Source organism: Saccostrea cucullata, unplaced genomic scaffold (genome assembly GCF_032062105.1).
Source record: "Saccostrea cucullata isolate Sc308-1 unplaced genomic scaffold, CSIRO_AGI_Scuc_v1 ctg129, whole genome shotgun sequence".
Taxonomy (NCBI): Eukaryota; Metazoa; Mollusca; class Bivalvia; order Ostreida; family Ostreidae; genus Saccostrea; species Saccostrea cuccullata.
Window position 1 is genome coordinate 39520 of NW_026927380.1, and position 265033 is coordinate 304552.

Sequence of the window (265033 nt, forward strand, 5' to 3'; positions counted from 1 at the left end):
TCCGTTACACTTTGGGAAACCCATCTCTTATCTGCAATTCCTTCTATACCATTGAATAAAATTTAATGAGACATTTACAGAACGTTTGTTACATTGTGCACTGTGGCAACACACTTTGAAAAAAATTTTCAAAGTGCGTTAAAATTGGCACAAAATCAACGCACTTTGAAAATTTTTTTCAAAGTGCGTTAAATTTGGGACACAACGCACTTTGAAAAAAAATTATTCAACGTGCGTTAAGAGTGTACATCAACATTTTTATCATGGGGACATTTAACGCAGTTTGAAAAATATGCATAAAACAAAAAATTCTATACTTTTTTTTCCAGTAATTGAGAGAATCAATTCATAATAATTTTATCTTTCGAAAAACTTTTAATTCACATGTACTCATTTAACTTCATTGAGAACAAAGAGAAGACGAGTAGAAGGAAACGCAGCCCGACTCTTTTTTTTATTAATGTTATACATGTATTGTACATAGCCGTTGGTAGCAAATTGCAAGAGGACTGCACCCCATCCCAAAGGTAAGCCCCAATTTTCAATCCCTATATTATGCATATCTTTGAAAAACATTTTTGTGCCTAAGACCCCCCCCTCCCGGTACTGATGCCTATGCTACACTCAAATATATGTACATGTACGTATTTGCAAAACTGGTATAAGTTGATTAACGTTGAAAACTTTCAATAAATTTTAGTTTACATAAAATGCATGCAAACTGGAAAAAATTAAGTTCATTAAAACATTTAAGAGAAAAAGAATTTTCAAAGTGTGGAAAAATCAAAATCACTACTTTCACATCTTAAAGTGACTTCACCACCGAAAAGTTATCAAACAGGTTCAATTGGTTATCATACCTAAGAATTGCTAAAATATTGACCAAGCCATACACATTTTTTTCAAAGTGCGTTAATATGGTCGATACAAACGCACTTTGAAAACAAATTTCATCTTTTCAAAGTGTTTTAATTTGGTCCCAAATTTAACGCACTTTGAAAAAATTTTTCAAAGTGCGTAATTTTTCAAAGTGCGTTGTAACAGTGAACCTCCTATTTTACTTTTTGATCGGACACAATTTCGGGTTTCCCATAGCAAAATATAATCACTGCCATTCTTCCTACATTATTGAGGGGTACCCATTTCATATCTACAACTCCACTATACCACTGAATATAATTAAATGATACTTTCACAGATTATCTATAACATAGTGCCATTCTGCATCTCCTATTTTACTTTTTGACCTTATACTTATATCGGGTCTTCCACAGCAAGACACTGACTTTGCCATTTTAACCATATGAAAGGCCAGGGGTATCATATTGTGAGCCCAGTGCTCGCCATAACTCTGGTAATATTTGTCCCATATACTTTGAGATAAGACGATTTAACTGTACATGTATCTATTTTAGTACCCCTGACAACACTGTTTATAAAATACTATAAATAAGATAAACATAAATATATCTTCTTGTGCAGTCTTAACGTGAATTATGTCAAAATTGTCAGACATCAAAAAAGTATTATTTTTTATTTTGCAACAACATGAACATATTTGTCAAATTCTGCACATACGTGTAACCCAAAAACTTTCTTAAAGTTGCTTTTACAGAGATTTGAAGTTAAGGTTCATTGATACTTGGATCAGAGAGATAACTCTTCAGATTGGGTCTTCGGCGATTCTTGTAATGAAACATTGTTAAGTGTTTCATTTTCATCTTCTTAGCAGAAATTAATTTAAATTATTTTTTCAACTCAGTGTACTGACCATGCTTACTTTGAAAGTTAATTTATTTGCGAAAAATCATGCAGATTTCGTTTTTATGAGTTCTTAAATGTTACTTGTAGACTGAGAGAAATCAAAATAAAGTGCTCTTGAGTTTTTTATGATAAATCGTATGCTGCATTATTTATTGAACGAAAATGATCTATATACATTACTTTGTGAAAACAGTTCTTCATTGCAAAAAGTGCTGGAAATAAAACACATTAAGGATATCGTTTTTCGATTTTATTGTAATTTAAATTAACAAAATATACATGTTGTTTAGTTAAATTCTTGGTACAGCAAACATACTTGAATTTAAAAAAATGTTACAGTCCAGATGGACTTGAATCTTTACTAGTATACAAATTGTCTAAGAGTCAACACGACTTAAGATTTTATTTTATTTTGACTGTACATGACATTCTAGAAATTTATATATGACAACTTTCCAGAATAATTTTACCCGCAAAGTCGTGTCATTTTGAGAACGAAGTCAGAAAGTGGCTTGGTTTTTTTTTATGAATAGGAATAAAATGTCATTTAGGAATAAAAATGATGTAATGAAAATGAGTATTTCTCTCTTTTTTTTTTATATAAGAACAAAAGTTTAACAGCTATCTTCTAGCTCGAATATTATACATATGTATTGACCTATTTTTATGTATAATGAAAACTAAGAAAGTTTTTTTTTTCAAATAAGAACAAAATTTTATCAATTACCTTCTAACTTGAATATTATACATATTACACCGAGTTCATGATATGTTTGAAAATGTTCACCTTTCTCTTTGAATGTGTTGTTTTTGTATAACTTTCTTTGTAAGGAAATAACCTCAAAACCTTACATTTTATTGTTTACGGTTTAAAAATTATCTTTTGTTTTTGATATCGTAGGTTCTTTTTTTTTATTCCTTGTTTTTTTTCATACGGTAACGCTTTGTGGGTTTTTTTTTATTTGTTCGTGCTTTTTTCTATGCTTCCGTCTTGAAACCTGAACCTGTGAACGGTTAAATATAAGGCTTTTTACCATGAGTATTTTATGTGACTTTCTTCAGATACTTATTTAATTCGACTTTACGGCTTAACTTTAGAGTTTGGAGTTTGACCACCTTTTGCAAAGTTTTTACCAAACTTTGCCTTGGTCATGTCATTAGAACGGTTTGTGCTTTAGCTTTGATATTTCACATATATGTAATTCCGTTTGACCAGACCTCTTTTGATAACAACTTTGAAATTTTAATCTACTCTGAAAAAATCAACTTTGGTCAATCCTTTTTAACGCTAAATAAATACTAGGCCTCACTATATCACAAGTGTTTTTCTTGTGACAAGGACAAGACCTTTTGTTGGGTACATTAAGTTTTTTTTTACTCAATTACATGTACACGTATCTTTAATTTTATTCAATTACCTAAATCTTGGAGGATGGCCTACTTTTGAAAATAATACTTCACCTCTCTCTCTCTCTCTCTCTCTTTTTTTTTTTTTTTTTGGTTCTAACCCTTTTTGCCTCATGACATTGACCTTACAGTTTGACGTACATTTGAGAAAATTAAAGACAAACACAACATAGTTTGGATTTTATTATTTTTTCCCTCGAGTTGATGAGTTCCAATACTTAGAGGAACTGTGCTCTATTTTTAATGTATGTATGTATAAATAAAAACACCTAAAATATATGTTTAGTAATTTATGTATACGAGTATTTTTCTTTGAATTACTGAGTATACAAGAATTTTCATTAATTGATATCTTTTCAAAACTATTGGCAGTGCACGCCTATGAACTTTTGATGGCACTATAATCTGATATTAAGAATATTTTGAAAAAAAATATCAGTTGGTAAGATACGTTATGTATGTCCTTAACCCTTGTTTTGGTCTCATGTAAACAAATCTTTTTTAGGGGAATCCTACTTAAGTAAAAAAAAAAAAACAAACAGGTTAATTTAGTCCTTTTTAGATATCTAAAACGGCTCGCGTCTGAATGACAAAAGAACTAGCAATTAAATATTGTACATTTGTTAAATACCATATGTGTTGCAACAAAATTCGGACGTTATATTCATTACGTGATAAGTTGTGACCGACACCACTAATACTTTATTAACGAATATGAGTACAAAATAAGTAAACTTAATCATTATAGAGATCTAAAATCAATCAGATTCCATGAATATATCCAAAATAACTTAACTTGCTCATTGGCAGTCAATAAAACAAATTAAACAACGCATGGACTAAAATTTTAGGAGTGGTACCGAAACTGATGTGAACAACCCCAATGGAGATACTAGTAGTTTGTCGTAGGTAAATGTGCTTTTGACCTGTCTTCTAAATGCTGCATGATTAGTCATGATCACGAAGTATTGGTTTTCATATCACGTTGTTCTGATACAAACCAATTTAATGTAATGAATTTTTACACTATTCTTTGCTGATTCAATAACTTAAAAAGAATTCATAAATTGAATTTCGCTCCTATTATGAAAGCGAATGGGTGTGTCTTAGTCAAGGATTTGAACCATAATAGATTGGTCTAAGAATCGTAATCAAGTATATAGTAAGAAAAATTTTATGGTAATTATTAATGTGGAATCGCTTTAATTCGGGGTGGGGGTCAATTTTCGTGCATGTTGGCAAGCAAAATTTTGTTGGTTGGTGGATACGTAATTCGTGGATAGCCCGTATGTTTTAGGAATCAATGAATAAAAATATATTGACAAAATAATTGTTTCTGTGGATATTAATTTTTGGAGAAGAAGTGGATAAGAGTGACCCACGAAATCTACGAAGATATTGGTTCCCCTTGAACATTGATGATTCCACAAATATCTCCTGTAAAATATGGGATTTGAATTATCAATTTTTATAATGTTTGTTTCAAAAATCATTTTACCCTGATACTTATTATTTTCGATTCACCAAGTATTGCATACATCTTTATTCTTACCTACAATGCGATCCTAAAAAATGCCTATATTAGTATAAAACTAAATATTTATTTCCACGGTGGTCACTGAATGACTAAGTATGCGGTAGTTAAATAATAAAATAGATTAGTCAAACACATGGTTGACAATGTTAAAAATTCTTTTAGCCTGTTTCGCTGGCCTTCCCAAAATGATTCGTTTGTGCAGATTTATGGTAAGGCCAGGGAAACAGATTACCTTTCTTTTAGTTTATTTTACAACATGAAAAAATTGATTTTTTTTAATACTATAGAAGAAAAAAATATGTTTGAAAAGCTCAAAAAATTGCAACATTATGTAAATTGAAACTGTTTCCGAATAAGTAAATACGTAATATTCTTCGAAATAATTAAATCTATTTTATAGACCCATTCAAATGTATTTTCATGAATACCGTCAGGTTTCTCACTGCGTGCTAAAGGTTACTTTAAATAACTTTAATTATGGATAACTGTGCCAAAGTGTGTTGAGTGACACTAGAAAACACAACTTATTGTTAAAAGTTTTTTTTTAAAATTAGAATGGTCATTTTTATGTAACTAATAAAAGAAAAAGTAATAGCCAAGAAAAAAAACATATAAAACAGTTACAAACATAACAACTAAAAGCACAATAGCATAACTCAATAGAGTGAGTTTTGGCTTCCTAAACATTCCAAAAAAACATGTTAAACATGCACAATCCTAAAAATAGAATATGAAAAGGTAATATACGCAGACTAAAATGAACCTGAAATTACAAGATAATTAAAACTTACTGTGTAAGAAGCTTGCTGCATTTCATCAAGTCCGGGATAAATTTAACAAACCATTGATGAAAAAAGTGTTGATAAAAATGTTTTTATATGTTGCAAAAAAATATTATGCAAGTATTATAAACAAAATAAATTGTTTTAAAAAAAAGGAATGAAGCATTTATCTGACTTTAATTAAACATTTGTTATTAAATCATGATCACAAATACACAAAAATAGTATTATAAAAAATGAATTGTTGAAAAAAAGTAACGAACCATTTATCTGACCTTAATTAAATTTAAATTATGAATTAAATTGTCAATTGAATTTGAAATAGCTTTCAATCTTTGTTCAAGAGGTCAAAGACGAAACATTTTATTTTTGTTGGTTCATGAGAGAGCAAAACTTCTACAGGGGCCGTCAAAGAATTGCGAACAATAGTATTGTTCTCCCGCCTACCTCAAAGTCAATTTTCAAAAGTTAACATATTCGATGAATTTTTTATATTTTTTTATAGATAATTATATGGATTTTCATAAAACATTACTTATTTGGGAAAGCAAAGAGAGATAACTCTAAAATTTTGGTAAAACTTGTGTTTTTCACTATAGAAATCAACGGAAAACGGAAAATATTTTTAAAACATCCGATTTCAATGGAAAATATTGTCTATCCCCCTTTTTTCAAGATCTGGAATTATGGATAATGTACTGTTTAGCGCTGGTATTAAGATAATTCATCAATTACCATTGAATTGTTCTTTGTATTAATTTAATTAACAAAGATTTTATGGCCACATTGCCATTTATATTGAAATAAATGGTTCCAAAATGTAGGCGGATAGGTAGGTTGAATCATTGTCGTGAGAAACCGGGAGTAAAAGCAACAAGAAGGATCTTTATGCAAGAGGTGTTGGAGGTTGTTTATTCGTTTGTTTAACGAACATTTTCAGATTTTTGTTCTTTCAAACGACGGTAATAGCTGCAGAACTGTAGCGGGGTTTTTTTTTTCTTCATTTTAGTCTCTCAGGTCAAAGACTAAAACATAAAACCATAACGCCAGTTCTTCAGCTACATGTAGTTTAATTAGTAATGCAACATGCAGATTAATTAGGACAATAAATATAGGAGCCCTTAGTTTTATTTTTTTTTTTTACAGTCTACAAGTACTATAAAAATCTCATAATCACCGAAAAATGCATGTATTTTTCCCGACATTTCATTTAATGGTCCTCGTATTGAAACTCCACCACTTGTCGGTGGAGGGCTGGAAATTTAGACCTGTATACTCGGTAGTGGCGGTGTAACGACGAAAAGTGATTATACATACAGGGGGTCATTTTTGTACGTAGAAAAATGACCCTGGGTCAATTTTCTACGGCAAGTAGAGTCATTTTTCGACTGTAGAAAAACATTCCAGACCAGTAATTTACATTTTCCACACACGTTGAAAAATGACCCCCATAGAAATTTGACTCTACTTTTTTATACAATAAAACCTTGTATATGTGTCTCATGATATTTTTTCATACTTTCAAATGCAAGTAAGGGGAATTTTTTTATGTACTTTAATCCTTTCCAACATACATTCAATTGCATATCTTTAAAGTAGCATCACAATCAATTTATCTGGTATGGATATATTTTTGGCTTGCAGAATCCCAATGAATATTTATTCATTGAGGAGCATAAATTTATGATTATTTTTTGGGTGTTTTTTTTATCATTTAAAGGTTTTATTCCGAAAATGACATGATATGTTTCTGATAACTATAAACTTTGAAAATTTTTACAAATCCAAAAACGTAGCACAGAAGCAAGAAAAGCAACGTTATTTAACTATATAAATCCAATTACCTTAGCTCTTACCTTAAAACATATACATCTGTATGCATTATTTTGCTTTAAAATATACACTTTTTAACTACCTTCCATATAGTAATATACTTTTTCCTTTATATACAGGAAATACCATACACATAGAGAACGTTCTTATAATGATATTAAAAATTTCCTCCAAAACTGGCACAAAAAATACATCTGAGTGAATAATAGTTCGACCTTCAGTGATATCTAAAAATTAAAAAAAGAACTTAAAAATCCCTTGTGAACACTTTTTTTTAGCCCACAGACACCTGACCAATAGTTGCTGTTACAACCCCTTTCTTCTGAAATTTTATAGACACTACCTTTGCAAATTATTAAGGAAGTCTTAGTCATGCCATTACTTCCACAGTCCTAGCACATACCGTCCAAACGTTAATGCAAAAGTAAAAGTGTGGATTGTAGATGTTTTCCCAGAATGTATTAAATGTATCAGATCCATGTTAAAGCCGCGTATTAAAAGATTGAGGGGCAATATGAAAATCACCTATGCTGTGTTAAATAATCCAGAAGTGAAAAAAGATTAGATAGATTACATGATCAGTACGTACTGGTCCCTGCCGCCAAACCAGGTAACAACATTGTCTTCGTTTGTGAGGCTCATTAAATTGTATTTTAGAAGAATTTGTACTTAATTTACAAGTAGTAATTCTACTTATACTCATACTTCCCTTCCTAAGGAAGAAATTCTTCAAAATTATATGTCAGTTTTAAATATTTTTAATATTCTACAGAGCCAAAATGAATTTGAATTATCCTATATATATATATATTGGATTCCAAACAAAGACACATTGCGGGTTCCAGAATGTTCAACCAAACCTCTTTCGTTACTCCTCAGTAAAATACTGACAGTAGTGAAGGAAAAACTTCAAGAGTACTGCGCAACAATATATTCAAAAAGTGGTGTGAACCAGGAATTTTGATATCATTGACAGCTGCTTTTTTTTTTTTTTTAATAAAAATGGAACTCTTAAATTTTCTTACCTGGTCATTGGTCATTTCCAAATTATTTAGTTAAACTCCATTCTTGTTACACACACAAGTACTCCGCAGTTGACATGAAAGAGATGCTTGAGTTACTGATTGACAATATCTATGTGGTTTTTGAAGACAAGGTAGTCCAACAATCTATTGGAATTCCCATGGGTAGCAATTGTGCTCTGTTATTAGCAGATCTCTTTTTATATTCATATGAAGCTGAATTTGTGCAATTCTAATGCGTGAAAAGAAGAAAACACTTGCTGTGGCCTTCAACGCAACATTTAGATATATCGACGAGGTATTGTCAATTAGCAATGGTAATTTCATTCCTACGTCGATACGATATATCCTGGTGAGCTTGAGATGAAAGATACCACAGAGTCTGACACATCTGTTTCATTTTTGGATATTTTACTTGAAAAAGACATTAATGGTAATCTAACAACCAAGCTATATGATAAATGTGATAACTTTAACTTTTCTATCGTCAAATTCCCTTGCTTATGCAGCGATATACCTACATCACCTGCATATGGAATGTATACCGGTATATCTCAGTTGATTCGATATGCCATAGCATCCTCTACGTATGAACAATTTCTAAAACGAGGTAAATTATTGACAAACAAGTTGATGAAACAAAAATACCAGCAGTCTCGTATAAAGTAATCATTTCGTAAGTTCTATGGTCGATACAATGACCTTCTCAGCAAATACAATTTATCATTGGGTCAAATGCTGACTGACGTTTTTCATAATAATTGTTAGTTCATTATTTATACACTGAATTGCCGGCGTATTTTTCCGTTATTTCCTGATCATGACAAAGAGTACACGGCGGGTGTGACCGGTCAGCAGGGGATGATCACTCCTCCATCGCACCTGATCCCACCTCTGATGTTTCGGAGGTCCGTGTTTGCTCTGCTCCTATTTTGTATTGTTTTATGGACTTTGATATTGAAAACTGTTCGTATCTCCATAACCTTCTTGTGTAAAAGTTTGTCAAACTCCAAGGTCAATGTCAAAAGGTCAAAATTGATTGTACATAAAAAAGGTCTTGTCACAAAAATACACCTGTGAAATATGAAAGCCATAGTCCTACCCAGTCTAAAGTTATGGGCAAGGTTCAAGTTTTTGCAGACAAATATACAAAGAGACAGACGTACAGGTAAAAAACTATATACCCTCGAAACTTCGTTTACGGGGGCATAAGTATAACATGTAAAGTAACAACTTTTTCATCATTCAAAATTTGTTATTTTTTTCTATTGGTAGAAAACATGATAGAACGGACAAAACGATAATGTATGCGCCCATTTTGGAAAGACGAGCACGTCTTTTTTTTAAGTTAATCATGTTTTTACCACAACTCCCATTTTGTTAAGGTTTAGTTGACACTAGCAAACGACAAAAACATTTTATAGGCTTTGAGCTAATAACTTTTTGTTTCCCTTGTATTATACATGTAGGTCAGAGGCAATTTAATTTCGTACTTATTTTTACAAATTAAATCATCCCTATTTTTTCCAAGAGAATTTTGAAACTTCATTCAAAGAAAATCAAATATTCGAATTTTCTAAGCTGGAACCCTTTTTCGTGCCAGTTTTAAAAGAAGGGATAAAAAACGTTAAGCTTTTGAAAAATTATGTATCCAAGATAAAATCAAAGAGATTTATAATTGATTGATAACGGAAACTTTTTTCTGACACCAGCTAGAAATGACCTATACTACCCATAGTCCTCTGCGTCTTCGCACACAGAGATTTGAGATTTGGTTTGGTACAAACGAACTCTGGCGGAAATTTAGAAAGAACCTTTTTAAGATTAAAATGGCAGCTGTGGAAACTTACTGTATGAAATGTAATAAACGTTTCTATGAAATCTCGAATCTTTGCTCTTATAGCCTTTTGTTAGAACATTTTGATAACGTTTTCCTTTAGTGGGGATAAAACAGTATGTATCATTAAAGTAAGGTATTTTATAGCTTTGATTTCGTTATTTTAGCTTAAAAGCTTTCAGAAATTAACACTTTGCAAAAGGCAGCTTGATATTACCCGTATGCATTCGCCAAACAAGAATATTCCTTCTAAAACGAATTGTTTTTGCATCAAAAAATGACAAGGGGTCATTATTCTACGGGGTCAATTTTCTACATTGCACACGGAGAAAAATGACCCCAATGCCATGATTTCTACAGAAAAGTGGGTCATTTTTCTACGTAGAATATTGACCAGAGAGTCAAATTTCTACGTAGAAAAATGACCCCCGGTCAATATTCTACGGGGGTCACTTTTCGTCGTTACAGCGGCCTTTGAACGAAGTGAGGGACCTTTTTATTTCCAGAATCAATGCACAATGTACTGTTTCATGGGGCCTTGATTTATCAGGTCTCATTCGAATGAACGCGGTCTCTACGTCCCGCAGTGGTTTTTAAATCCGCGACATATAAAGGATCATGCAACTCTAGAACAAGGGTTGGCGGTAGAAAGATAAATTGAAAAAATATAGTTTCAAAAGAACAGTTTTTTTAAAGATCCTATGATCAAAAGTATGCTTAAAATTGGAAAAAAGAAGCAATGTCTCTAAGATTTTGAATGATCTTGACAATTGATGTCATTTTCAAAAATCAAATGGTGAAACTTTCGATGGTCCAATTTCTCAAAAAGTGCTTTTTTAAAAATACTATACCAATAACAGTGAAAAAAAAAAAAACAGGTACAATATCGTGTAGAGATATTCTTTAGTGGATGTAAAATTCAGCGTTTTGCTCGATCAAAGGTATGCCAATACTTTTGACGGAACTTTTTTCGCAATTGGCGGACACATAGTTCTGTAACATTGCAACTAACTTTTTTTTATCTGGAGTAACGGTTTTTCACGTAACATTACATCTGATTCTAGATATACTTAAGCTACTCAGAGGGACCCAATGATATTTCCTATTTCCAAGACCAAAGACTTGGATAAAGGGGAGGGGATAACATATTTAGATAAAATGTTAGTTTATTAAGCCTTTTTAACGCCTTGGTTTTTTTCTATTATTAATTTGGCACCTGATCCCACCTCTAATATTTCGAAGGTCCGTGTTTGCTCTGCTCCTATTTTGTATTGTTTTATGGACTTTTGATCTTAAATTCTGTTCGTTATCTCCATATGTTTCATTTCAAACGAAATAAGAAAAAATTTAGAAGTTTAATACATATCAAAATCTATTTGCGAGAAAAATGGAAATGATTTTTAGTTTTCATAGTTTTGGAAAAGGGGTGTTATTTATCTGACTTACGTTTATAGTCAAATTACATTGAAAATAAGAATATTTGTCGTAACAAGTTAAATAAAAACATACTGTGACACATCTTGGAGCAAAACCGAAAGAATTCAAGAATAAATCAATGTTCTTTTTATTTTAGATTAGCATCATTATTTGGTAATAAATTTAATGTCGCCAAATCATTATCTCCATTTTTATTCATTTTTGTGAATGAACACGTCTTTTTTCCTTCTGTCTTATTTCCAAGTTCCTTTAAGGAAAAATTTTACATACTTATTGGGTTTGTGAAAGAATGAATGGAACAGAAATAGAATTTAACTATTTCCTCAGTCTTATCTTAAATGGCTGTGAACAAGTACACATAACTTCGTGATTTATCATTTTGAAATTGAAAACATACACGAGCATCTGTTTTTGTTGACCTCCCTATCAGGAATTGGACTGCCAAGGACCCAAGGATTCAAACGCTGACCTCAATGAACAATAGATGCTGACGTAACATATAGTAAACTGAAAGGGCCGGTGTAAAGACGAATTAATGATTCCCATAGAATATTGACTGCGGGTCATTATTCGACGTCTCTCGGTCATTATTCTACGGCAAAAAAAGACCCCCGGTCATTATTCGACGTCGAAAAATGAATTTTTTGCCCGTAGAAAAAGTGTCTTCACCCTAAAAATTTGCATAACCCACGTGAAGAAAAATGAACCCCGTAGAATAATGACTCCCTTGTGGATTAAAGTTAAAAAAATTTTAGGGGCAAAAAAGGACCTATTGGCCAAAATACTCACCTGAGCTAAATAGTAAATAAATTGGTGATATCTTGATCTCATTAAATTATACAATTATCGCTATAATGTTAAAGTCAATGCGATGATTCAGAATCTAAAGCAGTAAAAGATTTATCGAGACCAAAAGGGTTAGGTGAACATTGTTTTTTCGATTAAGGAGAATCATCGTACTGACAGACAATTAAGCAAAATTATATTACTAGTTTTATACCCCCGCTAGAAAAGCGGGAGGTGATATGCGATCAGTATGTTCGTCTGTCTGTTACGCTTAGACTTACCCCTCTCTTTTCCGCAACTCCTCTTATTCCGCTGAATGAAATTTAATGAGACTTTCACATGCAGAATCTTTTTTACATAGTGCCATTGTGCATCTTCTACTTTACTTTTTGACCTGACACATATTAATGAATAAAATGTCATTCAGCGAGCTCAGTGCTCAAAGTACCTCTAGTTTAAATCTTGCTTTATTCCACCCTTTTACTTTTTCTGTGTATTTTTTGTAGAGTGTTTAATATGAAAATCAGAACATTTGATTTCATTTTTATAACGTTTTCTTCATACTGAGCACAATATTAAAATTAATAGAGGACCATTCCATTTTATTATATATGTTTATACTTAGCACATGTACACATAAAGTATCTAAACAACCCATAGACAGTCAAAACTAGAGGTACTGCGAACTATGAGCTCACTAGATAATAACCAGCACCCAACCCCACCTTTCATATGATTATAATGGCAAAATTTATGTTTTTCTCTTTTTTCATGCCTCGATTAAATAATATATATTTTATTGATAACAAACATAAAAGTCATGATTAAAACATATGGAGATAACGAACAGTATTCAAGATCAGAAGTCCATAAAAAAAATACAGAATAGGAACAGAGCAAAAACGGACCTCCAAAACATCAGAGATGGGATCAGGTGCTATGGAGGATCGAGTGAGCATCCCTTGCCGACTGGTCACACCCACCGTGTGCTCCTTGTCATGATCGGGAAATAACGGAACAATCCGTCGTCAATTCAGCGTATAAATAACGAACTAACAATTAGTATGAAAAACGTCAGTCAGCATTTGACTCAATGTTAAATTGTCTTTGCTGACAAAGTCATTGTATCGACCATAGAACGTACAAAATGATGACTTTAAAGAGACTCCAGATATTCTTGTTTCTTCATCAATTTACCCCGTGCTATAAACTGTTAATACGTAGAGCATGCTCTTTCGTATACACGTGTATCAAATCAACTGAGATACATAAACACCGTAAGCAGGTGATGAAGGTATTATATTGCTGCGTGAGTAAGGGAAAATTAACTATAGAAAAGTTAAAGTCATCACGTTTATCATAGAGCTTGCTTGTGAGATAACCATTAACTTCTTTTTCAAGTAAAATGTTCAAATATGAAAAGAATGTTCCAGACTCTGTGGTATCTTTTATCTCGAGCTCACCAGGATATATCGTATCGACATAAGAATGAAAATTACCATTGTTAATTGACAATACGTCGTCTATACATCTAGATGTCGAGTTGAAGGCCACAACAAGTGTTTTCTTCTTATCACGCATAAGATTTTGCACAAATTCTGCTTCATATGAATACAAAAAAAGGTCTGTTAATAACGGGGCACGATTGGTACCCATGGGTATTCCAGTAGATTTTTGGAAGACCTGGTCAACAAAAACAACATAGATATTGTCAATCAGATACTTAATCATATTTTTGATGTCGACTTCAGAGTACTTGTATGTATAATCAGAATGTTTTTCAACAAAATAATTTCTGCAAATTACCAATGATAATGTAAGTAAAATTACGAAAAAAAAGTTTTAAAAATTCGCTTTATACTTTGTCTCAATGGTCATTATTAGGTTTTAATTTTTTTTTATTTCTCCTCAAAATATATTCATTGATTTTTGATTTTATAAAAAGTTGCTTGCATGAACTGCTCCCCATGATGAACGTGCATAAGACATGGAATCAAAACGTATTGAGTTTCCGGATATGAATAACAGTGCCTAAAATAATTAATAACTTGTACACGTTTTAAGAAAAATGGCTTTAGTTGATATTGTTTTGAAAACATTAATTAGTTGCAAATGAAACAACGATTTTTTAACATCCTATTTTGATAGATCTTATATTATATATTTACGGATTCATTTACTTCATTTGATCATAATAAAAATTAAATAAAGATTTGTATCATGCATAGAACATGACAATCGTATTTTTAAAGAAAAAATTCCTGTGAATTTGTTCTGAAAATTCTTCAAAATGTTAAAATGAAATATTTTAGGGCCGATTTGATGCTTTGCATCAATTCAAATTTTTAAATTTTGGATAACTGTAAAATGGGTCATTTTTCAACGGGGGTCATTTTTTGTATAGGATTAACATATAAAATAATGACCCTCGGGGCTTTTTTTCTACAAAAAATGATTTTTTTTCTACGGGTGGGGGTCATTTTCAGTCGTTGAAAATTTGAAATTTTAGAAACGGTATTTTAAAAAGCTGATATCGGTACCCCGTAAAAGTATCTAAAACCAACATACTAGTATTTAAAAAAAATCAGATTTGTTTTCATTTGGACTTTGATAACAATGTTTTGGACATTATATGAAATTAGAAGCGTCTTATTGTGTTTTACAATGATAGGAAACGTTTATTAAATTCATATGCATTGTAAAATCATTGAAGTAATAGAAGAACTAAGGTACCGAATAAGTATTTTAAAAAATTATGCCATTTTCTTCAAATGCCTGGAAACCTATAGTTTGCTATCCTAAAATATATTTGTTAATCAATTTTCAACTAGAAAATGCATAGGAGGTATTTTTATTCGCATTTCCTGAAATTTTATTTAATATATAATATGAAAAACTGTAATGATTAACTTTGAAGAATTACTTTGGGTAAAAACATTATTACTTTGAGAATTCAGAGATATTTTTGTGAGCCTTTGAAATTATTTAATTGCTAATTTTAGGAACCTAAGGATCGGACTAACTTAAGAATGGTTAAAAAAAATCAAGGTGTAAAACCAAACGCAGGTTTACTGTTCAAATTAAATTATTAGAGGTCTTCTGGGAGAGTGTGAATCGTGTTTTATGTAAACATTCGTGAATCGTGATTTAAAGCAAAAAATTATTAGTATGCAGAAATGAAATCCGAGTCTTTTCATGACTGGCTCTAAATAATAACTTTCAATTCAATTGTTTGATTTAAAGATATGAAAATTCGATTTAATCCCCTTTTATATATTTATATCATTTTATCCCCGTATTGTTAATTAACAATGGTAATTTCCATTCTTATGTCGACACGATATATCCTGGTGACCTTGAGATAAAAGATACCACATAGTCTGACACATCTGTTTCATATTTGGATATTTTACTTGAAAAATACGTTAATGGTAATCTAACAACTAAGCTCTATGATTAACGTGATGACTTTAACTTTTCTAACATCAGCTTCTCTTACTTATGCACCAATATATCTTCATCAACTGCATACGGAGTTTATATATTCCAGTTGATTCGATATGCAAGAGCATGCTCTAGGTATGAGCAATTTCTATAACAAGGTAAATTTTGGGCAAACAAGTTGATGAAACAAGAATATCAGCAGTTTCGTTAAATTCATCATTTCGTAAGTTCTACGGTCGATACAACGACCTTGTCAGCAAATACAGTTTATCATCGAGTCAAATGCTGACTGACGTTTTCCAAACTAATTGTTAGTCCATTATTTATACACTGAATTGACCACGGATTCTTCTGTTATTTCCCGATCATGACAATGAGCAAACGGCGGGTCTGCATGGTTGGCAAGAGATGCTTACTCCTACATGGCACCTGATCTCACCTCTGATGTTTTGGAAGTCCGTATTTGCTCTGCTCCTCCTTTTTTTTTTTTTTTTTTATTGTTTTATGGACTTTTGATATTGAATACTGTTCGTTTTCTCCATATGTTTCATATAAAAGATTCGGGGTATGTAGCTTTTAATTTGTTCGTTCGTTAGTCTGTTTGTTAGCAAAAACTTTTAACCTTGTCCATTACTTTTGAATGACTGGCGCCAAGATTTTTATATTTCACAAGAATACTTCTTGTGACAGACATTTCCTTAAGTACAACATTATCATATTTGACCTCTTGATCTTGTAGTTTGACCTACTTCTGCAAAAAAAAATTATCTACCTAACTTTAACCTTGGGCAAAACTTGTGGAAGATTTGGGCACGAGCTTTAATATTTCACGCATATTCCATGTGTCTGTATCTTTCTTTGGGATCAACATTTGTGACCTTTTGATCTTAACCTATCTTTGAAAAAAACTTGAGCCTTGCCAGAACTTTTGAACAGTGTGTGCAAGGAATTTCATTATTATATTTGTATTTTTTCTGACAGAACATTTCTTTTAGTATCAATAACTGTTTTTAACCTTATGAACTTCGCCGTGGATGTTGAGCTACATTTGAAAAAGAAACTGTAACCTGTTTATAACTTTTAATCGTTTGCTTCCTGGGCCTTTATATTTCGTTAAATCAATTCTTATCAGAAACTTTTCTTTTCCCTTTGAATAACAATCAAAAGCACCCCCGTTATCCAAATTTACAAGAGAATCCAAAATAAATCTATAGAATGAAGTCTGGTCAATAAGATAAGACATCAAAATCTTCCAGAACAAACGCATGGTATAAGAACAATGTCTATTATGTATAAAAGACTCATAATTTTGAAATACAATGTAACATAATTTAATAGTGAAGACTGTTTGAACATGTAACATTTGTACACATAAAAATAACAAACTATACAAAAAATTAAATTTTAAAGAATGCAAATTTCATACAAACACTGGCAGTATCATTCAGCCAAATTCTTATTTTAATATAAAAATCTACATTTAAATATACCTTGTTATTCTAGCTAAATGCATGCCTATAGATATAGGAAGAAATACACTTAACATTATAAGCCTGTGAGGTTTCTTTATGACCAGTAATGCCCATTAGAATCTACAACCTATGTACAGTCAATTATTGAAAGCAAAACAAAATATATATCTCTCTTCAAGATGCTGAAATGAAATCATCAATCATAGAAGATGTTTCACAACATAAATGAATATGTTTTCCGAATCTGGAAAATAAAACTTGTCGATCATGAATATTTCAGGGATTTTTGGAGTTTAAAATGCTTTTTTAAGTAACTTTAATGCATAAACCCTTACATGGCATTTTAAATAGAGAGTTAGGTATTTAGAGTGTATTCAGAATTAGCCACTAATCTAGTGAATTATGTCAAGTCTATTCAATTCCCAAAATTCAAAACCTATTGCATACTTAATTACTTTTACTACAGAATTTCTCAAAGGGGTTTACATAAAAAAAAAATTGAACATGCAAAGATCATGATTATGAATGTGCTTTATCGATAAGATAATGCTTCATAATATCTTTAAAATATGTAACTGAAGAACTTATACATTTTTTAATAATATGGTTCACAGTTATATTGAATTTTTTATTTCAATTCTTATTTTGATTCAAAATATTTTATAAAATGAGGGTGATTTCTTACCATTTTAAAAAAAGTGAGAGTAATCAAAAGCTGTCAGTGACAAAATAGTACATTGTTATTCAGCACAAAAAGCTGATTCTGCAAATTCCCAAAATTACAAACAATCAATATAAAATTAATAATTAAATATTATACAAAATGCTATGATCCATTGGACACCATGCTATCTGATTTTTCCAAACTTCCCGCTTCTTTTCCATTAGAGGAGAGGTTAAGTGGGTAGGAGGAGCTTTGCTTAGTCAGTGAATTTTTCACACTTTTTAGGTGTGCTGCCAATAAAGAGGCTGTCCTAGCGTTGATGCTGGTTACATTCTCTGTTGTAACAGCAGATTTGATTGGACCATTACTTACAGGTATCGACCTGGCAGTATTCACCACTGGGTCAGCAGTGGACATCATCAATTGAACCTCTACTACAGAATCTACAGTCTCTTTCTGTGGGTCTGACGGATGCACTACAATAGAGGAGGTTGTCTGTTGATCCCCGCCCTGGATGTTTTCACTTTTAGAAAGCATCTTGTTCTGTTTGTTACGCTTTGGTTTGTCCTTTTTAATGGGAATGTTCATTGTTAATTGAGGAGGTATCTGCTTTATTCCATCCTCCACAACTTCTCTCCCATCAACTTCCATTGGAACTGACTTTATAGATGACATGTCTTTCTTCATTTCTATCACCATTCTCTGCTCTCTTTCAATATATTCAGGCAGTGTCTGATTAGCTCCTCCCCCCTCTAACTTAGGTTTAGCATCATTCTGAGTCTCTTCAGTAGTATTTGATAAACTAGTTTCATTTTCACTATCATTGTTTTCTTTTTTAACACCTCTCTGAATTCCACTCACAATCAGATGAGCTTTACTTGGTATCCTAGGGATCGGCATCTGAAAAAACAAAAACATGTCTCATAGTAGTAAAGTTCCTCCTCACACCCACATCCACTGAAAAAGAGAGATATTTTGACATAATTAAATTTGAAGAAATACTGTACATATGGTATACAAAGTGTGTACCATTTTTGACAATTTTTTTTTTTCAGCTTTGATTTAATGCACTTATGGATATATGTATTCATGTATATATGAAAGCCATTTAGCAATTTACATATATACAGTGTACTTGATTTTAGCAGAAACTGCTCTCTACCAAAGGCATTAAACAGAATTCACCATCAAAAGTAATGTGTATTTACAGAGCTAATCTTTTTAAGATCTATTAAAGAATATTTCTTTATGGATATTAAATCGCATAAGTTTGAATACACACACCACAGTTCTCCTTAGTACACTTGTTCTCACCTTTTTATTTGGCATCATCAACTTCTCTTTCTCTTTGTGTTCTATTATGGCCTTGGGGTCCAGTCCCACCATTAGAATAGAGCTAGCCTCCGAGAAGCCTTTGGCCTGGGCAGCCATTAAAGCAGTGATACCTGCATAGTTTGTCAGTTCTAGATTGGCATTGCACTGTCGGAACAACAGCACTAATTTTAGCTGATTCCCTTCTACAGCATGGAACAATGGAGTCCTTCCGCTTTTACCATCCTAAAGAAAGGATAAATTTTACATTAATTTTCTAATACAGACAAATGTTGTTTTTGATATATCCGTGGATTCCAGGTAGGTACTCCCCATCTTAATTGTTAAAAGAATATACACCTACTATACTATAAACATATATTTTATATATATAGTATAGTAGCTGTATATTTTTTAACAACTATTAAGATAGGGAGTGCCTATGGTGGATTCAAGATAAGTTCAAATATTTAAAGAATAAGTGGTTGCATGGGACCTCCACATCTCTTGTACAAATCCATGGTATTCAAGACAGCAGTGTTTGAGATATACCAAAATTCAACTGTGTATGACAAAAGCCCCCCCTAGGCTTTTCATGTCTGCATCTGGGAAAATTTGTCTAAAAATTTTTGGGTTGGGGGTGTACACTATCCCCTCCCCCCACTTCAAAAAATTCCTGGATCTGCGCCTGAAAAGGACTGCCCTGTAGCATTTATCAGCACACCCTACAGGATGACTTTGCCATGTTATATATGTTATATATGCTAGGTATATAATAGGGATGGGTATCACCAAAAATTTCATATCGTGATATATCACAATTTCTTCCCACAGTTTCACGATAATTTTTTAAAAGCATATTTTACAATGATTTTATATGAAAAGTCATTATTTTTCTAAAAATATGCTAGAAAAACAAAACTCTACTTTCTTGAAATTTTTATGTATATAAAATCAATTATGTTTCATGGTAAGATGCCGTTCTTTACACTTTTTACATTTTTTATACTTTCTGAATTGTAATTTGAAAGATAGAACAAATAAATGAATAATTTCTGGACTTTATAATATGTACCTAAAGACCTGTACATGTATTTAGGTCTCCGTATCACGATACGTATCACCCAACAAAAAATCGTGATATACCGGTATACCGATAAAATCGCACATCTCTAGTATATAAGCTAAAATTTTAGCTAGAATTTTAATTTTGGCATTATTAGCTAAGGTGTTGAGATTGATAAAGTTGAATATAGCTAACGATTCATAAGAATTCCTACTGTATTTTTTTTTAATTCGCCCCTTTTTAAATTCGCCCAACTGAGGTTAGGGCGAAAAGGGTGAAAATAAAACAGGGGCGAAAATTTCCCTGTATACAGTAAGCTAGCTAGTTGCAACTGAAAATTTGCAAATGTCATCTGAATATGAAATACAACCACAATGCTCATCTCATGTTTACAAATTATCTTACAGCAAATACAATTTCATTATGATGATGCTTTTTTCAGAATATTTTTTTGCAAGTGCATGAATAAGGTGGCCTTGGGATGATCTTTGAAAATATGTTTGTTTGCCCTCTCCTGACACAGGATGAAAATTATATGTTTGTGGGGGGGGGGTATATTTCATTTCAAAACACTTCTGAATTTTATGATAAAATCGGTAATAAAAAGGATGGAAAAACTTAGAAACGAATTTCAAAAAATATATTTGTTTTCTGGATGTTGGAAAAAATTTTTAGTTGGGGCATTTCTAGTCAGTCAGTTGGGAAAGGACAAACAAACCATTATTTAAAGATGGCCTGATGACAATTCTTGCATCTTTGGGGAATGACATATACGAGGGTTGATCCAAAAGTAATGTCACAGTGTCCATATCTTTTATATTTGGCGTCACATTATCAATTACAATATACCAAAAGAAGCACAAATATACATCTAATTAACATTGAAATTTTAATTTAATTAATAATGTTTATTTGAATTTATTTTATAAATGTTTAAAACAGAGCATAGGGGGGGTGTCGCCGCGTCACAACGGAACGACACGTTTTAAAGTGTATATTTTCTTAGAATGAAAAAGACAAACACATCAAAAAGATTCTAAAAAAGCATCAAATCTCCCAATTTTTTTTAAAAAAACACAATTCTGGTCATTTTTTAGTCTTTAAATGAAAATTGAATTACGACATTGGTATTTGTGATCATAAACATCGTTGTTTAACTCTGTTGAATTGAACAAAAGAATTGTTGAAATGGGAAAAAACGGATCCATGAGTTGTAATACATTTTTGCTTCAAAATTTGGGAATCATCATAAGCGACAGTTATGTTAATTGATCAGTCTTGCAGAATAAAGAATGTAAATAAAAGAGACATCTTAATTAATAGATGGTTTTAGCAATTTTGGGCGGGTGAATGCTCACTGAATGATCAGCACAGGACAGGAAGACCAAAAGATAGGAGATCGGATGCTTTAAACGTTCAGTGGTGTCTGACATTGTCAAAAAAGACAGTCGTATAGAGTGACATGTGAATTTTTAAGTTTGTCTTCTGCTACTGTTCAAAAACATTTGACAGAGGGCTTCATTATGAAAAGAATGAGTGTATAATGGTACCAAGAATTCTTTAAAAAAGGTAGAATTGGTGAAAGTGTTTGCGAATCACAAATATCTTTTAATGAAACGAAGGGGAAACGCTTAAAAGTATGACAGTGCGTATCCGTCATATGACGTTGTATTTAGGTGCGGCGACTACCATAAAGGCACATTGTTTAAAATCTGATATTTTGGAAAGTATACATCACATTCCTATGAATTTTTCAGGTCCGATTTGAAATAAATAAAGTTTTCATCACGTGTAATTTTGTTGCTTTACGTCAATATATAGCAATTTTATCAAAGTTGTGATATTACTTTTGGATCAACCCTCGTATGACAAATTAATTTAATTTTATACGGATGACCCAAGAAAAAACACACTGTGAAGTGTCTATTCTGTGGCCTATCTTCCACTCCTTTCCAAGTAAAGTTTCTTCCTTCTTCACCTACCTGAATGTTGATATCAGCACCACACCTTATCAGGACCTTCACCATTTCTATCTGATTCCTTATGACAGCCAGATGAAGCGGTGCTAAACCTGTGAAGGTAAACGTGAGAAGTGTAGTACCTATTCCACATAACATTGACTGAAATATGATGGGCATAAGAGGTATTAGCTATCCTACACATGTTCTGGGTGATAAAAACAACACCATAGCCAACACCAAAGCCAAGATAATTTCAGTTACATAAATTTGTTTTGATATTCCGCTCATCAAGTTACATGTATACGTAAGATTTTTAACATCAAATTTATAATACCTGTACTCTTAACAGATAATTTAATTTAATTTTTCATGGTCTTTGTACGACATCAAGTTTTTCTACATGTGTTATTAAAAAACATTTTTAAAGAACTGCAATAAAAATGGCCAAATATTCAGTGACATTTGTAAATTTACATTCAAATTATCAAATTTATTAGTAATCTTGTGATAACTCTACTGGAAAATCTGAAGTCTCAGATGAGACTGTAGCTCTATCAGTGTTTTCCCTATACTGTAAACCTTTTATATTTGATTGTGTATTCTTTTCAACAGCTTTGGAAAGCAGCAACCAATAACTCAATCAAGTACAAAACTAATATGAATATAAAAAAATGCAATAAAACAGACCTACACCAACTTATTCAAAAATCAATTTTAACCAAATTTCGTACAAACTTAATATAATGAATTTCAAGGTAAAGGTTTACAGAGATCCACTGAATGTAAACGCTTTAGGTGTTGAGGTTTTAGCAAAATGTGTATCTTATAATAATTTTTTTTTTTCAAATTTTGATTTCAAAATAGTGTATTTATCAACTGAAGAGTTTTAATTGGCTGTTAGCGGGTTCTTAGGAGAAACACTGCCTGTTGGTTTGTACTAGTAACAAAGGAAGAGAGAGGTAGTATTTGGACTTGAAACTCAAATTCAATAAATAGAATAATAAGACCCTTATTCTATTCCTTATGTATGAAAAGTTTAAAAGTGTTTTGATTAAAATATTTGAAAGAATGACCTTTTGAAAGAATATTTGAAAAATTAATAGAAACAATGGTGAAACAGTTAATTTAATTTAAATGGATCTAATTGTACCCTACTTGTGTAAAAAGTTTTATGGAATTATTATAAGTCTCAGTGAGATCTTCTTGTGTCTTATATATAGTTATATTGAAATTGGACCAAAGCTGTAGGATGACTGGTATTTAGAAAAAAATTTTTTTTAGACAATACAGGAAAATGGATACTGGACGCCTAACTAATATTACATAAGATCTTCTGGTCTCTGACCAATAGATTAAAAAAGTATGCCTGTTCTAGACCAACAAAAAGGCAAGTGACTTATTGGGCATTTATCCTAAAATATTTCCATTTCTATTTGTTTTTCTCTGTGATAACTCTTTGAAAGCTGATAAAGTTGATTTCTTGATCATTCTACCAGAATTTCCCCAAACGATACATCAGGAGCTAAGGAGGCGTGACATGCAGGCATGTAAATCTTGTGTGTCTGTCTTTGTTTCTGATGCTAAGGAGGCCTAATATGCAGCTGTCCTTGTGTTTATATCTTCTTAAATGTCAACAAAATTTCAAAAACCTTACAGATTTAAATTCTTTCAACGTTAAATTAAAGAATTTTCCAAATAAAAATAAAGTGTACTATTTAAAGTTGAAAGCAGAAAATGCTAAAGAGAAAGGTTTTGTACTAAGATAACATTACAAAAATGTAGAACTGCTTGTTTATTTGTATAGGGAAATACAGGTTCCATAGTGTGCTCCTAATTTACTAATTGTTTTCAAAGTCAAGGTCCTCAACACTGTAATTTGTCAAAAGACACTCCACAAGCCTTAATTAAAATACATTTTATAACGAGCTTTAATGGAATAAAAGCATGGTACCTATCCTTAGCTAGATAACATTTATCTATAATTATAAACATGTTGTGAAACTTTAAAAAATGTTTTAACACTGTATTATTTTAGTTTATGAAAATGGAAACTTGTTCTCTTCATTATGTGCAAAAATTTTTATCATTATCGTGAATTAGAATATTAAAGTTTTGTATATATAAGTGCCCTTTAAAAAAATACGCTTACTTTTTATAACAATGGTAAAAAATTTCTTGCCACCTTCCGATAAAAAAATGGGTGGGCAGGTGGTATATATATAAATATATAGAATTGTAATACTGTATAATGTTTCTGTTACTATTTTAATAGACCTTTTCTTCATGCCTGCAGAAAAACCAAATCCATGGAACTTGAGGAACTGAGTGAAATTGAATTTGTTTTGCATGCGGTAGCTACATGTATTGTTTATCACTTGACTTGTTAAGAAAAACAATATGATGTCAATAAATCAAATTCAATGTTAAACTTACTGTATACTTTAGTCTTCAAAAGCCAGATTTTTCTCATTTTTCAAATTTCTAATCTTACAGTGTAAAAAACTATGGACCCCAGTGGTAATCTCCAATAGCTCTAGATTTTGGGTTGAACTACGGGGCATTAACGTACATGAGATATTAATCGTGCAGATGATTTCATAATGATCCTAGAAATTCCTTCATGCATTGGTCTTTTAATACCACAGAGGAGAACAATATCCTTTATCAGAGAATTGGAATTTAAGGGTATCTAAAATGACACCCACTTCTTTGACAGCTAATAATTTGTGCAATATATAATGTAATAAATTCTTGATGGACAATTAAATACTAAGTAAAATCTTTTGCATGAAAACAGGGGGTAGGTTGTATATGTAGGCTGTCCCTATGGCACACATTAAATTCCCTCTTTGAAAAACCTGGATTGGACAAACCTTTTTGTATGTGAGTTAAAGATACAGAAAAAAAAAACTATTCAGCATCCATACCTTCAAAGTTCCTGGCATTGATATCTGTCTTGTGTTGACTTTTGATGAGCATCATGGCCAGACTGTTGATGGTGTTGTGTTTGATGGCTAGGTGTATGGAGCTGTCCCCCTGTTTGTTGACCAGCGAAGGATTAGCTCCTGCCATTAGGAGGACCGACACAGCCTGGTCAAACTGTAACTCAATGGCAATGTGAAGGGGGGTCTGGAAAAAAGGAAACTCTGAGAGTTCACATATTTCTCAAGAGAGATTATGAGATCATCAGGACGAGAAATCTTACATAAATTAAGGTTTATTGGTGACCTGATAAGAATGATAACCCTTAGTAGGCTGTACTGTATAGACCTACTTTTTTCCAGGGGATCATAAATCCACGGGATCACAATATCAATTTAATCTGCAGGTAAAAAAATTATGTGGATATTTGACATGTCAAATTTTTTTTAGTTAACCCCACATTGAAATATATGAGAGAAAAATCATTAAGGCTTTTCTTAAATGCAACTATATTCTGTGCATATTTTGCATTTTCGAAGATCAACTTTGTGAGTACTGCTCAGAACAACATACATACGGAGTATGCTCTTGTCGACTAGGATCTCACTAGAAATGACGATTTAAAAGAAAAACAGATAAAGAATATTTTTTCTGAATATTACACTGACTCACTGGAAAAATGCAGTTCATACACACGTTCATCTACTACAATTATCAACACTGAAGCCTGTTCCTGTTGTTGTTGGGTGGCGGATCAATGCACACAGTCCGTTCAAACAGAAACCTTTGTTCAAGGTTAGGGGAAACGGGGATTCTTTCAAGAGTAAAAAAGTGACATTTTTTTTAAATAGCTAAATTTGTGCTGTCACGCATATAAATGTGATTTTTTTTTCAGAAGTAACTGATTTTGGTGATTTGATTCGTTTTGCTACTTTATTAGTAGCCAATTTTTGCGTTCAAATCCATTTAAATCAGGTAAAGGTATCTTAAAACTGCAGTAAAACATGGGTCTTACGCCAATCTCCCATGCAGAGTTGTTGTTTGTTCCTCTCTCAGAATGTATGAGCAGATGGTAGAGAGTGGGTCTTAGCATCTATGTAATCAGATCCACTTGAGAACAATAGTTGTGTGACGTGCTGTTATCTCAAATTGTGGGAGGGGAGATCAAATTTTATGTAAGCATATTAATAGGCAACAAAATATAAAATTCAGAGAATGAAGTGATTATTCTGTATATTCTTAAAACATCTTTGCAAGTTTGACGTTGTTTGCACCTACATGTATTATGAATAGATAATACATAGAAAATATACAAGTATACCTACGATTTAATTCTATATAAGTACCTTTTTATAACCTCATCAATTTAATGTATTTTCATTTCTAAATGCACATTAAATATGCTGTGACAAATTTCCACATATTTTTTGTGACCGCATTCATAGCGTAAATTAATCCCCCACAAAAAAAAAGAATGTCAACAGTATATTATTCCTATATAAAATTGTCAAATCCTTTGGTCTGGTATTTTAATTAAAATTGTCTTTTGGAAAATTTAAGTGTGGAAGCAAAATTTTAGAATTTACCCTTCTCCTGGCTTTCAGCTCAGGTGAGCAAACTATAATATATTAAATATAATAAAAGGTCAAATATGAGAGCAGTCTGCTGAAGATGTGATAAGGGAGATAACCATTATACTGATTACTTCACTTCAAAGTTTTTCATAGATGGTCTTTCAGTCTTAACATTCTCCTTAATTTAGAGTAATATGGAAATTTCCTGGTAAATTAACACTTAAAATTATTGATTATTTGTTTATCACTATAGTCTAATGCAGCAACATTTACTTAATGAATCATTAAATCATGACAATGAAGCACTAGCTGCTTCAACCATTGGTCCAAATATTTTTATTTCATAGAAAAAGTCGGATGAATCAGAATTCCATGTGCCTTACAGCTGTCATGTTTAATTAAAATAAATGAATCAATAGTTATATAGTTAAAAACATAAAAATGTGTATATACTGTATGCAAAAACAAGAATAATATATATGCAAGCTTTATACTGCAATTCATGTATCCAAAGTCTAAAATAAAAATATAATGCTTTTATCTCTATCCATAAATTACTTGCACTCTAAGTAATTTATTAAAAATTATACTTATAAACTTATTACCTGCTGTGATTTGTTATACTTGTCCACACTCTTGCCGGATATGGTCATTAAGTGGACAAATTTTTGGACCATTACAGTGTTTTCCTGAGCCACAGCAATATGCAAAGGCCTACAAGAACAAAATATTTGCAATAAAACATAATAGGATTTTTTTTTATACTGATGAACATACACAATGCATTTCCTGTAGAAATTTTTTAATTAAAAATCAGTTTGCAATTTTTTTTTAATAACAATACATTGTACCTCTTTAACCCAAAAGGACAATTTTTTGAAGGGCGCGATTTCTGTAATTCTATACTTGTGTATCATTTATATTTTTAGACATTCCTGAAAAGGAACTTAAATGACATTTATGTTGTACTTAAGTAAATGTTTTTTGCACAAGAGGAGTCATTTACATGAATACAAAGGTATGCACGAGTTATGCCAGCTGGTTTAAATGTCCAAAATCAGGAGATAAAACGTTCAAAAATAATTTGTGTTGCAAATCTGGTTTTCCCAAACGATTTTTTAAAAAAATTGCTTTCAGAATGAACTGCCGTACTACAAATCAATTCTACACGGATGGTTAGGCAAGATGTATACATTCTAGTGTATATTTAAATCCGGGTTATAAATAGAATCCCTCTACCTGTATGGATCACGTGTTAGTGGGGTTTTGGTCTTTATCATGTGGTAGCCCCATAAATTCACATGCTCTCTAAAACTTTGTGTACTAGTCCATAGATAAAAATTATCAGTTGATTAAGCATTAAGTGACCTGGCTACTTTAGTATGTACAAAATTAGCCAAGTTGAAAATGCTATATATGCCTTTCTTTAAGCACCATTCATTTCCAAGGTCATGTAAATGTTAACTGATATACCTAGTTATCTACTATGAGCACAATTAATGCAATTTGTTTTCATCTCCAGCCATTTTGGGCTCAATTTTATTTTACAAGTCCTATTTTAAATTATTAATTATTCAGACCTTGTATTAACACTATTACAATTTTACACATGCTCAATTACAAAGTATAGGATTGGTATTATACACACAAACTGACTCTTTAATAGTATCAAACATTATTCTATTACACAAGTTACTTTATCAGACACAGTCATGAGTGATTACCGTATTTTAAAAAAGTTAATTTATGGAATTGACACAGTTTTGGCTAAGTTAATTTTTTTTTCATCACAAAATTGTGAGAGAATAAAAATCTCAATAAACAGTTAAACACACCTTTTCTGACTTTTTGAAAAAAGTATCTACCATCAACAAAGAGTCCTGATTTTACACAAATCTGACACTACATAAGTGTTTTGTGAGGTACATGTGATAACAGCTAGGCCAAGAATTGATTAAATAAAAATATTTACACTTTTGACGATCAATTTTTTTGCAGTGCCTATAAAAAAGGGAAGGCAATATGCATGTGTGTGCTATTAAAATAGAACCAAATTAGTTAGAGTTGTTTATGTAAACAATGAAGAATAAATTGTGGCATTTTACCATTATGTATTAAATGTTTAAGTTATATACTGTTATAAACTAGCTAATATGATCAGGGGGTAGGGGGTTGGGTTATTGACAATATTGACAATAACCAGTTGTGAATTTGCAGGCTACATCTGACATTGTTTAAAGTCTTTTCAATTTTGAATATTTTAAATCTTTTTAACAAATACAGATATATAATATGACTAAGAGTTTTAAAAATCCCATTTGGCATTCACCCCACTTCAGCAAAAACTGTGCTTTTGGGCTTCAATATTTACCCACTCATGGGTTAACCTTTAGAATTATTCCTTACAAACATAAGAAGCTCTCTGTCCAAATCCAAGCACATATGATTTTTCATTTATTACATATATTGTTAAGATAATCAAAAGGTAATGCAGCTAATGTTGTACATATGCTTGTCTTCTTCTTGATTTATGATTTAAGTTGAGGCAAAGTAGGTAAATTCCCATCCTTCAATCTAATATACTGACCCTTACATTTGCTATTTTTGGACTCTTGCCATATAAATTAAGCTTACAAGATATACCTATTTCAGTCGCACAGTTGTTATTGATCTGCACGATCATTGGAGTGGTAATAAGCTAAGGGAAAGTTCAACGCATACTGGATGATAAGTTGTAAATTAATAAATTAAAAAAAAAAATTGCAGATATCAAAATGATCAATGATCATTACTTTAACTTATGCATTTTCATACATTTTAAATTTATATATTAAAAAAATATATATATGATTTTTATTTTTAGGCCTTATGTGTTCAGCATTAAGGAAGATATTCCAGGCACTTGGCATTTATATAAAATATGCTGAAAATAAATATTCACTTTTTTTGCAATATATATGATAATAAAAACAATGCTATTCACAACTGCATGAAGTACCTATATATACATTGTATACAAAAGAGATTGAAATGATTACCCTGCTGTTGTTTAGATTTGTCTTCTTTATCTGTGGTCAGATCCACCACTGACTGGGAGGGGGAAGTACTGTCTTTCTGGGGTACCTCCCCATCTTTGTACGTCTGTAGCCGCCTCTTCTTCAGGGGTAACGATGCCTCCGGCGTGTCATATTTATTTGGGTTCAAAATGTGATCCACAGTCGTTTGAGGCAATTCTATACTTTCATTGCTTATAATAGAATTAGGACTACCTGCTTCACGCGCAAGGCTTGAATCAGTTGTTGACACAGTTAAAGGGAGTTTTAGAACTGCATTATTTGATGTTTGCGACTGTTCGTGGCCTTGGGCCTTTTTTAGCTCCAACATTTGCTGAAGGGAAAACTTGATATTGGAATGTGATGGCATAGAATTCTCTTGTTTTTCTTTCTGCATCTTAACGAGATTGCTTAATTGTTGTGCTATTAATGATGCATGTGATATTGATGTACTAGTACTTGTATTTAACGTGACAACTGTACTTTGAGGTACTGATTTAGTTTTGGAGATCTCAGCAACTGATGCCACTGCATTTCTCTGAGTTACAGCAGTATTACTTTCGAGTGAAGTATTTGTATGGGTTTGTTTTGAAGGAGAACGCTTACCCCCGCGACCACGATTTCTGGATTTCCCCCTCTTGGAAACAGACGTGGATGCGTGCACTAGTTCGTCGTTGTTTACAGATGGATCCGGTTTAACACTTTGGCCCGCCATAGCCTTGGAAATTGTTTCTGAAGATGGCAGTATGAACGGCGTTGACGACAGACATGACATGGCCTCCGCAGCAGCAATGCGGTCGGCGCTCTCCTTGTCGTCGACATTTTTCCGCGTCATCTCAGACCCTACACTCGCTCTTACTTTTGGTTTTGTTTTAGCCCTCTTACTCATGTTATCGACGTTGTTATTAGCATTATTGGTGTCCACAATCGTCATTCTCCCCCATGAAAACGATGGGGATCAGAAACACACGGTATACTTTCAAACAGTTTTCTAAAATTCCAAGTATTTTCTCGTGTCGTAGTTCTTTCCATTACACCTCCATGAAAAATTGCATATTGGGAAAGTCCCTAGTCACGAGGTACGAAACAACCAATAGTTTTGCGTGCTTTCTAACATACGGGGAATTCCCATGTATCGTTACAAAATTCTATTTTCTAAAAATAGCATTGACAAGTTTCATTCTACGTCTTCATTTAGCATTTTTTGCAAAATTGATACACAAATTATGAACTTCAATTGGATCAAAGTTCACAAAGTCACACAAACGTTTGTGCATTGCAATTGCAAAGTAATCTTGCAAGATAAAATAGATGTTTATGAGCTTATTTACCGTTTACTACCGTTTTCTATTTTTAGAAATTTAGGACAGGACTGTATTTAGCGCTTAAATGGTGCCATATGAGATGACCGCTTTTTATGTGATTAATGCAAGATGATTTAGTTGTGCAAAGAGCTTTATTTTATTTTATTTCGAAGGCTTCGGAATTTTCGCATGAAAACAGCGTACATAATTATATCTCTATGTACATGTATGTCATCATTATGATTAATGTACATTGTACATATATGGTAATATAATTTCTACTTCTGTATGACAACTTTCTCTATCATGACTCTGTTATCTATCTTTTGGATCTATTGCTTTCTATTGTTTATTTGCTTTCTTCTCTTATAATATTTCTTGTGCTCTTTTTTGTGTGTAGGTCTCATCATGGCCGTACGAACCGCGGGGAGGGGTGAAGGTGGGGGACTGAATATATACTGCCCCCAATGATATTGCTTTCTACGGGACTGTAATTATTATACAACAAGAAGCTCATCATAGCTTTATATAGGTAGTTCATCTGCTTAATACTCAGAAGCAGAGAAGAAGATCTTCAAAGATTTAATGTATTTTCACTATAATCAATAGAGTCCCGCCATAATACCAGAACCCCTGACCCTGGGCCTGCCTTGGGCCATAAAATTCACAATTTGGGAAGAGGCATTCTTCCTCATAACTATAAAGTAAGTTAGTTTGTTTAATACCCACATGCGCGGATCTAGAGGGGGGTCAGGACCCCCCCTGGAATGTACCAGGTTAAAAAATGTATATACTAAAACAAGAAAAAAGTTACCATGGACCCCCCCTGGAAAACGCTGACACCCACTGGTAAACTCGAATATGTGTGAAATGGGTATGAAAAGTGAAAGATTTGAGGCAGTAGAAGTCACCAGTAATACACCCCCCACCCCCCGAAATAGGTTTTTGACGTTTGGGGATTTTAGGTTTTTTTTTTTTTTTTTTTTTTTTTTTTGCTTGTCAACAAATTTCTGGGATTGGATTTTTTTTTTTGACTGGGGTGGACCCCCCCTGGAAAAAATTTCTGGATACGCGCCTGACCCATGAGCAGAGAAGCAGATTTTCAAAGAATTTCTTAATTTTCTCTATATGATCAATAGATCCTCGCACTTACACGAGAACTCCTGACCCTGTGGCCATAAAATTCTCAATTTTGGAAGAGGCATTCTTCCTCATCACAAGTATGCACTTAGTCAGTTTGTTTAATACCCGGGAGCACAGAATAAGATTTTCAAAGAATTTCTGCATTTTCTCTATATATACTCGTATATAGATCAATAGAGCCCCGCCCTAACACCAGAACCCTTAACCCTGGGGCCATTAAATTCTCAATTTTGGAAGAGGCATTCTTCCTCATCATAACTATGTGCTTAGTTAGTTTATTTAATTGCAGGAACGGAACAGAGAAGAAGATTTTCAAATATTTAATGTATTTTCACTATATAATCAATAAAACCCCGCCCTAAGACCAGAACCCCTGACCCTAGGACCATAAAATTCACAAATTTGGAAGAGGCATTTTTCCTCACAATAACTATGTACTTAGTGTTTTTAAGTCCCAGGAGCAGAGAAGAAGATTTTTGAAGAAATAAATCAAATAATGCATTTTCACTATATAATTTATAGAGCCCCACCCTAGAACTAGAACCCCTGACCCTGGTGCCATGCATTTCCCAATTTTGGTAGAAGACTCAATGTTCATTACATTCATGCTAACAGTTTGACTGCTTGATGTCAAGGAGTAAAGAAGAAGATTTTTAAAGATTGCATTAATTTAGTGGGTTTGGCCCCACCCCTCAGGCCCCCGGGGGGAGGAACCATGAAATTCATAATTTTTGTTCCCCTTCACCAATAAATGCTTGATGTCAAATTTGGTGGAAATTGGTTGAGTGGTTGCAGAGAAGAAGCTGAAAATGATCAAATGTTAACACACGACGCACACCACACGACGACGGACGAAAACAGATCTGCCCCCAAGACCATAAACTGATAACAGACTTAAGTCAAAATTTTGATTTTTAATATCTTTAGTTTCATTAAAACTTGGCATTTGTGAAAATTAACATTTCAATTCAATCATATAATGAAAGTTTTATTTCTTTATAAAAATCATTTTAAAAGTTATCGGAAAAATAGGACAAAAACCATCTGTCTTCTTACGAATATACCCCAACAATCTTTAAGAAGAACGGAATCGGAAAGTTTTGCGCCACATACTGGAGAAAGAAGATGACCTAAAGACTTGGTACCCATATCCAACCAAGACATCCATCATCTTGTGAATGGCAGGTGCAGTATAGAAGAGAGAAACAAGCTCTACTCCCCGTTCCTTATTCATTCGAATCTGATTCAAAAAGGGATATGAAGTCCAAAGTCCCTTTCAGCCACTAGAGACACCAACAAGTTATTCAAAATCTCCCACAGGACTTATTCATGGTGAATTGTAGAGACACCAACAAGTTATTCAAAATCTCCCACAGGACTTATTCATGGTGAAATGCAGTCAAAAATGTGTCAAATATTAGTAAGTCTGACACATTTTCGAAACAAGCTACATCTCCTGAGGTAGGAAATGAAAACCATAAAAGAGAGATAAATAAAAGCCCTGAAGTTCGGTATACCCTTTCTACAAATTGCATTTACGGAAGAAGATATTTATTCCCAACTCATCAGATACCGCCATGGATCGAGTCCTTAAATTAGCCCATCTTCTGTATGCAATGAACAATGACGCCGCGATGACAAAGAATTCACGGTCACCATTTTCCAACGAAAAGCATGTCTATTTGGACAAAGTGAAGAATGAAGCATGTGATCAAATGAATCACTTTGCACAGATTGGTTCGTATCAAAAAAATGATACAAACACTGCAAGATTTGTGACTTCGATTCATTATGGATGGTGAAGTTCTCTACGCTCATCGAGGCGCATGATTAGTCAGTCCATACTTTGAGTCCACATTAATTTTATTGAAAACCGTAAAATTAAAATAGATCGAAAGAAATGACCGATATTCGGCTTAGGGGATTGTCAATACATCCCCTAAAGGCCTTCTTGAATATTGCTTACACTGGACAGTTGAAGGTAACATCGTCAACTATTCTGGATTTAGTGAAAATCTCTATTCAGTCCCAGATTCCATATATAAGAGAAAGATGCCTCGGAGAGTTAGGGACACAGTTTTCACTGTATTCATCCGTCTTCTTACGAATATACCCCAACAATCTTTAAGAAGAACGGAATTGGAAAGTTTTGCGCCACATACTGGAGAAAGAAGATGACCTAAAGACTTGGTACCCATATCCAACCAAGACATCCATCATCTTGTGAATGGCAGGTGCAGTATAGAAGAGAGAAACAAGCTCTACTCCCCGTTCCTTAATAATTCATTCGAATCTGATTCAAAAAGGGATATGAAGTCCAAAGTCCCTTTCAGCCACTAGAGACACCAACAAGTTATTCAAAATCTCCCACAGGACTTGTTCATGGTGAATTGTACGCCCTAATGCAGTCAAAAATGTGGCAAATATTAGTAAGTCTGACACATTTTCGAAACAAGCTACATCTCCTGAGGTAGGAAATGAAAACCATAAAAAAGAGATAAATAAAAGCCCTGAAGTTCGATATGCCCTTTCTACAAATTGCATTTACGGAGGAAGATATTTCTCAACTCATCAGATACCGCCATGGATCGAGTCCTTAAATTTTCCCATCTTCTGGAGAAGATTTAGCCTCCACAGAAAACAACTTTAATATGACACCTCAATATTACACTTATCAAATCCATGACCCAAACACAAGTAAGTATATATAATTCATGCTTTTATATGTTTTTTTTTTAATTTAATTTTATTTTTATTTATTTATTTTTTATTTATTTATTAATATTTTTTTTGATTTGCTCGTGGTTTTAAATTAAAAAAAAACATAACTTTATGTTGATGGTTCTTTCTCATCAAATATTCTGCATGTAGATCTAGTATTTGCTGCCCTTTTTTAAGGTAAGACTGGTGTTTTCCTGAGGGGTGGCATAACCCTTGGTCAACAAATTCCTTGTACGAGTCGGCAATCGACAAACCTACTAGACGTCTACCCGCAATTCATCTTTAGTCGGGCACGCATTCAGGACATTATCCACCCAATCTTCACTGTATGACACAGAGGATAAAGAATTCACTGTCTCCGTTTTCCAACGAAAAGTATGGTTTATTTGGACAAAGTAAAGAATGAATCATGTGAACAATTGAAGTACTTTGCCGAGATCGGTACGTATTGAAAAATCTATGAACACTGCAAGAATTGTGACGTTCGATTCTTTGTGGATGGTGAAGTTCTCTACGCTCACATTATGTTCAGTCAGTCCATAGTTTGAATCCATATTTATTAAAAACCGTAAAAAAAATTTAAAAAATGGCCAAGATTCGGCTCTCACTGGACAATTGACAATTGCCATCTTCAAATCTCGAATCAGTTCCAGATTCCATATATAGAGAAAGATGCCTCAGAGAGTTAGGGACCCAGTCTTCGCTGTATGCAATGAACAATGACGCCGCGATGACAAAGAATTCACGGTCACCATTTTCCAACGAAAAGCATGTCTATTTGGACAAAGTGAAGAATGAAACATGTGATCAAATGAATCACTTTGCATAGATTGGTTCGTATTAAAAATGATACAAACACTGCAAGACTTGTGACTTCGATTCATTGTGGATGGTGAAGTTCTCTACGCTCATCGAGGCGCATGATTAGTCAGTCCATACTTTGAGTCCATATTTATTGAAAACCGTCAAAATAGATCGAAAGAAATGACCGATATTCGGCTTAGGGGATTGTCAATACATTCCCTAAAGGCCTTCTTGAATATTCCTTACACTGGACAGTTGAAGATAACATCGTCAACTATTCTGGATTTAGTGAAAATCTCTATTCAGTCCCAGATTCCATATATAAGAGAAAGATGCCTCGGAGAGTTAGGGACACAGTTTTAACTGTATTCATCCGTCTTCTTACGAATATACCCCAACAATCTTTAAGAAGAACGGAATCGGAAAGTTTTGCGCCACATACTGGGGAAAGAAGATGACCAAAAGACTTGGTACCCATATCCAACCAAGACATCCATCATCTTGTGAATGGCAGGTGCAGTATAGAAGAGAGAAACAAGCTCTACTCCCCGTTCCTTATTCATTCGAATCTGATTCAAAAAGGGATATGAAGTCCAAAGTCCCTTTCAGCCACTAGAGACACCAATAAGTTATTCAAAATCTCCCACAGGACTTATTCATGGTGAATTGTACGCCCTAATGCAGTCAAAAATGTGTCAAATATTAGTAAGTCTGACACATTTTCGAAACAAGCTACATCTCCTGAGGTAGGAAATGAAAACCATAAAAGAGAGATAAATAAAAGCCCTGAAGTTCGGTATGCCCTTTCTACAAATTGCATTTACGGAAGAAGATGTTTATTCCCAACTCATCAGATACCGCCGTGGATCGAGTCCTTAAATTTTCCCATCTTCTGTATGCAATGAACAATGACGCCGCGATGACAAAGAATTCACGGTCACCATTTTCCAACGAAAAGCATGTCTATTTGGACAAAGTGAAGAATGAAGCATGTGATCAAATGAATCACTTTGCCTAGATTGGTTCGTATTAAAAAAAGAAACAAAGACTGCAAGATTTGTGACTTCGATTCGTTGTGGATGGTGAAGTTCTCTACGCTCATCGAGGCGCATGATTAGTCAGTCCATACTTTGAGTCCATATTTATTGAAAACCGTCAAAATAGATCGAAAGAAATGACCGATATTCGGCTTAGGGGATTGTCAATACATTCCCTAAGGGCCTTCTTGAATATTGCTTACACTGGACAGTTGAAGATAACATCGTCAACTATTCTGGATTTAGTGAAAATCTCTATTCAGTTCCAGATTCCATATATAAGAGAAAGATGCCTCATAGAGTTAGGGACACAGTTTTCACTGTATTCAATAAACAATGACGCCGATGACAAAGAATTCACTGTATCCATTTTTCAACGAAAAGCATGTCTATTTAGACAATGTGAAGAATGAATTAAGCCATTAAATAAAGCACTTTGCCGAGATTGGTTCGAATTTTAAACTAGAGATACTGTGAGCGATGAGCTCACTAAATGATACCCCCCGCCTCCCATATGGTGAAAAAGTCCATGTTTTTCTGTGGCCGGGAAACCCAAAATATGTGTCGGATCAAAAAGTAAAATAGGAGGTGCACAATGGCAATATGTAATAAAGATTGTGTGAAAGTTTCATCAAATTTCATTCAGTGGTTTGAGAGGAGTTGCGGATAAGAGATGGGTACCCCAAAGCGTAACAGACGGACGGACTGACAGACAGACAGACGGACGGACGGAATTAACGATTACTATATACCCTCCCGCTTTTAAAGCGTGGGGTATAAAATATGATACAAACACTGCAAGATTTGTAACGTTCGATTCTTTGTGGATGGTGAAGTTCTCTACGCTCATCGAGAAGCATTATGTTCAATCAGTCCATACTTTGAATCCATATTTACTTAAAACCATCAAAATAGATAAAACTAGAGGTACTGTGAGCGATGAGCTCACTAAATGATACCCCCCGCCTCCCATATGGTTATAACTGGTGAAAAAGTCCATTTTTTCCTGTGGCCGGGAAACCCAAAATATGTGCCGGATCAAAATGTAAAATAGGAGGTGCACAATGGCAATATGTAATAAAGATTGTGTGAAAGTTTCATCAAATTTCATTCAGTGGTATGAGAGGAGTTGCGGATAAGAGATGAGTACCCCAAAGCGTAACAGACGGACGGACGGACAGACAGACCGACGGACGGACGGACAGACGTACAGACGGACGGAATTAACGATTACTATATACCCTCCCGCTTTTCAAGCGGGGGGTATAATGAAATGACCGAGATTCGGCTTAGGGGATTGTCAGGCGCATTATGCTTTGACTTAAAACCATCAAAAAAGATTTTTTAAAAAAAAGGCCTTCTTGAATTTTGCTTACACGGACAGTTTAAGATAACATCGTCACTTATTCTGGATTTAGTGAAAATCTCCATGCAGTTCCAGATTCCATATATAAGAGAAAGATGCCTCAGAGAGTTAGGGACACAGTCTTCACTGTATGCAATGAACAATGACGCCGACGACAAGAATTCACTGTCTCCATTTTTCAACGAAAAGCATGTCTAATTAGACAAAGTGATTAATAAACCGTGCGATCAAATGAAGCACCTTACCGAGTTTTTTCGAATTAAAAAAATGATACAAACACTGCAAGATTTGTGAAGTTCTCTACGCTCATCGAGGCGCATTATGTTCAATCGGTCCATACTTTGAATTCATATTTACTGAAAACCATCAAAATAGATAAAAAGAAATGGCCGAGATTCGGCTTAGGGGATTGTCAATAGATCCCCTAAAAGGCCTTCTTGAATTTTGCTTACACTGGACAGTTGAAGGTAACATCGTCACTTATTCCGGATTAAGTGAATCTCTCCATGCAGTTCAAGATTCCATATATAAGAGAAACATGCCTCGATCAGAGAGTTAGGGACACAGTCTTCCTCGGTATGCAATGAACAATGACGCCGTCGACAAGGAATTTACTGTCTCCTTATTCCAACGAAAAGCATGTCTAATTGGACAAAGTGAAGAATGAACCATGCGATCAAATGAAGCACTTTGCCGAGATTGGTTCGTATTTAAAAAAAATTATATGAACGGTGCAAGATTTCTGATGATTATTGGACGGTGAAGTTCTCTACGCTTATCGAGGCGCATTATGTTTAGTCAGTCCATACTTTGAGTCCATATTACTAAAAACGATCAAAATAGATTTTAAAAAAGCCGAGATTCGACTATGGGGATTGTCAATACTTTCCTTAATGGCCTTCTTGAATTTTGCTTACACCGGACAGTTTAAGATAACATCGTCACTTATTCTGGATTTAGTGAAAATCTCCATGCAGTTTCAGATTCCATATATAAGAGAAAGATGCCTCAGAGAGTTAGGGACACAGTCTTCACTGTATGCAATGATAATTGACGCCGACGACAAGGAATTCATTGTCTCTAATTTCCAACGAAAAGCGTGTCTAATTGGACAAAGTGATTAATAAACCGTGCGTTCAAATGAAGCACTTTGCCGAGATTGGTTCGTGTTAAAAATTTAATTGAAAAAATGATACAAACACTGCAAGATTTGTGATGATTTGTAGATGGTGAAGTTCTCTTCGCTCATCGAGGCGCATGAATAGTCAGTCCATACCTTGAGTCCATATTTATTGAAAACCGTCAAAATAGATCAAAAGAAATGACCGAGATTCGGCTAAGGGGATTGTCAAAAGATCCCCTAAAAGGCCTTCTTGAAATTTGCTTACACTGGACAATGGAAGATAACATCGTCAACTATTCTGTATTCCATTCAAATATGCATGTATACATGTAAGAGGAAGATGCTTCAGAGGGTTAGGAACCCTCCCACACGATGATCTTGTTATGTTGCTGGTGGCGATGAGGAAGGATACAGTGTATGACTTCATTACACCTATACTTCTGCTGTAATTCAGAGAAATTCCTGATTATCTCTCTGTGAAAGGCTTTTCTGGAGCTGGATGTGTAAACCTCACGTGCTATTCTATCGCACGATTAGTTGGTTACTGCAAATGAAATGAACATTTTCTGTGAAGGTTAAGACTGAATTAATGTATGCCCGAATGAGCGAGTGCAATATCTTAAATCCATTATGAAATGTATTTGGTTTCCTTTAATTTCAAAACAACATCTGGTTGAGTGCATAGACAGATTCAGTCTTCTGGCAGTCAATGAGAAATGTCTTAACCTGTCTTTACAAAGACAACTGGTATAAATCCATGACACAGTTTATTATCAGTTTATCCCACACTTAATTTTCAATCGATCTTATCACGCTTGAATATTTCCTTGACTAACTGTAGCTTTTTCCCTTTAAGATTGAACTTACATTGTGTTTAGTCCCCTCCTAATCCCCACCCCGCCCCTGATACCCCCGGTCGTTATTTGAACAAATCTAAATCTACACTACCTGAGGATAGGATGCTTCCATAAAAATATGACCAATTATGGCTTTTACTGTTCTTGAGAAGAAGATTTTTAAAGATATTCCTTTGTATTCCTATGTTCAACTTTGATTATCCCTTGTGGTTTCCCCCTACCCCCTGGGTCACGATTTGAACAAAGTTGAATCTACACATCTGAGATGCTTCCTCATAAAGTTTTATCTTTCCTGGCACAGTAGTTCTTGAAGATTTTTAAAACATGCCATCAAATTTTCACTACATATATTTCTGAACGAGGGTGTAGCCCCATTTACCAAAGGATAATTATTATGCTTTGTTGCAGGTTTGGTAAGAATTGGCGAAGTTCTGAGAAGAAGACAAAAATGTTAAAGCTTATATTTATATACAGACAGATGGATAGACAAACAAACCGACTACAGACAAAATGTCATCAGAAAAGTTCACTTGACTTTGATTCAGCTCAGATGAGCTAATATTCGTATAGTCTGAAACAAAGTCAGAGACTGGTGACAAAAGACTTCAATATTTACCTTGGAGCTTTGATTACAGTGAACACTGATTAATGGCTGGCGTTAAAGATATGAGATTCTTTAGCAGGCTATGTTTGCGGGAGGGTTAATGGGGTTTTCCACCAGTCCTCAATACTAAAGCTTCTTTCAGAAGACCAGGCAGCTTTAAAATAAACAAAACTTAAAATATGCACCACATACAATAGCATATTCTTAGAAAAATCCTACAAGCATACACTTTTATAATAGTCATGCAAAAGAAGGGGACAAAATACCAGGTAGTTGCAACATCAATACAAAAAAGGAAGTATTCTTCACAAGGACTAGCAGAGTTCGGTGAACATTAGCCCCTGATGAGAATCGGGAATGTGATGACTGACTCAGGACCTCTGCTGTTATAAGGATGATCCAGCATCCCAAACAAACCTGGAAGTGTACATCCTTAGACTTATTATTCATTTAAGTTTAGTCAATATAGGGTTTATACTTCCACTTTACTTGGAAGTGGGACCTGATCTAAAATCTTTAACCTGGTCGTTCAATCAGAAAATGTAGATCAGATCAAAGCTTTACGGAACAACATTCTTAGATGTATCAGGCAGGCACATAGAACGCCGGGGAGGGGTGAGGGTTGACCCCCTACTTTGTTCTGAGTATAGTTTTTTTTTCTCAGTAAATCTAAGTTTAACCTGAATCTAAAAGATTTTTCCTATATACTGATATACTCCTATATAAAATTAGATAATTTATTGTGGCCCCATCCTATCCCCGGGGGTCATGATTTAAAACAACCTGAATCTAACCTAACTGAGAATCCTTCAATATAAATATGACCAATCATGGCTTTGTTGTTCTTGAGAAGAAGATTTTCCCTATATATTCTTATGTAAAACTTTCATCGTCCATTGTTGCCCAACCCTATCGCCGGGGGTCATGATTTGAAAACACTTGAATCTACACTACCTGAGGATACTTCCACATTATTTTCATTTTTCCCGATCCAGTGGTTCTTGAGTAGAAGATTTTTAAAACATGCCATCAAATTTTCACTATTTCTTAATCAACTCACCTTGAATGAGGCCGTGGCCCTTCATTTGAACAAACTCGAATCCCCTTTACCCAAGGAAACTTTATGGCAAGTTTGTTGAAAATGGCCCAGTGGTTCTTGAGAAAAAGTTGAAAATGTGAAAAGTTTACAGACGGACTAAAGACAAAGTGTGATCAGAATAGCTCATTTAAGCTTTCAGCTCAGATGAGCTAAAAAGGTAACCACAGTCTCACATTATAGGAATTTTCAAGTTTGGACAGTTGACTTTGTTTGCCAGATTTTGTGGAAGGTTTAGCTTTTGTAAATTGCTCTATCCGGAAACCATAGTATCGATATGTATTGCTAATTCGATCGTATCGAAAAAAAAAACTTCTACACTGTATCGTATCGTATACATATCGTACAAGCAGATTTTCTTACAATTCTATGAAAAAGGTGGGAAATTCAATTAACAAAGGTTATATTTTCTCTAAATGGAAATTGATTGGTTGTATATTGTTTAAAGTCCCTCTTGAAAATTTTTTACTCATATGGAGATGCCACCACTTGCTGGTGGAGGGCTACAAATTTATACATTTACTCGGTACTCGGGGCCTTGAATACGGAGGGATCTTTTTCGTGCCAGCACCAACTGCGACACGGGACCTCGAACTGTACGGTCTCATATGAAGGGCCGGTCTCCACATCCAACAGTAGGATTCGAACGCGCGACGTAAGGATCAACTCCTTACTTAGCGACTCTAGAGCAGACGGTCAAACCACTGCGCCACACGCGTGACACTTCAAGGAGATAGTACATCTTAAGTTAATGTTACAAAATACATAGACAATTTTTTTCTAACATGTTGTTTTCACTGTCACGAAAGTTCGCAATTTGAAATGTAATTTTCAATGAGATAAGAACTTCGAAATGGATTATGAAACGATTGATTGATTGTATGTTGTTTAACGTCCCTCTCGTGTATTTTTCGCTCATATGGAGACGCCAACACTTGCTGGTGGAGGGCTACAAATTTTGACCTATATTCGGTACTCGGGGCCATTGAATAGGGAGGGGTATTTTTCGTGCCAGCACCTACTGCGACACGAGACTTAGGTTTATACAGTCTCATCCGATGGACCATTCTCCACTCCCACAGTGGGGTTCGAACCCGCGACTTAAGGATCAATTTCTTACTCAGCGACTCTAGAGCAGACGGTCAAACCACTGCGCCACGCAGGCTACTATGTTTTTTTGTGTTTTTTTTATATATAAAATTCAGGCACTAAATGATTTATAAGACTTTTTTGATAGCTTATTAAAGAATCTAATATATCGGATATCGCATTATAATACAAGTAAAACTCCTTAGTAAAACTGTTTGTAACTGTTCATCATAAGTAATGCAATGAAATTCTGAAAAATAAATTCTCCTTACGTAGGATGCGAGGGCTTCCTGAAACAAGAGGCCCATGGTCCTTATAGGTCACCTGAGCATTAGGCAACAACTTTCCAGTGATTGAATTTGATTCATGTTTTAAGCCAGATGTTATGGCATTCACAATTTTGAAAGAGGCACCATTGATCATCATAACTATACACTTAGCAGTTGCTTAGTTTTGTTACTTAATACTCATAGACAGGGTAGTGGAACAAACAAGAAATCTGTGAGCAAATGCTCACTAGTAATACCCCCGCTCTAATGTGAATAAACACTATCATGTTAATATACACAAGTTCAATTACGGGCAAATGCACAGAAAATACGAAGTTGACATCAAATTCACATCAAAATAAATCCCATCATATAACATGTCTCAACAAAGAGAGTACTAAAATTTCAAGCATCTGTGATGAGTAGTTGCTGAGAAAACTGCGACGGAAATTTGTTGTGTATAAAACGGACAGACGCACAGACAAACAGGAGGTTTACATTGGGTTTGAACAAAAATGTATCCCAACGTATTGCATGCATCAGAAAAGATTGTTTTAAAATCTCAATCATCTCCAATGAGTAGTTGCTGAAAAAACTGCGACGGAAATTTGTTGTGTATGAAACGGACAGACGCACAGACAAACAGTAGGTTTACATTGGGTTTGAACAAAAATGTATCCAAACGTATGGCATGCCTCAGAAAAGATTGGCTTAAAATTTCAAGCTGCTGCAATTAGTAGTTGCTGAGAAAACTGCCACAAAAATTTGTTATGTATGAAATGCACAGACGCACAGACAAACAGGAAGTTGACATTGGATTTGAACAAAAATGTATCCCAACGTATAGCATGCCTGAGAAGATTCTGTTTAAATTTCAAGCTTCTGCGATGAGTAGTTGCTGAGAAATCTGCGACGAAAATTTGACCTTGACCTTTGAGTTTGACCTACCTTAAAAAAACAAACACTGACCATACCTTCAAAAGGGTTGGGGCTAGTGCAGAGAATATTAGTGCTTTCATACTTTACATAATTATCCAATCCTTGTGATATTTAAAGACCTTTCATTTGATAGCAAGACCTTTGACCTTGGAGTTTGACCTACTTTTTACTATTTTAACCTTGGTCATAGCTTTTCAAGGGTTAGAGCTAGGGCTTCTATGCTTCACATATGTATTTTATATTGCAAGAATTTTCATTGGTCACCAATTACTTTGATCTTTTGACCTTGACCATTGCAATTTCCGTACAGGTCTATGAAAAAACTTGGCGTACTTTCATATTTCAGAATCGTATTTTGACCTTTTGACATTAACCTAGGACATTTCCGTACTTTCGAAAAAAAACTTTGGCAATAACTTTTGAACTGTAAGAGCTAGGGCTTTCATACTTCACATATGTAAACCTTGTGAGGAGACCTTTCATTTGATAGCAAGACCTTTGACCTTGGAGTTTGACCTACTTTTTACTATTTTAACCTTGGTCATAGCTTTTCAAGGGTTAGAGCTAGTGCTTCTATACTTCACATATGTATTTTATATTGCAAGAATTTTCATTGGTCACCAATTACTTTGATCTTTTGACCTTGACCATTGCAATTTCCGTACAGGTCTATGAAAAAACTTGGCGTACTTTCATATTTCAGAATCGTATTTTGACCTTTTGACATTAACCTTGGACATTTCCGTACTTTCGAAAAAAAACTTTGGCAATAACTTTTGAACTGTAAGAGCTAGGGCTTTCATACTTCACATATTTAATCCTTGTGAAAAGACGCTTCATTTAATATAAACAATCTTGACCTTGGATTTTGACATAATTTTACAGCCATAACATTTGAACAGTAAGGGCTAGAGCTTTCATACTTCACATATGTAATCCTCGAGAAAGGCCTTCTTTAGAAACCAACAATCTTGACCCTTTGACCTTGACTCAGGGGATCGTCCTACCTTTAAAAATGTTCAGCTTAGTCATAACCTTTGAACGGTGTTGCTACGGTTTTATATTTCACATTAATTTTTAGTATTTGTGAAAAGGCCTTACTTTAGGTACCATTATATTTTATCTGCATTTAAGAATGCTTAACTTTCGCTGTGTTGCCATACGGGGCATCAGTGTTTCACAAACACATCTTGTTTTTTTTTCTTTTATTTGACAAATGTATATGGCATAAAATCAATACCTCGGTTCCCCTTAAAAACGAATTTTTTATTCAGAATGTTTTTAATTTATTTAAAAATTTAATGCTACTGCTATTTTGTTCTATTTTAGCTATAATACTTTTATGCAAAATTAAAGGTATTTGGATACAGATTGAGATTCGATGTTAATGTTTTCTCAAATTTTCGGTATAATATCATGATTTATATGCGACAACAAATCATCTGGGATTCGCGCAGACCATCGGACTTTTGTGTCATTATCAGATTTTAGAGTCTTACCTGTTTCCATATAGCATTTCACACGGAAATAAAATTTTTAAGAAAAATACTTTATGAATCTGGAAATTATTGAAGTAGGAATTTCGGTCCGCTTTTGAAAAATATAGAGTAGAAATATCATAAAGCAAAACCAACTCACTAATATTGCCAGTTCAAAGATTTAAAACACATCCGGTGAAATGTTACATTAACAAAACATAGAGACAAAAAAAGATTATATTATCGATTCTAAGTAGTGCATATAAGACAACCAAAAATAGGGAAAAGGTGTGTCGACTCCAGATTTAAAAAGAACAAACTAATTCAGAGAATTCGTGTCCCCCGCTTAGGGAAAAAGTCGGATCCCCCTGACTGAATTTGTAGAATTATTAAATGTATACATGTATACTGAAGCAAATAAAATACATGTATGTCAATATGCATATAAAGATTTGATTGCTTATTCTTTATCTCATACGTGTTTGTGATACAGGCCGTTGGATAAACTTATGCTTTATGTCGGCAAGCCTCGCGAATATATACACCATTTCAACTCGTTGGATAAAGCCAATATCAAATCACACAATATAGATATCCTCTATTTATTATGTCATTGTGTATAGAAGATTCTTTTTGTATGGAATATTTATCACAATGGAATGATGATTTTATGATTTTTTACAAGCTAGACCTCATAAATTTTTCATTTCACATTCTTAATACTATCATTTAGTAAAAAAAAAAAAAAAAAAGTATTTCGAAAAAAAAGAGAATGGATCGTCCGGCATTCGATCCTGGGACCTCTCTCATTACATGTGAGGCGAGAGGCATACCACTAGACCACCGGCACGGACGAACGGACAGACAAACCCAAATTAATATCCCTCCACTTTTCAAGCGGGGGACAAAAAAATGAAAAGGGGGTCCAGCCCCAAGGTAAACTGGCTTGTCTTTCTGATCATCGGGTTCCGGCTTGGGGGCCATAAAACTCAGACGAATTTACTTTGGATCTCAGTCTCACTTTTCCACTATATATTCCTTTGGTAAAAGTGAGACCAAGACCAAAAGTGAGCTCGTTTAAGTTTTATGGCCCCGGGGCCCGTACGTGAATGAGACACGAAATGTCAGTCGACTCTAGCCCCCAAGTGCATGCATGTGCAATAAATCGTTAACATTTTTATCGAATCTCCGATGTTTAGAAAATTGAGTTTAGCAGTTATTGTATTCATTTTTGAAAAATACATAGGATTAGATCACAAATTCAAATATTTGTAGATTACTGCGTGCATACAAATGTATTACTGAACCCCCCCCCCCCGGATCCGCGTCTGACTGGGAAATGAACTTGGCTTGTCAAGACATCAAATCCCGTGAAGCCATTGTGTGATGTGATGACATATACCAACTAAACTCTTTTTAACGGTTCTATATATATCGATGCAGCTTTGCATTTGAGAATGAAATATTATACGCACAAACGGAACAGTCTATCGCATCGATGAACGTCTGGCCTTGAAAGTTCACATAGCTCCAAGATTTGAAATATTTACATGGACGTTAGACCTATGTAATCTATGCCTAGTACAGAAAAACTCTGTTTATGATAAAAAAAAGTTTGTTTCTGAGGAAAAAACTTACTATTTTAGGAGTTCTCCGCAGGTGAAGTTAAAAGAAGAGGTGTCGTCTGTTTCTGTTTCCCCATGTACCTTCATAGGAAATTCGGATTAAAAAGGCAAGCGCGTTTTCAGTATTCTAATGGACATTAGTGATCTAGTAACTATTGCAAAAATATCCATAATGTCTCAATTATTCCATATTGTTAATCATCATCAAGTTAAAAGTTTTTAAAGCAAAGCAGTTTCACTAGATCACTGTCATACAGAAGTCCCCTCGCTATAATGTGATTCAGTCACGTTATGACCTCTGACCCCTTTTCAATTTTCTGGCTCATTATTTGTGGTGTGTGGAGCAGGGGGGAGGGGGGGGGGGCAATCTTTTGCCTGCATTTTTCATTATAAACATTAAATAAAACTGAAAATCTGTAGGCCTATGGTCCAAAATTTTATTTAAACATCCAACATTAATTTTGCTTTGTTTGTTCATGCCTTTTATTGTCAACATTTTTTTTGCATCTCTGCATGATAAAACAGGTGCGGATCCAGGAATTGAAGTTAGAGGCGGCGCCAAAAGTAGGCAAGGGGTCTGGGGCCGCCCATTCTCGGCAATGTAAATATAGCATGTTTAATTTTCAATTTATCAATTCATTGCATCATACAGTTATTTACCCATATGGGTCAAGTACATATGTACATGTATTTACATACATGTACAAAGATATACAGGCGCAGTTTTAATAAGTAATTTACTCTCTAAATGTTAATTACCTCGATTATTTTAATTTCTCAATTCTAATGATTGTTTTATAAAAGTGCAAACAACCGGTAGCATTAGTCTTTTACACATACATGCATATTTGATGTATTCCTTTTAGACAGGATTATTGTTGAAATGATTTATGTCAACTGCTAATTGTATAATTGTTTTGCTATTCATTGGCTTATCTTTTCCTTATTATTGTAACAATTTCATACTTGTCTGTTATGGGCTCTAAATTAGAAATAAAAAAATGTTCTGTTCTGTTCTGTATATTCCTTGCTTGCATATATTCATATTACATTCTAAAAAATGAAATTCGACATCAATAACATTATACACGAAGTACATAATTTTTTTAAAAAAAACATCGGGAAGTTTTTAGTCCTCGGTGGTAGTTTATTTATTCCCCATCCCCAACCCACTTAAAAATATAATCAGCCCATTTTTGTTTTTTTTGGCCGACTATGTTTACAGGAGTTAATAACCTTGCATCCTGGCTGTTAGAGGGCCCTATCCCTGATTCATTTAATTTACTCTTTTCTCCCCAAATTTAAATAAAATTTCTCAAATTTCATGCAGATTTTATATAAAATTTAGCTTGATTTTGAGACTTTAATCAGTATAGTCAATAAATTGATAAAATACGTATTTTAAAAGCCTTTAAAGATTTTATCTTTAATCAACATTTTAACTTGACATAAGACATCAGTATTTCCAAGATCAATCTTATTCTATTTCTTTTTAGCAAAATCAGCTTATTTTAATGCTTAAAATCCAACGCACCTAAGCTTATCTATTATGACATATTGTGAATGAAATGTCGTCTGAATTGAAAATATTATGACCACAATTATCAATTTCAGGAAACCTCATTTTTTCTCTCTCTCATATATATTTAAAGCAATATGGGCTGTATCATTGAAATTTTTATTTTGCTGGTAAAATGTGCTATTATGATTAATTTTTATGTAATTAAAACACTTATGACCAATGAGCCCAAAATAAAGTTTAAATATGTTTCAGAAGAATATTTTTGTACAACCGAATATACAGTATTATATAAGAAATCATTATTGTACAGGACGACAATAATTCAATTTTGCTTCAATCAAAGCTTATACAAAATTTTTCATCGAAAATATAAGCAACAGAAGTTTATAAATGATTTATTTTTCTGTCATTTAATTAGTAAATCACAAATTTGCAATAAAATTTTCCGATGTCAAGCATGCAGCTCATATTGCTTTAAAGAAACCCACCTTATATAATAACTTATAACATTTTAGATCATGTCATGTTGCAACAAAAAAATAAAGTTGTTTGTGTTTTTTTAAACAGATTTAAAAAATTACGTTGATGTTTTTCGTTTTGTTTTCTATTCCGCGATTTACGAAGACCTATTATTATACGTCATAATACAGTGTCGTTGCAGTTACGTCACAATGAAATCTACAGTTTTTGTTGTGATTCCAAGCAAACAGTGTTAAAAATTTTAGCTCTGTATAAGCTTTTGCACAATGATGGAGGCACAGGAAAGGCGAAAGAATAAGACAAACACCATCCACCTTCTTCCAAATATTCAACTGCAGTCATTAAAAAAGACGGAATCGGAAAGTTTTGTGCCATACACTGATAAAGGAAGATGGCCAAGGAATTTGGTACAAGGGTCCCAAACTCAACCACAGCATTCATCATCTTGCGATTGGCAGGCACAGCCTAGAAGAGAAAAACAGCCCAGTGGTAGATACCAAGTTCCACCTCCCGTTCCTTTTTCATACCAGTCTAATTCCAGTTATAGGAATGAAGTCCAAAGTTCCTTCCAGCCAGTGGAGAGACCTACTACTTATTCAGAATCTCCTACAGGACTTTTCAACCCACCACCAATTGCCCTCTCCGAGTGGAACCAACTTTACGGATTTCCAGGGAATACTTATCCCCCTGGTGATGGCTTTGTACGCCCCAGTGCAGTAAAAAAAGTAGTGGAAAATATTCGTAAATCAGACACGTGCACATTTTCCAAAACTAAAGCTACATCTTCTGAAGTAAAGAATGATGGCCTTAAAAGAGAGGTAAATAAAAGCCCGGAAATTCGGTTAACTCTTTCCACCAACTGCATATATGAACCAGACTCGACCTTGATGTGGCGGAGGATTTTTCCCAACTGTTCTGACACGGCTATGGACCGTGTGCTTAGTCCATCGTGTATAAAATCTGAAGAAGATGTAGCCTCCCAATCTCCTAGTAATCACACGATAGTTGGAGATCAGAGTACCACGACATGCGATTCATTTGCAGAGGAGAGATTTGTTGTGCTGAATGACAATAGCGACATACCACGTTCTTCCGGTTCTTTACGTGCTCCTCCACACATCAGGAGCGAACTGGCATCTTCTTCCAGGTCTGTCTATAATACTGCTCCTCTTGTCAGTAGGAGCTCATCTTCAGAAGAAGACAACGTTGATATAGCTCCTCAAATATACAATTATCAAATCCCTCGCCCAAATACAAGTACTAGTAAGTGCCGGAATTTTTATTACTTTGTATTATGTATAATAATATATTAAATGCATTTATTTATTTCATTTTTTTAATTCGATTTTGGGATTAATATTTCGCTTAAGGATTTGAAATGAAAAATTAACTATATTTTGATCCTTTTTATTTATAAGATATTTGTCTATGCACTAAGATATAGTATTTGCTGTCTTTTTAAGGTAAGACTGGTGGTTTTCCTGAAAGAATGTATGCCAGTGGCTCCTATTCAACAAGTTCCTTCGAGTCGGCAGTCGGTGAGCCCATGAGCGCGTCTACCCGCAATTCTTCTCGAGCCAGTGATGGGCGTAGTTCGGGTACATCATCCACAAGTCAGTCATCTCCAGTCAGAGAAGGGCGTACCTCGGGTAAATCATCTACCCTTAAATTATCTCCTGTGTGTGATGGACATAATACGGGTACATTATCTACCCAGTCCTCCCTGTACGCTATGGACAGTGACTCCGAGATGAGAAAAACATCGCTGCCTATATATCCCAACGTAACACAGAGCTTTCAAGAAAAAGTACAGAATGAGCCATGCCAAAAAATGCAGACGCACTTTGCAGAGATTGGTTCGTACTACAAAAAATGTTACGACCACGCCAGGATCTATGATGTCCGATTCTTAGTAGACAATGAAATTATCTATGCTCATAGAGGTGCACTGTGTGCAGTGAGTCCATATTTTGAAACTATTTTTATCGAAAACAGTCAAATAAGATCTAAAGCAATTACTGAGATTCGGATAAGAGGGTTGACAACACGTTCCTTGAAGACATTCCTAGATTATGCCTACACTGGACAATTGAAAGTAGTATCAACAACAATTCTAGATCTAGTGAAAATATCAACTCAGTTCAAGATTCCTTATATAAAAGAAAAGTGCATCAAAGAGTTAGAAACCCTCAAATTTGAAGACCTTCTTATGTTGCTGGTGGCAGTAAGGGAGGATTCAGTACATGAATTAATGATACCCATACTCCGGTGTATTTCGAGGAAATTTCTGGATATATCTATTTGCAAATCTTTTCTGGAACTAGACGTTGGAACCTTATGCGTTATTCTTTCTTACGATGAATTGGTAACGTCAAGTGAAATGGACGTCTTCTCTGCCGGCCTAGAATGGATCAATGCACGTCCAAATGAACGTCTTCAGCATCTTGAAACAATAATGAAATGCATACGCTTCCCACTGATGTCCCAACAAGATCTGGTTGACTGCATGGACAGATGCAGCCTTCTGGCTGCCAATGATAATTGTCTCAGCATGATTTACAAGGCAAACTGGTATATATTAAAGGCATTATCTATTAATTGGTGCATGTATTTTTAGTTTATACCATACTTTATTTATTCGATCATATTGCCACTAATTTTTTTCAAAGGATTAGAACTGTGATGGCACTTAACAGGCAAGACCCCTTAAACCTAAATATGCCAGACTCAAGATGCCTTACTGCAAACGAACATTCAAACAACAGTACCAACCATATCAATGTAAGTGCTTTTGTTTCATCTATTACTTTAAGGTCGTCAAATTAAACGATGTTAAGATGATGACGATACGTTTATTTTTGCTTAAAACGATTATATATATTGCTCTAATGATTTTCCTTGATTGTAGAATAACGCCACTCCGGTTAATGTGTTGGACATCTCATTTGGAAGTATCGAAAGTTTCGAAAATTACTCCATGTACTCGGAGAGTTTTGCCGGAAGTAGAGAATCGTTCGAACCTTCTCCATCACAGGAAATAGGTGAGCAAATCTTAATCCGCAGTAGGCCTTTGTAATTTTAGACTGGATTCCTTGGCTCTTATAATGAATTAAATAATTTTTTCATACTAATATTGGGGATCTTTTTTGGCTTTGTATAGATGGGAATTTTGCTAAGGAGCGTAAAGTGTATCAAACACTCAAACCAGAGCTGAATGATAACTCTTCAATGATTGTGCTGGGCCAGAAGTTATACGTGATAGGTAAGTATATACTGAATAATAATATACATGTACCGCTTTACATAATCGAGTCATCTTGGAGTTTTCTTAAAAGTACCGGTACATTGAATTTCAGGAGGATTGCGCTATAATAACGACAACCCACTTCCCCGAAGAGATGTTTGGGTTTACTCTCCGGAGCGTGGCTGGCAGAAACTGACGTCACTGAGAACTGCCCGGATGCACCACGCACTCTGCGTTTTTGATGGTTGCATTTACGCCATCGGTGGCCTTGGGAGAAACAAAAGGTACTAGATTCTACCTCTTATTCTATTTGATTGTTTCAGAATTAGTCGTTAACTAAAAAAGGAATCGTATTTTCTTGGTCTACCACTTATGCTGTTACAAATTACATAGGCATCGGAAGCAAATTGAAAGGGGGGCTAAACCAACTAAAAAAGGTAACCCCCAATTTTTAATGCCTGTTTTATGTATATATTTGCAAATAAATTGGAGGGCTAAGCCTTTCCCCCCCCCTCCCCCTCCGGTTCCGACGCCTATGAATTATACGAATTTAACCAAATGCTGTAAAATTCATACCATATATGTTTTAAATCTTTTAAGTCTGATTTTGTCTGTGGAATATTTCTAGAATTCTGAAGTCAGTGGAGTGTTACAATCCATCCACAAACAGCTGGCATTTCGTCAAGTCTCTGTCGACACCGCGTGCTGGAGCTTGTGCCGCAGAGCTGAATGGAGAGATATTTGTTGCTGGGGGTTTTGGGTACTCCTTGAATGGAAATTCTACTATCCTTGATAGTGTTGAATGTTACCAGCCAAGCACTGACAGGTACATATGTGGACATGGTTAACGTGACTTCATGTTTGTATAACTTTAAGCAATTTTTTACAAGGATCTTTACATTTTTAGCCGTCTCTCATACAGTATTTTTTTTGTTGCAGATGGATTGCAAAGGGTAGCCTTAGATATGGTCGCTGTCATGCCACAATGACTTGCATTGAAAATAGTCTGTACCTTAGTGGAGGATTGGCTTTTGATAAAAATTCGTCAGTTGCACTAAGTGTACAGGATGTAGACTTGTATGATGCAAACACAGATTCCTGGATGTTGCGTACCTACTTGGATAAAGCGCGCCATAGTGCAGCTTCTTTTGCCTTAGGTTGGATATTGAAAACTCCACTGTGTCGGAGTTATTTGAATCGTTTTTACTATCATATACATGGACCTTTCAATAGTTTATTGTGTGTCTTAGCAATACCAGAAGAAAATACTATGATGGTTCTTTTGGTCATGCTTTAACTTGTGCTGTTTTGTTTTAGGTAAGAAGATGTATTTGATTGGCGGGTTATCTTCCAATCAACGGGAAGATCTGCACGATGATATAGAGTGTTGGGATGTACAGAGGAACGCATGGCTCTCTACTTTTAAGCTGCCAACTGAAGTTCAGTGGATGAAGGGCCTCGCTTAATTCTAGCCGGAATTCGAATCCATTTAAAATAAATCCGAATTTCATAATTTAAAGACTATAAGGATTGAAGACTTGTTAATGTCATTATATATAAAATGTTTACATTTCAAATTTTTTGTTTCTCAAATGTCTAGTCTTTTTTATTGGAGTCAGTGTATGTATTAATGCTGATCTATCATATTTTAAAAGAATAACGCATGTTGAAAGTCATTTGTTTTTATTTATTTATCTAATTTATTATTTTTGAGATTTTAAAATACTATTAATTATTCGTGATTATTATAAATGTTTAAAAAAAATCGTTACGCCATGGCCATTGCTTAACATTGCAATTGTGACTGTTTCCATACATTGACAAAATCACTGTTGACCGAGGAACGCAAGATTCAAGTTCATACATCGGTGCCTGAAGTATGGGTAGTATACATTTTATAGGATAACATTCTTGCAGTTTATGATGATGTCTCTGATACGACTGTATCACAAATGGTTTAATATACTTAAAAAAAAAGAAACATGATAGAGCTAGCCTAAATGTTTGTAAAACAAGGATATCCCCATACGGCACCTTATAACGAAGGTGAACGTTTCTCAAATGTCAGGCCAAACTCAAAGGTCAAGACATGAAAAAAAAAAATTACCAAAAGGTCTTCTCATATAAGGAAAACATTTGTGATATAGGAAAGCCCTAGCACCAACGTTCAAGCTAGGATTGTAGCCAGTTCAGGTTAAAGCTTTTCAAGAGTAGGCCAAACTCCAAGGTGTATGAGAGACACATCTTTTTTCTTTCTTTTTTTTTTTTAGCTTGAAAGCAAAAACATTCTGGATTACCGTAATAGAAGTATTGTTTTTTTTTTTGACAGACGACGGTTTTTTTAAGGACAGGTGATACGGCAGATTTTTTTCCTTCCAGAATTCATGAAAACAACAAGTAAAACATGTTACTTCAGTAAATAGAATAGTTTTACAAAATTACCTACCTGTAATAAAAAGCGATATAAAGTAAAGATTAATACAAGGGATACAGGGAAAATGTGGTTTTAACTGCACCTACAGTATATAATTATATCGATAAATATAACAAATTTTAATGCAGATATGTTTTATGTATACAAGTTTAAATTAGTCTTTTAAATAATCATAATTTATATGTTATTACCATGCCAAGAAAACCTTAGCATTCTCTCCATATAGCGAACTCAATAAAAGCCGAATTAACGTTAAAGCCATATATGGCGTAACTGATCAAAAAATATATTTTTGAAAAATACAAAATTAAGTGAAGAAATATAGTTAATACATTTAAATTAAAGCTTTTCATACAATTCTGAACACGGAGAACACCTCGTTTCATCTAATTATACAATTTCATCTTCTCTGTAATGTGTTATCTAAATCTTTTGTATTTTCTTCCGAGTCCGAGAAAATTCCGAGAATCCAAATTAAATTGTGATATCTTTATAACGCAATTGACTTAGATTTTGTAATTTACGGAAAAGTTCTATCTTTATATAAAGTAATGATACAATTAATAAGTTCTTATAATTTTAGTCTAATAATTTTCATTGTAAATACGCCATATATGGCTTTAATCTGTGATTCTTCCCCGGGGAGATGTGCGCCAAGCAATTATGTCAGCAGGTTTGAGGGAGGGATCTTAAAATTTACTGGGTTTAAATTATAGGTAGAATACTAATTATTTAGAAGATTTGCCCCCCCCCCGTCATTTCTTTTTTCTTTGGGGAGGGGGGGGGCGGGAGTCAAAAATAGGGAAGGAAATTAATTATAGTAAAGTAATTCTTTAAAAAAAAAAAAGCTGTATTTCATTGTTTTACGTAATTCAATTTCAAAATATTTTTTCTTAGTACAAATTGGCATCTGGTAGTTGTGGAAGTACCGCGTCGAAATAAGATGGAGACGAGTACTGAATGGGTAGACGTTACCCGATTGGCTATGTAAACATTTTCATTTAAAAGTGAATATTTTCTGTTGATTTTTTTTCTTATTTTCTTCAATTCAACTTTTTTAAATATAAATTTTGGTACCAGTGCCTCTGACATTTTACGTATTTTGTAAATAAATAAAGATTTTTGACAGGAACTATTTAGGGCATAAGGGACTACTTCCTGGGGTAGACGTTTATTTTTTCTCTAACTAAGAAAGCTTAAAACCTAGGATCCACCCCCAGAAGTCTGCTGCCGTAAATTGTCTTGCCGGTGTTTTGGGAATATGGGTGATTTGCATCAATTACACTTTTATTAACTCCATTGCTGCGGAAAACAGGACGAGATTTCTTGGCATGAACGGCGAATTTGAATTTGTAGGCGACACAAAAATAAGTTCTTCGTTCACGTTTTTGTAGAGTGCTGTTATATTGACCATACTTAATATTAAATAAACATATTTTATTTGATTAATACAATAAAAATTGGGCAACAAGCAAAGCCTATGTATATCTTATTTACCAAGCCTTATATAGTTATATGTATTTTATTTGTTAGTTTCTTTCTTTCTTTCATTTATTTATTTATTTATTTTTATTTATTTATCTATTCATTTATTTATTTTTATTTACAAGTAGGGTATAGAATACATCTTGATTCATATCGTCTAACTGCTTACGAGAAATAAGTAAGTAGCTAAGGATTTATTTCAAATTTCGGGCCAAAATGGCATACAAAAGCATAAATCACAAAATAAATGTAATTTGAAAAAAAAATTGATAACATCATTTTCATCACTCATAAGCCATATAAACTTGTTTCTATTAGATAAACTTGATAAATTCTTACAGATCGTATTTATAGTTTCTGAAAATGTACAGAATCTCATGAGCCTGAGTTTTTACATCGGGATCGGGATTCAAGAATATATCTGTAGTGTTTTCAACTTTTTGTAAACGAAGGAATAATATCTTTAAATTGTGTAACAAATAAGCTGCTTTTGTATAAATGATTGCGAATTGATTCAAAAACAGGTAAATCACTTTCCAGTTTTCAATTATTAAGAATCCTTGGATGCCTTCTTGTGGGCTGTTTAAAAGGTTTAGAAGCTAGGTTTAAAAGCGCGCCTGTTTCATGTGTGGCGCTAATTTTGAATATTAATAAAATCAGCTGATATTTAATTATTTTCAGCATATAAAATGTAGCCGCTGAATATGTTTTTCATGACTACATGGTCTGAATCTGAGCACAAAATTGAAGAAAAATAAGCTGGAACTTTTAGATAAAGAAGGTAAGTATCAGTCTCAGGGTACATATGTACGTGATTCTGTTATATTTTATATAACAGAATCACGTATATTATATAATATAATCATAATAATTACACAAAACTCTGAATTACATGAAGTAACCCCCCCCCCCCCCCCCACCTTCCCAGAATCACACTCATTTACACTTTCAGAGGAAATGCACGGGCAAACTGTTTATTACCATTGTCTTTTACTATATTTTATCTACAAAACCATAATATGGCTTTGCTGAAAATAGGCCTAGTGTTCAAAACTTCTCAATATTAGAGGGAAAATCAAATTACCCCATGATGAAATGATATGTGCTAATCCTGTTCAAGTATAAATGTATTGATAAATTGTATATAATTCCACATGATTTAAAAATAATTTCTTGCTTTGTATATGTTTGTAGATTAAATCTGTTGAAATCAATGACAGGAGTAACAGCCTTTGTGGAAGGATGGGACTTTGTTCAAACCTTAGGAGAAGGGGCCTATGGGGAGTAAGTATGAACACATGCAGAGTGAATTTGAACATGGGCATGTGGAGAGTAAGTTTGAACATGGGCATATGCAGAGTGAGTTTGAACATGGTCATGTGGAGAATATGTTTGAACACAGGCACATGGAGAGTAAATTTGAACATGGGCATGTGGAGAGTTAGATTAAAGTATGAACAGGGGTCATATTTGGAGTATATATGATAATTTTGATTTAATACATGCAGTGACATTTATTATGCTTAAGTTAAGTAGCTAAAATGAATTCTTCAAATTAATACAGAGTGAAGCTAGCTGTGAATTCAGATACACAAGAAGCAGTTGCTGTCAAAATCATTAATTTGGAGAAAAATCCTGCTGCAGCAGAAGCAGTCCGCAAAGAAGTAAGCATAAAATATTAAAATTGACATGAAGTTCTCTATGCAACTGAATAAAGATCATTTTTTCTCAAAACCAGCCTATGGCTTGATTTGAGAATCAAATATTTTTTGTACAATTCATTAAATTGAACATTTATATCTCTAGTACAATGGATATGTTGATGAAAGTTCAAAGTCCCCACTGTTCTTTATGTAATTTAATCTCAACGTCTCTAAAAATTTGATAAAGTTTTCTCTAGGTCCCATCAAGTTCTAAGATAATGAGGTCTGAATGTACATTGTGTTCTTTAATGAGAAAAAAGAAATCTCATTTCATGTATTAAAAAAATGTGAATCAATCTTCAAAATAAAAAGAGTCTGAATATCTTGTTAGAAAAATCAAGATATATGTATACAGTGTTTAAAAGTTTTATGAAAGTTTTTTTTTTCTCCAAAGTTATTTCAGTGTATATGAGAAGTATTTACCCGGTATTTTTCAGGTATGTGTACACAAACTACTAAGCCATGAAACCATCATAAAATTTTATGGGTTCCGAAAAGATGGAAAAATACAGTACCTATTTCTAGAATACGCCAGTGGAGGTGAACTGTTTGATAGAATAGGTAAGTCTTTTGTGAAATTGGCAAGCTGTCAAATAGTACACAAGGTTAATGTAAAACACTTTGTAATGTGAGTTTTTCCCCCTACCCGAACCATTCTCAAAATATCATAAATGTTACAGCATTTAAAATGATTCATTAGTTAAGAGCATAATTTTTAACCATCTTTCTGCTACATAATAAATTGTTTATACATGTATACTCTTTAAACTGCAAAATACTGGTATATAGGCCATGAAAAGTGATTTTAATATTCAATCATTCTAAAAATATGTAAATTTAAGTTAATCCCAGGAAATGACTCCAGGGGTAGGGTGGAGCAACAGTAAATTATCAAAGGGGAAGAAACTTTAAAATCTTTTTTTTTTTAAGAAAACTGCATTAGTTGTGATAAGATTTTATACAGTATTAAAATACAACAATCCTCAGGTTATGGAATGAAATATGAAAGCACATGCACTAAAAATAAGTACGTAAGTAATTTATTTACAGTGACATGTATTTATATTTACAAACTGTATAAAATAACAATTAACACCCAGCCCGTCAGGCCTGCTCTTCACTAGCCAAGGGTTTCCGATCCGAAATCTAGTCTAACCCTTGGCTAGCGAAGATGGTCGGGCCTATATGCCACTTTAAACACAAAATTGAAAAAATAAAGAGTACAACATTAAGAGATAAACAATTAAAAAAAAGTACCATACAAATAAACATAGTGATGAAACAAATGCATTTTGTAAGTATACTCTATTCTTTGATTGGTAGAGTCTGATATCAAAATATTGTTACATGTAATAGATAAATATAACAATAAAACACAATTTATTATTTATAAGTCTTCTTATTTTCTGAAAATATCTGATTGTCTCTGCATGAAGGAAAAATGCAAATACTTTGCATTTTGCAACCTGTTAACTAAAATAAATAAGTTTATACAGAAATGGTTTAAAAATTAAGAAAAAAAGGAATGTATTAACAGATCATAAAAATTACATATCATGATAATTTTTTCTTTGAATTTTTAGAACCAGATGTTGGTATGCCCCAACAGGATGCCAATAGATACTTTAAACAGCTCATCAATGGTGTAGTAAGTGACTGTACTAATTTAATACATGTATAAATGGTAAGTTAAAATCTAGTTAATTGAATATTTGCTCCATTTTCAGATGTCAATAGAATTATTTTTGTTTCCTTTTTAGGAATATTTACACGTCAAAGGTGTTACTCACAGAGATCTCAAACCAGAAAATCTCCTTCTGGATGACTTTGGTAAGGATTGGTTTGATTTCCTTGACCTTTTATACTGTATCTAGAAATTTCATCGGATGAATCCAAATGGTTCTTGGCATGGAAGTATTAAACCAGTTTAATAACTGATCGAGATATTGACTATTTGAAGATTGGACATGTCTTTAAATTCTCTGTATGCTTTGGGTTCTGCAATGATTCATAATTAAATCTTTTGTAATATTTCTGTCAGACTGTGTGCCTTCCCCAAATTTTACACATTTCTTGATATGCATAATAGAATACCTATCATTTAAGCAAGAAACTTTACATTTATAGATAATTTAAAGATCTCAGACTTTGGATTAGCCACGGTATTCAGATACCAAGGAAATACTCGTCAGCTGGAAAAGTGTTGTGGCACAGTCCCCTACGTGGCCCCAGAGGTGTTGTCAAGGAAACCATATGATGCTGAGCCAGCTGACATTTGGTCATGTGCTGTAATCCTAGTGGCTCTGCTGGCAGGAGGTGAGGAAAGTTTGTTAAAATATATTGCAAGCTGATATCAGAATTCAGGGTTGTACCTAGGACTCTAGGTACAGGGAATTTCTCATTCTATTGTGACATAATCTCCTGGTTATTCCCCCTCAAATCTCTGTTACAGGAGGGGCAGACCCCCTTTTACCAGTTTAAATCTCCCCTGCTATTTCAATTCTTAGGAAAACCCTGTGAATTTTACAGTACATGTATAGCCTTTTTTCAATGTCTTGTATTAGTTAAAATAAGTTTGAAACAAAATATATTTAGAGTAATATTTGGAAGATCTAATATCATAAAATAAAATTTTAAAATTGAATTTTTTTAAGAATTACCTTGGGATGAGCCAACATATGGCTGTCAGGAATACTGTGATTGGAAAGACTGTAAAATTACTAAGACTCCATGGAACAAGATTGACAATCTGGCATTGTGTAAGTAGGAGATTTGGTTTCTTTGCCCCTTAGTTTTAAGATATACTTTACATATACATTAATTGATTCAAAATGTAGCACAATCACTGGGATTTGGCAAGTTGCTATAATTTTTGCATTTCAAGAATATTCAAACCTATAACATATCTTTCTTCAAGAATACCAACCATTTTGATGCCATAACATATAGTAAAAGAGAAAAGTTAGTAAAATATGCTTATAATGAAGAGCCAGGGATGGATGGTTTTGCTTCATTTTTAATGTTATCTGTAAAGATGACAATTTATTTTTATTCCACATGAGAAGCACTTCCCTGTAAGCATCAGTTTATTATAAGAGTGCTTGCTATAACTGTGTTTTACTATAGTATGATATATGCATCTCCAGTTCTTACATTATCGGTGCATTTAAAATGGCCAATATGTATATATGTATTTTAGCATTACTCAGGAGACTTCTAGTGGAGAACAGTTCCAAGAGATACACTATAAGACAGATTAGAGATCATCAATGGTTCAACAAGAATTTTAACAGAACAGCTCTAGGTATTTATAAAGAAATTAATTATACATGTACATGTAATTCAACAAAATTGTCTTTTAACATGCATGGCCATTATACATGTAAGTGTCTACAAATGTGGATATCAAGGTTGAAAAACACATTTTGAGACTCTTCCTTTTGGCATTTATCTTGATCAGTTTATTGCAAAACTATAGAAATATTTTAAATTTTTTGTTCTTATAGTCCATTGAAAGTGTAGACATTCAAGTCTATTTTTCCTCAAAAAAAAAAAATGCACATTAAAAAAAAAAGAAGGTTTTTCTCATGTTTTGTTAGTAATATTATAGACATTCTGAATTTACTCATTTTTACCTAAAAATCAATAATAGATTTTTTTTTCTCTCCTTTCATTTTAAAATCTATGATTCTCATAATACTTTATTCTCTTGAAACATTAAAAATGTAAAGTGTCCAATGTAGATTTCAGAAAAAAGGGGTAGAATACCAAACACTGTTGTCAGCAGAACTATAATTCATTGTACCTTTATTTGCTCGAGAATGGCCACAAACCTTAGTAAAATTGGCTCATCTTAAATAAAGAAAAGAAAAGATACTGTGGACATCAGGCTATAATACCTGCAAGTCCTTGTTATACTACTTATTGTAAAACCTGAGATGGATTGTTTTGTTGCAGGTCAGCTGAACAGGCTCCCGTCCTCACCCACTAGTTCCCCTTCAGGGACTGGACCGTTTAAACGTGTTTGCTCAGGGAATGAACTCTCACCTCCTTCTCACTCAAAAGACAGGTATAAATATCCAATTGTCTATAGAATTATTCAACTGAATTTGGATATGCAAAGAAAAAACAAACATGCCATGTGATTTTAATTTTTAAGTTTCATGTCGATATTTTTTAGATTTATGCACATATCATCCTCACAGCCTGAGTCCCGACAAAGGTTGGGATCTGAAGGTGACACTAATTCCCCACTGGATCCCGTAGACAGGCAGTTTTGTTTCTCACAACCTGTTCACCCAGATCACATGTTACTCAGCAGCCAAATTCAGGGAACACCAGGGTCTTCACAGGTAATGGAAACAATACTGACTGTACTAACTCAGAGATAATCAATTCCACTCCAAATGAGGCAATGGGAATAAAAACACCTCGTGTGAATAATTGTCACTGCAATTGGCTACAGTCTATTAAAGTTGAACTTTTTTCACCATTCATTCATGGACCAGGTATAAATTGTAATTATTCATGACCTTTTGCAGAATCCATGGCAGAAACTGGTTCGTAGGATGACCCGGTTTTTTGTAAAGCCAGATAGAGATGGAACCAAGAAGGAGTTGGAAAAAGTGTTTGAACTCCTGGGATACAACTGGAAGTTTAACTCCCCAGGAATGGTATGCTGCAAAATACGGAACTCTGAAGTTCCTAGTTGTAATAATTTTGATTTTGAGCAAAAATCATTGAAACCTGACTACCATCTTAATGGGAATGATATACATGTACATGTACAAGTTAAGCAGAACAGGACCTTGGAGAAATGTAGATTTTGTGAGAGAAAATAAACCCAGTTTATATATATATTTTTAAAAGAAACTTAAGCGACATAAATAAAAAAAATTCCTTATTCTTTTTTGTTTTATGGAATGTTCCTGCATTCTTGTTTCAGGTCACCATAACAACATTAGACAGAAGGCATATCCCTTTGGTGTTCAAAGCCTGCTTTCTTGAAATGGATGAAAACCTACTACTTGATTTCAGATTATCCAAGGTAGATCTGTTTTAAGATTAATGTTGTATATATACATGTACTTCAGTGTGTATTAATAGTCAATTGTTGAACTTCATACAATTTATCTTGTCTTTGTATTACATATGTATTCATAGGGCTTTCTTTGATAAATCACCATACATTAAATGTCTTTCAAATAAAATATTGTACCAGTTTTAATTATTGATTAAAGATTGACTAACACATGCAATTATTGATTTTATTTTTCAGGGGGATGGTCTGGAATTTAAAAGACACTTTATAAAGATTAAGAATCAGATGAAAGCCAGTGTAAGCAAGGTACCGCCTACATGGCCTTTGGTACCCTCCCAAGTCGCATGATCTGTGCCATATATCATTCATCATTAGTACTTACAAATAAAGCATATTATCATTTTTGAATTTTCTTTATTCTTGAAAAGAAGACCAATAGTGCTGATTTAGTGATTTATGACTAGATAAAATGCATGGCATAGTAATTCTTGAAAATAGTGCCCCCCCCCCCCCCCCCCCCCAAAAAAAAAAAACACATCCTGAAATGCATCAGTCTCTGATAAAATAATTTATATATGTTATTCTGAGTGGTGCCTTGTAAATTTATGCAAAGTCTTCAGATGGCTTGATATTAGGGGAATAAAGTACCAGGTAATGGTTTTTACCACCATGCTCATCTGATTGCATACATCAGACTGTCAGAGGTATGCTTACTGCCTGGATTAAAATTGAGAAAATACCAGCTATTGAACTTTTTTTGGCAGAATATTGCTCAGTGAACCCCATTTGTCTGGATATTTCGGATGAGTTTTCAAGATATGAACTTATACCCACTAAAACAAAGTTAAAGGGGTATATAGAAATTAGTAATACATTGTCTGTCAGTCCACCTGTCTGTCCCTACAAATTTGAACTTTATGAAGAAATAATTGTATTGATCTGGGCCGTATATATCGGCCTTGATAGCTCACTTGGTAGAGCAACTGAAAGGAGATGTAGGGTCCCGGGTTTGATTCCCGCTCCAGCCATACGATCTCCTTTCCTGTTACAGATTTAGTGCCGTTGACCACCCCTGGAATTGCAGGAGAAAGTCCTACCAGGGGCTAATAAGAACTTGGGTTGTTTTGTCTTTGAGGGGGGAGACCATTTAACGAGGGAGGAATGTAATGATATGGGCCTGGATATCTCAGGTGGTAGAGCAACTGACTGTAGATGCAGAGGTTCCGGGTTTTATTCCCAGTCCAGCCATACATTTTCCCCTTTCCCTTTACGTAACAAAAGCTCGCACAGAAATTGTTTATGACCCAACAATGTTTCAAGATCTTGATTTCAAAAGATTATTCCAGCAAGTATAAAGACACTGACTGAAAAATGTACAGTAAAATGCTTATAGCAAACATAATGAATTGATATTTTTAATAGCAAAGTGATTTTATCTGGTAACTGAGGCCTTCCAAAGTGCAAGCACAGGCATTTTTAAGATTTAATCAACACTTTGTGTGCTGTGCAAAACTTTCTTGTAAAATTATCATCTATAGGAATAAAAGTGCAAACTCTAAATAAGAAAACAAACAATATTTATTAAAACAATTCATGCTACACACTTCATCTTTAGCAGGACTTCTTACTTTGCCATGATTTTGCTTTCATGTGAAATAACTGAATATACAGAATAACCTTATTTGGACAAAAATTTCTAAGGAACTAAAGTCGAAGATTGACCATGATCTCGTAGCCGCTCAATCAATGTTTGTTTATTGTTGACTGCATGGACATTAATTATGAAGTACACAACACATTCATCTCTCTGATGTCATAATGAAATTTTTCTCTAATGTCAAATTCTCATTTCTGGTCCACATTAAAACTCTTGGGACTGTGACGATTTCTTTCCAGCTGATCCAGTTTTCTTTGGCAGAAGAACAGCCTGGATATTGGGCAGGACACCTCCCTGGGCTATGGTGACTCCTGAAAGTAGCTTGTTCAACTCTTCATCATTACGGATGGCCAGTTGAAGGTGGCGGGGAATAATTCTGGTCTTTTTGTTGTCCCTGGCTGCATTTCCCGCCAATTCGAGTACTTCTGCTGCCAGGTATTCCAACACTGCTGCCAAATACACGGGGGCCCCTGCACCAACTCTCTCTGCGTAGTTTCCTATTCATTAAAAATATACTTTTTTCAATATTTCCATCATTTAATGATCTATTTATTGATTAATACACCAAAAACATCGCTTAACAATATATTCTGTTAAACGTTACAGGTGTTCTAGTACAATTGATCATCAAATATGCATTGTCAGCATTTCACAACTGTACAAATTTGCCTTATTCGTAACAATTGATACTACAGTCATTTTTTTTTCTCTTTTTCTGTACGTCTGATGAGAATGACGTCCATGTTGTCAAGACAATAATTAAATCGTAGAAAAATGAAATACAGAATCATGTTCCCATACCTTTCCTCAGAAGTCGGTGAATTCTGCCAACTGGGAACTGGAGACCTGCCCTGGATGAGCGGCTCTTTGCCTTAGATTTTGTTTTTCCTCCTTTTCCACGGCCAGACATGATTTTATCGTCCTTTTGCTTTGACACCCACAGTTAAAATGGCGCCAAATACAACCGAGTCCGTGCTGCAAATCGAAAGTGAAAGTTAGTTACGTATCATCTCGCGAGAGGTATCATGGTGGCAAGAAGGCAACTTGCATCAGATTGAATTCGGTTAAACTGTAAAAACAACAATCATGGCGTTTTCTGACACACAGGTTCATATTCTGATAAATGCTTTTATGTCGGCAATGGGGTTCATTGTGTGTTATAGCATAATTCCGAAGTTTAAAACGATGTTTATCAATGCACACCTCTTTGGCATTGACATGAGCAAAAGGGAAAAGAAGCAAATGTAAGTGTAATCTTACTTTTCATTCACAGCTCTTATTAATTTTGAAGGTATATAATTTTTCCATCTCTTTGATACGTTTTCCAAAAGTTGTCAACATGGCCACACGTTATGAATCTAACGATTCAAGACCACTCTAATGAGCCAGAGTGCTGTGCAATGTTTTGTCTGCTGCTCTCTTGTATATAGAAAACATTTTTGGTACAGTTGTGTGCCAAAAGTGAAGATAATTTTATTTTTTCTTTATATATTTCATTGAAAACAATATTTTGTAAAATCGCTGGTATGACAACATTTCTTGACAGATTTTATCAAAAATTTCTTGATAATCCAAGAAATTGTTGTAGTTGAAAAAAACAATAGTTTTTATCTGATAAGCATTGATAATTTAAAAATATTGTAATTTAAGTGTAACATGAATTTTTAAGTGATATACTCACAATGAATTATATAGTCAACATTGATCTTGAATTTTAGAACTGATGTTTAGTAATGAACTATGTTTTACTACATATATTAGACGTGTAATGATCTTTTAAAGAAAGATAACTACACATTTTCTGGTTTAAGTACTGAAATAAATAATTAAATTGGACAAAAATTGACCATTTACCTATGATTTTAAAAAATGTTGTTTTCAATGAAATATATAGAGACAAAAATAAAATTATCTTCACTTTTGGCACGCCACTGTATATGTATGTACAACAGCTACAAGGTTAGGGTCATGTAACACAGGCACTTGTTTTGATAAGAGGTACCCTCTACTTATTTTTACCACAAGGTACCTAATCATTTTCAGACACCCCCACTTCAAGCTCATATTGCGTTAATATTTCAATCATTGGCCGTCTTTAAAAGGACATTGTTTTTTTCAAGAGACTTTTTTTTTGTCGATTAAATCGTTTCAGACATCTCTGGTTGAGTCCCTTTATTGTATACTACTCATTTGTTCAAATACATTTTAAAACTTTCATTGGGATACATATTTCCCGTTGGGGTTCAGTGGCAGATTTAAGGGGGGGGGGGCGCACACGGTGCCCCCCCCCTAAAATTATCAAAGTTAGCGTAAATCACAGTTTCGTCTAGAGAATGTAAATATGTCTACTTGGTTGACCTCTATTTACCCTACAAAATCTCTAGAATCCAGGAGCTTCCAGGGGCTTTGCCTCCTGGGCCAACACCAGGGCTTTCTTTGCCCCACAGGGGACCTCAAGGTGGTCCCCCAGACCACCTGCCTATTTTCAGTGCCCCCTCTAACTTCAATTCCTGGATCCGCGTCTGGGGTAACAATTGCATGGTAAAACCAGAGACCTCGGAATGGAATTTTCGGAAGCCTCTGGTTTTATCCTACCCCTATCTGGAAGTTGTGTCCCAATAGAAGTCTTGAAATGTATCGAGATAATTTTTGAGGAATAAATGAGTGGTTTACAATAAAGAGTTTTGACCAGAGATGTCTGAAACGATTTAATAGACAAGATAAAAGTCTCCTGAAGTGAAAACAATGTTATTTTAGAGTAGGTTAATGAATGATATATTAACAAAATACGAGATTGAAGTGGGGATGCCTGAAAATGAGTTAGGTACTTTGTGGTAAAAATAAGTAGGGGGCGCCCTGTATACAAAACATGTGACTGTGTCATGTAATATCCTCAAAATTGTCTTCAATCCTGACAGTAGCCTTTTTAAAAGTTAATTATGCATTTTTTTCACTTCATGATAATTATTTAGGTAGTATTGATGCTATTTTGTAGTCCAGAATCTCAAGGAATGATATGTGGAGCCATTTTCCTTGTCATCATGTTCTTATTCATCCCAGTACCATTTTACAAACATATTTTGACAGACAATTCGGGAAATTCATTCCCACATCATGAGGTAAGTGGAATAGACTGCAAACACTTCACTTTAACATTCAAGGAATTATCATTTTTAGGTCACCTTAGTAAACTCAGGTGACCTATTGCTATCCGTTTTCGTCCGTCGTCGACTCGTCGTGCATCGTTCGTCGTGTGTTAACATTTGAACATTTTCAGCTTCTTCTTTGCAACCACTGAACCAATTTCAACCAAATTTGGCACAAAGCATCTATGGGTGAGAGGGAACAAAAATTGTGAATTTCATGATCCCTTCCCCCCTGGGGCCTGAGGGGTGGGGCCAAAACCACTAAAATTAATGCAATTTTTAAAAATCTTCTTCTTTACTCCTGGACAACAAGCAGTCAAACTGTTTTTATGATTGTAATCAGTAATGAGTCCTCTACCAAAATTGTGAAATTCATGGCCCTGGGGTCAGGGGTTCTAGTGCTAGGGTGGGGCTAAATAAGTAGGTAGTGAAAATGCATTATTTCTTTGAAAATCTTCTTCTCTGCTCCTGGGTATTAAATAAACCAACTAAGTACATAGTTATGATGAGCAAGAGTGCCTCTACCAAAATTGTGAATTTTATGGCCCCAGGGTTGGTGTTAGGGCGGGGCTCTATTGATTTATATATAGTGAAAATACATGAATTCTTTGAAAATCTTCTTCTCTGCTCCTGGGTATTAAATAAACAAACTAAGTACATAGTTATGATAAGCAAGAGTGCCTCTACCAAAATTTTGAATTTTATGGCCCCAGGGTCAGGGGTTCTTGTTTTAGGGTGGGGCTCTAATGATTATATAGTGAAATGCATGAATTGTTTGAACATCTTATCCTTTGCCCCTGGTTAATATGCTAATGATCTAATTACATATTTAAGGCCAGGATTTATTTTATTTTTAGTTTTACAAACCCTCCGCTCAAGGTTTTGAATTTTCAGAAAAAAATAAAACATTTTTTTTTCTTTCCGATGTCAAATTTGAATCGGGATCGAGATTTCAAATTTACGAACTGGCACTTCCAGTTTTACGATGAAACGGTGGGTAAATAAAGCTAGATCTGAGAAGATAGCTTGGTTTAGTGTAAAATTCATCGATAAGAGTGCCATTCAAAACATTTCACCCGTTCAAAGGACAAATAAAATGCTGACGACTTTGTTGCACAATGACATGCTGGTGAGATAATTATGTATTCGTTTCAAAAGTAACTGTAAATTATTTTCCTCCCCCAGGTCTTTAACTGCCCGTGGTAGCTATTGCATATTGCCAGGGACATTGTTTAGGTCTCTGTTATAGCTTACAGTCTAAGCATCATTCTTCAGCATGTTCAGAAAAGGGTTGCTTATGCATCAGATGTAATGAATAAAACTATGGGAGAAGTGCAGTCAATTTGAGGAAGAAATAAACAATAAACTGAAGAAAGAAAAAAAAAAATCAACTATTAAAAGGCAAGAATATATACAAATATATACCATGTAGTATCATTTGTATTAGCCAGAAAAATTATTTTACACTCAGTTGAAAAAATGTTGACCCTACTCCCCAATACTCCCTGTCTGTTTTATGATAGGAATTATAATTTTAGGCATCAAGTAAATTTTAGAACAATGTCTACACATTCACATAACACATATTAAAAAAAATGAAGATATATTGAAAGACTTTTAAAGAATTGATTTTTAAAAATATATTTTGATCAACATCACAAATTTATATAACTGGCCCAAACTGGCAGATGATGAAATAAGCAATTAAATGTTCTACTTTCCTATTTGTAAGCATTATGTGTCCAGTGGTAAGGAGCCTATTAGGATAGCATAAAAAAAGAATACAAGTGTTAATAATTGATTTATCAAAAAAAAAATTTTATTTCCTTCTCCTTCGGGACTTTTTTATTCTCATGTTCATAACTAAACCTAAACATAAAAAATGCTGGCCTTATAATGAAGAAAGGGGCCTCTTTCAAAATAGATAATTTCAGGGCTGCTGGGTCAGGGGTACCAGGGGGGTACTTTGACTAAAAATAAATTAATGCTTTGAAATCTGCCCTTTGATAAGCAATGGTGCCTCTTTCAAAATTTGTGAATTTCATGGCTTTTGGATTAAAACACGAACCAAATACAATCGCTGGAAAGTTGTTACATGATACTCAGGTGACCTATAAGGCCCGTGGGCCTCTTGTTAAAAAAAGTCCCTGATGTCATGAATGAAAAAAATAGTCATTTTCTTTCTCAAGAAGTTATTCTTCAGACCATTTCCCCTCCATTCTTTAATCACACACAGAGTTCTTGAAATCTTTTTTTTCACTGTCAATCATGTGGAATGACTGCCATGTGAAGTTTGTCAATCCAAACAGATTTCTATCAGTCCAAAGAAAATTCAATAAAAAGATGAAAACTTTATTTAAATTTTATTATCACTATATTGTGCACCTTTTGTCAATAAACACTGCACATTTCATTCTGATTTGATCGTCGATTTTCTTTGAATTATCTCGGAGGTCGTTTTCTTCATATGTTTTTAATCTAGTTTGATTTTCTCACTTGGCTTACCGTAGCACCGTCAACAAACCTGTTTTAACAGTTTACCAATCATAGTTTGACACTTGTGATCATCGAAGAAGCCATTACAAGATGCAGAAAAGCGTTTGAAAGATTACGATCGGGCGGATATTGGGAATTCTTACGAAATTTAGTTGGATTTTCACAAGTTCCTTTGTCAACACTTACCAGTCATTTGGACTGACACAGAACACAAAGTAATTGGTCCTTGGTTGTTTTTATTGGTCTTTGTTATGCTCTGAAATTCTGATAATCACCTGACAGGGACTATTCGAATTTTGAAGATTAACAAAGATCTGATTTTAATAAGATTGTTTTTCACATGTACCAATACTATTTTATTTTTTAGTTGTTATTAATGACACTAAAAGTAATACTCTATTTCAGTATATCGAGTACATTGCTGCTCTGCTGTCCATATGCTGTATGATATTTTTGGGATTTGCTGATGATGTTTTAGAGCTAAAATGGCGACACAAACTGTTTTTGCCAACCATGGCTTCTCTTCCATTGCTGATGGTTTACTTCGTGAACTTCGATTCAACAGTGATTATCATACCTAAACCTTTACGCTTTTATTTTGGTCATGATATTGATTTAGGTAAGAAAATTAATAGATAAAAAAGTTATTCCTAATGAAAATCTTCATTGCAAGAGTAAAAAATGTTGATCATATGCTTTCAAATACATATACTTGTATCTGTTTCATGATTTAATATTAAATGATTATCAACCTATGATATTTTTGCTAATTTATTGATATGAGATGTTGAATTTTTCAGGAATTTTATATTATGTGTACATGGGAATGTTGGCTGTCTTTTGCACTAATGCAATAAACATCTTGTCTGGAGTAAATGGTTTGGAAACTGGACAATCTCTTATCATAGCTGTTTCAGTACTTATTTTCAACTTCTTAGAGCTGAATGGTAAAATTATCCTGCAAGTTTATTACTTAAAGTGTAAATAATCATTGTATATGTATACACAAAATCTATGTGATACTATACAAAACTGTATTAAATATTACTTGAAGGGTTTGTAAATATTTATTTCAGGATGTTGTAGAGAGGCACATATTTTCAGCATATATTTTATTCTACCATACACAGCTGTTTGTCTAGCCATTTTCATACATAACTGGTAAATATACCCTCAGTTTCATGTTTCTTATTTTTATCATCTTGCTCTTTGCTGTTTTTACCTTGTAACTTTAAGCTATTTGTGTTTTTTATAATTTTTTTCAGGTACCCAGCAGATGTATTTGTGGGAGACACTTTCTGCTATTTCTCAGGAATGACTTTTGCAGTAGTGGCAATTTTAGGACATTTTAGCAAGACAATGTTATTGTTCTTTATACCTCAGGTCTTCAATTTTATATACTCAGTACCACAGCTTTTTAGAATGGTTCCATGTCCAAGACACAGACTACCTAAGTAAGCAATATTTTTATATTTCATAACGTTTTAATGTAGTTTGTGTAAAATACTTAAGTAACAGATATTCATGTATCCTAGAAAAGAAAATTTCAGCAAGCCTTCTTCAAGCATAAAAATCATGTGTTTGAATGGTTTCAAGAGACAATATGTCTATATGACTGAAACATTACCCCTATTGATTTTGATGCAAAAAGGTAGAAGTCATTAACTTGTATACATGCATGTACCCATTATAGTTAATTGTTTTCCAGATGATATTTCAAATTAACTTAATTATGTACTTTACATGACTTTCTTAAATGTATTTTAACAATATCTCATTTTATTGTATATTTAGTTATTTTAAAAATTGTATATATGCTTTTGATTATCATGTGTTTGTGAACTCGGATGATTTTTTTTTGTAGATATGATCCAGTAAGTGACACAGTAGGCATGAGTAAAACCACCTTTAAATATGACAAACTAAATATCCTGGGGAAATTGTCTGTGACTTTATTTAGGATGTTGTTTCTCCTGGAAGTGAAGGACGGTGTAGGGGAGGATAAACAGTATATAGAGTGTAATAACATGACTCTAATTAACCTGGTGCTGAAGTTCTGTGGACCCTTACATGAAAAGACACTAGTTACCATTCTGTTAACAATGCAGGTAAGTAATATAAGTACAGATTTTAAATTGATGAACCATCTGATCAGTTATATAAAAGTTTGAATTAATGCAATGATTGTTCAAAAGAAGAGTAAATTGTAATTAAATTTCACATAAGTTCAATATACCTTGCAGGGCAAAATTTGATAGATATAGGATCAGCTTTTTAATCTTTTTTTTTTTTTTCAAAAGAATAATATGGGTAGCCATTTATGCCTGCAAGAGTTATCTGACTTATCCTTCTTATTGGGGAATCATTACACCTTATACATGGCAAGGAAAATGTTTGAATTAGGAATTTTTGATATTTGAATTCCCCCCCCCCCCCCCATCTACTTGCAAGAATGATGAAATTGTAAAAGAATTAATGGATATATACACATGTACATGTTTTGGCATATCCTTGATACTTCTTTAAAAGGGGGGGGAAGTTTTATGTAAGATGAAGGCTCTGAAAAAAATTAAGTTATTAAAGGGAAAGATTACTAAGAGTTGTTTTTCTTGCAGAATTTATAAGATTGCAAAGTCGATTTTGGGCCTTTTTGTAAACACAAAGTCTGATTAAATATTTCCTATGGTATAAGTAACTACATGTATTTTTAAAATGTTTTTTATAGTACAAACTATTTCGAATATAAAATGGCAGCATTTCAAGGCTATTCTTTATTTTTCAGGTCTTCTGCAGTGTTCTTGCTTTTGGAATAAGGTATCAACTCTCCAAAGTATTTTATGACTAGTGAATTCCAAAAAGTGATCATTTGAAAGCCATTGTACATTGCTGACTGCAAAATATTAAAAATATCTTTGCCAAAGGCTGCCAATACTTGTAGGTACTAATCAAAAATAAATTTATTCTGTTTGAGCCATAGGCTTTCATTTAATAGCTGCATTTAAATCATGAGTCTCAAACTTTAGGATCGTGATTTAAGGTTATACAATTGTTGTTATGTTTTGATGTAACTAAACTAATATTGATAAATTACTTATTATGTATGATAAATTAATTTTTATACGAGAGAACTTCATTTATTCCGAACAGCATGAGACATACTGTCTGCTCACAAAATTATATTTTTTTTATGTTTGCATTCTTCAAAATTACATACAAAAAAAATATTAAAATTTGTGCAAAATTTGTCTCAAAAAGATGAAAACACTATTTTGTGAAATCAGGTGCAACAAAATTTAGATTTGCACAGAGATTGACAAGTACTTCATGTACATATGGTAGATTTTGAAAAATCAGTACCAGAGTACCAGTGAATTATTTTTCTATTGTAAAGTCAAGTTAAAAGTATATGATTAGGAAAACATTATGAAAAGTTAAGTATAAGTACTGATATTGTTAAAACTGCCTATCATTTACTCTATACATTGTTGCATATTAAACATTTTCCTAATTGTGTTCTTAAAGTAGAAACATTTGAATCGGAATATTAATAGAAATATGACACCATAAATGTACTAGTAGCCTAGTGCTATAAATAAAGTGTGTTTTTGGTGGAATATAATAATAATACATTCCATATCTGATATTGTGACATTGTGCATATTTTTTTTATTTAAAGTTTGTTTAATGATAGGCGAAGGGGTAAAATCAGAAAATAAAATCTGTTGAGATTGGAAAAACCCAGAAGAACCTCATATCAAGTTAATATGCAATGATTCTGGATTGATAAATCCAGCCTGCATGCATTGAATATTAACTTTATTTATTCTGGGTTTCAATACATGTATATTAAATCTTAATCCAATTCACTGATCATTGAGTAGTTGCCATTATAATTTCTTTTTTTCTCCTTTAGTTGTACCTTTTCTTTGAATTTAATATATTCATTTCATATTAAAAATCCTACCATATACTTACATGTACATCTTACAATGCTTACATTAAATATTTAAACAAGATAAATTGTACACTCACATCCCTTTTTTCCATACTGAGTATTCTTTGAAATGTAAAGGTACATGAGATTGACCCTCTGTTACACTAAATTTCTCTCTCCTCCCTCTCTACATCAAGAAATTTTTAAAAATGTAAATACTTGTATGGATTTATGTAGTAATTTTTTACACACATGCAGATTAATAGCAATTAACTCCTAGGAAATATGTTCATAAACAAATGTTCATAAACAACAAAATAGTAATTAACAGTTATTGCTCTTGCTTCATTAAAATAAGATAGAAAATATTTAATCTTAGCATAAATGCTAGAATATATTATATATACACATTGATATAATGATTAACTTGATATATGTGGCCACTTTACAGCTAATTACTGTTTCCAATTATCTGTAAATAGCATATATGACCTTGTGTTATTATGTACTTTGTACATGTATTGGTACACTGGCCAGAACTAAACACTATTTGTAGATACATGTTGGAATACTGGAGTCTGATAATCATTACAACATTGAGTTGTTGTGTATAATAAATATTGAGATAAATATGTACAATAAATAACTAATTAAAAGTATTTCACATGTAAATTTTAAAATCTATAAGATACGGAATTAAAAAGATTTTATATACTTTGAGAAAAATATGTTTAGTAATATATATGTATTAAGATGATTTAATTTTTGTGGCTACTTTAATTGATTTTTTTTTTGTTAGCTTGATTCTATTAGATAGCTATTTCATGATTTATATTATATGGTTTTCTAGTCAGACAGATGCTAATAAAATGTGTAATAAACTTGGCATTATAAGGATAAAATTTTGTAGATTGACAGTCGATCCTTTTAACTCACTTGAGCCTTTCTGATCAAAATTTAACTGCTGTCTTTCATTGGCACTCACTTCTTGATTGAGAGACCTGGGTTCAATTCATGTTTGCCATACCTTAATCGTTGAACCTTAGACCTCTTTAAACTTGAGAAAGGAATTATTTTATTAAGGGAATAGTACCTGTGAAAGATTTCATGTTTTCCCACCCAAATCCAGTGGAAATACATGGTATTATACTAATGTATATGTACTGGGTATATTATATATTCTCAGGATTGGATAGCACTTTTATATCCACAAGGGTTTACCTTTGTTGAACTCTTCAGTGCTGAGGAAATTCACAAAATCAAAACCTTGAATTGAATAAAAATTTTCAGTTATTTTACCATACTAACAGTGGTAGGATAAGTATAAACAGAATGTAATTTATTTTCTTGAAATGTAGCACCAATGAGCAATCAAAGTTGTTTATTGGAATACATAAAGGAAAAAAATTTAACAATCTTCTTCTGAAAAATATATAGCAAAGCCATGACTGCTAATAATTACTGGGTATATTGAAGCATCCATAGTCAGTGTAAATTCAAGTTTGTTCCAATCATTATCCCTAGAAGTAGGTTTGGACCACAAGTTTTACTTGAAAATAATCTTCTGATGTAATAATGTATTAATAATTGATATTATTTCCTTATTCATAAAACAATTGTCTTTGTTTTACATGTATATATTATTGTAAAATATATGGCTATTGAGATATTACGAAAAAGAATCCCTTGACATATTGTAAATAAAATATGTTCAAAACAAGAAAGAAGGGCCATGGTTTCTTAGGTAAGCAATATGGCCCCTGGACCACTTGTTTGCGACCCGAGTCAAAGACAGCTTATCTTATGGATATTGGTCCATTGTTGTCATCATGATCATTGTTGTTGCTGCCATTGTCTTTATCAAACTTGGCACCGAGTATTCTTGAGTAAGGTCAAGCACTTTTCCAAAGAAGAAAGGGCAAAAATAGAGAAGGGTCATTTAAAGAACGTCTCAATATTCCACAGACCAGAAAAAATGAAACTGTGATGAACTCTTCGTTAAAGGAGGTTTTATGAAGTTGTTCTTTTAGCTTCTACGATTATTCCAGCATGGTTGGATTTTCTGCATGCCTATAATATATTTGATGGTTTTGCTGATATTGTCTTTCCAAGATAGCATAACGAAATGGTATTCCTTTGTTAGAGAATGTATACACTTGTAAATATCTAACTATCTCCAACGCTTGTGTTTCGCCCGAGATTTTAATAATTGCCTGACCAATCAAGGCGTTAGAAGCAATTTGAATTTAGTATGCATATTTTTGCAAAAAGCGGGAACTGCTCTTAATTTTTGATGCGCCAATTTAAGTAAAAGTACAGCATGTACATGTATATCTTTGCAAAAAAGGGGAAGGGGTTCCCCTTTGAGCTCCATCGGTTCCCATGTCTTTGCCAATTACAGAAACTTAAGATCTCTTCGATTCATTATTTCTTTTTTTCAAGAAAAATTGTTATTGATAAAATTTTGACCAAAAAAAAACTGTGTAAAGAAACGGTACGCTGTTGCATACTTCTTGGGTGTACGATATATGGGTAGATGAAATTGAAGTTTATAAAGTTCATATCTGGAAATATTTCATGAAATCGGTATCTTTTGACGACAACTTCTGTATTTACCCCCACCGCTTTTTCCCTGTGTTCTAAAAAAAATACCTACAAAGATCCATGCATGGATAGGACACGAACAATGTTGTTCGATAGTTTGAAAGAGAGCCAGTGATTTGCAGGAACCACCACTGTACAGTGATGAGCATGAAAGCCGTATACGCTGTACACATTAACAAGATTGTTCACGGTAAAAATAGTAACCAAAACGTTTACACGGTAGAAAACAAAAATAGGGTAGTGCTGCTATCATGCAAGAAAACCAATTCATTAGCCAATCATTTTGTTGCATGTTATCAGATAGATCAGCATTTGCTTATGAACGGTACGGATTCTGAAGTTCGAATTGCTTAAAAAGCTCTTAAAAGTTCTTTAAAACAGGACAACTACCCTTGACTTGTAGACAAGTAGCAATGTATACTTAGTGCCTGATAGACATGCGCCAATTATTTTCTCTCCTACAACACATAATTATTTGTTTAGACACATTGCTTTTAACAGTATCCATCATTCTATCAGTCTATCTACATTCGTGCTTGAGCTAACTTTAATTGTAACCTTTGGATAGAAATATGAATCATGAACCTAATATTGTATATGCCTTTCTAATGAAATATATAGTGTATTAAATATAGTTACGGAATGGGTATGTGGGAGAAAGCTATTTCTCAAGGCATCCCACGTTATCTGAGAATATGTGAAATTGTCATTTAGAAGTCTCCCCTCCTTTTGCTGTTATGGTTTTTCTGCTGTCGAACATGTAAATAGCATTTAAACAATTACTCAAAAGTTGAGCGAGAGAAAATTCCTATTTCTCTCTTCCAATTTGAATTTAAATCAATGGTATATTGACTGTGTTGATTTATTGTAATATCTGATTCCTGTTCTGTCAATAGTCTTGTTTAAATTAATCAAGCATGCTTTTAGGGGTTGAAAGACTTTTCCATGCAAATATTGGGAACACCAATGGTATAATTTTTTGAAATTATGAACATTGTTTTACCAGAGCCTCTTTAGAAATGTATCCATTTTACGCTACATATTGACAGTGTGGCTTCAGAGAAATAAATTTGCAAAAAAATTATAAAGTGGTATAATTTCCTTCTTATTCTAAGTGATCCGGAAGATCTAGGTCTCTTCGTTTAAGTTTCAGATGTAACGGAGAAATGTTTCAGCAAACTGAAAAGGACTTTCTCAACAAGCTAAAACTTCTGTAGGAATATCTGTAATGGCTTTTGGCTTTTCCCCTCTCTGCTGAGTATAGGCAATGCATTGCATCTATAAAGTTGACAAACATTTTATGTGGTGTTCATACGCAATTTATGTAATATATTTTCCAACATTACACGAAAAGTATATGAAACTACTAGTACTGTCTTCAGAATGCATTAAGGATTCTGTCATGTTGTAAATTTTGAATTTACCGGGTGGCAGTTTACAACATGACAATTCCATACATATATATATGTCTCTTCTTCTCATAATTGTATGATTAACAACGTTGAATCTTCCAAAAAAGAAAGTTTTTCTCCGTAACTCAAAGTAGCTTTGAACATATCGCTTAAGGTTACAAATATTCACAGCCTCAGCAACATTGATTTTATGATCTGAAGTGGTCAAAGGTCAAATGCAGGGTCAGTTACCTCGATGTACGGAGTGTTTTTATACTTTAAAACTACGTACAGTTAATATCAAATTCCTAGCTCTTACAATGTTCATGATAAATGCCTTAACAGAAAAGCAAACAATTATCCCTAAGTTTTCATTTTTTTAAGCAGATTTTATTAGATTTTAACAAATGCATATGTACTTGTACATTTTTATGAAATTTTTTTGAAATGAAATATTTATCCGTCCGTCATAGAAATTTTTCAAACAAATAATAATAATAATATTGAAAAATATTCTGCAAAATATGCAAGTTGATACTTTTTTTTCCGACCACAGTTATTATCAGATATTCCATCAACAAATAATAACCGGCCCCATGAAAACCCTGCAGCGTTCACTTCTTTTCTTAGAGTACGGCTGTCAAGGCCGCTGGAGCAGAGCGCTGTTAAACATCTTCAGCTAATTACCTGCAGCATGAGTGTTTCTGGTTGTTGATGTACATCTTCCTCATACTCACCACTATATGTCATTCTCGCAGGAAAAACAGACAGGGAAATGTGGGCTGTGAAAAAAAGTCGAATTTGTCGTTATTATTTAGACGCATGTTTCCAGTTTCTTGTTCCCATAAGCGACGTTTGAGAACTGTAATCACCGTGTCTGTCTGTCAATCTGTTCAACTTTCTTTTCTGTCTGAGAATTTATAGTGCAAGTCACTATTTTAGAAACATGTACAATTTTTATGTCCCCTGAGTAATTCATGTGACCTATTTCTGACTGTTTTCGTCCGCCGTCGTGCGTCGTCCTTCGTACGTTAACTTTTGAACATTTTTAACTTCTTTTCTGAAAACCGCTCAATCAATTTCAACCAATTTTTATATAACATCTATGGGTGACGGAGATATAAATTGTAAATTTCATTGTCTCTTGCTCATGGAGCCCGAGGGACGGGACTAAAACCAATAAAATTAATGCAATCTTTGAAAATCTTCTTCACAAAGCAGTCAAATTGTTGGCATGATTTTAATAAGCATTGAGCAAATCTATCTTAACTGTGAAATTCAAGGCCCCAGGGTCAGGGGATCTCGTGCTAGGATGGGGCTAATCTTCTCCGTTCCTGGGTTTTAAATAAACGAACAAAGTGCATCATGGCCCGTTGGATTAGTTGTTCTGGTGTTAGGGCGGGGCTCAATTGATTATATAGTGAAAGTACATTAAATCTTTGAAAGTTTTCTTCTCTGCTCCTGGGTATTTAATAATTAAACTAAGTAAGATGATGAGCATGACTGCCTTAATTTCATTGCCCCAGGTTCAGGAATTCTGGTATTAGGACAGGGCTGTATTGATCATAGAGAGAAAATGCATTATTTCTTTCAAAAATCTTCTCTCCTCCTTTTAAAACAAAGGAAATGCATGATTATGATGAGCAAGAATGCCTCTTTTAAAGTTTTGAAATTCATAGCCCCAAGTTCTGGGTTCTGGTGAAGGGGGAGGGGGCTACACCTTTTTCTAGGGGAGATAATTAGGAATTAGTGAAATAATAATGGCATATTTTAAAAATCTTCTTTTCAAGAACCACTGGGCCAGGAAAGATGAATTGCTTTTGCTCCTAGCCAGTGTGCTCAAGTGAGCTCATGATTTTCTTTTTTCTACTCCATGGACTAGTTAGAAAGTAAAGAAACAGGTGTATACATTTGATGAGCATGTTGACTTTACAAAAATATTTTAAAAGCTTGTGATCCCTGGGGTTCTTGTATTTCTCCGATGAGGGTGGGGAGGGGCTGAATCTTTTCTGCTCCTGGGTATTTTGGAGGTAAACTGAGTAAAAGTTTTAATAAGCAAGGGTATTATTACCAGGATTTTTAACATCTGAATCATTAAGTCAAGTGTTGTAGTCCTGCATGGCAGGGGCTCTAGTTCAATTCTACTGAGTGAAGTTATTACCCTTTGCTATTGATCACTGTAAATATTGTATTTGAAAGGATAGAGTTAGATAACAGTGTTTTTCACACGTTCCTCAAAAATATATAATTTTTCCCAAGAACTTGTCATTAAAGTGTAGATACTTAAAGAATCTTCCTGACAGTTTAAATTGTCCAAATCATGACCCCTGGGGGTACACTGGGGCCACAACAGGAAATAGGAGAATATATAGAAACTAGAAAAGAAACTCGTTGCGAGCAACGAGAGGTCTTCCGCCCGATTCTGAAAAAACCCCCGCAAAATTGAGCTGAAAAAAGTGATAAAACTTGTTATGAAAACAAAGGGCATTGAACCCGGGTCGTTAGCATGAAAATCCAAACCGCTTACTATTACTCTATAAGAACCAAAGCTCTAAATGTACTTGTATATACTTCTGCAACAGTACATGTGTTTTCGAATAATGAAAGGCAGGTCACTATTCATAATTTTGTGTCAAACACCACGAGTAAATCTTCGCGCTTTTTCTTTGGAATGTTCCATTAAATAGGTGCGATACCTTCGATGGAAATGAAACAAGAACGTTCTTATAGCTTAAATTTGAAGGTTAAGAAAGTATATTTAGCATATTTACACATTCCATATCGTATATAGATAAATAATACTAAATCAGTGAATCTGGTAAACTTTTTACCTTTTTTTTAATTTCCTGTTCATCCCCACTAAGAACATATTGATAAAAGCATGCCTACTACAGTCAGGGAATCAGATAACATTTACGTTCAATAATTTAAATCAGATCTTTGAGACAAGAATGTTAATATGAACTCCATTCAACGATATTTTGAAAAATGATTTTCTTATATTTTTTTTCTTTTCTATTATTTGAATATGACACAAGTCTGCAAGCAAAACAGTGGTTACGTTTAATACTTACTATGTACATCCATATTGTTTCTTAAAAACTATTACTTATACCTATGATTTAAAATCTAATTTTCCGAAACAAAAGATACTAGGTATCGTATTTCATTTGCACATTTAGTCTTTTCTTTTTCTACTTTGAGAACCAGCCCAAACCAATTATAGAAGACGTTTCAGACGACCAAGGATTAAATCATAGTTTGACACAGAATTATAACGTAACAACGACGTGAGAATCCAAGTATTCCTTTAAATTTCATTTATCCTATTTTACTTTCATTCAAGCAAACACTCGGCTGACTTCGTAAACCCTGAATTGCGAAATGTCGGATATGACAGAGACAACCGCCATTTTGGACCCGCTTCAGATTTTTAAATGTTAATATCTAGAGTTTGGGTTTATCAATATTCAATCAAATGATACAGTGAGCATTAAAAGAAAGGTTTCTATTAGCGTTCCAAAAATAAATGAAAAATATTGAAAAACAAAAAAGTTAGAAAATACGGACTTTTTAATTTTGCTTCCGATAGCAACCGGAAGTAGTAACGACGCACAAAAAGGTAATTCCGCAAATCTAGAAGTGATCATCTATCATCTCTAATAAGTCTCCAGTTAATATCTTAAGCCATTTTTGAAAAAAAGGGGGAACAAAAATCCGTTTTAAAATCAGAAAACTGTCAATATCTTGGAACCGAAGGTGAGTATTCCAAATTTTCCTTGTCATGCCACAACTTCATATAATGACGCATAATTCCTGAAAGTTTCATTGAAAACCACTGAATAGTTTTCGAGAAATCGCCTGCACAAAATTTTGGGGAAAAAAATAATAATAATAATAATAAGAAGAAACAGTAGAATCACTAGAAGGTCTTCCGTGAAGACGGAAGACCTTAAAAAATCTTTTATTATTTTCTCGAGAACCACGTACTGTCCAGGAAAGCTAAAACGTATGTAGAAGCATCCTTAGGTAGTGTAGATACTAAATTGTTTTAAAAAAATGATGTGCTGTGACCCATGAGTCTCTTGTCTTCATTTAAGCTAACCTGAGGCGAAAGCTTGAGTAAGCTTTAAAACTCAGACTCAAGAAGCAATGTGCATTTCTTTTAGTTTACGTTACAAGTCTTCCTCAAGCGAGACATTCATATCATTTGAATATAATTCTAGTTTTTTTTTTCAACTTAAAATTTACTTTTAGAGCTGGAATGATAAAATCTTTCTCTATGATGGTATTCCTCTGCTTCAATGTAAAATGTCAAGGAAATATATCCTGTACCAGACTTTAGACAGCTTGCTATAGCATCACACTACAACTACACGTACGTAATTATTATACAGAAAATTGGCACTGTATGTAGTACTATCTTGAACTTTCACCAGAGGTCACTTGAAAAAGTTCAAGGTTATAAGTCGCAAAGTTTTAGACTCTTAGAATACTTTTTTTACAGGTAAGAATTTGAGAAGTTCCCTACATCCCAAACAAACAAGTCAACAATGTTTGTTTTTAGGTCACCTGAGTCACTCAGTTGACGTATTGCTAGCCGTTTTCGTGCGTCGTGTGTTAACATTTGAACATTTTCAGCTTCTTCTCTGAAACCGCTGAACCAACTTCAACCAATTTTGGCATAAAGCATCTTTGGCTGAAGGGGACCAAAACCACTAAATTTATTGCAATCTTTAAAAATCTTCTTTACTCCTGGACATGAAGCAGTCAAACTGTTGGTATAATTGTAATCAGCATTTAGTCCTCTACCAAAATTGTGAAATTCATGGCCCCAGGGTCAGGGGTTCTATTGCTAGTGCGGGGCTTAAAAGATTATATAGTGAAAATGCATTATGCGATGTGCATAATGTACATTAAGGAGCAATGATTCGAGCAACAATTTTCCAGCATGCTAAGTCTTCACCTAAATTAAGACAGTCTGAATTTTTTCTCAGATTTTTTGCTGAATCGGTAGTTTAGAGATATTTTTTTTTGATTACATTACATAATACATAGGTTCTTTGCCACAAAAAAGTAAACAGTTCTGCATGTTCTGATATGCATTTTCTGTCTATGCATATACATATTGGTAAACCTTTTACAAATGACCCTTTCCAAAATACTATATTGTTCAAATTACTTCCGTACTATAATATAGCCGGTATTATTTATCGCTTGTCCTCGTCCGACATTATTTCATCGTGTGTGTCAAATTCAAAGATTTAAAACGTTTCTCTTTTTTTTTTATTGAACTGATTAATTTTTATTTTTTTTTGTTCGAAGCATAACTTTGTACTATTCGGAACATTTTCTTTATGTTCCCAGCCTCTGATCAGGAATAGCAAATCGTAAGAACGCGATTTTCAATTATTTTATATACTCTATGCATACATGTATGTGTATGTTATATTATAAGCAATGCTTATACTATTACTAAAATTGTGAATTTGTGTCCAAAATTTTCTAAATGACAATTCTGAAAATGAAAAATCTGAATTTTAAAATTCAAAACTAATGCATTATTGACATCGAATTACTGATTTTAAAATTTGATTTTTATAATTTTGAATCACCAATTTAATAATTCGTACTTTAAAAAAAAAACTTTAAAAATGTGTTTAGATGTATGACATTTTTCCAAAATTTCTAAAATTCATACTCCCAGGCCGAATGTTGAGATTCTAGACCACCATTTTAATAAACGCTCTTTTTTAATGATAAGGAAAACAATATTACCCATTTTTAAATAAAAAAAAGAGCGAAAGTGAATACTAGTATTTGGACAAATCTGTGGAGCACTTGCTGTCCGATTCTTGTTTGTATGTATTGAGAACGATAGACATATGAAATTCCCAGAATATCTCGTAAATTGTTAATGTACATTAACAAGAGGGGCGCGATGATCTTGAATTGAATCAATTAAAAATCAGATATTTCAAAGTTCCGTACTTGGATATTAACATATGTGTATATTGTTTTGCTGGTATGTATCGTAAATTCCAACAAAATTCTTCCAATCCAAAATATGCATGATGGTTATGAGATCATGATAAACGCATATGACTTGTATTATGACGTCGGCGTATGCGACTATCATGCATGTACCTACGAATTACACAAACAGAAATTACAAATATATAGATTTTCAACGATGGTTTGATTAAATAATTTTCATGTTAAGCCGGATGCGCGAGGAGTTTTAACCGGTTTGATCCTGATTGAACATGCAAAGACGGCTACTGAGTAAACAACGCGCTAACAAGATGAAGCAAAAGAACACTTGCAAGTCTATCTTACACAATAAAATAGGTCCCAGCAGATTGCGGCCACGTGTGTAGGGGGAAGATGATCTTGATCCTAAACAAACATCTAGATAAATGATAAAATCGTAAATATAGACTCACTGTGCGGAGCTGACGATTTGAGATTTTCGCTAAGCTTTCTTCAGAAATACCGAAGAGGATTTGTTGATTGATTGGGTGTTGTTTTACGGAAGAGGGAGAGTTTAATGCAAAGCATTAAGTTTGATGATTAAATAATTTAATTTGATACAATTAAAAATAAATAAGTATATGATGTTGAATTTTGTTCTCCCTGTTTTGAAACTTTTTAAAGACCACTAAAAATACACCATGGCCTGAATCTAGCGGAACTTTTGGTAAAAAAAAAAATTCGGTTCTTTAAATTATTGACATTGGTCACTAAGAATATTCATTAGAATGTTCTTAGAGTTCATTAGCAGGTTGGGTGACATATTATTTTTTTAAAAAGTGTATATGATTCAATTTTTTTTGTCCCTAAAATTAATTTATGCTGAGCACTAGAAGAAAAGTAAACAGACCCATTACGAAATCATAAACACATTTTTTTTTTGTAAGAGAAAGAATTACCATATTGTTGTCTCTTGAGTTAGAGACAAATTCTACCAGTTTAAGAACTTCTCCAGTTTTACTGCGCTAGTTGTTTATTTTAAGTGTATTGCTTTTTGCCGTTTTTGATTGAGTTTCCAGATTCAAATAGATAGTGTTCCCTCTGATGGAGGTCATGGGCCCCATTTCCAATCACTGCAAGAACTGCACTCTTCGTCGGTTTAAGAAAACAGATTTTTATTTATCTTTGTATGTCATCGTCTGTTCATTTACTGTAAATATCAAAAAAGTAAAGGATTGACAAAGTTTGGGCGTTGATCAAGTGTTCTTGTGCACTGAAACACAAGTATATATGTACTATATCGTACAGATGAAGAAATGTAATTAAAATATTCCATTAATCACTTGTAAAACCTCAGACGGATTGGATTTCATCGGTAATCTCTTTCTTGAAAAGATAATAACTGTAGGATAAATTTGTCTAGAAATTTTATGATCATACATTAAACATATTTAAGAGGTTTGATCAGACATTCTTGCACAGTCATTTTACAATAAATCGGTAAGCTATCCCGGTATTGTCAGGGCATATTGAACGACCACGTAGTGCGAGCAAGAATGTTGCCAGTTCTGTCTTTACCATGATTACTTACATCAAATTTGCTTGCCATGAGAGCATCTAAGAACTCCAGGAAGTTCGAAGAACCAACAACCAATCAGATTCAACGTTACATTCTTGCAAAACGCAATGGCTTCCATTAGTTTGGAATCGGAGGTAAACGTTGCTAAGGAGTACCGCCTATTTTACATCACATGTTCACAAGCTTTGCTCATATATGGATAAAGCATGTCGCAATCTGAAACTCGATCGTTTCGTGTACTAAAACGTTTGCTTAGAAGTGGCTCCCCCCTTTCTCCTCTCTATTTAGGTATTCTGCCCGTACGAAACTTGCTGCTCAGCAATTGTTAACGGTGCTGTAAGTCGGGAAGGCAGTAGGAGGGAGCTGTTGTACATCCTCTGTCACTTTACCTCCATTTTATCATCTGCTGTGAAGGGAGATAGGCCTTGGTGCACGGGGAAGACGTTCTGTTTTGTGAATTTAGTTAATAGTTAGAGTAAACAAAGACATTCAAAAATGGCTGAACGAATGAAACCCATGGGTATGGATCGTGCACTTTCGAGCAAGGTTTGTATTTTCGTGTTTTTTGTGTTTAATTATTTCAGGATCTGAATGTGAAGATATGTAAATATGCTTTTCTAACAAAATGTAATGCAAAAGGAATGGATATAATTATATTTGAGGATTTTTGTGTTTGATTTTTATATTTCTTGAAAATGAGTTGTGTGACATTTTCGATGTACGTTTATCGTATTTAGGACATTAAGTCTTCAATCTTTTGCTAATTAATATTTTGAAGAAACAAGATGAAATATTGAAAATATTGTGCAACGTCTTGGAAAAAAAAAGCAATATTAATGTGAACCCCTGTGTAATTGACATCTATCAGCACCGGGCTCAGCAGATTCAGAACCAATGAAACTTGATCCGACTTGCTCTCTTATGGCTCGCTGAAAGAGAAAAGAGTTTTGTTGGAATGTTTCTAAAAATAAACAGGAAAGGAATTCTTTCGCGCTGCGTGAATACGTTTATGATTCAAAAAGTTTAGTATTCCAGGAATTTGACTATATGAACTTTTTGTTTAAATTTCACTTTCAGTATACCAAAGAATACTTAGTGATTTATGATGATTAAAACTTGGGTTCTTTCAGTCTTGTAATTAATTTCACACCCTCTGATATGCTGACTCAGCAACATTCGATAAAGCAAATCTAACTGATGAGTTGGTAAGAAGTTTTGCAGACTTTGATGTGGAAACCCGGAAATAAACAACAATCCCACTAACTTTCGGAATGTGAGTGGCGTCCTCCCACTGTTTGACAGCCACGCGCCAACGTCACGTGGGTGTCAGCGAGTCCACGTGCCAACTGTCACGTGGGTCAGAACACGATCCGAGATGAAATTGCCTTCAAATTATTCCCCCCAGTCTAGCCATTTTTTTTTTATTAAACCCACATTTTAGTCAGGCAGTTTTTATCAGAGAGGCTATGAAACGATGCATGTTTATTTTAGTTTTTGTGGTCAAAGGAAAATCAAGATAAGCTTGCATTACAACATGCAGTGTGTGGATGAAATAAAGGATGATGCTTATGTCAGCTTACAGTGTGCTTTTTAAAGTCATGAATGTTATTTGTTGTCATTTTAACCGCATTAATTTCGAGAATATGTAGCTTGTGAACTTTATATAAATATATATAATTTTAATTCTCAGGTGTATTTTCACACTACAGGCCGAATTAAAAGCCGAACTAAAATGGAAATTGACAATTAAGAAGGCGGTAGGTAATGGGATTGACCCCTGACACATGTAGATACAATCCTATTTGATCCAACACAACATAGTCTAAAGTCAGGACACTTCTTTAGTTTTACCTCTTCCTATTTATACCATATCACCTGCACTTGGAGGTCAAAGCGGAATTTAAATTATTTTTACAATTTTGGGGAGAAAATTATCTGAAGTTTATTAATTAGAGCATAAAATGGAGATGTAATATAAATAATTATCTTGCTTCATATTCACATGATTGTCGTGGTAATTGACTTAATTCTGCTTTTTTGTGCACATTTTTTTTCCAAAAGCTGAAGCAAATATCATTTCAGCTACTTTTAAAATTATTTTTGCATGAAATTTTATGGTACTTTTTTTTCCAGAGAAAAGCATGTGTCAATATTGTTTATTTTCCTTTTGTCACTTGTGCGTGTTTTCACATTTAGGAAACAGGCGGCGCTTCCTCAAGCACCGATAGCACAGGCCGACTCAAACACACATCAATGCGGCGAACTTTATCGAGAACAGGCTCACTTCATCAAGACAAACGGGTATACAGGGCATGCGCAGAATACAGATATCCACAATATAGAATAATATATCAATTTCCAAAATTATTTATCAGGCATGCTGTACAAAACTTGGTCAGGGAGCATAGAAATATTGTCCAATATGCGTATATACGGTAGCGATTTCATAGCGGCATGCTCACTTATAGCGATTATGTTATTGTATAGCGCTTGCCAAATTCTTAGTAACTTCCATAGACAAAATTTTCAAGATGGTAACACAGAAAGTCAAATGTAACTGTTAATATTTGATAAACGGATACTTGGGCAAAATGTGTTAAACTTGCATAAAAAAGTAACGCAACCCCCCCCCCCCCCCAAAAAAAAGCTAATTTAAACTATTGACTTCAGATGTTCAGATTTAAAACAGAAAAAAAAACACCGGCATATTCAGCTACACAGAATTTATGTGTTAGAGCACGTATCTGATGAAAGGCGATTTACTTTGAAACACCCATCTGTTTAGAAAATAAGATAACAAGCTACAAAAAAATCTCCCATTTCTGTGTCGCAGTTAACAAGAAGCTAACGTTTTGGATTCATTGAAAGGAAGAATTGGTTTTCATTAGTCTAAATTAACATAATTATCTTCTAACGTAGGAATATTGGAGAGTCAAAAGAGAATCAAATTGGAACAGACGATTACTCATCGTTTCAGCAGGAGATTACCATTCAAACACGTCTCTGCTGGAAAAACGTTAGATAAATCATATGCCTCATTGGCATAACACAACTTGCAATAGAATAGCTTACTACCCAAAATTGAAATTTTAAAATTTTTATATTCTTGCACTTCAATATAAAGCATAAATCAAAGTTCTAAACTTTTTTCTGTTTATTTAAATAATTTATTGCGGCAGTCTTCACAGATACGGTTCTCTTATTGAATGACGTCAAAAACGATAAGCTGCGAATCGATGAGTCACCGTTTAGGAACTTAAAAACTCTGAGGCAGGGAACGGTAGCACCTGGTTTTTCTTATCTATCAATTCAAAATATAGATAGTTAATATCTTTTCTTAGAAATACACAACTTTTGTTTCGGAAAAGTTGTAGAGAAATCGAAACCATACTTTTAATTAAATGAGGGGGTGAAATATTAGGCAACAACTATCATACGATGTGAAATTGTAATCCAAAAGTTAAAAAAATTACAGGAGCATATCAAGTCTCTTGAAATCGCGATAAAAGAATTATAGGAGAGAATAACATACAACAATTTTCCTCTGCAATCACACTCTTGGCATATCACTGCTTATTCAGCGCAAGCTCGATTTGAAAAGTCGCCAACATTTCCCAGTGGATCGGCCTTGGAAGCTATAGCATATACACGAACGTATGTGTCGGATCAGACATGCGCATGCCTAATTTAGAGCGATGTATGTAAACAGTTGGAGGTAAATTGATGCCTCTTCACCTGTCTGTGCTACAAATTTCTAGTATATATATGCATTATGTTTTGATCACACTAGACAGAGTAAGCTGTTCTTGGCCGGTATACGGGCCTGTATTCTTTACCCTTCTTGCACCGTTTATCCTAATAATAGTGCATACATATATTAGTAAATCCAGATATCATACTAATAAGCAAAACCACGTCTTTGTTATATAAATTTGAAAAAAAAATCTGAATTATTTGTACTCACTATTCTCTTAATGTAAATGAGTTTAATTTTATTGAATATTTATAAATATTTTATATTTGTCAAGTTTTTGAAAAAAATATATGAACAGAAAAATAGATATGTTGGTTAGAAATTTAGAAAACGTACCAAGACAGTTAGAATTAATGTACACAACAATGCACATATTCACTATCTGATGCACGTACAGTACAACTCAGTTATAACGAAATCTCTGGAAATTCTAATTAAACTTCCGTATAACAGCAACCCATTTTAACTTTAATAAGGAATATAATAAAAATATAGGCTCTCCCATGATTTACGTTTAAGTATAGTTTTTATAGTTGGCTAAAATCATATCGAACCGAAAATTAATGGGGTGAATAAAAAAAATACATTCAACCACAAATTATTAAAGATACTTTTATATCACAGTTTATACATACAATCAATGTTTTGCATCTTTTATAATTTATGAATCCACCTTCAATTACTTCATCATTTTTATGCAAATACATTTATGACGTCACAACAGTGGTACATGAAAATATTATAATGAGTAAATTCCATAGGGGAAAGGGTTAACGAGATACAGGCTCATTTAAGATTCGTAAATGTTCCCTTATAATTCAGATTTCTTTATAATTACATGTAGGTTCTTTATATCCGAGTTTTACTTTACAAGTAAATATATTGCTTACATTCTGACTCAGAAGTATAAACTCTGTCTTGTGCTTTACTGTTAGAGCAAGTCTGTTTAAAATTGCTTCCTATGAGAATAAAACGGCCCTTTCAGCCATATCACTAATATAATGCCCCCTATAATAAACACTCCAGGTGAAGTCTAATACTGTAAGATCATTCATTGGCAGAGAACATCTGTTAAAACACCACTTATGTATTATTTTGTTATAAACATTATATGTACCTGGAATTTTCTTTTATTTGCTGCTGTCAAGCTCATTTGTTTCGCAATGTACGCAGATATAAATGCTATTATTGTTCATAAAACTAGATTATTCATGAATGTATTCTTGTCCTCATGTACTTATGAGAATGTTTTTCATGGCACTTTGTGTTTTACCAAAAAAAAAAAAGAAGACTGATGGCTTATTCCACATTGGTTTCTTTTTTTTACTTTGAGACAGATAAAATGTATAGTAATATTACATTGATATATGTAGAATTAGACCGTAATTATAATACTTTAGACATCTGCGATTTCAGATGGGCGCCAAGTACGACCCTCAGGCCGAGGCTGAAGTTCGACAGTGGTTCAAACAGCTTCTAAATGAAGACATTGGCGAGGGAGCTATGACGGTAGAGAAGAACCTAAAAGACGGAGTCCTTCTTATCAAGTATGTACCATAAATCGATATTAAAAAGTACTATTTATTTGATTAATTTTGTTCATAATTTAATTTTATTTGTAACGCGTCATTTGATTGGATAAAAAAATCATATGTTGCATACGTCACAGCGTCAAAAAACGTATCAATCAACTTGAGGTTGCTTTTAAAATATATTCAATTTGAAGTCATTTTTGCAGAACAAATTATCTTTTCAAAATTTAAGGGTGGAAATTTTTTAATTATAAAGAATAAATGAAAAAGCTACCTAAGTTTTTTACTTATACAACCTTGATTGGAACAGCTTACAGCGTAAACCGACCCAATCCAGGTTAGACAGTATAATTTGGATAGCTATTAAATTCATTCTTGAATATATAAGCATATAATTTTAAAACCAACAAGTGTGCCTATGAAATGATAATACGGTCTTTTTCTGTTGTACATTTCTTTGTGTGCTACTCTTTTTGCCGATTTTTGTCGTTTCCAGCCAAGTGAATATGAAATCAAATTTGGTTTATTTCTACAGACTTTTACAGAAATTGTACGAGGGAACACCAAACAAACCAGCAGCCTGTGATAAAATGAAACTTAAATACAACACCAGTCAAGCTCCCTTCAAGCAGGTAAACCCCAACCCAAACTAACAGATTTTTTGTTTCAGACTGTAGTCAAGCACCCGGAGTTGGCGGCCATTTTATTAGGGTTTTAATGGTAGAGATAAGGTATAGTGTCTTTGAGAGAAAAGGTTCAATATTGCAATACGCATTTACAGATTATTGCAAAAGTTATACGAAGGAACACCAAACCTTCCCATGGGATGTAATAAAATAAAGCTCAAATACAACACTTCGCCTCTTCCCTTCAAGCAGGTAACGTACATGGCCAGCTCGAGCAGTGAATGTCAGTGTTGTAGCTCTCTCTCTCTAGAAAAGCCTCTGTCTTTTCCATTAACTAGTTTGCTTTAGATATCCGTTTCTTCTTTCTAATAACCTGAGTTTTGTATAGAGAAATTCTAAGACAATGCCGGCGCTGTGTTGTGATTTTTTTTTTATTTTATCTTTAAAGCTTGCTTCCTCTCTCAATTTCTTTTTAATAAAAAAAAGATGCATGTTTACCTCGTATAGAAAAAAGCTGTAAGTAAAGAAAGTATAAATTGCCCTTTTTTCTCTAGTCTGCATAACTTGACTACTTTGCCTGTATTCTGTATTCATTGCTGATATAGTCAATTCTAATGCTGTTAGAGTGATTACACAGCATATCTTTCTTTATTTACTATTTTCTTTCTGCTATTTTTGGACGAAATTATAAGAAAATACCTCTTCTTTCACTGTTCTTTCATTCCATATTGTCTGTATTGTCACGCATGATCGAAACCAAGAAAAAAAGAACCAAATTTGTGATTTTCCTTCTGTAGATGCTCTTGCAAAGTTTAAAGCTCTTTGTATTATATACTGTTGTAAAACCTATACAAATGTAGTGTTTTTGGCATTTTTGCATTTGTTAATTTAATAGTTTTTAAAAATATATATATAAAAGATAAAAATATAAATTATGTAATTTATCACTTCGATCAGATCATTTATCAGTAAAAGCTCTGAAAGTCAAATGCACAACTGACACAACAATCAATGGGTGATTGAATTCTCTCTGTGACTTTATAACGTTATCTTTCTATGCTCACCAAATACTTTGGGTAAGCTTTCTGATCAAAGGTTGTCCTTTGTATAAGTAAGAGTACGTGTAATCATTATGACTGTATGCATTTAAGTATGTATGTATGTTCGTTTGTATGTACGAGCATGCATGCATGCTAGTATACGGATCATCATAATAAATTTAGCGAAATAGTTCATATGAAAATGGGAGAAATGATAAAATATTTCTGTTTTATTTTGAATGTAAGATGGCGATCTAACACAATATTTTGAGTAAACAACATTTAACAAACACTACGAATGGTATTTATTTAAGAATTTTATGGTAAAAATTGGGACACGACGTATTTTGGTCATTGGTTTGGGTTGTGTTTTATTGATCATATAAATTCTTTGCAAGTCATCTCTCTCTCTGTACAACTTGCAGATGAGAAGAACAAAGAGAACAGTTAACGAACAAGCATGCCTCTTCCAAAATTGTGAACTTGGAGACCTCTGAGCCAGTTGCACTGGTGTCAAGACCGTAGGGGGGTGGGTTGATTGTTGATCATATAGTGACAAAACATAAATTCTTTGAAAATCTCTGCTCCTGCACATTAAGGGGACAAAACAGAGTACATTGATAAAGTGAATAAGGGTTTTTGAAACCAGAGGTCTTGACCAGTAGGATCAGAAACAGTCTCTTTAAAATTTCTGACAGAGAATAATTCCACTCATGGTCCATGGGCCTCCTGATTGGAAATAATTCCTAAAAAAATTCTAAACTTTGATGAACAGCGGCAGCCCCTATCCATTATTTGCTAAGCTGTATTTTATTCCTTTTCAGATGGAAAACATCGAATTGTTTTTGAAAGGCGCCAATGCCTATGGTGTCCCCGACAACAGCCTGTTCCAGACAGTGGACTTGTACGAAGGCAGAAACATGGCCATGGTAATCGCTACCATCCTGCAGGTCGGGACAGAGGTAAGGGCGATAACTTTTTTCTTTCTCTGATATCAATGTATTTCACCTTGAATATCTTGGTTGCATTCACATACCATTGCTTGATATACTAACGCTTTTATAAGATTGACTATACTCTTCAACAGAAATTTCTTGAAATTTTTTAAGGCTATTTAGGTTATTATGGTGATCTTTTGATATCTGTTTTCGTCAGTTTGTTTCTGATTTCTTCTTAAAAATCTTAACGACTCTACTTTATAGGACTCTGGAAAGGCAGAGATTCCAGTACAATCGTGCTTTTTTCAATAATAAAAAATTAAGAAGAAAAAGACAAAATTTGCTTGGATCATGTATGAACATTTATTGAAAAAAAAATTAAAAAAGACAATACATGTATTAAGGGAAAACCTTACATAGAAAACATTTGCATTTTGATATTTGGATGGTCATAAAGGCTACTCCGTCTCTTGTTTGGTCTGTAACATCTTTATTTAACATACACAGCACCATTTTAACTTTCCTAACCAGATAATCTTATCACAAACATATTTCCTTTGCACAAAACCTTTAAAAATATATGAATATGATATATAATTTAACAGAAACAACACTTCTTACGATAATTATTCAAGCTGTTGAAGGGATATGATACAATATATGTTTGTGTTGTGCTGTTTTTGTCTGCAATGTGATTGTTTTTGCACATCTTTAATCCAATGAAAAGATATATATCAAATAAAAATATTTGCATGGTTTCTAGATAATTGAATGGTGCTTGTAATGCAGATGTTACATTTGGCAAACGCAAAACTGCTACAGTAAATATCGAGTAAATTGCATAATAAAATGTTTGCTTGGAATAATCGTTGAATTGATGTACAGCTCTCTGCGCTTACAAAGAGATAGTGTGATTAAGACGGTTCCTTTTTCAACGATCACCATGTTTTCTGGGCAGGAGAAGTGGCATGCGCTCGTCTTGAAAGCTTTGCATGTTTTTAGCGGTAAGTAACAAGCGTCTTTTTAACATTGACTCTTTTTTCTTGTTTTGCTTAGCCATTGGCTGTTTGATTGTAATGAATGTTGTGTAAATTTTCTTCTGTCGCTTTGATGTTGTAGATCTTTTTTCTTCAATGTAAAGTCTTTAGGCTGTGTGCTTGCATTATGCTTACGAATTGATTAGAACATATCTGAGTGTAATTCATAACGATTTCATCGGGAGTTTGGTTTTTGATAATTTACTTAGTTCCCTCATTTATGTATGAATCTTCTTCGCCCATAGAGCTTCTTCTCTCATATAGTAACTTAGCTAGATCGAATTGGTGTCATCAGATATTTAATGTAACAAATCGAGGACCTATATAATCGTAACAGCAACAACAACTAATCAGATTTCATTAACTTTTAAAAATTGTATAAAGATGAGAAATAAACATATACAACGATTAGGCTTTGTCGTTTCTATTGAGGATTGTTATAATTTCGGTAAAAATGACAACAGGGCCAGTTACGCTGTTTTGGGATAGCTGAATCATACATCCCGATGAAATCAAGTGCCTGCTTGAAGTACTCGTGTCTCTAACCAAATTTTTGAATGATCAAGTCAAAATAACCCAAACATTAAAATTTGGAATCGGTCTTTATATCTTTTAGGCTCAACGTAACGGTTTTAACGGACCGACCTGCGGTTCCAAACCCACCGAGCGTCACCAAGTTCAATTCTCATACGAGCAGCTCAAGCAATCTCATGGGGTTATTGGTCTTCAGAGTGGCACAAATAAATTCGCTACCCAAAAAGGCATGCGTATTGGCTCTGTTCGTCACATCGCTGATATCAGGGCAGACGACTTGACTCAAGATGGACAGAACCATATTGGTTTACAAGCTGGATCTAACCAATTTGCCAGTCAAAAGGGAATGACAGGGTTTGGAGCTGTTAGGCATATTTCAGATATCAGAGCAGACCAGTACGACAAGGATTCGGCCGGTATCATCAGTCTCCAATCAGGAACGAACAAATTCGACTCCCAGAAAGGAATGCGTGGTGGTTTCGGAGCCGTTCGTCACATCTCAGATATTAGAGCAGATCAATATTCCGACGATAGCAAAGCTCACATCAGTTTACAATCCGGCACAAACCAATTCGCCTCCCAGAAGGGTATGACCGGTTTCGGGGCAGTCCGCCACATTGCTGATATTAGGGCTGACGACTTGGACCGAGAGGCCGCTGCTGAGGTCAGCTTACAATACGGTACCAACAGGTTCGACAGCCAAAGGGGAATGACGTCATTTGGAGCACAACGTCACGTTTCCGATATCAAGGTTACCGACTTGGCCGAGGAGATGAGACGTAAACTGGGCTACACGCCATCTCAACAGGAAATTCAGGATATGCAGGACTATTCACAGTAAAATAATCAAATCTGGGAAGGAGGATCAACATCGAAATAGACTTTTAAAAAACATTTACATCTGCCATGGTTTTCATGACTTTCGAAACAAAGTGCAACGAAATATATGGACTACTTGTTGACTATTTATATTCTAGAATATATAAACACTGGACCCTTAAAGACGTCTTTAAAAATGCAACGGATATCCAAGAGCCACGCGGAACTTTAAATGCGCTAAACCCTTGCTAATGTAAATGTTGTCAGACTGCTTTCTACGTGATGAGAGAACAAAAATAAACATATCTCGGCCGAGATGTTTTGTTATTTATATGTCATTTTTCAGTTCTGTGCTTTTCTCTGCTCTTGCTAAAAATGCAAAACATTAGGTCTGGATAAACATGCTATACTTGTTTAGGCAAATCCATAAGATACCTCGGAATGTTCCATATGGGCCCTTTTACCGGAGACCGGAAACCGGAAATCATTATATAGAAGTGAGACTGTAATGAAATGTGTATTTGTTTGAGTAAATATTATTTTATACACTTTTATACAAAGACTCGACGTAGAAATATGACACGTGTCATCTTTTATTATAACAATGTACGTACAATGTAAATTTTCATGATGTAAGGACGCTGTGTTGTGAATAAAATTTATTATTTTTTATCTGTTGTCCGTTACTTTAATAAGGAAATAGGCGGAGAAATGAACAGAATTGTGACAAAATTGAAAAACTAATATTGCGTGAACATTACACATTCTATCGAAAGAACGATGAAATTAATTCCAATGTAAACGAATACGAAGACAATAATGATATGAAGAAACAGAGTAAAAACAAAATGTTCCCCAACTTCGTTTGGGGAACATAATTACGTTGGTTCTTGTGGCATTGAAAAACAATAGAGTTGTGCCACTATCATAATAACTCATTTTGTATAAAGTGTGGCATTCAGTAAACGATTCTCCTGTAAATCTTATGGCAGCAACAAAAAGAACTGAAAAACGGATAGTCTTGTTTGTCATAATTTTGATGCGAAGATTAAGCAAAGATAGATAAAAGTTTATTTCAAGCTTGAAAATTAAATCGCTAAAGCCCTTTAATAGCTGACATAAATTGAACTATACTGCATATTAGTATACTATAAAATTACAATAAAAAAACGTACAAGCGTCTGACGTATTTCATCATTACGAATCATCAAATCCAATTGTTCATAGCCCAACTTGACGCAAGCTACTGCTGTCCTCTAAATACACAAAGTCATAAAAATTGAAAATTTTAAAATCCAATGAATATATTTCAACCAGTTAATTTCGACAGAAGATAAACAGTACCACTACTGGGCATTTCATTGAGGAGTTTGAACAGCTTATTAAACCTTTCGTAAGTTGATTTTTCTTCTCTCTCTAAAATTGTGCGTAAATCTTTTTTGAAACAAATTAAAAATCAAACTTCCGAAGAGATTCTCTGAGTATGGAATGCAATTTCCAGGTTTTTCTATTGTTTGAATGTTCGTTGTTTGTGTAATTTGGCGCTACTTACAAGACTATGGGCTTTTAAAGTTTTTATCCTAATCGGAATGCCATTACTTTCTTTTATTTCTTCCTTAAAAAACAATTTAACTTAGTACAAAATGCTTTGTAAATGAAGCCCTTTAAAGGGAGCTCAACCAAGAATATCTGATTTTCTTCATTTATTTTAGGCCCAACGCAATGGCTTTGAAGGCCCAACCGTGGGTAACAAACCCGTTGAGAAAAACGCTAGAGATTTCTCTTATGAGCAACTCAAATCAAGTCATGGTACCATTGGTCTGCAGGCTGGTACAAATAAACTGGACTCCCAGAAAGGAATGACAGCCATGGGAGCTGTCCGTCACATCTCCGATATTCGAGCCGACAAATTTGACAAGCAGTCGGAGGGATGCATTACCCTACAAGCCGGAACAAATCAGTGGGCCAGCCAAAAGGGTATGACGAGTATTGGCGCCATTCGACACATTTCTGACATAAAAGTATCTAAGGCAAGCCAGGAAGGACAAGCGGATATTAGCCTGCAGAGCGGTACCAACAAGTTTGACAGTCAGAAAGGAACGCGAGGATTTGGCGCAGTTAGACATATTAGCGACATTAGAGCTGATGACCTTCTGCGAGAGGGTACTGACAAAATCTCGCCTGTCATCTCCTTCACTGGCGGAGACAGTCAAAAGGGCATGCGCGGTTTTGGCGCCCAACGTCATGTTTCTGACATAGCGGTTGTCGATTTGGCCGATGAGTTTTGCAAGAAAACAGGATACAAACCACCAAAAGCTGTCGTGAAGTCCGATTCTAAGGGGGATGTAACAGCGGATGAATAAACTAAACTAGATTTCGAACTTTAGAACTTTTTTTCAAATTTGAAATTAAAAAAAACATATGACAAATAATTTATAAATTAAATTATTAATTTGACGAGAGAACATTTGGCAAGCACCTGTGCATTTGCAACTGAATGCAGACTCATTTATATCACTTCCTTCGCACATGCACTCATCTTACGAAAAAAGGACAGGGACGTTTGCATGAAATTAGACTTCTTTGCATTTAATTAGAACAATAGAAACTTTTCCGTAATTCCCTAAACAATTTTACCCCTTCTGTTATTTTTATTTTGCTTATAATAACTGGAATAAATTTACAAAAACCGTATTATGTTTTTCAATAAAATGTACATGATTTCTTTGTCTTTATTACTTGGACAATTTCAGGTTTCATTTTTAAGGATAATTTCAAAATGAAATCCATATTGGATAGGGTATTCTAATATTTTATCTGTAGTCAGTCCAATACTACATCATTTAAAAAAAAACGTTCTCAAGAGGAAATGTAAATTATATTGATTATTTAGCATTGGTGACCTTAAATAATGCGCAATGAAAATGAACAAAGGTACATATAAAGCAGTTTTCTTCTAATCTAAAAATAGATTAATTACAATTATGAGCTGTTCACTTTGAAAAGAAGCATACTTATTGAATGAAGGTGATTCTTTATCAATGCTTTGACCGTTTCAGGCTCAACGAAATTCCTTTAATGGCCCAACTATAGGATCTAAACCAACCGAAAAACATGTCGTTCATTTTACGGAGGAACAGAAGCGGGCAGGTCATGGCATTATTGGATTACAGGCGGGCACAAACAAATGCGCGAGTCAGAAGGGCATGAAGATTGGAGCAGCCCGCCATATTGCTGACATCAAAGCAGATAATCTCGATCGAGCGGGCCAAGGCATCATTGGAGCACAAGCAGGCACGAATCAGTATGCTTCACAAAAAGGAATGAAAATTGGTGGAGTTCGTCATATTGCTGACATCCGCGCTGATGACATGACACAGGAAGGACAAGGTATTGTTGGAGCACAGGCAGGAACCAATAAATTTGCAAATCAGTCCGGCATGACGTTTGGGGCCGTTCGTCACATTGCTGATATCCGTGCTGATGAAGCATCTCTAGAAGGACAGGGCGTCATAGGACTACAATCCGGAAGCAACAGGGGCGCAAGTCAGTCTGGTATGTCGTTCGGTGGCAGACGACACGTCTCTGATATTAGAGTAGACGACATGTCACAGGACTCGCAAGGAATAGCGGGCGGACAATCGGGTACGAATCAATTTGCGAGTCAGAAAGGAATGTCTTTTGGGGCGGTTAGACACATTGCTGACATCCGCGCTGATGACGCAACTCAGGAGGGCCAAGGCGTCATTGGACTGCAGTCTGGAAGCAACAGAGGAGCTAGTCAAACGGGCATGTCATTCGGTGCTGTCAGACATATTTCTGACATCCGCGCAGACGAGTACTCACAAGAAGGAGCGGGAACAATAGGGTTACAATATGGAAGTAACAAAGGAGCGAGTCAGTCAGGCATGAACTTCGGGAAAGGACGAGGGGTAGCTGATATTCCAATCACAGATCTGGCAGAGTCCATGGGATACACACAGTATTGAGAAAAGGGATCGATTCTGGAGGGTTTAGAGGTGTTTTGTGTGAAAAGTATACATGTCTACAGACTCAGCAGAAAGTAAAATTTGTACAGTAACCTATGGATTAACTATATATTCTGCTATAGCTAAAGATCTATGTTGTTTCTGCTAAATCATCTTTATGTGTACGTGTATAAATCTTTGTAATGTCAGTGTTTTTTTTTCCGAAGGGACAGAAATTAGAGCCACAACAAGTTCAAGATACCTTCGAGTGTGATATTGTTAGCACAGCAAAATCCGATCATTCCTACAAAATCAAAACGGTATCTGTTAATAAAAGTCTAAATTTTCTGTCTTTAGAAGTCTTGTGAGTCACTATGCCAAATCACTATGCTTAAATCACTTTGCTGTTTACGCCAAACCATTTATAATCTCGTATTGTCTTTTTGTACTATGTGTAAAATGTATCCATTAAATCATCGTTTATTAATCGCTTTCTTTAGTTTTATTTATATTAAAACCCAGAGTACTTTATATAAATCATTGATAAATTCATAGATTGATTAAAGGGGAAGAAACTTTAAGCCTCATACTTATGACTTAATAAACACACTTCCTCTGATCATTATGAGTTTCATTGTTTTTAAAAAGAAACATTTTCAACCCTATATAACTGAGAATATTATCAGGTAGTTCATGAATATTTATAAGGATCTTAGGTTAACACCGTTCCAAGCTGATGTTGATTAGTGGAATTTTTATGGATTGGGACGCTTCAGTTTGAGGTCTATACGTCATCGTTTTTCTCCTAGTAACACCTGGTATAATAAAAGCGTTTTGCTCATGCCCAGACATGTTTTTTTTCTCCGAGGATTTGGAACTAAACAACACTTTAATTACATGATTAACATAGTTTCTCCTCTATCATTATATCTGGTGACGAATTTTACATTTTTAAGATCCATTTATATCAGAATCATACTATCGCACCTTATCTTGGGTCTTGGGTCTTGGGGCAATCGGGAAAACATCAGATATGCTATGTAGACACATTAACATTGAAATAAATGTAGGGATACATCTTATCTGCAGAGTTCACTTTGGATCTTAGCCTTATTGAATTTTAAAAATATAATTTTAATATACTGCGGAAGAGACAAACAACTGTCTAACCAATACATGTCCTGCATTCTGTATGGTAATTTAAATAAATTTGAGGTCTTAACTGTTTCCAGAAAGCCCGAGAATTTTCAATTGATTCATCATACTTTGATTTTTAAAAAATACAGTTAATATACTATATAAATCAAATAATAAAACCAGTTAAAATTAATGCATTGAAACAATATTGAAAGATGAGGTCAAATTAATAAAGTTCATGATTAAGAATTAATCTTCTTTTTCCGAAGGTCAGAAACCTTTCCTTTCATGCTGGTTTTAAGGAGTGGATTCATTCAACCTTTTTCACGATATATTGCTAGCACATTTTAATGTTTCATCTGTTAATGAAGATTTCAAATTTGCTTAATGAATAAAAGCAAAGCCAATATAGTTTAAAATCTTGGACTGTCGTTATTTAAAAGCAAAGAGTACATACACTTCTAAAAGGAATTGACGGCTTACATAGAGTTGCCTGTATACTTGACATCTGAAATTTGAAACCCCAATTGAATCTGGACAATGTATAGAGGAAAAAATAAGTATGATATGATTTATTTACCGTTTTCTTTAAATTTGCTAAAATTGTTTCCTTTTGGCATTTATTTCCTATTAATACGGAAGGACAATCTCTTTTATGATGCATGGGTTTTATAGGACAGCAGAAACTTACATAATGGTAAACCTTGTCTAATGACCTTGTACCGATTGTTAATGAGGTAACTAAAGATGATTACCTTTAAACACATGTATATAACATTGAAAAGATCCCAAACGACAAACAAGAGAATTGTTTTATTTAGGTAGAAAAAGCTAAAACTTTATAAGAATTAGACCATTATTCTTTACAGTCACACATACCTACCTAATTGTTTAGTCGAAAGTTAGGTTAAAAAAAATTAACAGGAATAAAATACTAAGTAGTTAATGTGAGATATTTACGGTTGCCCATAGAATAAAGGCAAGAGTTACGTGATCCCGGACGCAAAAGAATAAAACAGAATAAAATTAAGGAAATTAATTTTTTTCGTCTTGAAAAGTAAATGGTATTCATTGGAAGTTGTTCTCAAATTGGTAGATGTCGTCCAAATGCTCAAATTAATAATCAGTAGTTTGGTGTGGATTGAAGTTGCTATTGCCTATGGTAACTATGATTATTAACTTTTTTCTAATTGCAATTCATGTAGATCAGAAGTTTTATAATTTTTATGACGTCATCAAAGGATTTCATTTGTAAGTTACATCGATGCTATACTTACTCGAGTGTGCAATATGCGCAAGTGCTCTTTTTATAAATGTTCTATGCGCATTGGAAATATAAGTTGCAGAAATGCCTATTTAGCGGCTGTCCCCTACTTTTGCTAAAATATGACAAAAAACAGGTCTCGTGGGAAAACCCGGTCACCAGCTTCTCACCTTTAGTTTTCATAATTGTGGATAATATGCAGATGAAAGTTATTTTGCAGAGAAATAAAAATAAAATGTCTTGATGAGAATCGCGCATTAATTGAGGTTTCTTGACACTATTCCAATTTTCTTTTACTTATTCGTCAAAACGAATTTCTAATTTGTTTTGACAAATAATTATATCTAATTCGTCCGAACGAATTTTTGATTTGTTCGAACAAAAATCTAATTTGTCCGAACGAATTTCTAATTTGTCTGTACAAATAACTAATTTGTTCAAACATATTCCAATTTAAAATTGTCCGAACAAATAACTTGTGTGTGGAACAAATTATAATTCGTTCAGAATTTCTAATTTTTCAGAACAAATAAAGATATTTTTTTTACCTGGCCCTTCAGCGTCTCCGCACTGATGAATAAAAAGTTGAAAATAACGAGCAGTTCAATCACTCGCACAAAAAATATAGGCCCCTACACGATACCATTCTGTAAAGAGGACAGAAAAATTGGACCATGGAAATTCCAGAGCTGTGCTCAGATGCTTATAAGGAGTAAGCATTCCCTGTTGAGCGGTCACATCCGCCGTGAGCCCTACATGTATGTTTTGATCAGTTAGACGAAACTTTACCTACTCAAATTCAGTATAAAAACAAAGACCTATAAATAAATATGAAACGGTCAGCCAAAATATGACCTAATGATAGATCATAATTGCTAACAAGGTCATAAAAACGAACATAGGATTTACGAAATGTAGACTTGAACGACGTTGTTGAAATCCCTGTAACATCAACTTCTATGTCAGTAACCTGTCTAGGTTTAAAACTTGATCCTTCTCTGAGTATGCTTTTTTAGTATTGATTAAGTATGTGATAGCAGGCCATTGCTACATGAATGAGGAAAGTTGATGATAGAAAGTTGAAGTCGTCTCGTTTGTCTAAAACTTTAGTTCCTAGTTAGTCCTTTTCGTCAATAGTCAGTAAAGCATGAAACAGATGTGTCATCCAAATAAGAAAGGTATTTTTTTCTTCAGCTTTATAGAAATTAGCAAATAAAGTGGCAAACATTTAGTGCTTAACGGATGTCCAACATTTTGTAAGACCTTTTGTCCGAAGAGTACATAAATATTGTCACCGAGGAAGTCCAGCATTTTTCAATACATATTTAACACCAACTTCAGGGTGCTTTTGTGTAGAATCAAAGTGTGTTTTAACAATTGAAAGTAATTTTTGTTGATGAACAATCATTTACATTTTTATTGAAAACATAGAAAACTCATGCATTTTAAAGTTATTGAATTTTTTGAAAAAGAAAAAAAAATAATATGATATTAAAAGTTCAGCACTATAATTAACATAAAATTGTAGCACTGTACGTCTAATGCTTCTTCTTTACACCAATTGATATTTTTGTAAGTAAGGAGTAAGTACTTAATAGAACATTTTAGAACCCGGCAGTGTATCTGTTGTACGGGTTTTGAAGTTCTAGAGAATGTTACGAAGCAAAAACTGTGTGTACGATTTCAAAAAGTCTAGAAAATTGTCACAGAGTATTAAAATTGCATTTATGGCTAATTAAAACAATTTCAGAAATCTGCATATTTTTTACACGTGGATTGAATCGAAAAATATGATTTCATGAAATTATAATTCCGTTAAAAGCGTGTATACCTAATAAATTACGACTGTCCTATCGAGGTAATTAAAATATTTTCATCTTTTTCAGTCATACATTTGCAACTTGTAGCTGACAAGCCAAATGATTTCTGAAAAACAATTCGGTATTCGTTTTAATTTTTAAATAAGAGATTTGTCACTTACATAGGAGTTTACATGTCTTCATTTTTTTTAATTAATAAGGGGTCACAAATTTATGTTGACCTCTAGTTATATTTAATTTATCATTTTAGATCCAGTAATTGAGCAGATCTCCCCAAACCTAGCTATTGTTGGCGAAAAGTACTCTTTGCTCTGCAAAGCGGAGCCTTTGGGAAACTTAAGTCAAATAAACTGGAGTTTTTCGAACGGTTCAACAATTATTGAAAACGAAATTTTCCATTTAGAAGGTAACATTGGTGAAATACTCATATTTAAGGATGTCCGAAAAACTTTCAATGGTGTACAGTTCGTATGTTTTGCGACATCTTTTGAGAATACAACGATCAAAAGCAAACCCTTTACATTAATCGTCAAAAGTAAGTCTGAATATTTGATACATCATAATTTTTATTCATATATTTTCCTAATGAATATGCATGTAGTTGTTAGATTGACTTCCGCCTAATAATTTATAGCATTCATGTATAATTTGACATATTGATCAGTAAGCCATCATACAAATTCTGTCAGCTTACTGGTATGTTCGGATCCCTATTTGCTTCCCTTTACATTTCATTCATAGTAAAATAAAATCTGAAAAAGTACTTTTCCGGTCTAATATGACTATATAAATATTTTGAGAAAAAAATACCCACTGTTTTGTTTTTAATAAATTTATTTCCGTCCCAACTTATATGTAGTCGCAAAAGTAGACATGTCCTTTAAAATTGCATTAAAAATTCTAGGTCTTCATTTTTTTCGTAAACATGAGAAACACAGTTCCATACATGTGCGTTCATTTGGTTAGAGAAAGACCTATTACTTCACGTCCATTTATCTCCGAACTTTCTTAAGAAAAAAACGACCACATACTTCTAATCAAGATCTATAGACATAAAACGCTGCATTTCATTTCCGGAAATATGCATAGCATTTCCGACATTTTTTTATTTCATTTCCGACATTTTTTGTTTTCATTTCCGACATAATTTTTTTTTCATTTCCGGAATTTACCTGTGCAGCAATTCAATGTTTTCTAAGTCAAAGAAAATGGAATTTTAAAAGTATTTACCAAAATACATGTATTAATAAAAGATAATAAAAAAAATCTATACATATATACATACATGTAGCACTAAGTCAAAAAGTGTCCAATGAGCATAAAACTTTTTCACCGCATTTTATGTGCACTAAATTAAATGTCAGTGACAGCACCATACTAATGTCCAATTAACTGATAGATTTACAAAATTGGATTTCAATGATTTATTTATGATTTATTCCTTTCAATTTTTCATAAGTAAAGTTATCAAATCTGTTACTATAAGTATACTACATATGTATTGGAAAAATGTCGGAAATGAAAACTAAACAATGTCGGAAATGAAAAGTTGATAATTACCCAAAATTCCGGAAATGAAATGCAGCCGACATAAAAACCGAATCTAAGAACCGATTTAAATAATTAAACAAATTTTAATAAAACTATTTGTGGTTTATCTGAAATATTCAGCCATTTAAGGTATTAGTTAGTCTTGGTTATTTTAGAGTCCATATCTAGAATACAAGTCAGACAGAACTCCTCAGATCCTGCCATTGCTGGTCAGAACTATTCTTTGCTGTGCAATGTTGAGCCTCCCAGAGAAAATGGTCTTATACATTGGAGTCTTTCAAATGATTCAGCCATTGCTGAAAATGATGCTTTCAAGTTAGATGGTATCATTGGTCAAACGCTTACTATCGAAGATGTCAGTCAGTCATATTTAGGGTTGCAATTCATATGTGCTACCATAGACGTTGATAATTCAACTAAGAAAAGCCCGCCCTTTTCGTTAATTGTTGTCGGTAAGTGAAAGTTTAATTTAACCAATGAACGTCAATTAATGTCTTTCTTTCACCAATGTAAATGGAAGCTTAAATTTCCATTCTTTAAGTTTACTTGCAACAAGACTACATCATACAAAATGTTAAGTAGAACAAAAGAACGTGTAAGATAAAGAAAGATGGGATTAAATATATTAATTGTTGAACTAAATCTGCTTGTTTGTATTATAAATTTTGCTTTTCTAATAATATTTGTTATATTCTTTATTTTAGCCTCGCCAGTGATTGAATTTTTCGAAGACAAAATCTACTCGCAATCGGGGCAACCATTCTCTAAAGATTGTATAGCTTCCGGCTATCCCTACCCCGTGACAAAGTGGTACCAAGACAAGAATGAAGTACAACAAGCGAAGACCTCAGTGTTTCGTTCTGTTTTGGCCATCCCTACTGTTCCCCCGAATAAACGTGTAAATTACACGTGCAGAGCAACGGTTTCACTTGGAAGCTTTGTTTTGTCTTCCAACAGAACATTTACTCTCGTATCGTACGGTATATAAAATATTGAATTATTGAAAGGTAAATTTCGTTTTTTGTATTGAAGCATTAAATTTTAATTCATATAATTCGTTATATTATAGATAATAAAGGTGTGCAAAACCGAGAGGAAAATTTCACCAACAGCGTAGAATATAAATATTCTGTATTTATAGCGACTATTTTGGGAGTTGTTTTAATGATTCTGGTACTGACAGGTGTTCTGTGTGGATACTTGAAAATAAGTAAGGATACTTTAGATTATTCCAGTCATCCAAATCTTTATTAGAGTTTTTTTTTATTTGCATATCTGTAATGGGTTTGAATTTACATGTAGGTGATTTTTTTTACCAGGACTGGATCGGTCGAAAGAATCTGATATAAGCAAAAGCAGAAAGAAAGACGAGAATATACCAGGGTATAAATATTCGAAATGAAAGTTATAGATATGGTCCTGCTTAACGTTGACACAAAGGGGACATTTTGTTCCAATTTTTAAAATTAAGAAATGCAGTATTTCTTGTAATTTACGAAATGCATATGATTTTAAAGCATATGATATCGCAAGAATTACAGCATATTTTAATTTTATAGTAATTATGAAAGTACAATCTTCTTTTAAAATACGTTCCATTAATGTTAAAATATCTTTAAAAAAAAAAAAAGCAATTAAAATTATCTTATTATTTTGTGACTATTTATAGGTCATATGTGCAATTGGAGAATTTTTACGAAGTCATGAACGAAGAGGAATCAACAAACCGTAATAAAGAACAAAAGCCTCAGAAAAAATGTAATTTACTGATCATAGAAAATATGCATGCAAACGTATAAGTGTATAGTTTGTTATATTGTCCTTTTGATACGAACTGTCCAATGGATGAAAAAGTTAATGTGAAAACAAACACATCTTGATTAGAGTTTTTTTGAAAGGTTCTCTTTTTGAATAGTATGTGTAGTTTATATGCAGCTCTTTAACCTTAGATTAAAAGACATCGACATAAATCGACCAAATTAAATTGAAATGCCTGTTCTGTATGCTTTTTTATCTCCAACATTAATGATATATATTTTTACAACATAAAAAAGTAGTATTGCTTGAACGAATTTTATTTATTCTAATTTAGCAGACAAAAAGAAGAATGCTTCAAAAAGTAAGTCTGTTCAAACGATGTTTTCAATTTCATCTCTTATTTCCATAACGTTTACTGTCGTTAGAAGGAAGACACGTTTTTCCTTCAACGCAACAGCTCAATATCAATATAACGGAAAGTTTGATGTCTTAATAATTTTAATGGAATTTATTAGATGTGTCGTAGATATTTATGTATGAAAATAATGGAATAAAGTTTTTCTTACAGGAACTTAATGGAAAAAATATGTATATGAAAATCTTTTTTTTAGAAGAGGAAAAGTTGAACGAATCAAGGAGTGGGCCCTCCCTAAAAGACCCTGGAAAGGAAATTTCCATGTATGTAGTGCTATCCCTCATGGTCAACAATGCAAACTTACCACATAAGCATACAGCTTTATTTAATAGTTATATGTTTTCTGTACATAAGTTAATCTTCGTTTCAAAAGACGAATTATATATACATGTAGATGTAGCATTTAAATTCAAATTGATTTCCAGGAGGAATTTGCTGTCGAGGGAGGTATCGAAATCAGTCAATTAATTCATATACTTTTACATATGAAGAAAACTTTTACCGTTGATTTAAACTGCACATTTAGATATAAAGCAAAGATGCCTTTAAGTATCAATTACAATTAGTCACTTTTATTCATCTCGGTGAACTCGAAATAAAAAAACAAAGTCTGTCACATGTGCCCTGTACAGATATCTGTATTGCTTAATAAAAAGATTTTTTTCTGTATCTCCGTTTGTTTTTTTAAAGTATTATGGCTATATGATGTCTTCCGAATATGCTTGTATAATGCATGCGTTTCACATGAATTTATAGTTCTTGAAAGAAATTGTTTTTAGTATACCTGGATTCTTTATATTCATCTTGTATCATAAGATATATGTTAGATTTACAAGTTACAAATCATACAAGATGTAATTAATAAAATTTTTGAGACTATGTTTTATTGATTATCTTCATAATGAGTAAGACTGGTCTAAATTTTTAAGCTTTCTTTCTTTTTTATCAAATCAGATTCACTGAACTTCATTTTTACTTTGCATTGATCATGATTTGTTTGTTACTTTGTTTGTTTGATTTTGTATTTATTCAATTTTTGGACATCTGACATGTTGAAATAAATAACTTTGATTTTTTTAAAATTATGTATTTCAGAAAAGGTCAGAAAAATTTGCCAGGTGATACGTCTTATTATGAAACCCCTATTGAAGGAACAAATTCCACAACTCCCGAATTTGTTCAAAATTGTAAGAAATATATTTTCACAAAACTTCTTTTATAGGTAAGTCTTTTTTCACATTTTTTTTAAATTTGGACACTTTGTCAGATTTATTTTAGTGTTTATTTATTTTCTCACTTTGTACGATAGTCATATTAAGCTTTGAACTATTTAAGTGTATAATATGAAACAGTGTGACCAGCTCACACTTGTATTATTGTGCATTGATTCTCTAAGATGAATTTTATTGGTCTTAATGTTTCATACTTTATTATAAGGTACGGTAGATAATCATAACAGTCATTGCTGTTAACTTTTTAAGCTAAATTGTAACCACAATTTTTTTTATTTCTCAATTTCAGCAAATAAAGATAAGAAAGAAGCCAAAGTTGACTCTTCATCAAACACAAACGAAAAGACAAGCTCAGTTTCTCTGAAGTATGTTTTAAACTTCAAGTTCATCGCAACAAAAAATAACTAAACGTTTTACATAGTTTTTATGATTGTACCAGGTTTATGTTAAAAGCTATGTACCCTCGATTCTATACTTAATAGCAAGTTATTTTTAAAAGTGTTTGAACAAAGCAAAGACCTTTTACAGTTAGATTTAATAAAATATTTTTATTAATGAAATACTCTTTTAAAAAGTAACAAGCAATCAGCGATCTTCGTTTTACTTTCATAAATGTAAATGTAAATAATAATAATGATTGTACAGTTACAATAGGCAAAAGAAGTAGATGTTTCAGCAATCTCGTTTAACGTCAACATTTTCTAAATTCTATGGGGGTTTTATGATAAAATTTGATAAAATTACAGCAATTATTGCATTCTTTTAAAAAAAAAATAGACATCTGAAAACGATTTTAATGTATTTTCAGCAGCCAGCCCGAATTGATGGGTGATTCGTCTTACTATGAAGATGTTGCAATAGGTACAAATGAAAAGACTTCAAAACCAGTTAAAAATGGTAAATGTTGCCTCATGTGTATCTTAGTTTTAGCTCCTCTGGATCCTCTCGGTCCCTTCTTTTTCTTTCATCTGTAATAAAAAACCGCAAATTCTACATTGTTGATTTAATAGAAATATAAAGTATCAAAAGCAGACTTCATCAAGATACACGATTCCTTATTTTTATGCGCCCGGATCGATAGATCCCGGGCGTATATTGTTTTTGTCCTGTCTGTTTGTCTGTTTGTCTTTCTGTCTGTTGTCAACTTTAACCTTCGCCATAACTTTTGAACAATAAGAGATAGAGACTTCATATTTGGTATGCATACTCCACTAATAGAGTCCTTTCAAATGACATCAAGGTCAATGACCTTGTGACCTTGACTGTGACCTATATGCTAAAAATAGCTTTTTCCACTCTTTGTCATAACTTTTGAACCATAGGAGAGAGGGACTTCATATTTGGTATGCATACTCCACCGATAAAGTCCTTTCAAACGACGGCAAGGTCAATGATCTTGTGACCTTGACTGTGACCTACATGCTAAAAATAGCTTTTTACACTTTTTGCCATAACCAAAAGTTTTAAATATTTTATTGCAGGACACTTTTGAACCATAGGAGATAGGGACTTCATATTTAGTATGCATACTCCACCGATTAAGTTCTTTCAAATGACACAATGGTCAATGACCTTGTGACCTTGACTGTGACCTATATGCTAAAAATAGCTTTTTCCACTCTTTGTCATAACTTTTGAACCATAGGAGAGAGGGACTTCATATTTGGTATGCATACTCCACCGATAAAGTCCTTTCAAACGACGGCAAGGTCAATGATCTTGTGACCTTGACTGTGACGTATATGCTAAAAATAGTTCTTTACACTTTTTGCCATAACTTTTGAACCATAGGAGATATGGACTTCATATTTAATATGCCTACTCCACTGATTAAGTTCTTTCAAATGGCACCATGGTCAATGACCTTGTGACCTTGACTGTGATCAATATGCCAAAAATAGATTTTTTGAACTTTGTTGCCGCCGGGCGCATAGTGTTTCACAAACACATCTTGTTTATTTTAAGAAGAAGAGCTCGTTTAGTATTGCAATGGTCCCTGAACAAGAATGATATGTAAAATATAGAATTGTAAAATGGAAAACTGTTTGCATTTCAATTTTATGCAATGATTGTGATCATCGCATCTCCTGCTTTGGGATGTAGGTCACATGATATTGCTATTAATTAAATATTAAGACAAACTTTTTTTATTTTGCTGAAATTTTAAACACGTCCGTTGCACCCTATTTTTTTCAGCAGATGAAAAGAAGGTAGATAAAGTGTCCTTGCCGACCAACACAGGAAAGAAACATTCCAAGTATGCAATTGACATCTTAACCCAATCCTGATACCACTAATTGATAAACTGCAGCAGAAGCTGATTGTATAAGTTTGCGCGGGAAAATCATACTTTATTTTTATTACTGTACATATATTTAAATTGTGTTTGTTATTTTTAGTTATGTAAATTGTCACTAGTTGGCCAGTGCACCGTTGATGTTCATTTTTGTAATTTTTTCAACATATCAAAGCACAAAAATGTTAACATAATTTAATATTTCCAATATTGAGTAATCTTTTAATATTAAGTATGAATTTGTAAACTATGTCCATGTATGTTAAACAGTGAAATATTACTTTAACTATAATTAAGAGTTCAGCGCTGTTTATCTTATGTTTACTTTTATTGGCTGATCTGCACTTGGAAATTGAAGGTATCATATTTTTACATTGTATTTCAGAGAACATTCCAATGTGCCAAGTGTTCCATTTCGTGATTATCCCCAACCAGTTACAAATGGTAAATAAACAAATATCAGCAAATTTTTAAATGCCTACTTTCTAATTTGTTATAATCGATAAAAGGGTTGCTCCTTCTATAAGGTTGTTATCTACGCTCATCTGCATGATTCTCCTGCAACCTATCATCATAATTTTGCTGCCTTAAACATGTACTTGGTGGGGGAAATTTTCTCTTAAAGCTCTTGAATGTTTTTGGAGAAGGTGTTCATAGGTTTTGTATGTCTTAGAGTTGTTTTTAATTGTATTATTAAAATGATGTTTATTTTGAATTTATTTCGAACAATTAAATCCAAATCATTTTTCCAACAATAGAGATGTTTCCTCCTAGTGAAATACTCTATTCAAAATAGAAGTTTTCACTGAAAGCTTTTCATGTAGATTTTGAATAATTTCAAGTAAAACTACTTTAATATGCATTTCTTTTCTTCACTAATTAAAAAGAAACTGAATTATTTCAGTTGATGAAAGAATGCCAAAAACAATGATTGAAACGTCTATGGAAAATGCTGGAAAGAAAAGGCTAGAGAAAGATGGCAAAAGTCAACAGTATGAAATTTTTCATTATAATTTTTTTTCCAAAAATTACTTAAACACAACGATAAAGTAAAAGCTTTATTCGTGTGCATGAAAGTAATAAAGATGAGTTTTTGATTATTTTTTTCAAGTGATTGATAGGCGTCTCCATATGAGTGAAAATTCTCGAGAGGGACGTTAAATAACATACAATCAATCATTCAATCAATAAAGTGATTGATAACTGATCTAATCCTGTTTATTGTATAAGCCATGATGGTAGATGCATTTTATTTATTGGTTGGATTATACACCAGTTTCATGTGTTAAAATTTTCTTTTTCCCATCTTTATTTCATCAAATATGGTTTTGTTTTCAATGTATTTCAGAGATAAGCCAAGGGTACAGTCAGTTGAACATATCGACTATGATGACGTTCCCAATGAAACGACAACGGTCACTGTAACAAATGGTAAAACGTTAACACTTTAAAAGTATACCGTGTGCATTCACATGTGCACATTTTATTCGAGTATCATGCCCAAGCTTTTAAACTTTCATGAATTTTATGTTCTACAAAACTAAAGATGTAAGCTGCTTTCACCGAAAAAATAAATACATTTTGATCAAATTTGAAAAACGTACTTGTTGATTTCTTGAAAAAAAAGTATTGTTTGAGTATTATTTGAACTATGACTTTTTGGTGCAGTTTTATAATGATAATTATAATAATAATTTTAAACGTCTATAAAATGAATTCAATTAAACATTATTAAATGAAACTTTCCATTTTGCAGACGACTTGCTGTGTGTGCTAATGCTTAACAAATGAGCACTTTTTTCTGTAAACTTGACATTAAAATATGAATATATACTCATTTGTGAATGCTAGCTAAAACTCATGTAATAATAATATCTATCTTAAAACACCCTTTAAGTTGCTTACAAGATGTGAATGGTTTTTATATTTTTAGATACAGTAAATTTTTTTTTTCAAATTCCAGCTGAAAAATTCAATTAAAAAAAAAACAAAGAAGAAGTTAATTTTTCTGGAAAATTTCTTTGAAACCAAAGAAATGATAATAACTATAACATTTTGTAAAAGATTGTATCAACCAGGTTAAATAAATTGCAATGTGTATTTCAGTAGGGAAAAGAATGGGCAGATCAGGGAATCAGTCTACTATGAATTATGCTGCACAGAAAAAGCCAGAGACAACCGTCAAGAATCTGAGGTATGTAACTTTATTTCCGTTAATCGTTTTTTTTTAACAGAAGTTCTATCCAAATCTCTTTTACAGTTAGTTTTTAAAATTGTATTTGTAATAAAACTAGCTAAAACTATAAGGTGATATGAATAACTTAACATATCCTTTCCTTTTCATGTATGTCGTTTAACTGAAGCAATTTCATTCTTGTTTAAAAATCAGAGGGGAAGTGTGAATTTGACTAAAAATCTTATGTAGCTTGCTATTGCTAATTGATAAAAAGTACTCAATATATGTTAATGTTAAGCAAGCATTTTACTTTTTCTCATGCAGAAGTTTTGAATGAATTTTAACTTGGTATTTTCTTTCAACGCTTTATATAATTTATTTTACAACGTATTTTTTTCAAAATACAAAAATTTTGTCTGCACAAAAGATCTACATAATTTATAGGTTTAACAGAGAACAACTTGGAGTACAGATAGCTCAATTTAACCTCTATGATGATGTTCCAACCGAAAATACAAATGACAAGGAAATGCTTATTGTAACATATATAGTAAAATTCTTTAAAGGTCACCTGAAGACAAACTCAGGTGATTATATTTATTATCCGTTTTCGTCCAAGTTTGTCGTGTGTCGTGTGTCGTGCGTCGTGCGTCGAGTGTTAACAATTGAACATTTTCAGCTTCTTCTCTGAAACCGCTGAACTAATTTCAACCAAATTTGGTATACAGCTTCTATTTATATGGAACAAAAATTGTGAATTTAAAAAATCTTCTTCTGGGGCCTGAGGGGTGGGGCCAAAACCACTAAAATTATTGCAATCTTTAAAAATCTTCTTCTTTACTTCTGGACATCAAGCAGGCAAACTGTTGGCATGAAGTTTTACATGGAAATATATAGGAAAATTCTACCAAAATTGTGAAATTCATGGCATTATATTTATATGGAAGGTTCTAGTGCTAGGGCAGGCTATATAGATTATATAGTGAAAATGCATTAATTCTTTGAAAATCTTCTCCGCTCATGGGTATTAAATAAACTAACCAAGCGCATAGTTATGATAAGCAAGAGTGCCTCTACCAAAATTGTGAATTTTATGACCCCAGGGTCAGGGGTTCTGGTGTTAGGGCGGGGCTGTATCGATCATATAGTGAAAATGCATTTATTCTTTGAAAATCTTCTTCTCTACTTCTGGGTATTAAATAAACTAACATTTTAAGTACATAGTTATGTTGATCAAAAGTGCCTTTTTCAGCTAAAAATTGTGAATTTTGTGGCCCCAGGGTCAGGGGTTCTGGTGTTAGGGTGGGGCCCTATTTTATATAGTTTGAAAATGCATTAATTCTTTGAAAATCTTTTTCTCTGCTCCTGGGTATTAAATAAACTATCAAAAAAAAAAGCACATAGTCTATGATGAGCAAGAGTGCCTCTTCCAAAATTGTGAATTTTATGACCCCAGGGTCAGGGGTTCTGGTGCACCTAGGGCGGGGCTCTATTGGTTATATAGTGAAAATGCATTTCAAATTCTTTAAAATCTTTCAATTGCTCCTGGGTTTTATGCCAATGATCAAAAGTATATATATTGGTAACAAGATGAAGAAAGTTGCATCTAGCAAAATGTTTTTTGTTGATTTCCCTGTGACATCCACTTCGGGGGTTAAGGGGGGTAATCAATCCAATCAAACAGAATGGGAGATATAAATTAATGCTTTGAAATCTGCTCTTTGTTATTAATCAACCATTTTATGATAAAATTTGCACAATTTTGTCACACAATGTGGCCCCAGGTTCATTTCATTGGGATGAGGTGCACAACTGGTATATAAAGTGGAAGTGCATTTTCTATGAAATTATTGTTAATTGATAAAATTCCTATATGGATATTACAAGGGTTTTATTACAAATAGAGTTTTAAGCATGCTTATTTTCTTTAATTATGATAAATTTCACAATGGTATTTTTTTCAGAATTTTAAATTGTGAATTTCATAATTTATGGTTTAAGAACATGAACCAAATTTAATTGTTTGAAAGTTGTTGCACAATACAAATGACAAGGAAATGACCTATAAGGTAACAAACGGTGAGAATTATTTTGATGAGCTCATCTTATATGAATATCTATAATTCTACACAAATATTTTGTTGATTTCTCTCAACATAACATTAAATTTGATTAAAATTCTTGTTTCTTTTCAAAATCTATAATTTTATCAGGGACCTATAAATATAGGTCCTTGATATTTATGTTAACAATTTGCAATTTATTAGTAATTTTCTGTATCTAGGCTTTTGAACAATTTTTCACTTTTTCAACCAATTTCAACAATGCATGTCCTAAAAAGACTATAAAAATAAATTAATATTTAACAAAAGGAAGGGAATCATTTCCTCCAAGAGGGAAATTAAGAATTTGAATGAATTTAACCTTCCTTTCTAATTCAGCCTATCGTTGTTTCGTCTTTTAACCGATATATTTCATTCCATGTGTGAGACCATTGATTTACACTTGTTTTCAATACAGATGTCTGGTTATTCTTTCTTTTCCTACGCCCATGATCCCTTTTCTAAAATTTCCAGAATTCTGTTGACGATCTTATTCTTTAACGGTTTTATGAGATTGATGACTGCATGTCCATATCATGAAACAACTATTAATCTCTTATGTTAGACTTTTTTCAATCCTCCTTGTATTGCTTTCATTGCTGATAAAATCATTATAAGTGGGCACTTAGTCGTCCAATTTCGTAGGAACTCAAGTAATACCGAATAAAACAAAAAAAAATTCCAAGATCCTCTCCACTTGCTTAAAATGTCTAGGATTATATCTAAATGTTTCTTTTTATTTTTATACCGAAAGTAAATTATAATAAATATCAACTGTAAAATACTGTAAAATACCTACGGTTGCTTTGTGCAAAGCAATTATTCCTGAGATCTGAAGATTTCAAATACATTTTTTAATCTTGTTCGTTGAAATACCTATATCATAACTTCATGCAATAAGCTATGCTGACCAGATTAAATGATGAAATGATAAAGGTACCTTTTATTCTTTAATTTTAGTTGATGAAAGAATGATGAGACCTAAGAGCGAGTCGTCTCTGGTCAATGTTTTAAAGAAAATGCCAGAGAAATTCAACAAAATTCCATGGTATGAACTTATTCCCTCAAATATTTCTTTACCTCGTTAAATGAATCTGATTTTTTTTTACAATTTATCAGTATGTACAGTACAGTCTGATTTGAAAAATCCAGTGTATTTCAGCGAACGCCCGAGAGTACAGTCGGCTGAGCTTTACATTTATGATGACGTTCCTAGCGAAAAGAGAGTTTCCGTAATAAATGGTAAGAAAATTGATAAAGCTCATGTTATTTGAATAACTATATTATTGCACATATATGCTGTCACTTTCTTTCAGCACAATTTTTATCAAGAGCACATGTGCATCCTATATGATTATACTCTTAATTACTGTATAAATACTTACTGCAAAGAACCACTGTTGTTTTGTTGAATAGAAAGATAACTGTCAAACTATTACCATTTAAACATACAAAAAAATAGTTTTCGTTGTTGTTGCTACTGTTAAGAGCAGTCAAATTACTTTTGACACGTGTAAATATATACCTTACACCTTGAAAACCTGTTTACATCTGAAATTACAATGAGTTGTTAATTTCACAAATTATGAAATTCATCACTCCTTGGCTAAGTGTCAGGCCCTAGGATGAGGCTCAGAATGTTGTATGTTTAGACTACATGACATCTGTGAATATCTTCATTTGTACTCATAAACGTTAAGCTGGCTATTTGCTATTTTAAAATTGTTAAATTCCTGGTCCCTGGATCCGAGGTACAGGCATAAAGGTAGGATAAGGGGTAACATATTGGATGTCCCAGTTCATTAGATGGTGAAACTAAATTTGTCAAAAGATAAAGGTACGTTTCATCTTTGAAAATTTTTATTATTCTAATGAACATCTAGTAGATGAGAAATTATTTACACAGTTATCCCTAAAAAAACTCCATAAAATTCAAGTCCTCTGGTGTCATCAATGGGATACGTTTTTTAGAAATTAAATTTATTCAGATAATCGTATTTTCTTTACTCCCGGGCTTCTAGGAGAAAAGCTTTCCTAAATACATATATTTATATTTAGGGTCTTAACCAAACAATTTAAAAATTAAAGATTTATAGTTCCAATAGGCTAAAACAGCAACAGCTTGAGAAGCTCTTTATACACAGATAACCGTTAAGGTCCTTGGTCCTATTGTTGTACTAACCGATAATATATTTATTTTGTACTTTTTACTTTACAGATAATCAAAGAAATTCGAACAATACTGCTGAAAGATCAGTACAAAAGAGATGCAAGGAATCCACAAAGAAAGAAAGAGACCGCGCTACTGCATACGAAAGTTACAAGGAGACTGCAGATCTTTATGTGGAACACCTTTGAATTTTTTTTATATCATTTTAAGTGTTCAATCTTCAATATTAATAGACAAAAACAAAACATAAGTCTGCACTGTAGTTTCATCTATCTATTTTTTTGTCTTTCAATAGTGGGTACTAGTATTTCGTTCTCAGTCTACAAACTTTAAATATTTCATTTATAACATCTGCTACAATACCTTTTCTCTCTTTTGAATTAAGTAAGAGAAATTTATTTTTTAAATCAAAGAGTAAATATTTACTTTTACAATTAGATAAGTACAACTGTATTCTTGTTAGCATGATGTGCTTTCAGCTAACGAGATGAGACTTCATCAGAATCTCATCACAGATCTAAAGTTTGAATTTGTTTTTTAACATAACATGCATAAGATATTATTACGTCTATTATTTTGAAATGAACACATTTCATGAGAAGAAAGTGGCGCAAATGTATGAACAGTAACTGTTACAGATAATTACAGTAGGTACTAGTATTATAGAGAATGATTTCCTGTATAGTAAGCCTTTCCTACGAATTTTATACTGTAGAGAAGAATTTTCCACACTACACTACACAACCTAGAGCCACTAGAGCAAAATTCCTCTAGAGTCATTTAGAAAGGAAAAGCTTTTTAGGCGGCCGGAAGATTCGATTGGATCGAGATTTCAGCATAGCACCGAAAGAAAAGATTACTACTTTTAACGCTATATTTAAGGAAAAACTGTAAAAAAAAAAAAAACTGTAAAAAAAATTAATTCATGATGTGATCAAGCAAATGGCTGATGTGATAATTTGCATGCAAGTCAATTGCTCGATTATCGTCGGGAAACAAAAAAAATCAATATTTTACATGCTCTTGTTTTCGAAAATTAACGTGGTACAAGTCAAGCCTACTGTCTCTCTCGGTCCCGCAATACACATTAGTTTTCTTTACCCATGCTTATCGTAGAAGCAGTAGTTTTATGTAGTATACTGGTTATTTTTAGTTTTATCTTGGACAATTTTTTTTTAAATGTACATATTTCTTCATGGATAATACTGATACTTTTCAATATTTAACATATGTTCTTTTTATCTAATTTTTCCTTGCCTAATTTTATTATAAGATTGTCAACATCCCAAAATATACCAGATATGGTTCTTTTTTAAGTTCTTTAAAGAAAATTTTAACTGGATTCTTCTTGTTGATTTTAAAATATGTATAAAATTTTAATGAATGCATTTAAATGTAGTATTTTTTAACTTTTCACAAACATGTCTAAGTTTTTACCTTTGCTTGAAACGTTTTCTTTTATTATTATTTAAATAAAATTATATTACACACGTAAATAAATTGATGTATCAGTAAAATACCAGCACTTAATCAAAACACTAAAAATGTAATATGTATTTTTCTGTAATTGCAAGAAATATTCAATTAAACATTAATAAAACTCAAGATATATATAAAAAGCATTAGAGTTGCAGTGATTTGAACTAAAGTATACTGTAAAATCACATACTTTCGTGAAAAAAGATTGGGGAAACTCTGATCTCCTAAGACTGATAAGGTAGTGTCAATCAGAAAATCAAGCATTTTTTACCATATTACAAGGACGAATATGTATATTGCCATTCTTATCAAAGTAGTAGACTTTCTTCAACAAAACATGCACAACACTCTGACAAATCAAAATATACATTGCAGATTGTATGTTTCCTTTATTATAAGTGCAGTTTATTTCATAGGTATCTGTTTGCTCTGCACCTGATTTGTATCGTTGCAATGCTTTTTCGAGCTTGATTAATTTGTGTCATCTCCTTATTTGAATCCAAGCACGCAGTGGCCGGGTAGCTTAAGGGTCATTGATACTCTGATAAGAGAGATAACTCTTAATGACATAAATGTCTATTATTCCTATATATATTTGCCAAGTTGAAGTGTCTTTTTTATCCAATTTTGCCCCGCAAGCTATGCTATAATTGTCAGTATTTTGCTTATAAAATACATTTCTTTTGGAAAATCATTAAGGTTTAAGATACATTTTATATGAGTGAGCAGAGGGTTTATGAACCTTAAAAACGTTTGGGGTAATAGTGTCCACGACCTAACTACATAGATTACATTTGTAATCTTAAAATACATGTAGTCTATTTATTGTTTCTGGAATGTTAAAACAATACTCAGTAGAATTATACTGTGTACAAATTTGCATTTTATTCCTTATTTTGTGCCCAAGTTTCCGTATTATGAGGAAATTAAAACTTTTTTACTGTTTCCATTAAATATTTGATTCCCTTTTGAAGTATTGCTTTATCAATCATTTAACGGTTGAAAATTTAACGGATTTTAACTTAGTATAAGTATTTTATTTCCGGGAAGTAGTTTTATTTTTCGTTCTGTTTATAAAAAGAATTTTTGATAATAACCTTTTTTTTCAAGCATTGTATTTCAGTAATTCTTCTAGATATATGAAAGAGAAATGTAATCACTGGAAACAATGCTTTTGTAAAAAAAAAAAAACCCATAAGGATCTTTTTCTTTATTTTTATTTTCCCAAAAGTAATGAAGTCTCTGAAAAAAGGTAAACGTTCAATAAATGCCAAGAAATAATTAAGGATAACCTCAAAAGCTTGTTCTTATAGTCAAACTTTTAGATATATACGGTAATATAATTTTTTTAAATATACATTTATATATATAAAAAGAAACGTTTATAATTTCAAAAATTTGTCCATTGCTTTAATTCATTCGCGACTAGATAAACTGCAGGGCTTATAAATGAGTAGTCGTTTAGCAATAACTGTAAATCTCTGCGCTTCACAAGTAACGAACGATTTTTAAAGAAGTCATCTCTAGAATTTATTTGGGTCTTAGTAGGAAAACGAAAGTTCTCTCAGAATAGCCCCAGTGGGCGTCAATCCCGGATATTTTACAATGGTTAAAGGGGAAATTATTCTCTGTTGCATAACTTTATGTACAACATATTTGGAAACAGTACCCGGTTAAAAGGCGTGGCATGTTGATGTTTTCTCAGTATCTTAGCATACTGGTGGCGGTTGCTTCCCTCATGTATGCTGCTGGAGAGAGGAATAAAATATCAGGTAAAGTAATAAAAGGAAAACCAAAAATATTTTTCAAATTTTAAAAGAAGAAAAAAATATTTCAAGAAAAAATGTAGTTGCAAAATAGTAAAACTATTTTACACTTTCTACATTATATCATTTGAAAAAAAATGTTTTAATGCTAAATACAATGTATTTTACAGAAATCCATTAATGAATTTGTAAAATATTATAGGCACTCCGTTTATAGCCTATTGATAGAAAATATTTTTATTTCAGATGTCTTGAACACACCAGTGGAGTCATATTTTAATGGTATTGGCTATAAGTGTACCATGCTGGGTTTAACAAGTTTTGCAGTTGTACTAATGGTTATAACATTGGCGTGTTTTATTAGTCAAAATTCTAAGAAAGGTAAGATTATACATCAAAAAGTTATAACATTTTTAAAAAGATCAAGCCAAGATTTCATCGCATTAATAATATTTTTTTTATATTGGACCAAAACATTGTGCTCTTGGTTGTTGGAAGAAAATACAAGTTATAAGTTAACTGAACCTATATCTTTTTTTTTTCAATGTTTATAATAGCAATTTATTATCACTATTAATCTTAAGGTTAATGAAAAAATAATGCATGTGTTTTGTTTCTTCTGAGAAATTAACAAATCTTAAGGAATCGTTAACTTTTATTAAATACAATTCAAAAATAATTTTGCAGGGTGTTTTAAAACAAACATAATTTCTTTGATTAATGATGGAAAAATAAATCGCTCACTTTTAATAATGAAGACCGTTAGTACATTTGTATAATACGAGGGTTGTCCAAAAAGTTCGTGGACAATGTTAAAACATGTACATGTACTCGTACATGTTAATATTTATGGAAACATGTAAACGAGTTCAATGCAATGTAGTATGCATTTTCAAGGAAAAAATCATATTCTGGACCTAAAAGAAAAAGACCAAGGAACATTAAAACTAGATTCTATCCCTGATAGAAGGGAGAAAAAGGTCACCAATGTAAAAGAGATGAAAGATAATGAAAAAGATACAGAGGAACCAAAGTAAGGCATGATGTTAATGCAATGTAAATAGTATATAGTAGTGACATTGTCTGTAGAAATTAAATTTACATTCTTAATACAGTATAAATGTGCATCCACTGAATAACTTTTATTTTATTTATCATGAAAACCAATTGCTGTTTGACATCAGCAAAAACTGTATTGACCTCTTAGTTCAATCTAAATGATAGGTTTTTAGAGCTGTGGATCTTGAAACAATGCAATTCAAAGATCGTATGAACCATCAATATTCGTGAAATTGGTGTACCCCTAATAAAGCGTAAATGTTTCTCGAGTAAATAAGATGTCACGAAAATTAGTTCGTCTGAAATGCTAGGAATAACAATGAATTTATAGTTTTCTGCCAATTATAAAATTAATCTTGATCTTGGATTATTCTTTTTTACTGTACATAATATCTCAAAATACATGATATTGTTGTAAATTTTAAGAATTAAAGAAAACGATCATCTTTGCTTGGAAAAATTAATTAACCTTGTATGAAATAAGTTCTCCGCATCAAACACATTGAAAGCTACAGAGCAGATCACGAAAATATGCATGATTGTAAATGCATTTTCTTTATTTCTATGCTGTTATCTCTCTTTAAAAAAACAACTATTTGTAACTGATTTTTTTTACTTCAGACAAACTCTGCATCAGAATTTACAAGAACAACCAGAGGTTAGTCCGTGTTTGTATGATGAAATTTCAGAGAAAGGTGCGAAAAAGAAAGAAATGAAAGCATCAAATAAAGGTTTTTTAAAAAATCTAGTATTTACTTACATTTTCAGTTCTTTAAGCTATTTTCAAGAAAAAATATTATATTTTCCTTCATAAAGATATTTACAGTACAACTTCCATATTTTCTAGCTAAAAAGCCCAGTAAGATTCCAAAAGAACCATCGATTTCGGCTCTTTCTACCGAAGACGAATATGTTTCCATAAAAATGAAAGAGTCAGCAAAACTTTTAAAATCGCCAGAGTAAGTATTAATATTGCTATTTGAATTACTTGAAAATTTGTATTCTTGTGGGCCAAAAAAATTATACTTTTCTTATAATAGTTGAAAAACTTTTGATTACTTGCAATATTAGAATTGGAATAGGTTTAATATCAAAACGAAATATACATTTTAAGACACATTTTCTAAGGGCATACTCAAACTTGGTAAAAGAGTTTGTTGGGCCAGGTATTTATGAAGAAATTTCTATCATTGAAAACAGTGGAGGGAAAGCTGACTTCGTATTTCAGGGTAAGCCAGGCATTTCTTTATTTTCTGGGATATTTTTCAAACTTTTGGATTTCAGAGCATTAAATGAAATAAAAATATATTTTTAGATACATATACAAATACATCTCTCGTTCGGCCAGTATCCAAGATGTCTTGATCCATTGCACAGATCAACTGAAAAAAATCATTTTGTATTTGAATTCCAAAACAAAAAGTATCGAAACATGGTTTAACAACATAATTGCACTACCCTAATTACACTTTCTTTTACTCTCAACTTTTTGGTTCAGAATCCCATGGATTTGAAAAAATTAAGATCTTATCAATGCTTGAGTCAAAATTACTCATTTTCTTTTATTTCAGCCAAATTTCATATTAATCCTTCACAGCAAAAATACGCTCATAACCCGCAAATGTATGAAGGATTTGGCAATTCATAAAGCACTGTTTTTCTTTATTGAAATTTTGTGTATTTTATTAAATAATTTTGTTGAATTTACAAGCGATATAGAGTATATCTTTCACAATAGTAAGGTTTCCTATTCCTACTAAAATCTTGATTGGATTTTCCTCAAGGAGGAAAGATTCTCCCGGGAGGAAAATCCTTATCTAGAGTTTACTTTCCTTCTCTAATGAAAACCTAGTGGAATTTTCTTGGCCAGAATTCTGATAAGTAAAAATTAGACAAGTGGAAATTATTGGTCAAAATTGAAACAATGTCTAACTTTTTAAACTAGTTTGGGACGTTGGCTGTATTATAATAAAATATTTAAGAAAATACAAGCAGCGGAGAGGAGACTAGTTATAAAGGTAAGGGGCTTTAACCTACAAAGTAACACCTCTTCCAATCGAAAATCTGACACTGGAGAGTGTTTAGTAGAGGAAATTCTACTTTATAGGGCAAGTTTGACGTAGATACAACTATTAAGTCAGGATGCAAATCTTACTCGGGTTACTTTTCTCCCAATGTAAAAAAGTGATTCTTTGGGGACCTTTATACAATAACCTTATTTCCATTTTATGAGATGTATATATAGAAAAAATAATTGTTTATGTACAGTAACTAACCAAGCGCTTTGACATCTGATTCATGATATAATAAAACAAGGAAACAGTGTTTTTTCATTTTAATGTATTCAATCTCTCTCTCTCTCTCTCTCTCTCTCTTCACAATAAAATACTCCAATATAAACATAAAAAAGTCCAACAAGAAAAAAATGAGTACATTATAATAAATCCCCGCATACCGAGTAAAGATTTGCACCAAATTTATCATGATGGTCGACTTGATGATCTTATGATCTACAAAGATAAAACATACATGTCATATGTAATACTATGCAAGGATGCTCATATTCTGACCATTAAATATTAAACAATTCTTTACAGTTTAGTATATAACATGTTGGAAAATAACACATCAGTAATTGGGCTATAACTTCAAAGCCCTACCTGACAGTATCGACCAGAATAGTTAGGTTGGCATTTACATTCATTTGGTTTTATGCATTGGCCTCCATAACGACATCTTGGCCAACACAATGCTGCAAAAAAGGAAAATAAAAGTACAAATTTCATCGTTAGATTAATTATTGTCTTTGCAAAATAACAAAACTGAAACATCATGTTTACCATGTTGACAATATGAGCCCCAGTACCCGGCTTGACATCGGCACTGATTTGTTCCCACACATGTTCCTCCGTTCATACAACCAATTTCACATTTTGCTGTCAAAAAAAACAACAATTTTTTAAAATCATAAATCGATATATTTTAGTTAAGCAATAGTCATTTATCAATATTGCACCAATAAATAATGTACGTACGTATTTGACAATGAATACCCGTCCAACCTCTTGAGCACAAACACGAATTAAACACACAACGTCCACCATTTTGACAATATGTCCAACATGTAGCTAAAAAGTGCAATTTACAAACATAAGCAGTAGACCTTTCCTTAAAATAAGTTCAGTGATTTAAGGAGTTTATTTAATGTAGATCATAAGAATAAATATGGTGATTTGTTTTTTGTTAATATTGTTAGTATCTTTAATAAATAAACATTAAGATAATAAAACAATTCACTATGGAGTTAGAGAATAAACATAAAAGACAAAAACTTAACATGAGTCCCATTTTTGTTATTTACACTGATTTTAAACCAAAGAAAAATAAAATACTAACATCTTTTAAAATTCAGCTGACACAAGTATCTGCATCTGCGAAAGCACATAGCTGTAATAAGAAAGTCAGCAAAATATGACTACGCCTACTTCTACTTGCAAAAGAGGCAAAACAGAAGGCTATACAGTACTGTTAGTTATGAAAATGTACTGTGTGAAAGATACACCAACACCAGAAAGAAATTGAATAATCAAGTCAAAATTTGAAAACAACAGATTCTTGACTGAATAGGACCAACTTTAAAAAAAAAAGCTTGCCTGTCCTCTCCCGACTCAGGATAAAAACATTGGGTCGGTAGGTTGACCAAAATTTTTCCCAGGAAATTTGCTGAATTTTAAAATACAATTTTTGAAAATGCATTACAAATCTTTTTCTGGATTTTAAATAAGTTCCGAGTCTGGTAATTTTAGCCAGTCCGTCGGGTGAAGGCATTCAAGCAATTGTTTTTAAAGATATCCTGGAGAAAAATCTTATTTATTAATCTGGTGATTGAGTATCAAAGTGCATGCAATTCAAGACTTTTAGTTGTGTGCTATATGGTGCTTCATTCACAAGATACTCACTTCTTTCACATGTTGGGCCGTAATACCCAAAAGGGCAGTAGCAGGTGCCCGGGCGAGCACACATGCCGTTGTTTTGACATGGGGGATTACAGATGGGCGTCTGACAATAGTAGCCTGTGTAGTCTTTTTGACAAAGGCAACGATTTCCATTGTAACACTGACCCCCATTCAAGCATCTTACCGAACAAGTCTCTAAAATAAGAATATAATTAATTTAAGATTTCACAATTTTTACATGTGGTATTGATGACGTTTAAGGTTATGTTTTAATAGCGCAAAGGCAGTACTAAAATTTCGAAGTAAGACTTCTCGTAGCACTAGATATATAATCATAAAATTATTTTGTATACCTTTTTCACATGATACACCACCATAACCCGGCTTACATGAGCATTTGTTGCCATTTATACATGATCCACCATTCTGGCAATTCATTCTGCAAGGTGCTAAAAAGAAAATATATCGCATTAAAAATTTCTTGAAAATATAAATCTAGCCTAGTATAAATTCAGAATTCTATGTTAAAAATTCATGAAATAAAACCTGAGCATTTGATGCCGTCTCCTTGGTAACCCCGTGGACACGATGAGCATCGATATCCCGGAAACTGCGCAATGTTCTCGCACCTGCCTTCTCTAGGACATACACCATATTTACATGCATCTAAATCTGAACAGATAATTTTGAACTAAGTATACCTGCATAAAGTTTTATTTTATACCACAAGATTATTATGCAAGTAAGTTGAATTTTATAAATGTTATTCAAACAACCTGTTCTATTGCACCGTACACCGTCCCCTCTGTAAAATCGAGGGCAATATCCACATCTAAATCCCTTCTCCCCATAAAGATCATTAGTGCAAGTAACATTTTCAAAGCAGGGTGAAGAACTACACGACGGTCTACCTGGATTAAATATAAAATAGACTATGTAACATTTTTCTCAGCTCTAAGGACTCGTATCAAGACTTCCAAAACCATCAATCACAGAAAAACAGACCCTTTACAACATTTGAAAGTTTTCTGAAATTCTTGGTAGAAAAAACAAACTTTCATTTAATCTCTCTTAAGCCCTAGAATTTATCGCAATTCGTTGGAAAACATAATTGATTGATATTTAGCACCGACCTTTAAATCACAGGTCGTCGATATCAAACAGCAGTCAATCTTGGAGAATTTAGGCTAATCCTCCTTAAAAACTGCTGTTTGGGAAGGCATTACTTACAGATAGCGCCGTTTCCAGCATGGCCGGGGGGACAGCGACCGCATCTGTAGGAGGTATTCAGGTTCGTGCACTGGACGCCAGGGAAGCACGGTCGGGTGGCACAGAAGTCTGGCGACCTCTCACATAGGGAGCCTTTACGTGTTCAAAAGTGCAAAATTCATTAGTCTTTAGCATAAGTCACAGAAATCCTGTTAGAATTTTAATCTGATCTTTTTGCTGATCTTTTTGGAATTGTGCTTTTTGGGTTAAAGGCAGCAGTGCTTTAAAGATATCTTCAAAATCAACCTAATTTGGTTTTATGTCTGTAGAAAGCGACCCACCTGAGAATGGATGTTGACAGTTACATTCAGCAACTCTTGCTTGGTTTGGTTTTGCAATATCTTTTGCAATACAGGTTCCGTTATTTCGACAGTTGCACATGTTCACTGCCACCTAACAATAAACACAACGTGTAATTCCTAAAATGATTTTTATAAATTTTATTAAATGCTTTGTTATTAATGAAAATCCTTTCCTTGGAAACTTTTTTCAATAATAAATAATAGTTGTAAAAGGATTTTTCTCAATTTCTTATCATCGTGACAATCATCATAAAATCATCAAAGAATTCTCCACACACCTTCACAATTATAGAGGACTGCAAATCACATTCGTCTGTTATGGAAATGTTGAAGTATTCGAAGTACCCATCTCTTCCAAGGGAGGAAACTTTCGTCTTATAGAAGAATCTCCCTTCCTGCTGCACGGTGGCTTTGGTGCTGTTTATTTTGTACGTTAATTCAGACCCTTCTGGGTCATAGGCCATAATCTTACTATTAATGGTGTCTCCCTCCACGACCGAGAACTCGTAAGGGTCTCTTTGTAGAATTGGGGGAAGGTTATCTACTCACCAAAAGAATAAATTTAAAACACCTAAGTTTTGTCTAACATCGGAAATGAACGACAAAACAGTCTAGACATAGAAAGATCTGGGTAAAAGTATGGTAGTGCAGTATAAATGTTTTACAGTTTAAATTGCTTCCAAACGCATTTTTTCTCTCTTAGCGTTGCTGGGTTTCTCAGAATGCATTTGTTACTGGGATTATCAATTTTAGTGCGCATAACTTGTTAGCGCCGATCAAAGGTTCTTTTGCACTCACAATTAATAAAGGTTTATATTTTTTCTAATTGATATATGTTACGTACTTATGTTTACTATTTAATGATTTGAAAATTTTAGGATTCTTTTTGAATATTTTATCATTTTTTGTCCGTTAAAATTTAGATATTTAATTGATAGAAATTCTGAACTCTTTTGTTTTATTCTCCAAACATAGTTGCTTATTTATAGAAAACGAAACTGTCTTTAAATGAACAAATACAAATAATTCGTTTCTCAAAACATAAAATAGAAAGAATTTTATTGTTCATATTTTCTTTAAATTAATCTGAATAATTCGAGTAGTATTGTTAAAATTTTAATTGAGAGAACTGTGAAAAAACTAGTATTCATAAATATGCATACATGCATATTCAATTATGAATGAATTTTGTGATATTTCAACAAGGGTTGCCACCTTACAAAATAAGTCGAACACGAATAGGACAAACATTTAATTATTTTAGTTTTACCTTCACTCTTTGTCCATTGATTTCTAGATGAAGACACTAAGCAAACTTCGCATTTATTTGAAGGGTTTTTATCTTTGTGCATATAACACTTCCCATCCATCACACAAAAGTTACGCTGAAACAGAAAACAAACCATTACATGAATTTAAAACTGAGATTAACCATGTTTCTCTTGAAGATCTTTTAGTAAAGCCAGTACATTTATATATTACCCTTATTCGGCAACCCCGCCAATACGAACAGCTCTGGCACTGTTTATTCACTTTGGAAAACAATTTATCTGAGAGAACCTCATTACCAGCGTCCAAAACCTGAACAAAAACAGAAGGTATCGTAATGAAGTGTACAGATTTAGAAACGATGTCAGATAAAAGACCATTTACTGATATCCCAGAAGTTACAACAATGAAAATGTAGACAAATAGATACCTCCACTTTAAACACGGGATCGCCATCAGTTGGGACTGTTACGGAAGTATTAAGTAGACATTCAGCAAGCGTCGGGGTGACGTACCGTATGTTGACAAACATAGGTTGCTGCCTTTGTATCCATTTTTTATTGTTGAACTTAAAAATAAAGAATTTTATACAGAACAAGATAATACCAGACACTACATGACAGAAATAAACAAATCAAGATTAGCTAAGCTTCCTTTTACAGGAAAGGTCTCATTAAAGACGTCACTGTAATCTTTCATCACTGTGATTTGCAAACATTTGATTGACGACCCCCATGCAATTTTTACCTTAACGTTTGTTACACGACATGAAACTGGATACTGGTTACGTCCGATTCTGAGGTAAACGAAATTGCAACCAGACGATCTTGTGTCACAAGACACAAACATGGGGATCTTGCGGCGAGCGGTTGTTGGTGGTGAAGCTGGTGCTGGTGTGGTTTGCTTTGAGACTGTTGTTGATTTCAATGTTGTTGGTCTAGCAGTCGAAGTTGTTTTTAAAGTGGTTGTTGTTGTTGGGCTAACAGTTGTAGTTGTTATTTTCGTTGTGGTTGGTGTTGGTGTTTGCTTTGTTGTTGTTGTCGTCGTTGTTCTTGAAGTTGATGTTGTGGCGGTAGTTGTGATTCTAGTTGTGGTGGTGCTGGTAGTTGTTTGCTCCTTTGTTGTTTGTTCTTCAGCTTTGGTTGGATTAGCGTTTTGCGCTTCGGATGGACTTGTTGAGGTTAAAATTTCATCTGAGGTAGGTTTCACGGTCCGCACCTCTGTTGATTGGCTGGAACCGTCATTTGTTGGGACAACTAAATGTGGTCATGATATTTTCATCTAACACGTTTTTTTAATATTATGAAGTAATCTCATTTATTTTACATGTTCTGTTTTGATAATCAGTTCCAGAAAATTTACAATAATGGAAAATCAGTTGTTTGAAAAAAATAAAGTTTTTAACAAATTGCAGACATTTTTGTAGTATTTTACTTTAAACGTAAACTACCGGTATTAACAGTTTTTATGACACAGAATATAAAAGGAGTGAATAAACTAGAATTTACCTGCCTTGTTCAGACACTCTACACCTGAGTATCCTTTGAAGCACTCACATCCGCCTCTAGTACAAATTCCGTGTTCGAAACACTTTTCTGGACATCGAAACAAATCCTTAATCTTTGTCACTTGATCGATGCCAGAAGTAACATTCCGATCAGACAATGAAGTGTTTGATGTATAAGCAAAATTGCAAACATTTTCCATCAAACGCAACACAATGGGTATCCAGACGGATTTTTCTTGTACTATTGCAATTTTCTCACAAATTACGACGATATCCGTCAAAATACTACCTCTTAGAGGAACGCATTTACGGAAAAGGTCAGAATCACGAATGACCTCTTTGCACTGCTGTCTGGCTTCACTTGGTTTCGATACACGATTATCTCTAATATCACTTTTGGCTGATATGTTGTAGGTTTTTGTGATTATCGGATTCTTTTTTGTCACATAAAATTCCGATGTGATGTCTTTTTGATAAATAAAAGAATAGAATTCACTTTTGTTTTTGATTTCAGTGCATGAATTTGATGATTTCGTGGGTGAGCATTCACACTTTGGAAATGAAGCTTGTATTCTTTCATATGGATATGAAGGGGACGTTTGGAACAGACTCTGGTGGGGCTGCACTCTGAAGAATAAAAGAATGTTTTCACCTTAATTTTTTATCTTTCTTCGTGATGCATCTATACAACTACTTTAATACAAGAGAATTCTAACTATGTTCAAAGGACCAAAACTCATCATACCTCCAAACCCTTACACCATAACCATCGGTTACCGTGGATACAGCGTTCTTATTTTTCTTGCGGACAATGGTTCCACATAAACCTTCAACTTTATTGCTATGGAAACCAGAAACATGGACGGATGCCGATATATCTAATGAGTTAATATCAATACGAATATGCACGAGGTCATGAATATAAATCTGAAAACAAAGAGAGGAAATGATATAAGGATTGTCCCCAAACTTTAAAAAAAAATGTTGTATACTTGATTTACTAGGGTATATAATTTTATTGAATTGATGATTTTAAAAGTTCTTCTATAAAATTGACCTGTACGTTATTTTATAAGTGTGGAGAGGTGAAAAAAGGGAATTGTCATACTTCCAAGCAAAATTTTTTAACTACCGGTAAAAATTTTGGGCTTTTTTTTAAATTAAAATTTCCCATAATATTGGACTATATTCTTTATTGGAATAAAGTACACAGATATTATATACCAATGAAAATGCTCAATACAAATACCGTTAATAAATTTCCATTACGAGCTTCAAAAATTTTTATTCTTGAGTTATGTTGCAGTCCTTGGTACTGTAAGGTAAAGCGTTTGTTCCACAGACTTTCGGAACATCTATTTATAGTAACAGTTACGCCCTCATACCGTAGGGCAAGACCACAAAGACTGAAAATATCATGATGCGGGTTCTTCATCGTCTGGATATGAACCTGGAATGGAGTGAAGTAAGAGAAGTACTTAAAGACATATCAGCAGATCCACAACTTTGGAGACATACAAAAATTACAACTATTTGACAGTTTGGGAAGAAGGTTTTTACAAGTAGGTTTCGTTTTGAACTTCTTTAACAAAATTATAATATATATGACAGGGAAATGGCACTGTTTGAAGACTGAGTGTTAAATTAAACACCCTAACTTCAAAAAGGGCAGGATTGGAATTACAGTGGCTTAAGAGGAGTAGCTATAAAGGAAATCTGCATTAAGAAAAATATATATACAAACTCTCAAAGAGGGTGATTTACGCAATCTTAATGTTATTCAAGAGGATTGGTAAGTTGTAAATTAATTTTTTCAGACATTTTGTGACGTCAAGTTCTGATCCATGCAAAAAATCAGGACTCTTTAGGGAAAAAGACTCCAGATTTCTGTGCTCCATCACGACCTGTTTGCCTCTATAAACACTTCAGACGTGTGCAAACCTTGTCCAGACATTAAAAGCTATCGACCGACATTGAAGTGCTGCAATTTATACTGAATAAGAGGTTGGTGGACGTTTATAACAGTTCGATATCCAACTAGCCTCTTGGATCCTCCTATAAATCTACCTTTAAGGTCGTCTCTTCACTGCTCAGGAGGATAAAAGATCCCCTCTCCTGTAACCTTTGAACTCTGCAAAAGAAAAAAAATGTACCAATCATCTCACGTCACGATTAATAAAAGTTATTAAGCTGCACTTCTGGAAACTATGTACTTAACAACAAATCAACTCTCTGATAACGCTACTTTGGCCTTTGCTATTTGAGTTTTGTTTAAATTTTAAAGAACAATGACCTTTTCGGAAATTTTTATGTTTGCACATTTTTACCTGCCGGCAAATGAGAGAACGTGTACACCACTCAAGATGTAACAGCTAGCAGGTGGAAAGTCAACAACCTTCATCTGGAAAAGAGCGAGTTGTCGTGACTTCAAACGCATAGAAGATTATCATTTTAATGAATCTCAAACAAATTCAAAAACTCTTTTGTTTGCTTCTGTTTTTTCTCTAACTAAATTTTTAACTGCAAATTTCAATAAATATTGCTTTGTTGCACATTGGTCAGCTTTAAATTATGATTCATGGACAGATATTATTAAATGACCCAGTGACACATAAAAGTGAGTGATATTGGTCATCAAGATTTCTATTAAAGGCTAGAAAGTCAGAATAATCAGTACGATTGCTATATTGATTAGTCCTTGAAAATTCTGGAGAGAGTTAATGGAAAGTATCGTCCTACACCGGCCAGTGTCAATTAGGATACGGTGACTAATTAACAAACACTCGTCAATGCAGACCAGTAGTGTTCCTCAACTACACGACCTGCTTTGAGATACTAGTATTGGAAATGGTTTATATTATCTTGGATGGAAAACTGTAAATTAACTCTAGAATCCACCATTCATATTCAATGAACCTTATTACCCACAAGAAAATATACATTCCTTGCTATAAATATTACAATTTTTTATTGAAATTGGTTTAGAATAAACAAAAAATTCCATTTATCTTTGACCTTGGCATAGTTTTTGAGGACTTTTGCAATAATATTCTAATTTTAAAAAATCAAAACTTGTTTTTCCTACGGTCAGTCTTAACCAAATTAGCACTCATTAAACATATGGTCTCAACCAAAGTGTTTTATTTACCATTCCTCTATCACTTATCAAATATTTTTTATTCATCTTAGATCTAAAAAATTTCACAGTAATGTAACTGGCAGACCACTTTATAAAGTTAATACCTTAAACTTAATTTGATTCTGTTTCCATGACGAAAGTTTTGTTGTCGTAATCTGGCCATTGACGAAGAGCTTCTGTTTTGGAAAATGTTTCAGATTTGGGGCCATTGCCACCTGAAAGGTCTGTTCCTGGCAGATATTCTTCCGACACTTCCAACCCATTCCAAAGTGGATGACACATTTCTCAAATGTGATTTCAGGAGAAATGTCGCCTTTCATCAATTAAAAAACATTTCATTAATCACATCAACACACGAAAAAGAAAAAGCAAATACTGCCGTGTCAATGATATGGGATGGTCGTAGAAGATTAGGTGTAACTTAATTAAACATTACAACAGATTCTTTAAGAAATGTTAAAGGGATAATGTGGTAATAAAACAGAAATCAAATATTACCTTTCAATCAAGTTAACATGTTTTTTTTTTTATGTCTTCAACTTTTTTTTCGTGGACACCTGTGTTTAAAGAATGAATTTCTATCATTACCTGGTGTTTGCAGGGAGAGCCTAATAGTGATGCCACATGTGTGGGTGTTATTGTCACATACTATAGGTACTGTTGATATTAGGGATACGTTTGCTACCGGCCTGTCTTCTCGAAGAACTATTTTCTTTCGTAAAAGCTACAAAATAAATAAGATATCGAATTAAAATCTTTTATATAACCATGTTCATAAACTTTTAATGTCGTATTCCAAATTTAAAACGAACCCCCTCTAACACCGACACGCCCCTTTCCTATTACCTTAATATGAATACAGAAAATTCATGATTTCGGAGCTAAATTTGTATTTATCTATAAAATTTGCACTCCATGAGTTCGCACTTAATGAAAACCAATTCCTGTACGTAAGGCGTCTTTAGGTACGTATAGGATATTTCAATAATGTTTTGTACAATTTGTGAACATGAGAATTTTTTACGCATAAAATCATCCAAGAAAAAGCGTTCTCTCAAAATGATAACTTTGTCTTGCATGTATACATGTTCTCGGCCCTTGAATTTGCTCTCCACTCTGATGTGAAGTATATAAATGGGGTTAATAACCGCCTTTTTCAGTCAACATATGTATTTAGCCTCAAATTTCGGGTGTATAAACGGTGTGGATTATGTAGGCTTTCCATGTAAAAGCAAAGGATAGACAATCTTTTTGTGTTGAAACATTTAATCACTGATTTGTTTATTCGACGAAGGGATTTTTTCTAATTGCAGCAATAGAACACAACCTTTGAAAACTTAAACATCACATGAAGAAAAGATTAGGTCATGTTACAACCACTGAAAAACAAAATACCCGTCTTTAAGAACCACATCCAATCTTGGAAAATACACGGTGTACGGTTATTTGTTAGTGAACCTGATATGCAATATTTTCACTTGCTTCAAAGAATCGAACGAATCATTTTATTAGTTTGACCTGTTCTTGACTAAACCATAGTCGTTAAAAGTTTTCTCAAGTACTTGCTGCTTTTAAATCTTTCTCTAGAATAAATCAACTTTCTAACTAATCGACATTGCCATAAATACACGGGAACAGCGAAGATTCTTGTTAAAGGCCGTACAAAAGTGTAGGTCAATCAAGCTCACCCAACAGAAAGGAGAGCTACTCAACGACACAATAAAGGTGTGTCTGATGTTTTGGTGTGAAGTCTTTTTATATTTGAGAATTTAATTCAAAAGGGGCTTTTTACAACAGAGTAATATAACTAAACAATTTTGACAATGTGTACTTTAATGTATGGATCAAATATTGGGCAACACTTGTTAATTTAGTGACAAAGCAGTTTGCTAATGAACAGCATATACGATGCGTGACTTAAAATTCTTCCACTTCATTTACCTTGATACCGATGAAATAGGGTCTACTTTTTCGGCTTTTCTTGTCTCTCATTTGATAAATCTCCTCAACGCTACATATCACCTGAAATTCCACGAAAAAAAGGAACAAGTTACAAGGTTGTGGAACATGTTTATGTTATAGATATAAATGGGTGTAAAATTCGGTAAAGCTCTTACCGTATCGCCCGAAAAAGCATGTTCCCCGATAACTATGGAGTCTTTCGTTTTTCTGGTAAAAGTAGATTTAATCAGAGAAAGCCCGCGCTCTTTTCTGTACCAAGCTATGTAGAAGGTTGGTGACGTCATTGCAATCAGTTTATTGAGAACGCGAAAGGTACACGTTATCATGGCGTTCTTTCTGGACACGCTCACTTGAAGGGACGGCTTGCTGGTTCTGACGTTGTAGTCTGGAAGTTTATGAACTCATTGATAAAAATTAAATATAACTTTCATGACCTTGTATTTTCTTTTGCTTTTTGAAAATAAACAAAGGCTTCTTATGATGAAAATTACCAACATTATGCTTACCTATACATTTCTTTAAATGGCGTATGTACACTTGTCCAGTTGAGCAAGTCTTTTTTGGAACTGGAAAAACAATTCAAAGGCCACAAAATTGAGAGGGAAAGGTTCAATAAAGTAGAAACATTTTTATATCGTATTTATTGCTTCTGTTTAATTAGGATTGTTGATGTAAAATGTTGTATATTAAGTATCAAACGAATTACCTTCGAAACAGTTTTTAATTTTGTGGATTTGAAAAAATGTCCTTTATTATTCTGTATAAAGTTGTGAAAAGTCAAAGCTTTCATGATGCAAGTTTTATCTGTCCGTTTACTGAGTTTATAGAGAGAATGTGTTTTCTATAGCTACCTTCGGCACAGTAAGCTAGATCACAACCCCCTGTACTTGTTAACTTGTAAACAAAGAAATTGATGCAGTTCTTGACTTCTACTGGAAATTTGATTGGACAACATTCCGGACGTTCTCCTCTTGGGGCCCACGTGACACAGGCACTTCCGCTTTTGGTGGCTCCTGGGATTGGCATGCCTTCTTTTGGTATGGAGAGCCATATTGGAGCGGCTGTTCCACATCGTTTTACCTGAGTAAAAGGATGTCAATTTGTATTAAGATTCTGTAGATTTATTCGCTTCTCAATAAAGTGGATCACCGTAGTGTGTCTATACAATTATCGGATGTACTTAAATGAGAGTTTTAAAAAGATAGTTTTGAAAGTTTCAAAATACCGGGTAGATCAGATTCCTAATGAAGTTATTCAAAGCCCTCTAAGAAACAGGACCCCTGAACTAGTAGATAGAATTTCCCGTTTACTGATTGAACAGTTATTTGAAATTAAAAGGAGTGCATTCAGTATCGTATGATTGAAGGAATTTATATCTGAACTATTTCACAAATATTTGAACAATCGAAGTGCATTAAAACATCAATGTCTTTCTTATCGTCATTAAATCTATATAGAGTTTCAAATTTACATTTACTTGTTAATTGATGTCAGTGATCAACCCTTTACTATATAAAGTGTTGATGATAAAAAAAGGCTTTTTATCTTAATTGCTTCCACCCTTTCTCGTAATATACAGTTATTGGATTCTTCAAATACATCATGTCCGAGCTTTTCTTGTATGTTTGCATACAGGCAACTATGCTAATGTTATAAATATTTCTAACTCCATTACAGTATAAATGTCAAATAGGATCTGAGATAAATGTCACCTTAACACATTTGGTTGGCATGTCAGCGTCCGTCCCATTGATTTTGAATCGGTACCACCCCGGGGAGAGGCTATTGTCGCAGAGCCGCCGGTCGCTCGCCTTCGATCGGTACTTCGTACTTCTTCGGAAGTCATCGATAATGCTGTGGTGTTCCGGTAGGCAGGGATCTTCAATATAAAAAAAATCTCATTTCAGTTGATAGTATTAATGTACACACTATCTTTCAATTCTAAAGATTTGAAGATAGAACTTAGTGCGTCTTCATTTTTTTCGATATTGGCGATAATTTAAAAAGTATTAAACAGGAGTTATACGTAAGCTTTTTCTTTAATATTTTATTAATTTATCAGAGAGAATTTGGAACTCGGAATTGAAAGTTCTTTGTAATAAACGAAGCGAATTAATTGTTATCTATCATATTTCTGAAATATTTCAGCTCCCGAGTTCAGGCTAAAATAGATTCCTTCTATTCTACGTTAGATAATGGGGTATACGCTTTGATATTGTGATTGTGAACAGGTTGTCGTAAATTACTTGTCCGACAACAAAACAACCCAATTTCGGATCATGAGAAAGGTGAAAAATGTCAAAAGAAATTCAGGATGATTATTTTATTCGCGCCAATACATGACACCATAGTGATACTTTTATCTAATCGATCAACGCGGTGCCTTTAACGACGTACACTGTATTTGATCGCGCGCGGACGTCTTTGTAAACTACGATTTACGACCAATCACGACCGAGTAAGAAAGAGAATTATGAGTATGAAATTGGAAGAAAGGGTACATATATATAATTTATCCAATTATATCACTCTAATGTATGACAAAAATTACACGTTATTAAAGATTTAGTTCAATGTGCGGGTTCATCTTTTAAATTCGTATTAGGGGATTTTGAGACATTCCAAAGCAACGTGTGATCTTCAATTTGTCACACGAAATCAATAGCTACCCCCTTTTTCTCGATTATAAACGATACATGCTCACACTGGGTCAAACACAGAGGTACAACTATTTGTCAAACTAAGTGGGCAGGTGGTTGCCTTACAAATACTTCAATACAAGCACTCTTAAACTTAATCACTTGCCCGCCTTCTTCAACGTTTTTTAGGAAGTTAATTGAACTAATTTTTACATCTTGGCCAATTTGATCAAGCCAGAACCGAGTATTATACGCCGGTCTCAATCGTAGTCCTATTGTGTCTTAATGTAACTCCCCTAATGGCGCATTTCTCTATGACGTTCGTAACAATGTTGGCAATGAATTCATATTAAATATAAGTGATAAATTGCATTAATATCTGAATTCCCCTTTGTGACTGTTGGCATGCTCCTATGTCCCCTCAATCATTGACAAGAGCAGCTCATGGACAATCGATTATTGAGAAACAATATATGCTCAGTTCTTCTTAAACGAATTTTACGACTTAAAGGTATTTAGTCTGTTGACACACTTGTAGATCCCTACATTTCTTTGATTTATACATGCATGTACAGTGTAAATCAAAATATCTTATTCTGCTGAGACACTTAAATTAAAATGCTTGGCAGTATGAATTGAACTAGGAATTTCAAACAAATATTTTTTTCTGCATAGTTTAAATTCAGTATTTGAGTGTTAACAAAAGTTAGAACTTTTTGACTTTTTTTTATACAAAAAAAATCACTACGTTTATTATGTACATGCACGGAACTTTGATAAAATAATGGTGTCTAGGTGCTTCAGAAAATTATGATTATTAAAGTCCTCCGATGCTTTTCTCGGCAGGGGATTCCTCGAAGAATGAAGACAAGATAACCACAGCTTAGTAAAGTTTTCAATATTTTTTGCTTTTGATGAGCCTCTTTTTCAGAACTACTTGCAAAGAGCATTTAACCTCAAATTTAAGAAAAATAAAATTTTATTTAATTTTTCACCAAAAGTTTTAATTTTCACCAAAAATTAACTTTCTTCAATGAATTTTCACTACATGACACATTTTACGAAATATCTTCATGCATATCAACATTTGTAAGACAGCGTTTACCATAAACTCTCATCAGTTAATGAAAAAAGCCTTTCGGTGGTATCCAGCTTAACATAACTCTACATCGAAATAATAAAAAAAAATATGTGAAAAGACAGACATTGTTAATGCTTTAGTTTCTTACAGATGCGAGGTAAAACACTACGGGCAGTGTAATGTAATCTCTTGAGCCTTAGGTAAATGTCCACGCATAAATTTATAGGGATATATATCAATTTGGGTATTAAATGGAAAATTGATAACAAAGTATATTCGATAAGAATTTTACAACTTTCCCGCAATGGATAAAGGTGGGATTTAAAAGAGCCGAGACTGCCACTTATTGCATAGGAATTTTTTCGATATGTATAATCTTAATTCCTAGGTAAAAAAGAAAAATGTATGTGGATTTCTCGGACTACTATCGCATGTCTTTGAGAGTGAAAATGGTAAATAGCCATAAAAAGTCTGAATGCCGTATGAATGGGAAGAAATGTTTACTTCAGAGCGAGTTAATCTTTTTTGATGCTGTGACGAAAAATATGCAATGCATGGCAGCTTTTATTTCAGTCTGAAACTCAACTTCGTGTCCATAAAATTCTGTGGATTTATACAATAAAGGAATTCTCAGGCAATTTTCAGATTTTCATAACCCAAAATGTGTCGAAATGAGTATCTATGTGCCCATTTAACATGTATCAGAATGCATTCCAGAGCGTATAGCTACAAAACACGTACTCATATTTTTTCGCGTAAAACACTTACTCAAGTTTCAAAGAAATACTTGATCTTTCTTTATTATTCAATTTAACCTCTAATATCGTGCAGGTTTTTTAATTCGTGATTATTTGGACATTTTTTCCTATTAAAAAATCAGGCAAAGTAACATAAATTTAATAGTGGACACCGATTTCGAAGTTTCGTGATAAATCCAAATTTTGGTGTTACATTCACCTCGTTACAAAGAGGTCCACTTAGCCCATTATTATTCCTGTTTATTTGACACTCATTTAAGGGACAAACGCGTGTTTTTCGCCACCGTGAAATTTGGGAAGTAAAAACGACGTTTTCACTTGCTTGATTTTTGTTCCCAATTGTTGTTTGGGACAGTTTGATGTTAAGTAAACACTGGCAATTGAGACCTGTCACTTGGGTTTTATTAAGCAAACATTTCTAGTATCGATAACACATGAAAGGCATTCTTTAACTTTTAGAACAGATACCATGTACATATAAAGGACTCTCTCTCTCTCCCTCTCTCTCTCTTTCTCTCTCTCTCTGTTAGTACACTACTTAAAAGATAAATTCATTTTTTTTTAAGATTGGTAATTATAAAGTTTACCAAACAACAATCTAATTAGAATTAAATGTTAGTTCCGCTCGCATATGCGAGCGGATCTAACATTAAATTTTGACCAAACAAAGGCATCAACAAGATGTAAAACCATTTAAAGCATACTGTATAGTAAAAATTAAGAGTTACTCTTACATTATTAATTAAATGCATTTTCATACATGCATTTTCGTGTATTTACACACAGACAAATGTACATAATTTATAAACGATATATTAACTAGTGAGCTTTGGAGTGTTCAGTATGTGCAGTATTCTTTGCGTCCTTTTAACTTTCAGATTTATGTGTTTATTATACAACAACGCCTATTTCTATAAACAACGGTGATATCATTTAAAGATGGAATGCACGATTACATATATTCTTTATGTGAACAAATCTTCTGTGTGCAAATAATATGGTTCTGGGCAATACATTTGCAAATAAAGAGGATTACTCTGCTGTGAATATCAAGGTTTAGATAAATTTATTTACGAGCCAATGTAACATTTTAAACATCGCTACATGGGACTATCTTTTTAATACAGTTGCTTGTTAAGTAACCATTGAAGCTTAGAATGGCGTCGTAACAATCTTTTTATTGTTTGTAGAGATAAATTGTACCGCTAAAGTTCACCGGTAAAAATGAACTTTCAAAAACAAATCTAATTTTTAGGTCGATAAATAAAATGATATTTACGCACAAAGTGCATATTTTAAATTTATTCTTGATTTATCTTTATCATACTTCAATTTAATATATGCAGAATTCTACAAAAAATATTGTACCATTATATTAAATGTGTATGTACTCATTGTTTTATGTATAGTTTTATCTGTATGTGAAAATTATATCACAATCTTGAATAACCATATTCTATTGTTGCCCTTGATTTATGCACAAAATGTGACATGCACTTTCATTTTTTTTTTATTAATTGATTTACTTCCGTTGGGTTTTTTTGGGTGGGAGGGGTTGATTTTTGTTTGTATGATTGTTTGTTTGTTTGCTTGCTTATATTCGTTCGTACTTTAATTTTAGCTTGTTTTTTTTTTAAAGACTTATATCTTAAGCTGTTTGATACATTTGGGGTAAAACTGATTATTAATTAATTGAGATGAGGAATGTTGGCTCTCCTTGTAAAAACACGTAACCGCTCGTCTTTCAAAAAATGAGCTCAATCTTGATACAGAAGGATAGCTCCCGTGCAGATGGTTCTGAGAAGGGTGTGCATGACAGTTCCTTTTTTCCCATTCTTTGATCAGCAATTAATGTTGGCTTCAATATGTCTTTGAGCACATAAGAAGCAAACCTATCATAGTATACTTTTGCACCTATTCATACCTTCATATGCAATTTTATCATTGAGTCATTCTTCTAGCATTTTATTTCTTTCAACATTCCACATTCAATTAAAAAGAAGAGAAGTATAAAAATATATCAGACCATTGTTCGAAGAATATAGCCCCTTTTCAAATCTGCACAACTATTGATTGAAAAATTTCAAAGGTTATGCATTTGCTTATTTAACTTTTTAAAATAGTCATATGGCATGTTTGTCTATTCAAAATAAATTCCAATATGTTTCCATAAAATCGATAAATTTGATAAGGTATACAATTCAAAGCGATTTAATTCCTATTTGAAATTAAAAACATAAAAAATTATATACATGTGTAATTTTTTTTCCATTAAAAATTAAAACCTCACCTTTTTCACTTTGAATGGAACCAGCTGCTGTAAGAATGAGCGTGGCTACACATATTCCCAGTAAAGTCATAGTCCAGACAATGATTTGCATCTTTTGGGACACTGCTCGGAGCCAAACGTTTCCTTCTTATTTCGCATTTCAATGGCATTTAAAAGTCCGAAAAATGCTCCTAAATCTCACTAGCATCCTTCGTGGAGTGCAGACATTTCTCTATAATCAATGGGTAATTTAATCAGGACTGTCGCATTAGAATGAAAAACGAATCCTTTAAGGTTGCGCCGTTAACACCCGAGACTTCTCGAGGTTAATAGAAAACTGCCGAAAATAACAGTTCGCTGTATTCCAGGTTTATTTAATGCCTCCTCGCTATACTCGCGTCATTTATGCGATATTTATCAACTCCCATCAGTCAATCCTTTTAATAATCCTTTAATTATGATTTTCTTAATTATTTGATGGAGATCGTATCATCATGAAGTGATCGACGTAATGAAAAAATCCGTCCGCGCTACCCCCAATGTATTCGCTGCGTATACTATACTTATACGAATGTTTGCTTTTCTCGGTTTATTTAGTGAGCGCCGATGATCTATCGAAGACAAATTTACAAGCTAGCTTGTAAACATGTAGCCCAAAATATACATAAATATTTGGGCTAAAGGTACGTCTCGGGGAACATAAAACTGTACATGTTGACATTTTTTCAGCTCGAAACATTTGAATTCAAATTTACATTTTTTTCTTGTGTAAAGTAAATGTTAGTTGATCTGTTCATTTTTAACCTTATTTTTTTCTTCAAGTTTATACCTCGTATTAGATACAAAGATTTCTTTAGCAAACATGGAAAATATAACCTGTTAAAATTTCTTTAAATGTCAGCTGAAATCGAATTTTGATGTACACAAATACTTACATCTTAGTGTTTAGAAATCGAGGAAGGCTATCACCATTAATATATGTTAAAACAATTTCTGGAAAGGTACATACAGGAACTTCAGGGATTTTACCGTTGATTTAATTGTTCCATTCGAGCTGGCAGTAGCTACTCTTCATATTTTTTTTTTTATTTGTAGGGCATCTTCGCAATTTTATCAACTTAATTCTTAAAAAGAGATGGAGAAGTCTTAACAAAATATAGAGTAATATAATTATAAAATATAAATAAAATAATATAGAGTTTCAAGTGATCGTTATTATAAAACTACCTGTTACTTTATTTTTCCCATAACATGGAAATCGTTATTTCTAGACGGACCATGCATCGTACAAAACCCAGAATTAAAAACAAAAGGCAGTTTTGCAATCTCAACAAATTTTGTTTTGTTTTGTATTTTTATTTTTACGTACCGGTGCACTCATTTCTCATAAAAAGACTAGGTCAGTAAGATAAAAATTTCATGAAAATTAAAATTTCATAGGCAGCACACACCGCTGATTTTTTCCCTTAATTTCATTAAACTTTACCTACATTCCTCTAGTGTTCTCTGTACGGCTGTCTTTCCTTAATGAGATGCTAATATAAGATGTTTCATATCAAATATTTACGACTTTGATAGTTCGATATTTTTACCACAACGTGAGGAACACTAATTAACTTTATTTCAGAAAAACATTTTCTCAACATTAGCTCTCTAATGTATCTCAAAGTATATCGCTATGTTGTGTTAACTTTCGTATACATATATTTTTGTCTGTGTATAACGGCTACAAAACACGCTTGAAAAGCAAAAAAATGTCTTCCGAAAAAATTGATCTAAGGAGCTCTAGTCCAATTTACAAGTTTTGTATCACAACAAAACATATGGGAGGGTGAAAGATGTATAGATAATTAGATTGAAGTAGAGGTTAGTTTTCGAGAAAAAGGTCTGAAATTGAAAGAGGTGTTGCGTATCTCTTAATTTAGTTGTCGTAAACGACTTTGTCTGCATATTTGATATCTGTTTGCAGCATTGATGCATATACTTACTCGGGTGGGGTGTAAAGAGAATTATTTTTGAAGTAGATGTGGGATTTTGATGCAAAAAGGTATGGGATCGAAAGAAGTGCAATAAAGTTTCTTAAAATCTGCTTGCAATCATTTATTCTTGCGCTTTTGTATTTTACATTTTGGAGGTAGAATATTCAAACAAATCTTGACAAATCACAGCATTTTAAACAACACTTTCTAATTAAGTATTCAATTAAAAAAATTTCGTTATAAATTAGCTTTAAAGATTAGAAATTAGCTGTAATTTTTTTTCTTAGAATGTTTGAGTGAAGAGGGGGGGGGGTTACAAAAATTTGCGTTTCAGCAGCAGTATTTATTCTGTAATCAATTGAGTAACTTTAAATATATAAAAATGGCAGATATGAATATCAATATGTATTAAAAAAGATGTACACTATTCTCACAATGTATCAGAACTTGCAATCCTCGAACTTCGGTCACCTATCAAAGAGAGACAACTTTGATTTCACACAAGCATTAGAGGAGATTGCTAAAATTTTATCAGTCACTAGTATTGAAGAAACCGTGTAAAGATTCTACCTCCTATCAAACTACAGGCATAATGGTTCACACAAGCAAATTTGGCAGACCATGACTGGTATAGTTTGAATTGTATATGTATAGGTTGTCCGGAAAGTTCGTGGACAACATTGATAATAACTGAAAAACATTGATATAAAATATAATTATGAAACTATTATTTTCATTAAATTCATGTTTCATTTTATTAACATGCAAAGTTTTCATGAAAAAAAAATGCACAAATAGTTATATTTTTATTTAAAAATGAACACACTGTATACCATAAAACTTTTGAAATGATCACTTTAAACGAGACTGTTGATATTCATGTTTTATCAACTTGTTTGTCGATAACTTAACTCTTTAAAAAATGTTCATATGTAAAGCATGCTCTTGCGATGCTCTTACATGTAACTTTTCCCATATGCATGATGCATGGGTATACCGTTTAACTCAATGAACATTTCCTTCAATATTTGTCCCTTTATCACAAGAAATATACATGTGAAGTATGAAAGTCCTAGCATCAACTGTTCAGAAGTTAATGGTATGGTCATGGTAATGGAATGGGTTTTTTTAACAATTTTTGCATATAATATCCTGATAAAAAAATCCACCCAACCTTTAATAACGGGGGCATTAAAAACAGATTTTTTCCTTGAAAGGGAAATTCGAAGAAAAGAGACATATCTGCTTTGTAGAGAACACCATTTTATACCAGGAATGGGGAAGGGAGCCAAAATTTGCCATTGTATATATTTTTTACTGTTTAAATACTAAAATAAACAAATGTGCATGTCATCACTTTAAAAAAAAACTGTTCCTTCAAAGTGCGTTAAATATTATATCAACGCACTTTGAAAAAAATGTACGGCGTGTTTTATCAATATATTTTACCATGGAGACTTGTTTACAAAATGTTTTAGGAATGGAAAGATGTTTATTTGTTATTTATCTTTCAAAAAACTAACCCTAACCCTAACCTCAAAAAAGAATTGATTTACTCCCTCGAAAAGAGGAGAAATTCTGATCCGTCTCCAAATCTTTATCTTTTACATAGGTGTCAGTAACAAACAGGGGAGCCATTTTACAAAAGGGTTTGAATTTTCAAATTTTGCAGGTAATATGAAGTGATAACTTCTGGCCCTTCGGTAATATAAAATGCTATACTCAAAACATTCATATAATTTTTTACCTAAATGGTGTGACGTTGAAAACTTTCAATATTAAATGAGTTAATTAAAAAGTGAAAATAAAATTTTTTACAGGAAAACGTATGAGAGAGAAAAATTTTTCATAGTTTTGAACAATCAAATTGCCCCCTTTTTATTATGATAAATGTTAAGATGCTTAAAGCTGTCCACTGTTAGTGCCCCCTTTACACCTTTACACCTTTACATCTACTTATCAAAGACTAGAATTAAAAAAAGAAACGAATTAATGATCTTAAACAATCGTCACTCTTTTTTCAAGACCCTTTTCTCTTTTATTTTATAAAAACCTCAAATATTTAAAACGTCAATATCTCATGTCCTGAAGTGACTATCATAAAAAAAGTTATCCAACCAGGATCTGTTATTTATCATACCGATTATTTGTGAGAATATTGATCAATCTTTACATTTTTTTTCAAAGTGCGTTAATATGTGTGCTATTACGCACTTTGAAATAAATAATTGGAGTTTTTCAAAGTGCGTTAGCTTGGTCCAAAATTTAACGCACTTTGAAATTTTTTTTTTCAAATTGCGTAATTTTTCAAAGTGCGTTGTAACAGTGCCCTCTCAATAACCCCCCCCCCCCCAAAAAAAAAAACTATACTACAGAAATATTAATACAAGCTAAATGATCTTGAAGAATTATCATTTTAGCATAAAAAGTTATATGGAAATTAGACCATAAACTGAAATGAGTAGCACTTTGAAAAATTGTTGACGGACAGCTACCAACTTGTTTGTCGATAACTTTACTATACCCTTTTCTCTTGTCTCTGACCTGTGAACTAACAAGAGGCCCATGGGCCTTATAGGTCACCCGCGTATCATGTAACCACTTGTAATACCAAAGTGCAGATGTCAAAGCATTAATTTTTTTCACAAAGATGAAAGCCAGTACCTCTTTAAAAAATTAACCATTTTGGAAAATGCTTTCTTCATCATAAATATGTATTAAGATCATTGGCATAATACACAGGAGCAAAGGAAAAGATTTTCAAAGAATCATTCATGCATTTTCACTATATAAACATTAGAGCCCCCCCCCCCCATTACACAATAAGCCCTGACCCAGGGGCCCTGAAATTCACAAATTTCAAAGATCATAACTATGTACATAGTTCATTGGTTTAATAACCAGGTGCAGAAAAGAAGATTTTTAAAGAATTTATGCACTTTCACTATAGTCAATATATATATAATCAATAGAGCCCCACCCTAACACCAGAACCCCTAACCCAGGGGCTATGAAATTCACAATTTTGAAAGAGGCAGTCTTATTCAACATAACTATGTATTGGTTAGTTTATTTAATAATCAGGAGCAGAGAAGAAAATTTTCAAAGAAATAATTTATTTTCACTATATAATGGTTATAGCACCGCCTTAGCACTAGAACCCCTGACCCTGGGGCCCTGAAATTCAGTTTTAGAAGAGGCAGCCTTATTCAACATAACTATACAAATGGTTAGTTTATTTAATTTTTAAAGAATTTATGCATTTTCACTATATAATCTATATAGCCCTGCCCTGCCAATTTTGACCCTGGGACCACAAGATTCACAATTTTGAAAGAGGTAGCCTTATTCATCATACAAGTAACTATGTACATGGTTAGTTTATTTTTAAATGCCCATGAACAGAGAAGAAGAATTTCAAAGAATTTAGGCATTTTCACTATATAATCTATGTAGCCCCACCCAAGAACTAGACCCCTGACCTTGGGGCCATGAAATTCAGAATTTTGAAAGAGGCAGCCATTTTCAACTTAGCTATGCTAACTAGTTGAGTTTACTCAGGTGACCTAAAAATCAGTTGCTTTAGTCCCCCGTTTTCACTGAAAGTGGGACATTAATTCGCATTTTTCTGTCACACTAAAGATTCTGTGCAATATCTCCAGAACCCTTTGAGCTTTTGCAATGAAATTTTACATAACAGATCCCTGTGACCTAAGCAAGATTCCTGTTGATTTTGAGATCAAAAAGTCAAAGTTGAAGGTCATATATTCATAGATTCTGTCTGTTTTAACACTTTTGTTTCCCTTGGATATCTCGAGAAGACTTTGACTTTTTGCAATGAAATTCTACATACAACTCCCTGTGGCCTAAGGAAGAGCCCTATTAATTTTCAGGTCAAAAGGTCAAGGTCATAACTTCATAGATTCAGTTTGTGTGTAAATATTTCATTTCCGAGCGACTAGTCAAGAAGCTTTTGCAATGAAATTTTTATATCATAACTCCATATGGCCCCGCCTGAAAAAAATAAAACAGTAAATACAAGCTAAATGGTTCCGCACATACTCTCTCATGAAGAAATATCAGAATTAGTTTGTTTCAATATGATTTGTCTTATTTCATTTTTAAACTGTAAATCACAGGCAGTTGTTATGTACATGTATATACGGGGTACCCCTTGCATATTTTTACCATGTAAAAATAAGTAGGGGGTGCCCTATATATGAAACAATTGCTTGTGCTGTAAATACTTCATACAGTATGTCATTATACTGCAAAAAGAAAACTCCAGTCAGTAACCACATTACGTATTAATTAGCATCTAGATTTCAATGAAAACCACATATTTTACGACATATGCAACTATCTATAATTTCTTGTCAGTGAAAGTATTGTTATTATTCTTAGCAATAGTAAATGTATTATGATTCTTACAAGTTACCACCAAGTCTATGTAATGAGTAAATTAACATTCCTTCATCCATGCCACTACACAATAAATGGGTTCATTGGCAAAAATGCTCACCTATAAATTGGATGTCTCTCTATACAAAAACTCCTCTTGTGAATCACAGCCAAAAAGCAAATTTGTAAGGACAATTCATTAAATAACATTGACCAAGTGATCATCAGTTCTTATATATCACTAATGAAAAGAAACCGATCTTGATATTTTTTAGATCATTACAATTGTAAAAGTTATTATTTCTTAACATTATACACAACACTTGCTCAAAAGTAATTTTTGACTTCAATGTTCTCATCAAACAAAACTAGAACTCCCAGTGGCCTAAGGAAGACCCCCTATTAATTTTCACTTCAAAAGGTAAGTTTTTCATAACTAAAGATCATGTATCACACATGAATTAAAAATTTTTTTCCAGTGACCTTGAAATTTTGCAATGAAATTTTATATCAAGGTCATGACATATGGCCCCTTGGGTCAGCCCCTTTGTGTGAAATGAGAACATACGCACATGTTTATCAATAAAAAAAGATGGGGGACACAGACTTTTTCTTCCAGTGACCTTGAACTTCCCCAATGATTTCAAGGTCTTGACACATTTCTGTTTGTCAATCTTTGTGTGAACATACTACCAAATTTATTTTTTTTAAAGTAAATATGGACATCATTATGAAAATTTTCTGCACAAGTGAAAACTTCCCCAAATGACCTTGGGTCATGGTTGACACACATTAAGTATTAATTAGCATGTAGATTTCAATGAAAACCACATATATAAAGACTTATGTAACCATCTATAATATCTTGTTAGTATTGATATTATTCTTAGCACAAGTAAATGTATTATGATTCTTACCAGTGTTACAACAAAGTCTATGTAATGAGTAAATTGACATTCCTTAATACCACTACACAATAAATGGGTTCATTGGCAAAATTGCTCAACTATAAATTGGATGTCTCTCAAACAAAAACTCCCACAGCCAAATAGCAAATTTGGACCGGACACGAATTCATTAACTTTAACATTCCAGTGACCATCACTTCCCCATATACCTTGGGTCAAAAAGACACACTAAGGTCATTGCAATCTTTGTGTTTTTTAAAGATCATTATAATTGTAAAAGTTGTTATTTCTTAACATTATTCACAATACTTGCTAAAAAGTAATTTTTACTTCCATTTTCTCATCAAACAAAATAAAGCACCTTGCCACTGAACTGAGCCATTTACAGTACTATTGGCTGAAATATTAGTCTTATTTGACCAAAACAAGTAAATATTCAAGAGTTAAAATGTATCCATTAATAGTTCCATGGCAGTCCTTGGGAGTTTTTGCTTGATTTTGAATTCAATACAATGTGAATTCTGGCTTTTCAACCTTTTATGCAACAGTAGAAAAACTTTTTTAAAATACCACATCAACAAATATATGCTTGAAAATATACCAGTAAATTTATTTCAAAAATTTTCAGAATTTAAAGCTTTGGTTAAAATAAAATAAATTTTAACAAAATGAGTATTGGAAATATTTGTTCGAAACAGTTTTAAAATATTTGGAGAACTTTTGTCATAAATCATAATTCACTAAAAAAATATTAAATTCAAGTCCCAAAAAGTGGAATTGGAGTTAACATCGTACGAAAGCCTAGAGATATGTCCGCGAAACCATTCATCACTAGAGACCTATCCAAATCTGCAGTCACATGATCACAACAGCATGAGATGTCCAAGTGTCCATCTAAAGTCCAGTCACCAACCGTTTCCCTGGTATCACAGAATCGGTCCGGTCTCCCAAAGTCCAAAGTCTTCCCAGCCTCACAATGCTTACACCGTGTATCAGTTCGCCTTTGTTCATAGTCCTTTTGAGTCCATAGAGAATTGATCAGCCAGTTGCCTTGTGGTGTGGATACATTCTTACAGTTAATATTTTGTCCACTAAACAAACATGGACCTTTGGCACACACCATTTGATTTGAACTGGTTTGTGGAAGATCAGGTATCGTAAACAAAACAATGTCCTTGACCAAACTGAACAAATTCATTCCCTCGCCTTCTACGTTGGATGTGTCCTTTGTCTGTTCATTGTCCAAGCCGTTTCCAACCCCAGTAGAGTTACCATCTGAATTAGCAGACTTTTTAGCACCAGTTGTTTTTTCAGAGAGTACAGGATGTGACAAAGACAATATTGAGGGTAGAGTCAAGAGAGTCCATAATGACGAAAAAGCTCCGTCCAGCACCTTTGGTTTGTTTTCTTCAATTGTAACAGTTTCCATCTTTTCCTGAGTGATTTCCTGACTGGGACTAGACACAGGCACATTGTTCAAGGTCGGAAGCATGGAGTGCTCCTTAACGGGGAGGCCAATGGGGGTCAGAGTAGCCAGGGTAGACAGAGTTGTGGTGACCAGGAGGGTAGAACCCACCACGGTTAAAAGTCCAGCCACATAAGCTACCATTGACACTGCCAACATCTGGAAAAAAAGATTATGATTAATTTGGGGGACAAAATACTTAAAAGAACAATTTAAATGCCTTTGAAGTCAGTTATACACAAGACTCAGGTGTTAGAATTTTCCTCATCTATATTGACATAATTTTCCAGTTATTCTGGCATTGTCCCTTCAATCCTCATCAGGGGAGGAATCTAAGGCAACCTTCTACTTTTAAAATGCCCTGTCTATTTCAATTTTTTATGGAAAACTTTGAGTCAGGGTGATTTAAATAATCCTGATTTTTAAGTCATTGCACACCAGAGCGTGTGTTTTGCAAAATTACAGAAATGCATAGAAAATATTTCCTTTGTCATAACTATCTCTACTGGGGTTTATGCTTACCTTGGGCACCAGAGCAGATAATCCTGTAAAGGTCTGTAGGAGTTGTGGGTCTTGGCTGATTGCCCATAAATCTGTGTAGGAGAACCACCCTCTTTCAAGTCCCTGGTTAAGTGCAATCCTATAATAAAATGTACAGATTAATTATAAATCAATAAAGTTTTTCATCAGCAGATGATTTGTCTTTTCAGTTATTGTTAGTTACTTTCAAAAATGTGTTGAACTTTGACAAGAATATCTCCAAAAACATAGGTATAAATCAATATTACAAAGCTCTTTTCTGTAAATGTTTTCAACTATCAGTAACTTACAGTAACTAGATTTACCATAACATATCAATGATTAAGAGACATTGGCACCCCAAAAATTTCTCTATCATTGTTTTGAAATATATATCTAGAAACAAAACTACAGAAACCAAATATATATCATCACAAGAACCTTGTCATTCTTTCAGAAGAGCTAGAATATAAATTATAATTATCTCATTTTTCACATTACATGTATATCAATCAAAAACACGGACCCCTAACTAGTGGTGACTAATAATTCAAAGAAGTAGCTCAAAATATAATTTGCATTTTTATAAGTAAAAATAGATCAGAAAGCCTCAAATACAAACCGTCTTTCCACTTGTTGTAGCACCTGATAGAATTCTGTTTCATTTACATACAACTGCCAGTCCTACAACCAAAGGAAAAGAATATTTTATACACAAACATTTCCCTTATTTGTTCAACTAATTCAACTAAAAGAAAATATCTTCAGTAGGTAAGTTTTGCTTACAATTGCCGATAGGAATTTCCGTTCCATTTCATTGATGTCCTCGGTTTCCAGGTCTGCTGAGGCTGCCCATTCATCATTAAATACTTCATCCTCAACACCTTCATCATACAGAAACTTGGAAGCCATCATCTACAAAATTTTGATTACAGTCAGTGTTTACTGTATTGAAAATAAGCCATATCCTCTACAAAATTTCCATTGAATATTGCATTGCAGGTTTGAACAATTGGTAAGATTCTGTTGTTGTCTCCCTTCCCTTGACAGCTAGAGTGCATTACAAGCATTTAAACAAGGACCATCCTACATTATTTACCAGTGATTGGGAAGGGCTTGCGCCACGCGCCATAGTCGCAATGAAGTGAAAAATGGCGCATTAAATCAATTAATCATGGCGCCAAGGTGCGCATTCCATTTTTAGCGATTTATATGAAAATTTTGTGTACGACTTTCTTTCTTGTTTTACTTTCGTTTTGAATGCAAAATTTAAAACAATAAATCTCATTGGTTGATATGTCAAAAAGTACAAACGGTTCACACACATGAGGTACAAAATATTTTTTTAAATTGATTTGAGCTTATTATGTTAGATTCGTTCCTGTATTGTAATGTGATAAACGGGCAAACATAGTGCATTTAATAGGAACAATCTAGAGAAGATGTAAACATGGCAGGTAATTTGAATTGCGACAAAAACGTTGAAAATTAATTGGATTTTCGTATTTTTATGGATTATTTTTTGGGATAAAAGGCATAAGCAATCTCAAGAAGGTTTGTTTTGATTATTTTGGTAGTTATTCCCAGTGCAAATCATTTTATATTCTTCAAAATGGTTGACATGCAAGAATGTACATTACAAGTACAATATACTGTGGTGAGGGCCTGTACCGAGACACAGTTAGATTATTCTAACTAGAGGTACAATACTTCATTCATTTGTATGGTAGGGCTGTTCCCTTTCCAAAACTGTCGTAATTTTATCACAAAATACAGGTCTGGTATATTCTAAGCAAGCTCCTTTGAATTTGCTGCATTTCATGCGTTAAAAATCGGATTTGGTTAATTAAAAACGTGTTTTCTCTCGTACCTCATATCTGTTTGTCAGTTTGTTATTTCTTAAAATGGCCCTTCAGATTATATTTATGGCCCATTTATTTTCGAAATGGCCCATCAAAAATATTAAGTATTGACCATTTTGGCCTTCCCAATCACTGATTTACTATTTTTTTTGTGTGTATTCATAAAAACTTACATTTACATTTGAATTCAGGAATCTCAAAATTTGATATCTCAAATGCCATGGTTTTATCAAAGCGAGAATAAAATAAGCCCTATTTCTTACACCCAGATAAATGATGAAGTTTTTATCTGTCATTAAAAACTAAATGAGGTTTGAATCATATTTGTAAACAAACATACCATAGAAATCAGGAAGAGGTCAGAGGAAGACACTTGCTGCATGTAGTCAGGCTTCTTCTTCTTCAGTCTGTTCACGTATATCATCCCCATCATCATCGAACATGGTGACATGCAAGAATGTCTGAAATCAAAATTCTGGCCATTAAACACTTCTTAGTGGTACATGTATAAAAACAGTTGCCCTGACATAAACAGGAATGAATGATGGACAGGTCAAAATTGTTAGTGTGTGCATTATGTCACTCTTACTTAATTGAAAATTTCAAAATGCCTATTAAAATATTTCATCCAAACTTGACAAGAATAGATTTATAGAACTGCCACTGAAGTTTCTTATTAATTGTGCATCTCGGATAATTAAGTACAAAAACTTCACTTTACAAATAATTGTAACTGTTTTAAAAGAAATTGATTACCGGTACATGGAAATTTGGTGAATTAAGTAAACCTAGCTCTCACACCCCTGATAAAATACTAACTCTCAGTGAACCATGCTACATGTACATATCTCTAAGAAAAAAAAGAATTTACAAACAACAAACCTGGCACTAGAAGCTGCAAAATAGTGATCAATCTTCCCAAGTTTCTTTGGCACTGAGGCATTCAGGAAATCCACAGTCAGGTCTGTGATGAAAACAGAAAAGTAGTTATAGCAACAAAGTTTGTCACTCCAAGTCAAAATTGCTGTAGTGTATATTACTATTACTACTGAAATGAGAATACCCTCCCACCTGTCCACAGAAAGTCCATAATTCTTGCTCCCAAACAAAGAAGGAAAGAAATATGCTTACACAAAAATGGACATTAAAAATTCACACACTGTGCCCAATGAAGGGTTAAATTGACAAAGGTAGAGAAAGTTAAATTTAACAGAATCTGGTTGATGATAAATCATCAGAGTATCTTAAATACAAATCAAGTAAGGCAAGATGTGCAAAACATTGTTCATGCACTCTTTTGATGATGCTTGGGCAGACCTGAGTTATACATAACCATGATAAATCTAGTATTAACTGATCTCGCCCTGATGGTTGCACCTAAAGCTGCATTACTTATCAAAGTAAATCATGTCTACTTCATTATCATGATTATTACTGAAAATCATTTAAAAAAATTGAGGCCAAGACTGTTTACATATAGGACTTACACACAAAAAGTTTATGATTGTCTCAAACTCAATCTAGTTACAAATCAATCCTGTATCTCCCTGGTTTTGTTATGTCACTCACAACACTGTATGGCGACATAACAAAATACAGGAGCATAAAGGATCTAATTTCATTAGATTATCTAAAACTACGAAATTGAATTATATACTTTTCAATGACTCTATCGTAAAATCAAAATCAAACATTATTCTGACTCTCTACCTCTAACTTTATCAATGTGTCAATAGATAAATAGATGTAAACTAAATATACTTGTAAGGGGAAGAGATGGGCGGTCTGTGGTTGGTCGTTTTCCATAATAAAGAGTTTTCCTTAGTCTCTCAGATAATTCCTCGTGGTCCTGTGAATATAAATATACCAATTACATGAAGTTAAATCATATATATTAACAGTATTTAAAAAATTGAAATATTGGTTATGAGCCAAAAACTGTTTATTATCATGGTATTTCGTAGCCAAGGGCAAATTCCACATAAAACATTAAGCTTTGTCATGCTATACGATTAATTTTCCTTACCTGAAGTTCGGTGTTTTCGAAATCATTGTATCCATCGTGTCCCCGTAGGAAGGGGAAATGGAAAGCAGACATATTCCCCTCTTTGTGACCAGTTCAGGCAGTTACACCAGTTTTAGGTAACACTTTGGATGGTGCGAAATAGATCCGCGCGAGAGCAAGGTGTGGCGAGATCTCGAACGAGACTTCAGTGTTAAAAATGGCGACGGTGATTCATAAATGAGGAAAATGACAGATGAAATTCATTGCATGAATTTAGCATAATATGATGGCGGATAAAACAGTTGACATATCTCGTCTTCCAGAAGATGTCAGACAAAAACTTGAAGAGCTTGATATAGAGCTTGCAGAAGGTAACTCCATTATCTGATTGATTTCTATTGTTCGCAATGCTTTTTCATAGTTTATTGATGTTCATTTTGTGCTACTGTTTATACAAATTTACAGCCCAGCCAATCTTCTTTTTCACTAGAGAGCATAAAATCAAATGAGAAAATTTGGGAATTGAAATGGCAGTGAATTTTTATGTTAAAATTTATAGATTTTTTTGTATTTTTATAGATTTGTTTACATTATGGTCACTTTTTAACATGTGAAAAGTCGCAAAAAATGTATGTCGGGTTTTAATGTCATACTTTAACAGTAATGCAGGCAACTTATTTGTTATGAGATCAAGAATAAATCATTTGTCTTAATCATTCTTTTTAAGAAATACAAACAAAAATGTTATTCGATCCTTACACCTGAATCTCAATGTGTCACAAAAAATCAATTTATTGACCACAGACATCATTGTTGCATAAATTGCATGTACTGATGGGTTTTTATTTATAGAGCAAGTTCCTGGCATGAAGTTGTCTAAAAGTTAAAGCTACTCACTTTTCAATTCTCTAATGATATTCTTAAAAGGAGGCTTTGTTTTGAGAATGAAATATCTGGTACGAAACATGACTTCTTTATAAACAGGTGTCCTCTTATGTGTTTTCACTACAAATGGGTTTAACTGTATAAATTATACATCATTGGTGAAAGCATTAAGTGTAGTTAGTTATACAATCATCAAGAGATTTAAAGAATAGATTGGAGAGAAAAAAACTGCATAGATTAACAATTACATGTACATTAGGCCAAAATAAAAAATATTAAAAGTTTTTATTACATTTTCATTTTTGGGGTGACACTAAAATTTTAAAGTCAACCAACAATATTTACAATACATCACAAGTGTACAGGATACCTTTACTTTATAAATCTTCATTACCAAACTTGCTCTGTAAACTGCAAACATATCATTTTCTTGTTATTACATGAAATATGTTTGCATCCATTGAGGTTTCAATATAAAATTTTTTCTCAAAATAAAATACCTACCTACCCTAATAAAAATTTTCTTTTGGCCTTATAAAAGGGACACATGACATGTCATATCAATGCTCTCATTGCTCTGATATTAAATTATTTTTAAAACATAATAAAAATTTGGGATAAATGAGAATATAACATATATAAGGAAAATGGATTAAAAGCATAGAATTTTTAGTTAATCAATTACTAAAATAATATTATTTCAAAGTAATCTCAATACATGCAAAAATGCTTTAAAAACATCGATGTAACCTCAGATTTTGCCAGGAAATCAGATCAAGGCATGATTGATTTAGTTTGGAAGCAGAAAGTGTAGGTTAAAACATTATTGTGAGAAACATGGTTCTACTTTGTTGATTGCTCAAAAAACTTTGAAAATTAGTGGAGAATCCTCCTGCTGGCAAGTCATTGAAGAAAAAGAGAAACATTCATACAATAATTAGCATTATTAGTTTGTATAATTTGGAAAAGGGTATTTAAATACAACACAGATTTCCAAAATAATCTTTAGTTATAATTGATCTCTGTAGTTTGGTGCATCAATGCATTTTTATTTTTTGGATGTTCTACTGTGTGATTGCACACTTTGACAGGAGTTGTAAAAATCAGGGTTTAAGTGGATACAATCTGCATTATCCAGCAATTATAGTTGTTTTTGTGTCATTATGTTTTTTAAAATTTTGTCATTTTAAGATAATTATTCATAGTTTTAATGTGAGGGTTAGAAATAAACACACAATTGCTTTTAAAGGCCTATCTAAAGAAAGATTCCAAATTCTCATGAATTGGATCTTTGATATTGGTATGTTCTGATCATTATTGACTATACAGGCACATTGTTTTATCCTTATAATGTGATCAGAACTAGTGTGATTCAGATGTACAGGGATGTAGGCATGCAGTATTCATCACCCACTGTCCATCTGTACACATCTGCTTGGAATGATGTTACTCAGTTTATGCAAATAAAGAATCATACTTTAAAACACATCACAAATTTCAGATGAATGTTAAAGACCAAGGATCATATGTATGGGCTATTTATGCATGGAAGCAATATTAGGTCATAAATTATTCATAATTAAAGGTTGAAAATCAATGTGGGAAAATTTTTATACTGTGTTGTTGTAGCTGTATAATAAGTAGGTCACCCAAAGTAAATAGAGTTGTGGCTGTAACCACAATATTTACAGAACTGTAGGACTACTGGTAGAATGTCATGACTCATATCAAGTCAGGAGGAAAGTGGTCAGCATGTTATTTGCTCGAAATTTAAAAGGGTCCACGGCCACTTCGCACATACATAAAAATCCTCCTACCACGAGATGAAAGATAATTTTTTTTTGTGTGTGTTGTCGGGGGCTAGGGTCAGGCAGGCACAAACTTTTTACCAGTTATAAAAATTCAGGAAATTAAATGGGAGAGCTAGAACTACTTGAGATCAATGAAGGCACGTAGTTACACAACACCGGCAAGAAATGAGAAACATATGACTAGGGCTGGGTATTACACGATATACGATATTTTAAACTGTATTGCGATATGTATTGCAATATTTTCAATTGATAAAAATAGCATTTTCTTACTATATTTACTTTAAAATGCAGAATGAGTAACCAAACATGTTGATTTCAAAGATGTCTGAAATGTTACCACAAAACAACTTCTGACTTACTGTTTGGCTTAATAAAAACTTTCATCCAATCCATTAATATTGCCAATATATCGATATTACAAAATCGTATTGCGATACGATATTTTTTGTCATTGTATTGCAATATATTGAAATATCGATATTATTGCCCAGCCCTACATATGACAAAGATGTCTAGCAGGGGCAAAAAATTCCAGTCACAAAGAATGGGCTGCTAATTCTGTAAAAGAGAGCTTGCTAATTTGTTTGAAGGAGAGACTGTCAATACACCATTCAATGCATTCATCTTTCATCCTATTGTGTAAATCTGAGTACTCTGAATTTTAATTAAGTAGAATAAAACCATATTACATTATACATGCATATGTATATTCTGTTTCTTGATCTATAAGGATACAGGTCTCTGATCTAATAAAGGATTTGAATGAAATACCATAAAGTTCAATGACATTATGTTAACTTATAACTTTTAATTAAAAATTGTTACACAGACATATGTATGTATGTTTGGTGACAGTCATTTCTGCATGATTTTATCTCATGAAAGGGAGATATTTAAAAGGTTTAGGGATGTAAAGTGTAACAATTAGAAATACTGCATAAATTACATTCTGTGGATTAATTTAAGTAATTTTTCATAACAATATGCATACACATATCAGACAAATGTGTATATATAGACAAAGTTGGTCAATTGAAATCTCACTGAATATTTAACAATTGACCAACTTTGTCTATTTTTTCAATTGAATATTTAAATATGTACATTCTGTATTCATAACATAGCATCATAACATGAAATGTATCATTTAAAGTATGGTTTATATACCTTAGGGTTATAAACACTTAACTTTGTTTTTGAACTGCTTTTTTAGTATCTCATTCCTCATCTCCCCCCCTCCCCACCTTTACATGAATCAGAATATTGATCTATAACTCACAGCTTTCTCTGATTAGGTCTAGACAGGGATTACTGCAAGACAATATTTTGAGGGTTGTAAAAGTAATGATAAATATTATGACCACCAGTGAAGAACTGACATATATTTCTACACCAACAAAAAATTCAACTCTGTATCTTTATTCTTCAAACCTATCATCATTCATTTGCATTGTTAAGCACAATTAACCTGGGAAAAAATGAATTATTGTAAAAGAGTTGCATGGGGAATGTACTAAATGTTTCCTTAGAAACACATTTAAAGATTGACACGGTTTGAATTTGAGCTGTTAGGATGATACTTTGGAATGTTTCCTGGCCCTAGTCTTTCTTCCCATGTATCGAGGATAACATCATAATTCCGTTTGATAAACTATAAAATATGTTAATGGTCTGTGTGTCATAGAAAAGCCATCTGGTTTGTTTTAAAATATTTTCAAGAGAAATCCAGACTCTCTGCTTAAAGTTTCAGTTTATTTTATTCTGGAAGGCTGAGGGTGAAACATGAAAGGTATAATTATGAAAAGGAAAAAAATATCTGTAAAGGCTCTGCATTTATTTGTAAGTGGTATTGCAAAAAGTGTAGGTGTTTTTTCTAGGATTGCACTTTTTTGCAGATCATTAATTTTTAATGGTGACTTTGTAAAGTATATATATATCTGTACACCTGGCAGCTATATTCAGATAAAGGTGTGAAAATTTGCCTTTTTCTCGATACAGAACATTGTGAGAGATTTGTGGGATTGATCATCAGTGATGTGACATACATGTAGAAAGGTAGAAGACACTATAGAGACTGCATGACTTAACAGAGGGATTGGGTCAGGCAATCACTGACACACTATAATTCACTAACGAAGAAATTCATTAGCTTTGTTAACTAAGACAAAGATTTGTTTTGTATCTTTCAGGTGACATCACTCAGAAAGGCTATGAGAAGAAGAGGAGTCGTCTATTGGCAAACTATGTCGCTCACTCACCTGCAGGTAAACATCGCTAATTACGTACCTATTAATTAGGAATGAATGTCTTTTACAGGCTTATAGTAAATGTCATGTTATTATATATTTCTGTTATTTTTAGGTAACATAATAGATTTTTTTTTCTCCAAATCGCCCATGTCTGAACTTCAGGGGGATATTAGGAAAAGAAATTAGTAGGGAAAAGTACAGAGAAGTTCATAAAGATAATTTTAGACAATATCCTTTAGTTTTCACCAATTCCTCCCATATCCCTACTTCACGCCTCCTCTAGGTCTTTCCCCTCTTGATTCACCTCAAATCTCCTCCTCTACCTAGGGATACATTCTACCCCTTTTGCCCTTTTCCTACACATCCTAGCCCTTACCCCTATTTTAATTTCTTCCCAATGCCTACTCATTCGTTCTACTTTGTTTTCTTACACATGCCTATATCACCTCAATTGTCATGTGTCTCTTCCCCTTTATCCCTATATTTAATCCAGCTGTTTTACTCTAATATCCCACCCATCATCTCATCTCATATTCCTATATCCCTCCCAAGGCTCCCATGTCATAATCATTCCACCTAGCTCCTTCTCCCCTCCACCTAACCTAACTAGCCACTCCTACCATCCTTTCTTCCCTGATCATATGTGACATCTTCAATCTTATTTTCTCTCCATCATTATTCCACACATCCTACCAATCTATGAATCTACCCCTTACTTGATAATCTCCCTAACCCCTCCCTCATCTCTCCACTTATTTTTGTTTTTCTTGCTGATTTCTGCTGAGTGCATCATTAGATCTGTATTGAGATTTGAGAAATTCTGTCTGGTCAGAAGATAAGTATAAATGGGAGTTGACTGTTTGTTTTTGTGTATTGTAATGTAAACATTCCTAAACCTCACCAAGCAAAAGTTTGATAAGCTGCAGCCTGGATCTCGTCAGAACCCCCCTAATGGACTTACAGGCATGAGTCCCCATCTTACATGGTCAGGCTAATGAGTCAGAATTAATAATTAAGCACTGATTAAAGATTACGGCATGATTTTTCCATTATTTCAATACACAATATCTTGGTAAGATTTGCTGCATGGTTTACAGTGGTGTAACAAGGAGGTGGACAGAACCACATATGTGTTTAAGCCATGTAATTGAAACAAGGCCTGGAGATTATTTTGTGGCCCTCCACTATTTACTTTGTTTAAAGATGCAAGATATGATCATGATGATAAGAGCTTCCTGCATCTTTGTTTTTTTTTTCCTCTCTTGTTGTAATGAAAAGAAAGGAAACTGCTAATTTCAGACATGGTGTTTTCTAAAAGTGTCTCTGAAAAGATAAGGTTCTTTTATACACGTTATCTTGGAGGTTAAACAATTAGGATTTGAAATTAAATGGGATTCTATTGCGGGGAAGTGTTTGCGGTATTACGTAAATCAAGTTTTAATTTTTTTGTAATAAAAACTAACTTCTGAGGAATTGTTTGATTTTATCCGAGCAATGAACTCCCTCTGATGGTATACTGTTGGTGGCGGGGAGATTTATTTAGCATGTGTCGGTGTTTGCTGATGGCTATATGTAACATTTTCTCTCCGTGCTGTATATATTTTTTTAGCAAAGAAAATCCCAAGGTACTGCCATATTAATGAAGTTGTTAGACTATATATTAGTGATTCTGTGATTTTTGGTGGGAGTTATGCATTTACATGAATTACATTAACATAATTTGAAAATTTACTCTGAAGGATGTGAGTACTTCTTTATAAGTGATTTCAGTAATTGATATGGATGATACAGATCTCTGATGATGGCTGAACCTCCATTAATTTTGTGTCTTAGTTTGTTTACGTCAACATGTATTTTGGGGGGCTGAAGCTTCTACCGCAAGGTCAGTGACACGTCTAATCAATATTTCGTTTATATCAGGATGCTCTGTAATTTGGTCATTCACTTTATTATGAGGATTTAAGAAGCAAATCAGCCTCTTTGAAAGCATCCAGTAAGAAATATACAAGAAGTGGTGGTAGTCCACTTGATAATTTTTTTCTCCCATTAAATGTTTTAATGGTTTAGAACCTGTTACCCCTGCAATCTAACACACACTTCGCTTTCCCCTGTGGGATGCATGAACTTGCAGTACTGTTTTATCCTATGTAGTACAAAGGCTGTTGATGCATGGCACAAATTCTGCTTCCTTTTTGTATCCGTGCTTTGACTTCTAATCTTTTCCAGGAAAAACCAGATTTACTCTTGTAAATGTTTTTTTAAGGGTAGGAAGCTGGTATATACACATGTATGATACAGATTATGTGTTGCATGACTTTCTTTTTTCATGGTTTTAGTATCAGGATCAATATAAGATTATTTTACTTATATCAACACTTTTAGATTTAAATGCTTTATTACTGTAGATGGAACCTTTTGTGTTAGATATAGTCCACTCTACAAGCTTTCTACTACATATTTCATGCATATAAAGGTTCACACACCCCATATATTGTCCAGAAGGAACAGAATTTATTGGATTATGATCACCTGCCCATAATATGCACCTGTACGATCTCTCTGTAGTCTGTAGTTCACCTGTTGATATTATGACAGATTATGGGGTAGTCTGTAGTCACTCTGCCATGAACCAGGGACTTGTCAGGTGAATCAGATGACATACTAGGATGTACTGTCCAAACTGACCAAGTTTTGTGACTGCAGTGTATTAAGACATTTTTTTCTGGCCCTAGCTCTGTTAAAATTAGTAAAACCATTGTTTATTCTTTAGATCTTTGTGAAGACAGTTATGAATACATGCATATGGTCTGCAAGTTGTTGCATATCTTATGATGGTACTTGATTATATTTTTTCTTGCGGGTAAGGGAGGGGGGAGGTATATATATGCATATGATCTACCAATTGTTGCATATTGTATTTAGATACAAATATATACTGCTTTTATTTAGGAGTGAAAAGTTTCAATTTTTCCTTCTTGGCATCTATGGAATGTAGTATATGCTAGCTATTAATAAATAGTTTTGGCCTGTTGTCCCATTAGTAAAAAACACAACTCCAGACCTGTGATGATTACTTAACAGAGTGTCTGGGAGATAGATAAAGTTGTGTGTGCAGATATTTTGCCAGACTGAGAGATACCATGCACTATAACTGGGCTTACTGAATCATCTTATTGCATAATATTTTCATTCAGATTTTTGTTTAGAAAAAAATACCTCATAATGCAACTTCAAATTTATATTGTGCACAACTGAAAATTGATCCACCAGGGACCGTGGACAGATCTTTGGATTATTTGTATGGTAATAAACCAAATATGAAGAAGGAGAGCCACATAACGTGCATAAAGAAAAACATCACCTCAGCCAGTGAATGGTTGCAGTGTGTTTTCACACTTTATTATCGATTATCATCATAAATAAACATCAACCTCTTAAACTCTCTATAAAAACTTCAGCGGATTTGATTAAAGGTTATCCACATGGTATCTATTACGCCTCTCTCCGAGACGAGACCTGTGAAAGGCTCTATTTAGTGCAGCAGACTTTCTTGAGATTTTTGATGAAGGAACCTGGATTAGCGATTGTTGATTTTATCATGTTGCTCTCATTATGTAATTATTTTCAGAGCCAAGTGCACCTAGCCCCCAGACTGCCGCGCAGAGAAAGGCTCACCGTAGGCTCACAAGGGAAGACAACCGCTACCATTCAGGTACGCCAGTTTACCTTGAGTTTGAAAATTTTTCATGAAATTATTCATCATGATCATAATTAAAAATGAAAAGTCTCAGTGCCTTAAAAATACTGATAATTATTGTGAAATTTTTATTTATCATTTATTTTATGTAATTAGCAATTAGACTAATCAATGTATGTCTTTAAAGCCAATAGGAAAATAATGAGAGCAAATTTTTTTTATTATTCAAATTTACATGAATTTCGTGTCCCAAAGCCTCTGAGAGAGACTTCATTATTGTTTTACATAAATTTTACATGCCAAAAATGTATGACTGTTGACCTATTACTGGCAAATTTTTTGACCTAGTTTAGACAACACTTGTTATTCTGGTATAATTAGATACAAAAATTGCTCACTACTACATTTCCTTTGAAGTAAATGTGGAAAGAACCATTCTGAAGCCTGAACAACTGGCCTAATACTTGGGAATCACATTTATTAATATAAGAAAGTCATGCCATAAATCTCTCGTTAAGGACCTAAAATTCATGAAAAAAATTACATAACTGAATTATCAATGCGAATTTTTACCTTGTTTGATATTTTTTATTTCCCCCAAACACCATGTGTGTTTACGTTTTGTATTTTTTGGCACTTGCTCTGAAGTCTGTGGTTTTGAGACCACAGACGGAAGCCTCACCTTGCATTCCATTTTAAATTGATAATCATAACATCAAAATTAGCATAGGCAACACATTTTAACCTACAAACATAACACACATGTAAGAGTTACACGGTATAGGGAAACCATGTTTTTGAATGTTACAGAAATCAGAACGGAGGCAGTGATGCAGGCACTGGCTCTACACAACAAGAAACCTGTGGTTCCACTGCCATCCAAACGGACATCTGTCCAGTATCCGGGTCAACAGCAGAGAGCCAGAGAAAGACACGGTATTGTACTCTTTATATCCTTGTTGAGAGAAAAAGGATTGGCTAATGAATCCTGTTTAATTTTTTTTTAAAGAATTTATTGAGAAAAAAGATGGGTTTTCTTGGCTTAATGATTCTTGTTTAAACTTTCTTTTGAAGAATTTGTTGAGAGAAAAAGGGATAGGTTATCTTAGCTTAATGAATCTTCTTTAATCTTTCAAGAATATTGTGTAGGAGTTGATCAAAAATCTTTTATAAAAAATAATTGATCTTGGTGAGACTTGTAGTAGGAATACTCAGTGATGAAAATTTTTGCCTTACAGATTCATCATCAGATGACGACGACAGTATTTTTGGTGATGACCAACACAGAGATTTTCAGCGAGGGGGTCGATATCGTGACAGTGGGGCTAGCTCCTCCTCGTACTCTGATGCCAGTGCCTCTCCCCATCACGGGGGTCGGGGAGGGGACAGTCGACCCCACAGTGCAGCCTATGCCATCCCTGGGAATACCTCCAGACATGCATTGGCTGACGTGTTACAGAATGCCAGGCATTGTAAGTTTTACTCATTTGTCAACAAATAGCTTTTATTGTGGTTTAATGTGTGATAAATTTTCATTCTTACCTACAACTTATTAGTGTTCACTCAACAGAAAAAACTCTGAGTTCCAAAATTTTAAAAGTAAAGTATGTGTTCTGAAGAATCACATTTTAGTGGGATCAAATTTTTGTGGTTTGATAAAAACTGGTTTGTGAGAATTTGATTTTTGGTTGAAAAATTGCAAGCAGCAGAAGTAAACATGATATTGCTGTTTGAAATTTTTACATTTCATGGAAGATGTGAATTTGTGGGTCTCCTTGTACCATGAAAACAACCAAAGTTACCCCCCCCCCCAAAAAAAAATTTTTGACTTCACAGTGTTTAAGTATTATATAAAGTGTTTTACATTAAAAATACTCTGCTCTGTGTTTTTCCTAGCTCAGCCAATCTCCCAGCCACCTGATGTAACCAACAATGCTAAGAGCACCAGACAAGCTGATAGGGTTGGCCATTACGCTCCATCACACATATCATCTGTCAGACTGAACAATTCAGGAAACCTCTCAGGCCTTCAGGATGATGGTAACTACACAACCATAGAAAAAATTCAAATTGTTTCAAAAGAGAGGACTCTTAAAGTGAATATTAAATGTGATGAATAAGGCAGAATTTTGATTCATTTTTTTTTGGAAATTTCAGAAATTCGACATCAGGGGAAGGTCTCAGCTAAGATACAGCAGTTATTGAATACATTAAAGGTAACAACCCACAAAAGTATTAATACATGTAGGAATAATGTGTGTGATTTTGTTAATGTAAATCACTTTTTATTCGCGAGAACTTTATTTTCACGTAATTACGCGAGACAGTGTGCTCACAAAAATTTAATTATGCGTTTAATAGTATTCTTTAGCAATAACCACAATTCGTGAAAATTTTACTGCTACATTAAAGGTAACGTCCATCCACTAAAATAAGGTGTTGGGCATAATGTGTGTGATTTTGTAATTGACTTAAATAAGAATTAATGCTGCTTTCTACCCTTGAAAAATATTTCATTTATAATGCTATAATGGTATTTCTCAATGTTTTTTTAGAGACCCAAAAGAAAACCATTACCAGAGTTCTTTGTTGAAGAAGATGATGCTCTTGAAAGTAAGGAGAATGGATTTCATTCATACCATTATCTTAATTGATTCTTTGCTACATTTATTTACTGCTTTCATTTTGTTTGAATTTAATCACCACACACATTTTTAAATGCATTTTCACTTGCAATAATGGGGCTTGAATAAAATGGAAATAAAAAAAGATGGGGAAAAAAATTTCTCTGTATATAGTAGTTAAAACTAATAAAAAAGCTGAAAGCTAATGCAGGAACTGTTTTATTTGTAGCACCAGCACCTGATCCCAATGCACCAAAACCAGAAGGCAGTGTCATGTCCCCATTTCCTGGAGAACAACTTGTGGTAAGAGTTTTTGAGCAGTTGAATATTTTTTTGTTCTATGGAATGAATATGAGGAAATTTGAACTTGATTATTGAGATGTGCAGTTAAACGTAATAATATATAGAGTGTACTTTATTATGGTACAGTTTTTCAGAGCTCATTGATATAGCTAAAAATCTATGTTCAATTCTATTAGTCCTATGAAGTCCATATTAAATTGAATTTTTTTTTCAATTAATGCTTTTAAAGCTCTCCTTCATGTAAAGACAAATCTATGCATACATATATACTTGTAGTAAAATAATAAAACATAGTATTTCATAATTAATTTCTATATATTTGTCAATATAATCTATGTTCTACCTGTATTTTTATGTATACAATAAAACGTCAGTTTTATTTTGATGTTTGTTTCATCATCCCTTTATAGATACCAACAGGTTTGCCTCGTAATTTAGAGTCAGCATTACAAAGATATGGATCATCTAGTTACAAAGCTAATGCTGTGACTGTCCTAGACCAGAACGGAAAACCATCCCTCACACTTACATATGGTAGGTCATTTAGAGTCAGCATTACTGTATGGTATGTGGCATAAATAGCAAGCATGGTTAAGGTCAAGATCTAGTAAATGAAAGGTGCCTACAGATTTATCAACTTGAGAAATAAATTCCTTTGTTGATGCTTTACAACTTTAGCTTGGTCACATAACCTTGCATAATTTGTAGGTAAACTGCAAAACTGTATTTTAAACTGTCATTTTCAATGAAAAATTAAGAAAACCAGTTATGAATATGGGAGTTTTTTTCGTATTCGGCAAAGGAAATGTATCCAGATTGCCTACAGTCTCTCAGAAAACGGTAATTACAATGTAGTACGTTTATGGCCTCTTCTGTAAATCAGTATCAAATTTAATATAGGTATCCGGTTTACTTTTCAGATGATTTCAAATTGAATGACATGAAAAATTTTCACATAATTTCTAAAATAAATAAGTTGAAATTGATTATTCATAATGGATCTAGCACCAAAAAATTAGTCTCAAGTTATTTAAAGTTCAACTGTGAAACAAAAAAAAACTTTGATAAGGATTCAATATAGTGAAGTTTAAAACTTAAGAAAAAGTAGATGAGTCTTAAAAATTACTTCAACTTATCCATGGAATTTGAGATATCGGTGTTGAGGTACTCAAATTCAACTGTAGTAATAGTATGTAACTTACTGAAACCTACATTTATGCTTACCACTGACACAATCATTGTTAACTGCTTATGATTTGTAACTTAGACAGCATCTGTCCCATAAAAATGAGTTTAAAAAATCATTAACTAAACTATCATTCTGAAATTGTTTAGATACACATTTACAGGCACCTTTACTTATCAACAATAAATCTTTTCCACAATAAAAAGCCAAATATGACAAAGGCTTTATTGATTTTAGTTATGTATTATTTGCTGGTACAATGATGTGTTTTAATTAATTTTTTTGCAGGAAAACTGCTGGCCAGAACCCAGAAAATAGCTTACAACATGTTACAGAAAACAGGTCATAAAGGGGAAGGTGGAATTAAACCCAATGACAGGGTAGGTGTTACATTGGTATTAGACATTAGATGCTACTAAATGGTTTGCTTGAGTCACCCATTTATATTTATTTAACCTTCTTGATGTGAATTCCATATTTAGGCAAATAAAATGTGATGTTAAGACCTTGTCTGTCCCCTTTTGATAAAAAGATGCTATTGTTGTGCAGTAATATACGCAACCGCAAATGTGAACATGGTGATGTTGCATGAACTCTTAGATCTTGTGTATTTTGTCTGTTCTGGAATGACTGATTTGATTTATTCAAAATATATGCTTAATTTATATAGCCTGGTAATTTTATTTTTTCCATTTCAAAATTCACTGACCAATTAAGTCTATGATTGGTATTAATGGTATGTGTTTTACAAGTTACTTAGTATACAGTGTTTCATTACTTTTTTCAGGTGGCTCTCGTTTATCCAAACAATGACCCTATATCTTTTATCAGTGGATTTTATGGCTGTTTACAAGCAGGTGTAGTGCCTGTACCTGTAGAAGTCCCATCGTCCAGAAGGGTAAGTCTTTCTATCAGAAGGTCTATCTGTGAAACTTTGTATTTCCAGCCAAAATGTTAATTCTTAAAAGGAAAATTATTTTTACATTTATTCAAGAAATTACCAAAGCTATTCTTAGAGAAATCTGAAAGATTATTAAAGAGACACATTTGCATGTACTTATCTTGGTTTACTTAAAAATAAGTGAAACTTTTCCCCTTTAAAGGATGCAGGAGGGCAGGGTATAGGGTTTTTATTGGGCAGTCTCAATGTAAAATGGGCCCTCACCTCAGAGGCGTGTCACAAAAGTCTGGCCAAGACGGCCAGTGGAGAAGTCGTACAGTTTAAAGGTGAGTTGTTTTCATTACAAAAGATATGTCCAGTCACTAATTGTTAAAATTTTTATTGAGGAGTAGAAAGCTCTAACTTAAAAAAAAAAATTATCAAGTATAGTTTGAATGATAAAAAATGCATTTACTCTGTGTATTTGTTTCGATGGATGAGTTTTGGATTTAAGGTTGGCCCAAGCTGAGCTGGTTGGTCACTGATAGTTTAAACAAGTCTTCAAAAGACTGGCAACCCCCTCCTAAACAGTCAGAGGATATTCCTGCCTATGTAGAGGTAGGATTCAGAGTAATTTACCAATGAGGGATACAAAGTACATTAAAATTCATTTGGAATCATTTTGTGCATGTGATTAAACCATAAATTTGTCGGATTGTCTTGTGGTTAACCGATTAGCAATTTTGTAAATGATTGCCATCCATAGTGCAAATGAATCTTTTTTTCAGATTATCAATTTCTTATATGTAAAGGCAATATATTGAATATTTCAGTACACACAAAGTAAGGAGGGAAGTACAGTGGGTGTGACAGTGACTAGAAATGCCATGTTGTGTCACGCTAGGACCCTCACACTAGCCTCTAATTACACAGAGGGTGAGTCAGGAAATCCTGTGATTTTCCTTGTGTTATGGCACTTTAAGGGCCAAAAATAAATGTATGACTTGTAGCCATCTGAAATGGAAAAAAATGAAAGGACACTATACCTGTAATTATGAAGTTATGAAAGGAAAAAATTTCAAAAAAGGTATTCTCTTTCCAGGTGAAGTTATGGTCTGTGTTTTAGATTTTAAAAGAGATGTGGGTCTCTGGCATGGTATATTATGTGTAAGTATAAGAAAATATAATTAAGCTTAGAGGGACAAAAAACTTGTCATCATCTTAAGTTGTCTTTAATTTGGTACCTTTATGTTCATTGAAAAGTTTATTTATTTACATGTATTTATTTTTGCTGATTTCAGAGTGTGTTTAATGGCATGCATGTGATATTTATTCCTTATTCCTTGATGAAAGTTGATCCAGCCTCATGGATGAAAATGATCACCAAATACAAAGGTATCATACTAAAACATGTATGATTAATATGATTGCAGTTCGTTTCAGTTCCTGAACTGTTTCGTAAAGGAGTACTACTATTTTTACAAGACTAGCAGCAAAAAAAGTTTTTAAAAAAAAAACTTATGCATATATTACATGCACATGTATAAAAAAAGAATATTAATCTTTTAATTGCAAAAAATCAAGCTCATTTTCAAAACTGTTTTATTTTGACAGCTTCAATAGCTATAGTGAAGTCCCGGGATATGCACTGGGGACTTCTAGCTCAGAAGGATCACAAGGACATTAGTTTTGCCACACTGAGGCTTTTGTTAGTAGCGGATGGAGCTAATCCATGTAAGTCTGACAAAGGCAATGTTGTGATGTAATGGAGATATATGTCAACCTTTAAAGATAGTTTCAGCACAGTGTACATGTATTATAGAGATTATTATTGATGGATTCAGTTAAATAATTCTTGCGTATATTAGTATTTCTATGGATTATATAAAGCAATCACCACAATTCGTGAAAATTTTGTCGCGCTTATAAAAAGGCAATGACTACAGTAAGGTGTGAAAAAATAGTAAGTTATAAATCACCTGATTTTTAAAAAATTTTTTTTTGATGGGAAAGGAACTCTGTGATAGGGGAGATAATTTTAAGTTGATACTTCACTGATTTCCTCTTTAGCAATGATTAGTCCCAAACTTTGCAATTCCATCTTATTTTTGCGAATATTTTGCAAAGCCTGTCGCAAATGGACGGTTTCAAGAGTTTATTGCACCATTAAAATAAAGGCGAGTAATTTGATTTCGTGTGTTTTGAAATTTGATAATTAATTCCATGCTTATATTTAGGAATCTACAGTATTGAATCTGCTTTAATTTTATTTACATTGTATATAAAAAGACAATATCTTAGATAAAAAGACATTTTAAGATGGTCATTTATGCTATAAGAAAACATGGTTGTTCAAATTTTGACAAAACATTCTGTTTATTTTTAAAGGGTCTTTAACTTCCTGTGATGCATTCCTGAACTTATTCCAAAGTAAAGGATTGAAACCAGAGGCCATTTGTCCTTGTGCCAGCTCCTCAGAGGCATTAACTGTCTCAATTAGAAGGTAAAAGACTTAAAGTCTCTAAAAAGTTTACCCTTACTTTAGAGGCAAAAAAAGCATTTTTCTCAGTTAATGTGTATAAATGAGCCTTACAGAGTTTGAATTTTTTTCAGGCCGGGGCGGTCAAGTGCTAGTGCGACTGGTCGAGGCATCTTATCCATGCAGGGTCTGAGTCACGGTGTGGTGAGAGTGGACACAGAAAATAGTCTGACCTCCCTCACCCTACAGGACTGTGGACAAGTCATGCCTGGAGGTAGGAAATCAGTTATTCTGTTAATCAGAAACAAAGCATAAAACTGCAGATTGTAAAATGATTTGAGAAGCAATATCTTATTAACTTAAAAATGCCCCCTAGGTCTTTTTCAATTGAGGTGATTAAAATTTTCAACAATTTGAAGAAAGTTAAAATGTCTATTATCAAATTTCTAGTGGAAAATGAATAATTTAGCATATACTTAAGGTAATTCTACTATACGAGGTGAAACATGTATATTTGCTTATATCTTATATATTTGTAAGGAATTTAAAAGAATTTCTCCTCATTACTCAAATTAGAAATGGTAAACTGTGTTTGAAAACTAGCAGGGACTATAAATATGGCATATGAAAATATCTTCTTTTCTGCCTCTCAAAATTATAATAGAACAATGAATTCAGTTATAATTTTTACACAATCGAAGACTTGGAGAAATTTTCAAATATAAGTTAAATTAATAATGAGGGACTAAACTTTCAAAATATATCAAATTATTCTGATTTTTCAAACAAACTAGAACTGCTTTTGTTTCAAAGTGCAGATTTCAAAAAATATACTCTCTCAAAACTTTTTGTTTTTTTCTACACTTTTATTATATTGAAAATAAGAAAAAGTTAAATATAGGAAGCATATGAAAATAACTAAAATATCCTAAAAAATTAAGAAAACCTGAGAAAATTCGGATTAGGCAATATCCAGTTAATATCAAGCTATAGACCCGATATAGTATTATGTTTTTATGCAAAAAGAGCAATCTTTAAAGTTTTGAAATAGAAGTAGGTATCACATGATTAGCAACAATATTTTTTTATTCTTAATGTTAAGGAAAAAGAAATGTGACCTTCTAATATGTCAAATTCAATTTCACTGATACTATCACTTACTGATAGATTCTTGAAAATTTCATTAATTTTTGAATATTAGAAATGTGAGAGGAATCCTACCTTAAAGTAAAGTAAGACATTATTTTAGTGGTACTTTGTATTTATTTTTCAAAAGATTTTTTGAAGTTAAAATATGACTTTAAATATTATAAAAAGAATACCAAAATAACCGCCCCCTTATCGCAATTTTCTAAGTGCCTGGGGCGGTTAATAGGGATTATACGGTATCTTAGATCATACAGTTGAATATCTTTAATTTGAACAGGGATATCTCTAATACAATAGATTTGTCAAATTCAGTTGGAAGTCCCAGCTACTCATTCTTTTGTTTGTTTTGGGGGCTCCCTTCAGTTCTAGATAATAAACTTTGACCATATTTACTGTATATTTCTAAAATTATTTCTCAGGAAGCCTTTGGCACATGTCAGGAAATATAAAATTTTCTTTGTTTTTTAGTCACAATCAAGAGCTGTTATTTAAATCTGTGATTGCTTTCTGTTTCTTGGTTTTGTTTCCCAAAGTCATCACTCAAATAGAGTATGTGTGTTGTTTACCCCTTTCAATTGTGAGTTGCATAAAATGAGATAAGGATGGGTATCCCCAAAAATTTAGTATCGCAATGCAACATGATTTTTTCCCAGTAAAATGAAATACTGTAATTTTCAAAAATATTTATGGATTATGATGTTGATTTGTTTTAGGTTCAACCACAACACCCAGATGGAACAGTGATTACTGACAAGAAATATGTCAGGACAGGTCTCCTAGGGTTCCTGGGTCCAGTAAGCCTTTACAAAAACCATGATAAGTGATTGTTCAATTTCACATTGTGGCATTCTTTTGATATATAAAAACTGTAAAATCTAATACTGTCTAATTTTTATGGAACTGCCATGGGTATCAATTGTGCCCATTATTAGCAGAACTCTTAATTTTATTCATGTGTAGAAGAATTTATTCAAAAACTTAGTGTGTGCAATCATGTATTTTATTTTATCAACCTATTCATCAAAATCATGCATGACTGGCATTCTTATTCTCAGAGGAAGCTAAATCTTAAAACCTTTAGTCACATTTTAAGTCAAGCCTGTTCTGTTTTTGTGTGTTTGACAGGGCGGGCTGGTGTTTGTATGTGGAAGTAAGGAAGGCCTGATGACTGTGTCTGGACGTCGCCACAATACAGATGACATCATCGCTACAGTCTTAGCCGTGGAACCCATGAAATTTATTTATAGAGGAAGGTAAAATATTTGAAGAATATAATTTGTCGGTTTACACTCGGACATGAATATATGTTTAACCTTGTTTTGTTTTTGTACTATTTCACTAAACAAGTATTTTTGATAAGTATTCTTTAATAATTAAAGATGTTTTTTTGTGAAGAAAAAGGAAAGCTTTTTCTTCTAATAAATATAAATATTTTCACATATTCTGAACAGAATGCTATTCTTTATTTCAGAATTGCAGTCTTTTCAATTTCTGTTTTGAAAGATGAAAGGATTATAATAATTGCTGAACAGCGGCCAGACTGCACAGAGGAAGAGGTAAAATTCAAATTGTATTAAAATCAGATCATAAAGGAACTTATTATGAAATTTAACACCATTTCTGCAGTGGAAAGAGTGTTTTGGGGGCAGGGATAATTTATTTTAATATTTCATTCTTGTGCTTTAGAGTTTCCAGTGGATGAGCCGTGTGTTACAAGCTGTTGACAGTATCCATCAAGTGGGTGTCTACTGCCTCGCTCTAGTCCCTCCCAATTACCTACCCAAGGTCAGTACCGAGATGTGATGTTCTAGTTTTATTTTTTGCTAATGCAGTTTAACACATGCTTGTATTTAGACTTTGGCAATGAAATGTTATTCTGACTGAAAAATGCCATATGTTTTGACTCAAACTTAGATTATTTTTAAAACGAAATTTTAAGCAGTAATATGCACACTTGTATTTAGACTTCTGAAATCAAATGTTATTCCAACTTAAAATGTTGCATGTTGGAATTTCAACAGTCATTTAACAAAAGGTAATTGTGGCTCATTGGTGTTGTTTTCAGGGCCTCTGGGTAGAGTAACACATTTACCCCATCAGTTTGATTAATTGTACCTACTTTGTGTTTCTAGACACCTCTAGGTGGTATACATTTACCAGAAACCAAGAAGAAGTTCCTGGAAGGCTCTCTTCACCCTGCCAATGTCCTGATGTGTCCCCACACCTGTGTCACGAACCTCCCCAAGCCACGGGAACACAGACCAGGTCAGTCTTAATTAAGTCAAGGTCGACTGTCTGAGTCATTTGTTAAGTAAGAGGGATTTTTTCCTTTCCAATGTTAGTTTGTATTAGGTTTAGAGATGGACCTTCCTAACAGTCTTTAATATTAGTTTAATTTTCTTTTATAAAACTATTGATTTAATCTAACAAAATACATTGATGTGAATAAATTTACTTACAGATAATATTCTAAAACATTTTTCCTTTTGAAAACTTTTTAACATTCATTCTTTTGGTTTCAAAATCTCCCTACATGTGGGGTTTTACGATTTAACTTGGTTGTTGACCTATGGGGTTTAAAGATCTAACTTGGTTGTTGGTGTTTTAGACTATTTACATCCTACAGCTGCTCAGTGTAAGTATCACGCCACAGACGATCTCCGGCATTTATGTAACAGCTATGGCTTCAAAAGACTCGGACATCAAACTTATACATTTATTTGTATAGAGATTGGACACATTATCTTCCAGCATGACTTACTACCTTTCTGTGAAATGCTTTTTTAAAAAATCAGCTATAAAATACATTTCCTCATTTTTTTTATTAAAGAGCTCAATTACTTTCAGTGTATTTAATTTTACGTACTGTTGTTTCTTTTTTATCATCAAATTTTCTGACAGTCTATGTTTGAAACTTATTCTCTTTTTATATATTTTTTCAGTTGAAACTTAACATCTTTATTTTTCTATCTTTCTTTATTTTGAATTTATACTGAGTGACAATGTTTTTGGATTATCTTTTTCAAGGAGTAGAGAATTTAGTGAAAACAGGGATTAGATGGCAAATGAAGGTTAAGACAGATTATTATGTCAAGTTCTCTGCTTTTCTTTCCATTATTTTAAAGCATGCAGTGGAGATACATATATGTATGGGAAGCACACAGATCAAGTTATATCAAAATGTTCACCCAAATCCTACCTGGGCAAAACGTGATAATGATTCCTGAAAAATTATACAGTGCAGGCATGCAATAATAGTCCTATTTTGATCTTTCAAAGCTTTTGAGGTATCTTTGTTAATTCATGCTTAAAACCTTAAGAGGCTTTTAATCCAAAAATAACCAAGCAGTGAAGGTTTCTAATGCCAATGTAGGTTTTATGAGGGTTTCAGCTACTGATTCACAACAGACTGGAAAACAGGTGCACATATCTGACCATCAATCACTTTCAAAGGACTTGATTTTTATAGACAAGATTTGATATTTACTCACAAGAGTAGTTACTTACATGACTCATTTGTACAATAAGAAATACATGTTCCACCATTCAACTTTCTGTTTTCTGTCCTGATAAAGGTTTAAAAATGATACCTTCTTTCTGCATTATACAGTAAGTTGTTGGTACTGAGGGAAAATGCATATTCAAGACATTTTTACTGAGTGAAACACTAGGATAATCTATACAGAATCAATATACTTAGATTGATTTGTATTGAAAGAAGATGTATATAAAACATGTATTAAGCAATTGAAATGTCAAGCTCACCAAATTTCAACCAAAGGAGATACTTTTGGTGAGGAAACTGGGTACAGTATCATAAAATCTAAAGAGTTTTGTGTTACAAGACATGGTGGGTTTCCCTTCATTCTGCTACTAATACAGTGAAACATGCATATAGGCACATTAATATCTAATTCATGCTGTATAGTTTTATACGGTATTTTAATTTTTACGGACATAATGAATAACTCTTGTAACAAATCAGAATTTCCTATCCCCTGGTACTTTGCTGTAAGTATGTTTCACTGTACTCTACAGGAATGAAATATTTTGTCCATAACTTACTGATTCAGAAAATGATGATAGGGTTGTCCCTAAGAATTCAAATAGCAGGGGACAATAAAAATGTAGACAGGGATCTTGGATTTCTCCCCTAAGAGGGAGGTGAAAGGGAATACTAGAGCAACCAGCGTTTACGTCATTATAGACAGGGAAATTCCCCAGCCCACAGGTCTAAGGAACGACTCTGTGGATAATATTTTTGCCTTTCATAAATGGGAAAATTTACATTTCAGATGTCACACCTTCTGCGGTCCACGTCGGGAACATTGTACAAGGAGCCCGCATGGCCCAGGCCCAGGGCCGAGAACTGGGCAGTACTGACGAGGAGTCAGACACTGCCCGTAAAGTAGGTCCTCAAGTATGTCTCACTTCTATTTATAAGCATGATGTAGTAGAATTCTGTGTGATAGTTAACAGTAGCTGCTACTCCTAACAGGTATAGTTATTTTATTTTCGGATAATTTACTCTTTAGTATTATTATTTAGTTTTGTATGCATGTATAGTTTACTTAATTCCTCTTTTTATTATATTAATTTTAATAAGCTTTATAATCTTTTTATGATACCATAGTTTATTACTATTTCTTATGCTTTTTCCCTTTCATTTTAATTTTTTGATCATTTGAAATACATGTATAAATTATTCAGATATGTTTATTTACGAGTCAAAGTAGTGTATATATGTATACATCTTTGATGTAACATTAACTAACAAAACATAGACAATTTTCACTCAATGCTAACATTCCTAAGAAAGTAGTAGATAACAAATTATATGTACACATGTATTTAGTTTGTATTTAGCCCTAGCTAGTATATGTAGTTTTAAATAGCTGTAAAAAAAAAAATAAAAATCTGTTTCTGTATAGTGTGATTTACTTGAAATTTAAAAAATATGCCACTTCTTTAACAAGCTATTTCTTTTGTGTTTTCAGCACATGTTTTTAACAGAAATCCTTCGCTGGAGGTCTCAGACAACACCAGATCATATTGTGTTCACATTGCTCAACTCCAAGGTGAGTCTAATGACCCCATAAATACTCCAAGGAGATTGTGTGCAATATGGGAATGAAAATTAAAAAAAATATGACTGAATGGCTGAATATTTTAATGCTGGTGTTTTTTGTAATATTTTAATGCTCAGTGTGTTGTTTGTATTTTACGCATCTAAAATTACCTTTTACCCCCAAAAACGTCACCTATATCACGCAGAAAAAAATATGAAAACAAGTTTTAAAATCCAATTCAATATTGATGTTTTCATAGAAAAAGATATTTTATATGCTTAAATAGAACATATTTTGTAGAGATGGCGTTTTGCGTGAAGGGAGATGATACCCTTTTAATACATTTAATCTCAATTTTGCAATAGATTGAAGGAAACAGTGTATTATATGAAAAATATTCTGATGCTCTCTCATTCAGGATTTGATTTTATATTTTTGATACAAATATAAATAGAAGTTCAAATGAGTCAAAAACTAATATGCATTCATAGTTTGCAAAGGTTACTTACTGTATTTATCTTAATATTATTACGATGATGAGCATGGCTAGTGAGAAAAATCAAGAGCATATAGAGGTTATTCAATATAATACAAAAGCAATTAAATCTGCTTGATTGAATTTTAGATACAAGGAAAATGGCCGTATCAGGTTTGTATCATTGTTGACTGGGAGTGCTGGCCTTGTATTACAAAACATATGCTATCCATAATCCTTGAAACTATGTCAGGTCTTTTATCAGTTTTTGTATTGCTACATCTATGATTATTATATATACTAGCATCCATATAGTAGATATAACATGCATTACATGGATATTGAGGCTGCTGTACCGTACCATTATATTGATATGCAAAAATATATTGATACTTTGTAAAGGTTGCATGGCTGTTTCTGGCTGTCTTAAAATGCCCTTAAGTCTTGGTTGACAATTTGCAGCATGTAATAAAGTGGTAAACTATTGAAGATAAAGGTTCATAGTTAAAAGGGCAAGGGTTTGCTGTATCAGTTTGCAGTCCACTGTATTGGTCAGCTCTTTCAGTTTGTTTTTGTTTTGAACATATTCTGTTGACAATATGTCAAAGGGATTGGACACAAGTTCCTCTAGATTGTATGGTTTTTCCATGTCTATATAAAGTTTGTGAAATTCTGGTATCTCTTGGTGCCTTCTTTCACAGAAAGAAATTGTTGATAGATAGTTTGACTTGCTGAAAGTTTATATGTAAGAATTCTGAAATAAATCAGACAAGTATTTTTAAATTTTTAGATTTAGATAATAATGCATTGGTAGTTATAGTCATAAAAATAAACTTATCTTTGTGATCATTTGATTAAGTATGATTGATAAAAGTGGTGGTCTGTGTGAATTTTGAATTACTTCTGGGTTGGATTTCTTGATTTTACTAAAAAGTAACAATTTTTTTCAACTGAATACATCTGGTGTTAAAGAGTCTACATCCATGCATAATTTTAAATTGTAAGGTACATATAATGCTTTCCTATATCATGCACTTCAAAAGCATGTGCTCAAAAAAAGTGAATGAGATTTGAATGAATGGCATGTTCTTTTGCTGCACTAAATGTATCACTGTATTCAGTATTCCTATATAAGGAACCTAAATCAACTGTTGAGTGTTTGAACAAACAGTTAGATTTATGTCTGTTTTGCTTTGTAACATGTGTCTGGAGATTTGCCAGGAGATCCTGAACCAGTGACATTTTTCAGGTTCAGCCCCAGGTACAGATGTCCTGTTCACAGCTCCACAAGCGTGCAGAAAGGATTGGCTGTATGCTGATGGAGAAAGGCAAACTGAACACGGGGGACCATGTGGCTCTGATTTATCATCCAGGTAAATAAGGACATGGGCTATGATTTTTTTCTCTGTATTGTTTGGGATCACATACCATCTCTGTGAATTATATTTTGGCTTATATTTTCAGATTAATTCAGATTTATACATTCCATATTTCACTTTATTTCTGTTTACTTACAGGTGTAGATTTGATAGCAGCTTTTTACGGGTGTTTGTATGTGGGTTGTGTCCCTGTCACCATTCGTCCCCCTCACCCACAGAACATAGCCACCACTCTCCCCACAGTCAAAATGATTGTAGAAGTCAGCAAATCCTCTGCCATTCTTACCAACAGTATTGTACATAAATTACTCAAATCCAAGGTAGGTTCAGGATCTTCAGAGAAAGAAAATTTTATAGGTGTCCTTCATTGGCATCAGATATCCATTGCTTTTAAAGTTCAGCTACTATATCTAAGGTGTTACAACTGATCAAACATGAATTTTATTAGTTATCCAGGTCCAATCAAGGGTGTACGGGGGGGATTCCATACACCCTGAGGCCGCAGGCCGAAGGGTGTATGGAATAAAACCCGGGGTAAATCCCCGTACACCCTTGATTGGACCTGGATAACGAATTTATTTCCTTTGTACCCATCAAAATGCTTTGTAAACATCAGAATGTGTCTCAAACTATCGATTAGATAACTACGTACTACAATGCATCGTGACGTCATGTTATTTGGTTTTTATCATAGAGAATGCATGCATTGTGACGTCACGTTTTATTTACACCCGGCTCAAGTCGGGTGCACGGATATTTACACCCGACTTTGTAACCAATCAAAGCTCGTGTTACAAGCTAGATAGGAAATAAGATAATTTATTTCAGGAGGCAACACAGATATTAGAGTCCAAGTCCTGGCCCACTATCTTGGACACAGATGACCTTCCCAAAAAGAAGTTAGCAGCCATTTATCGAGCCCCCACCCCAGAGATGATCTGTTACCTAGACTTCAGTGTATCAACCACTGGAATGTTAGCAGGGGTCAAGGTCAGTGAAACAGGAAGTTGTGAAAAGCAATTCATTTTTAGTGAAATGCAAAAAATAAATCTTAAAAAAATAATTTTAAATGAAAATTTTAATAATGTTTGTGTGGTGTATTTGAGGTGGCAAAAATAAATTGTTTATGTGTTATATAAGGTTTTCAGTTAAGTACATGTACAAGTGTTGCAAGCAACACAACTTAAAATACTATCATCATACCCATATGTCTGTAACACACAGTAATAAGTAGTTTGTTATATATAAATGCTGAATCATTTCAGATGTCTCATGCCTCGGCCACTGCTCTCTGTCGGTCCATTAAGTTACAGTGTGAGTTATACCCTTCAAGGGAAGTAACTCTGTGTCTGGACCCATATTGTGGACTAGGCTTTGTCCTTTGGTGTCTCTCAAGGTAAAACGTTACTCTTATATTTGTATTTTAAGATTTTGGTTTTTTTCCCCATATAGGTGAATCTTAGGGAGACTACTGATTTTAAAAACCAGTCAAGAGATCTTTAAGTAAACTGTATTGACCTCTTGATGATTTCACTTTCAGTATATACTCTGGTCATCATTCCATACTGATCGCTCCATCAGAGGTGGAAACCAATCCAGCTGTTTGGCTTACTGCTGTCAGCAATTATAAAGGTAAGTTGTCATGTCTACTAATCAGAATCTTCTTAGAGATACACTCTGTTAAACAAGAGGTTATCTAAACAAGATGTTATCTTGTGGAAAAAAAAAACTTCAGTGAAAATTAGATTTTTTTTCTGTATTATAGTGCGGGACACTTTCTGTTCATATGGAGTGATGGAATTGTGTACAAGAGGGTTAGGCACATCAACTACTACATTAAAGGTAAATTAATGCAAAAGAAGTACAATGAGTTACAAAATAGCAGTAGTGCATTCAGTCCAACTATTGTTAAAAAAGCTACAAATTCATGTTCCATATTTTTTTGGTTTCCAGCAAAGGGGGATTAATCTGTCCTGTGTGCGGACATGCTGTGTGATAGCAGAGGAGCGACCCAGGATCCTACTAACGACGTCTTTCACAAAGTTATTTGCTAACCTCGGACTTACCCCTCGGTCCGTCAGCACAAGTTTTGGCTGCAGAGTCAACCTAGGAATGGCATTACAGGTATTGTATAAATAAAGAGATAAAAACTTGTCCATATATTCTTGTATTGCTGTGAAACAGACCGTATAAAGTAAGTTAAAATGTTGAATATGTTGTTGAACCTACCTGTACATGTAGTTGTCTCAAACTCAATATGCTGAAAAAAATTGTTTAGATATCCCCGGATTCAGGATATTCAGGTTAAAATACATAAAGAAAAAGTGGTTTGAACTACCATCTTACTTGAGCACATGTATAGTATTCAAGATATTGATACTCCAGAAAGATGTCCCCCAGTTCAGCTGTGTAACTTTGTCAAAAATAACGTTTGAAGTTACATAGGATCTTTAAGGTAGATACAATTTATTTGTAGGGAGCCTCCTGCCCTGACCCCACCACTGTGTATGTTGACAAGCGAGCAATGAGGAACGACCGAGTTACTCTAGTGGAGAAGGGAAGTCCTCACAGTCTTTGCATAATGGAATCTGGCAAGGTAAAAAAAATCACTACACTCTAATTACTGTATACAGAGTAATTTTTGCCCCATGTTATTTTTACAAACAATTTTGCCCTGTTTTATTACCCAATTTTAAATTCACCCATAAGCAGGGCAAAACAAAATTAAAAAAATGGGGGGGGGGGTTAAAAAATTCCCTGTAAACAGTATATAATCTACCAAAGGTTTTGAGAACGAATCATTAAAATTATTTCTTAACATATCAAAGTTTGCCTTGAAGGTAGTGTGATGAAATGTTTTATATGTTTATTACAGTTGTTGCCAGGTGTCAAAGTTGTGATAGCTAATCCAGAAACAAAGGGACAGTGTGCTGATTCCCACCTAGGGGAGGTAAGCTTACACATTTACCTGATCAAGTCTTTATCCCCATGTAAGTTAAGGCTTTGTACTGGACTCATCAATCATCATGATTGTATATCTCTGGTCTTGACAGATTTGGGTAAACAGTCCCCACAATGCATCAGGGTATTTCATGATATACGGTGATGACTCGCTGCACGCAGAGCATTTCGACTCTCATTTAGCGACAGGTGACACCACAACGCAGTATGCCAGAACGGGATTCCTCGGCTTTGTGCGGCGAACAGAGCTCACACAAAGTGATGGAGGTAAAAAAAAATAATTATTAAAAAATGGGTTTGTCCATATCTGTGCAATTTTCAAAAACTGCTATTTTAATTTTTTTTCAAGAATTTTTACTTTATAGCCTGAAGAACTTTTTTGACCAATCATTTGTTGTTTTCAGAGAGGCATGATGCAATATTTGTTGTGGGTGCACTTGATGAAACCATCATGTTGAGAGGAATGAGGTACCATCCGATTGACATAGAAATGAGTGTCATTAGGAGTCATCGCAAAATCTGTGAATGGTAAGTGTTGCTACATTGTCATATTGGTTTCCGGTTATGGAGCAATAGGAAAATTTATTTTCACATTGAGATGGAATAAGGAGAGCATCTGACATATAAAAAATGTTTTGTAAATTGCAGTGCTGTTTTTACCTGGACAAATTTATTGGTTGTGGTGGTGGAGTTGGAAGGAAATGAAAATGAGGCTTTGGACTTGGTTCCCCTGGTAACCAATGTAACACTAGAGGAACACTACCTGATCGTAGGGGTGGTAGTAGTGGTGGATCCAGGAGTTATTCCAATCAACTCGCGGGGAGAGAAACAGAGAATGCACCTGAGGGATGGTTTCCTTGCCGATCAGCTAGACCCAATATATGTGGCTTACAATATGTAAATTACTGTATTATGCAAGAACTTGGTGCAGCTCTCTTATTGTTAAGCATAGAGGATTGCATACTTAAATGAGTGGTGTAATGGAAATATGCCAATACAGAAAAAAAAATCAGTGTGTGTGTGTATTGTATGCATATAAACCATGTTCTACCCCCCTTCCTAAAGAAATTCCATTTTTTCCTAGTAGTCAATCAATTGTTTGTAGTTCAAACCCGTGAAAGTGTGTGTTATTTTTTATGTACAAGTTGTATAATTTATGTTATTATAAGTGCTGCTTTCTTTACCTGCTAAGTTTAGTGTTTTACCATTTAGAAATATTTATCCATGAAATGGAATACATTCTAAGGAATGTAAATAAATGAAATGAATAGATGTGAACAAAAGAAAAAAAAAGCATCATCTGGTCAAGCACATAATTGTGATAGATTGTTAACTGTAGGTCATAGATCTGAAGGCTTGTGCTCATTGTATTGTTAGAGAGCATAATATAAATGTAGTAACATAAACTCTACTATAGGTGGCATTATTTGGTTCAGTATCAAAATCTTTATAAAGATATTTATACCTTGTGACTTTATACAAGTATTTTAATCAAACTATTTTGATTTCATTATGTGATTACCAATGCATTCAAAATTAGGCCAGTTAAGCTTGTTCCATTTTGCTCTTTAGTAGTCTCTGCTTATTTAATATAAAAGAAATACATTGGTACATGTATTACTAATGTGTGTTTACATCATTTAGGTATTGGTCATACTTTTAAATTTGTATTAGTTTATTTTCCAAATCAATTTTCTCATTGTTTTTTTTTTCTTTCTTTCATAACTTCTGATGCTTAAATTTTACAGATTAGAGAATACCAGTATGTTCCCTTCAAAAAAAAAATATTTTGTCAAAATCTATTAAAACTTATAAAATATAGTAATAGAGTTCAAGCTGTAGAAAAATGATGCAGAAAATAAGTGTTAGTGAATGATTGAGATTATTTGTCTATTAAATCAACATGACAGAGGTGCAATATATGATTTAAGAAATTTTTGGAGCCCAGAGCAGAGTTTTATATACTCCAACAGGAATTCTTGTATCAAGAGGGTATATTTAGGGTGAAAGATATTACCATGAATTGCAAAATCCTAGTATAAATCTCAGCAATGGGCACGTAAATGTAGATGTACATATAGCTGTATTGAAAGGCTAGTGTTGAGTGATTTATAAGTACATGTGCACTGTGTTTATAGTGTTGACATTAAGTACATGTGTACTTTACTGTGGATCTGTGTCTTAGATGTGTTTGTCTAGCTTGAATGTGATAGAGAAGGAAGACGTTCCTGTATGTTTTATATACTTTACATAGGTTACTAAGGAAAGTCATACATTATTACAAAATATATTTATTTATTTGAATTGTGCAGTGTATCAAGTAATGGATTATATATGTGATGTATCTAAGAAGTGCTGTTTTTTTTTTATTATATCATATACTTAAAAAGAGAGTGGTAGAAATAATTACAAGAATATTCTTTTTTTTTTAATTTCAAATTTCTTTTCAGGCTTTCAATATTTATATAAGATCATTTTTTTTTTAATATCGTAGGAAAATATTTAGTGATGTTTCTATTCCAGAATTAAAATCTGTAGATGGAATCAAATTTGCAGGTGTTTAATCAGAAACAGCATGTACTTCAGTTAACTGTAAAGCAACCATTATTTGTCCTACTTTTATTAATGATTTGAAATCAATCCATGTCTTGTTAATTTTTTGTGGTAAAGGAAATGCTCTATGTTCACTTACGTAATTACATAACTACAGAAAATTTTCATGGGAAGAAATATTTGCAAGTTAATTAAAGAAAAAAAGTAAGCTGGTTTACAGTACTTAAAACTAATTTCTCTTTTTAAAAAAATCCCATTTTCATGAAACACAGAAATAGCAAACAAAAGAATAAGCAAAATACACATGTATTATCATATTCTGCTGCTATTTCATTTGTCTGGACTTGCTGATGAAATGTTGCTATATGCAGATATTAGTTTTACTCGTTTTTGCTATAATTGGGTTCCATTGTAACTACATCATAGCTTCATATTATAAATCATTAAGGTGTCAGAGGAAATAATTACTTTCTAATGCTACTTAATTTTTCATAATTACAATGTACTAATATAGCCAATGTAAAATTAAGTTGTGAGTCTTCATTTATTTTTTTCTTTTTAATCTGAAGCTCACAGAAACTATAAAGTTATTAAGCTTATGCTTCAGAATGTGAACTGCAGTGTATTTCAGCCTGAAATTTCTGTAATGAATATGCTTATGTTTACTTTTCATCAAACAATGGAAACAAAACATGCTTATGTTAACGAAGTTGCACTCTCTCCTGTTTATAAATTGAACTACCCTAGATCAGACACTTGAGATGTCTGCTTATTTGTACAACTCTTGATAAAACATTTGTTTTCTCTTTTTATATGGCTCTGTATGAAGTAAAATGTCTTTAACAAGTAAATTTTACAAACTCTGTTGTTGTTGTTTACTTTCTATAAACTCTTCTAAACTTTTGCTATTCTTTACATTTTGATACATGTAGTGTCATACATAAAAGAACCTGCTAACCAAGAAATTCTATAATGGGAAGAGGTGCAGTTCTGTCCATCCATGGGTAATTCATAAAAGAAATTTAATCATATTTAGCATTTACCCTGTTAAGAGTAGTGTTTAGCTGTGAATGCATCATTCCTGTTAGGGCCTTAGCTCTATGGGTGCCATATAGTGATCAGGCTATCCATCCGTCTGTCTAGCTGTCCATCTGGATTATATCTTCTCTCCCCTTGGTCCAATGTGGTTCATACTTCACTCGCAGAGTGCCACTGGTCAATGGATGTGCATTGACCTTAAACGAAGTTTCTAGGTCAAGGTCAAAACCCCTTTCTGCTGCCTCACATCGCATTAATTGCTGAAAGCAGGGCCTTTTACATGGCCACCATGATGCACCATCTCTACTATGATATTTAGTTAGCCAGAATTTGAGTCCATTTTAAAGGTGGTGCTGGTTATAGATGTGAAGCTCCTCTGGGTTACTGAAAATGTGAAGGTGTCCATTCATAATTTAGTTTTAGTAATATCAGTAATTTTTATTCTTATCCCACATGATGCTTCAACTGACAAAGATCTTGGATCATGAAAGACATTACTTGGACAAAATTTATGTATAGCTTTACAATTCCCAAATTAAAATGACTTACTTGTAGACAACAATCCTCCCCCTCCTCTTTCAAAAGGTGCATCAACTGACTAGGTTTAATGGACCATTGTCATAGTATGCTAAATAATCAGGATGTAACCATCACCTACTTTCAGGTTGCAAAACAAGTCCCCCTCCCATGCTGTATCATTGGTTAACAAAATGACTCAGACACACATTCATTTGTTTCATACAATATGCTTGTTTACTTCTATACAATATACAAGTATGGAATTCAGTGTAGGTCGATATGTGGTTATAAGGACTCATGGCAATTGATATTGACCGAATACACAGAAAGTGATCACGACAAAGCCTGCAAGGTCACTATCATTTACTGTGTCTGAGGTCAATATCAATTGCCATGAGTCCTTATAACCACATATTGACCGTTCACTGAAGTCCATAATAGTTATATATTATATAATCACTCAAAAAGAATGCACTGACCCTAACTAAATAGACTTGGCCATCATTACGTCACAATGGTTAAAACATGCTTCTTTTATTATGACGTCACGTTCTATGTAACTTCAGTGCAACGGAACGCTGTGTCGTGCGATATCATTATCCGCCGACGCACTTTCACGTCGATATCACAAAAGGAGGAATATCACATGATGTCCTTTCAGCCAATGAAAATTACGAAAATAATCTTCTTATATAATATCATTGAATAGTGGTAAACTACCATACTGTATGAAATAAAGGCCTGTGCCCAGACATGAAAAACTTAACAATAAGATAGGAAAGCCCATAGCATAATTCGACCTATAAAAGGATGGGTGTACAAGAAAATTATCTTCTATTTTGACTTTTCTCTGCCTCCAGTAACTTCAATTTAGTCCAGATCACAACTATCAGGTTTTTACACAAGTTAAAGGAAATGCTCCATATTGCAGTTATGCCATTTCTGGTGTACAGGATTGAATCAAAAGCAGCCATGGGTCATTATTGAAGTACTTTGGTCAATGAAATTTCTTGAAATTGGCTACAATTCTATTTCAAAACACCAATTGAAAATTGAGCTATGTTACTTTTTAAAGAGAAAGTTTATTCAGATTTAACTGAAATAAAAAAAAAAATTAGGAATATTACATAATGAATGATGACATTTAATCATAAGTATGCAGAGTATGTAGACATTACAAAATGTTAATAAAACAACAGATTAAAGTAATTCCTTTCAAATTTCTTCCTTACTTCAAGGGAATACATGTACACTGTTTAAAGTTACATTGTACTTGTCATTTAAAATGCCAACATCTAAGCAGTGTCTACATATTTATAATTTTACAAGCTGTATATATTCTACTACATTTTTGTATATCTCCCATCAAAGAATGGTTTTTTGTTCAGATAGACACTTGGATGTTTGTGGAGCAACATGTCGGCATGCACCAATAACAGAAGTATATCACAGGTAATCTGTCTTTCACGCCTCTAAGAATGACACATAGTCTGTTAGAACTGATAACTGCTGCTCACTTAAAAGTTCAGGATCCTTGGCAGGCACTGCAAGAAGTAAATCATAATTTTAAAAATAATAATAGTTTTCTGACATTTGTTGAAAAAAAATAATTAAACTGAAATTACAACAGTGAATATTGGTAAGTGATCATATAAATGTCACAATAATCATTAGAAAAATGAATTTATTAAAGAATGCTCTTACCTAGCTTTTTAGGTTTAATATACTTAGTTGCAGAGTCATATGTCCACCCTTCTTGGGTTGCCGCTGTATATGACAAAAAGAATTACTCAGATTAAACCAAAACAAAGTTTCATTTACAAGCTACCTGTATAAGCATATCAAGCATAGCAGTTAAGCTCTTAAGAATCTTAAGTCTCATGTTTTCTTCTCTTGTGTTAATCACTTTATTGTTAATGTGAAAAATTCCCCATCAGCACCAATGTCAGTAACAAGATAAAACATACTGGGAAAATTCAGAAGGGCAAACCTTGTATAGCCTCATTTGAAGGCATTCCCATAAAAACAGCCCACTCTTCAGCATTGATGGAACTGTAGGCTTTAGATACTAGTCTCATGGCTCTTTCTCTTGTGGCAGCTTTCAAGAAGAGAGAGAAATGACAGATTTGAATGCCAAGACTTTGTTAAAATGATCAAGGATAATTTTCCAGATACAATTTATAGTTGAATATCTTGTTCAAAAAATGAGTGTGTATTATTTTACCTTTCACTGCCTCCATTATTTGTAGCACACTTTCTGACCATTCTTTCTTTAATGCTTCATAGATTCCTGGGTAGTCCCTCAACCACAACTTCTGTCCCACTGCCCAAATATGACCTGTTTCAGGACTCGACTACAAGACAAGGTTTAATAATTAAAAGATGTTTAGTCTTGTATGTCAAGTATGAGCAGCCTAAGATTGGGACTTCTTCTTGGCAAAAATTTTAAGGAAACTGACTTACGCTCTTGACTGACTGTGGTATTCTTTTCCATAAAAATTTTGCATTGCACCTGGAATTGAAGACATTAAAATGACATAAAATGAAAATAATGTAATAATCATAAAAGCCATAGTAGACCTTCTTACAATATGACAAAATCTATACAAGGTCCTTTCACAATAACTGTGGTAGTACTCTTTTGCAGGGCAAAATGATATATTTTGGTGAAATATGACATAATTTAAGCAATTGCTTAATAGGGGCCCAGAGATAGAGGCCTATAAATTAATTATCTATCAATATTAATTAAAATTATCTTAAATTACATTATCTATCAACAAAATCTTCACCAAAAGTTATTAAATCGCCCTGCAAAAGAGTACTACTGCAGTTATTGTGAGGGGCTAATACTATATATCAAGAAAAATCATTAGAAATATTATGTCTGTCTGTTTTAAATCATAATCTTACATGTCATTGTGAAGAAGGTACAGGGCTAACAGCTGATTATACACCTGAGGTGATGTCCCTCCTCCTGCAGACTGAAATGCAATGCACAAAATCATGAACATTTATCTTGGACCAGAAACCAAAGGTATAAAACAAGATGTTGTTTATGCGGACTTCAGATTATTCCATTATTTAATCACTGTTGTACAAAAATTTTTTACGAACATCAAGTGTTAATTCTATTCGAATAAAAAGAGTAAATATATGTTCACACACACCCATTAAAAATAAACAAATGAAGAGAAAATTCGAGTTAACTGAATTTCGCTTCATTACTGGACAATACTGAAGTTATATCGTTTTATGTATTCAATAAAAATGCTGCAATTAAATTATCACTGATGTCTGTCTTGGCACATTACCTCGAGTTCTTGTTGTTCTAATTCGATTTGTAGCTTTTGATAATCAACATTTTCTTTGGCCATTTTTACAATGGACCCCAATGCGAACGAAACTTTATTTTCCGAAAAAATGAAGACTTATGGGTGCGTCATGAATCCGGTCTATTTGAGAAATTTTATTGGGACGTACATGTAGCCTCCTTTTTGAAAGTGAGTGAGTGGGGGCAACCTAGAGAAAAAAAAACTTACCCGAAAATCTTTACAAGCTAAACATGGGGGGGGGGGGGGGGCTGTGTCAATGAACATTTTCTTAATCAAAAAGTTATGTCTGGAAAAAGAGTGGACTACGTATACCCTCCCCTGGCCCGATACTACGTGCCTGATATAGATTGAAGAAAAATAATTCAGCGAGTTATTATCATATACGGTGGTAAGTTATTTTTTTAAGATGCGAGGGAAAATTGTCTCGTTTAACAAGATTTATCTAGTGAACACGACATATTACTTCGTGAAAACGAAATAACATACCGTGAAAACGACATAATATCTCATGAAAAAGAGATATTATCTCGTGAAAACGACTTATGATATCGTGTCAACAACATAATTTGTCGTGAAAAGTAACGCGATATTACGGAATTGTTACGTTTTACAACTCGAAAGTTGCGCGTTTATTCGCGAAAGTTTTAGCGATATAACGCGAAAATATATTTTCTATCCTTCGAAAATAAGTGCAATGGGATTTCGTAAATAATTTCTTACAATATTAAAAAAAACTTTGAATTTGTTACCTAGTATGTTTTTTTTTGGGGGGGGGGCACAACTGACTTTATACATTAAAAAAAAATGTTTGACAAGTAATAAAAGAGGGAAGAGAGAAAAGATCATTTTTGTTCAAATTTGTTATAATTGGTCAACACCAATTCAGTCAGTGTATAATTGTGCGAGATCGTATTATACTATAGTCCATCTGGACAGTTTAAAACATCATAGTGACGAAATATTACGGGTACCGGAAAGCCAAATGCACCTTCCCATTTAACATGGTAAAGTACAGTATATGTTTAATCCAGTTTCTTTAAAAACATTTTATATTCACTTTCAAAGTAATAGTTTTTTATATAAGTTTAGCAATGCAGCGGTTACATATATAAATGTATATAAATATTAAATTTTATCAGTGAGTGTCCTATGAACGTCATAAAACATATAGGTCTCTCTCCAAAAAAAAGTTCTAGAAATTGATCCTTGTATTTTTCTTCTAAAATACAACCATCGAATTTCATACATACAAACTACCAACTTTTACGTCAAGTTCTAGATGATTAATATTATTTAAAATATTGTTGTTGGCATTTACGATATACAAGAGCCCATGCGTGCAAATTTTAACTATAACAGACGTTCCAAATATATACTTTTATACATGTACCTCTACTGATTTTTCCCTACATAACATTAGATCGATAGATCGATATGATTATTATACCTCTACTGATTTTTTCTTATATAAAAATCAGGCAGTAAAATGTGAATAATTCCCTAGAAATCTCTGTGAATGGACTAATCTCCATGCGTTAGTCAAATGAGCTAATCCCTAATTTCCCGGTTATCCGTAATCCTCTAGATTTAACTTTTGAATCGGTCTAATAATTATGTTAATGGACTAATCCCCGTGTGTCTAGTCAGGAAGCTAATTCCCCGTCATTCGAAATCCTCTTTTTTTTTTACTTTTGTATCGGTATTATCAGATAAAACAGTTAAAAAGTATATCATTGAGAGAGTTAGCAAGATTCCAGTTCCCCTCGACCAGGACTATTTCCCGAGGCGCAATCCCCGTGCGTTCGTCAACTGACGTCAAGTGAGCTTGTCCCTGCTTCGAAAGCTACAGCGTAATCACGGTTATCCGTAATCCTCAAAATTTTACTTATATATTGGACTAATCCCCGTGTGTTAGTTCAGTAAGCTAATCCCTGCTTTGAAACCACACTATCTGAATCCTCTAAAGTTTACGATTGTATCGGTGAAATAAACAGTTTAAAAGTATATCATTGCGGGAGTTAGCTTTGCTTCGGGTAATAGTCCTGGCCTTGGGAAACTGGAATCTTGCTTACTCCCTCAAAGATATACTTTGAATAACTGTACAATATCAATCTCCTACGCAGAGTTGTCATTCGTTCCTCTCTCAGACAATGAATGTATGAGCCGATGGTAGAGAATGGTATAATATATAGTCAAAATAGTAAGCAAAATTCCAATTTCCCGAGGACGGCACTATTTCCCCATTCATAATTATTGAACCTCTACTTTTCCTTTTTAAATTTAGATCGATAGATATATTAATAGTTTCCTGTGAATTCTGTGAACGGACTTATATAATCCCCTTTTTGTCATGCGCCATTAATACATGTAGTACTTGTTATATAGTCTTCAAAGTCTGATTCGTATGTAGATATACATGTATAGATTTTACTTTTGTGTAATAAGCAGACAAAAAGGATTTAGCAAGATTCTAGTTCCCAAAGTCAATGGAACTTTTGCCTCGGGTTTTTCCTTGGGGAAATCTGAAATAGTCCTGGCCTCGGGATACTTGTATCTTGCTATCCCCCCCCCCCTCCTTCCCCTTGCAACGATATACATGTACTGCATGTTGCAACGATATACATGTACTGCATGTATCATGCGGTATGTATATAATTAAGTTAAATTTGTCAAGTCTCCAGAAAAACTACGCATGTATGTCGTGTTAATTTTATTCCCGATATCGTTAATATTTTGTTTTTAGTCTACAGTAACAGTTTAAAGGATCGATTTTTTTTAATTTGTACATGTATCTTACGGAAGCTGGTAAGGGCAGCAGTAGTACCTTTTCTTTATTTGCCCTAGCCAATTTTACAACGACTATAGGAATTTGGAGCGTATTAAAGATCTGATTTAGTATCTACATGTCTTAAATGAAACAATAATTTTAAATTGCAAATACTGTAAATTGCGATTGTTCATCTGGTACATGTATCTTTATATGCATACTACTTTAACACTTGTAATCTTACAGGAAATAAATTTCTTTTTTAATATGTAAATTACATGTATTAACTCAATCTGTTCAAAATCAGATCTTTAATACGCTCCGAAATTCCGATAGTCGTTGTAAAGCGACTATTAGAATTTTGGACCCTAACAAAGAGATTGAGAATAAACACGTCATATTCAACATTTTCAACGATATGCTCTCTGCTTACATTTTAGGTGATGGGAATATTTAAAGAAGCTATAGCAAGAAATCTGAGGCACCCAAAAAGTGGACCGGCAGGCTGGTTCGTCAGCATAAGCTTCCCAAGTTCTTGTTCAGATCAATTTCATACATCTAATATTCAAATACATGTACATGTACTTATTATGACGATTCACTACGCAATTTATTCATTTTTAGAAATACGTTTTTGAAGAAAAAAATAAAAACTTGGAGAAAAACGCTGTCAACGTGTGCAACATTTCTAAAGATGATATTGTTCTAGAAGTGGGATTTGGTCCGGGGTTTGGACTCGAAGAGGCACATACTAAAATAAAAGGTTATTAATTTAATTATAAATGATAAGATTATTGTTATAAATGTAAACTCATCAAAAAGAGAAACTGGGAGAGATTAACACTTGCAGGATACATTTAAAATTTAAAACTTTCATTTCTTTATTCCTTCTTTATTCCTATAATGTCATATTATAAATTTTGAATTTACCGGGTGGCAGTAAATACGAAATTTACAACATGACAACTTGTAAATTTTGTATTTACTGTCATCTGGTAAATTCGAAATTTACAGCATGACACTATCCTACAAGTTCAGTAAGAACTAGTTATATTTACCTAAATACCCCCGTATTATACCTTTTAAAATATATATTGTGTTTTATCTTTACAGATGGAAAGGGTAAGGTCTATGGAGTCGAGATCTCCCAAGCAATGTTAAAAAAGGCGGGACGTTTACTCCAGACTGAGATAAACTCAGGAAAAGTTGAACTAATACTGGCAAATGTCGCAAAACTGCCTTTCGAATCCGACATGTTTGATCACGTGTTTCACTGCAACTGTTACTATTTTTGGGATGATCAGGTTGCGTGTGCTGGAGAATTGCATAGAGTAATGAAACAAAATGCAAACATGGTAGCTGTACTGAACGAACAGGGTCTAAAAGTAGCGGAAGAAGCGGGAGTCTTAAAATACGGAAACACAGACCCACATAGATACATGGACTCTTTAAAGAAAGCTGGATTTCAGGATATAGATTTCAAGAAACTGAAAAGTGCAAAGGGTCATCCATTTAGTGCAATTTTTGCTCGAAAATGATTTTAATAATGGCAGCTGTGATTCCATGTCATAAAATTGTATCTCCATTAATATTCACTATTCAGGGGGTCCCAAGTTGAATTTATACGAGTTTTTTTTTAATATTTATGATTGATTAACATAACAAGATTAAATGGTTCTAATTGTGATATTAGATTTTTAATACAAAGTTTATTATAAAAAATTATTTCACTGTTTATTTAGTACATGTATATGAGATCTACAGACTACATATGCGTTCATATAAAATTAATTAATTAAGAATTATCATTTTTAAGCATGGGGAAACATCCTCGTTTTCCATCAGTTAGTCAACCATGCTGAGCTAATCAGATTTTGTCACGTTGGCGAGGTGGGCAAATGAAACTTGGTCATGAAGATTTGAATTTTCTTGCACGTGATTTCTGTAACATCGTTACACTGGCGAATAAACCTAAAAATAAATTTAGAAGGCGTCAAATCATACGATGTTATTGATAATGCAAAAAATACTTTCAATGAATAATAGACAGATATAATTTTCTGCATATTTTTTATCAATATATTTGTTTTATCTGATTTTTTTTATTACCTATCACGATCAGACCGATAACTCCAACCAAGAGAGGGATGGCCACTGCAAATACTTTTGGCGGGAAAAAATTCTGTAGGAAGCTGTCCTTTTCTACAAACGGCTGGAAAGAAATGAGAATGTCATATACTTCCATACACAGAGAGAACTCGAAGAGATAGTCTCCAATGCGATTTTTATATTATCATTTTCGACTAAACAACACTTTATCTGTATTGATAAAATATAGAATGCACAAAACAAGTACCAGTGCGTACCATACTTTTTTAATCTTAAAACGTAAAAAAAAAATCACATCTGAAATACCGGTAGCTTACCAGAATGATAACCCATACTGTGTAGTAAATTCCAAACGTCACGGAGCCAGATATCAGGGACAAACCAAGCAATCTGTCCATTGCATCTCTGAACTGAAAGAAAGACATGAGACCCATGGGGCACAATGCTCGCAACAGCTTTGAACAGCATAATATACGTGTGTTCGAACGTAAAATTTTGATTCTGTAATTTTTTTTGGTTCCACCCTAAATACATGGGACATGATTTTAATGAATCTATGATTCTATCTTACAAGAGGATGCTTCCACCTTAATATTTGTTGTTCTTCAATCTTGAGTGAACGGTTTTTAAAAAGACCCCCCTGTGTAATTCCTACTGTGGTTCTGCCCTCCGTTCCCTGCCCCCTGGGACCATGATCTGAACATGCCTAATCGGCTAATGTTAGGCCTGGGTTCTTGAAAAGAAGGTAAAAATGTGAAAAGTTTACAGACTGACATATTGTAGTTGCAGAACTGTAGCTCTCTGAAAAAAATATATTCAGAGACCTGCAGAGCTTTTAGCTCAGATGAGATTATGCTTTTAGATGTTAAAAATCTATCAGGCGCATTTGTTCCTTAAATTTTTTTTTTATGACAAGAACAGTCCTCCATACCTTGACAATACCGATTTGGGTTTTCTCTTTTATAATCCGGAATATTCAAACGCGTGCAACGTCTTCGGGATAAATCCGATTATGCACATGTAATGATTGTATTGGTTATTTTAATATCCACCTTGATGAGAAAATGTATATCTAGGCTGTGCATCACTAAAACTTCCAACAAATCAGTGCAGGTTTGTGGTACAGAGCTTGATGTGGTAGATTCATTGCTGAAAGGTATGGTGCAAAAATTTTTTTGACTTGTTTAAAATCTTTTTAACTTCTTACACAGAAGAGCGTTTGTAAACAGAGTACATTGCCCTTTTATCTCATAAAATAGATAACTGTCAAAATTAATTATTTCACAGACCGGTGTCCTTTTACAATGATTGTATTTTATATTTTAACCTTCTGACAGCTGAACAACTGTCTAATATTGCAGTAATTTCCGTGGAAGATGGTCAGAAATTCATAAAGATAATTGGATCTGGAAAGAGAGGTATGCTTTGTTAAAAAAAGACAATCTGAGCATCAGGTATCTAGTGTAAAGGGGGAACTTCTCCCCTATTATGTCCTTGAATATTCTGTTTTCAAACTAATATGTTGACTGTGCAATGGTTAGGGCTCACACAGATAGCTTTTCATTTATAAACTGTATTTAGACACATCTCTTCAACCCAAATGATGACTTTTTGTTATACCCCTTCTAATCAGTCCCTATATGATTTCTTACTTTGAAAAGTCCAACAGTCCGACTGTCTTCCCTGACTGTTGGTCCAAGAACTGTTAAAATTGACTGTTAAAAAAGACTGTTGCCCGCTGACGTCAGATGGCGCTAAACTGAGTTATCTTTAAATTCGGTAAAGGAGTATAACAAAACAGTTGTTGAAAGGAGTCTCTGGAAACAGTCGACCTGCTGGACCAGAGTGCAAACTGTTTTCCCTGGCCTTGGGCAACAGCTTGCACTCGGTCCAACAGATCGACTGTTTCCCTCTACCCCAGTCAACAAATGTGCAATATGTGACATTTGGTATCTCTAGACTCTGACATTGTATGTAAGTGCATTACCAAAGATAAGCCAGTACGAAAGTGTCTAGCTGTGCTAGCTATTAATTAGATATAATTATTTATTGCAAATTAAACTTTTATAAATATGAAATGAATCAGATCTCATTGCTTGATTTCAAAATTTCTTGATATCTTATCTTTCTTTTTAGGTGAAAACAATCTTACAGGAAGTTTTTCACAACAAAGACAATGTTTCCACACAGTTCCTGCATGCTTTTCTGACAAGTCAAACAACACAGATGAAAATGGTCATTCTAGGGATAATTTTGGAATAAACAATAAATACCTAAACTCCAAAAAGTCAAACACCATGTGTGCAGATGGTGCCAACTTTGATGCAGATGCATTTAAGAAAGCTAACCCCAAAGTGAAAGTAGGATGGGCAATGTCTGCCATGAAGAGTGGGGATGAGGCCAAGAGACAGCAAATGAAGGCCTGCTCAGATCACCTTCAGGAAATGTGGCAAGAAAGGAAAGACAAGTCCCCAGTGTTAAAACAGTTTAGAGACTATTTGATGAAAAGTGATAATCCCTATGCATTTGTTGTGTTCCTGTTGAATGACTCGCATGATCTTCACGTTCATAAAACTGCGACTTTTTCCTATGCAATTTGTAAGGAATTTGATGGTTGGTTGTCATCTCCTCATTGCAATATCAGGAATAAGGCACAGGTTTTGACACCAGAGATAAAACTAGAGGCTGTGAGTGTTGCAACAAGGTTAGTGTCTTTAGTAAACTGAGAAAGCTTGGCAGTATTGAACTGTTCAGTAATTTTAAGAAATTTTTGCAGCATTGAACTGTTAAATGATTTTAAGAAATTTCTGCAGTATTGAACTGAGCAATGATTTGAAAAAAAAAAAGTTTGCAATATTGAACTGTGCAATAATTTTTAAGAGAAAGTTTGCAGTATTGAACTGCACAGTAATTTTACTCAGATGGAGAATGTATCAGGATCAGGTATGTGTGCTATTTGAGACTTGTTAAAGTAATTTTTTTTCTATTTTAAAGAGCTAATAATTTTTTTTTTTCAGGTACCATACAGTGATGTTTCAACTGGTATTTAAAACATTTGAGCTGAAGCACCAAGGGAACGGTTATATGTTGCCAGAAATAAAGAGATTCTTAGAAGGGAAGAAATATAATGAGGTTCTTAAAGCCAGAACTACTATTTTAATAATTTTACTTATTTTCTAGTTTCTGACATCACAGGAACTAATACTGTACATGTACATTTTTGTTTTATTTTTAGTGTGCTCTGCTGGCAGGGCATTTAGGTCTTCAGGACCACTTCAGAATTGAGGAGGTAAGTTTTGATCTCTCAAAAAATTACCATTCAATTTGATAAACACACAAGCACAAATATAATTTTACAGTAATAATATTGGGAAATATTGCATAAAAAAGCTTTTTCACTCCTTCATTGTAACCTTGTTTCAGATAGCAGTACCCCTGATTCTACAGAATAAGTTAAACCTTCTAGAGACCTACCTCAGAGGAAACCAAGGACAGCAGACACTGGTTGTTCAGTTCCTAGATCATATGTGTGATAAAAGCTACAATATTAACAACCTTGTCAGGTACTAAAGAAATGAAGCTAATTTCAACTTTTGTTATATGATATAACTTAACTTGGGGCAGTTTACGCTTTATAATCCGTGACGCGGTTTATAAAAAAGCGTAAACTGTCCCAAGTTATGTTATATCGTATAACAAAAGTTGAAATAAGCTTCATTCCTTATAATTTAATTTTAATGTAGACAATGAGACAATTTTTCCATTTTTTCCTTCAGAAAAAGGCTTCAAATATAGCATATTTTAAAATTAACGTCAAGCGAGTAATACGTTTTTGACGTAACTCATTGTGACGTAGGCAAGTTATGTTATACAAGATGGATAAAACCGTTTAACCAATCAAATGACATGTTACAAGTGAAATTAAATTATTTATACATGGATGTTTTATATTCTCACAATCTCAGACAAGTGTCAAGTTCTTGCAATGTTATGCATGTATTATGATAAAATCTCAGACATGTCTAATGTTCTCCTAATCTCACACATGTCTCATATTCTCATAATATCAGACATGTCTAAAATTCTCAAAAATCTGGAACCTGTCTCATGTTACAGGCTCAGACATGTCTTGTATTCTCATAATCTCAGACTTGTCTCATTGAAAAATATACATTTATATTGAATTGTTGAATATATTATATTTACGATTTTCATTTCCAGTTCTATGCAAGTCCCTGATGTGAAGATGAGTCATCTGCAGAAAAAGTCTATCAGCAAGCTAGCTACCAGACTAGCCAAGCTATATGAGATCCCTAATGGTAATATGATTTTATTGACAGAAAACAAAAACAACAATTTAATATCTTATTTTTGTCCTGTTTGTGCTATTTCCACCCATTGTTATTTTCACACTCTTGGACTTTTACACACATGTATTTAAAACTTGTATGTCAGCGGACACTCACAAGACACTGACCCATCTACCGGTTTTGATGAAATGTTTATTTTTTTTACCTGATTTTAATAAATCTTTAGACTGTTTTGCTTTCACATCATGAATGACTTGGTATAAATTGAAATCCATCATTCTACACTTCTACAAAGTACATGCATATATGAATGTATAAAGAGCTAGGTTTACTGCAATTTTTCTAGATCTTATACCCAATATAGTCACAGCCAGAGGTCTTGGAGCATTAAAATTTCTTCTTTATAAGAGGTATATTGAGGTAAGAAGTTCCTGATTTTACACAGACAGAATAATGTACTGAATTTATTGTAGCAGAGATTTATGCTTTTGATACATTTGTAAGTTAGTGTAAAATTATTAGCACCTCCAGGATATGGAACCTTGTACATGTATAGTCCTAATTCATTATTGCAACTATCAATTGCCTAAATTTGATCAAATTTTGAATACATTGAAGAACATGTATAGTGAAACTAAGTGCATGTACTACCTGTACTTGTACATATGTCAGTTTTAGGTGTGATAGCTCAGATTCATTATGATCAATTTTACCAGTTAAGCCTATATATCATTTGAAAACTCTTTTTAAGAAAAGTTAGAAAAAAAATTTTGCCTGCCAAATGCTGAAAGAGAAGTTTTTTTCTAAGGTTTCTTATTCTTTATTTTATTAGAATGGCATGGCCACTGGGAGTTGGGAAGACATGGTGCAGAATGCGGTGGGTGACAATGAAACTTTACAGCTGGAGCTAGTGGAACAGCTGCTTTGTTATAATGAGGTCAAGGCCTCAGCTAAGTGGGCCAATTTCTACAACCTTCCCGATGACAAATTATCCATTCCGGTGAGAGAGGAGAGGAAACGCTTGGCTGAGTAAGATGACTTCTAGGTTTTTTGAAAAATTTCTCTTCCAAGGACAATTAGGTACCTTTACAATATCAAATCCCTCGAGAATAAAAAAGGTACTCAATTTTTCATTTAAACCAAATATTATTCTTTTCATCTTTTATTTGCAATTTGTCAGTTTGAAATCAATCTATGACAATTAATATTCGCAACTAAGGAAATATTCTCTATGACCACAAAACAAAATTAATGGTTCACAATGATTAATGTTCACGTATTAAAGTAAGTCGCAAAACTTGTGGATATTTCTCAATGTGAATAAAATTGGTTTGCAGTCAATCAGTTTTATCATGAATTAATCATGATATTCAAAAAAAACACACGGTAAACTTGTCATTTCAATAATTCAGGGGTCTTGGCTCAGAGCCTGCTGCAGGGCCTTCGGAGGAGAGCTGGGAGGATGAACTAATGCCGGTGGATGATATGGAGGCTTATTACTATAAACTCAAGCTGGACCCCTCCAATATACAGTTTGTGGACACCAAGGAAAAATACCAAGAGTTTATCTCTGTTGTGTCCAAGGTACTCAGAGGTTAAAATTTTTTTGTTATGAGATTGGATTGCAGTTTTTTTTCATATGTAAAGTAAATTTTGTATAAGCAATACTTTATTTACAGCCAGACAATGTGATTGGAGTTGACTCTGAATGGAAACCATCATTTGGAAATTCTGTTCAAAGGTTTGCCACCCAAATACATGTACATGAGTTATGCTGTATTTTCGTCAAAATTTAAATGACAGCAAAGTTTTTATGGCTTAATGGATAGGTTCTTCACAATTAATTTCAGAAATTTTTTTTTGTTTTCAAAATATACATGTACAATGTAATGCATTATAATCTCTCTGCAGAATAGCCCTTATGCAGTTTGCCACAATGAATCAGATTTTTCTGCTGGATATGATAGCTCTCAATTCAGTGTTGTCGAGCAGTGACTGGCTTTTATTGGCAACAGCAGTGTTTTGCAACGAGGACGTTTTAAAACTTGGTCAGTGTTTGATGGTTTATTTTAAATCATCAAGTCTAAAATGTGTGAAAAAAGCATATGCACAAAACAGTCAACCAGTTATATTTACATTCAGTGTAATTTTCTTTATGAAATCCATTAGAAATTCAGGGTGTTCAAATCTCTATAACACACATGAAACCTTGTCACCACACGTTAAAATACACAGTAGGAACTATATGCATTTTCAATACTCTAGAATATCAAAATGTACATTATTTCGACTGAATTTAGTTCAAAACTATAATCCTGTTACATTTACGTAAAAATACAACAAACGTGTGTTTATAATTAATTTGTCACTTTTTTTCCTCGCAATGTTCGTTTGCGTTATTTAACTTTGCAACGTCAAAAACGGCTGTTACGTCTATAAAGCACACCAGTTTTGCAGGGCGCTAAATTCACGTTAAAGATTACCGAAATAAACAGTAACGTTATGGAGAGGAAAAATTAAAGAATGTAAATACGGTAAACTTCGTTATCTCGACATCGACGGGACAGTCGGAAAATGTCGAGATATCCGAGGTGTCGAGATATCAGAGTTGAGACTCGACGTCCTTAATTTTACTGCATAGTAAAACGAAAGACCTAAACTGAATAGACGTGTACCTACAGGTACCTATATGTCTTCAATTAGACTGTAGCTCGGTTGTTTCAGCTATCATTCTACATTTATTAGAAAATCTAAGAAGTTATTCACAAATGTTATTTATGAAATGCTTTCTTTTTTTATCGAAATCTTCTCATTTCACTAAATTCGTTTTCCATCCAGCATTCGATCCGCGTGCCATAAATAGCAGCCATTAGCTCTGTCAGAACAGGATACGAAATGCGCTTTATAAACTCCGAACCGGAACGGTGCAAAGTCGACTTCCGAGATACGGAAAAAAATTAATGCGTATATTTTTTAAATTATTTCATTTCACATCTTTTTTATTTCATAATCATTCATCATTTATTTTCAATATTAATTTTCAAACCAAAATTTAAATGGAATTGGGCATTTAACAAAACTTACCTATGCATCCATATTACGGCTGATGCAGTAGTCGTGCATGTCGTAAGTTTGATTGATTCGTGTTGAATGCATTTTTACCACAATTTTTAAGTTAAATTGAATCCAATGTGTATATGATTTATTGTTATTCAGTTACCTTTTTTTTAAATAAAATGTTTAAGTTTTGTTAGATTTCGACAAAAATAAACGGTTGTACATTTACGCCGAATTGAGAAGATTTACCAATGATAATTACCCAAGCTGAATATTAAACAATTAACGTATTAGAGACTCCCAGTCTACAAATACATTTTTACAGAGCAGTACGTAGTCAAAACATGGGTGGGAAAGGTGTGAATTTCTTACGACGTCGAGATAAACGAGGTCGTCCGTGCGTGACGAGCGACCAGCTGACAAACAATTAGGTTAAGTAGAGCAGAAAATTGCACCGATGTCGACATATACCAGGTAAATTTTCCTCTTGGGGCTGTGAAATACGTCGAGATAAGCGGGGTAGTCGACATTACCGAGGTCGACATATCAGAGTTTTTGCACATCATTTATATAGTAAATAATGTCGGGACCGCGGACCGACGTCGACATATCCCAGGTTGTCGATATATCCGATGTCGAGATACCGAAGTTTACCTGTATAAGCAATGAATTCATATTTTGGGATGTCTTTGGTCCTATAACACACCTGGCCGTGCCGACAAATTATCATACTACTAACGCGCGATATTTAATTTGTTGGCACGGCCAGGTGTGTTATAGGACGGAAGACATCCCAAAATATGAATTCAATGCTTAAATACAGTGTACTTAAGAAAAAAAACCCTTTTCTTTGAGTGATCTACAAGAACGAATTTTAGAGGAGACTGCAAATAAAGTGCTGTGTGGTAGATTTCTTAAATGTTTATTTATTTATTCCATTATTTAAATGATAAAGAGTAATACATCTTTATAGATTATGAAGAATTTACTGTTGCTAATGAATATTTAACCTTGATCAAAGGTATGAAGAACTAAAATTAAAAAACCATCTGAGTATCTGATTTGAAATGTAAGGAAGTAACCAGTCACTATGAGTCATCCAATTTGACTAATACTGATGAAGTAAATTTTCTTTATTTCCAGGTTATGGATTTGATGCTGACTTGAAAATGATGGTAAAATCGTATCCTTTCTTGAAAGAACCACTAACCAAGATGAAAAGAACAGTGGATTTGGAAAAGTTAGCTGTAAAGGTTTGTTGGTCTTCTCTATAAGGAATCACATTTTCCAGGAAAAAAAAAAGATTAAAAAAATACAACTCCCTGCTCAGTGGCCATAAGTGCCAGGACCTTCCTCTTACAGTTGATGGAATCGTGATTTGAGTGTAATATACTAAATGGAACTTAAAAAAAAACATCGTTTTGCAAGTTGTAAAAAAAATAATTTTTTCTAAATAAAAGACTATAACTAATAAAATAACTACAGATTAATTTCATATTACGGACATAATGGGGTACCTGTTTCTTAAACATTTCTTAACACTCTTTTTTATAGTGTGAAAAATAGAACCCAAGTGATGAAATGTTGCACAAATGTATCTGTTTACTTTTATACATGTTTTGTGGCGTCGGTAGTCTAGTGGTTAAGGTGCCGGACTCTAACCGAAAGGTTGCGAGTTTGAATCCTGGCCGTGGCAAGTCGACATTGTGTCCTTGGGAAAGGCACTTTACACAAATTTCCTCACTCCACCCAAGTGTAAAATGGGTACCTGGCAATAGACAGTGAAAGATGTCAGAATATTAGTGTTCTAGCGCCTTAACAGCAGCTTGCACTGAGAAAGATTCTGGATTGTTATGGTCTGCTGGGGTAATAATGTATTGTAAAGTGCTTTGAGTAGCATTTATGCTAGAAAGGCGCTATATAAAAACAAACATTATTATACCCCCCGCTTGAAAAGTGGGAGGGTATATAGTAATCGGTATTTCCTCCGTCTGTACGTCCATCCGTCTGTTACGCTTTGGGGTACCCATCTCTTATCCGCAACTCCTCTTATACCACTGAGTGAAATTTAATGAAACTTTCACAGAATCTTTATTACATATTGCCATTGTGCACCTCCTATTTTACTTTTTGATCCGACACATATTTTGGGTTTCCCGGCCACTACAAAACATGGACTTTTCCATTATAATCATATGGGAGGCAGGGGGTATTATTTAGTGAGCTCATTGCTCACAGTACCTCTAGTTATTTATTATTATTATTACATGTATATTGAGCTAGGTTCAGTTTTTTGTATATTTTGCGGTTTGTAGGTGATAGACAAGGCCATCAACTTAATGCCAGATGACAAGGGGGATTCTGATGAGGAGGGGCTGGAGGATAAAGACAGCGGCATCAACGTCAAATTCCAGAAAACGGAGGAGAGAGGTGGGTGGACTGATGACCCTTGAGATCTCATTTACTTTTATCAATATAGAGTAATATACATATAGTACCAAACAAAAATGCTTGCATTATGTAGATCACCATGTATGAAATTAAGAATTCATTCTCTGTTGATGTTATGATATTTTTTTTCAGGTTTGAGTGAGTTAGTTCGTCAGTGTCTAGGCAAACCACTAAATAAAGGGGAGCAAATGTCAAACTGGGAGAAACGCCCCCTTCGCCCCACACAAGTCCAATATGCAGGTAAAGAAAACATCTTATTGAATTGCATTTTTGTTGACGTAGATATAAATCGATGATTTTGGACATACTGAATACTAGGATCTTCACTGCCTAGATAATCAAGGATTTTGGATATGCTGAATACATGTACTAAGAATATTAACTTCACTGTTATTTTGTAAATCTGTTCATTTTTGGCCACAGCACTAGATGCTTTTGTTCTGCTGGAGGTCTATGACTGTATGGTTCAAACTGCCAAAAGAGAGAACATGAACATCGACTTAGAACCAGCAGTCACTGTCAAGTGGAGCAAGGAAAGCAGACTAGACAGACTGAGAGCCAAAGCCAAGGGTCAACAGCCTCCAAAGTCAGCAAAGCCACAGGTACATATATAGAATAGATGACAATTTAATTTTCATTTAAAAATAAAACAAATTTTAACATTAAAATGGAAAAGTTTGAGTGACTCATTCAAATCATTCAAAGTAAATTTTGCATTAGTTGTTTACCTAGTGTTATGGGTATGGCATTTTAGAGTTGCATGGTGTAAGTCTAGTTTTAATGATTTGTTGCTCATTTCTATTTTGCTTCTGTATATTCTGTTTTCATAACAGGTACCACAGAATGCCTCTTATTTGGGGATGGAGATGGAACCTGGTCAGCTGAGGGTGGTGGTGGACTCCATGTTACAGGGTCTAGGGCAACAACTCAGGGGGTGTGGGGTGGACGTCTTCATACTGAACTATGACGAGGGTCATGAGAAGGCTATTGAGGTAATTAGTTCACACTGTAACACCGAAACTATATATTTACAAGACAGTTTGCAGCAATTACAGATTTTTCATAGGGATATAGAGATTGATCATCCAAAGCTCTCAATATTATAAAGATCACTCTCCATATTTTTACTTAGAGAGTGGTCATCCCAAATACTTTTATAAAACACTTACCGTGTTGAACTTTAGAAATATTGAACAAAAAAAATTGCTAGGAATGTTCTGTTATGTAATAAACACAATTTTTACTGTGAAAAAATATGTGATCTCTCTCTTACTGAATAATTTTAATAATTTTGCCAAAAATTTTAACTAAATATTCGATATCATTAAAATCTCTACATTCTTACAAATTCTTTAGGAGATTGTATATTTTTTCCAAACCATAGTTTTGTAAAAAGACAGTGTAGATAAAGCCACTTTTTCAAGAAAAAAAATAAATTTATATCAGATTTATTAATGAACCTACTTATTTCCAGGTTGCTATGAAAGAAAACAGAATTATATTGTCATCAGGGACACCTTATCAAACAGTAAGCTTATCATCATTTTTCCCGAATACACAATAAAACATGGTTATAGTGAAAAGGCCTATAATGAATTCATGCTCACAGTGAAGCAACCTTTAACCCCTGTGGTTTTATTTCATAATGTGAACTTCACAGACACAACCAAATATTTTGAATTGAAAATACTGGTTTCTGGTACTTTGCAATTAGTATGTTTTACTGTGCCTGTACATAAAGTCCTTCTATACTCATGAGCATTGCAACACTTTCTCGTGGTCATTCTACATGCATTATAGCAATCTCTCCACAAAGTTGTCATACCTTTTATTCACATAAATCTCTGTCAACATTAGGAAGAAATCCATGTTAAAAAATATTTTTGACAGCACATTATTAAACATGTATGATTCCAATTTTACTTTGCAGATTTGCTCTCAATTAGGACCAGAGAGATGTTTCCATGTTGTAAATACTCTGCCAGCAAAGGAGCAAATTGTGGACGTTCTGAGGCACTTTAAAGTCAGAGTCAGAAAAGAGGACATATTCAGTCGATGTCAAGTGAGTGCCAAGATTTTTTTAACTTGAATAATTCCCAATAATGGCTTATTTCATATACAGGATGACAGCCTGTAAATATAAATTAGGGGTGGGACGATACACAGATCTTGCAATACGATACGTATCTCGATATATTAGCATGATACGATACGTATCTCGATATTATGATATTAAACTATTATAAAAAAGTATTTTATTTCATTTTCTGTCTTGACATTAATTTAACTGTTACATGATAAATTATAAAACTATGCAAAAGAATTAGTATTTTATTTCATTTTTGTTTTGTCGTGACATTAAATCAACAAATTATTCTTAGACTATATAAAATCATGTGTGCTTTGAAATTAATACTTAAAGTTCATCAATTTCATTGATTAAAACTTTATAAAAACAATAATACGTGTACAAATTATTGTTACCAAATTTCTATAAACAAGTTGTTTACAAACAGTTGAGTTGTTCATCAAAGAACACTGACTAAAATTTCCTACAAAAAACAGCATATTTACATTTTAATCAATTCCTGCAAGTCTGTAGCCTAGTTAAGATTACAAAAAAGCACGAGATGGACTAACAATTAGTAATATCAAATGTTCTGGAAATGATGCTTTCTGTGTATAGCACGCATTACATACTAAACTTTTCTTGTTCAATCTTCCGAGGCTGCTTAAAAGGGAAAATGTTTTACCCCTAATCAACAACTTATTAGTTCAACATTATGTTTTCAATATCATCATCGTCTCTTCGCTTCGTACAAGCCGCCATTTTCCAAGGACAAGTACTTTCATTTTCAATCTTTGGATAGGTCCTTCGTGTATCGTTTCGTACCGATATTTGAATGCTTGTATCGTAAACCGTATCTTAGAGGAAAATATCGATATGTATCGGTGTATCGGTATATCGTCCCACCCCTAATATAAATCAAGTACATTTTGTAATTATATCAAGTATTAGACTATTCTTTTTATGTTTTGACCAGTAGGTTTGTAACAGTGACTACTTCCTGAAGATCCCATGCAGAGATGTGAGGAAACTGTCAGAAATATTAACAAACTCTAGGGAGAGAAGACCAAGGGACAGAACTCCATCTCAGGATAGATGGCAGCAATACATGTTGACCACACATGGCATTGACAGTACAAGTGTTTCATTTGCAAAGACAGGCATAGATATTATGATTGATACTGTTCCTCAGAAAATATTTGGTATAGTGGATTTCTTTTACATTTGTGTCAACTGTGGGAAGATATTCTGGGAAGGTCCGCACATGAGTACAGCTTGTGAACAGTTTGCTCATGTTATGAACCTCCAGACTTGAGCATACTATATGGACAATGTTCATGATTAAATCTCAGTTGCAATGATATATTTTTTAAACTATCATTTGTCCATTATATGGACCCTTCAGCTATGAAGTTTTGAACTTCCAGCTGTGAGCAAACTGCATGGATAACGTTCTGAACTAAATTTTCAATAGCCATGATATATTTTTGCTACATGAATTTTTTTTTCAGAAATCAATTGGTTCATTGAAAATAACTGCTTGTCAATCATGTTTAGATACTATTACATACAAGTACATGTACTTTTTCAAATGTTTAGTACAACAAATTAGAATAAAGACATGATGTTGCTTTTAATTGTTTTATTTTTACCGGTAATGTTTCTAAAGCATCACAGAGTACATGTATTTCTATATTGGAATGTTTATCAAACATAGAAAGCGGTGTTGAATTTCTTTCTTCTCTTGTCATCTGGGACATTCTTCCTGCCATATGGACACTAGAAACAAAAGATAAGCCATTAATTGGGACATAAAGCTCACCTGAGTCAACTCCACAGGTACTTGTAGACATGACCCCCTCAAATTATACTTATTACACTTATTCATTATGTGTACAATAGAAAAATTATCTTCAAAACCCAAAAATAATCGCTACCCAAAGATATACCCCACTAAACATTATAATGTATTGTGGGATATATGTACAAGTACCTGTGAGTCAACTCATGTTACCCAAACCCAGTTCCTAACTTGTGGCTATGTTTGAACAAAATAAATTGGCGTCAGTTGGGATGACTATTATACTTGTGACCCTGCTTAACAAGAATATTATTTTTAAAGTCTTCAAAATCATTTTAAGTTTATTATGACCCTAACCAAGCACTGTCGGGTCTTGATTTGAACAAACTTGAGTCCTAGCTACAAACAGTTTCTTGCACATGGATGACTATATTTTCATTCTACATATCAATGCAGAACCTCCCCCCTTTACTTTTTGATTTTGAGGTACATACATGTCGGCATTCATTTCCACAACATTCTCCACGCTGTAAGTGAGACAGTCTGGTCATAACTTGATATCCAGTCTGAGGATCTACATAAAAGAGCTTTCCAGCCTAAAAATGAAGTAAATTTGATTAAAACATCCAAAAATGCTTTTTTTCTAATTCCAATGAAGATTATTTCTACTAGAAGATGTTTGTATTGTTATAAAGTGGCAATTTTTGTGGTCTAGGGGAGAAATTCTGTTGCCTTGCAATTTAAAATGTGTTTTGATTTCAAGTTTGAAAAAAAATATCCATTCCAACATATCCCCCTGACATCAGGTTAAAAAAAATTGTTGGAGATTCAATTGTTGATAATATTTATCAACATTTAACATCCCCAACCCATAATCCTGCCCCACCCCGACAAATGCGTTTGCTTTAATGTTTACGATTCATACTTTTCCCAATATTTTACTAAAACTTACCTGGTGAGCTGCCACATGTCTTTGATGAATTTTCAATTCCAAGGGAGATAACTTTGAGTAATCTACCATTGCTTCCCAAGGCTCAATGTCATTCTTACTCTGTGTATGAATGGACTGTGCAGTGCATTCTAGGTCTAGTGAAGTTGAACTCTTTTTACTACATGTACCAATGTTTTTCATATCTTGATGAAGACTTTTCTGTACAGAGTAAGAAATGTTTGATGGTGGATATGTGCTAAACCTTAAAAGAATGTGGAGATTTTTGTGGAATGATGCAGATTGGTAACATCTTTTTATAATTCTCATAGTTTCTAGCTGGTTCTTTGTAGGTTTCCCTGGGAAAAAAATCAATTTCAATATGTAAGACATGTCTGTGTTAAAAAACTACTTTGAAATCACTAATTTTTTGTGGGGGTATAATTTTCGTTAGTTTCGAGGCAAGGAGAGACCCACGAAATGTAAAATTTAATATACATTACTACTAAAACATTCTCCATCCACGAAATCAAGTCTCCACAAACCAAGATTTTTTCCCTCAAACCTCGAAAATTTGACCCCACAAAAATATGTGATTTTGCAGTAAGTTATTTCACATAAGCATCCACATTACATTTTTTTTCTGTAAAAGTCAATCGAAATTATTGTCCAAAAATAGACATCAAAATGCCCAAATAACATGAAACTTTCATAATTATGTGAAGCATATGAAAAATATGCAGAACATTTTCATTTAAGAGTTATTCGTACATATATAAAACAAATCTCATACACCATTTGCTTATCCCTCAAGATATCATTTTCATCAAAATCCATTTGATTTGAAGTGTTTTCAACATTTCTAATGGATACAATTAAAATATCTGCTCGTCTCTTTTTAAATATATGTAGGAACTATTAAAGAAAGTCATATGAAAGGGAAATGATTGTTTAATGGAAAGAATGATACCTAATTAGTAATTAATATACCTTTTTTGCTGTGGTCTGTCAGCTCGAGAATGGAAAACGAAAGTAGTTATTCGGAACTCCTCTCTTACTTCATTCCTGTGTTTATTTGTTCAGATTATACGAGAATCATGTCTTTTTCACTCATTATTAGTACTATTTAAAGCTATATTTGAATATATATTTCAGACAATTCTTAAAAATTCATATTTTCTCCTCTGACAATATTTGATTTTAGGTACGACCTATCTAAAGAGAGTATCCCGAGACTACCCGAAATCGATGGCTGGTCACTTCCTGTCAAAACGGATGAAAATTGTTGTTTACAAAAATATCCTTTTCCAGCATCGATTTATCAAAAAACCTAAAATGTAGCGATGGGCAGCGATAAAGAAAGTCATCGGCTAAAGATCTGGTGAAATGGGTTCACGATTAAGGTATTCATTTATTGAAAACTAGATGTTTTTGAAATGTACTTTACTGAAGGCGTGTCATGGTTCACTGGCGTCAAAGGTCTATCTTAGCATAAAATAAATCATATTGATTTTTCTCTCATCTTTTTCCTTAAACTTAATTTGAACCTCCTGGAATTTTGAATTGTGTTATTGGCGACTAATTATTATCCTTAAAGTAGATTTTATATTACAATAGAAATCTGTTGAAATTGATGCAAAATTCAACATGAAAAGTTTATTGGCATTGTTATTTTTCATTTTGTCTTTGGTACAGAAAGTTAACAAATGAGAGATGCTGACGTAGATATGTATTTCAATTAATTTTGAATTGAGCTTTTAAAAAACGATAAATATATCTCCATATATCTTTGATATCCCTTTTTAGTTATTTGAAGTCCAGATAAATTATTTTATAGGAATATAATTATGTAATTGAGGAGATGAGTCAGCAAAATAAAAGATCAATAAGCATTTGGAAAGTGTCACACTTTGATATACATTGTTTGAGTTTGGTATTTTTAGAGAGCTTTGAGTTTTGTATCTCTAGAGAGCAAGAAATTTTGTCCTCACAGTAGCCTTAGGTTCATGTGGTGTGCATGGGTTTTTTTTTGCAGTTCAGTTTAAATGTAGAATTGTAAATTTAACCATTGTCAAAAATAATGACAAATATAATTTCTTTTGAAAGCAGACTTTGTAAGAATAAATTTACAGAATCCAATATTACATTTGCTTTGAAGTTTTTCACTCATTCAGAAATATTTTAAGATTATTATTTGCCAATGCCTACAAGTAGCACTTCTTTCCACAAAATTGATTTTTTCACCTTACTTGTTCTGTTAGTTTTGACATTGCAGAAAAAAGAAGCATTCTGCTATCAGTTAATTTGATACAAAATGCTTCAGTTCTACACCTATGCAAAAGTGAAACCTCTCAAAGTATGATAAAAAGATATGGATAAATTGAAAATTGTATATGACAGCTGGAAAATTAGTATGAGATGCATTTGATAAATGAATACATACAGAGTTCTCCTCACTTTTTGGGAATGGGGCCTGAGCCATAAAGATTGAGAAAAATGCAACCTCTACATGCTCTAGGAGAATTTTTGGATAACCAAGTGAATATACTTTAAAGTATGATATATCAGGTTTCTGGTCTATATTAACAAAATTCTTGTTTTGCAAAACAGAAGAATGTGAATGGCAATTTTAACTATAACGTATCTAACTACATTAAAACTTGATTATAATGAAGTCACTGGGACCTATAAAATTACTTCGCTATATCCGAAATTCATTATATCCGTGTAAGGAGTTTGTTAAATTTATATAGCTGGGGATCCAAGATAACTTTGCTCTATCCATGAATTCGCAATATCCATGTTCATACTAAATGAGTTTTGCTGTATATATTTTCTTAAATTTTTGGGAGAAATGACCAATGGGAAAATTAACACATTCATTTGAGGTAAAAGGTACCTTTGTTGTATTGGGAATGGGGTCCTTGAATGATGCCAGTTATAGAAATTTGAGAGTCCTGGCATGACTGGTGAATGTAGTCTTAATATTAATTTAATTGTTTACAAAATTTTATATTAATTTAGTTTTAAAGTTTTAACTTCATCTTATAATCATTTTGGTAGGTAAGCAATGAAATCATAAGTACCAGTAATCTTGAAAACTGAATATTTTAATGATATGGTATAACTGTCACTCCACTGATAATTTATAAACTGATTGGATAAAAAACAATATCTGTGAATTACATGAACTAATAGATAGTTCAAGATAAAAGTTTGCAAAGGATGACTACATTCTTTAACAGTTGAAAGAATCACTAAGGCATTTCACTTAACCTTTAGGGAAGCTAGAATTAACTAATACATGTATAAGATATTAATATAAACAATGATAATTCTAAAAATTCTGAGACCAAGTTTTAATGAAGCAAGATTTCATATACTGAACATGCTGAAAAATATTCATGTTTCAGATATTTTTGTGTAAAATTTTTGTGAATGGAAAAATAATGTAATTTAGATGTAATGTTGGTAATCGGAATGGGTTTCATCAATTTCCAATTTCCTTGTACCAGTGTTGCATTGACTGTCAAGCGAAGCTTTAATCATACAAACAGTCAGACTCTGATAAACACTCAAGAAATTTAGAATTAGAATTCCTATTAATAATGTGAATGTTTTATCTTGATTGTAAACAGCAGGAGTTATGCACAAGCCTCAGTCATAGCTTATCCGATCCATTGAAATTTGATTTTCTTTCAATTGCAATCTGAAGTGATTTCTAATTGTCTTTCAAGGGCAAACCCTGAGAGAATATTTGAAGTTTTCCTTGAAGTAGCCAAGCCTGACGGAGAAAAGGATGGAAGTAAGTGATTAAGGGCTTCATACTAAGAATCAGGGAAAAAAATAAATGTTGGGAAAGTTGTATTTTAACACATCAGTTGTTCATAGTCTCAAGTGCCATATCTTTGTATTCGTACTAGAATTCAGGAAGTAACTCATAGCTCACCCTCTTATATAAACAAATGATTTTATCCCAGAATCATTTTGGCTAAGGAAGCATATGTTGAAAAATGTCACATGATTGAAGAAATATTTAAGTTAATAGTGGAGATTTTTTTTTTTTAAATCGATTGTATAAAGAGTATTGAATTTTGTTTTTAGGACCAAAGTCCAATGCATTTTTACTGATGTATTCTATTTATTTTTTACAGAGGGAACGTTTATTGTCCAAAAGTATCCTCCAACTTTTAATGATGAGGTAAATAACATTCCTTTAAGTGAATTAACATATAGGTATTAATTGAAAGCATAACATAACAACTTTATAATGAATGCAATATAAGCTTAATTACATGTATCTTTATTGACATTTTTAAAAATTAATTTAATCCTGTCACATGGTTGCATATCAGTGATCATTTGAATACAGTGTACTACATACATACATGTATGTACTTAATCTACTTGTATTTATTGTACATTGCTAAATTTACAAAGGAATTTTGGTTTAGTTTGCTTATTCAATTTATTTCAAGTTAAGTCTTAGATTAGAAGTGACATGCTTAAATTCTCATTACACCAGTTTGTCCAAAGTTGTACATGTATTAGAGTTAAGAAGGTGATTAAAGCATTTCTTTTGATGAAGAGATGATTATAATGTTTTATTAGAAAAGTCCAAATCAATGAGTAAAATATGTTGTTTTATTGGGAAATTCCAAACTATCAGTGAAAGTTTTATATCATTTGAGAATGTTCACACAGAAGTCTTCTACATCAATACAAGTGAAAAATTTGAGGATTTTAAGTGAACTTTTCCTCTTTAAAGAAAACCTTATCTAGCTACATACTGAAGAAGTACTTTTTTCCGTGTGGTATTAATTTATGCTATGTACGCAGTTTCACATTTTCCGCGGAAATTTGCCCAAGCGAACTTAATATAAATGCAAAGCCTATAGTGACAGTCTAAGAAATCTGCGTAATTTTCATCATGCGGATTAAACGGAAATTGAGATTCCGCGGAATTAAGACCCCGCGGAAAAATGTACATCCACAGTATGTAAGTTTAGTCTTTAATCCATATATGCTCTAAATATGAGAATATTATATTTTTAGAATTAATAAACTGTATATGCTGTTTAGTATTACATGTTTAAAAATCTCAAGGTGTTATACCTTAGAGTAAGATTGCAACGTTTGCATTGCTTATCAGAAAAAAAATTATCCATTAAGTAAAGAGTATAATCACTGGTGAATATTTCTTATATCAGCTTTCAATTTATTCCCCCCACCACTAAAATGTTTTTGTTCATTTTTATCTTATCTAGGATACCCTCAAATCCGTGCCCAGTTTTGCTTTCCCCTGCGAGACAGACAGGTATACGTAAGTTTTTCATGGGCTGGGGCTTACTAACTGCAGTTTACGCTGACCCTCTTTGTATGGCTTCTCGGAGTGCAGACTCATGTCAATGGACATCACTCGTAATCCTGTTGTGATGAACTGCGGTATTTTTATCTGTGAAAAATATATATATGCAAATGCTGCATTTTGGATCTGACAAAAACTTCATTGCATTTGATCGTCATTTCATTGAAATATTTGAACTTGTCTTTAGATATTTTTGGAAAAACTATCTTTTCAATTTTTGCTTTAAAAAAAGAATTATATCGTCATTTGTCAGTGTTTATCGGAGATTGTTATCTGAGAGGCTTACATTCCTTTTCACTTTTATAATACACTAGAAAATAACATTAGCTAGTTTATGTAATTCATTGTACACTAATCATGAGCAAATGACTAGTATTCTGTATGAATATTATAAGCTAGTTTTTAGTTTTAATATCACACTGCCAAGGAATATTTATACAGAACTAGAATCTAAGATCACCACTTACTACATGTATCTTTGTACTAACAGTTGGTTTGATTCGTCTGAGAAATACCATTTTGTGTTGAACACTGTTGGAGATATGTGTGTGTACATTAATTAGAAACACATGGGAATGCATGTAAATGACAGAATAGCTTTTTGATGATTCACAAGTTTCAAGGAATTCTTATATCTTTCATGTTAATAGTTTATAAAGTTTCCTAGATGATGAAATTCTAGTTTCTATTTATCAGAGTTGTGACATTAACAGAATAAATAACATTTTTGATTTTCTTGTCCATGTAGAAGTGTTTGCTATTTTACCCCAAAAAAGTTATACTTTGCATTTTGCTGTATGTCGAGTCTAATCAGAAATTCTTAAGTCTACTTCAAAGAATCAAATTCATTCAAATGATGCATCAGACTACATGTATACTAGTACTTCAGAACGCATCTTCTCATGCATGCATCACACTGATCACAGCTGTAGATAAAACATGTTTACTAATTAACGTTTCAGAGTGTGTTTGTTAGCAAATTTTACAACATATTCTGATTTATACACCCAGGACAACCGTGGACCATTTCACCTTTGTGTTGACGGACTTGGAAAGTAAATACAAGTTTGGGTATTGCCGCTATGCCACTGGAGCTCAGACATGTTTGTGCATCGTCAGGTAATCATTGGAGATTTGTGTAAATTTTAATAGTTTTCGTTTAATAAATACTGCAAGAAGAATGAAAGAACAATCCTAATAAGTATTTACTCCGAGATACAGCTGTCTAATAGACACATATATGGATATTTTGTATTCAATTTTATTCAGTACAATGATACCGATAGATATTACATTTACAGTTTATAATTCATGAATTCCAATTAAAGTCGATTATCATCACAATTTAATCTCATTTTTCCTGGTTCCAGCTGCCTGCCTTGGTTCGAGGTTTTCTACAGCCTCCTTAACCTGTTGGCCGAGATGATCAACCGGAGTGAAGACAACGATGTAACGGAACTTCTACGGGCAGCGTACGCTAATGGCGTCCCTTCTCCTAACATGCCAACCACTATTGTGGCAGGACAAGAGGTAAACTTCTTAGATTCTTGCAGGGTTGTGCGTAAGACTAAGGGGCCAGGATTTTTCCATTCCTTAAATATAATGAATTACTTCCCCTGTTATTCTGGAAATGTCCCCTCAACCATGCTAAAGGGAATTAACCCAAGGCAAACTTTTAACTTTTGAAATGTTCCCTTCCATTTTAATTTTTATGGTCTAACTTGTTCTTGTGTCTGGTACATGTCTTGATTTACTTTTTAAGATTTATGAAATTGCAAAAGTTGTAAGTGTCAAAATAATATTTTTAATCATATGGTTCTATTGATTTTGATCTGATATTCATAGGGTTGTAAATGAATGATTTTCAAATTACATACATGTACTGTTTTTTTTTTTTTTTTTTTTTTTTTTTTTGCTTCATAACTCTTTGTAATATTGCAGTTTTGGAAATTCACACCACCAGATCTAGAAAAACTTCCAAGTATTCCCACAAGTGTAAGTTCAAACATTTTTTTTTACAGTAAAAAAAGTTTGTTAGAGAGTGATAATAAAATTGGATAAGACCACTTCAAATGATAATATCTTTGCATTTATGTGGTTATTTTAAAATAGTTGTATAATGAAAATCATAAAGCATGTGGACTCCAAAAATGTTAACCATTTTATTCTGCTAAAAACTGTTCAACTGGTAAATATGAAGTGAAATATAAAATGTCTACAATGAATGTCTCTTAAGTATTTGTTTTATTCAGGCCTGATCTGTTATAACAAAAAGTTCCTAAAGATACATTTCTGTAGCATATGTAGTTATATACAATATTTTAACACTATCATTATAACCTTGCCATGGCAAATCTTGATATTAAACATGAAAATTTGAGTTTGGAAAAGTCCTTTCAATTGGGAGAAAACAGAAGCATTAAATGTGTTTTTAACAGTTCTTTTTTTAACATTATGAAAAGTATGACTTGGGTTTTGAGCAGTTTACATATATTTGAAAACAATTACACATGCTATTTTTTTTTTCTTATAGAGGAATTTAACAGAGTATTACAATGCAGTGGATACTGAGAAAATGATGATCATTTTTGCCAGCATGCTTAATGAGCGGCGTATTTTGATAACATCCAAACGACTGAATCGTCTGACAGCCTGTGTGCACGCTTCTGCAACTCTTCTTTACCCAATGCACTGGTTAGTCTAGTCAATTTCTGATCAGACAGGGTAAATTTTTTTTTTATTAAGATTTACATATGGAAGTCTGAATTAGCTTTCTCATTAACTTTCTTCTTCTTTTTCCAGGCAACACTTATTCATTCCAGTTCTACCAGCTTTCCTTATTGACTACCTCAGGTTAGTTGAATTAAGTAATATTGTATACAGGGTTATTTTTGTCATTTTACACTTGCACACAATTTTGTTCTGTTTTTAATTTCATTTGCCTAGTCATATTTTTATTTAAGAAATTATAAGGTATTCCTTGAATTCGCTCTGTTTTAAATTTACCCAAAATGAGGGAAGGGCGAAAATAAAACAGGAGCAAATATTTCCCTGTATACTTTATCAAATTTACCTGTATACATGTACAACCAATGTGGAGAAACAGATTGAATTTTAATTTGAAAGCTTTAAAAGATATAAGTCTGACTGTGTTTTGATTATACATTGAATTTTTCCTCTTTACAGTGCACCAATGCCATATTTAATAGGAGCTCATAAATCACTAGTAGAGGTAAGCATTTCTTTATTTTGAGGTTATAATGTATTCTATATTCACTGATTTTAAATCTTCAATATAAAGAAATACTTGATCTTTTTTTCTCAACAGAAAATGAGAGACAGTGAGCTAGGTGATGCTGTTGTGGTGGATGTTGATGAGAATAAAATCCTGAAGAACTGTTTTAATGACTTAGAAGAACTGCCATCAGATATTGTAAGTACACAGTATTTTATTAATTAGTGAAACTACTTGTTTAAAAAGCAAACACATGCACTTTAAGGTGAAACTTTGTTTTATAAGACACAGTAAGCTTGTCTCTTGGTAACCAGGGGAAAAAATCATACTTTATACAGGTGTAAGGTACATAAGACTTATGTGTGATCTGTTGTCTATTGTAGCAATCCTACTTGAAGAAACACCTAAAGAAGGACAAGATAGCACTTGCTATGGGAACATCTGGTGATGCCATTCCAAGAACCTTCCTCATGGCACTTGTCAAGTTAATAGGTATAAATATCTCAGATAGAAAAAATAATTCATTCTTATCAAAGCTTTAAGTTTAGTTTATAGTTTCCATCATCTTTATTTAATGCTACTTAAAATTGCTTTTGAAATATATTTACTCTGTGCATGCATGTAAAGTAATTGAAAAAAATTTTCGTTTGTGCCTGCTTGTAGGAGGCTACAGGGATGCCCTAAAGTTTCATCCAGGAGAAGAGATTACATTCAATCCTCAGGCTTTTGTACAGTCCAGACCAGAAAATATGCAACCATTCCTAGAAAAAATTCTTCACCTGCAGATATTTCAAGAAGTATTATTTCTTGCATCTTTTTTTGTTAACAAAAAATACAAAAATATATGTGAGAATAAAATACATTGTATTCTTGAGCAGACAAACTTGCATAATTACAATAAAATAATGATCTTGTGAATAAAAATAGATTAATAGTATTTGATTGTTATCAAGGCAGTGATAGAAATGCAATAATATGTAGACTCTTTTGTAAAACTATAGATCATTCATGTAAATTTCATACTTGACTTGCCTTTCCAGACAGCAACAAAAGTAAATTTTGATTTGATTGTACATTTTAGTTCATCAATGAAAGATTGGACATGTTAAACTGTGGAGAGGGATTCACAGATATTTTTGAGAGAGAGGCCATGACAAGGGCAGATAAATTGAATACTCAATCTCGCTACAAAGACTGGCTTCATAACGTTAAGGTAAAGTGTGAAAAAAAAGTTAAACAAAACACTGAATTTAACTTGAAAGGCTGGCATAATAATGTTTTAGTAAGATTATCAAGGTCAAAAGAAAGAAACATTTATTTCAAGGTTCAGTGCATTGAATACTTAATTCTGTAACATATAAAGACTTTTTAATTGCATAAGTGCAATACAGGTATAAGAAAGATACATGTAAGTACTTAATAAAAAGACAATTCCGCAGTGTTTATAATGTAACGATAAAGAAAATTAAAAGCATATATATATATTTAAATATATATGTATGAAATTACTATCGAATTGATTGAACCATGTGAATGTCATTTTTCAGTCGCAGGGTAAAAGGTTTCAGAGAGGAGGCAAGGATGTTTGGGCAGATTTCAAGGAAAAGGTAATTTTAATAAAAAAAAAATAATCCAATTAATAAATGACTTAATTAAATTTTTCATTGTTGGACAAAGAGCTTTTTAAGATTTCAGACACTTTAAAAAGAGTTTATGGGAACACAGAATTTGAATCATTTCATCTATGCACATCTTTAACATACTCTTACATCATTGTATTATGTTTTGAGTGTGGCTATTAATGTGCCTTATAAGTATGCTGTGCCTATGTAAATTGTATCACAAATCAACTATAAGATATTCACATAAAAAAATTCTTGGAAAGTTTTATGAAATGGATTGTTGACATAAAATTTATACAGGCAGACACTTGTAATATAATCCTTAGAGTCATACACATGTTTTAATCATAGTAAAATGACAATTTAGGATATATGTAAAAAATGTACATGTATATCATATACATGTACTGTAGATCACCAGATTTTCACAATGTCTTATTTGGCAAGATTAGTATATTTATAAGCATATTCTGGATATTGTTGTGTAATCTTTACAAATAAAAATTTACATGAGATTGAAATTTTTCATGAACAGTTCAAGACTGTCTTTTATAATTATGCAAAAAAAAGTTTTGGTGAATAAAAAGTGATTTACAGTATACATATAAGAGATGTCTCTATGTTTCTATTTGTATCCTTGTCCTTTATAAAACAGGCTGCTCCAACTGTTACCAATATGATGGATAATGTAAGTCTGCATTAGCATGGTGTCTTGTCCATTATGTTCAGTGTCTATGCCTACATGTATGTTTCAGTTTATTTGCCTATCTTATAGCAAAGATGGTATATCGTCACAAGCAATACAAAAAAAATAATTTTAATACCTCACACTCCTAACCACCACACTAGCTGCTTAACCAACACATGTATACATAGCTGTATTGTATGAAAAAAGGGGGGTATTTAAAAAAAAAAAAGAGGGAGAGAATTTTAATACCGTATATCAGGATTTTTCCGCGTGTATCCAATTTCCGCTTTGTTCGCGACGAATTCTGAATCGCGGAAAATAAATCAGCGTAAATTTAATACAAAGTTTTCTTTTTGTAGTAGAATTATTTCTTGATGCTTATATCGTAGAGGGTAGAAATAGCGGGATCAGAGGACAAGCGCAAGATACCGGTAATAGGTATAAGCCCTTATTGATTGTTTACTAATTGACAAGCTAGCTAATTATATGGGTCACGTTCCTCGAGAGAAGCTATTAAACTAATTATACCTGAGCTGCTAATCAGTTTGAAACAGTAAATGACCTACGATTGTTTAAATCTTAAAAAATAATATCTGTGGATTTGAGAGTTAGTACGCAAAACAGGTGTGTAATAAGCTGAGCGGGTCTTCCGAAATTGACGAGGTGAAGGTCGATCGATCTATTTCTTACCAATATGAAGTAACTCAAGCTAGCTTAATGACTTTACATTTTACATCCAGTTCCTTCATAGCCTTAAACAATTGTTAAAAATATAATCACTGGGACTTTGAAATAGTGAAAATTTGATTCGCGAAAATTTAATATACTGATTTAGGTTCTGATTCGCGGAAAAAACATGACGCGGAAAAATCCTGATATACGGTATATTTAACAAGTTTAACAAAATATTATACTTGAAACTTGGGCAATAAGCTCACCTGCTTCACTCCTTGATCTAAAGCTTTTTTTATACCCCCGCAAACGAAGTTTGGGGGTATATAGGAATCACCTTGTCCGCCTGTCTAGCTGTCTGTCTGTCTGTGCAAACGTGTCCGGTCCATATCTATCTTACGGAGGGACATTAGAATCTACTACTCCACACAAAGATTGCCAATGACCTAAAGGTGTTTCATGACCTTGACCCAAGGTCATTTGGGGAAGTTCAAGGTCACTGGAAGAAAAATTTCATAATTCGTGTCCGGTCCATATCTTTCTTATGGATAAACTTGGTAGGTTCTCATTTCACACAAAGATTGCCCATGAACCAAGGGTGTGTCGTGACCTTGACATAAGGTCATTTGGGAAACTTCAAGGTCACTAGAAGAAAAATTTCATAATTCGTGTCCGTACCATATCTTTCTTATGGATAAACTTGGTAGGTTCTCATTTCAAACAAAGATTGCCCATAACCCAAAGGTGTGTCATGACCTTGACCCAAGGTCTTCTGGGGAAGTTCAAGGTCACTGGAAGAAAAATTTCACAATTCGTGTTCGGTCTATATCTTTCTTATGGATAAACTTGGTAGGTTCTCAATTCACACAAAGATTGCCCATGAACCAAGGGTGTGTCATGGCCTTGACCCAAGGTCTTCTGGAGAAGTTCAAGGTCACTGTTAGAAAAATTTCATAATTTGTGTTTGATACATATCTTTATTATGGATAAACTTGGTAGGTTCTCTTTTCACACAAAGATTGCCCATGACCTTAGGGTGTGTCATGACCTTGACCCAAGGTCTTCTGGGGAAGTAAAGTTCATAATTTGTGTCCTGTCCATATCTTTCTTATGGATAAACTTGGTAGGTTCTCAATCCACACAAAGGTTGCCCATGACCCAAGGGTTTGTCATGACCTTGACCCAAGGTCATTTGGGGAAGTTCAAGGTCACTGGAAGAAAAATTTCATAATTCATATGTGATACATATCTTTATTATGGAAAAACTTACTTCTGAAATACCCAGCGGGGGGTATTTTGTCCCGTTTGGACAGTTCTAGTTTTGTTTTGGGTCACTTTTGATTTATTGATACCCTTTCCCATTTCTTGTCATCTGAAATTTATCATGTGTCTTTTAAAAATCTTATCTGTTTTGAAAATATAGCAAATAAATAGTATCTTGATGGCAATAAGTGATAAAGCCTTAAAAAAAAATGTTGTGGGCTTTTAACCTGGGTGGATGGGGGATAAGTAAATCATAATTTTATAATGTTCATTTTATTTTTCAAGACTTATACTCATTTACCTTATTTAAGAACCAAGCTCTGAAGAGTCCTAAGAAAATTGTAAAAATTTATGTCACATGAGTCCAAAGTGTTACAATCTAAAGTGCAACAAATTAGGAAAAACTCATGATACACAGAGTATCTTGTTTAACAGTGTATTGTACATGTATTCGATAACTGAGGCTAATACTAAGTTTGTAACTTGAGTCTGTTAGCATAGAGTGTAAATGTTCAGATTTACATGTAGTTGATAAATTATTTCCATTATTTGTATGATTTTGTTTCTTATGTTGTGTATAGTTTATTCAGTTGAAATCATTGATCAGTTTTTCATTTAGATTGGAAAAAGAAATTCTTTGCATGAAATATCAAATTTTACATTGACAGTTGAAAGAACTTGAGGGTTCTATTACTGGTACATGTATACATGTATGTCAAAGCTATTGCATTTCTGTAAAACTGACTTTTGAGTAATCTTTTATAAGATTACAAAACATCCTTCAGATTAATCATACTTCAATCTTGCAGCATGCTATTAACAGTGGCCAAAGGACCATATCTGAACGTTTCATTTTATCTGTTTTTTCTTGCATTTTCACATTTGAATACATGTATGAAGACTCAAATATCAAAAAAATTGATAAAAAAACAAAACACACCTGTACAATATGGTTCAATTTTTCTACCTTTTTTTCTCTCTTTCTCATTGTAGATTCGAGACAGAACAAAGAAAAATTTCTCCAACATTAGAGACAGATTAAATGACCTTCAAAAATCCAAGGTAGGGTATGGATGGAATTAATAGTCACTTAATCAAGGGAAGGAGAAAATGTCCTTTACACCTGTTTGCTAAAGCAGAGGCTTCACTAATAAGTGGCAGTGATTTTCCCTCTTTTGTTATTTATCCAGGTTTGCTTTTCACTTGTAGTAACAGTTAAAATGGAATTTTGAATTTCAATGCACTAAAATTTATGACACCGAATTTGAATGTTTAGCACTGGCACAACCAAAAAAAAAAAAATCAAAATTTGAAATATTTTATACAGATAACATATAAATTGTGGTTTGAAACATGTCAGTTTGTTGTTAGAGTATTGTTGTTAATTTCAAGTTGTTAATTACATGTTGTGAAATGAAATGGTAGAAATGTAGTGGCTTATTTGTGTTGGTGGAATGAATGTACATATACCAGTACAGTGTATATACTGTGTGGCTGATATTGTTAGCATGCATATGTACAGGCATCAAATGACAGTGCATGGCCATACCTATTTGTAAAACTGCAACAGAAAATATAAAATTCAGAAATATATTAAAGACAGTTTCCCTGATATAAAATTCACATGTAATTCAATGCCACCTATATATGTGTTTTATTTATTTAATATATGTTTTCAGCAAGAATATCTAGTTTATAGTTTATTTGCATTTTATTTTTCCTGTTTACATATAACTGTTATTTTGTACATATATATATATATTAATTATTATTCTCAAACAGCACAGAGCTTTCCATTTTTTTTAAAATTAGAAGATTTAAATCGAATTTAACAGAATTTACTTGCACAGCATGACATTTTTGATTTATTACACAGTAGTAACTTCAGTGGACCATATATTTAAAACTTATTCTAATTATAATGTAAATAAGGAAGAGTTTTTCCTAGCAGCCCCCTTGAAAGTTTATGTGTTTCAGGATGAAAGTAAATCTTCACGTTCACCTGGGGTCCGTCACGATCGACCGAAAACCATCAATCTGGGACAAGACCTGCGCGCCCAGCGAGTAAGTGGGCGTGGCCTTTCTAATCCCACACAAACTAAACAGTACACAGACTTACAAGAGCTTTGTCAAAGAATTTTTTTCAATAACCAAAGATACGTACATGTATCAATTTAAGATATCGTTTTAACTATTGGACTGGCATGTAAGAAAATTTAATCATGCATATTTTTGGAAAATTTTAGAGACAAATTTCAGTTTAAGGACATGCTACAAACAAATTTAAATAAACAAAAGAGCATTGATATGGACCTATTTTAGTTGTTTGTAAATAATACAAATTTCTGATATAGTAAGACTCAGTTATAATGAAGTTACTGGGACCTAAGAAATTGCTTAGTTATGTCCATAATTCGTTATATCCGTTTAAGAAATTCGTTAAATTTAGAGAGTTGGGGATCCAAAATGACTTCGTTATATCCATCAATTTGCAATATCCATGTTTGTACTAAACAAGTTTTACTGTATTATAAAAAAAAAATTAGGATATTCTACGATGTTCAAAATTTTACTCTTTTGCCTGACCTACCTTTAAATCTATGCAATTTATTTTATATGATTTATTTTATTAGACATAATTGTCAAACTTTGAAGCTTTGAAGGAAAAGTAAAAATTTGTGCAGCTAAATTTATATTCATTTTACATGTGCCTGTATGAATCAATTATATATGAACATGAACAATTGTTCTCACTTTTTGATAAAAGTATGTTTGTAGCATCTGTTCTTAACAGAATATGTACATTTATATAAAATTTAGCCAAAGATATAATACAATGCATACCTGTATTGTCTGTGTACTAAATAAACAGAGCTTATGAACAGTATTTCTAAAAAATAAATTAATCTTTTTTCTTTAATGAACATCAAAAAAGAAGTATGAAATTATAATATTTTTCTCATTAAGAAGAGGCCATTTTTTTCTCTCTCCTTTTAATTTTGGTATGTGGTACATTTATTTGAAGATTGCATTCTTAGGTTTTTTATACCTGCTTTTTTTACACTGTTCAATCAATTCATGACAGAAAGTACAATTCTTCCATGTTTCAATTTCTTAACCAAGTTTTTTTTTTAATTACTGAAAGAGTCTTTACTGTAATCAAATTGTATATTTAAATAGGATAAAAATTCTTCACAACATGTGAGCATGGATTTTCTTTTTTTTTATGCAAATGCATAGCTTTCTTCATTATCTTGCATGAACAAATTAAAATAAATATATTAATAATTTAAAAATAAAAAAAAGAAATGAATGTTGAAAATTAAACTCTGCATGAATTGAATGATAACCCATGCATGGCTATTATGGGCATGCTTATGGCATGTTTGTTGAAATATTTATTTGCAAAAGTAATTTGGGTAAAAGGAATTTAATTGGCACAAAGATCACCCAATATATTGCTATGGTTGTTGGTTCAGTTTGACTTTGTTTATTTATATGACAGCCAATGAGGCCAGGAAAATCCCCTGACACGCAGTCTGTGAAGTCTTTAAAGGTCTATGGAACTCAAGAAAGGTAATGCTTATTTTCAAACAATAACAAGCCATTCAAGATTTGTTTGGTTTTGAACAAATATGACATCAAATTGAAAAGGGATGTGCATGGTGAAATATCATTAGGCCATGATCAGTGTCTAGCAAGACATTCACCATGTATATTTGCCAAAAAAGGGTTTTATGTTTACAGGTATACTATAAAAGTACTTCATTCCACGGGGTCATAATTCCGCAGAAACAACATTTCTATTCAATCCGCAAGTATGAAATTACACGGATATCTTGGATTGTAGTTATATGTCCTTAGTGAATCTTTAGTACGCTGTGACAAATTTCTGTGGAAAAATTGTGTTTGGCTACATAGTGGAAATTAATCCCACATGGAAAAAAAAGTACATCTACAGTATGCTGTTAATGTTATTTAATGGAAATGAATTTGTCAATAATTTGGCATACTGGTAGATTTGTTTTAGCACTTTCGGATATGCTTTATTTGATTACACACACAAGCAATTTTTTTGATTTGGTGAAAGTTGCTTTCCATGAAAGGCACTAAATAGAATACACAACAAAATGTTTGCGGTATTTCTTTTGTCATGAATAAAACATGATTTACAGTACTTACTACATGTACTTCAGACAAAATGGCACTTTATTAATTAGAAATTTCATGTGTTTATTGTACAACAATAAGACTAGGTAACAAAATACAAACACATATTGCTTTTAACAGGATGACAAAGTACAAGATAATTGAAGAAAAAGAGAAGACGCAGGATGACTCTGGAATGGATTTACCTTACAACCGAGTTAGTATCAATCTCCTAGGTGACCCTGACATCCAGAATGCCCTGAATAAATCGGCCAGTGCTGAAGACCTTGTCTCCCCGCGGGGGTACTCCTTGGTATGTCTGGTGATAGTGGCCAAGCATGACTCCTACTCCCTCTGTATGCACATGTTGTCACTGGAAGAGCAGCCTCTATCATGCCTGGGTCATTCACTGCACTTGTTGTACACATTGTCTGAAGCTGCATGTTATGTTCATTATCTCAATCACCACTCTGGTAACTTTTATAATGGGGTTTTTTGGTACTGGGTTATATTTTTAAGCTTATTATTGTCGGTTTTAGGGGAAAAATGAATGCTGATTTCTTTTTTCAATTGGAGAGTCTTGCTTATTGTTTCTTTGCTGCCTAAGTGCCTGAGATGCAGCTTGTATTTAAAACAATATCTCATTATAAAACTCAATCTTGCAAGAAAATTGCTATTTAATGAGAAGGGAGATCTACTATGTCTTTTCAAAGTATAACCATTCTTTTGCTGAAAACATTGTGAAGATTAGTTTTAAACGAGAAAAAGACCCATCCATACCCCCCAAGATTGATGACTTCTTGGCTATATGGCTTTAGTTTGAATTTGCCTAGCTGCAGATCTGTCGCGTTATGGTTTTATATATTTGTCTTTGACCATAACGCTACAGATCCCGTAATGCAAAAAAGGTGCAATTTACGGCGCAATATTTTTTGCGCACTTTTGGGGAGAATTTCTCCACTTTTTAGCATTGGTGACTCAACTACCTTTCACTCCCTAATTCTAGACACATTCTGTAGCCAATATGTATATTTTATCCAACTCCCAACCATTTATTGTTGTCTCTACAGGCAATAAACTCGCTTGAAGTGAATTTTCAGCAATCTAACAAATAATTTTAATCAAGCGCGTTTATCACTTGTAGAGATGACTATAAAGGGTTGGGAGATGGATAAAATAAACAGATTAGTTAAATAGTGTGCCTAGAATTAGGGAGTGAAAGATAGTTGATTGACCAATGCTAAAAAGTGGAGAAATTCTCCCCAAAAGTGCGCAAAAAATATTGCACCGTAAATTGCACCTTTTTTGCATTACGGGGTCTGTAGCGTTATGGTCAAAGACAAATATATAACACTACAGATCTGCAGCTAGAATTTGCCTTCTTTTCTGGTATTATTTGAACTTGCAATCATCTGCTAGATTTTGATCATTTGTTGGTATGAAAAAAAACCCTACAAACCATCTCCCATTTTGGTTTCTTCCTCATCAAAGCATTTATTTCACTATTATTGATGAATGAGTTTGAATCAATAATCAGTTCGCTTGCTTAATATCTCGTCTATTTGAAAATTCTATAATACATGTGTATATATTGTATATATTTCTTGTATTCAGATGGGTGTATAATATTTCTTTGTATTTATTACTCAATTAAAATGAAAAATGCATGCCTAGTGCAAAAACACATTGTCTGAAACCTAGAACATGTTAATAAGTACATGTACCGGAAGATTTTAGTTTTCCAATATGTATTCCTTTCGCACAGTAGACAAAAATTAATGGAAGTTTTGCACGTCACGTGGGTTCCAGGCTTTCACAAAAAGTATTCATGTCACACACACTCCTCTCATAACCATTCTGTCAACATCCAAAATTTGCCACTATACCAGTGTTCATAGATTTTTCCAGGGGAAGGGAGGAGGGGTTACTGTGTATTTAATAGCAGCTGATTAAAATGATTTTCATTGCATTGAGATGTGTGGAAAACTTAGGTAATGGAAATTTCCTTAAAAATTGGAATAAATTTTCATCTTTCTGTGAGAAAAACATTAATTCTTATTCACCACTGATTTGAATTTAATTCATCATATCATGTTTTATAGAATGTTATTCAATTATTTTACACTACAGTCTTTATTTTCTTTTTGTATCATTTCTTGTAACTTTAAATGCTGATGTTGTCCAATATCACTTTTGTCCTTGAGTTAAATGTCAACTTCAGCACTAAGAAGTACGTACATAAATAGAAGTACATGCAAATATGAATAAAATTAAGGTTCAATCTACAATGTTAACCATCTGTGAACTTCAATTTTAAGAATTATTTTACTTTATCTCTAATCAGGGGGTTCAAAACACATCCCTTGTTTCATACAGTATGCTAGTTTTCTACTGTATAAAAACATATATTATATAGTAGAATTAGTGTTATTATATAGTAGAAAACAAGCGTACTGTATGAAACAAGCACCTGTGGTTCTGTGTCAACAATACCAATAATGATTCATTTGTTATTTCTGTTCCAGATTGACATGGCCGAGGAATCAGATTCCTCCTGCAACAGTTCCCCTGCTTTCTCCTCCCTCATAGAGATTGATTCCCACAGTATTGGATCCACTGGCACCCAGGACAGCTTCAGTGCTCTCCCCTTGGCCGATGGCTCAGACTCTCAGAGCAATACATCAGACTTTGAAAACATAGGCTCTCGACCAGTGGCTCCACCAAGGCGTAAGAAGATGGAAAGGAATAAGAATGAAAATCTGGTTGTGAAGGATCGGATAATAGGTGCTAGACCCAGGCCTGCACCTAGGAAAAGTCTAACAGACGAAGTGAAAGTAGAAGCTGAACAAGTTAAAACTGAAAGTGAAACAAAGCCAGCGGAAGTGTCTAAGCCCCTGATTCAATTAGATTCGGTGGATGATGATTTTGATCCGTTCTCCTCACCTAAATCACAAACTGTTGGAACAGTCGCGACACTGAGAGAGATAAGTGAAGGATCACCATTGCTTAAGAGAGCAGACGCTTTTAAGAAACAGAACGGCAGAACACCAAGAGACAATTCCTCTGAAAGGAAAACTGATAGTAATGTGACACAACCAAAGGGACTGGATGGCATTGAAACTTTTGATCCATTAAGTAACCCTTCTTCAGAACAAACAGAAGCCAAGGAAGAACCCAGGAAAAGTGTGCACGAACTAATGCAGGCCTGGGAACTAAATAACTTACCCATATCCCAAAACCCAGCCCACCCTGGAGCAAAACCTTCTCTTGCACAAAAGTCACATTTAGGCTTTCCCAGCCCTCCCCATTTCACTTCTAGTCAACATCAACCCCTCTCTAGACTAAGTAATTTTTCCCCTCACAAAATTCAACAGGCCTCTGTAGAAATGTCTGGCCATAGACTTGCCCATTCCTCTGTGCATTCTTCTGTGGCGTCCTCTCATCATACCAGTGGTAGCTCCGTGGGGAGCTCCACCGCATCAGCTGACCGATCGTCAGATCCGTTCACAGACTTACTAGAACAGTCACTTAAAAGCGGGGGAAGTCCCTCGCCACAGAAAAAATGGGAGACATTTGAATAACTGTGTTTTGAATGGGTAACAGAGAAGGTTTTAGTGGTATCATGTGCCAGAAATGTGTTGGGATTCGGTAGTATTTATGTAGTTCTGTTAATTACAATATCTATGAATGATAATGCTACTCCATTATTTTTGGCTGGTCTACTTTTATTGCCATCTATGAATGGTTCAAGAACTAAGTGACTGCTTATCACTCTATATTTATTAAACTATATTTTTCCCCCCCCCCCCCCCCCCAAGATTTTAGAATTTTTAATTTAAAAATGCTTTTTTTAGTGATTATGATGTTTAAAAATCCAAGACTAAAGAGAAGCTAAATCAAATTATTTTTTATCATGTTTATAAAATTATTACTAACTTTACATATACTTATTCCGTATTTGCATTAATGGCAAATTTACAAATCAAATTTTGTACTCTTTAATAACAATAAATAGCATTTAAAAGGAAGAAAAAACATTCCAAATTACAATAAGAAATATTTGAGATACTGATTATATTAATTTAAACAAAACAGAATAGATTTCTGGGCTTTGTTAAACTGGTGTAGCCGGACTGTAATTTCAAATGTTCTTCCAGTTTAGTATTACAGTAAAACTTGTTGAATAAGGTCACCATTGTTTCCATAGAAATCGGTTGTATTAGAAAACATTCTGGATTAGACAGCATTTCAACCAATTAAATTTACTTATAGAAACTTGATGTTTACTTTTATAGAGACTTGATGTTTACTTTGTATTAGGCAAGAGTTCGGAATAAAATAACATCCAGATAAGACAAGTTTTACTGTACTATATGATTTTATGCAATTTAATGAATGAAAAATACATGTATTTCCACCTTTCTGCCTCTTTGTAATAGAAATTTGCTCAGATGAAGGATACCTATACAGTGAGGAATGGAAGTGAGCTATCAATATATGGAGCACTGAGCAGCAGCCACAAATAAAATGGCTCAAATAATAATTTCTTTAAAAAGCATGCAAAGGTTAGATATTTACTACCGGGTAATTATTATCAGTACTGAAAACTAAAATTGATCAGATTTTAAATGGTACCCTTGAAACCAAATATTCCATATCATAGGTTATTATAACAAACCTTTGAATAGTATACCAGTATTTCAGATCGATATATTGCTTGAAATGTGTTTTTATGCGATAATCAAGCCCAAACAAGTTTTGTCAGTTTGCAGGTCTATAGAAGAATTTGTCACTCGTTTTCCCCATCTTGTTTTTCAATTGCTCTCTGTTTAAGATTTAATGTTAATGATGTTTTAGTCTTGCTTGTATGTAAAAAACAAATATATTTTTATGAAAGAGTGTGATATTTTTGTTTTGTCTCATGAAAAATTTATATATTGCCTTCAGTGAAGGGATGACCTCATTGTTTTCTCCTTTACCCATGTGTCATTTCCATTTTTGTTGAAACCTTTGATTTCAGTTGATTCAGAATTTAATCAAACTGGTACTTATGACTCAGTAGTTATCATGTTCTCTACTGAAGGTCACATCTCAAAGGCAAAGGCCAGTAGGCAATGAGGTATAAATTGTGCCCTGGCCTGGGGGCCATAAAACTTAGACGAGCTCACTTTTGATCTCATTCTCACTTTTTTTCAAAGGAATATATAGTGGAAAAGTCAGATTGAGATCAAAAGTGAGCTTGTCTAAGTTTTATGGCCCAAGGCCCTTGATCTGACTATTACAAGCTTGTCAATGAGTAGAACTTTGAGTGGCTTATTATAAATAATTAAAAGTCAAGGACACTAAGTAAAAAGATTTCGAAATTCTTTCTTGATGAGAATGGAATGTATTTTGGGCTTATGTTGAGAAGTAAAGGGTGTTAAGAAAGTTCATATAACATTTTTCTTTTATTTTCAAAAAGAAATACGATGAGAAGATATTTACAATTTGTGATATTTCATGTTTACAGACTCCATTCTTGCTACTGATAAGGTTTTAACTTTCTTTTGTTGAATCAATAAGGGAAGGGCAGGTATTAAAACAGATGATGTCTGTTCAGGAAAAAATCATGGATGATACATATTTGTGACATATATTAAGCACTCAGGTCAAAAAATCCTTTCAAATACTATGCAAAAATTATTATTTACTTCATATGTGTTCAAGAATTTATCATGATTCTTTATACTTGTTGAAGGTCCTTTTAATGACAAACCTATTTTTAAAAGTGATATATCGTTCTTATATCTACGCTCATCAGCTTATCTGATTCAAGATAAGACATGAAGAAACAAAAGTAAATTATCCTTTATTTTCACTCAAAATGACCGACATTTCTCTCATTCGGGTGTTTTAAAGATAAAATTTTTTTCATATGGAAGAAAAATCCTATAATTTCCTGCTAGAAATGATTTGCTATAAATCTAAAGCGCACTCTTGTGATTTTGTCAGACTTGAGAATTCATCTCTTTAGTTAAGCACTACTTTGAAATTTTTGAAAATATTTCATCCTGGAACAAACTTTCTTAACACCCCTTATATAACCACAAGGTCAAATTACTGTCAAGTTATCTTGAACTTGGCGGGACTGAGATAAAAACTTCAAGATATCCAAGACTTTTATGCCCCCAGCAGGTCAAGGTTCAAGTTTCCAGATGGAAGTCTGACTCTTTGGTCAAGACTAGAGAGTTTAAAAAAATATTGGTACCCAAAGAAATAATTTGTCATATGAAAGCCCTAGTTGCTGAAAATATTACCAAAGTCATTTGTCTTCTTTAAAGTGCATTTAGATCTATATATGTGGGTCATGGTCCAAGACCGATCGCTTTAACCACTAAGCTACGAAGTATATGCATTATCAACGTCTGTCAGTATGATTTAAATGAACAGGTTTGTTGAAGCGTACATTTTTTCAGAAATTTTCAATTTTTCATATAGAATGGGTTCAGATTCCATTTTTTGGACAAATGAAATAGATTTCACATTTATGTTTCCATCATTTGAGCATTAACGAAGAATGGAGACTTGACCCATTCATGTTCAAAATTCATTTTTTATGGCTCTTAAGTAAACCCATTCTCCACTAAATATGCTTAATTGTCAATTTTGAAATAAAGATGAAAATGATAAGTCGTTCAGTAAAATAAAATGATAAAATGTTTTGAAGATGACATAACCAAGAACATGATTTTAGAAAAATATAACTTTTCTGTGAATTTTGAAAATTGAGAAACATTTTGTCTCAGAGCGGGGGATTGTCCATGCCTTATATGCTCTCTTTCTTTGCCCAGTGGTTTCTGAGAAGTTATAAATATTATGAAAAATTTTCAAAGGAATGCCTGACTTCAACGTGAGCCTTTGACACAAATGATTTATAGAAGGCCATCTTTAAAAAAGTTTGTTTACCCTCTCCCGACTCAGTGTAAAAATTTGGGTTGGTAAGTAGGTGAGAATTTTTTTCCACCAGCAAATTACAAAATACTTGTTTAGGGGATGGGAAAATTCGACGATAAAAAGAACGAAAAAAGTTTTGAGTTCCGCTGTTTTCAGTCAGTCAAACAAAAGGACAATTTATTAAAGATGTGCAAGGGATGATCTTTAAACAAGAGGCCCATGGGCCACATTGCTCACCTGAGAAGCTTTGACCATTCTGTTCTTTACCAGATTTCCTCCTTGTAATACATATTGTGACCCCATCCTACTCCACTGATCATAATTTAGACAATTTGATATCTACACTACCCAAGGATGCTTCCTTGTAAGTTTCAGCTTTTCTGGCCCAGTGTTTCTTGAGAAGAAGATTTTGAAAGATTTTTTCCTATATATTTCTATGTAAAACTTTGATTCCCAATTGTGGTCCCACCCAACCCCCTGGGGTCATGATTTGAACAATTTAGAATCTACACTACCCCAGGATGCTTCCACATAAGTTTCAGCTTTTCTGGCCCAGCGGTTCTTGAGAAGAGGATTTTTCAAAGATTTTTCTTATATATTTCTATGTAAAACTTTGATTCCCTATTGTGGCCCCGCCCAACCCACGGGGGTCACGATTTAAACAATTTAGAATCTACACTACCCCAGGATGATTCCACAAACGTTTCAGCTTTTCAGGCCCAGTGGTTCTTGAGAAGAAGATTTTTTAATGACCCCAGCCTATTTTTGTCTTTTCTTGATTATCTCCCCTTATGAGGAGACTTGACCCTTTATTTTAACAATTTAAATTCCCCTTCACCTAAGGATGCTTTGTATCAAGTTTGGTCAAAATTGGCCCAGTGGTTCTTGAGAAGAAGTCGAAAATGTGAAAAGTTTACAGACGGACGGACAGCTAGACGGACGACGGACAAAATGTGATCAGAAAAGCTCACTTGAGCCTTCGGCTCAGGTGAGCTAAAACAAGAGGCCCATGAGCCACATCGCTCACCTGAGAAGCTTTGACCATTCTGTTCTTTACCAGATTTCCTCCTTGTAATACATAATGCATCCCCACCCTATCCCACTGATCATAATTTAGACATTTTGAAATCTACACGACATTTTGAAATCTTCACAACCCCATGACCCTTCCATGTGCACCTAAGTTTCATCTTTCCTGGCCCAGTGGCTCTTGAGAGGAAGATTTTAAAGATTTTTCCTTATATTTCTATGTAAAACTTTGATTCCCTATTGTGGCCCCGCCCTTCCCCCAGGGGTCATGATTTGAACAATTTAGAATCTACATTGTGTACACTACCCCAGAATGCTTCCACATAAGTTTCAGCTTTTCTGGCCCAGTGGTTCTTGAGAAGAAGATTTTCAAAGATTTTTCCTATATTTTTCTATATAAATATTTAATTCCCAATTGTGGCCCCGCCCTTCCTCCGGGGGTCATGATTTGTATAATTTGGAATCTAAACTACCCCAGGATGCTTCCACATAAATTTCAGCTTTTTTGGCCCAGTGGTTCTTGAGAAGAACATTTTCAAAGATTTTTCCTTTATATTTCTATGTAAAACTTTGATTCCCCATTGTGGCCCCGCCCTTCCCCCAGGGGTCATGATTTTTACAATTTAGAATTTACACTACCCAAGGATGCTTCCACATTTGTTTCAGCTTTTCTGGCCCAGTGGTTCTTGAGAAGATTTTCAAAGATTTTTCCTTTATATTTCTTTATTAAACTTTTATTTCCCATTGTGGCCCCGCCCTTCCCCCGGGGGTCATGATTTGAACAATTAGAATAAACACTATACCAGGATGCTTCCACATAAGTTTCAGCTTTTTTGGTCCAGTGGTTCTTGAGAAGAAGATTTTCAAAGATTTTTCCTTATATTTCTATGTAAAACTTTGATTCCCCATTGTGGCCCCACCCTTCCCCCAGGGGTCAAGATTTGAACAATCTAGAATCTACACTACCCCAGGATGCTTCCACATAAGTTTCAGCTTTTCTGGCCCAGTGGTTCTTGAGAAGATTTTTCAAAGATTTTTCCTATATACTTTGATTCCCCATTGTGGCCCCGCCCTTCCCCCGGGGGTCATGATTTGAACAATTTAGAATCTACACTACCTTAGGATGCTTCCACATAAGTTTCAGCTTTTCTGGCCCAGTGGTTCTTCTTCAGAAGATTTTTTAATGACCCCACCCTATTTTTGTCTTTTCTTGATTATCTCCCCTTGTGAGGGGACTTGGCCCTTTATTTTAACAATTTAAATTCCCCTTCACCCAAGGATGCTTTGTACCAAGTTTGGTCAAAATTGGCCCCGTGGTTCTTGAGAAGAAGTCGAAAATGTGAAAAGTTTACAGATGGACAGACAGACGGACAGACGGACAAAATGTGATCAGAAAAGCTCACTTGAGCCTTCGGCTCAGGTGAGCTAACAAGAGGCCCATGGGCCACATCGCTCACCTGAGCACTTAAAGGGTAGGAAAAAGTAGAAAATGGCTTTTTAGGTCACCTGAGTAAACTCAGGTGACCTATTGCTATCACTTTTCGTCCGTCGTCGTTCGTCGTTCGTCGTGCGTCGTGCGTCGTGCGTTAACATTTGAACATTTTCAGCTTCTTCTCTGAAACCACTGAACCAATTTCAACCAAATTTGGCATATAGCATCTATGGGTGAAGGGGAACAAAAATTGTGAATTTCATGGGCCCTGCCCCCCTGGGACCTGGGGGGTGGGGCAAAAACTACTAAAATTAGTGCAATCTTTAAAAATCTTCTTCTTTACTCCTGGACATCAAGCAGTCAAACTGTTTGCATGATTGTAATCAGCATTGAGTCCTCTACCAAAATTGTGAAATTCATGGCCCCAGGGTCAGGGGTTCTGGTGTTAGGGTGGGGCTAAATAAGTATATAGTGAAATTTCATGAATTCTTTGAAAATCTTCTTCTCTGCTCCTGGGTATTAAATAAACTAACTAAGTGCATAGTTATGATGAGCAAGAGTGCCTCTACCACAATTGTGAATTTTATGGCCCCAGGGTCAGGGGTTCTGGTGTTAAGGTGGGGCTCTATAGATTATATAGTGAAAATACATAAATTCTTTGAAAATCTTCTTCTCTGCTCCTGGGTATTAAATAAACTAACTAAGTGCATAATTATGATGAGCAAGAGTGTCTCAACCAAAATTGTGAATTTTATGGCCCCAGGGTCATAGGTTCTGGTGTTAGGGTGGGGCTCTATAGATTATATAGTGAAATTTCATGAATTCTTTGAAAATCTTCTTCTCTGCTCCTGGGTATTAAATAAACTAACTTAGTGCATAGTTATGATGAGCAAGAGTGCCTCTACCAAAATTGTGAATTTTATGGCCCCAGGGTCAGGGGTTCTGGTGTAAGGGGGAGGGGATCTTTAGATTACATAGTGAAAATACTTGAATTCTTTGAAAATCTTCTTCTCTGCTCCTTGGTATTAAATAAACTAAATAAGTGCATAGTTATGATGAGCAAGAGTGTCTCTTCCAAAATTGTGAATTCTATGGCCCCAGGGTCAGGGGTTCTGGTGTAAGGGGGGGGGGCTCTATAGATTATATAGTGAAAATACATGAATTCTTTGAAAATCTTCTTCTCTGCTCCTTGGTATTAAATAAACTAAATAAGTGCATAGTTATGATGAGCAAGAGTGCCTCTACCAAAATTGTGAATTTTATGGCCCCAGGATCAGGGGTTCTGGTGTAGGGGGGGGGGGGGGCTCTGTAGATTATATAGTGAGAATACTTGAATTCTTTGAAAATCTTCTTCTCTGCCCCTGGGTATTGAATTAACTAACTAAGTGCTTTGTTATGATGAGCAAAAGTGCTTCTACCAAAATTGTGAATTCGATGGCCCCAGGGTCAGGGGTTCTGGAGTAGGGGGGGGGGGGGCTCTTTAGATTATATAGTGAAAATACATGAATTCTTTGAAAATCTTCTTCTCTGCGTCTGGGTATTAAATAAACTAAATAAGTGCATAATTATGATGAGCAAGAGTGCCTCTTCCAAAATTGTGAATTTTATGGCCCCAGGGTCAGGGATTCTAGTGATAAGGTGGGGCTTTATTGATTATACAATGAAAATACACTAAATCTTTGAAAGTTTTCTTCTCTGCTCCTTGGTATTAAGCAGATGAACAACCTATGTAGTTATGATGAGTAAGGGTCCTAATCTTCCAGAATTGTGAATTTCAAGGCCCCAGGGTCAAGGGTACCATAAAGGAGGGGGGCTGTACTTATATACTGAAACTGGATGAATTGTTTGAAATCTGCTCCTTGGTATTTATCAAATATTTTTGAAAAGCAAGGGTGCCTTTTCAAAAATTGTGCAATGTGTGCATCTAGGCCTAAGGGTCAGGGGTTCATGTGTGATTGGGGCATTACTGATCATGCTGAATATTACTGATTACTTGAAATGCAGTTTTTGTTCCCCTACCCTGCCTATGGGTATTAAGTAAACAAACTAAGCAACTGCTAAGTGTATTGTTATGATGACCAATGGTGCGTATTTCAAAACTGTGAATGCCATAGCATCTGGATTAAAACATGAATCAAATTCAATCACTGGAAAGTTGTTGCATAATGCTCAGGTGACCTATAAGGCCCATGGGCCTCTTGTTATTGTAAAGTTTAAATCCAAAAGTAGTCCCATGACCAATCATGGATTTGCTATTTTTTTAGAAAATGATTTTTAAAGAATTTTCCTATATATATCTTTAAAAACTTTGGTCGGCCATTTTGGCCCCGCCCTACTCCTGGGGGTCATGATTTGAACAAATTTGAATCTACACTACTTGAGCATGCTTCCATATAAATATGATGAATTATGGCTTTGTCATTCTTGAGAAGAAGATGTTTAAAGAATTTTCCTATATATTTCTATGTAAAACTTTGGTCGGCCATTTTGGCCCCGCCCTACCCCCGGGGGTCATGATTTGAACAAACTTGAATCTACACTACCTGAGCATGCTTCCATATAAATATGATGAATTATGGCTTTGTCATTCTTGAGAAGAAGATTTTTAAAGAATTTTCCTATATATTTCTATGTAAAACTTTGGTCGCCCTACCCCCGGGGGTCATGATTTGAACAAACTTGAATCTACACTACCTGAGCATGCTCCCATATAAATATGATGAATTATGGCTTTGTCATTCTTGAGAAGATTTTTAAAGAATTTTCCTAAATATTTCTATGAAAAACTTTAGTCGGCCATTTTGGCCTCACCCTACCCCGGAGGGTGATTATTTGAACAAACTTGAATCTACACTACCTGAGCATGCTCCCATATAAATATGATGAATTATGGCTTTGTCATTCTTGAGAAGAAGATTTTTAAAGAATTTTCCTATATATTTCCATGTAAAACTTTGGTCGGCCATTTTGGCCCCGCCCTACCCCCGGGGGTCATGATTTGAACAAACTTGAATCTACACTACCTGAGGATGTTTCTCCATAAGTTTCATCTTTCCTGGCACAGTGGTTCTTGAGAAGAAGATTTTTAAAATATGCCACTAAATTTTCATTAATTCCCAATTATCTCCCCTTGAATGATGGCGTGGCCCTTCATTTGAACAAACTTCAATCCCCTTCACCCAAGGATACTTTGTGGCAAGTTTGGTTGAAATTGGCCCAGCGGTTCTTGAGAAGAAGTCGAAAATGTGAAAAGTTTACAGACAGACAGACAGACAGACGGACGCCGGACAAAATTGATCAGAAAAGCTCACTTGAGCCTTCGGCTCAGGTGAGCTAAAAAACTGCATGCATATAATACAATCTTTTAAACTGACAATGTAGAAATAAAAACTTCAAATGGTAAGAAAATTTTATTTCAAATTGAGAATGACTTGGAAGGATACATAAAATGCATATGTACCGGTACTGATTATTCAAATTTGTTCACATATCAGTTCTGAAGGTTGATATATATGTAATTTTTTAATTCTTCTTCATAATGTACTGATAATTACAATCTACCAGTATATTGATGAATAGAGAAATAAACAAGAGGCTTAGGGGCCACATTGCTCAACTGAGCAATTTGGCTAAGAATAGGCATAAATCAGCTCTTTTTTGAAAAGTTTAAATATAAAAGTGGATGGGGGTATGATATGAACACTATTGAATCTAAACTTCCTCAAGATGCTTTTCAATTACATGTAACTATATACCTCAAAGTCTGTGGGAATAAAGCTAATAATTACTGGAGAATATTACAATAAAATTTTTCTAATCCGATCACAACTGGTTCCAAATTAATGGTTGATAAGAAAACATTCCAGGTTAGACATACGAGTATTAATCAGTAAAATTTTTATAAGGGACTTGATGTTTACATCAAATTAAAGTGACAAAACCAATATAGACTAGTTCACTTTATATTCATAGAATATGAATAAAAGATATCCTCAAAATTGCTAAAAAATGAGTATGCTAAAATAAATTCCCAATTTTAAGATTAAATAGGTAAACTTGTCTCCAAATTAACCCCTTATATGGTACACCACAATGAATGTTAACAATGATGACAAAAATTCATGATTGCCTTCTCAAATCCATGATTTGATGTGCTAAAATTTGAATACACATACCTGTTCAACATTCTCTAAAGAAAAATTACTTCTTAAACATACATGTATATAAATCAGAGTTTTGTCATTTAATTCTTCACTTATTAAAAAGGTTATTATTCCATGTACATACAGATAATACTTTCTTACAATTCTTTTATTCTCATCTAGTCAAAACTGAATATAACCCTATGAATTATGCTATTTACCGGTAAAACATAAAACGTCAGCTCTAAATAAAATATACTCTTCCTGTATCTAATCTATCATTTGAAAATCTATGATTTTAACTTCAACAACATTAGCAAATTAGTCATTAAAAAATAAACTTAATAAAAATTTATAAAAACATTTCATGCATCTAATTAAAATTGTTTGAACAAATCGTTTTCCTATCATCTATCCCCTCTTAATCGCTGGGCCAACCAAATGTCTTTCGGACTCACAGTCACTCTCTTTGCATGAATTGCACACAGGAGGGCATCCTCGAACAGAAAAACTAGATAGGCTTCTGCTGCCTGCAACAGATTACATCAAACTGTTAGTTGTATTTAATGGTATAACAGATTACATCAAACTGTTAGCTGTATTTAATGGTATAACAGATTACATCAAACTGTTAGCTGTATTTAATGGTATAACAGATTACATCAAACTGTTAGCTGTATTAAAATAGTATAACAGATTATATCAAACTGTTAGCTGTATTAAAATGTATAACAGATTACATCAAACTGTTAGCTGTATTTAATGGTATAACAGATAACATCAAACTGCTTGTTCAATATTAAGTACTTAAAAGTTTTATGCATTTATAAATTAAAGATTTCTTGTATATTAATTCTTTTATTAAATTGAACTGTCAAGTATATTATTTACAGTCATTACTCATAAGTGAATAATAATGGAAAATAACTATTCCATAGAATTCAGGCTAGTATGGGAAATATAATACATGTATGTACATGATCACCTCTTGAAGGGCCATAATTGCTGTAGCTTTCCACATCATGGTTTGGTGAGGACCGACTACTTGCATGGCTATTTCTCTTACCTAAAATAACACAAAACAAAAATCTTAAAAATTTTGCCATCATTTAAGTTAACTTTTGCCCTTAGTTGTGGGCAAATTCAAAATAGTTTGAATTCAACAGTTGTCTCCCTCTTTTCACACATCTGTGCCTGGGTTAAAAACAAGAGGCCCAGGGGCCACAGCGCTCACCTGAGCATATCAGCTAGGAAAAAACACATATCAGATCAGACCTGAAATTTAACTTAAGTTGGGGGGGGGGGGGGGGGGCTTGAATTTTAACCCAAAAGGGATCATAATTTGAACGAACAAGAATCTACATTACCTGAGGATGATTCCATACAAATATAACTAATCCTGGCTTTGAAGTACTTGAAAAGAAGATTTAAAAAGGTTTCCCTATATATTTCTATGTAAAACTTTGGTCGACCATTTTGGCCACACCCTTACCCCGTGGTCATGACTTGAACAAACTTGAATCTACACTACCTGAGGATAATTTCACATGAGTTTCATCTTTCCTGTTTCAATGGTTCTTGAGAAGAAGATTTTTTAAGATTTTTCCTATATATTCCTATGTAAAACTTTGATCGGCCATTTTGGCCCCGCCCTACCCCCGGGGGTCATGGAACAAACTTAAATCTACATTACCTGAGGATGATTCCACATGAGTTTCATCTTTTCTGGCCCAGTGGTTCTTGAGAAGAAGATTTTTAAAGATTTTTCCTATATATTCCTATGTAAAACTTTGATCGGCCATTTTGGCCCCGCCCTTGCCCCGGGGGTCATGACTTGAACAAATTTGAATATACACTACATGAGGATGATTCCACATGAGTTTCATCTTTCCTGTCCCAGTGGTTCTTGGTTAAGTATTTTTTTAAAGATTTTTCCTATATATTCCTAATCGGCCATTTTGGCCCCACCCTACCCCCGGGGGTCATGACTTGAACAGACTTGAATCTACACTACCTGAGGATGGTTCCACATGAGTTTCATCTTTCCTGTCCCAGTGGTTCTTGAGAAGAAGATTTTTAAAGATTTTTCCTATATATTCCTATGTAAAACTTTGATCAGCCATTTTGGCCCCGCCCTACCCCCGGGGGTCATGACTTGAACAAAATTGAATCTACACTACCTGAGGATGATTCCACATGAGTTTCATCTTTCTTGGCCCAGTGGTTCTTGAGAAGAAGATTTTTAAAATATGCCACCAAATTTTCATTTATTCCCAATTATCTCCCCTTGAATGAGGGCTTGGCCCTTCATTTGAACAAACTTGAATCCCCTCCACCAAAGGATACTTTGTGGCAAGTTTGGTTGAAATTGGCCCAGCGGTCCTTGAGAAGAAGTCGAAAATGTGAAAAGTTTACAGACAGACAGACGGACGCCGGACAAAATGTGATCAGAAAAGCTCACTTGAGCCTTCGGCTCAGGTGAGCTAATAAATAGGGTTGAAATGGTGTGATGGGGCATACAGGACATAGCATAAAGAGCAGAATGAATTGAAAAATGTCTACTTAATTTTCTACAAAAATCTTGTCTATGATAAAGTGTTATGATAGTCACCATCAAAAAATTGTAACTGAAGGCAGTGCATTGGTAACAACTTGAAACAGAAAGTTGGGGCTTAGGCCTTCAATTTCAAAATTTAAACTCCCCTTCACTCAAGGATGCTTTGTACCAACTTTGGTTAAAATTGGCCCAGTAGTTCTTGAGAAGAGGTTGAAAAGTTTGCTGATGAACGGGTGGAGGACACATGGTGGGTGATCAGAAAAGCTCACTTCAACTTTCAGATCAAGTTAGTTAAAATTGGTGTACAGATTAAGATTTTTTATGCTTCTTATAAAAAAATATGAAGTGATTTGATAAGCTATATACATCATTCATCTGCAAACAATAAAGGAACAGAAAAATTATTTTGAGCCTTTGGCTATGGTGAGCTTTATTTCCATTGCACATACCACTCTGGAGAAGGGCAGTTTTCTCAGCAACAGATTTGTTGTCCTTTGGAATTGTCTTATTTCCTTTAGGGCCTTCTGTCCAGGTCTGTAGCGTCTCTTTCTAGGGGAGGGTTGTTGTGAGCGCCGACCTCGCACTGTAAAATGTATACATCTAGTACAGATACCATTATATATGAAAATGCACACAGTTCAATAATTTGTGAAATTATCATAAGATAATGACTATAACTTAAGTTGTAATGTACTTGAAAATGTAATCATTCCAATCTCACAAAATTTTACCTGGTGGTTGACTCTTCCGTCGACTGGAGCCACTCGGAGAATCCTTTCTTTGATTCTGCCTTGGCATTATCTGAAATGAATGAAACAGCTTAAAAATCTAACAGGCATATTATGTTATCATTTAGAGAGAGACCTCAAAGCGACTAGTACAACCCATTTTCTCCATGAAATGGGAATCCTACAAAGATTAACTAATTGGTTAATAGTATGCATTTGTGAAATGGGTCTGATTGAGGGAAATAGCAAATTAGGGTCCCTCAAGAGAGGAAACTATTTCCAAAGGCAAAGTAGACACCAAGGGAAAATATTTCTTGCCAAGGGGAGATCATAAATTTGCTATTTCTTGATTACCCATTTTTTGATAATTCTTTCATAACCATTTTATTATTCTGAAAAATCTGAATACTGTATATTTATCAAACCACATACATTTGTACTCAGATATTTTTATAGATATTTTAAAACATAGGTAATCAGAGATTACGAAGCTCACCTCGATGAATGTTATCAGTGTTAGTAATGCAAATCTCACATCATATTTTCTTAATACATGTAGTTGGTATGTAACCCAACAACAATATTCTTGCAAGTTCTGTTTAACCCCTTACATGGCATATGCACATTTCTAAGCATCTAGCATGAAAAACATGTATAGTGTAAACAAATATTCATAACTTTGTTAATACTGCAGATATCTAGGACTTCAAGTTCATTGGGAATGGACCTGCTCCAAAAACTTTAACCTGGTCACTCATCTGAAAAATGTAGGTCAGATCCAGCATCCGAAGCAAGTCTGGTAGTGTGCATCCCTAGATGCAACATCAGTGCAAGTTTGGTTCAGGTAGTGCTTATAGTTAATTGGGAATGAAAATGTAGGTCATATCCAGCATCTAAAGCAAGTCTGGTAGTGCCCATCCCTAGATTCATCATCCATACAAGTTTGGTCCGGTTAGGGCTTATAGTTCCTTGGGAATGGACCTGCTCCAAAAACTTTAACCTGGTCACTCATCTGGAAAATGTAGGTCAGATCCAGCATCTGAAGCAATTCTGGTAGTGTGCATCCCTAGATGCATCATGCATGCAACATTGGTTCAGGTAGGGCTTATAGTTACTTGGGAATGGACTTGCTCCTAAAACTTTAACCTGGTCACGCCACACCGACGAAAATGGGGGTATAGATCCATCTTGACTTCGTGAAGCTAAAAATGATATGAAGTGAAATATGAACATACTGAACAGTAATCAATGAAATTCAAACTGGGAACAAAGAAAACATGAACATCAGAGATGGGATCAGTGCCATGGAGTAGTAAATATCTGTTATTCAATGAGATTCCTGATTGTACATGCTGACGAGGCCATTGTATCAACCATGTTACAAGGCTTAGTGACTTGTGATCCTGATGATTATTGTTATCTTGGATCAATTTTCTTTCTTTAAAACCTTAATAACTATACCGTATTTTAAGTTCACAACACACACAAATAAATTACTTATCAAGTTATGCTATTTAAGCCAATATTTTTGCATGAATGAGATGCTACTGCAATATACAATTAACCCCTTCATGGTAACTGCGGTGCTACTCTTTTGCAGGACAAATTAAAAACGTTTGGCTGAGTTTTTGTTGATAAATAATCAATTGATGTTTTTAAAACAATCACATTTATGTCAAAGAAGAAGGTATGGTTTTAGCTTTATTGCGCCCTAAAAATGATAAATCAGGGAAAAATATGGAATGAAGGTTTACCATTCTGCAAATATGACGTCATTAATGTGAAGCATTTCTCTATTTTCAACAGAAAAAGCCATTGTGGTACATTTCAAGGGTGATTTTCCTGATGAAAACAGTTTCCACAGCCGTCGCCCACGTTAATTTTTTGATATTTTGTGCAAAATTCAATAACAAATCACATATCTCAAGTTTTTGTGGGCGATGCCTGTCACAACACACACAAATAAATTACTTAAAATTATGCTATTTAAGCCAACTTTTTTGCATGAAAATGCAGATGCTATGATGTCAATATACAATTAAAAACACCTGTGAGAAAAATGACTTGTATGATTTTTCTGCATTGCATTGACAATTATTAAAAAGCACGTTTTCAACTTTTACACCAGTTTTTTTTTTAAATAATCAATTGCAAAATTTTTAAAACAATCACATTTATGTCAAATTTCACCAAAGTGTATCATTTTGCCCTGCAAAAGAGCAGTACCACAGATATCGTAAAAGGTTTATTAATCAGTTTACTGTAACAGATTTTTAAAAAGATAATTAATGGTTTGGGCCATGGATATCGGACTGGATAGCTCAGTTAATGGTAGCTAGAGCACCTGACTGGAGATGCAGGGGTCCCAGGTTTAATTCCCGACCCAGCCATACATTTTCTCCCTTCCTGTTACAGATATGGTGCCTTTGACCACCCCTGGAATTGCAGGTGGAAGTCTTACCAAGGGGTAATAATAACTTTGGTTGTGTCTTGGAGGGCAAAGACCATTTAAGGAGGCATGAAATGATGAATGTAATTTTTTGTGCTAGATCCAGTGGATAATCAATTTCAACTTTCTTTTAGGACAATTACGGCTTTAGAGCACCTGAAAGGAGATTTGCAGATGTTCAATTTGAAATCATATGAAAATCAAACCGGATACCTATATTAAATTTGATACATTTGCTGAACATACAATAGTTTTGAGAGATCCACAATACACCCGAATATGAAAAAAAAAAATCCTATATTCAGGGACATGAAAATGACATAAAATAAAGTTTTTCAACATTGACTACATGCACACAGGATTTGACCAAGCTAAAGTTGAGCATCAATCGCAAACCACAAGCTTCCTTAATGATAGAGGAATATCAAAGATAAAGAGATTTGAAATGAAGCACACTGGGTTTAACGACGACTGGGTTAGCACTATGTGTCACTGTATGGGCTGCCACTAGGATTAATTCACTTTTGTGAAATTGTATTCTAGTTGTGTTCTACTGTATTTTCATGCTTATCACTATGTTTTCTATGGGCCTTTACCAATTACTGTAATTGTGTTTGTGCCAATAAAATATTTGTATTTGTATTTGTATTTGTGAACAGTCATGCTGTATAACACTTTCACTAAATGAAATATATATAAAATTAATTAAAACCTATTCTTTATCTCACATGTTTATACCGTTTTTGACGTTGTCTTCTAATGTTACTCTAATATTTACATCGTTGTACTTGCAGTTTCAGCTTTGAATTTACCGGCATTGCGCATGCGCAAATTTGCATTCGAGCATCTTTTGAGTCGTACAGGAAAAATTCGATTCCTTGTCAAAATGATTTTTTTTCGAGCAGCATATCAATTTTACAGGGTTTATTGTAACAAACTTATAAATAATATAAAACTGTTAATATATTTTGTTAAAATTACTTTGCATTTTAAGAATTTTAACAGTTTAATTTTAAGATTATATTATGCATTCATATTTTTCAAATCGAGTTTATAAAGGTATTACATTTCGTAATTTTATTTTTCCTATGTGAATATTTTTAAAAGGTTTTAATAAAGTTTTGTAAGTGACAATTTCCATTTATGATTTTTTTAATAATATAAAATGCATACTTATGTATGGGTGTGCACATTGCAAATGGATGCCTTGATCATCTGTTGATGTTGCCTTCTCAATAAAAAAAAAAGCCAGGCATTAAAACAATTTTTTAAGTTAATTTTATTTATATCTGAATGTATAAAGGTTTAAAAGTTAGTTTTATTTATATCTCAGTTCATAAAGTACATATCTAAATATTAATGTTGCATATATTGATGAGGTGGTAATTATACATTGGTTCTTTTACCATATTCAGAAATAACCTAAGCATCCATATGATATGCATATGATATTGGTCCATTAAAAGAGTTTCATAACTTTTTTCATCCTACAGCATAAATATGCAAGGATGTCTTACAACAACTCGATAGGTCTTTGTCCCCCGCTTTCTCTGAAAGCGGGGTATGTTAATTTAGGTCTGTGTATCTGTCCGTCTAACTCTGTCTGTAACACTTTTGTTTCCAAGCGAATATCTCGAGTCTTTGTTGAGCATGCAGTTGAGATTTAAAAAGAAATTGAATTAAAAAAAATGTTTTAAGCCTTTTCAACTCAATACAGAGAGAGAGAGAGAGAGAGAGAGAGAGAGAGAGAGAGAGAGAGAGAGAGAGAGAGAGAGAGAGAGAGAGAGAGAGAGAGAGTCATTTATTTAAATGAAAAAAATATCAATACACTCGAAAAAGACAATGTACATGTATTTAGTACTTATACTAAAACTCCGCAATACAAAGTTAGACTAGTTATAAACCGGTTAGAAAATTTCCCAGTAATATACGATACAATACAATTTTGGAAGATTTAAAAAAACAAGAGGCCCATGGGCCTTATAGGTCACCTGAGTATTATGCAACAACTTTCCAGTGATTGAATTTGATTCATGTTTTAAGCCAGATGCTATGGCATTCACAATTTTGAAAGGGCATCATTGATCATCATATCAATACACTTAGCAGTTGCTTAGTTTGTTTACTTAATACCCATATGCAGGGTAAGGGAACAAAAAATGCATTTCAACTAATCAGTAATATTCAGCAATAATCAATAGTGCCCCTACCACACATGAACCCCTGACCCTTAGGCCTTGATATTTGATTAATACCAAGGAGCAGATTTCAAACCATTCATTCATTTTCAGTATATAAGTACAGCCCCCCCCCCTTCTATGGTACCCTGACCCTGGGGCCTTGAAATTCACAATTCTGGAAGATGTGGGCCCTTGTCCAGCATAACTATATAGGTAGTTCATCTGCTTAATACCCTGGAGCAGAGAAGAATATTTTCAAAGATTTAATGTATTTTCACTATATAATCAATAGAGCCCCGCCCTAACACCAGAACCCCTGACCCTTGGGCCATAAAATTCACAATTTTGGTAGAGGCACTCTTGCTCATCATAACTATGCACTTAGTTAGTTTATTTAATACCCAGGAGCAGAAAAGATTTTCAAAGAATTCATGTATTTTCACTATATAATCAATAGAGCCCCACCCTAACACCAGAACCCCTGACCCTGGGGCCAAACAAATTCACAATTTTGGTAGAGGCACTCTTGTTCATCATAACTATGCACTTAGTTAGTTCATTTAATACCCAAATTTCAAATGTTAACGCACAACGCACGACGCACAACGCACGACGCACGACGACGGACGAAAACGGATAGCAATAGGTCACCTGAGTTTACTCAGGTGACCTAAAAAGGGGGAGATGTAATAATCGGGCAATAGACAATTCATTGTGAAAATGACCTTACAATTTGTATGAAAAACATGTTTCAAAATTCAACTTCTATTTGCCGACAATAATTTAAATATCATTGTATTGAATTGACCATAGAATTTGCGAAATGTTGACTCTAGGATCCATTCGTAAAATGCCGTTTTATTCACAATTTTAAATTTTCCATGTTTATTTAAAAAAATAAATATGTATTTAACTTCAGCCAAGTGAATAGAATTCGAAATTTTATTATAAGCCCCCCTTCCCCTAAAAAAAACAAACACGTCAAACATCTGGGTTTTTTTTAAAACAGGATGTGAGTTCTGTTATTATAATTGTTTACGTTTTACCGGATGTGTACAATCTGTTCATTCTGCACTCATTCCTGCTGACCATAGACTGACAATGCAAGCGAGTTGTCTTGATTTCTCAGAGTCTGAATTTTTAAACTATATAGAATAAAGTTAACTGGGAAGAAGTGCGACGATGAATGTCAGTCTAGTGCGCCCTGAAATTCAAAGTTTTATCTTTAGTTGATATTCTTGCCACATCAACGTATTTGTCAATGACTTTTCTCATCTTATTCTTAATTTCTAGAAATTAAAAACAACCATGACCTTCCATGGTTTTAGGATGTTCTTTCTTCCTAAATGCAATAAATTTTTACTTGATCTCAAGATATATATATATGACAAATAATACCTTCTAGAGTCTGAACTCAAGGGTGGGGGGGGGGGGGCAAGGAAGAGAGTTGGTACAGTAGTTTTCCCAATAACATTGGTAAGAACATTTTTCATTGTAAATTGACTTGCAAACAATTTACTTATTAAGAATTCGAAGAATAATAAAAGAGGACCAAGAAATAAAGCAGATTCATGCAACGAGGGACCACTCTGTCATAAATATCTCTTTTTGAAAGTGTTTTTTTTTTTAAAGATAAAAACCAATTGCATATTGATGTGAAAAAGAAAGATATTCCCAAATTATATTTTGGTCTTTGTCATCAATTTTATTGTACAACTCCTTGTTCCTTTACCATGAATTTTCATTAGCTCTACTGGTCAGAGACCAGAAGAGATTATGCGATAGTAATGCGTCCATCGTCCGTCCGTCTGTCTGTAAACAATTTTTCAAAATGCTACTCCTCCTACAGTTCTGGTCTGATTTCAATATAACTTGGCACACAAGTAGACTATACTAAGATACATAATTCTTTATATCGGTTTTTGATTTCGATGAACGGTATTGCCGTGGTTACTAAAAATAGATATTTCTGTGAAATACTTTTAAAATGCTACTCCTCCAACAGTTTTAGTTTGATTTCAATATATTTTGGCACACAAGTATACTACACTAAGATACATAATTCTGTTTATCGGTTTTTTATTTTGATGAATGGTGTTGCCTTGGTTACTAAATATAGAAATTTCTTCGAAATACTTAAAAAATGCAATTCCAAATACAGTATTAGTCTGATTAAAGTATAATGTGGCATGCAAGTAATGTACACTGAGAAATATGATCATTATTCTATTTATTGCTGTAGTGAAGTTTCAAGTCCCAACTGCCACTTTTCTTTTTCTTTGATTAAAGTACAAACCAGTAGAGCTACAGTCTCAACAGAGACTTCTGGTTTTATTCATGATCATTTGTCTGCTACATATCCAAGAACAAAAAAAGCTTTGCTTTTACTTTTTTTAAATGCTGATTACCATGATTCAGACATTACAAAGAACAAGGCTGAAGTCATTGCAAGTACAAAACCAATATGGCACAAACTGGGCAGTGAAAGGCAGTGATAGATGTAAATAGATAATAAAATTTTAAATAAGTGAAACAATCTTAATTTCAATGTTTCAAAAATCCTTAAAAAAAAAAAAAAAAAAAAAAAAAACTATCTTGGACTTTTCAACTGGCCATACACACAATCGTTCTTTCTTTCTTATAGCCATATTTTTTCAAGATGTGAAACTTAATGATTAAACTTTTTTTAAGATACAAAATTTTTCAAATGTTGTAAAAAAAGTCTCAGGAATGTAAAAACTTCATATATGTCCAACTAAACTCTACCCTAAATATTGCTTCAGTTTAGCCTTTAAATGCTCCTTTTGCTTGTCAGAAAAGGCTTTGTTAATGCTGAGAAAGCAGCCATCATTTTTCAATGATTTCAGTTCTTTATGTCTGTTTGCAGATGTTAGTTTATCACTGAAGAGGTTATCTCCCATGTTTCCGGATTCTTTGTGTCCACAATAGACAAGGATCACTTTCCCTGTCAACAGATAAAAAAAATTATTATATTTTAAAGTTTGTTCAATGAAGTATAATTAGTGTTAATTATAGATTACGATGACAAATTAGAAAGCTTTAATTATCATAAAAAAAAACTTTAGCCCCTTATTTTCATTGTGTAAATTATAGACAAAAAAAGGAATAGAAATAGGAAGAAAAAGGTCATTTTAAAAACGTAGTCAAATAATGAATTAAACAAATAACACTGAAGCTCAAGAGAGGTAGAAATAAAAAAATATTATGTCCATACCCCCTTTGATATAAATTTCTGATGAAGACAGAATGACCAGTGTTTTTTGAAAAACTAATATTATTTTCACAAATGTCAACTAAAAAAAAAAATTCTGAGCAATGTTGAATCAGAATGAAAGTTTACTGAAGATATCATTAGGCCATACTATAAATATTAAGCATGACTTTGAAGTTCTTAAAAAGAAGATTTTAAAAGGTTTTCTATACCTCCCTGGTTTTTGATGTGGTCTTGAGAGGAAGAATTTTCCAATATATTCCTATGTAAAACACAGCTCAAACTTACACTAAGGATGATTCCACCAATTTCTTAAAGATTTTTCCTATATATTCTATGATTCTAAAATTATGTGACGGTCATTTGTCTCCACAAATAACACTGAAACCTGAAGAAAGGTAGATTTTTTTAAAGAAAGTTTTTATTCAAGATCACTCTTATATCCTTAAAAAGTTACTACTGTCAGATAGAAATGAAATCAAACGTTGAAAAATAAAGGTAGCATTATTTTAACTGAACTAGATGATACAATGTCAGTCCAAAGAGAGCTCTTCTTTATATTGCTGACATTTTGACCTTTGAACTAGTTATTTCAGAATCTATAGAAACCCTTTTGTAATTGTGAATAAGGGTTCCTCTGCATGAAACAAATCTTTTTTCCATGCAAATAAGAGTCACTGTGTTCATGTGAAAATACACCATGATGACTGTGACCTTCAGTTGAACATATCCAAATCCATTGGTTCTTCCTCTACCTATTGTTAACAGTTATTTGTACAATGTTCACTAAACTTAAAATTTTTTTACATTTATTAAAAGAGACATTACTTTATCTGCCAAATTCATAAACATTCCTGGACCAATGTAGAGTGTGCAAACAGAAATGTGGGAAGGGTACCAGATTAATTGATAATTTTTTTTAAACAAACCTTTGATTTGATTTGTAATGCCTGTTCACTTTTGGTGATAGAGAAAGACTGAGTTTCTATGCCTGATAAAATGTCTTTCATCAAATTCTGGTGTTCTGCTTGTCGATTGTTGTTGAAACTGACGATGGCGACTGATCTTTCGAGTCCTGAGAATTCCTTCAAGGTTGAAAATGAAATTAATTAAATCACACATATAAAAAGCATTTTAAAAATCATTTTAAGTTGGACAATTTATATTTTGTTTTCTGTATTTCAAAATATTATTTCTGACCATAATTATTTAAAGGAAAAACAGTGATTTATGCATTGAATTTTTACATACTTTCTTTTTAAAATGCAATTTCTCCAAAGTGTCAAAAAGGAAATCAATAAACATAAATCTGATTTCACAATCATTGAGATAAAGATCATTGAAAATTTTCGATGGAAATATGTGTGTGTGTGTGTGTGTGTGTGTTACAGGTAACCTACCGTTCCTTTTATACTGAACCAGTTTCTACCAGGTGCTGTAGCATTTAAATTCTGGGTCATGTCAGCAGTTCTTGATTGACCTCTCAGTGTTTTTAGTTTTTTTAGTGCATTCAAGAGGAGCATGAACACCACAAATTCTCCTATCCCAAGCAAAAACACAGACAGCAGCAATAATTCTGAATGGATGGGAGAAAGAAATTTTAGGAAATTATAAAGTAGCAGCAAACAAAATATGTATTTTCAAAAAGTGACAATAGTTGACTTTTGACAACATACCAGCACCAAATATTAATTAAAATCTGTATTAATTAAAGCAGTTAATCATTATTGGGATAATGAATACACTTTAGAGCCCTTATACCATAATTGATTTTTTGGTTGTCACTATACTCACCAATAATTTTACCCATTTTACCCAATATGCCGAGAAGGCAAAGTTATTCAAATGAAAGTCATACCTGGATTTAACTGTGTTTTTCTGTCATAATCCTGTTTTATCTTGACGATCTCCAAATCATTCCGAGTTTCATTGTTCCACCTGGCTGATTCCACCATTGTTTTATTCACATCCATTTCACATTTGTTATATTTTTCCAACATTTTTTCATAGTTATCCTGTAATTTTTTACTCTCGGAATTGCAGCTCATGCCAAATTTGTTCAATTTTTCTTCTGCTATATGTAAGTTTATTTCACATTTTTCTGAGATATCTTTTAAACTTTTGTTATAGTTTTCTATCATGGATTGGTTGATATCTGACAATATCTCTACCGGTATTTTCATTGTTGAGTTGTGTTCCATGTTGAACAAAGCACTCCAGATATAATCTTCTGCATGCCTGATAACAAAGCTTAGTAAGACTGATGTAACAACCCTGTTAAAAATAGGAACAAGTTTTAATCAAAAGAATAAAATGCATCTTGTATACACTCCATAAAATTATTAACATGATCAGGGTGCTTTAAAATAGAGATTTCAACTGAAAAAGCAGCAACAACTAAAATCTAAGAAGATAACAAAGTCAAGTAATGCTTTTAAAAATAATTGTATAAAACTGTGTATTTTTTTCCATTCAAAAAATACAATGAGGTTGTTAGACTTGTCTGGGGGCAATGGAGGGAGAGGGGTGCCATCTCTGACATTTCCCTTTTTATCAATTAGCCCCTTCACAATAACTGTGGTACTACTCTTTTGCAGGGCAAAATAATAATGTTTGGCGAAGTTTTTGTTGATAGACAATTAAATGATGTATCTTTAACAATAACTTTTACTTCATATTTCACCAAACTATATTATTTTGCCCTGCAAAAGAGCAGTACCGTAGTTACCGTGAAACGGTCTATTCATAGTTCTGTCAGGTGCGAATACACAGATGACTACTCTGATTGGTAAAAAATATTCATCATTTAACTCTGTCAATGAATTAAGAATCATATTTCAAGTTATTGTTGAAAACATTAAACATTATTTTGAAAGTTATGTGCTCTTATTTTCTCATACGTTGTTGTAGTTTGCATTTTCAAGTCCACAGCCTACATTCCTTGGTCCCTGATCACGTGGGAAAAAGCTGAAAAAATATGCAACAATCAAAACTAGAACTGTCCAAACGGGACAAAATACCCCCCGCTGGGTTTCTCAGAAGTAAGTTTTTCCATAAAGATATGTTTCAAACAGGAATTATGAAATTTTTCTTCCAGTGACCTTGAACTTCCCCAAATGACCTTGAGTCAAGGTCATAACACACCCTTGGGTCATGGGCAATCTTTGTGTAAAATGAGAACCTACCAAGTTTATCCATAAGAAAGATATGGACCAGACATGAATTATGAAATTTTTCTTCCAGTGACCTTGAACTTCCCCAAATGACCTTGGGTCAAGGTCATGACACACCCTTGGGTCATGGGCAATCTTTGTGTGAAATGAGAACCTACCAAGTTTATCCATAAGAAAGATATGGACCGGACACAAATTATGAAATTTTTCTTCCAGTGACCTTGAACTTCCCAAAATGACCTTGAGTCTAGGTCATGACACACCCTTAGGTCATGGGCAATCTTTGTGTGAAATGAGAACCTACCAAGTTTATCCATAAGAAAGATATGGACCGGACACAAATTATGAAATTTTTCTTCCAGTGACCTTGAACTTCCCCAAATGACCTTGGGTCAAGATCATGACACACCCTTAGGTCATGGGCAATCTTTGTGTGAAGTAGTAGATTCTAATGTTCCTCTGTAAGAAAGATATGGACTGGACACGATTGCACAGACAGACGGACGGACGGACAGACAGACGGACAGGGTGATTCCTATATACCCCCACAAACTTCGTTTGTGGGGGGTATTATGATTATGTGTTGTATAACAAGCACTCTAATAAAAATAATGTTATATCCTATCACACACTTAAGTTAGTGTAACAAATTTGCGAGATGATCTAACCAGGGACGTACCATAGGCGCTTCCCGCACCTCAGATCTCCATATATTTTCCATATTCAAAATAAGGAGAAAATGCGTACGGGAGTATTTGGACTAATTTTCCGCAATCATTCCAGATTTCCGTAGATTAAAATTTCCAGATTTTCTCCGTATTCAAAATATGGAGAAAATGTGGGGGGGAGTATTTGGACTCTTTTTCCGTATTCTCTCCAGATTTCCGCATTTCCATATATACAAAATATGGAAGTATTTACTTGGTTGATAAAATGCGGAAATACAGAAATCTGGAGAAAATACGGAGCTAATCACATGGTTGTAAAATGGCTTAAAAACACTACATGATGCATACATACATAAATATTTACAAAACCATCAACAATGTGCAAATTTTTATACAATTTATTATATCATTATGAGAAAAACATATAAATGAATGAAAAATTTACACATTATGTTCATGAGCAATGTATTGGATCTTATATCTTTGACAAACAAACACTCTGAGGAGCATGTATGGTAAAAGTTTGAACTCTTATTTAAGCCACAAATTCATCATGGAAAAAAATAAGAATGTGGCATTTTTTTTTTAATATTTATATTAATTAAATGGAAATCTATTCATTCTATTTAAGCAAAAGTGGTTGTGAAAAGTTCAACACTATTAGATATATTGGGGAAAAAATAACAAATGACATAGCATTGAATATTTACTCCCCAAAAAGCAATTTTAGGCCATAAAAAATTGAAATCTTGGTTCTCAGGCCCGCGCGCATCCGTTTTGAGGTAGCCGCATTGCCGATTTTATTGTATTTTTGATAAAATAAAAAGTTGGTAATGCGCAGACCAATCCGGGAAAAAAATTCCGACCTCATTTGTTTCGTAGTTTAGTATTCAAATATTACTTCCGGTAGCCATTTACAATGAGATTTTGGCTACTTCGTTTGAAAATACATTCGAGGATATTACCTACGATGTTTACATGCTGTTAAGCAATGGTTACAGTAGAAATTTTGACCTGAAATGGAAAGTATATCTGTAATAAAAAAAAAATATATTTATGTTAAAGAAAATTCGGAAATTAAAATAAAAAAAATATCTCCCTCATCTAATTTATTGCCAATAAAATGAAAAATAAAATGCCGCCCTCCCGCATCTGTTTTGGAGAAAATTGGCCTGAGAACCAGGGAATTAATTTTTGATAGCCTTATAGACATTTTTTATCAATCTGGATCACATTTGCCATTTTCTACCTGCATCCCTGATTCAAATTTCTCACAATTCAATTTATATCTCAGGTCTGTGCTTTACACCCATCTGTCCAATAAATATTTTCATCCAGGGCTCTCGATTCTCTAAATCTGGGGCCGATATTCGGCCCCGTTCCCAATGCAAAAAAGGTACCTTTTTTCCCAAAAGAAAGGTGTAAATTTCCCAATTTCAAAATATTAAATAAAAAATTAAAAAATTGCATGAAACTTAATTGCAAAATAAACCCAAAACAAAACACCTGTAAATGAAAGTGAAACAAATTAGTTCTATACATATGTATGACTATTAATAACTTCGCGCCAAGTGCATTCGTAAACTGGTTCGGGGAACCAGGTTAGTGTTATTACAGAAATGTATAACTATGATTGCAGAGTATCTTGTCATGAAAATCGACAAAAAACATCATTTTCAGTTTTCAAAAATAGACATTTCATATGAACATTAGTAAGCGGCTCCTAGAAACATGTCCAAGATTCAGCATGTTCAGTCTCATGCTGTAAGCAACGATGATCATGTAATCGAGGAAATTCGGGACTATGTGACTAGCGACTGTCACTCAGAAAGACATATAACCGTAATATCAACACTCAAAGATAGTTATGACAAAGCTAATGTACTTTCAATAAATTGCCTACATATCGATGTTTGTTAGATGTTTACCTATTTATTCAATACTAGAGTTAAATTGATGACAAAATGCTAGAAAAGCAAAATTTGAGATTTTTTTTTAATGAATGTTGGTCATCCAACTTTTCCCAAAATGACGATAATTTTCCCAATTTGAACGGCCCCGGCCCCAGTCCCAAAAAGTGGTGTGAGAGCCCTGTCATCAGACTTCTTTGTAATTTGTAAGGTCACTGCATGTTTAATTTCTTGCAGCAGTACTTGCGGTTGAATTGGCAAATCCTATCAGTTAAAAAAAATACTTAAATTATAATGGTGCAATATTAATAAAATTTAAATTATAATTGCTTTTACTCCTTTTATAATATTTTTATTAACACAAGTTTGGGTTCTTCAATTTTATATAAATTTGTTTAAAATAATATCTATAATAATGACAATCATAGTTGACTGTTTTTAATTAAACAAGCAATAAAAAAAGAAAAAAAAGAATATATATACCTCATACATAACCATCCATGGACCAGCTTTAAGCCTGTTAAAATCGCAGGAATAACCACTTATTCTTTTTAAGGAAATCTCCTCCTTATGCACAGACGCTACCAAAAAAAAAATGTATGGTAAATCATTGCTAGAGCAATGGCTCCCCAAAATGAACACCTTTAATTGTAGTTAACCATAATTAAATTCTATGAGCTGATTGAATGATTTGAATCATGGGCATATTGGCTGAAACGAACGTAGCCTGGTAGCTCAGTCCTAGGCCTAGAGTATTTATTTTCATCATCAGTGACACACATGTTAAAAAAAATATGACTGACCTACCGCATATGAAATATGTGTATCTGCATCTTTTGGTTGATACAGCAATACGATCTCGGGCTGTCTGGTCAACAAACTTCCTCCTTTTGACAGAGCAGACGTTACAACATGGAAGCCAAGGTTAAATTTTGGCGGTCTGTTGTTTAAATTAATTGATCAATGAGCCCGACTTTTTGAAACATTTTTCCGATCCCGATCAAATTGTACATAACATTCAGGAGAAACAAAGAACTGTTGTTAACTCCAAGACAGTTTTTATGTGCCCGAATTTTTTCGGGGCGCATATTGTTTTTGTCTTGTCTGTCTGTTTAGCTGTTTGTCTGTCTGTTTTTCTGTCTGTTGTCAACTTTAACCTTCGCCATTACTTTTGAACCGTAAGACTTAGAGACTTCATATTTGGTATGCATACTCCACTACAAAAGCACTTTCAACTGACACCAAGGTCAATGACCTTGTGACCTTGACTGTGACCTATATGCTAAAAATAGCTTTTTCGAACTTTTGCAATAATTAACTTTTGAACCGTGAGAGATAGAGACTTCATATTTGGTATGCATACTCCACTGCAGAAGCACTTTCAACTGACACCAAGGGCAATGACCTTGTGACCTTGACTGTGACCTTTGTGCTAAAAATAGCTTTTTTCGAATTTTCACCATAACTTTTGAACCATAGATGATAGAGACTTAATATTTGGTGTGTATGCATACTCCACTAAATAAGTGCTTTCAAATGACACCAAGGTCAATGACCTTGTGACCTTGACTGAAACCCATTTGCTAAAAATTGCTTTTTAGAAGTTTGTTGCTGCCAGGCGCTACCATGTTTAACAAACACATCTTGTTCTTGATAAAAAAAATTCTAAGTCCAGAGCTCCGTATTTTTTCCAGATGAAAAATATTCTAAGTTAAGAGTTCAATATTTTTCCAGATGAAAAATAGACTAAGTCCAATTCTCCGTATTATTTCCATACATTTTCCGGATTATTTCCATATATTTTCTGCTTTTCCGTATTGTTAATTCTCTCCGTATTTTTTTCCACATTTTTCCATATTTAAAATGAGGAAAAAATGCGGAATAATGCGGAAATCTGGAGATCTGAGGTGCGGGTTGGTTACAGGATGGTGTATTTTGTATATTATGTGTTTTTCTAGGTGTGTCTGAATACCTGAGGTACCGAATGAACAAAAAACTCACTGCTCGATCGTAGAACTGTGAAATGAACAGAGAGAAAAATCGAGCTAAGGAAATGAATGCAAATGTAAGCATTGATATCATGGACTGTCATAATACCTGTAGTTAGTGGCTCCTTTATTTATATATTAAAAAGTTTTTAGTTTAAATGAAGTATTGGCGTGTGAAGATATTTAAACTTTATATTTCGTACATGTAAGGCTTACCTAATTATAGAATTGACAAATTTTCACTTTGTACATATTTTTTTCAATGTAGGAAAATCACAAGAAGAGACACATATTCATATAATTATATCTAAGATGTCTGTATAATAAATTCCTTCAGTATTCAGTACGGTGAGTACCCACACTGGCCACATGTGTACCTCTATGTGAAAACGAAAGTAGGCCTAATCGATACGGGGATGTGTTTCGCGCCAATTCTGTTTCGCACTGTTTGTCAACTTGCCCATAGAAAAGTCGCGTACATCTCGAGTGATTAGATTTCGCCCCAATTCTTGTTCAAGTTGTTGGAATGGCAAATACGGACATCTAAAAACACCAGAGGTGAAATCTTTCAAAAGAGATAGAGAAAAATCGCGGTTGTGGATTGTTATCCTTATATATCAACTTATTTATCAGTAGTTTGTCTGGACTTTCTTTTTAAAGAAAAAGAGTTCATGCACTTGGATTGCGTATCAAATCAACTGGGAATCATAATCCCCATTAGGTTTACGCCCCTGTATTCAAATATGCAGGGGTATACAGTTTTTGCCCCGTCCTTCCCTCTGTCCGTATGTTTGTCTGCAAGTAAAAACTTTTTCTTGTCCATGATTTTTTATTGAACGGAGCAATGGCTTTCATATGTCACATGTGTATTCCTTGTTACAAGACAATTTTTTGGATTTCAACATATTTGATATCTTTACTTTGGAATTTGACCCACTTTTGCAAAAATTTAGCAAACGCATAATTACCCTTGGTCATAACTTCTGTACAGTTCTTGCTTTACCCTATCAAACATGTACTTAACTTGTGTATTCATTGTAACAGGACCTTTTCATGAGTATAACTTTTGACATTGACGTTAGAGTTCGACCCCACCTGGGTACAATAAATTTTTACCCTTTGAACTTGTCCTTTGAATTTAGCTTACTTAAAAAAAAAAAAAAATTTTGGTCTTTTGTTATTGGGCTTTCATATTTTACAAATATATTCATTGAGACACGACCTTTCGTTGGGTACATATATCAACATTTTTATCTCTTTAGCCTAACCTTGGGCTTTGACTTAATTTGAAACATTTTTTTCCGAAAGCTGCCATACATCATCTTCGTTAGCCAAGGATTTCCGATCCGAAATCTACTCTAAAACGTTGTAGAGTAGATTTCGGATCGGAAACCATCGGCAAGCAAAGATTCCATGCGTGGGCATCAATCGATGTTTCACTTTTTTAAAGATATTTTCTCCTATGGAGAATTTTTAAGAACAAAAAGTAAAAAAAATGTTTAAGTTTTTCTTTTATGCAAGAAACAGTAGATGACCAGAAAATGCCGTCTCAATTCCAGCATTGATAACTGTGTTCCCGGTATCTGTATTTTGAATCCACATTTTATCCCCTTTATTCATGAGCACTATGATTGCACCACTTCCTCGACCAAACCAACTCTGGGTGTGTTTATCTGCGTATACATCAAGTATGTTGACGCCATTATGCATCATTTCTCCGTGACCGTTTTCTACGTCACTTGAGAGCACCAGGTCAAATTTGTAGATGCCATTGACAGGGGCAGTGAATTTGCGTCATAAGCATTCCCCTTGTTCAGTTGGACGTCATCAAAGACGATAATGGTAGATTGGTGGTGATTGGTTATTTTGTTACGAAGCCTCACAAAGAAAGCTACTTCTTTTCTGTTTGCTGTGAATAAATTTTATTTGTAGAAATCAAGAAAACAAATGTAATGTGCAGTATGTATTATCTATTTAATGAAGTATATTGAAGATTTTAAAAATGTATTTTCTTACCAATTGTCGACAGATTGGCTTTCAAGTCGGAAAACTTTGTATGTAGATTTCGGTAATTGTTCTCACAAGTAACAACATTAGTCCTCAGGTCTGAAAAGGAAAGGTGGAGGTAAACTCTTCCTAGCATTTTTTTGTGTATTTTTTAAAAAAATTTCTACACACCTTGTATCTGAGACTGGATGTTTGTTATCTGTTTCTGCAGTTCTATCCGGAGTTGTTGTTCTTGAAGAAGAAGCTGGTGCGTGAACTGGGAATCGAGGGTGTTTGAAGAGGAGGCTGTCGTGAGTAGCGTAGGATCCGCGCTATTCAGAAGAGAACTGACGTCCAAAATAGAACAAAAAAGTAAAACAAAGACTGGATATACCATGTTGACAGTATTATGTGTAGCTATACATACATGTGGAACAATTACAGATAACAAAGGCCTAACTGTGTCAAGAATAAGGAACTCTTATCAATGTTAGTCAATCAGTAGCAATTTGTTTGTTTCTTTTTTGTTATAAATGTTGTCTTGACATTCTGCCTTATGCAAATTGGATGATAGAAAATCTCCAAATGTGACAGCCACACACAATACTACTTTTTAGAATATACACTGAACCAAACTTCTAAGTGTTCATCTAACAATTTTTAAATTTTAAAGAAAAATATGCATGCAATAAATAATTTCTTTAATTCATGGTTAATGTTGCATATTTCAGTTTGATGTTCCCTAAATTTTATGTAAGTACGAGGGATGATTAAAAGTTCGCGAACTATCTCTTTATCTACAAAACCACAATTCAGATTAGAATGAAATTTGGTACACACATAACCATACACAAGTTCCATAAATAGTGTATGCTGAATAAAGTTTTGCTCCTTGTTAAATCAGCATTAACGGTCGCAAATACCAAATTAAAAGATCAGTTATTCCCATTCTAATGCAATCCATGCATTTTGTTTGTTGATTATGTCTTATTTTGATGAATTTTGTTTCATGAAATACGTCACGGAGCATTGTGTTTTCCGTAGCTCTATTATGACGTCACAATGAAAAAGCTTTCACGCTCGTTAATGCTCGTTTTACTGCTTCAAACATCAGTGCATTAGCCAATCAAAAAGTGTTTTACAAAACAATTGCATTAGAATTTATTGTATATATTAGAAACCCCTTTGCCGTAACATATAATAATTTGTACACATTTTATTAAGACCAATGACTTACTATAAATTTAATCAATGATTGGATTGATCGTTTTAGTGAAGGGAGGTAGATGGTTAAAATGATACATGTAATGTTGCTCAGTGAAAGCAAGTTTGAAAAGATACGTGTTTTTAATTAAGCAATTTGCTGTCAAAGACCTCCAATTAACACTTTGAAAAATAGTTGAATATATGAACATTAATATGATTATTAATACCTAAGATATCGTTTACTGTAGATTTCTCTATCTACCTTGAATAACATCCACAGCATCCAGAGAATGTATAACTTTCACTGCATCTGCACCATCTACGTCATGTATGACACCCTCAGCACATATATCTGGAACTCAAACTTGTACTCGATCCAGCCTCAATGACAATAATTCTGTGGTTCTGTGCACGACAATTACAAGCCCCCCTGTTTTAGGAACAGTTCTCCTTTGTATTATAATTGTGGTTGCCATCAAGGCAAAGAAAACGTGCAATGCAATAACAACATTATCCCCGGAATAAAAATAGATACCAAATCTTGTTTAGATTTAGAGGTTGTAGGTATTTCCAAACAACCTATCGCTTTTTGGTGTTTGTGAAATTGAATTCAATGAAAGTGAATTATGTTCAGATGCAAAGGATCGATAAAATTGGTAGTGATTGTAAGAGTCAGGAATTGATTGAAAATTGAAATCTTTCTTGTGAAAGATAAAGCACCAAAGTCAAATACTGTGATAATTATTAGTGGTTGCACTGTTCCTATTTTGTATTGTTTAATGGACTTTTGATCTTGAATACTGTTCGATATCTCCATATATATGTTTCGATCATCAACATCATCCTATGCAACTACAACATCCAGTTCATCTGCAACAAGAACAACATCGTCTGCAGTATTTACAACTCCCACATCGCCTTTAATAACAACTGATCATTAACAGCTACAACAACCACATCCTCCAACACATTAACATCCTCTAGAGTATTCACATTTCCCACATCAACAACAACATCATCCGTAGCATCGTCAACAAATACAGCTTCCATTTAATTCACAGCAGCTTTAGCATGAACATCATCCACACCATCTCAAACAACAAAATCATCTACCCTTTGACAAAAATATTTGGCCAGTCATGACAAATGAAACCTTCATCACAATAGTGACTTTTGCATGTTTCAGTCTTATAATAATTTCAATACTAATCATTGTTTTTTCATCTAAAAACCTTCTTTCGGATATAGTCCAAAAGGATTTGAAACATCCATACATAATAACAATAAGAGTTGTAGATTGTCTATTGGACATCCATTTATTTTGAAAACTTACTGTTACCTTATATTTCAATAAAACAAGGTTTTCTCTTTCTCAGTCTAAATTATGCATATGGTCAATAAATTTATGTGATTTTTAAAAAAATATTTATTAGTATTAATTAGCTATATTGGAACAATTCTTTATTGAAAAATATTTTGTATCAAATAATTTAAAAGAAAAGTTCTTTGAACCTCAGAGTACAGGAAATCGTATGCACATTTCAGCACCTACATTTTTTTTTACAATTATCAAGCTAGAAGCATGCTAGAAACAATTTACCAAAGAAATACTTTGTTTAATATTGCCATTATTAGATAGTGTCTTAATGGCGTAGGGTTTCTGCCAATTTTGCAAAACATGTTGCAAATTTGTTCAAACCATTTTCCTCGTGTGTGGCTCTCTTGATATTCTGTCCGTCAGTTGGTAGAGCGCTTGCTCCGTGATCAGAAAATCAAGAGTTCAAATCTCGGCCACGACTGACCTAAGTCGAAAAAAAAAATAGGTAGCAACTGTTCCTTCGCAAGCGCTCGTCACGTTGAAGTGAAAATTGGGGGCTCTTCGGATGAGACCTTAAAAACCGAGGCTCCGTATCACGTAAGGCGTTAGCATATAGAGATCCCTCACTGTTCAATGGCCCTGAGTGCTGAGTAAAGTTCAAAATTTGAAGCCTTTCACCGGTATATGGTGACATCTCTTAGTGAAAAAATCTTGAATGGGACGTAAAACAGCAATCACCCAATCTATTGATATTCTGCGTCGATACTTGATGCTGTAAATTCAAAATCAGTCTTAAACCATTTTCTTCTCTCTCTCTTTTGTTGGGAGGAGAGGTATTAATCTAATGTAATAATATCCCGTTCTCTGAAATTTGAAGAAAAAATACTTTACTGATTTCCTTCTGAATAAGTGACGACCAGATAAAGTTGTCGGTAGATTTATTACCCTTTTCATGAAGTCATGAATAATAAAAACATACTACTTAAATCATGGACAGTAGTGACATTAATAGAGTCATATTTTTTTCTTTTGCTAATATTTTGTCTATTGTTTGTTGTTTTTGTTCAAAGAAACCAAATATCTTAACATCATTTTAACAAACACCTTTTGTGTTTAGCAGACTAGTAGAAGTAATCGTGGTTTCAACGAAGCTAGGTCATTGAATTCACTATGCAATCCATAGCAATTTAAGTCCATTAAAACTGAATTTCAAAAAGTGACATAATCTTGAGATGAGTTA

General features: G+C 33.4%; 19 protein-coding genes, 2 long non-coding RNA genes and 1 pseudogene across 31 annotated transcripts; 11 read left to right on the forward strand and 11 right to left on the reverse strand.

Annotated features, from left to right (window-relative positions):
- Window positions 1–17164: 17164 nt before the first annotated feature.
- On the reverse strand, window positions 17165–31029 carry LOC134274289 (protein phosphatase 1 regulatory subunit 12A-like). Its single transcript, XM_062756553.1, has 6 exons — window positions 29858–31029; window positions 27425–27615; window positions 25251–25452; window positions 22345–22433; window positions 19300–19542; window positions 17165–18885 (listed from the first exon to the last, which is right to left on the reverse strand). The coding sequence occupies exons 1-6, from the start codon at window positions 30804–30806 to the stop codon at window positions 18148–18150; spliced, it is 2412 nt and encodes an 803-aa protein (XP_062612537.1). The 5' UTR covers window positions 30807–31029; the 3' UTR covers window positions 17165–18147.
- An 18486-nt stretch (window positions 31030–49515) lies between these two features.
- On the forward strand, window positions 49516–54221 carry LOC134274276 (kelch-like protein 24). The gene is made up of 9 exons (XM_062756529.1): window positions 49516–50592; window positions 50793–51900; window positions 51999–52110; window positions 52238–52370; window positions 52490–52591; window positions 52686–52857; window positions 53202–53399; window positions 53513–53730; window positions 53891–54221. Exons 1-9 carry the CDS (start codon window positions 49596–49598, stop codon window positions 54037–54039), a joined length of 3189 nt encoding a protein of 1062 aa, XP_062612513.1. The 5' UTR covers window positions 49516–49595; the 3' UTR covers window positions 54040–54221.
- A 169-nt stretch (window positions 54222–54390) lies between these two features.
- On the forward strand, window positions 54391–63644 carry LOC134274277 (serine/threonine-protein kinase Chk1-like). 2 transcript variants are annotated; one of them, XM_062756532.1, is made up of 15 exons: window positions 54391–54456; window positions 57174–57273; window positions 57687–57776; window positions 58057–58156; window positions 58633–58756; window positions 59779–59843; window positions 59956–60025; window positions 60323–60511; window positions 60850–60954; window positions 61395–61499; window positions 62153–62264; window positions 62376–62547; window positions 62737–62868; window positions 63141–63242; window positions 63474–63644. In XM_062756532.1, exons 3-15 carry the CDS (start codon window positions 57706–57708, stop codon window positions 63582–63584), a joined length of 1458 nt encoding a protein of 485 aa, XP_062612516.1. In that variant the 5' UTR covers window positions 54391–54456; window positions 57174–57273; window positions 57687–57705; the 3' UTR covers window positions 63585–63644. The 2 variants fall into 2 exon arrangements, with proteins under 2 accessions (XP_062612516.1, XP_062612515.1); XM_062756531.1 differs by lacking the exon at window positions 54391–54456 and adding an exon at window positions 56902–57016.
- Window positions 63645–64796: 1152 nt separating this feature from the next.
- On the reverse strand, window positions 64797–65887 carry LOC134274279 (histone H2A-like). The gene is made up of 2 exons (XM_062756534.1): window positions 65695–65887; window positions 64797–65390 (listed from the first exon to the last, which is right to left on the reverse strand). The coding sequence occupies exons 1-2, from the start codon at window positions 65801–65803 to the stop codon at window positions 65098–65100; spliced, it is 402 nt and encodes a 133-aa protein (XP_062612518.1). The 5' UTR covers window positions 65804–65887; the 3' UTR covers window positions 64797–65097.
- On the forward strand, window positions 65886–75248 carry LOC134274278 (UDP-N-acetylglucosamine--dolichyl-phosphate N-acetylglucosaminephosphotransferase-like). Its single transcript, XM_062756533.1, has 8 exons — window positions 65886–66137; window positions 67889–68012; window positions 70941–71154; window positions 71336–71482; window positions 71612–71696; window positions 71801–71989; window positions 72400–72643; window positions 73318–75248. The coding sequence occupies exons 1-8, from the start codon at window positions 65980–65982 to the stop codon at window positions 73378–73380; spliced, it is 1224 nt and encodes a 407-aa protein (XP_062612517.1). The 5' UTR covers window positions 65886–65979; the 3' UTR covers window positions 73381–75248.
- An 11046-nt stretch (window positions 75249–86294) lies between these two features.
- LOC134274280 (uncharacterized) lies at window positions 86295–100751 on the forward strand. Its single transcript, XM_062756535.1, has 7 exons — window positions 86295–86562; window positions 88213–88317; window positions 91187–91317; window positions 92084–92180; window positions 93793–93930; window positions 98009–98641; window positions 99356–100751. Exons 1-7 carry the CDS (start codon window positions 86512–86514, stop codon window positions 100283–100285), a joined length of 2085 nt encoding a protein of 694 aa, XP_062612519.1. The 5' UTR covers window positions 86295–86511; the 3' UTR covers window positions 100286–100751.
- Window positions 100752–102435: 1684 nt separating this feature from the next.
- LOC134274263 (uncharacterized) lies at window positions 102436–116402 on the forward strand. Its single transcript, XM_062756519.1, has 19 exons — window positions 102436–102563; window positions 104736–105020; window positions 106192–106488; window positions 106741–107016; window positions 107106–107246; window positions 107356–107419; window positions 107706–107794; window positions 108129–108155; window positions 108406–108472; window positions 109305–109396; window positions 109731–109806; window positions 110250–110302; window positions 111638–111698; window positions 112123–112181; window positions 112642–112729; window positions 113086–113168; window positions 113844–113931; window positions 114358–114451; window positions 116355–116402. The coding sequence occupies exons 1-19, from the start codon at window positions 102509–102511 to the stop codon at window positions 116400–116402; spliced, it is 2043 nt and encodes a 680-aa protein (XP_062612503.1). The 5' UTR covers window positions 102436–102508.
- Window positions 116403–121305: 4903 nt separating this feature from the next.
- Window positions 121306–122467, forward strand: LOC134274264 (uncharacterized). The gene is made up of 3 exons (XM_062756520.1): window positions 121306–121436; window positions 121677–121811; window positions 122328–122467. The coding sequence occupies exons 1-3, from the start codon at window positions 121352–121354 to the stop codon at window positions 122465–122467; spliced, it is 360 nt and encodes a 119-aa protein (XP_062612504.1). The 5' UTR covers window positions 121306–121351.
- An 875-nt stretch (window positions 122468–123342) lies between these two features.
- LOC134274269 (uncharacterized) lies at window positions 123343–124099 on the forward strand. Its single transcript, XR_009993584.1, has 3 exons — window positions 123343–123448; window positions 123618–123718; window positions 123805–124099. It is a non-coding gene; the product is annotated as an uncharacterized LOC134274269 (long non-coding RNA).
- Window positions 124100–124843: 744 nt separating this feature from the next.
- Window positions 124844–143154, reverse strand: LOC134274281 (uncharacterized). 4 transcript variants are annotated; one of them, XM_062756539.1, is made up of 29 exons: window positions 142662–143154; window positions 137606–137772; window positions 136745–136973; window positions 136400–136459; window positions 136049–136278; window positions 135873–135953; window positions 134520–134655; window positions 134036–134244; window positions 133120–133193; window positions 132860–132923; window positions 132042–132242; window positions 131538–131719; window positions 130794–131419; window positions 130033–130541; window positions 129716–129853; window positions 129499–129597; window positions 129287–129401; window positions 128295–128557; window positions 127996–128107; window positions 127672–127807; window positions 127222–127352; window positions 126992–127117; window positions 126799–126894; window positions 126449–126640; window positions 125886–125936; window positions 125525–125617; window positions 125330–125425; window positions 125150–125241; window positions 124844–124999 (listed from the first exon to the last, which is right to left on the reverse strand). In XM_062756539.1, the coding sequence occupies exons 1-29, from the start codon at window positions 142750–142752 to the stop codon at window positions 124970–124972; spliced, it is 4629 nt and encodes a 1542-aa protein (XP_062612523.1). In that variant the 5' UTR covers window positions 142753–143154; the 3' UTR covers window positions 124844–124969. The 4 variants fall into 4 exon arrangements, with proteins under 4 accessions (XP_062612523.1, XP_062612520.1, XP_062612521.1 ...); XM_062756536.1 differs by having other exon boundaries at window positions 127222–127356; window positions 127676–127807; window positions 128295–128560; XM_062756537.1 differs by having other exon boundaries at window positions 128295–128560.
- Window positions 143155–150514: 7360 nt separating this feature from the next.
- On the reverse strand, window positions 150515–155955 carry LOC134274282 (protein CNPPD1-like). The gene is made up of 8 exons (XM_062756541.1): window positions 155801–155955; window positions 155536–155623; window positions 154657–154738; window positions 154115–154235; window positions 152699–152827; window positions 152535–152596; window positions 151916–152033; window positions 150515–151552 (listed from the first exon to the last, which is right to left on the reverse strand). Exons 1-8 carry the CDS (start codon window positions 155870–155872, stop codon window positions 150686–150688), a joined length of 1539 nt encoding a protein of 512 aa, XP_062612525.1. The 5' UTR covers window positions 155873–155955; the 3' UTR covers window positions 150515–150685.
- Window positions 155956–156011: 56 nt separating this feature from the next.
- LOC134274265 (disco-interacting protein 2 homolog C-like) lies at window positions 156012–184419 on the forward strand. Its single transcript, XM_062756521.1, has 42 exons — window positions 156012–156150; window positions 160668–160742; window positions 164356–164439; window positions 165235–165360; window positions 165663–165896; window positions 166321–166464; window positions 166582–166640; window positions 166980–167037; window positions 167278–167351; window positions 167762–167885; window positions 168826–168917; window positions 169325–169435; window positions 169641–169764; window positions 169932–170035; window positions 170251–170353; window positions 170520–170584; window positions 170719–170812; window positions 171032–171151; window positions 171806–171920; window positions 172031–172170; window positions 173579–173622; window positions 173759–173839; window positions 174171–174298; window positions 174517–174601; window positions 174732–174830; window positions 175178–175310; window positions 175654–175680; window positions 177341–177465; window positions 178043–178123; window positions 178740–178763; window positions 179839–179962; window positions 180107–180288; window positions 180797–180958; window positions 181234–181364; window positions 181509–181600; window positions 181734–181810; window positions 181922–182092; window positions 182445–182564; window positions 182844–182918; window positions 183022–183196; window positions 183334–183457; window positions 183578–184419. The coding sequence occupies exons 1-42, from the start codon at window positions 156063–156065 to the stop codon at window positions 183828–183830; spliced, it is 4647 nt and encodes a 1548-aa protein (XP_062612505.1). The 5' UTR covers window positions 156012–156062; the 3' UTR covers window positions 183831–184419.
- Window positions 184420–188389: 3970 nt separating this feature from the next.
- LOC134274270 (COP9 signalosome complex subunit 8-like) lies at window positions 188390–190474 on the reverse strand. Its single transcript, XM_062756524.1, has 7 exons — window positions 190354–190474; window positions 189953–190023; window positions 189503–189551; window positions 189264–189393; window positions 189030–189137; window positions 188744–188806; window positions 188390–188583 (listed from the first exon to the last, which is right to left on the reverse strand). The coding sequence occupies exons 1-7, from the start codon at window positions 190414–190416 to the stop codon at window positions 188504–188506; spliced, it is 564 nt and encodes a 187-aa protein (XP_062612508.1). The 5' UTR covers window positions 190417–190474; the 3' UTR covers window positions 188390–188503.
- A 780-nt stretch (window positions 190475–191254) lies between these two features.
- On the forward strand, window positions 191255–194719 carry LOC134274271 (uncharacterized methyltransferase YdaC-like). The gene is made up of 4 exons (XM_062756525.1): window positions 191255–191378; window positions 193582–193659; window positions 193766–193904; window positions 194255–194719. Exons 1-4 carry the CDS (start codon window positions 191376–191378, stop codon window positions 194677–194679), a joined length of 645 nt encoding a protein of 214 aa, XP_062612509.1. The 5' UTR covers window positions 191255–191375; the 3' UTR covers window positions 194680–194719.
- Window positions 194720–194962: 243 nt separating this feature from the next.
- LOC134274287 (dolichol phosphate-mannose biosynthesis regulatory protein-like) lies at window positions 194963–196339 on the reverse strand. Its single transcript, XM_062756550.1, has 4 exons — window positions 196182–196339; window positions 195568–195660; window positions 195251–195353; window positions 194963–195112 (listed from the first exon to the last, which is right to left on the reverse strand). Exons 2-4 carry the CDS (start codon window positions 195646–195648, stop codon window positions 195051–195053), a joined length of 246 nt encoding a protein of 81 aa, XP_062612534.1. The 5' UTR covers window positions 195649–195660; window positions 196182–196339; the 3' UTR covers window positions 194963–195050.
- Window positions 196264–208753, forward strand: LOC134274283 (exonuclease mut-7 homolog). 3 transcript variants are annotated; one of them, XM_062756542.1, is made up of 20 exons: window positions 196264–196406; window positions 196588–196668; window positions 197387–197954; window positions 198268–198382; window positions 198486–198539; window positions 198674–198813; window positions 199472–199569; window positions 199907–199980; window positions 200393–200589; window positions 200973–201144; window positions 201240–201301; window positions 201472–201608; window positions 203761–203870; window positions 204933–205047; window positions 205201–205308; window positions 205492–205670; window positions 205902–206060; window positions 206543–206596; window positions 206999–207130; window positions 208116–208753. In XM_062756542.1, the coding sequence occupies exons 1-20, from the start codon at window positions 196274–196276 to the stop codon at window positions 208449–208451; spliced, it is 3024 nt and encodes a 1007-aa protein (XP_062612526.1). In that variant the 5' UTR covers window positions 196264–196273; the 3' UTR covers window positions 208452–208753. The 3 variants fall into 3 exon arrangements, with proteins under 3 accessions (XP_062612526.1, XP_062612527.1, XP_062612528.1); XM_062756543.1 differs by having other exon boundaries at window positions 196612–196668; XM_062756544.1 differs by having other exon boundaries at window positions 208113–208253.
- Window positions 208754–208763: 10 nt separating this feature from the next.
- LOC134274286 (uncharacterized) lies at window positions 208764–210934 on the reverse strand. The gene is made up of 4 exons (XM_062756549.1): window positions 210856–210934; window positions 209890–210224; window positions 209432–209533; window positions 208764–208915 (listed from the first exon to the last, which is right to left on the reverse strand). The coding sequence occupies exons 2-4, from the start codon at window positions 210193–210195 to the stop codon at window positions 208844–208846; spliced, it is 480 nt and encodes a 159-aa protein (XP_062612533.1). The 5' UTR covers window positions 210196–210224; window positions 210856–210934; the 3' UTR covers window positions 208764–208843.
- A 161-nt stretch (window positions 210935–211095) lies between these two features.
- LOC134274284 (DENN domain-containing protein 1B-like) lies at window positions 211096–231763 on the forward strand. 4 transcript variants are annotated; one of them, XM_062756545.1, is made up of 21 exons: window positions 211096–211268; window positions 213603–213670; window positions 214020–214066; window positions 215133–215188; window positions 216245–216352; window positions 216604–216763; window positions 217175–217228; window positions 217767–217927; window positions 218036–218086; window positions 218420–218465; window positions 218562–218666; window positions 218852–218960; window positions 219132–219265; window positions 219550–219681; window positions 220016–220075; window positions 220746–220778; window positions 223707–223775; window positions 224691–224777; window positions 226219–226289; window positions 227004–227175; window positions 229388–231763. In XM_062756545.1, exons 1-21 carry the CDS (start codon window positions 211252–211254, stop codon window positions 230441–230443), a joined length of 2796 nt encoding a protein of 931 aa, XP_062612529.1. In that variant the 5' UTR covers window positions 211096–211251; the 3' UTR covers window positions 230444–231763. The 4 variants fall into 4 exon arrangements, with proteins under 4 accessions (XP_062612529.1, XP_062612532.1, XP_062612530.1 ...); XM_062756548.1 differs by having other exon boundaries at window positions 227004–227079; XM_062756546.1 differs by having other exon boundaries at window positions 211097–211268; window positions 215133–215182.
- Window positions 231764–239665: 7902 nt separating this feature from the next.
- Window positions 239666–246970, reverse strand: LOC134274288 (uncharacterized). Of its 2 annotated transcripts, none has more exons than XM_062756552.1 (5): window positions 246861–246970; window positions 243687–243745; window positions 243405–243538; window positions 241384–241464; window positions 239666–240928 (listed from the first exon to the last, which is right to left on the reverse strand). In XM_062756552.1, coding segments are annotated over exons 1-5 (399 nt in total). In that variant the 5' UTR covers window positions 246863–246970; the 3' UTR covers window positions 239666–240805. The 2 variants fall into 2 exon arrangements, with proteins under 2 accessions (XP_062612536.1, XP_062612535.1); XM_062756551.1 differs by having other exon boundaries at window positions 239668–240928; window positions 243687–243756; window positions 246871–246970.
- Window positions 246971–250689: 3719 nt separating this feature from the next.
- Window positions 250690–254527, reverse strand: LOC134274272 (uncharacterized). The gene is made up of 5 exons (XM_062756526.1): window positions 254445–254527; window positions 253403–253818; window positions 252945–253120; window positions 252474–252629; window positions 250690–251277 (listed from the first exon to the last, which is right to left on the reverse strand). Exons 1-5 carry the CDS (start codon window positions 254459–254461, stop codon window positions 251269–251271), a joined length of 774 nt encoding a protein of 257 aa, XP_062612510.1. The 5' UTR covers window positions 254462–254527; the 3' UTR covers window positions 250690–251268.
- A 2421-nt stretch (window positions 254528–256948) lies between these two features.
- LOC134274273 (uncharacterized) lies at window positions 256949–259171 on the reverse strand. The gene is made up of 3 exons (XR_009993585.1): window positions 258103–259171; window positions 257779–257876; window positions 256949–257559 (listed from the first exon to the last, which is right to left on the reverse strand). It is a non-coding gene; the product is annotated as an uncharacterized LOC134274273 (long non-coding RNA).
- Window positions 259172–260795: 1624 nt separating this feature from the next.
- LOC134274266 (complement C1q-like protein 2) lies at window positions 260796–263525 on the reverse strand (annotated as a pseudogene).
- Between the last annotated feature and the right edge of the window lie 1508 nt (window positions 263526–265033).

Bases quoted from the DNA above. Each gene is read 5' to 3' on its own strand.
- LOC134274289 (XM_062756553.1), bottom strand. From the start codon at position 30,806: ATGACGATTGTGGACACCAATAATGCTAATAACAACGTCGATAACATG. The intron at 25,453-27,424 runs GTAATAAGTTTA...CCTTTTTTCCAG, and splicing joins AGTATAACAAATCACAGCAG to ACCCCCCTTCACATTGCCAT. The intron at 18,886-19,299 runs GTGAGAACAAGT...TTGTTTTTTCAG, and splicing joins TGATGATGCCAAATAAAAAG to ATGCCGATCCCTAGGATACC.
- LOC134274276 (XM_062756529.1), top strand. From the start codon at position 49,596: ATGATGGAGGCACAGGAAAGGCGAAAGAATAAGACAAACACCATCCAC. The intron at 51,901-51,998 runs GTATATATTAAA...TTTTTTTCAAAG, and splicing joins ATGATTTACAAGGCAAACTG to GATTAGAACTGTGATGGCAC. The intron at 52,371-52,489 runs GTGAGCAAATCT...GGCTTTGTATAG, and splicing joins TTCTCCATCACAGGAAATAG to ATGGGAATTTTGCTAAGGAG.
- LOC134274277 (XM_062756532.1), top strand. From the start codon at position 57,706: ATGACAGGAGTAACAGCCTTTGTGGAAGGATGGGACTTTGTTCAAACC. The intron at 58,757-59,778 runs GTAAGTCTTTTG...TTGAATTTTTAG, and splicing joins TGAACTGTTTGATAGAATAG to AACCAGATGTTGGTATGCCC. The intron at 63,243-63,473 runs GTAGATCTGTTT...TTTATTTTTCAG, and splicing joins TTGATTTCAGATTATCCAAG to GGGGATGGTCTGGAATTTAA.
- LOC134274279 (XM_062756534.1), bottom strand. From the start codon at position 65,803: ATGTCTGGCCGTGGAAAAGGAGGAAAAACAAAATCTAAGGCAAAGAGC. The intron at 65,391-65,694 runs GTATGGGAACAT...TTTAATGAATAG, and splicing joins TCACCGACTTCTGAGGAAAG to GAAACTACGCAGAGAGAGTT.
- LOC134274278 (XM_062756533.1), top strand. From the start codon at position 65,980: ATGGCGTTTTCTGACACACAGGTTCATATTCTGATAAATGCTTTTATG. The intron at 71,697-71,800 runs GTAAATATACCC...AATTTTTTTCAG, and splicing joins GCCATTTTCATACATAACTG to GTACCCAGCAGATGTATTTG. The intron at 72,644-73,317 runs GTAAGTAATATA...TTTATTTTTCAG, and splicing joins CCATTCTGTTAACAATGCAG to GTCTTCTGCAGTGTTCTTGC.
- LOC134274280 (XM_062756535.1), top strand. From the start codon at position 86,512: ATGGCTGAACGAATGAAACCCATGGGTATGGATCGTGCACTTTCGAGC. The intron at 86,563-88,212 runs GTTTGTATTTTC...TTTCACATTTAG, and splicing joins ATCGTGCACTTTCGAGCAAG to GAAACAGGCGGCGCTTCCTC. The intron at 91,318-92,083 runs GTATGTACCATA...ACGCATTTACAG, and splicing joins GACGGAGTCCTTCTTATCAA to ATTATTGCAAAAGTTATACG.
- LOC134274263 (XM_062756519.1), top strand. From the start codon at position 102,509: ATGCTCAAATTAATAATCAGTAGTTTGGTGTGGATTGAAGTTGCTATT. The intron at 107,247-107,355 runs GTAAGGATACTT...TTTTTTTACCAG, and splicing joins GTGTGGATACTTGAAAATAA to GACTGGATCGGTCGAAAGAA. The intron at 109,397-109,730 runs GTAAGAAATATA...TCTCAATTTCAG, and splicing joins TCCCGAATTTGTTCAAAATT to CAAATAAAGATAAGAAAGAA.
- LOC134274264 (XM_062756520.1), top strand. From the start codon at position 121,352: ATGTTGATGTTTTCTCAGTATCTTAGCATACTGGTGGCGGTTGCTTCC. The intron at 121,437-121,676 runs GTAAAGTAATAA...TTTTTATTTCAG, and splicing joins AGAGAGGAATAAAATATCAG to ATGTCTTGAACACACCAGTG. The intron at 121,812-122,327 runs GTAAGATTATAC...TGCATTTTCAAG, and splicing joins TAGTCAAAATTCTAAGAAAG to GAAAAAATCATATTCTGGAC.
- LOC134274281 (XM_062756536.1), bottom strand. From the start codon at position 142,752: ATGCAAATCATTGTCTGGACTATGACTTTACTGGGAATATGTGTAGCC. The intron at 131,720-132,041 runs GTATTTGTATTG...CTTTGTTTTCAG, and splicing joins GTAATGGAAATTTATTAACG to ATTTATATTCATGACCTCGT. The intron at 127,808-127,995 runs GTGGGTCGCTTT...GAACACGTAAAG, and splicing joins CTGTCAACATCCATTCTCAG to GCTCCCTATGTGAGAGGTCG.
- LOC134274282 (XM_062756541.1), bottom strand. From the start codon at position 155,872: ATGTCTGCTTTCCATTTCCCCTTCCTACGGGGACACGATGGATACAAT. The intron at 154,739-155,535 runs GTATATTTAGTT...TTTTCATCACAG, and splicing joins CCCATCTCTTCCCCTTACAA to ACCTGACTGTGGATTTCCTG. The intron at 154,236-154,656 runs GTTTGTTGTTTG...TTTTGATTTCAG, and splicing joins TTTGCAGCTTCTAGTGCCAG to ACATTCTTGCATGTCACCAT.
- LOC134274265 (XM_062756521.1), top strand. From the start codon at position 156,063: ATGATGGCGGATAAAACAGTTGACATATCTCGTCTTCCAGAAGATGTC. The intron at 167,038-167,277 runs GTAAGGAGAATG...TTTTATTTGTAG, and splicing joins AGAAGATGATGCTCTTGAAA to CACCAGCACCTGATCCCAAT. The intron at 183,458-183,577 runs GTAAGTGTTGCT...TGTAAATTGCAG, and splicing joins CATCGCAAAATCTGTGAATG to TGCTGTTTTTACCTGGACAA.
- LOC134274270 (XM_062756524.1), bottom strand. From the start codon at position 190,416: ATGGCCAAAGAAAATGTTGATTATCAAAAGCTACAAATCGAATTAGAA. The intron at 189,138-189,263 runs GTAAAATAATAC...TCTTCTTGAAAG, and splicing joins AATAATGGAGGCAGTGAAAG to CTGCCACAAGAGAAAGAGCC. The intron at 188,584-188,743 runs GTAAGAGCATTC...TACTTCTTGCAG, and splicing joins TATTAAACCTAAAAAGCTAG to TGCCTGCCAAGGATCCTGAA.
- LOC134274271 (XM_062756525.1), top strand. The intron at 193,660-193,765 runs ATAAGCTTCCCA...ATTCATTTTTAG, and splicing joins CGGCAGGCTGGTTCGTCAGC to AAATACGTTTTTGAAGAAAA. The intron at 193,905-194,254 runs GTTATTAATTTA...TTATCTTTACAG, and splicing joins GGCACATACTAAAATAAAAG to ATGGAAAGGGTAAGGTCTAT.
- LOC134274287 (XM_062756550.1), bottom strand. From the start codon at position 195,648: ATGGACAGATTGCTTGGTTTGTCCCTGATATCTGGCTCCGTGACGTTT. The intron at 195,354-195,567 runs GTAAGCTACCGG...ATTTCTTTCCAG, and splicing joins CAGTATGGGTTATCATTCTG to CCGTTTGTAGAAAAGGACAG. The intron at 195,113-195,250 runs GTAATAAAAAAA...ATTTATTTTTAG, and splicing joins TATCGGTCTGATCGTGATAG to GTTTATTCGCCAGTGTAACG.
- LOC134274283 (XM_062756542.1), top strand. From the start codon at position 196,274: ATGATTGTATTGGTTATTTTAATATCCACCTTGATGAGAAAATGTATA. The intron at 198,814-199,471 runs GTACTAAAGAAA...TTTCATTTCCAG, and splicing joins AATATTAACAACCTTGTCAG to TTCTATGCAAGTCCCTGATG. The intron at 201,145-201,239 runs GTACTCAGAGGT...CTTTATTTACAG, and splicing joins TTATCTCTGTTGTGTCCAAG to CCAGACAATGTGATTGGAGT.
- LOC134274286 (XM_062756549.1), bottom strand. From the start codon at position 210,195: ATGAGAATTATAAAAAGATGTTACCAATCTGCATCATTCCACAAAAAT. The intron at 209,534-209,889 runs GTAAGTTTTAGT...CTTCATTTTTAG, and splicing joins GACATGTGGCAGCTCACCAG to GCTGGAAAGCTCTTTTATGT. The intron at 208,916-209,431 runs GTATGTACCTCA...TTTTGTTTCTAG, and splicing joins GTGGAAATGAATGCCGACAT to TGTCCATATGGCAGGAAGAA.
- LOC134274284 (XM_062756545.1), top strand. The intron at 216,764-217,174 runs GTAAACTTCTTA...GTAATATTGCAG, and splicing joins CTATTGTGGCAGGACAAGAG to TTTTGGAAATTCACACCACC. The intron at 218,961-219,131 runs GTATAAATATCT...GCCTGCTTGTAG, and splicing joins GGCACTTGTCAAGTTAATAG to GAGGCTACAGGGATGCCCTA.
- LOC134274288 (XM_062756551.1), bottom strand. From the start codon at position 243,753: ATGCCAAGGCAGAATCAAAGAAAGGATTCTCCGAGTGGCTCCAGTCGA. The intron at 243,539-243,686 runs GTAAAATTTTGT...TACATTTTACAG, and splicing joins ACGGAAGAGTCAACCACCAG to TGCGAGGTCGGCGCTCACAA. The intron at 241,465-243,404 runs GTATGTGCAATG...GTGTTATTTTAG, and splicing joins AACTGCCCTTCTCCAGAGTG to GTAAGAGAAATAGCCATGCA.
- LOC134274272 (XM_062756526.1), bottom strand. The intron at 253,121-253,402 runs GTATGACTTTCA...CCATCCATTCAG, and splicing joins AAAAACACAGTTAAATCCAG to AATTATTGCTGCTGTCTGTG. The intron at 252,630-252,944 runs GTAGGTTACCTG...TCAACCTTGAAG, and splicing joins GGTTCAGTATAAAAGGAACG to GAATTCTCAGGACTCGAAAG.